The following is a 276281-nucleotide window of genomic DNA, read 5'->3' as shown; positions in this document are numbered from 1 at the left end:
TAAAAGCCAATGAGATGGGAAAGGGAGGAACATGCCCATTGAAATCTTTGGAGGATTGCTTCTGTCCCCAAAATGGGCAGCAAACCTTTCTTTGACACCTTTCCAGTCTGTGCCATCCCACATCTGGACCAATATGACCTTTATGGGTATAAGGAAAATTCACTCTCCAGGCCACTCAGCCTTTTGACCTGTCTGCAGAGGCAGCCAACACAAAACTCCAGCTTGGTGGTCTCAGTGAGATGATTGCTCACCTTGTGCAATCTGGTCCGAGACCGAGGAATCACTTCCTGCAGGTCACCCAATAACCATTGATAGCAATATCTTTTGGTCATGGCCAACATGGGAAAAGTTCAAGGCAGAGATTTAGATGCCAGGTCTTCAAAGTCAGTTATTAATTAATGAGCCATCCAGGCCACCAGTCGATTAACTACCATATTTACTTAAATCTAAGATGATTCTCCCAAATAATTAGATTCTATCCATGGAAAATGTAAAAAAATTGTTTAAAAATTTCTGTGGATAGACTCTAATTATTGGAGGGCTGTCTTTAATTCATCCCTCCCACCACTGCAGAGGCAGACAGTGAGGGGGCAGGTAGTGTCAGGTCAAGCAGCTTGTCTCCTGCTTGTGCCTATCCCCCTGCCACCTCTGCCCCCTCCCAGCTTCAGGTCCCCCCCCCACTTCCCTCCCAGCCTCCGCTCCATGCAGGCAGGATCCGTCCCAGTTCTATCCGGGGGCCCTGAGCATGGGCCCCAGCCCAACTTCTGTGGCAACCCTGTGGGCTGTGCACCACTGCCATGGGGCTGGGCTGGGGCTGTGCTCAATGCCCCAGGCTGCAGAGTTCATGGAGCCTGCGGCACAGAGTAAAGATAAGAAGGGAAAGGAGAGGAGCAGGTGAGGGAGCAGACTGTGTAGGGCTGAGAGATGGGGAGAGGAGGCTACAGGGGGGATAGGTCACGGTGCAGAGGTAGGGGGATGGGGGGGGTGGCAGGCAGCAGTTGCAGCTATTGCCTTGACCATGGATAGGGGCTGGAGTCCAACCACAGCAGCCACCTGCCTCCCCAATGTCCTTGTATGTGAGTCTAAGACAGGGGCGGAGAGAAACGGAGGAAAATACCTAGTCTTAGAATCAAGTATGTACAGTAGATGCTAAAGAGAGAACAAAATATCTTCTGCTTGGGTTTGGCCAAAATCATAAGCTCTGTCAGGGGAGGGAACCAATTTTAGGTGTTGTGCAGACCTAGAACCAAGAGGAGCTCCTACTCCCTGTCTGGGGCTCCTAGACAATGCACATAAACAGCAATTACCTACAGTCCGCCGTACACTGGCGCCCCCAGCGCTCCCCAGCAGACAAAGCTCTGAGCTCAGAAAGAGCAGCATGATCAAAATCCTTCTCGTTACCGGGTGGGAACGGGACAAAGGCTTCAGTTGCACCACTGAATCCTCGATGCCCATTGCCCACCTGGAATGGATCGACTCTTAATAGGGGATGTTTACTTGTTCCCATAGCAACTGCTCCAAAGACTATTTAACAGCTCTTATTCCATGGAACACATGCTGCAACTTTGGGTGCTAACTGGTTTTCATTCAGATGTTGAGATCATCGGCCCCAAGCTCCACTGCACTCAGACAGCAAAGACTCAAGCAAGACCTGGCTGTTTTCAGTCCTGGGAAGAGGCTGAGTGTGAACTGGAAATTAGATTCCCCTTTCATGACTTCTAGTGAAGAACGCTCCTCATTTCTTTCAGCTTACTCACTGGCTGACACAGCAGAAGAAACTTCAAGAGAACTGTACCCCGGGGAAGTTTTGGTCTCCCAGGGTCTACGTGTACACAAAGACAGTCTAGTGCAGAGGAATGTGTGCAGTCCTGAGAGCCAAGACACCTGGGCCAAAATGCTGCTTCCATCATTGATTTGCTGCATGGCCTCCAATAAGGCACCTAACTTTCCAGTGCTCCAGCTAGTCAGGTGTAAACAGGGATAGCCTATGTGGCTGGGGCAGGATGGTCTGAAGAGCATGCATTATTCCAAGGGGAAACTGTGAAGGGGTTTATGGCTTGAAGGCCCAGAGGCGACACTAGTGATGGTAGAAAGGCTGTCTGGAGTCCTGCCTTGTTAAACTGCTATGACAAAATGTTATTGCTGCTTTTGGTGTTAATTTGACTAATTCTCTCTCTCCCCCTCTCTCATATTTGAATTTTCTCAGCTTCAAAAAATGAGGAGAATTTTGCAAACTCCATAAGCTCTGCACCATAATTGCTGGGGGTTTTTTTCTGCAAGCCATTAAGTCAAGGAAATGAGACTGACCAGTTGCAGTCCTTTTCACTTCCCATTTTTCAGGTAGCAGCTCAGTGTAACCATGTCCTAGCTTCCAACAATAGAGGAAAGTTTAAATTAAAAAACATAAAACAAAAAACCGTCTAACCCCCATCAAAAAACTCTTTATTAAAATACTTCCATTTATAACCTTGTAAAATTAAACTTTTAATTGATTAAGCTTTGTTTTAAAAAGTCAAGTTGTACCAGTGCCTAAAGAAGTTCTGTAACAATGATAGACAAGGGGTCAAATTTATACCTGGTATAAGCCCAAAGCAGTCAATGCTGTTAAGATCTCAGGGATATCTTGAGTCCAAGGTTTCTGAATCCACCTATTAGCCGAGAAGGTTGGTCTACATTACTGAACCCCCAGAAGAGGGATCCATTGTCCAGGCTTTAGGCAAAAAAATATTAAACTACTACTCTTATTTCCAGAAAGGAGAATAAATCCTGCCGCCTAATACACCTCACACAAGCTTCAATGTCTTCATCCTGATGCAACTGAAAAAACACCCCAAACAAACAACCATGAGTCAGTTGTCAAGATGCCGTCCTTCCAGCTTTATAAAGCAGAGGTAAACACAACTTTAGGACACTGCCAATCATCTTGTGGCTTGATGAAACATAAAAAGGTGGGTTTCTGCTTGTTTCAGGTCCAGATTAAATATGGCCCATCACCGTTCTCCATCCAAAGATAATGGAGCAAAAGAAAACTGGATTTTTTTTTATTTCATCAGGTTACTTATTTAATGCAACAATGAGGTTTCAAAATCCCCGAAAGCAGGGACTTCTTTGTATAGCTCCCATTGTGCTGTACAGGCCAAAGTCCAACTCCTTGTCCTAGAGTGCAAAGAGTCTGTATTAAAATCTTGATTGGCTTTTAAGAGAAAAACTCTTAAACTCTTGGTACGTGCCTATTTTAGCACACCCTATGGCTGATCTAATATGGGAACAGGACCAGTCATCTTGTTTTCTTAAACTTAACAGATGCCTCTTAAGAGAAGGACTGTGACTGACCACATACACTCATTCCACACCACTGCATGGGGAAGCGCACACATGCAGTCTTTGAGCCAAGACTACTCCTGCCATAACTGTGGCTCTCAATTCCACTGCATGCCTTTTGCGAGTCCCTTTGCCAGTGACGGACACTCGAAATCCATTTCTCCAAAGATTCCTTTGTAGGCAAACCCAATCCTTTCCACCCCCTCTCATTATCCTGTGTGTCCCAAGACTAAGCGGGTCAGCAGCTTACATGATCGAGGCTGTAGTATTTTAATTAGAAACTGTGCCGTAGAGTGGTTTGTCTTGAACCCTCTGCTGAGAAGCACTGTTAAATTTGAAAAAGGCTGAGCGGGACAGATGCAGCAGATGGTCTGTCTTAGTTCCTCCTGACACTCTGGATGCCAAGTTCTAGAATCCAAAGAGAACTGATTAATTAAACAAAGTGAAAGAAACACTCCCCAACTTGTCAAAAGAGCCTTTCCATAGGCTTGTGGATCAGTGCTCTCCCAGTGCCACTGACCACTTTACTTTCACAATGCACTGCTGTAATCCAGCATTGTTTCCCTGAAGGGTGTAGGGTTCACTCAAACCCCAATGCTTCCCCAATTCATGCTTAGTATGGAGGAAAGAAGAAAACGGCACCTAGTGTGCTCTGGGCCTCTTGCTCAGCAGTCTTCTACACGAGTTTGTAGCTAGTCCTTACCAGACGGGAATGGGTCAGTGGGCTTCTCTTCCAGTGAAGTCCGCAGGTCCAAACTGCTCATTGTGGGGCTGCCAAAGGGAATGACATTTTCCCAGCCAACAAGGCAGTGCTGTGGGGAGAGAAGGGAGGCCTGGGTGAGAGCCCCTTTTGTGCACCACAACCTGGTCTTTCCAAACACCACCTTTCCCAACAGGTGGTGGGGAGGGGCAGGAACCTTGTACTTATTCATTTTAGGAACCTTACATGGCTGAAGCGAGAACGACGAGATCTCCAAGGCCTCATAGCTTGCGGCCAGACTTGCCATCACACTCCATGAGGCCAAACTATCCTCTTGCTCAGCCCCAAGCCCCCTTTGCTGGTTTCCAGCCATCCCCAAATCCATTTCGCTGCATGCTTCCTGCCCTGGGTGAACATGGTACCTCTCTGACCTCATCCCTATAGGCTCAGCTGGCTCAGGCTCCATTTTGGCTCCTGTCCATCTCTTCACAGCAACTCTCCTGTACATTCAATCATGCTACCCTGAGCATTGCTTGCTGGTTACAGCATTGCATGGAGACTTGGGAGGCAGGGCTTCTGATCCTAGCTCTGACACCGACTCACTGGGTGATCACGAGCAGTTCACTATATTACTCTGCCTCAATTTCCCCAGGCATAACTTGCCATAATACTCCCCCTCCCCCAGAGAGGAGGATGCAAAACACTCCAAGACCCTCAGAGGTAAGCCACTGAAAGGGCAGGTGTCCATCTGTCTGTCCCCCTGGGATGCTCTAAATGGCTGAGTCACTCTATCCCTTTCAATATTACTTCAATACCTGCTTTCTTTGCTCTGGGGTGGCAGGCCATACTAAACCCTACTTGCCTGCCTGCCCCCATTTGCTGCAGCTGTGCATTTGGCCCTCACTGCATTTAATCCACAAAACAGACCCTTTGTGTCCTTAAAGCTCGTTAGCTACAGCTCAGGGAACTCCCTCTGTTCCACCTCACTTAGTCTTTGCCCTCTCTGCCTGCAGGACGGTTGTCATACCATGCTCCACAAGTTCTTCCTTTTACTTCAGTGTAAAGCATTTGCAGACATTGGCTTCAGAAGCTACCTTGCATTCCAGCCAGGCCAGAGCCAAGTGGGCAAGGAAACTTGTTTTTTCCTGTCTGTCACAAAGACAGGGGCTGAAGATCAAGCTTCCCAACAGGGTGGGGGCATTTGGCTCTGCAGTCTATGGAGGTCCTGGCAATAAAATGCCATATGATGCTAAAGCTCTTGGCATCTTCTGTTCCTTGTGCGCAGCTGTTGACAACCTACCTAATAGTGCTAAAGCCACTAGAGCACAGTGGTCAAAGGGGCAGGTGGAAGGACTTACCGAGGGTAAAGCCAGGTTGTCTGCTGCCTCAAAGCTCTTCCTGCGGTGGATTTTGTATTTGTGGGCTGGCAGGAGGGTGGCCCTAGGAATGCTGACCCTGCAACCAACCAGAACCAGTTACAGCCTGTCCTCCCCAGGAGGGATCTGAGCCGGGGGATGTGAACCCCCTGTGATCTTCCTACCACCCTCAGAGGCTTTGAGCCTGTCTGAGAGCCCACCAAAGTCAACAGGCTTTGATTAAGGTGTAGAGACTGCCATGGAAACCCAGACTGTGGCTGCAGATCAGCCCTGAGGTCAGACTGCATTTGCCACGGTCTTCAGCGGGAGCGTGTCCTGCTCAGGATAAGGCTCATTGTGCCTCTGCTCCAAAAAATCAAGCTCTCTCCCCACAGTGGAGCCACAAAAGAGGCATCTTAAAGGGGCCCTGCCCCACAACTTTCCTCTCATTTTTCCTCCCTGGATATTTTCCAGTGATGTGTGTTGCAGCCCACCTGTACACACCTGATGTAGGCAGGTTCCTCCAGCGTCTCTGGGGGCCGTTGGGCTCTTGGGGTCTTACATATAGGGCAGGCAGATGCCGAGTCCACAGGGACAGGAAAGAGGCGCTTGTTCAGCCGGAAGCAGTAGATACCTGCCATGCAGAGAAGGGAACTTGGCTGCATGTGTAGCTTCCAGTGTGTTCTCAAACCCAGCACCTGCCCACTGAGACCAACCCACCTGGGTTCCCAAAGCACCTCTTATATGGTAATATCGCCCTTCCAACTACTTTCCCCAGCGCAATACAGATTAAATGCAGCTTCCTCAATTTCAGACACCGCAAGGCAGGTCAGTTATGGGGAACTTTGGGAACATGGAGAGAGTCTGCCTGAAGGCAAATGAATAAAGGACCCAAGTCTCTCAGGAGTAGAAAGCTGCAGCTGCAGAGTAGATGTTGTGGTTAGACTGTGAACTGTTCCTGTGCCTTGTCTAAGAGGCCTGGGGCTCTCCCAGGAAGATAGCTGAGCCCACAGCTGCCCGTTCATACACACAGGGTGAGGAGATGCATCTCAACTTACATTGATGGGAAGTGGGAACCAAGTCCACGTCTTGTTCAGGAGCCAAGTAATCCAGGGCCTCTGGCCTAAACAAGCAAAGAATCAGTCAAGAGCAGTGGGTCCCAGAGAGCTGGGATTGCAATAGCACTGGGAGGCACTGTGTGGTCTAGTCATCACTTCAAACAGGCATGGGAGAATCTAGTATGGATTCAGTGAACAATTTATTTACTTTATACGCAAACCAAGAAACAAGAGCTTTTCTCAAAACAAACATCCAGCTGTGGGCAGAGGAATTTGTTTGCTGATAAGGATTTCTGTGAAACAGCTCTGAAGTCCACTGCAATCACTTCCAGACACCCCAGATGTCTGGGCTGTGCACATAAGAAGTGCTATATTGGTCCCAGTCCACAATACCTCCAGAGAGGGAGTCTGCACTCCACAATCTGCAGATGGGTTGAATAAAGCCACAAGACTTCCAACCAACAGCACCTAATGGGGTTGTTTTCTAAGCACACCAGGGTTTCATCTGCCCTCTCTCTCAGGGATGTATGGATCAATACCTCCCAGCCAGCCACCTTGTCTCCTGCTCCAGAGAGGAGGTACCAGACACTCTCTCCATTCTTCACTGCCACTCTGTTCCCAGACTTACTCGAGGCATTGCTCATATACACATGCTTCCTTGTTCACCAGCCGGAACTCCTGGAGCTCAGCAAAGTACTGCTCAGACTTCTCCGACACTGAAGAATCTGTCTCCAGCAGCCCTGGAAAACCAAGGAGAGAAGAACAATTCACAGTTGGACTAGATGGGGGCAGGCAAGTGATCAAATAAGCTTCATGCAAAGTGGACAGAGAAGCAGGCCCTGAGTGCCCGAAGAGGAAGGTGATCCAGGTGGCACAGTGCCTTGCCTTGCCTCGCCACTGACGTAGAACAGCCAGAGACTTCATCTGAGACAGCAAGCCCAGAAATTACCCAACTTCCTAATTTGGTTCATGCATCATTTGCAGGTTTTTGCCTATTGTGGCTTCACTACACCCTGCCAGCAGCCACACAGACTCTGCACTGCCCTTCTGGAAAAGCTGCTGGCTGGATAAGCTACAATGCTGAGATTAGCTGCCAGCCCCCAGAGATTTTGGCAGTGCTGGGGACCAGTATGTGCATCACCAGAGCTTTCTCTGCCCCTGCCCCAAAGCCACTGCACTAACTGCACTCTAAGCCTGCATTTCACCATAGGTTATAAAGAGCCCAATCAGGCTGACAATAAACACAGGTGTGTCACGGGCTTTGTACTCGCCTGCAATCCAGTCATAGCCCAGGAGAGGCCGCACGGACCAGCTCCCTTCAGGGATGGTGTATTCCTCAAGGTTGTCCTGAAACGTCACGTGCCCTGCTTCCTTCTCAGTGGAAAAAAAAAAATTTAGCTCACCACAGATCTCTAATAAAACTGGAACATTGTGCTTCTCTGACCTGGGGTGTTTGAGCCTTATTTGCCAGCTGTATAAACAGGACAGCTGTGGTCCAATAGCAAGAGCTAAGAGATCTGGGCTCCACTGACTTATTCATGTGCTGCTCTGTGCCTGTTCCTCCATGTGTAAGATGGAGGTAGCAGTTATGTGACTTGCCTGAGGCTACGTAGCAAGTTAATGTCAGAGGTGCCATTAGAATGCAAAGGTTCCCGACTTGCAGTTCTGCGCTGACACCATTAGACCAGGCTGTCCCGACTGTGTGTCACTGCTCAAGGAAGAGCCAGTTGACTGTGCTGCCATGCACCCGACCAGGGGGATGGTAGCCAAGAGGCCTGCAATAGGACGGGGAAAGTGTGGAGAGGTCATGGCCTGGGCCTAAGACTCCTTGGTTGGTTTTGCACCGCCTGTTAAACTACAGGCAGCCAGGCCTGTGCTCCACCTCTCCCCAAGTCTGTGCTGCTCAACTCAGCAGGCGGCTTAGATTTTACCTTGGCTTCTCTACACTGAGGCATCAGCAGGATGGACTTAGGGCGCCTGGGCTCCCTGACAAGCACCGGATGCTCGCCATTCTCCTCTGCTTGTGTCTGGCTCAGCACTGGCTCCAGCTTGGTCCCCACCCTGCCTTTCTCCTGAGGGCTGCGCAGGGTGACGAACCGCTCGCTGCTCTCTCCGTGTCCCGGAAGCAGGGACTCTCCTTCTGGGCTTCTGCTGTCTCCAGCTGCTCTGGAGGCACCCCTGGCACATCTGGTGCCAGCAGCTGCCGGCGTGCAACTTCTTTCTGCCCTGAGTGAGCCCCCCTCCGACGCTGCTGCTCTCTGGATGCTTGTCCTGGGCCGTGACGCCCCTCTGCCCTCCCTGCCCCGCACAGCGGGCTTTGTGGGTGAGCAGAGTGCCGCCCGCGCCGCGCTGGGTGCCACCGACACCAACGTCTCGGGGTCAGACGTACCCTCCGTCACCAGGCCTCGATTTTCTTTCTGTAACGAGCACGGACACCAGCTACGGCAGGGCACCAGAGGGACTTGTCCTCTTCTACCCTTTCTACTCACCCCCTGCCAGTGCCGTGCTAGGGATGCTTGGAGGAACTCGGGGACAGAAAGGGAAATACCAAGTCGGTGCCCAAGGCGGCAGGGCACTGCCTCCAGCCTCTCTCTTCTCACAGGTGGCGGAGGAAGACGTTGCTGCTGCTTCCTCTGGAGAAATTCAGTTTTTGCTCGAGGGATGCAGGCCGCGACGTGGTGTCCCCCCCTTCCCCCCGCTTTGGGGCCTTTAAGAGGCGGCTGGACAGACACCCGGGGTGGGTTGGGGTGGGGCGGGGCACTGCCCAGGCAGGGGTCCCGACCTAAACACCTACGATCCCATGAACCGCGCCCCCTTTTGCGGCTGTTGCCCCGAGACACACCGCTCCTCTCCCGACATCGGCAGCTCCGGGGCACTGGAGCACGTACCCCGCCGCGGGGAGCGGGGCCCGCCGGCCCCCGGGGCAGCCGCCTGCGGATCTCCTCCTGCTGCGCCCGGAGCCGGCCCAGCAGGTCGCGGTTGACCCGGCGCAGCCTCGCTAGCTCCTGCATACTGCCGGGCCGGGCTGGGCCGTGCTGGGCCAGGCCAGGCCAGGCGAGGCGGCAGAGCCCGGGCTCCGGCCCGCGCCCCCCACTCCCCCGGCTCCGGATTGGCCGGCGCCGCCGCCCCAGCATGCCCCGCGCCAACGGCCCGCGCTCCTTGACGGCGCACAGACAAGCCGGCTCGTTCATCCTTTATTCGAGCCCCGCCGCCCCCCACAGTCTCGTGCCCCCCGGGCCGGGTGCGTTTCGCGGAGGAACGAAGCGGGGAAGCCGGGCCTGGCACTGCGGCGGGGACGAGGGCGGGGGTGACACGCGGGTTCAAGCCGGTTTCTTCTTCGGGCGTCTCTGCTGCTGCTGCGAAACACCCAGCCGTCCTGCACGTCCTCGGGGGAGCTCCGCCTGCCCCTCACACTGCTGCTCGGGTTCACCAGCGGTAGTTGCGGCACACGCCATGCTCGAAGCACAACTTCCCTGCTGCCGCCCTGACTCACCCAGCGCCCCGGCAGGGAGGAGGCCACAAAAGGGGGAAGCTGGGGTTTGTTTGCAGAGCGGGTGCGGCAGAGCAATGGGTTTTTCCAGCCACTCCAACGTGTGTCGATAAGGGCCTGAGAGTGCACTCGCAGAGGAAGAGTTTGGCCTCTCAGCTCTGTGGGGTACAACTGCAGGTGCAGATTACCACTATCTGTTCTGGTTAGGAAAGAGACGGGGTCAATGCACAGAGACTAGTTATCTGATGGTAATGATCTTCCAGTCAGGGCCGTGTTCGCACCAGGTGGCTAGAAGGAAGAGGTTCTCTTACCCTAAAGCCATCTCAGCCCCGGTGGAAACCTCTCCTCCCCTCCCACCCAAGCTGCCCTGTCTTGTAATATCCCAGGTTTAACAAAAGTCTATTTGCCCACACTGCAAATTCATTGGAAAATCCCAGTGCAGAGCCTAAAATAAGGGCTGAAAGCTGCTTTCCCATTAAATCTTCCTCCAGGTATCAGGAAGCATCTTGTCCTTCTTTTTGGAGCTACGTCGCAGCTGCACGGGCTACTGGCACCTGTGTCCGAATCAGCGATAAATCCTAAAGCCAGTTGGATACAACTTTCATAGCAAAGTCAAGTTACCAATATGACAAATTCCTTTCAGTCTTTCTAAATTCAGCTGGAACCTGCTTATACCTACCCCCTGTTTCTTTGCTGGGTTTGATGCTAAACCGGGACGGTCAACCCAGAACAGTCAAGACCAATATAGGGACTCAATTTAGAAACATCAGGGGAAACCCAAATCCTACCAGCCAGCCTGGATCTCACCTGACAGGCAGAAAGCTTTGAAACACAAAGGTGGAGCCTATTCCTGGCACTTACTGAAGTCAGCAGAAACACTTCTGTCCATTTCAGCTAGAACGAGGTCAGGCCCTGCTAATTGCAACATATTACACTGAAAATTAACGACTGCTTTACAGCCAAACCCAAAAGCCAATCTGATCTGTTTACAAATAAAGAAAAGGTCACACTGACCCCAGCGGCCTGGGCATGAAGGGTCCCAGAAGTACAGGCTTCTCAAGACTCCACACGAACTGCCCTGCATCAGCACATCATTCTGTTGCCTTCCTTAAAAATAAAAACACTGAACCATATTAATGCACAGACAAGAAGCATCCCATGGAAGCTCTCTACAAAACAAAATCTTTTACAGCTTGGAATCATCACTCTGCCTTAAGGGCCAAGTAGTGGTGATGGCATTTGAAAGGCCTGCTTCCAGAAAGACAGCTGTGTTCTTTAAAAAGAACCACATCCATACTTCACAACACAGCTACTTAAATACTGCCAACTGGCTGCTCTCTACATTCTTATTATACCTCAGCAAGACACAAATTACCAAATGCAACATTAGTTCCACTAACTCCCTAACCACCAGCTATGTCTTTGCAGACTATCTGCCTATGTAGTGACATGAGGCAAGTCAAAAAGTTTTCTATGCTAAAGGACTTAAGGGAAAGAAGCCAAAGCCCAACAAGAAGAAATCTGCTTGAGCAAGATCCAAATTCCAGCCTGCCAGAAGAGATCTGTCTTCTGTCCACAGGCCTGAACATTCTCTCCATCGCTAACACACGTGCTTTTCCATGGAAGGAAAAGGAACCATGATTCATTCTCTTGTAAACTGGATTGCCACTAAAGAGCAATTGAAAAGCATGGATAGGTGTGAGGCAAGACCATAGCACAGGCATCTATATGTGCCTGGGGTGAGAGATCTGGGTTTAGATGAACAGCTGTTTATCATTCATACATGAACTTGGGGCTTTGAACCTAGATTATCAAGTTCCAATGGTATCTGCTAATCAGAAAAAACTCATCAAGATGTAAAATGCATTAGAATTAATTTGAACTTCACCAGCTTTGGCAATTTAAAAAAAAATGGCAACTCCTGTACTTTACTCTTCATTAAAAAAGCCCCCTGTCAATGTATGAAGCAGAAATTCCTCCTGGAATCATCTCATTACCCAGCAGGCAAAAATAAGACTTATAAATAAGTAGTGTTTAGAGGCTGGACACAACAACACATGGAAGCAGAATCCTATCGTTCGCTTGGTGAAAGGACACAGCATGGGCGCATGCTTGTGCCTCTGAGGGACTCCATCACCCACCATGTTCTCTGCAGGAGTTAAGAGAGTGTTGAAGAGAGAGGGTGTTGTCTCAACTTCCCACACTATCTGCTCTGCTGCAGGTACTGATGCGTGAACATGTTGAGCTCGCTGTCTAGCCAGCCTGCTTTATTCCTGTAAGGAAGAAAAAGAAGTCTCAGTTAGGCTTGTGTGCTAGTCAGTATTCACCTCTCTGAATCTGAAAAAGCCCTTTCTACTTAGATGCTGTTTGAGGTAGGAGAGGCTGGTGAAAGCCCAGCTAAGTTAGGAGGTAGGAATTTCTTTATTGTAAACGAGAATCCATGCCACAGCTCTTTATTGAGAGGCGCCAATGACCAGGGCTATTGCCAATCTGAGCAATGGTGGGAGAAGTCTACAGGGCTGGAGTGCAAGGGCACATTCCGGCTTGTATGGTCCAGGGAAACCCCCTGCATAATACAGAACCATTTCTCCTTTAGAAAAAGACATGCCAACGTGGATTTTGTTGGCAGGAAGAAGAGATCTCACCTGAGCAGTTTTGCTTTGCTCTGTAGTGAGTCCAAGATCTCAATTTTCTTATTCATGGCAGCAATTTCCTCTTCAAGATTTTCCCGCGTGAGATCGACTTGCTGACACAATTGAGCAAATGTCCCAGCAAGCTCCCTAGGAAATGGGCAGAGGAGGGGAGAGAGAGGACAAAAGACTGATTAAGCACCAAACTCCCAGCAGAAACCTCTTATGCTGTGCAATAAATTTGATTGCACGCTTGCCAGAAAGACTGCAGTGAGAGCACCTTTCTACTACACCTCTTGGGCTGTAACAAGAATCTTGGAAGTCTGACCTTAAGGAAAGTCATAAGCATTAAGACTAGTACTTAATAGCACTCCGATACGAGAACTCGGGCTTTCATGCATGCTCCTGTCTACATTTTTAGTCCTGAAGCTAGGGCCATGTATATTGGACCTGGTGTGCCTCTGTGGCTGTGGGAGATTTCATGGACACTACCATTAAAATGCTCTTATTTAGAAGAGACTCACTGTTGGACTTGGTGGCTGCAGTTGGAACCTGTGTAGCTGACAATGAGCTGCAGTTTCTCGCTGGCATACTCAACAAACTGGCGCTTGAAGGCTCTCTCCTTCGCTTTCGTGGTCCAGGTGAGGCGCTCGTACACATAAAGGAGCCCGTAAAGGCCAAAAGAGAGTGCAATCAGTCTCCAGCCCACGGCTTTCCAGACCTGCGCTCAGCACAGAAGAAAATGGGCATGAGTCATTGGCTAGGAAGGAGGGAAATGTCTCCCAACAGAATAGAAAGCAGCAAATGCATGTTTTAAGCACATGCTGCCAAGACAGAAACAGCCAAGTAGTAACCCTCACTTGCTCTTTGCCTGAGGAAGTCATCCCTCTCTGCAATTACTGCCCATTCTATACAAAGAGAACAACCCAACCTAACAACCAACTGGCATGTCATGGGTGCTGTGCAGACTAACATTTGCAAGGCATTTGGAAAACATCTATAAGTGAAAGAGATCTCTCTCCTGTTTGCAGTGTCCCTGTTTCTGAAGGGAAGACCACTTCTGAAGAGATATTTTGTCTCCAAGCAGTGCAAGACAGTGGAATAGGCCTCGGGCAGGGATCTAGGTAGGGTACACCATCTAAGATCAACCTAATGTCTTATTTTTCAAAAAGTGGTCCCCAACTGTCAGCACCCAACTTGAGACATCTTGAGTTTCTTTTCAAAAGCACTAAGCAAATTTAGGCCTGTGCAAAGCAGCTAGTATTCCCTTTGGATTCGGCTGATTTGGGGGGGGACAGTGACTTGATTTGGCGATTCAAATCACTGTCCTGAATCGATTCTGCTGAATCTCCGAATCAGCCAGGCCCCTCCCCTGCCCACTCTCCCGGCCTAACAATGGCTGCCCCAGCTTCCAGCTCTTTGGGAAAATAAAAAGTCCCTTCACCAGGTGCTACTGGTGGGGGAGATCCCTGCTGCCCAATGCTGTGTGGGGTGCTTTGCACGAGCCCCCTGACCCCTCCTCGTTCCCCCACAGGTGCCCTACCCAGGCCGGCTCTGGCCCTTTAAGGGAAAAAACAAACAAACAAACAAACAAACAAACAAAACAAGAAAAGCCCCACGCTCAGGGCTCCTGCTGGCAGGGGGCAATCCTTGCTGCCTCCCGCCATGTGGGGGGTTCTGCACAAGCCTCCCAAGCCCCAAGGCTGCTGCAGGAGTGGAGAGTCCTGGGGCTTTTCTTGGGGTTTTTTTCTTAAAGGGCTGTAGCTGGCTCAGACGGGGCACTCATGGCAGGGCCAGGGAGCTTGTGGAGACCCCCCCCACGTGGCTTGGGGGGCAGTAGGGATCGCTCCCCCGCCCGGTAGCGCCCATTAAGCACCGGGGCTTTTTTTTTTTAAAGTACTGGAAGCTGGGGTGAGTGGGGCAGCCATGGAGGGGCTGGGGAAGCAGGCAAGGGCAGGGAGGGGGTCTCTCCATGGTCCCCTTTCCCAGTGCCCCCTCCCCTGCCCGTATTTACCAGCTTGGAGTCCAGCCACCGAGGACTACCCGAATCAAAGCTGGAATCCTTGGAAAAGATTAAGAGAGCTTTGAATTGATTCAGACCTTTTAATTGGTCCCCCGATTCGATTTGGAGATTTGGCCACCGAATCGGGCCAAATCTCCAAACTGAAATCAACACCCAAAGCTTCATACAGCCTTACCAAGCATATACACCTTCAAGTCAGATGCTGGTGCTAGGACCCAGCACCTCTGAGAAAAAAAAAAAAAAAAAATCAACCCAACCTGTCTAAAGTTGAGACCCCCCACCCATAAATGCACACAGATATCAAGGACAAATCAAGCTGGTAAAAGTGTCAGCTTTAACCTCTTAGTTTCTCCATCTCCAACCTCTTGTTCTCCAGGAACAAGGATACTTCACCTCACCAAGAGTAATATGCTTTAAAAGTGATATCTGAAAGATCCTGAATCTAATCCTAAGTTTCAAGAAAATGACTCCATCCTAAGGAACATCAAGGGGAGACAATGATTTGCTCTGAAATCCACAATAGACAGGAAACACCCCAGCAGATACTGCCTGAAGCCTATAGTCCAAATACTTGCAACAGTGCAACCACCAGTGAACACCATGGCTTTTCAACCCACCACTCCACCAATCACGAGGATCCCCATGGAAGTTCTGGAGGTGAGTGATGCCAATCCAGTCACCATAGACACCATGAGCTCTTCCTGGGTCATAGAGCCCTGAGGTAGGGGAGGCAGACTGGGATTCGCTGGGGTTAAAGGTATAGGACGCTGAACCTAATTAGAAAGGAAGAGGAAAAAAATGCTGCAGATAAGAGGGAGAATGCAAGCTGAAGCCAGTTATTTCAAAGCACTGACAGCCACTGTTATCTTCAGCAAATGCACTAACCACTACTGACCCACCGAATGTTCAGAAAGAGTCTTACCTGGTCATTATAGCCCATCAAGGCCCGACGACTATTTTTTGGTCCCAAAAACCTATTCACAAGCATAGTCCAGCCAAGAGAGAAGTGGAACTCAATGTCCTCCTGGAAGTCGGCACAAAGTTTGTCGCAGTTCAGGTCATAGCTGAGTGTGAAGCACTGGCGGGGGACCAACATGTCTACCTGGCCTCGTAGAGAGACTGGGAGAAGTGGTTTTAATCCATCTGTAAGGAAATGAGAAAGGGGGGGGGGGGGCATTGGGAGGGAAGGATGCACCTATTAGGATGGTTAGAATGGAACCAGTTGGACTCTCAATCCTGTGCTCATGTTGGTCATTGCCTCCTCATTCTCTCTCTCTCTCAGAATCACTTAAAACATCCCCTCTGATCACAAGTAGGGCTTGAAAATGTCCCAAGACCAAAGATGGCACAAAAGGTGAGAAGCCCCAGAGAGCAGTCATTCAATCTTCTACTTTTAAATTTTAGAAGATACCATTCTGGCAACTTCTCCCCCTCACCCCGCATCACTCCCTATAATGGTCTATGGACCTCTGGGGGTCTGAATACTGTACTGACCTATCATTTCTTGCTGCATGGTTTGCAGGGAGGCAGTGATGACATTAGAGCAACGATCTGACATGTTACGGCCCAGGCCTTCCTCAATGTGTCGATGCAGTTCCTGAAGTAGACAGAGTTTATTACATGGAAACAAACCAAGACAACTGTAGTTCTTGGAGTGTCCTCATATGACTCACTGAAATAAAGAACATTTTTCCCCAGCACAGGGAGCTGATATGGTCTGTTTTGGGGAAAAGATGACCTGTTTAATCTATGTGATAAAAAGTACAACCACAAACAGCAACCATTAGTGACTTAATGTAACATGCTGTGATTCAACACTATGCATTACTAAAATGACATCAGTCTGGAAAGTCCTTTTCTGGATGCCATTTTTTACTGAAGCTGACAAAGTGCAAGAGAATTTTGGTGCTCTGAAGAATACAGCCTACTGGCCTGTTTAAACATCCTATTAATATCTTGGACAGCTGGTGTGATTACTGAATCATTAGAGCAGGAAATGACTGTTTAGGCAACTGGTCCAATAGGCTGGACACAAACATCACTCACATTTTTGTAAACTTTGAGGACAACTGAGGATGGGTGAAAGTCCATCTGGTATTCATCTACTAACACAGAGAGCCGCCGGATCTCTTCAGCCATTGCATTGGACACCTAAAAAAAGTCACACAGTTTGCACAGTGCACGAGTTGAGAAGACTCCTGACAGCTTGAGATGGCTGTTAGGATACCAGTTGAGGGGAAGAAGGCAGGGGACTATATTTGCATTTCAGAGTAAAACCTGTAAGGTATGAGAGACTGAAATACCTAAGAAAAGGCAAGAGACAGAGATGATGAATGCATGAATCATGGGATATGTGAGGGTCCTAACAGAGAGAAGGGGGTGCAGAGCCTTATAAAAAGCCAGACAAAGATGAGGCCTATGAGATCTCCTCATCACTTAAGATGACCTGTAGATCCTCCAGAAAGACTTTCTGAATACCTGGACCTATGCAAGACAAGGTTCCTTGGGTGAATTTGATATCTTTTATTAGACCAACCCAAATGGTTGGAGAATAGTTATTAAGCAAGCTTTCGGGTTCAAAAACCCTTCGTCAGGCTAAGGAAGCTTCAGCACCAACTGCTGAAGCTTCCTTAGCCTGACGAAGGGTTTTTGAACCTGAAAGCTTGCTTAATAACTATTCTCCAACCATTTGGGTTGGTCTAATAAAAGATATCAAATTCACCCAAGGAACCTTGTCTGCCTATGTCCTTAGACCAACATGGCTACAACCTAAACCCCTGGACCTATGAAAGACTTTGTTGTCTATTTGGCTTATTATGCTGCATTTGAAGTTAGCTTAATTGGTGTGTGCTGTCACTGTCTTATTGGACAATGTCTTAGCTTAGGCAGAGTTTTTTTCTGATGTTCTTTGATGCACACTTGAAATTGCAAATTGCTGTGCTCAATAAATGCACTCTTTAAAGAAAGGACTATTCTTGTTCACGCATTTATGAATTCAGTGCCACTACCTGAAGTCTAATATTTTAAGTCTGGTAACACGGTTTCCTCAAAAGTGTCAATGAACAGATTAATCCTGCAGCAGCAGCAAAGCTCCACCGCATCTGCTCTGGCACAGCCACATGGCTTCAGTGCTTGTCCAAACTGTTGTGTGCTCCAACTGCACGATTTCAGCGTCTCTTCTGCTTCTCAGTCGCCCTTTGGACCTCTCCTCCCACCCCGAGTGGTGCTGCCCTGGCCTAGCACACTCTTCCTCACCTGTCTCTCCACTTCTTCTGTGATCTGTTTTATTTTCAGCTTATAGTCCTGGGTGAGCAACTCCAGCTGTTTTTCAATGAAGCCCAAGCGCTCCTGCCGATCCTCACGCATCTCCAGGCAATAAACCCTGAGGGAAGAAGGTGTCAGGTTTAGTTCATCTCTGATAGGCTAAGAGGACAAACATTTTCTGTCTGGGACAGGGAACAACAGTAGCTAAAACACACAGCACACAAGTAGTGTGTGGGACAAATAGGTGATTTCTTCCCATCTGTGCAGTCCATTAGATGCAGGGTTACTGGTATATGTCCCCCTCCTGCCCCTGAAACTTTTGCTTAAGGTACAGAGATTTTAAATGCAAATGTCCTCATGCTGCCCCCGACTCGCTCCTTAAACCAGTCAGTGCAAAATTCAGTTTCGTTTGCACCAAGAGTGTAGCCACTAACCTTTGCTCTTGGGCTGCAACATGTACCGAGTCCATGATGAGACGGACATCCTCTGCAATCTGCTTGGCTCTCACTGTATGCTGCTCAAACTTGGTTTTCACTGCAGACTGCGAGATGCATTCCTGTGCAAATGGAGACAGCCATCAGGAAGCCAGCAGCAAGCAGAAAGGCATTGACAGAGGCCTGCTTTATCATGTCACTGACTGTCAAGACACAGCTACAGCTAAAAATTTACAAGACCCATCTCCCCTTCCCAGAAGCAGAACTCTAAAGAGTAGGACAGGCGGGCGGTGTGATAATGATGCTCACCTCAAATCGTCTCTCGAAGTTCTGGAACTCGAACATTCTAACTTGGAAGCCCTCTGCCAGTGCTCCACCTGCGGGACAGCAATGTCAGCACGGCAAGCTTCCAGAAGGCAAAGGCTTTGAAGAAACAGGACTCCAGATCAGCTACTATGTCACCTTCCTGTTCACTTCTGGCCTCTATCCCCTGCTCGCGGCTCACTCACCACCCACCCCAGCTCCAAGTTGAATCACCAACATATTATCTGAAGCCAGACAATCGCTACTTTTCCACATGAGAGCAATGGAAGAGCTGGTAGTTCTCCACACCTCCTTCTGGCATCCCCTGGGCTTTCTGGATCCTAGCGTTCAGCACTTCCTTTGCAGACACAAAGAAGATGCGGTCCCCAGCCTGAGCTCGATCCACCACGCCCAGCTCATCCACCAGGAAGCTGCTGCAGCGCTCCATGTGCTGCCGACGCACCTGAAGCAGAAATCCAGGGCAAACTGTTCAGTCTGCTTGACAGTCTGTGCCATTGCCTGCAGTGGCCGAGACAACCAGACACCCCCTGCAGGCCTCAGCAAGTGATACAAGTAAAAAAATGGAAAAAAGGTATTCCACTTTGCTGTTCTATAGTACTTTTTCCAGGCTCTGAAAGCACTTTTCACATATTAAGCCCCACCAGACCCCTGTGAGGCAGGTGAATATTCTAGCCATTTCACAGATGTGTCAGCCAAGGCATAAAATCAATTGCTCCAAGCAACAAAAAAATGGCATCAATGAGAACTCAGGAGCTGTCCCCCCAAAGCTTTGTTCTAACCAGTAACCTGTTTTTACTTCAACCCCTTTGCCCTCAAATGCCTCCACATTATGGTAACTAAACTATAAGAGAATCATCTCCTGGTGCCACTCCACCCTCCATTTTTGTAGACAGCATCCACTCCATGAGTGAGGAATACTCATGTAAACCTAGCACTGACCTCTTCCATGTACTCTGGTTCAGAGGCCGATGCATCCCAGCGGTTATTCAGGATGAAAATATTGGGCCGAGACAAACGCTCATTCACCTTGTGGAAGAACTGCTTCTCCTAGACAAAGGGAGACTTGCATGTCAAAAGCCTGAGCATCTTCCTAAAGCCAAGGAGCAGTAACAAGCAGACGTGGAGTTACCGTTTGCATTAGCGTGGACTCCGAGTTTGCTACCAGCACAAACACATCAGCATCCAGGCAGAACTTGTCTATCCAGCTGTCAAGCTCTGTGGTCACATCAATGCCTGGGCTACAGAGAGGAGAAATCGAATGTCACTGTAGCTCCGAAACTTCAAAGATATTCCTTCTTTGGGGAAAGTCTACTGAATTGTATTAGGGAAGCTGGTTAGAGCTGTTCAGTACAACCACTGTCTAATACTTGGGCTACATCATGCCTAGGGGTTACTTAGGCTGAGCACTGAAAACAAATAATAGCTGAATGTTGCTCTCTGTGCATGTCTATTCAGACTCCTATCACTTTTCCAAACAAGCTTCAATTGTAAAAAGTAATCTCACCTGTCCATCAGCACCAGGTCATCTTTTAAGAGAGGACACTTGGAGTTTGGCCACATTACACTGACGAGGCTACCAGCATTCAGAAGTTCATTTTGATGCAACGCATGAGCCAGCTGGTTTACTGTCTGTCCAAGAGACGGGTGGAGTTTGGGGGGAGGGGAAGAAAGATAGCAGTGTTACAAATTTTCCAATAACAGTGAAAATACTTAGCTCTCTGCCCTGAACTGTTCATGGACAACACTAAGTCAAAGACCCACCTTTGGGACATTTCCCTTTGGGTGAAGGAACATAAATTTGCCTGGTACCTGTGTTAACAGATGAGCACTTCTGAACAGTCCTGTAAAAGAATTGCCCCTTTCCTGCACAACTGGAATTTTCCGTATCAGACAAGGATTCCTTTCCACAAGGAACACAGAGTTAGATGGAAAGTCCTAGGCCATCAAGGCCAGTCTTCTCCTACCAGATAACAGCATAACCTGAGCAAACTCTGTTTTAAAACTACTTAGTTTATTCCAGCTCCAGAAGCTCACAGATCTGATGATTCAAAACTTCTTTTTGGTTTCCAGCCTAGATTTTTTGACGGACAGTCTTATATTCATTTGTTCCTGGGTCAACACTATCTTTTGGCTTCAGCAGTTGTTATCCCTCCTTGGGGTTCTCACAGATCAGGCCAGAGTCCATTTTTTTTAAATTCTGTACTAATTAGGCACCTACTTTGACACTCCTCTTCTCCTCTGAGCCTTCAGTAAGCAGGAAAGCATCATGGCCATCTGTCCCTTCCACACGGAGGAAACAGTTTGTGGTGTGTCCAATCCCTGAGGGAAGGACTTTGTCCCACAACATGGCATTTATCACCGTGCTTTTGCCATTGCTTGTCCTAGGGGTAAATAAAAGATGGATCAGTGGGGTTTCCCAGATGCTGCTGTGCTCTAAACAAGATAGCTACTCAAATCCCCTATCCCAACTAGCTCCATAAACTATTACCACTTCAGTCCTCACAGGCAACTGGTTGGCAAAGCACTGTCAAAAGGCAGCCTGTTATTTTCTTATTTAAAAAATGTCTTTCAAACTCAGCAGGGGGACAAACAGGAATACCAAGGCTATTCACCACTAGATATTTTCACAGAATATTTTTCACTTGCTATGATCCCAAAGGCAAAGGTTATTAGGTCAAGTAAGGGGCAGGAATAAATCAAGTGTATCCAACTCACCTGCCAAAAAAAGCCACTTTCATGTGTCGTCGGGCCAACACCTCACTGATGCCACTGACTTTTGACAGGTAACCTTTGACTTCCACTACCTGCTCTTCTGTGGTGACAGGATCAAGCTCCACATTCTTGTGAGTTTCTGAAACCACAGTAACATGCCCCTTTGAAGTTCAGAAGTAATTCATCAGTGGCACATGGTCAAACCAGCTGAGAAATTCAGGGAATCTAACCCATGCCCCTGGAATGTAACTAACCAGGTGTTTATTTGGATCTTAGAGACAGAAACCGAGTCCGAGACTGGTTTGAAGGTCACATACACAAGCACGTTTTGTTTTGTGTCCTGAAGCCTGGGCGCTTGCCAGTGGCCAGTGCCTTAGTTTCAGAGCTCAAAAGATCCTTACTCTCCAGACACCCTCCAATAGCACAACTGACATTTCAAACCCCTCCAAGTTCCTTACATGCGCTGCTGTCCAGTCCTTAAGCTATTAATGCCAAAAGGTTGGCACGTGTGACCTTCACAACTTGTCAGCAACAAGCTGTCTAAACAGACAGAAACCAAGGGATTCAAGGCAATTAAAAAATAAACAAACCAACCCCTTTATATAGGAGAAGTTTTCTGTTTTGGTATTGAAGTAAACAAAGCGCTCCTGTCCATGTGTTAGCAAGTTACACAGCTTACCTTCCAGGAAAGTAGCACTTTCCTGGATATATGCAGCCAGCTGTTCAAAAATGCCATTGATCTTCTTCTTGGCAGTAACAAAGTGTTTGAGTGGAGAAGCATTTACTTCCGCCATGTGTCTTTTATCCTTCTTCACTGCAACTATGGAGTTGGAGCGAGCAAACAACAGGGACATTGCGCTGTGGGGAAAACAAGCTAATGAGAAGATACAATTCCCCTAACACTGACTCTTGGCCCTACCTAAAAAAACTATAAAAATAAAATGCTGCATGAACAACAGGCACCAAATCACATCCTATAGTTATGAAAAGACCCTATAACCCTAGATGAAGTGAGCTCTTGTCCATGAAAGCTGAGAGCATAAGCACTGCCCTGGGTCCATCTGCCCAGTATCCTGCGTCACGGCAGTGGAGAGCGAACTGGGTCTGACAAGGGTTTTTTCCACCGTTCGTCTCCCACTTGCAGCCTCCAGTGTTTACAGTCCTATTGCACAGGGTCTCTAGACTTCAGCAGTGGATGACACGAAGCTTCCCAAGGCACCAAAATGAGGAGCTCTATTGCGGTCTACGCCGCAAGTGCAGGAAGGCAACAGTGCAACGGGAATGTCCCGGCAGAAACCTCTGGGGTCCGGACACATCCGTGCCCGAGGGCCCAGCTATGCTCAGCACAGCCACCTGCTCCGGGGAGGACAAGCTCGTGCAGCCGGGAGCCGACCGGGACGTGCCCTGGCAACACCCGCCCCTGCCCACCAGGAGGGGACCCGCGGGGCCCGCCGCTCCCGAGCCAGCACTAACACGCCTGCAAGGGGGCGGCCCGGCCCCGGCCCTACACCTGGGCAGACGCATGCTGCCCCCGCGGGCCGGAGCCCGGGCTGCGCCATTACCTCTGCGGCCGGCGGGACCCGGCTGCCCTGCGCCCCGCCTCTCACCTTCACCGACCTGCACGCCAGGCCGCCATGACACCCCAGGAATCGTCATCCAAGGACGCCGAACCCTTGTACGACATCACTGCCGCGACCCGCCCAGCCCAGCCCTGCTCAGGCCTTGGCCCCACTCGCAATGCATCATGGACGCTGTAGGCTGAGGCACCCAGACCTTGGCCGCTTCGCACTGCATCATGGGAGTGGTGTTCAGAGGCGCCCAGACCTTGGCCGCTTCGCAATGCATCATGGGAACTGTCAGAGGCGTTTTGGCCTTTGCACCCTTCGCAATGCATCATGGGAGCGGTAGTCCGAGGCGCTTCTATTTCGGCCCTGTTCGCAATGCATCGTGGGATCGCAGGCCCGAGGCGCTTAGCTCTGTGGGAAGCAGCAGTCTGGGAGGTGGCTGCGGGGAGGCCGTCATGACCAGAGGCAAGCAGAAGCGTCTGAGCCTGGGCTGGGCAACTTCCTGCCTGCAGACACTGGTGCCCAAGGGCAGAGCCTTGCACAGCCTGTTCCAGCTGCAGCGAGTTCACCGGGAGACGGTGGCTGGCCCAGGCTGTGGCACTGCAGAGCAGATTCCCCTCCACTCCTTAGCACGGCACACCTGGCCTGTGCCCATTATTGTGTTATCCAAGCCCGTGTTTCCAACACACTCAAACCTCTCACAGGCACAGCACCCCACAGCCCTCCAGGTGGTCTCGTTACACTCTGGCTGGATAGATCAATAACCCTTATTTCGTTTCTATTTCTTTTCAAGTTACTGCCTTAAAAGATCGCTACTCCTGAATGACAGGACTGCCCTTTACGTTTAAACCGGTGCTAAGAGGATCTACTCCAAATGCAGAAGTCAAGTGGATTGTCCAAAAACAGTCCTCGTCATGCGTGTGCGTGACAAATGTGAACGTGAACCCAAGCCCCAGGTAGCAGCTCCTTCCTGGTTAGGTTTATTTTCTTCTTTATGAAATTAAAATAAATACTGTGTGTTATCGTTCCCCGAACAGCGTTCTATCAAGTACGGCTCTTGATATCTATCTATCTAGGTAAGTCCTTGTATAGCTTCTTGGCCCTGTAACAGGTGAACAGTTCACAAGTATTAATGAATGCATGCTTACCAACACCTTGGGAAGGGAAATGTAATTATCCTTGTTATACAGATGAGAGAGAGGTATTAAGAAATTAAGACTGGGATTTTCGAAGGTGTCTAGGGGATTTAGATATCTAATTCCAATTGATTTTGAAAATCCCAGCCCAAGAGATATAAAAAAATCACACAGCACATCTATAGCAAAGCAATCTGAACTCACATTTCCTAAAGGCCATTCCACGTCTTGAATCAAAAGACCATTCCCCCTCCATTCTTCGACAGGATGATTGATAATGATAAATGACCATGTAAATCCTCAAAATTAACCATGATATGGAGTTACATACGCCTCTGCTGCAGCTGCTGAATCATTTGCTGCAGACAATGGCAATCTAAGAGGCCTATGCATGCTTTCATTCACTTGCAGAAAAAAGCAGCCTTTATATAATTAACTACATATATTTAAAGATTCAAAAGCATTGCTTACAGTTCATCATTTTGTTAAGTTTTAATGTAAAAATCTCCTGTTTGAAACTGTACATCCTGTGTGAAATACTAAAGCACAAGAAACCTCCTCCCTGATTCCATTCATTTTCTTGGGCAGGTGAAAAACCCCAACAAATATGTAGCTAAATCCACTGAATAAATACATACAACTTTTCAGCACCTTCTCAAGTGATTAAAATCCCTTTGTTTGGTGACAGTGAACAATTGACTGGATTCAGTTTTTAGTTATAGAAACATTTTAATTCTTCTACTTTCAAGTGGGTTGTATGTGTGTGTCTGTGTCTCTAAATGGATCCAGAAAGAAAAAGAAAACAATGGCAAAAGAAAAGCTTAATGCCCCTTTAAGTTCTCTCTTAAAACTTATGGCTAGCTATCTGAGTTCTTTAATGGTTCATATCATCTGTCCATATCAGATGAAAATGGCTCTCCCTAGATTAGTAGTTTTAAGTAAATGAAAAAGCCTCTCTGGAAACCCATAGGGAGCTAGGTTTTGGAAGTCATTTATTTTTAAAAACATTGTTTTGTGTGAATGCAGTGTTCATGAATGCAGTGTTCATGGAACATCCTAGATTGGTAGACCTGGAGACTAAAGCCCTCCATTCAGTAAGCAGAGTTGATACGCCATGGGTCTTGGCAGGACACGTTTCTTCTATACTGGCCCCCACTATGCCTCCCCCATGATTCTATCCTATACTATATCAATTCTTATCCCAAACACTTCACCCTAGTATCTGAACACCTTCCAGCCATACCTCCAGTAACAAAACCAGCATTTTCTAGGGAGATGCATATGTAATATTTTGGAATATTTAAGTGATGATCGGAAATAATATCCTCTAGCTGTGAAAAAACAACTTAATTTCCATGGCCCATTTAGGGTAGATTCAGGAGGCCAGTCAATGTTCAATGTAATATGGACACTTGACCTGGGAACTGGAATGACACCATCAAGGACATTTTGGAGAGGCCAGTGAACAGGGGTTGTACTAGATGACCTTATGTCATCCTTTCCAGCCCTACTTTCCTATGATTTTATGAACAGCTACAGGGAGGTTACAACTTTTGACATTAATACGGGATAGATCTGAACCAATAACAGAAGCGAAAGACTTCAGTACTAAATATCTTGAATATCCTGTTCTACATAGCCTTCCCTTTCTAAGAGGTCACTTACACACACTCACAGACACACACAGTTTGGTGAAGCATGCACATTTCCTTCTAGCTGCAGCAAAAAAAAAAAAGGTTAGGATGAGATCTGTCACCTAAACTCAGAAGTAGAATGACATCATCTAACTACAGTTTGGCTAATAGGCTCTACATGTGTTACCATTATTGCTGTATTTAACAAACACCTAAATTCAAAGAGGTATGAGGAAGGTGAACTTCAGGCTCTGGCTATTCAGATTCATTCAGTATTTCAACTACTAAGATGCTGCTCCCCAATACTGGAGCCAGCTCCATGACTTGACACCTAACATATGGTTGGAGTAGTGTTCAGAAATTATTCCCTAGTGTCTGTTCCTGTGTATATGGTGAATAGAAACAGAGTTCTGGATCTTTGGGAGAAGGGCTGGTGGGAAGAATAAAGAAGTGGCTTGCCTCCATACAACTGGATTTTCTGTCCAAGAAAACACTTCGGAAAGTAATGCCTAAGAGTCCAAGTAAACAGCACTTCCAAGAAATAGCAAATCATGAGTAACATGGGAAAGGAAGGCACAAAGAATCCCCATCCAAATTCTATAGCTAGGCCCCTAGGTATGACCTGCAGTGTGACAGGAGAGAGCTTCCAACAGCAGTGTTAAAACATCATGAGAAATCACCATCCAAATAGCTTTGATCGATGCCTCAGAGACTCTCAGCAGCATTCCCAGCTCCCACTCAGCAGTGAGGGGTGCTGGGGAAAAGTCCTTCTTGGGGAGCCTAGCTCTAGGGGTCGAGAAAAGATACTGCAATATAACGGGTCCCTTTTGTGGTCGGAAGACCCTCATGATAATGGGTCAGGCGTCCTGGATGCATGAGTGTCCAACCCTTCCGAGGAGCCCGTACAGAACAGTTGTAACGCAGAAACCGGCAACCTCCTCCCTGTGTGAAATAAAACCAGAGAGACCTGAGTTAAGTACTAGCACCTACATGTAAGAGAAATTATTCTGGAACTGTCCCAGCAGCCTTCAGAGTTCACTGACTCCTTCTTGATAGCCTGGGAAGCTCCCACTAGCTCCCATCTTGGGTCTGCCTCTAGGAAATTTTGCAATTCAAACACAGTTGCTAATTGGAAGGGATTTAGGAGGGTGTCAGCTGCCTAGGATGAACTGGGAGCTGCATTGGGTGGTCTAGTCTGAGACTGGACAGGGAGACTTCCAGAGTGCCCTTCTTCTACATGGACCCTTACCTCATAATCTATTCCTACACGGTTCAGGGCAATGTTGATGGTGAAAGTAGAGGCATCATGGTGAGGCACCAAGGAAGGTTGCTCATCAGGTCTGTAACGCACAACAAAGGCCAGCTCAAATTGCGTCTGCCAGAGAGAAAAGAAAACCATAAACATTGCCAGTTACAGCTCTCAGAGGGCATTCAGCTGTAGGTTATGGGTATACCCTTGGTGTAATATCCAAAGGTATTGTACTTTCTCACATACAACACCCCACCCTCCCTCCCCCCAATAAAGCATGCATCTTATTTTTGGAAGGCAGAATGCACAAGAAAGATTTTTCAGTCACAGCTGACTGTGACAGTGTCCAGGAAGCGTGGTTTTCAATGCCTACCTTAGTATAGTAGCCCGGGTACAATTTCTCTGTGATGGGAGCAATGTATTCCAGAAGGAACTTGTACCACTCCCTTTCAAATCTTACTTGGTTCATGTGAATGTCAATAGTTGGGACATTTTCATATCCTCCTTGTATTCTGTTGTCCTGTAATTGAAACACCGGAGATATTTGATGATTGGTATCTTGAAGTATACAAATACTGGTTTCTGATAGTAACTTAATGTTATATCTCTAGCAGGCTTTCCAGGCCCATGAAGTTGATTGCAGGCATTCATTAAACCTAGAAATAAGCAAGTATTATAATCCCCATTTGACAGAGGAGGTTGGGGACAGGGAGGTTAGGGCCCATGTTTTCAAAAATGGTCACCAGCTCTAATCTCAGATGCTCAAATATATACATGTGCTGCAACACCAGTGGAAGTCAATGGAAGCTGCTGAAGCTTGGGACCTCTGAGAATCCAGTCTACTTCATCTCAAACAGGGAAGCAGGAAAAAAAAAAAATCAACCAAATAATTAAAAATTTGGGCACAAGGATAAAATTATGTGGTGAGTCAGGTGCAGACCTGGAAACTGAACTCAGGAGCCCTGACCCAGCCCCTTATTTAAAATTACTGCATTAAACAGTCTCCTGTAGTGCGCTGCAAATGCTATCAGATACTCACTGCAAGTGGCAAAAACTGTAACCCAGAAAGCCCCCAGTTTTCTTACCACATTCCCTCCAGCAGACCATTGGCCAAAATTCTCCATTTCTTCTACCAGCTCATCACAGGCAGTGTCAGTGAATATAGGGAACCAGTAAACATCTGGGCAAGGCTAGAGAAAGAGACAGAACACATGAAAACAGGAGGAGGGTAAAAATAGAGGCAGAGAGACAGAGCTGGATAAGAGGAAGAGAGCCAGATGCTTTAGGCAAGAGGAGGAAGAAGGGTGAGTTGAATGAACATTTAGGATTTGGTTATGCTGGGTTGGGTTCTGCCTTCTGATTCATGTGCCCACTTCCCAGTGGAGTTGATAGACCCAAATATATGCTGCTGGCAGCAGGATTTGTCCCTAAGGACACTTGTAAGCTAAGAGAGGATCACTATTTTTTGGACTGAAGTTCTCTGAGGCAACCCCATCTCCAGTGGAATTACTTCTTACAGAGAGAGGAAGGCTGAGGAACAGGGACAGTACTTTCTTACCATCTCCACAAGCTTCCCTTTCAGGGCTGCCGTGTAGTTTTCATGGATGTACTTTTCTTCCCAGTCCTGTGGTAAAGACAAGTTAAGGGTCACTTCTGTGGAGCCTGGATATAGTATAAGGTCATATGCAGTCATAACCTTCCTTCTGTTTGCAGAGAGAGAAAGCAGAGGACAGTTCATGGGCTCTGAAGCTCTAGGGCCCAAAGGTCTTTACGAGTCAAATGCCCTTCCTCAAAGCCCTGCAGTTCTGCTTCAGTGAAACCCTTACAGAAAAAAATCTCACATAACAGAGCCTGGATTTTCTATCTGATGAGAATGCTGGACTGGACCTACTTACCCTACCCCAGTGTGACAGATCCACTCACCATGCAGGGTACCTCACCTCTGGGTTGTTGAAGATCTGCCAGAGGTCGTTGTGGAGATGAGTTGTTTCATAATTCTCCAGAGAAAGTATGTGTCCAAATGGATGCCGATTTGTCAGGAACATGAAGACCCCCTGCAAGAGAGAGTGAACCAAATCAGGCTGGGACAGCCCAGAGTGGATGCTGGTGCAAGACAAAGTCCTGGGCCTCCTGGTTGTAATGGTACCATGCCCCATCCAGTCCGCTCCCAACTGCCTGTCTAAAGTGTGTGTATGCAGTTCCCACTGACATCCATATTCAGAGCTGCATGCGTGGGTCAAAGGCACAACTGATCTCTGGTTACAAGAGCCCCCATCTGTATTTACAGGCCACAGGCAGAGATCCCCTCCCAGCCAGTATGCAGGACTTCATCTCTCCCCACAGACTAGGCACAGAGGTAACGGGGGCCCCAAAACCTCTCATTCCTGTCATCTCCTCCCACTCTCAGCTCCCTTCAAGTAGCTGCTTGCTTTTCTCTACTAACCTGATCCCGGACATTCTGGCAGAAAGCCATGTCTGCATCCAGCTTGCTACTCTGGAAGAGATTTCCTTGGTCGAGTTCAGATCTCAGGGTTTTGCCTTTTATCAGATAGATGTTGGAAATGTAGGGAACATTCCAGATCCCGCTGCAAGATGGCAAAAGGGAGGGTTAGACACAAAGCAGCAGCAGGACAACGATAGCAGGTCACTGCGGGCTCACAAGCCAAGTACATACATGCCACCCCTGCTGGGAACTGTGGGGAAGAGGTGCATTGATAGGTGCGGCCCATCCAGCCAGTATTTGCAAGTGGCCCACACCTTTTGGGCAGCACAAACCGTTGGCCACCACAAAGGTCCAGGAACTATAGCCACATGTTCCTGTTGGGCACACCACTAAGGGCCTGAGCCACTTCCTACTGAGTCATTCCATGGATTTAAAGGGAACTAGAGCAACCATCAGAGCAAAAGCCAACTCCTGAATCAGAATATTACTACAATGCCCTAAATCCTTAAATCAGGACCTCAAGCTGTGCTGGTTGCTATACAGAGGCAGCCACAGAACAAGAAGTTGGTCACAGTTCTCTCTCTAACCTCCATTGAGGGATCTGAACCTTTCAAAAATAACAAGTATCCAAAAGGCTCTCTGCAATACCCTCCTCTTCATTTCTAGTAAAGCTAAGGGACAGACTTGCTGCTCCCATCCCAAAAATCAGCACAGTACATAACTACCCATTGAGGCCTCTCACGTAAGTAGAAGCTGCAGGATTGGGTCTCAAAGGGCTAAGGGCTAGACTGAATCCTGAACACATCAGTATAAACACAGTTGCTATTTTTGAATATTAGCTTGTCACAAGATCAATTAAAAAAATCCTGCAGCCACCCAGCAAAATGCCATGCAGGAACCCCAGGAAAAGCCCCTCCAGGCTGCACACAGCATCACCAATAAGACTGTAGATTTACAGCACTATGCATCTGAGAACCACACGGAGCTTTGCAAACACTGTGTCCTAACGGATGGGCTCACATGGGATAATTAACACCCCTTTGTCTATTGTTCATAGGGATAGGATGTGGATGGGAGGGTGAGGTACGTGTGAGGAGGTTAGGTGACTTGTCCAAGGTCAGACCATGAATCTGTGATCCAGGACCCCTAGTGCTCAGCTCCCAGCTCCAGTCACTGGACCATATTCCTTCTAGTGTGTATAGCAGCTAAAATAGCTCCAAACTGAGAGACCAACCTTCCTTTCCTTTTCTTACTGTCTATTACTCTTGTACCTGGCTTCCAATTGGCTTTAAACTGATTTAAAGCTACGAGCTCCCCAGCTGCTGAGTTTGTACCAAGCCAACCTTGTATAGAGAGGATTCTGACTGGCAAGGATCTCTTGCCATACTCACACCCTCCGCCTTTGAACGATATCCACGTAGTCCTCTGAGCGGGCATAGTATCCCTCAGGGCTCAGGGCCCCCCAGAAATTTGACCACAACTTCCCATGACGGCTCACCAGTGGGGCAATCACCTGCCTGTGGGTACAAGGGGAAGAAAAGATTGCAGGGAAGGGTGTTACCATGGGAGGGAAAGTGAAGGATTTCCAAATCATTCTCCCCATATATACAGATACTGCTCTCACTGAGTGTGACAGAGGTACCTGTGTAAGGAAGGGCAGGCTTCAGCCTTGAGCCTGTACCTAACTGCAGCCTGTAGTCAGTCCGCTCTGAAACACAGTCCCTAGCCCCTGCACAACCTTTTCCATAAAGATGGGCAGGGGAGGGAGGGGTAAAAATATTTCATTCAAGACTTGCCCTTTTCTACTCTACTTGACGTTTCAATATTCCAAGCATACTTAAAACTCTGAACCACAGATGGGCCAAGAAAGGAGAATCAGGTCCCATTCACAGCCTCAATGGCTTAGAAGTTTCTAATGACCAGTGATCTTAAACTTAATTCCCCAGACTAATACTGTAAACCAGTCTTGTATTACTGAAGTCAACAGAGCTCCTTTACACTGGATCTGTCTTTCTGGATCCAACTCTTTTGTACTTTTTCTTCCCACTCTCTAGACTCCCACCCTGGATTCAGATCCAGATTTCCCTATCTCTACAGTGGGCCATACCAAATAGCCTATACCTGAATTTAAACCTTGGACTTCAGGATGTTTGAAATATGGATCCAAATCTGGATTATAACCCAAATCTGGTTTGGAAAAATGATTCTGATTCTCGACCATCTGTTTCCAACAATGTAGGTTGATTTGGTCTCTGCTCCAAAGAGGGAAGGGCAAAATCAGGGATGGTTTTACATCTAAGGCCTGCTGTTTGGGTCCACCTCTATCGTAAGCAAGCCTTATATTCCATTCTCAGCAGTGTTCTCTTATCCCTTCCCCATTTCCCAAGGATGGAGGCCATCACCATGTCACTCCACCCAAAACCTGCCCAGTAAGGACTGCTCGCATGGAACGACTCACTTGTTCTGTTCAATCAGGATCCGCACAGTCTCCGGGTTCTTCAGAACCACGTCAGCATCCACGCTGAGGTAATACTCACAGCTGGGGTCCTGTCTGCACAAATCCCTACAGACAGAGTCCAAAGGTCAGGCGGAAATCCACTTGGGACAGAGCAAGAATAAACAGGATAACAGGACAGGTTTTTACAATGATCAGGGCTTTCTCTTGGAGGATCAGGGTGTTTTTCTTCTCTGGTTTGTGACTGCAAATCTACCCCCTGTCCCACATCTGGGGGATGGAGCTTTACAACCCTATGTCTAAGCAAAGAAGTAACAGGTGTCTGGTTATTTCCCTGCAGAAGAACCCTGCCATGGATGAAAAAGTGTGGCTCAGAACATGACATTTTCTCTGATAGGAGGGGGTGTGGGCTAGGGGAGGTTGTTGCTCTGGAAGATTAAATGAACGATGAACATGATCCATCTGAGGCCAGAATATTTGCACACAGGTTGTGGGAGGCTGTTTCTTTTGCCTGCAAATCTACCCTGGCTTTTATATATATCAGCTGGACAGTATCATGGGCCAAGACATTTCTTGCCAAGGACAGGCTGCAGGCTGGCTGCAGAGCGGGGAAAGCTGATGCCACGTGGTCAGGGGGTGCATTTTGTGAGAGAGGCTTTTAAGAGCAGCTGGTCAGAGAACCTCTTCCGCAAGGAGGAGGCTTTCAGTGCTGTTACTCCAGACAAGTTCCATCTAAACAAGCACATTAGGGGAAGTGCAAGTGTTACACAAGGCCCCGTTGCTAAATCTGTCATTACCCCATAGAGCTACAAAGCTATGCCTGAAACTTCTTCTGAGCCCTTCTGTTCTAATGCCCACAGACCTCTTAGCCTGGATGCAAAAAGCCCCTCCTAGTAAGGAGAAGCTTGTGTTGCCTAGACTGTGGGCAACCTGAAACCTGGCCATTCCCACCAGTCTCTTCCCTTACATGCCCAGGTGACGGGCTTCAGCATTCTCCAACTGGTCATCTGGCCCAATCACTTTGATGGCACGATACTCTTTGCCATGCTCCTTGACAAATGTGTCCACCTGTGACCGGTGATGTTCCTCCTACACAGAAAGGAAAATGAGCCAAGAGTAAGCTACCAGTGCCCACAGGAGCCAAGTCAAAGCTCACCAGCAGGCCAGCTCCAGAGACTCTGGCATTGCCAAAGTACATGACCTGTACTTTTCCTTCCTTCTTCATGGCTGGAGAGAGGCAATGCATGTACCTCTAGCAAACAAGAGCACATCAGCTGTGTCTCACTTACAGACCCCTGGAGTTTGGGGAGAGGTTGCAAAAGCTTTTGGGATGTGGCAGAGGTTATGCTTTCCCTTGTGTGCCAGCACAACCGAAAGCTGATGTGACTTACATGGTTGTGAATGAAGAGCTGAGTCTGTTTCTTTGGGTAGTGGAGGGTCTGAAGCCTCTTAAGGAACTGGGAGAAGAAGGGAGTGGGCTGCTCGATAAAAATCCCTATCAGAATGAAAGGCAACTCCCCATCCTGCATTCAACAAGACAGATAGAGACATGAGGGCCACCATTCAGCTCCAAACCCCTGCCCACACCTCCCAGTCTCCAGGGAAGCTCCAGAACATTTTGAGCTGCAGACATAGGAGCTCTCTTCTGTAGCTTGCACCAGGCCAGTCCTTACCTTGTACCCAGCGAGACTTCTTGCATCTTCATCACACACAGTGCAGCCTGTCTCGAATGTCCAGATCCGTGGTATGTAATTCCCCAGGTAGTTCAGCTGCAGCTACAAAAGCAAAGCCCCCAAGCTCTCAGTAGTAAGATAGGTGAGACTTGTCCCCCAGCTGCTTGTCTCAGACCAGTTCCATCATCAGCCTCAACTCCCTTCTCCCCCTTGCAAGAAAACAGCTGACATGGGTACAGGGCTGGAGGTCTAGCTTCATGTAGTGGAGAACACTGATGTGTTGAGACAGTGCATGATGTGGAGCAACAGCACAATTCAGTCCCCATGGGCCATCAGACCTTGGCATCTAGGTGCTGAGACTGGTAAGAAGTGGACCAATGGTGACAGTTACTGCTGTGCATACCTATGCAGTCAGAGCCAGACCACAACTATACGCTTATGACATGTTGGACCTGAGTGTTCATTACGTGAGGACACTTGGTCTTGGTTTGAACCAAGGACCCAATATCAAAGAGCTCCCTATTTTGCCAATGTATCTGGGGTCATCCAATCCCCACTGAATTAAAGCTCTCTGGGGGATCAGACAGTAGGTGGAGACAGGACCCTAATTTCCCAACAGTCCCCCAGGATGCACTTCAGTAACTCCACTCAGAAAGAGATCTGTTGCTATGAGTTCACAACTAACTTCTCTCTCCAGGCTCCTGCTTACCTTGGTGGGTCCATTGCCATGAATCACCACAGGGAGGGTATCATACAGTAAATTTCTTGCTCTCACTCGGGAATTTTCAAACTTCAGAACCACCTCATCTGGAAATCACATCACAGCAGCGTTATCTGTAGGATGTTTTAGGAGCAGCTGACAACGTCCTGCCTTACCTGACCCTCTGCTGCAAACTGTAGCTGGAAAGGTTGTGGAGGGTGGGGGGAGAAAGGCTGGTCAACCATCTACTGGCATTTGGGTGATACAGACCATGTTGAACAGGGACTGGAATTATTTAGGGTGTTTGCAAGGGAGTGGAATTAGGAAGGAAGGGGCTGAGCCAAAGGAAAGTATCATTCAAACTTTCCTAGAAGGTGAAACCCATTAGACTGTCAGGCAGTCTCCCAAGAGCAACTGGAGCCCTTTAAAACAGGAATAGGTAAAGAATATGTTGTTAGGAACTGCTCAGCACCAGCACAGTGCTGGGAAAGACCCATCTCTGAATTCTGCACTTCCCTCACAGTCCCAATGTCTTCCCCTCTGATCCATCTACCCACAGCATCCCTCCGAATGCAAGGGGACTGATCAGGGTATATGCTTAGCAAAGCAAAGTCTTCCAAGAAAAGGACTAGTCTAGACACAAACTCCAATCGCTCCCTGGTATGCTAAGAACAAGCCCTCCAAACACCCTACAGCGATAAAACCCCAAATGATGAAAATCAGGGGAAAAGAGTATAATAACACCAAATAAATCCCTCACTCTCTTGCCTCAGGAAAAAACGTGGATAGATTATTTTGCCAAGGGTGGAATAACTGAATGGCTGAAAGCACGTTCTGACTGAGCGCTCACATGGCATCTGGCTTCATCTCACCTGCTTCCCACTTCTTACATCTCTCAGTCCAATGCTGTGAACAAAGCAGCAGGGGTTGTGTTATTACCTGCCAACTTGTTCGTCCTGCTTTCACTCCCCAAAACTAATGTCATTTGACATGTGGAGATGGAAGCAGTGAAGAGGTGTGGAAGGGAAAACCTGACTGCCTTCTTACACACAGGGACAGGATCAGAGCACAAATTCAGTCTGGGCCCAGTGGGGAAAGAAAACAAATTGCAGGATCCCAGGGCAAAGCAGTGAACCAAAACCTGGCTTCAGGATGGGTTCTAGTGTTAGCCACTTCTGCCCCAGTGCGACTCTTGTGTATCAGCAGGCAACTGCCTTGCACTCTCCTCTCACCTAATGCTCCATTCAGGTTTTGGAAGATCCGGCTTCTTCGATCCAAGCTGATGTTGATACTTTCCTTTAAAAAGCGAAATAAAAGACCCCATTTAGACTACGTGCAGCCATGTGCCCTACCAGCCCATGCACCCCATTATTCAGTACAGGTACAAAAGCAGGGACCTGATCTTTTGCTAGAACAAAACAATGTAGCCCCCTTACCTCTCAATCCTTTAGGAGCCCTCGTGTTTTCACTGAAGTAACACTGATTACCTCTGTCCTTTCCCCACATCTCACTATTATTACTGAAACTCTTCTTCTTTGCAACTCCTGGTAACAGCCTCATCCTCCCAACACCAAGCCTCAGGGAGGCTCCATCTGCTTTTAGATCCCATCTGAAAATGTAGCTTTCCTTGCCTATGCCTCCTTCCCTCTCTCTGCTATTTGTTGTCCCTCATGCTTGGAGACAATTTTTGTCATGGTCCATGTGCTGAATTAGGTGGTACTGTGCTCCTCTGATCACCTGCATATCCTCCAATAAACCTTCAAAACCTGCCAGTGAGTCTCAGCCTCAGTCTGCTCTGAGCAATTCTCCCTTTTCCAAATTATCTTATGTAAGGCAAAGCTGGATAAATGAACACCACAAAGCTTCACTGGGTAGGATAATAATACAGGCAAATAAACACATTGAGGGCACTTGCCAGCCTGTGCAGCCACATATAAGCTTCATGTCATAACATATTTAGGAGCGCAGGCCAAGCATAAATGCCCTTTGTGAACACTGTCTTGCTTCCACCCTCTTCCCATCACAGAACTATGCTCATCTCAAGTGCTGTTCGTTACCAGTGCTGTACCACCGCTTAGCGAGTTTTACAATCTGCATTTACACTGTGCTGCTCAGAGCCATGCTGTGACCAGAGTTTGTCAGGATCACATCCAACTTAGCACAGTTTACTGCATGCCAACATCTTCTAAGACTCGTCCCCCTCCATAAGGGAGGGGAAAAGTGCTGGCAGCCTGTTTTTGAAAGCCCTGTCAGTGGAATTATGCTAAGCTGATATGGCATTGAGAATATGAGAGAGAAACTCATTTTAAAGCTGATGAGCTAGATTCAAACCCAATGGGATAAGCAAACCCAGCTCCACTCAATGCTCCTGTCTTTTTGCATATACTTCAGATGAAAACTCATGACTCATTTGTTCTCTTTTACGATTGAAGTTTTGTTTCCTTATCCTCAAGCCCCGGAACGATCCTTTAATGTCTGGTTTCGAACACTCCACAAGAATATTTCTTTGTTCAAAACAATACACTTTTCCTGATTTTAAGATATTGTTGCTATTGGTATTCAGCAATCTTGGTTTAAAAACACTTGCAGAACACAGGACACGTTAAAGGACAAACGGGAAGGATAATACAAGGGTGGGGCTGTAAGGATACATGTTGGTACTAATAAAATGGGAAACTGAATATGCGCAAATGCCAACAGAGGCATCATGGGAAGACAAAGAGAAGCCCAGGAGGACTCTATAGTAGGAGGTAACCTAAGGAGAAAGAGCTGGGGAGACAAGCTCAATACCCTTTGTTCCAGTTGGAGGTAGATAAATAATTGCACCGAGCATGTCTGAAGCAACAAGACTCCCTTCCACGTACCCTTTTCTCTGGATCCAGGAAGATATTGGTGTAGAAGAGCTGGTCACTATCATTGTCCTGTCCTTTCCAGTCCTCCACCAGCTTGTTCAAATTTGGAGCATAACCTATAAATCCTGTGGGGACAAGGCAATGAGTAAAATGAACCACAGGACTTTTAATTCAGCTGCAGAAGGGAATGCCTTGAGGGTGTCCTACAGAATTACAGTCTCAGTCCTTCTGCCAAGAAAGTATCTAATATCAGTCCTCATATACACATGGACACACGTGTCTCAATCTCCCTGCAACAAAGCAAAGACAGCATCACGTTCTTTGCTATATCCCATCATTTGGGATAGAATCCTTCAAGTTCAGCACAAAAATGTACCGACTCCTTTATCCTGTGCTAAAGGAGTTTCCCAGTGAGCTATAAGTAATGGGTTCTTATCCTCCATGAGGACTGCACCAAGAGAAAAACATGTTCACGCATGATTGTCTTATGTGTTATGGCTGTGCACACACAGTTCCCATCACCACTAGCTTCATCAGCAAACTGTTTTCCAGACCCCCCATTATATCTCTCACAAATTTGCTTCTCCCAAAGCCATGTTTAATGGCAATGCAATACTGGGAGATGCCAAATTGATTCTTACCTCCAGAGCCCAGGAAGCGCTTGCCATCTCGCACCTGGGGGTACTTGGCTTCCAGCTTTCGGTCAGGGTAGATGAAGTTCTCTGCTGAAAAAACCACCTTGCTCTTGGCCTGTTTGAACTTCTTCAGCAGTTCTGCGGGGCCCGATGCAAAGAGCACATCATAGCTACAGGGGCAACAAAACAAGGCAAATGGAGGGAATGGAGCTAAAAGTGTGTAAGAAACTGAGAAACCCTAGAAGTCCTTATTTTCCTTGTGCTATAGCCCTTGTCATGATTACTGGTCAACTATGGGGCAGCAAGACTCCTAGAGTGGAGCATGGCACTTAAAAGCTATCAATGGAACATAAGGCCAGATGGGATTTCAAGAGGACAGTCTAGTCCCTTCCTCTGCCCAGAGGCAGACCATCCTTCACAGATGTTTAGCTCTCCTGCAAAAAACCTCCTGGGAAGGAATTCAACAGGCCCATGGGTCATTTGGCCCAGTGTTTCAGTATGCTTATGGTTAGGAAGTTTTCCTAATGGCTAACCCAAATCTTCTGGGCTGCAAACTAAGCCCATTTCTTCTCATCCCTCCCCCAGAGGACATGGGAATCATCACCATCCTTGTTGTAAACAACATTTTCCACGGTGGAAGACTGTTACCACGTCCCATCCACTCTCCCAGGCTTCTCTTTCCTAAACTAAACAAATGCATTTCCTTCAACCTTTCCACCAAGGTCATGTTTCCTAAACCTCTGATCATTCTTGTTGTAGACAAATGGAAAGAACATCTTTCTTAAAGTGTGATGGGGATGCCTTGCCAGAGATGAGGAGAGGAATAGTTGCCTCCTATATCTTACACATGACCCTCCTGCCAGTGCATGCCAGAATGAGGTCTGCCTTTAATTGCAGCAAGGCTTGTTTTTCTAAAGTAACCTACTGTGAGCAACAGCTGCTCATTTCACTGGTGGATATAGCTCCCTGCATCACCTCTCCCTGCCCCTGGGGCTGCAGTACTTCAGTGCAGGCTCAGCATGTCCTCAGAGCCTGGACTCTTCTCCATATCATCCGTCAGTCCAGTCTTTTTATTTAGCTCTTGCATTCAGTTGGTAGACTGGCTTTTGGCTCCCACGACACCTGTCACCTTGCAGGCTACCTCTCCTCATAAAGCAGATACTTCTGTTGGGAAAGGCCTGGCCAAAACTAGAGACTCAAGCTATTGATGTCTTGGAGACATAAGGTCAAGCTCAGTCCTGGCACAGGCAGTGGTAACACAAGGGCTGGACTTGGTCCACTGAATGAGAACTTCCTAGTTGGCATGGATGCATTTAACATTAGCATCCAGCTGAGCTCAGCGGATCTTGGCAGACAGGAATTCAGGAGGCCTGGACACACCTTCCCCAGGCAACCTCCTTTCTCAGTTAATTCCCCATTGTTAAAATCTTGCCTCACATGACCTCAGGACTCGGCTCCCAGCAAGTCCCCCAACCCATTACCTTTCCGTGAAGAGGATGATCAAGTCCTCCTTGTCTGCATGCTGCTGCAGGGCTGATTTCAAGAGACGTACCTTCTGCCCACCCCCAGCTGCCGCCTTGTCATCTTCACCGTGCCACTCCTCATCCAGACCCAGCACCTAAAAGGTTCAGCATATTTTTTACCTAAGGGTTCAGTCCCCCAGCAGGCATCACCCTCAGAAAGCTAGGAGTAGTCTGGCTGTCAGGGGAGCAAGTGGCTCTCTCACTGCTGGCCCCCATGGCCAGGAGCACAGGGCAGCTCACAGCTACACTGGTCTTGGCTCTCCCAGTGCAAGTAGGTTGGGAACAGTGTAGGGATACTGAAAGTGGTGGAGGCAAAGCTCCCACTGCACCACCTTGCGCTACTCAGAGTCCCTGAAAGGCACGGTGCAGGAATACGGCTGCAAAGAGTTATGCTGCAGCAGCCCTGTATGGAATGACCAGGGCTGGATCTCCAGTGTTGTTCCGATCATGCTTCCTCTCACCCTCGGGACATGATAGCCTAGCATTGCCTCATGATGCAAGCACTGTGTACTGCAGCTCCCTTTGGAGATCCATGTGCCACAGATGTCACCTCAAGCCTCCAGTAGAAATGATGGAGGGTTATGCGCTATCAAGCAGTTCATCTCAGCCACAATAGCTTCAGAGAACATCCTCACCGGGTCAGTTTTCTTGGTCATATGGTCATACCCCCAACCCCTCCCAGAAGTTCGTCTTTCATTGCCCCCTGGAAGTTGCTGGGCATCACCTGGATTTTGTAGTTGAAGAACTGAGCTGATCTCTTGAAACGCGTGAATCCCTCAGTCTCCTTAGTGGCCACTGTAAGAACCAGCAGGTTTTCTGTAGACAGAAAAAAGCAGAAGAGAAAGAGAGAGATGCTTACTGCTTTGTTTTGCAGCTTGCCAGGTCACCCTAAAAATGGCTTTCCTAGTAGAAACTGAATCCAGGTGGAGATAGCTTAAATCAACAACTGTCCCAATGGAGAGAGGAAACCTGAAGAACAAGAAGGTTAAGGGATGTTCCCAGCACCCCACTGACACTGATCTAGGAATGGAACCCAAGTCCCAACTCCTTTTCTTCTCTAACCACCCCATCTGTTTGCAATAGTCTGTGTTGTTCCCTTCACTGGGACAATACAGGTCTGTGAAAGACAGTGAGAAGAAACATCTAACCTGAATGTATGATCAAAGTTACCGGTCAGGACTGAATTCTGTACATACAATGCCTGCTAATCCATGCAAGTTAGTTGCCCCAAATTACATAGTTGGAACTATTTAATTCCTGGATTCTACTGGTGGGAGCTGAGCTAGAGGTCCCCAAAGGCAGAAAACTAGTCTGGGGTCACCCCAACATTGCTCCACTGCAGGTGACAGTTAGTAAAGCACAGCATAGCCAGAAAGGGCATACACAGCAAAGATACTCTGGAAACTGCAGTGATTTTGGGGGGAGCTTCAAACTAATCCCAGTGAAACCAGCAAACCAATTTCATTTTTGCTGATGCAACTGAGATTAGAACCTGGCCTGGTATGAAAATGTGAAAATTAATCAAGTTATTTTTTCATTGTATGGTATCTGAGATGTAAACAGAAACCATTTTTTTTTCTATTGATATCAAATATAAATCTTTGTTTCATCAGAGAGATAAAAGGAAGCAGAGGTAGAAAAAAATCCAACATTGTAAGAAACTAGATTACTTGTAAAGCATCTAATCAGTGCAATTGCTTCCCTTCACCTCACAGTGTTCCCCTCTTTTCTCAGTGAGCACTTACACAGTCATAGGGAAGAGCAGAATTTGTCCAGCTGTTATTTTTCTCTAGGCTGCTGCTCTGATTTTCTGCTGCATTCCAGATGTGTATCCCAGATGTTTTTCCTATTGCATATAGGAATGGAGGCTGTGGCCTGAGTGAAGTCCAATCATAGTTTCTCCTTCCTGCTCTTGGATTTTCATGCCCAGCTTCTTAAACTTACAAAGCCAAATCTTTATGTTCTTTTTTCCCAGTTATTACAAAACACTGTGGAAATTTCTGGCATTATCTCTTTTTTGCTGGAAGAGTTAAATTCTCTGTTTTTGAGTTGGCATTCATGTTAACACTTTCATCTCAGCAGGAATGCACATAATTTTGTCCAAAACGCATGGCAGGATCTCTGGCAAACTGAATGGATCAGCAAACAATGCCAGGAATAACTGGTTGGAACACAGGACCATTTGGGGGACATGGCAGGTGTACCTGGGGAAACTGGAGGACTGCATTTCCTAATGGATGTACCATATGCATTTACCCAACACATCTGGATGTGCTTCCTGATCAGCGTTGCCAACTGCCAGTAAATGTACTGACTGTCAGTAAAAATCAGGCCAAAAAGGCCTTCCAGTAAAGTTAGTAAAAAATCTTTAACTGTCAGTAAAAACACTAAGCAGCTTGACTAAGCATCAAAGAAACCATCAACAACAGGCTAATGGAAGGCAACATTCTGCACCATAATACCTCTGACAGCCCAACCCCAAGCCTGACTTAAGGCTGGGGGTTGGGCTGTTGGAAGTATTATGGTACAGGATACAGTCAGGGGAATCAGGGTATGGGGGTAAGTACCCCCCTAGCTGGGGTTGGGGATAGGGGGTAGGAACAGCAGGGTAACACCACTGCTATCGTCAAGCACACTTGCCAACCCAAGAAAAAAAATTACTGAATTTTTTTTATTTTTTTTTTACTTTTTTAGTATGGATGATGTCAAACCCTACATCTGAGCCCAGCCTGGGCTGGCAGCAGAGGACAAACCAACAGTAGAGTTACCTTTACATGATATAAAACATAAATCAATAAAAACATGCGTCAGTGGAACGGTTTGGCTGTCAGTGACTAGCTGGCAGACTGTCAATACAATAAATACATCCGGGGTTGGTAACCCTGGCCCCAATACCTCTGGCTACTGGACAAGAGCTGGATTTCTGGCTGGACCTGGAACTTTGTAGGAGTAAAATGGTGAAGTGCTAAATACTAACTGAGAGCAGCCTTGGCAGTCTTTGGGATATGGACAAAACTATAGCAGAGCTGCAGGGGAAGATTTGGAACAGGGGTAATGAAGGCAGTGATAACACATGGTATTCCCAGCTGGGAAAGGGGGGAGGTTACAAAGAAACCCCTAAAATCCTTGACTCCCATCAGAAGGAAATGCAGAGAGAGATTATAGCCAAGAAGAGACACTCAAGTTTGATTCAAAGTTGGTTTTGTTGGGTATTTCTACAAGATAGACAGGACAGCGGCAGGATTTGAACTCTACCTAAACCTAGCCCTCAAACCGAGCTCATTTGCCAGCACAGACAGGTCCCTAATTACGTTCCTCTGTGTGCTGTCTAGCCAGAGGGGGTACATTAGTCAGGAAGGTATGTAGCTCCCCAGGGAATACAGTGAAGCTGGCAAGGTCTCCAGACATATACTGGCATGCAGAGCACCAGGGCAGTGCCTGGCTTTTCAGAACGCCTGGGATGCTGCCAGTGACAGGAGCGCGGGGAGGGAGAGGGCTGCACAACAGACATGACCTTCCAGCCCCTGCCCTAGCAGAAGATATACGGTGGCAGGTAGAGAAAGACAGACTGTATAGGAGCCCAGCTGCTGCTCCAGCCCGAATGCCCAGGGAGGACAGAGAATTTCAAACCAGACAAAACAGGAATTCACCCTCCTGTCCTTGCCCTGAGCCAACAAGCTGTTTATGCCTGTTTCATGCCACTTCCCGAATGCTGCTACCCCAGATGGCACCTTTGTAGGGAGAGCAGGAGGCTCTGGGATGGACAGGAAGAGGTGTCCGATTTCCAGGCTAGAGAAAGGACTCACTGTGCAGTATGGAAATTCAGCTGGGTGGGGGAAGAGCCAAAGCAAAGCCACAATCCTCCTCTGCAAGAGGAGAGCCCAGGCAAACCCCTCATTAAAGGTTCCCTTCTTGGCACTTGTCTGGGGGGTGAAGGACTTTAGAGACACCGAGCGGGATTCCCACAATGAAGAATCCTGAGCAGCAGTGAGCTCTTTCCACCCCAGGAGACTCTTTCAGCCCCCGCCTAAGCTAGGCAGCTGCTGCCGCCTGCTCCTTTAACCCCTTGCTTCCTCAAATTTAGGGCTGCAGACTTTGCATAAATCAAAAGGCAACTTCAAGAACTTTCCGAGAAAGCCTGTCCTCTGCAGCCCACACAAACCCCCTCCCTTCTCCACGTCATCAGTGCAGCTCCTTACTTCTTCTTCCAGACACATCTCACAGCTGAGCCAGCCCACAAAGACCATCCATCATCCAAAACCCTTCTCGCATGCTCAGTCTCGCAGGGAGGCCGTATCGCAACCCTCAAAAGCAAATTTGTCCTTGCACACCTTCTGTCCTTTGTTAATTGTGGCCTACAGAACCACCGCTTCATTTCTGTGAAGCACGGTCATCCAAGTGCTTCCCCCCATGCTGGCAGCTAGAAACCGGAGGAGTGTACAGGCTCATACAACTGCAATATGTGGTAGCACTGGGTTCAGGGACTGGGACACAGGGAACCTGAGATTTACCCCCAGCTCTACCAGTAATCTGCTGCATGGCATTATGCCAGTCACGTCATGCTTTGTGCCTCAATGTCCCCATCTGTAAACTGGGGGAAAATGATTCTTACCAGGAGGTAAGTTCCTCAAAAGGAACTTTGAGCGATATGGATGAAAAGCACCATTACAGTGACATCATCTCACATGAATACCAAATGCACCAAGATACTGTTGGCATGATTGTATGTCTTTCTACCAGAGATGTAGGTTTTCTGGAAAATTTTGAATTGGAAAATTTTCCGGAAAAGTTTCCAATGCCCTAAATAAAGCGTGATCTGATTTAGCGTGGTTATTTGACTGGTATTTAGTAAACAAAACTAAAAAAGTACCCTCATTGTTAATTTTATGTCCCAATAGCCACAAATATTTGAACTGAAATATCTGATTAGGAAAAAAATTAAATACAGCACACTTAATGTGGTCTAAATGTTATATTCAAACCAATTCAAAGCTTTATGGGGAAATAATTTATTTTTATTGGAATACCTGCAAAAATATAAAGACCATACTGTACACAAGAGCATGTACTTCCCATACATTGTCTGTTTAAATTTAAGAAAAAAACCAAAGGCACTGAAAACTGTTGACACACTAAGTTTAGCACACCCAAAAAACTCTGCATGATATGCCAAGCTGTGGTTTTGATTTGACCTGTGCAGCTACGTAGGTCAATTTATAACTTGGTTTTTGGTTTGGAGTATTATGTGAGTGTATTTACCCTCCTGTCTACAAATCAATAAAACATATATGTATTTTCTCATGCACTTCCTAGGGATAATCACCTGAAAAACATTAATTACAACTTTGAAACTGCCAAGCTTGCCTAATATTGTATTGGCATCCACTCATTGTTACTAATGAATTTTGTGAAACAGTGAATTTTTAGAAATGGAAAATTTCCTATGGAAAAATAAAGCACTGGAAAATTTTCTGCCCCATGTCTCTGTTTTCTACATTGATCAACAGAGATTGCTGTCTCAATTGGGCCTTACCCACTGGGCCTCACTGTCCTCTACCAATGGTCCAAATCTGTACACCCAGTGCATGCCAAGCTCTCGCTAAAAGCAGTGAGAATTTGGGGTGCACAAGGAATGCATCCTGTGACCCACAGTATGTGCTGAAAGACGGCTCTTACTGCAGTCACCAAAGGGCACACCTACCAGCAAGTATGGCATTGCTTTGACCAAGCTGGTAGAGGTAAAATGCCCTCCACCCCCTGCTGTGTGCCTGCAGTTAACCTAGGACAAAGGGGCCTTACAGCAGAATATCTCTCACACACATTTAAGGGAATGAGCTAAACCAAACTAGCTGCCCAGAACTATTTCAGCACAGAAGCAAAGCACGCACGTCTATACGAGCGAGTTCAACCCAATCCACAAACGGCGCAGAACAGAGGCCTCGCTGTTTTAAACACATTCTCTTGCACCTTTTATTGCCACCTTTGAGGACCCACATGTTCCCCTCCGAGTCCGAGAGGAGACGTAACTCCTCTCCTCCCTACCCTCTCACTTCAAGTCCCGCTTGCAAGCATGGATCCAAACCTGCTGCCACACACTGGCTGTCTTAAACCAAATGAACGGGTGATCTACGTCCAGACCATAGCGGACAGAGACCCACACCGCAGCAAAATTCCCCACCACCTTTGCCATTTCTGCTGGCAATCTCAGGAAAGACGCCGTACACGGAAGAAGACTGCTCCTTCGCCTTCTAGCAGCCTCCCCCGGGCAGGGCTGGGGGCCCCGGGCTGGGCCCCTGCGTCTGGGGAGGATGTCTGCCAGCCCAGCTTTGCCCAAGAGCCCACATATGGAGCAGGGGCGAGGAGAGACTTCTCCAGAACTCCTTTAGCGCCAGCCCCTTTGTTCACGGCAGCTCCGGGATTCGTGGGTTGGAGCCAGGTCCCCCCTGCACAGCTTGAGCGGGCGGCTGCGGTCAGCGCCCCTTCCGCACCGCCCCGGCGGCCCCTTCCCGCAGCGTCTGCGGGGCGAGGCTGGCACCAACCCGCACAGCACGCAGGGTGGAAAGCCCACGGGCGGCTGGGGCTGCGCACCCCTGCTCGCTCTTACCGTCCCGCTCGGAGCCGCCGCTGCCCTCGGCGGCCAGCAGCGCCAGCAGCAGCAGCAGCCGCCCGGGCACCATCGGGGCGGAGGCAGCGGCGCCGGCTCTGCAGCACGCCCGGGCCGCGGGTGCCACGCACCGAGCCCGCCCCTCGGGCGCCGCCTCCCTGCCCGCCTCTCCCGGGCCGCGCCGCCGGCCCTGCAGCCGCGGGAGGGAGCTCGCGGCGCCGTGCCGGGGAAGGAGCGCTCGGAGCGGCTCCCGGCCCGCGCGGGGCTGAAGGGCAGCGCCCGCGGGTGGGCATCAGTCACAGAGGCCAGTTTCTGCTACTCTGTGCTGTCTTGATACCAAACCCGACGCCTTTATGGCCTCTTCAAGAGAAAAATAGAGGACATGAAGAAGTCCAGATGGCAACGCGTGTGCCCCCTGAGCATGGCAGTGCACCCCCTGTGAAAAGGTGCCGCCAATACCGCCAGCAGCGCTTGCAGGTGGTCGCTACTAGCCACCCCCCACACTGCCAACACTGCTGGCAGCATCTGCAGGTGGTCCATGATTGCCGCTGGCCATTGCCAACGCTGCCGGTGGTGTCTGCGGGTGGTCCATGATTGCCACTGGCCATTGCCAACGCTGCCGGTGGTGTCTGCGGGTGGTCCATGATTGCCGCTGGCCATTGCCAACGCTGCCGGTGGTGTCTGCGGGTGGTTGCCGATCGCTGATCAGTGCTGGCAACCCCCCTCTCCACTGCCAACAGTGCCATGGCCACCTGCAGGAGCTCACCACTTGCCACCGCCACGCTCCTGCTGCCAACAGTGCCACTGCTGCCTGTGGGAGCTCGCTGTGCCCCGCCATCCTCTGGAGGCACATCGCGTTCATGGGTTTCATATCAATAGAGGACAGAGGACAACCCAACTGTCCTCTATGATGGCCACCCTAGTGGACACGCTTCTGCGTTAGCCCCGGCCCATGGGTTTGCCGGGAGTGGGGCCTGCGGATACCTCTGGGTCACACAGCCCTTGGGCTTGGGCGGGCTCCAGGGGGGAACATTTTCTCCGCCTGGAAAAGGGTGTTTGTACCTGAAAGCTTGCAAAGATGAATTTTTCTAACTATTTTAGCTGGTCTAATGAAAGATATTGGATTTACCTCCCAAAAATCTTGTCTATGTGCTTAGACCAGGGGCGGGCAATTATTTTGGGTGGAGAGCCGCTTACTGAGTTTTGGCAAGCCATCAAGGGCTGCATGGTAGGCAGCCAGGGGCAGATAAATATTAATTTTCTAAATTTTTTAGGGGCCCTGCAGGCCATATAGAATAGCCTAGCGGGCCACATCTTGCCCCTGGGCCACACTGTGCCCACCCCTGGCTTAGACTAACACAACTACAACCTATACTCCTATTAAATACCTCTTCACCCACATCACAAAGAAGCAGGGCTACCTGCCCTCAGAGGTCACATCTAATTCAGCCCCCTGCCTGCGGCAGCATCATCCCTATCCAAACCATCCCATACAAATCCATCATGGAAACTACATAAAATGACCATCAGCCCTGACACAACACAGACCTAACATCCACAGGGAAACAAGGGGACCATGGCAGCCAACGTCCTGCTTCTGTGAAATGTCAGTATGTGCTCAAGAGATCCAGGGTCGAAGGCCACGCTCCCCGCTACAGAGGAAGGCAAACCACAGGGGTAAAATTCTGTTCTGATCCCAAATATAGAGATCGGTTTGCCTCTGAGCAGAAGGCCGACCCTCTAGCCAGGAATCTCTGGCTTTGGTCTCAGCAGAAGCATTGGCCCGCCCTGTCAAAGTCAGCAGTCCTGACTGTAGTCAATACCCAATTCCTCTGAGGAAGGTTTAAAAACACCTTCTACTGATGCATCCCAAAACTGCATGTGCATTGTACTGACCAAGTACAAACTGGGTCTGGCTGGAGAGACACCAGGCTTTCCCTGATCCTACAGCTCACAGCTGTAATACAAACAAAACCCCCTCACTCAGGTGTAAAATCCTGCAGAAGCCCAACCCTGCTAGTAGAGGACACTGAAAGTGATTGGGATTGATTTCAGACATTTTAGCTGCCAGAGGACAGGGGTTGGGTTTTGGAGGAGGAAGCCCAGGAAGTAAGATGTTGAAAAGGAAGAAGAGGAAACATGAAGTGCATTACGCAAATTCCTGAGGCTTCTAATGTTATAAGTAGCTGAGACATTCATTCAGTGTTGCTTGTGCACAAATGCTGGCAACCACATCATTTCAAAATGCCAGTGTTCATTTGGTTTGTGTGTACATGTAAAAGCCTGGGGGTGGGAAATCAACTTTCCCTAACCTCAAAGTAGATTGATCCTTTGATGCTGCAAGTCCCTTGGTGGGTGGGTGACAGCCTTCTAGTAACTAAGGAAGTCAGAAGTGAATCCTTTGCAACACTTAGACAAATAGAAAAGTCCCTAGAATAAAGCAACTGTATTATAGACAGTGACAGTCCCCAAAGGGAAATGGCATTAGCAAACATCCTACTCACTCATTTGAAGGAAAATTCCTTCACTTGGGACTTGTTAATTTAGAAGCAAACATTGGACTCACAACACAAGCAACATTCACAGTAGAAATCTACTAAAGGACCCCAGGCTGGGTATAAATGTAAATGTGATGTAAATTTTAAATAAGCATCATCATCATCTTAACATTAGGAACGTTCGGATCAAGAGTGCAAATTCCCATTGTCAGGGAGGTTCCGATCCCAAGTTTTAGTTCAGATCTAAAGGTCACTTCAGGACTATAGCCCAGAACTAGATTCTGCCCTTTCTATAGCTGCAAAGTCTGGATTCAGACCCTGGATTCAGATCCTGTTCAATTCATGGTTTGGCAACAGGTCAGACTCTTATTTTAAGCCAAATTAAAGTATCTCCATTTTAGGATGAGATTGTTTAAAACCTGTCTTGGTCATTGCTTATAATCTTCCCTTATGCTGTCTGCCCTGATCTGCAGGTCTGTTTACATTCTGCAGTTACACCAACCATAGCAGGGAGTGTGTGTGGGTTTTTCCTCTTTCTATGTTTGTCCTGCTTTGTGCTGTCCTGCTGGAATTCACTGCCTGTCTTTTTAAACAGCAGTAGCTGCCAATGCAAATGTTGCTGTGAGTACGTGCAACACGTGCTGCATGAAAAGCAACAGCTTGCGACAGATTTAAAGAAACAGCCAGTCATGGGAAAAGTTTATGAAAAATGTAACTAGTGAAAGTTAAAAGTTAGCAGCCTTTAAAATTAACTTGAGTTAAAATTTAAATATTTCCACTTTCAACTAGTTAAAAGGTAAGTTAAAAAGGAAGTAACTAGTTAAAAGTGAAGTTGATTCATGAGAAATGCGTGAAACAGTGGATTGCCTCTTAGCATCATTTTCATTTTCAAATGCAATGAGGGGGTTTCTTTTCCATAAGCCCACAGAAGTCTACTAATTTACTCAGAACTCACTCTGCTTTCTGAGAACAATGTTATACTTGTCATACAGTTTTCAGAATAACAATTTACCAATGCCTGTGTAGTGTTAGACCCTTCTCACCCTCTCCATGTTAAGTATTTTGTAAAAGTCAGTGCATCATATAGGCATACCAGAATAACAGAAAGGAGATAGTCATAGCCAGGTGACAAATGAGCGCTATTTCCACAGAAAACCTCCGTTGTTACAATTTTTATTGCTCAAAAGGTAACAAAAGGGTATGAAATACATCTGAATTGGAAATAAGGAAAGTGTCTGAAAATCAAAATTAGACTGAAATGAGAAAATCAGTTTAAATGAGAAAAAGAATGTTCACTTGCATAGCAGAAACTGTTTAAACGTGCTGATTGAACTGCAGCAAACGCTGCATTTCATAATTTACATCTGGCTATTTTTCTCTTCTGTCTTGTAAAACTAAGCCCTCGCTACTGAACAATTGCTCTACACAGGCAGATGAGGGAATGCTTGTGTTATGAATAGCTTTGTGTTATGAATATGCTTGTGTGATGAATAGCTTTTTCATAGTAGGTGACATCTCAGATAAGTTTCTCACAGATGAGAAGTAATGCTCAACTTCTTGGGCCCTGGGCTGCTGATTCTGATCTTCGTTCAGATTAAGAAAGTCATCATCTGCTTCACCCTCGCTACCTGCTCCCAGTCTTACTGTGATCACTGTCTCTGCTTGCAGCCAACTGGCTGCCCTGTTGACTTCTACAAATGCACAGAAAATGCCAGCATGAACTAAGGAACTCTGGGACTTGTAGTTCTTAAGAGACCATATCTCATGGGACAGCGCGCTACTCTCTGTCTCTCAAACAAGAAGTCCTAGAGTTTTGATAAAGAAATATCGTTCCATGTAAGTCCTAGAGAGTGGCTGTGTCAGGAAAAACTCTGGGGAAGCCAGATTTCATTTTTTAAAAACTTTTAACTTATATTTTAAAAAAAGTTAAAGTTCACCTTTTTTTTTAACTAGTTAAAGTTAAAAGTTGACAGCTGAAAAATGTAACTAGTTAAAATTAAATGTTAGCCATTTCTTTTCCTTTTTAACTAGTTAATTAACTAGTTAATTCCCATGACTGGAAACAGCCTTGTTCATGTTAGGTGGAAATCATGACTCCACTCTAATCAAAGGGAGCAGGACTTCACCCCATTTATTTGTGAAGATCCTTCTGTCATAAAGCCAGCAATTTGTTTGCAGCAAGGAAGTCAAATAAATTCCCCCTCCCTAAGCTAACCAAGTCCTTCCTCTAGTTAATAGATTTCCCACCTGCTTTTGCTCTTAATATTTTTCTGTAGCTTGCATTATTATTGAGAACTATATTGGGAGGCTATGGCTGGGGCCACACATTTACAGCATAATATTTATAATGATTAGAAAAAATGCAGTGTAGACAAATATTTAAACCCAACAGAGGAGAATCTGACTTGATCTTTTAGCTGTACAGAATCTGCTGGGATAAAAGGAATAAGAAGTAATTAAAAGCACCAAAGTCAGCAGAGGTAAGGAGAGGAGATAAATTAATCTCAATGTCTCCCTCTCTCTGCCTTAGTGATAGGGCTGTGCGAAGCTTCGGGTGGTGATTTGATTCAGACAAGATTCGATCCAATTCGGCGGCCGAATCTCCAAATCCGAACTGAATCAGGGGACCAGTTGAAAAGTCTGAATCGATTAAAAGCTCTCCGAATCTTCGGAAAAGATTAGGAGACCTTTGATGATTCGGGCCGTCTTCGGTGGCTGCAGCAGGGAGCAGCAGCCAGACTCCGAGCTGGTAAGTACTAGGGGCGGGAGAAGGGGTGCTGGGGGAGGGGACCATGGGGGGACCCCTGCCAGCCCCCCCAACCCCTGCTCCTACCCCCACCACGGCTGCCTCCACCCACCCCAGCTGGTACATTAAAAAAACCCCTCAGTGCTCATTGGGTGCTGCTGGGTGGGGGGTGGGGGGGGCAATCTCCGCTGCCCCCCACTGCATGGGGGGGGCTCTGCACGAGCCACCTGACCTCCCCCTGCTCCCCCATGGGTGCCCTGCCCAGGCCAGCTCTGGCCCTTTAAGAAAAAAGAAACAGAAAAGTCCAGGGATCCGCCACTCCTGCGGGGGCCTTGGGGCTCATGTAGAGCCCCCTATGTGGCGCAGGGCAATGGGGGGATTGCCCCCCTGGCAGGAGCGGTGAGTGCAGGGTTTTTTCATTTTTTCTTTTTCTTAATGGGCCGGAGCTGGCCTGGGCAGGGCACCCGTGGCGGGGCTGGGGGAGTGAATGGGGAGGCCAGGGGGCTCATACAGAGCTCCCCATGCAGCGTGGGGCAGTGGGGGCAGCAGGGATCACCCCCCCGCCCCATCACCTGATGAGTTGGGGCTTTTTTTTTTTCAACAGGAGCCAGGAGCTGGGGCAGGTGGGGCAGCCGCTGCCAGACTGGGAGAGGGGAGGAGGATAGGCTTGGCCAGGCCGATTCAAAGATTTGGCAACAGCCGAATCTCCAAATCAGATTCGATTGAATCGAACTGGGACAGTGACTTGAATCACCGAATTGAATCACTGCCCCCGAATTGGCCGAACCCGAAGCGAATACTAGCTGCTTTGCACCGGCCTGCTTAGTAATTTGTTTGGTTTTGAGCCTCATCTAAAAGATGGTAACCCCATCAGCCCCGTAGGGGTTCTGATTCAGTACCGGCTCAGAAAGATGAGACACTTTGCACTTAAAACCTGAATTTGCCAATGTTTATAATCTCCCTTTATTCAAACCATGGCCCATGGAAGTCCAGGAACTTGTATATCATATTTTAAGCCAACAGGATGCAAAATAGATAAGATCTCAACATCTGAAGAGAGAGCTTTATACTGAGAAGAGTATTATGGGAAGAAGATACTGTTTAGTGTGCTATCTATAATACAGTAACAATGCCCAGTTTGTATTATAAGAAGCCTGTTGCCACAACAAGCTGGTTTCAAAATTAAATTCTGGAAGCCTGCCTGCCTGCCTGCTTTTGTATTGTAGATCCCAACTCGTAGCCAGATAACAGCACAGATTTTGCTACTTCATAAATACCCTGTCTGATATGCATCTTGCAGCGTGCAAACTCTGAATCATCCTGTTACGTGCAGCTGGTAGGTGCTGTACCGATATGCTCTTTGATTGCAAGTTACCCTTTCTACGTTTTAACAAGGCATTTAGCCACATTTTTACCGGTTGAGATAGGGAAGGCAGAATGAAAGTTGCCCTTAAGAGTCCTGTAGCCACAAAGAGGGGAAAAACAAGAGGGGGAACAAAAGCCTATTTAAGTTTTGCCTGTATAGTGTGAGCCTGTTCTGAAAATATTCCACGTCCCTTCCCCAATTTGAGATGCGGTAAGACTGTAAGGGCACTGTAAAGAGCATCCGGCAGCCCCAAGCACAGGGCTGACTTCCAAAGCCTGTCTCTGGGCAGGAGACTCCCTATGGTTTGCTTTCCTGCTGACTTTGTGGGACCTCTGGACATGAACAGTGACAGCCAAAGGAGGCTTGAGGAGCAGAGTCTCCAGTTGCTGGGAGGAGAAAGGCAACCAGGAAGTCACTGCAGGATCAGGGCTGTGAGCAGGCACAGGGCAGGAACCAGGCTCTGGTAACAACAGATTTCACAGATGATTCAGTAACCAGCCACAGCCTCCCAGTTACACTCGGCCCAGACAGGCTTCTGGGACCCTGTGCTGCCTCCTGCTCCATGCCTTAGCCTGCCCTGCACTACCGCCCCCTCCCCCCCGGCTCCCTTGTTCTGCAGGCCTCAGGACAACCCGCCCGCCCCAGGGCGCTGAGCACGGCCCCCTCTCCTGCAGCCTGCCCTCACCCCTTTCCCTAGCCTAGCCTGGAATAGCCCCCATCACCCAGTCTACCGCCCCAGTTCTCCCAAACCAGCACTACCACTACCACTTCCACTGCCCCCGGCCTGGCCCTGCCCACCTCACAACCCTCACCCCGCCTCTGGGTTAAGCCCGCCCCCACCTGTCGCAAAGCGTCGTGCCGCGGGGAGACAGGGGTGCTCCCTGCTTTCCGGCCGCGGCGGTGCTTGTCGGCAGCGGGGCAGGGCCGGGCCGTGCGTGCGGGAGGCGGGGCGGAGCGGAGCGGAGCGGGCCCATGGCGGGCGGGGGCGGCGGCCGGTAGCGGGCGGAGGCGGCCGGGTGCTGCCGGGCCTGGGTGCGGCCCGATGTGGCTGCAGCAGCGGCTGAAGGGGCTGCCGGGGCTGCTGTCGAGCAGCTGGGCGCGGCGGGTGCTGGTGCTGGCGGCCGCGCTGCTGGCGGCCTACTGGTGGCTGGGGCGGCGCGGGCTGGGCGGCGGGGCGGGCGCGGCGGCGGCGCGGGGCGGCGCGGCGGGGCTGTGCCTGCAGGCCGAGACGCACGGGTGGCGGGCGCTGGCGGAGCGCGGCGAGGCGCTGCCGCTGCCACTGCCTGGGGCCGGCGCTGAGGGGCCGCCGGCGCTGGTGGGCAACGGGTTCGTGGTGCTGGACGCGGGCGTCGACCGGCTGTGGGTGACAGCGGGCGCCGAGCTGGTGCGCACCGAGCTGGCGTTGCTGGTGCAGCTGGCGGCACCGGGCAGCCCGGCCGAGGCGCGGGCAGCGGTGGCGGCGCTGCGGGAGGGCGCGGTGCGGAGGGTGCGCTGCCTGGCGCTGGGGCCGGGCGCCGAGTGCGTGACGGTGCGGGAGGAGCTGGTGGCGCACCGCCGCCGGCCGCACCTGCTGCTGCAGCGCCTGCACGTGGCCAACCCTGGCGAGCGCCTGGCCGCCTTCGAGGCCGCCCGCCCCGGCGCGCGCTGGGCCGCCAGCAGCCTGGAGAAGGCGGGCGACCGGCAGTTCGTGCTGTCCTCGGCCCGGGTGCCGCTGCCCGGCAGCCCTAAGGTGGTGGCGCTGGCCGTGGCGGCCCAGAAGCTGCCGAGCCGCGTGCAGGTGGCGCCCCGCTCGCACTTTGAGGAGACGCTGCTGTCGGTGGTGCACGTGTCCGAGCCCCTCGAGCCCTCGCGGCTGGACGAGGCCCTGAGCCAGCTCTGGGAGGCGGCCAAGAAGGAGATGCTGGAGGTGATGGAGGTGGGCGCGGACGAGCTGCTCCAGGAGCACCGGCAGACTTGGGCCGACCTCTTCATCTCAGGTGAGGGGGAGCTGGAGGCCGCCGCTGTTCCCTGCGAGACCTGCCGTACTAGAGAGACTTCAACAGCACTTGCTCTTTGCTTGGAGTCGTTCTGGGTTGCCCACCACGTCGTTCTCCAGGGACATCACAGGGTTATAAAATGGGGCTCGTAGTTCTGAGCTTAAAGTGTGGTGGAAGCTTCCTCTGGTCAGGGAGGTAAGATTCAAAAGCCACGTGATGGGGACTTCTGCTCTTAGCCCCTTCTCAGGATCTGCTAATTAATTGCCGAGGGGCCTTGGGCCAGTCACTGAGGCCGGACAGAGCTAAGCAGCCTCTGATCTGGTTAGATTTCTCAGAAGTTCTTGACGCTCCCAACTGGGATGGAAGGAGCTGAACTGTAGGAGCAGGAAGTGCAGTGCTTCCACTGAAAACTAAGGCTTTTTGTGTCTAGGCAGGATTGAAGAGGACCTTTAGAAACTTCAGTGCCTTGCCTGGCAAATCAGCTACAGACCTGGGGCTAGACTCCAGGTGCTTTGACCTCCAGTCCTTCAGGGAGGTAGGGGCTTGTAGCCCTGCCAATAAGAGGTCTCCTTGATATAGCCTTACCAGTACACCCAAGTTACTAGTTACATTATTGGGGATGTCTTAGACAGGCTGATACCTCTTCAGAAACAAGGAGACAGTCACTACTGACAGCCTCAAGGGATGTACTGCAAGATTACAAAAAAAACCGAGCCGAGTTCTGGGAGACCTTTCATTGACTGATCCTCTTAATACAGTTGTTTGTTTATATGAACAGGGTAAGGGGTAAGAATCAGTTCTGGAAATCTGGTAGAATGAGGCTAGTCAGTGCCTAAGGAGATCTAGTAAATCACATCCCATGGACTCTTTCAGAAGGCCTGAAAAATCTGGCTGCACTAACAAGTTTATCACTGATAGAAGTATATTCACAGGACCCAAGGCAACAGAAATTCTAGTTACTAGAGAGATTTCAGCAACACTTGCTTTTAACTAATAACTCCTGGTTTCTCCAGGAACAAGCGAATAGTCCTGAACTTGTTACAGTCCAGGTAGGGTTGGGTAACAAGTAGGCCACATAACTGAACCATCTGTGATGCCACCCATGTTATGAGTGTATATTGCTAATGGGAGCTGGTGCTGGAAATTCTGTGAAGCTTCATCTTGGCTCAGAATCTCTCTGGGCTGAAATTTGATGCAAAGGCTCCATGTAATATTTAATTTTATAAGTAGACTGCTTCCATCTCCCAAAATACAGCAGGACATGATTTCTTTCGTCACATTTTCCATTGACTTTAGCATTTGAAAGCAAAATGGAAAGTATTGGTTGGGAGCTGCTGAACAGTAGTAGCCAATCAGAAGCTTCCACACCACAGTTTCTGTTCCTCTAAACACCCCGCCAACACGTGTGTAGTTGCTGAAAGGACCTGGTATCAAGTCTGAACAGCTTTGGTCTCCTTTCCAATTTTAACACTTACTGTCAAACCCATCTGTCCTGCTCACTGACATTCTTTATTCTACATTGCAGGGATTGAAATGAGAAAGATCACGGATTCCCGGACACCATCCAGCGAGACTGTCAACATGACGCTCTATTATGTTCTGTCCTGCATGCCAGCTCCTCTGTTGGACCCGCTCATTAGTGGTGAAGACAGGGAAAAAATGGAAGCCAGCTTGAACTATGCTGACCACTGCTTCAGTGGCCATGCAACCATGCATGCAGAGAACTTGTGGCCAGAGACTCTGACCAGTGTTCCCCAAATCCTGCAGCTTTTGGACTTGTGGAAACTGACACTCCAGAAACGGGGATGCAAGGGCCTTGTGGCAGCTGGGGTCCATGGGCTCATGCAGGGGATGGTGCTTAGCTTTGGAGGCTTGCAGTTCACTGAAAACCATCTCCAGTTCCAAGCTGACCCTGATGTGCTTCACAACAGCTACTCCCTGCGTGGGATCCATTATAACAAGGACCTGATCAACCTGGCAGTGCTGCTTGATCCGGAAGGCAAGCCCTTTCTGCATGTGTCAGTGAAGTTCCAGGACAAGCCCGTTAAGCTATACGCGTGTGAGGCAGGCTGCCTGAATGAGCCTGTGGAGCTGACCTCCGAGTTGCGGGGTCACACCTTCCCTGTCATGGTGACTCAGCCTCTCACCCCATTGCTTTACATCTCTACAGATTTGACCCACTTGCAGGACCTGAGACACACGCTCCATCTCAAAGCCATTTTAGCCCATGAGGAGCACATGGCCAAGCAGTACCCAGGCTTGCCCTTCCTGTTCTGGTTCAGTGTGGCCTCTCTAATCACGCTCTTCCATCTGTTTCTGTTCAAACTCATCTACAATGAGTACTGTGGGCCAGGAGCCAAGCCACTCTTCAGGAGTAAGGTATAAACCTGCTACTTTTGGCTGCCAGTGGCTCTCTTGAGAGTCATTTCATCATCTTGGTCTTCTGTCTGCTGTGCCTAAGAAGGTTCTTGGGACATTGCAAGGGTTTTGAAGGTCTGGTGGGAGGGGAGCTGTGTGTGGATGCAAAGGGTAGCTTTCTTCCTGCAAGTCGGGAGGGAGTAGAGTGGCCCGGCCCAAGCATTAACACCATTAGAAATCCATTGTTAAATCTTGCTTAGGGCATTTGGAAGGCTGCAGCTGAAGGCAGATGCAGCTTCTGGCTCTCTTCCACCACATCACCTTGAAAGCTTGTTTTTTGCCACTGGCACTCCAGTTGGGACAGCAGCACCAGATCGTGCTCATCCTACTGCACGGGCAGAGCTTGCACACTTGCCTGCCATGTGAATATGAGAGTTGCATAATATGTAGATGCACACATGGGAGTGAGTATTCCCATCCAAGTGGGCCAGATGCTTAGTAGTTGGGTGTGTGGATAAATATTTATAACATGCATTCACTGCAGGCTTTGCTGAATGTCACTTTGGCTGGCACTTTAGTGAAGTGCCAATGTAGTATTGGTTTCTGCTGTTAAGAGAAGCTACACCACAGCTCTGAAAGGGATAATGATCACTCCTGCCAGATAGGGATTTGGGCCCAATCCTACTCTGCATCTTCCAGCTTTTGAGGTGTGTTGTTTTTTTTTTTTCTTTTAAAGTGGGTTTCTTTCTTTTTGCATAGCAAAGCACAGTGGAGAAAGGGGGACAGAGCATAAATTAGCAAACAGATTTTCCTCCTCTCAGCATCAACATTTCCCAGTTGCTTCTTGCTGATATGGAGGGGAAAATGAAAACTTCACCTGACTTTGCTGCAGGAGCCAATTATGTTGTTTGCACCTGCTGCTGCTTAGGATCAAATGTAAGAGTTAAAGTGTGGATTTTTTTTTTCTTTTTATTTACTCAGTCACCAAATAAAGAAACATGGTCAGGGGCTCATGTCCTGGCTTCAGGCTGCTTTTGACTGGGGAAAGCAGGCCAAAGAAACAAAGGGGTGCTGGGGCTGGATTTAATTTAGCATCTCGCTCTTCAGAGGGGTTTCTAGATGGGTCTGCAAGGAAGTTCACCATACTTATAGGCATGGGAGTCATGGGGCATGGCTTTCTGACTGTTGTTGAGATTAGACACAAGGCTTGATTCTTAGTGGTGCTGAACACTTGCAACCCTTTGAAGTGAGGTTGAAAGTACTCTAGCTGCATTTCACTCTCTGGAGTTGAGCCCAATAGGAAGATGTCTTTGATCTGTACAGTTCATCTACATCTGCAGACAGTTGCCTCTTCTCCAGAAACCACCCTATGAGCATGACCAAAATGTTAATGTGAAGGGAGATGTGGTCAGGAAGTAACTTGTGTACTGCTGCATTCTGGAAGCCTGAATTCTCTCTCATGACCCTTTTCTCTGTGTCCTCTCTGCCTTTGCTATTGAATAAGTAACAAGACTTTCCTTCTGCCTTTTACCTACCAAACTGCATTAATCATTACAGATTTATCAGCCCTGATGCTGTCCACTGCATTACTCTGAAACCACACAGCCAGACTTGGAGCCAGCTAAGCACCTGCTTCTTGCAGTGATGCCCTTTGCAGTGCAAGGAGGACAGTAATATCCTTGGTTGGAGTGTCCCAAAATAAAGATGTCTTAACATCAGCTCAGTGTGGAGGCAGGGGCAAAGTGAAATATGTTCCTGTAGCTGTAAGCAAGACTGGTGAAATAACACCTTGTTTTATTAATTGAACAGGAAGATCCCGGTGCCTGAATGTGCAAACTAACAGTCCTGCTTTCAGCCTCCATTTGCAAAAGACTGCTAACATCTGACAGTTCTGCAGCTGGGAACAAGGACCTTTTGAAAGCAACAATCCTTTTGTGCCTTGTTTAGAGGGGAACTGGGGACTTGAAGTGAGGTTTTTCAAGAGTTTACACTAGAAATTCAAGTCACTGGGTTGTCTCTTTTTTCCATGTAAGCTATTTAGTTCTGTAAGACTAATCATACTTGAAAATATACAGAGTTCTTCGATAATTTGATTTTGATTTTATTTTTTTAATTTAACAGGAAAATAAAAAATGAGAATTCCCTGCCAAGAGTTACCTAGCTTGTTCTGTAGTGTCACTTCTTTTCTGGAATGCTTTTTTTTTTTTTTAATTTATTGGGTGAGAATGGGAATGGGATGTGGTGTTTGTATCTAATTTTGATAGCAAATAACTCAGTTAAACTATATCTAAGTGCTGGTAACAGGCTTTTTAGCATTCATGAGGGTAGAGTGCAAAATCAATATGTGGTTTGAAGTTTGGTAATGCCAACTTATCAGTTTCCCACTCTGAACATCTTGAGACTGTATTGGTATGTTTTGACTGTTGGGGAAACATCCTACTTTCTAGTGATTTGAAAGTTATTTGGTTTTAAAATACCAAAGCTGTTGTTTTTAAATAAATACTTTTCTGTCTACAGTAGTTGCCATGTTTTGTATTTTCCTTTGGTTAAAACAAGCAGCAGTGTTTGGAAACTTTGAGGTACAACCAGAACTAATTAGGTTAGTGAACAGAGTTTGGATTCAAGAGGACCAATAATGAAAGAACAGCCATCATGATCCAGCCTGTTTTAGGTGAATGCAGTACACAGTGTCCTATAATAAGAATTACCAGATTTCTCCGACTCCTGCATACAAGTGACTTTTTGCACATGCACAGTAGCTAATCTTAAAATCCCGCTCCCAAGCAGTGGGATATATCTTGAGCCATATCTATACAGGATAGCAGGGGGAAAATGGATCTTATTTTATTACAAACACATTTTCCCCAGTAACCTGTAGGCCAAATAAACAAGGGGCAGGTTAATAGCATTAAGTGCCCAGAATGGAATACAGAGAAAAAACAGGATTTGTGGGCTGTAAACTAGCTACATGCGAGGGATTAGTGTTTCAGAAAATCTGAAAGGACTTGTCTGAAACATCAGTAATGGATTGTCCCTTAAGCACTAGCAACATAAATCATGAAGCCATTTCTTTCCCTATTACCTTATAATCAAAATGACATTTCCTGTTAGTAAAGAGTCACATGAATTAACTCAAGCAAAGCAAAATGCATATCATAGCCCTTGCCTAGTCTTTAAAACAATCAGCTACAATATCAAATCACACTAAAGCCCAGGTCTGAGAGTCCAAGGTACAGGTATTTAACATCAAGGTTAACATTTCGTTATTATGTCGCTGATCTATTAGAGAACATACTTGTTTAAAGTCGTGAAATATTTGTTTATAATGTTTGGCCACCGCCTGCTAGTAGATAACTACTAGGCCTGCACGAATAGGTGACTATAGGATAACTATTTGATTTGGATGCCAGAGATTTGATTTGGAGATCTGAATAGTTTTTCTGATTTGACATGGGTGCTTGTGCAACTGACTGTCTCTGTTTTGGGGCAGAAGCAGTTCCCTGGTCTGTATTGATTCTTTCCTCTCCTTAGTTTGTGGTTTCTAGGTGTTAATCCTTCCTCATTAACTCGTTACCTTGCTAGCTACTGTTACCAATCAATCATGATTCACTCAGGGACCAGCTCAATACAGGTAGCTAGCTACTAGATAAGTTAATGAGCAAGGATTAAACAGATACAAAACCACAGACTGAGAGGAAAGAATCAATACAGAGCCAGGAACTGCGTCTGCCCAAGGCAGACACAGTTGCACAAGCACCCATGACATGAGTTTTGCCTGTCAGCAGGTAGAGGTGCAAGGCCCCAGAACCCAGACTCCCCCTGCACCTATCTCCTTGAGAGCTGGCAGACATCATGGCCTCAGCAGGGGCTAGGCATGCCTGCAGCTTTCACGCTGCTGCACCTTAACACACACAGGGTCACCCAGGTCACAAGTTTTGCTCGTCCACAGCTTGAGGTACAGTTTCCCCAAACCCCTGCACCTATCTCCTTGAAACCTGGCAGGCTTTGTGGCCTCAGCAAGAGCTACCACTCCTGCAGTTTTCACCCCACTGTGACTCAACACACGTGACATGAGTTTTGCTTTCAGGATTTTGAGGTGCAGTTTCTCAGAAACCCCTGCACCCATCACCTTGACACTTGGCATGCATCATGCTCTCAGTAGAGGCTACCATCCCTGCAAGCTTCATTTGAATCAGCCGCAAGACAGCAGTTATAGATATTTCATTGATTCCCTGTTATATCCTGTGGCCAAATCACCAAATCTTTTCCGAATCTATTCGGAAGCTCTGAATCGGTTCAGAAAGCCTAAAGCTTCCAGCAATACAGTTCGGATTCACAGATTGGGCCTCTGAATCATCTCCAAGTCCGAATCATGATCCGAAGCTTTGCACAGCACTAGTAACTACTGTGACGTAATTGGATTCGCTTAAAGTCACATTTTTCAAGAATGTAGCTGTACAAAGAAATGCAGTGGAACAATTGAAAAATGATTGTTAGAAAAATCAAGTGGCTAAAGCAAGAATTGTGGGCCCTCTGCTCTCTCACTGAAAAGTTGAGCAGCTTGTATCCACCTCCCCACAATTGTTGCCTAAGAGACCATGGGATTTTATACAGCTCTTTGAACTGAGCTCAGCACCCTAATTGCCAATGAGTTCTGTGCTGTATAAGAAACAAACATGAAGCTGTTTTTCCCCCCCTAATAGCTTACAATCAAAAGGACAAACCCTGTTAGTAAATGCTCACATAAATGAATGTAGTGAAAATTAAATCCATTACACATTTGCCAGTATATCAAAGCTTCAAAGATATTCCTCCTGGACAAATAAATTACCTTAGGAAGTCCAGACTAAGATGAAAGAAGTTTTACCGTCTCCATTCGCTGAGACTGTCCAAATGATTTTTCCATGCTGCTCTCTGAAAATAGGTTAGAAGTTGTTGCTGCTGAATCCACAGCTACTTTGCTTTCCAGTGGTGGAGGGAGGGGGAAACTTTTTGGCAAATACGCTGCAAAATAGCTCTGTGTCCTCCTCAAGTGCCATTCTGATTCCCTTTCCCTGCCTGATCTGCTGCTCTGCTCCCTTCCCCTTCCCCAGCTTGCCGTGCCACACAGAAACTGTTGGTGCCACTTGTGGCACACATGGCCATCCATGTTCCACAGCGCCGTTTCAGCAAAGTATGTCCTGGGAAGCTTCCAAGAGTGGCTGCATGGGCTGAACACTAGGCTGGCCATAGGGACACGAGTTATATTCTGGTTGCCATCTCATTGACACATGCCCAGATTTACAGTCTTTCACTGCCTAGGTTCTCTCGCCTATATGCAGGATGGCAATTCTCACTAGAAGAGATTAAAAATAAACTGGGAAAAGTAATGAAATATCTACAAATTTGTTCTTAAATGCTGTACTACTCACCATAACCAAACATTACAAAGAGGATGACTAGTTTACACTGGGCTTGTTTACACGTTCATTAATGCAGCATAATTATGTTGCATTAATTTTGGCACCTGTAATGATGGACCAACTTAAAGCACCATAATCGACACTGCTGTGCATTAGCACAGATGAACGCTTTTTAAGTGATGTTAATCCTCAGACTAAACCTATCGTGTATTGGCACGGGATTTGGCCACCGTGCCGATGTGCAGATTTAGCTTAATGCGTTTGAAGCGTCTTGTGTAGATGCACCCATTGTATTTAAAAACATGCCAGGAAAGAGTGACCCTTTTCTTTTTGAATATTATCTAAACTAGGTAAATTCACGGAAAGTGTTTTTTTGGTTTTTTTTTTTAAAAGAGCTTTCCATTGACTTTTTAAAAGTGCATTTGCGATGGCAACTAAAAATACCCACTGGCAGCTATTTTCTGACAGCTGGTAATTAGGGAGGAAAAATGTCCAGCACACCTACAGCCTAGGGAATGACCTGCTGGGTGGCACAGAGGTGGAAAGGGATCTTGGAGTCCTAGTGGACTCCAAGATGAACATGAGTCGGCAGTGTGACGAAGCCATCAGAAAAGCCAATGGCACTTTATCGTGCATCAGCAGATGCATGATGAACAGGTCCAAAGAGGTGATACTTCCCCTCTATAGGGCACTGGTCAGACCGCAGTTGGAGTACTGCGTGCAATTCTGGGTGCACACTTCAAGAAGGATGCGGATAACCTGGAGAGGGTCCAGAGAGGGGCAACTCGTATGGTCAAGGGCCTGCAGACCAAACCCTACGAGGAGAGACTAGAGAACCTGGACCTTTTCAGCCTCCGCAAGAGAAGGTTGAGAGGTGACCTTGTGGCTGCCTATAAGTTCATCACGGGGGCACAGAAGGGAATTGGTGAGGATTTATTCACCAAGGCGCCCCTGGGGGTTACAAGAAACAATGGCCACAAGCTAGCGGAGAGCAGATTTAGACTGGACATTGGGAAGAACTTCTTCACAGTTCGAGTGGCCAAGGTCTGGAACGGGCTCCCAAGGGAGGTGGTGCTCTCCCCTACCCTGGGGGTCTTCAAGAGGAGGTTAGACGAGTATCTAGCTGGGGTCATCTAGACCCAGCACTCTTTCCTGCTTATGCAGGGGGTCGGACTCGATGATCTATTGAGGTCCCTTCCGACCCTAACATCTATGAATCTATGAATTACCAAGTGGTTTCCCAAAGCCAGAAAACTGATACCACTGAGGCTAAATGTCTAAAATGGATGCTGTTACTGCCTCATCATTGATGCTTCTGAAAACGAGTCCTAGTGTCTAGTAGAGGGAGAAGGGGCAATGGAGGCACTGCACTCGTGTACTCGAAAGCCGCAGAGCCCTGTTTCCTCGGGCACAACTCAGTGGGGCTCTGCCTGCGAGGTCTGATCCACCCGCGGAGGGGCTGATGTTGTTCAATGGACGGTCTCTTTCCTTACACCCTGTTTGGGAGGACAATAAAAGTCCCGCGGGCATTTCTTAGGGCCCTGCTCTCGAGGCAGGGCTTCCCAAAAGCGCAGTGGGGGTCCGGGTGGCAGGACTGACCCACGGCTCCCAAGCGCTGCCCGGGGGGTGTTGGCGATCCCACCCTCGCCGGATCCACGTCTGCGAGGCAGCGGAGCCCGGGGGCACCCGGCCTGCGGCAGAGGGAGGGCGCGGGGCGGAGGAGCCGGCCCCGGCGTCACCGCCCGCAGCCCCGACAGCTTCAGCACCGGGGCCGGGAGCCCCATGGCCGGAGCGGGCAGCCAGGGCCCCGCCGCCCCGTCGGGGGGAGCCGGGGCCGGAGCCCCGGCGGACAAGGGGCCGGTCGCGGAGCAGCAGCAGCAGCCCGGGCGCCCCTGCGGGCCCGCCAGGTGAGGCCGGGGGAGGGATGCGGGGCCCAGACCACACAGCCGCGACGGAGCCGCCCGCCTTGTGCCCCTGCCAGGCCCGGGACACACGCCGGCGATTTCATTGAGATCAAAATCTCGGAGCCGTCACCCGCACCCGCACCCGCACCCCTCTGTCAGGCGAGAGCAAACCCGCGGCGGCGGCTCCCGCGCCAGGGCAGACGCGACAAGAGCGGCCCGAGGGCAGGGCAAACCGGCCACTGCCCGGGCCCACACTTTATACAAATGCAAGTTAATTAGGCTGAGTATTTCTATTATCAATATTGTATGAAGATACTTTCCTTGCAGTTGCATGGAGAGGGCGAAGTGAAATTGAAATGGAAAATGTCCCACTTGCTTATAGGTCAGTGAAATTAAGCCTCTAAAGGGCCCCAAATGGCTGTCTTGCCCAGGGCGGCAGCTACCCCGCTGCCCCCAGCCAGGCCTGGGTGTTTAGCGCCTCCGAGAGAAGCAACAGGGACAACACGAGGGATCATTTCAAACGGGCAACGACCATGGAAGAGAACAAACCAAACCAAACCAAACCCCAAAGTTAATATTCACTGCATTTGTAGGCATGGAGCCGCACGTGGATTTTGGATGAAATTTCCCTGATCTTTTTTTTTTGGGGGGGGGGGAATAGGGGTGCAGCATTGCAATAAATGCACCCCAACCAATCTCTGATCATTTCGTAGTTTTCATATTTGCATTTTCCGCGTCTACTTAATATCAATGTGGCAAATTTCAGCAACAGAGAATATTTACACAGCTATTTTTCTTCTTCGGGGACAAGGGGTCCCCCCTCCCTCCTTTTTTTTGCTATAAAGCAAACCTTTTTGGTAGAGAAAAAGCACCACAGAAGCTTCCGATATATGGAAGAGCTGCCTTGGCAGCAAAATACTTGGGGGTTTTTTGTACTGTTAAATAGCCTTTGTGCTATAAACCCAATACAAACCATCCCCAGTTATGGGGAGGTTGGAAATGGGAATCACACACACACACTTGCAAACACCCACACACAAACACACTTACTGCGTGCAGTGGATCAAGGGAGGCTGCTGGGCTGGACTCTTAGTAGATCCATTTTCTTCCTCATTTAACCTAACATATGCTAAATTCTGCAGCACCCCAATGTCCACCTTGAGAAGCAGGCCCCACACCCAAAAGAGGAAATAGCAAAGCACCCACTGATTTGAATGGTGGCTGGTCAGCTCTCAATTTGCCCGTCTCATCTGCAAGTCCCATTGAATAAAAGATTTCGAATGGCGGGTCACTGGTTTTGAGAAGCAGCTCGTTGTATATCACTGATCACCTGCCCTTAAAATAATTGGTCCAGTTACTGCCGCAGCCTGGATGAGAATGACACAATGTAAGTCTGGTTACTGGAGACAGCCAACGATGAAAATACTGGGTCTGTAAATTATTCTGAAGATAAAAGCTCTGAATTTGGGGGGGGGGTTTTCTATTGAGCAGGACTTGGAAAATTGAGTGTCTGTGACAGCATTTGCAGGTCTCCAATACATTTTGCAAATTTTAGTGCAAAAGATGCCCCACCTGAAAATCCCTGTCACCATGTGAGTTTGTCAGTATTGAATTATTCTCCCTACTTACACGATTCAACCACCCAGGGCCAGATTCAAAGCTCAGTGAAGCCCCCACAGCCGACTGAACCTACATCCTTTCATTCACTTCACTGGGATTTTAAATCAGGCTGTCACAGAGAGACGAAGCCCAATGCCACATGATGTCAGTGACCCATCTTACAGCACACAGGGCAGGGACTGCCTCTGTGTTGTGTGGAGCATGGGTTGCTAGGCCAGACCTAAAACCCTTCCCCCACACACTTTTCTTTATGCAGCCTGATGGGATCAAACATATTAAAAGAAATGAAATGTTTAAATGGCCTCTGGAGATTTCTTGGACAATGCACCAACCTTGCGACTTGCAGTTAATACATGCAAGCCCTTCAGCACAGCCAGTGCTGCTGCTAGGATGATTTCCAATGACTGGAAGAAGTGTCGTATTGATCCCATTGTTTCCCCTTCTCCTAGATGTTCTCCCCTCTCCACCTCTGGAAGCAGCAGGACAGTCCAGAGGATTTTGACTGCATGCCTGGTCTCTCTGTGCACTCTCCTGGGAGCCATCTCTCTCGATTTAAGCAGCAGCTTGGAGATGTGGAGAAACACAGAGCGGGCCCTTCAGGAACTGTCCTCTTGCGAGAGCCTTCTGGCTGTTCAGCTAATAGGCTTCCTCCAGGAAGAAAGGCTCAGCTGGCTAAAACCAGCAGGCAAAGTGTGGAACGGTTCCTGGCATGCTCAGGTACTGGAGAGGCTCTACTCCCTCTGCAGTGAGACTGAAGAGACACTGCATCATCTGAATGGCCAATGCCAGGGTGAGGAAGGCTCTGTCTGTGGGTTCTACCTGGCCCAAGTGAGACAAGGACTGAATGCCACCTGGGAGGTGGAGCCCAGGCTGGCACTGTCTGGAGTGATCTCAGAACTGCTGGAGGTGTTTGACAGCCCCAGTGAGGACCTCAAAGCCATGAGATCCAACCCTGACTGGGCCGACGTGGTGTCCTTTCGACTCCTCCTCAGAATCAGGGAAGTCCTGCTTCGAGCCCAGGAGATGCCAGAGGAACCGTCACCTCCGAGCTTCCAAGAAGCCTGGCATCCCATGTCCGCCATTCTGAACTATGCCATCTTCACCTCGGAGAACGTGCAGAGCTGCTGGATGGAGAACAGGAACCTATCGCTCCATTTCACCCACTATGAAGGAATGTCCCTTTTTATCCCCTCCTTGGTCTCATCCCCACTGGTTCCAAGTGCAGCCTTGGCCGAGGAGCTCAATCATATCCAGAGCTGCTTGCTGCAGAGTGGACAGGACAAGCTCAGTAAGAAATCCAAGGCAATCCTCTCCACAATTAGCCTGAAGATCAGTCTGCTGCTGATTGCCTGCCTCATTTATCCCATTGTCCTGGTGTCCTTCAAACGGATGACAGACTGGATCCAGAATTATGCCAGGAACCTCAAGGAGAGGACAGAAGACTTGAAGAGGGAGAGGAGGCTGGCTGAGGACCTCTTGCACCAGATGTTGCCAAAATCTGTGGTCAAGCAGTTAAGGAAATGCCAGCACGTTCAGGCAGAAAACTATGACCAGGTAAGTCAATACTGTCAGGGGAGAAGAGGTGAAAGGCAGAGACACAGTGCCCTGGATCTGAATGTACTGTCGGGAGCCTCTACCTGGATGCCATGTCCACGTGCCTGATTTTGCACCTGCTAGTAGCTGTGGGGGAAAATCTTGCTCCTTTAACAAATGCTTCAGGAAAGGATTGGTAGGTTTGATGGAGGGAGACTTTTAGAAATCAAGCTGCAAATTCAAAAGGTCCTGAGCCTACAAACTCTTGTTTGAGGGTGAAGGTCCATCCACATGGATCCAGGATCGGCTTGCAGGATGGGGTGCTGAGACTGTGCCAGCAAGAACTAACCTGCCTGGAAGAAAAGCCATTGTGACAGAATGGTCCAGATCTGCCCCAATTCCACCTCTGCAGCTGCATGTCAATGGGTTGCATGGAAGCAGCCAAAATCAGATGGCAGGTCTTTGGGAGGAAGGCAGGATTGCACCTAGATAAGAGGTTTGCAGGGATGGGACCAAAGGCAGAGTTTGGCCAGAAATTCCTTTCTGCGCACCTCTTTGCAGCATCCCATGCTCTGTTGCTAATGCTGTGCTTAGTAGGACAAACTGTGCACACTTGGCAATTTTGTTCTACCCCCTCACTCCCTCTGTCCTGTCAAATCAATGCAAGGAACTGCCAGAGGATTCTCTATAGCATGGCTTGCACAAAGCCTAGTAATTGAGGCTTTAGGTTCAGTGAGCCATCTGCCTGGCCCTGAAGTGAGCTCCTTACTACAGTTACTGCAATTCCTCTCTCTCCTTTTCCCTGGACACTCATTGCTTTCAGCTGCCAGACACAAGAATCAATATTTGCATTTAATTTCTAGGTGTTGTTACCTACACAGCCACCCATAATTAGACAATTATATGCAATTAACCATAGCAGTGTGATCAAAAGCAGCAAAACCAAGGCAGAAGGGTCTTTAAAAAAAACCCATGTGGAATTAATTGCTGTTAAAAAAACCCAACAGTTGGAATTTAAGGTTTTGACAGCTTAGGCAATTCTGCAGGATAATTAACACATTCCATTTTTCATTTGAGTTCTTAATAGGTATCTTGGTTTAAAAAAAATTAAACTCCTCTGTCATTTTTTGATCTATGTAATAGAAGAAAATTATGTGAAAAAAATCCATAGATAATATTTCCCAATTAAATAAGAACAAGGAAATAAGCTCAAGTGTTTATTCCTGAGGACATCCACATCCTTTAATTCACATTTTTGATCAATAACAAAAAACAGCCTCTTTTCTGTAAGAAGCCTAATTCAAGATCTGATGGCAGTAGTGCATTTCATTTTAAATGCTTTCTTCTGGTCCAAAGAATTCAAGGAGATGCAAAAGGGGTGCATCTACACATGCCATTAAGGCAGCGTGATAAACTCTGATGCAGTTTGCACTTTGTGCCCGAGTTAGCTACTCCTGGGTGCAACATCTACATGTGCATCTGGGACTCAGCAGTTTGAGCTGAGGTAGAGCAGCCCCAGCAGCTGGCAGGGGGGATAGCTAGGGCACAAGGGTGCTAGAGTGTGGTGCTAGACAGCAGGCAGCCTCCACACTTTGGCACCTTCATGTCCCAGCCAGCCCCATCTCCATCCTTATGTACCTTTCAGTGCATGCAATTACTCCACCATAGGACAGTACTGTCTCCAACAGTACTATCCTACAGCAGAGCGGGTTAATTTACTGCACCCCAATACCAACACATGCATAGACAGTGATGCTTTACTGTGGAGCTAATTAGTCAACTCCACATAAAGCACATGTGTAGATGCACCCAAGATGCAACAAAACTCCCTGGAAATAGGTTGGAGGGCTAGCAGAAACATTTAACAGAAAACACACCCCAAAGGCCTGATCCATAGTCCTTGCTCAAAGGAAATAGTTCTAATATTGAACCAGAAGAAAGTAGGGCTGGAAGGGACCTGCAAAGGTCATCTGGTTCAACCCCCTGCTCAAGGCTAAATGATCCCCATCCAGACCTCTCCATACAAGTGCTTGTCCAACATATTCCTAAAACTATCCAAGTAACTCTTTCACACAGCTACAAGGCTGATTGCCCCTAAACACCAAGAACCCCCTAATCTGCCAGAGAAAGCAGGGGAACAAGGGCACTGTCAATGTCCTGCTGCTGCAAATGTTGTTAAACATATTTAAGAGATTCAAGTCAAGTCCTCCTGGTGGGATCTAAGAGGGGCAAATGCATTGTGATGCCCCTTTGCATATGGGTGCACTTCACTCCATATCCAGGAGTTTCAACTGCCCTTGATTGTCATTAGGCTTGGAAAAGCCTGAGATCCATCTTCACTGCTATTATGAATATACAACGGGGTCACCCTGACTGAGTGAGGAGTGCAGAATCAGGCCCCTTGATTTGTGTTTTGTATGAGAAAGTAACACTTCCCAAGGTATACCTGACCCCAGACCTGCAGCCTCACAACCTCCATCTCCCTGCTCCAGGTAACTATCTTCTTCTCTGACATTGTGGGCTTCACTGGCATCGCTGCCTCCTGCACCCCCATGCAAGTTGTTGAGATGCTTAATAACCTCTACATCTGCTTTGATACCAGGATCGAGTCTTACGACGTTTACAAGGTGATTGAAAGCCTTGGGTTGATGGGGAAGGAGGAGGGGATCCTGCATGCTGGGCCTCCTTGCTTGCTGGTGAGAAGATCCCTACTACCACCACCCCTCTTTTCAGTGATAGCAAACACTGCTGCTACTGCCCTAAGTCAATTTTCCTCCACCTAGAGCCCCCTGCCTACAGTGGATCCACACACTTGTCATAGAACCACAGAGAAGTGGGGCTGGAAGGGACCTCCAGAAGTCATCTAGTCCAACCCCTTGCCTGAGGCAGGATCATCCCCATCCAAACCATCCTCTACCTTCCATCACCTAAATTCTACATAAGACAACCATCAACCCAGACAACACAGGCATATCACCCTAACCTGCCATCGGTAAAGTAGGGGAACCACAGAAGCCAATGTCCTGCTTCTCTGAAGGGTTATACCTGGAAGCTCTTCTCTTAGGACACTAGCCTGCATGAACTCTTTGGGAAGCAGATGACAAACCTCTGCAGAGACTGTACAAGCTTGAGTGAACCCATCACCAGAACAAGGCAGGGGGTAGGGCATGCTTGAGCCAGGTGGAACATGCAGAACTCCTAGCAAACTACAGACAAGTCTTTCCTAGGGAAGAACTCTCTCCCTTCCCTGGAGATGGACATTGAGCTGGCGAGTCTGTGACACAGCTCAAAGCAATAACAGCCTAATCTACTGAACCCCCCTGAGTATTGCAGCACCAGCAAAGAGCTAATGCAAGTATAAGATTGCAGAGAGCATGACCACACCATTGTTAGAATAGCTAGGGCTCCTACCTGGCTCCTGTGGGGTGTGGAAATCCCTATCCATCTCAGGTGCTGGCTGTATTTCCCTTTCCCCAAGTTGCAAGCAGGTGCCTCTTATAACCTCCTTCTCCAGACAAGGAGACTCACCTGCTCTGATCAAACCAGGCTAATCCTGAACCTGGCTGCCTCCCCTTTACTAGCTGTATTGAATTCCTGCCAACCCATAACTCCCATCAGCAGCTAAGGGATTGAATTGGGGGATTTAACTCTTAATGTCCTGGTTTCACTGGGATTTTCCAGCTGGTCCTTTAGCCCAGTGCTCAAAGGACCAAATCCCACACCTGTCACTCCATCATGGGTGACAGAGCATTCCTCATAACAGGATGGGAGTGCCATGAGCTCAGGCAGCTATAGCATCCCTTTGCAGCATGGCTGAATGCGAGACCAACTGCCTGGCAGGACAAGCATGATCCTGACTCATCATCCTGCAGAGAACATCTGGCCATGGGGCAGAGGGCAGGAGAGAGGTTAGGCTTCATCAGCACCAACAGCTCAGTGACACTTGTACCTTCCCACCAGGTGGAGACCATTGGTGATGCCTACATGGTGGTGAGTGGCCTGCCGGAGAGGAATGACAAAAGACATGCTGATGAGATTGCCAAGATGGCTCTGGATCTGGTGGCTGCTGTCCGGCAGGTCCTGATACCCCACATGCCAACAGGCCGGCTGCAGATGCGGGTTGGGATCCACACAGGTGGGGGCAGAGACAGCGCCTGGAGGGGACCCAGGATGGGGTGGGTGTGGGAGTCAGGGCTTCTGGGTGGCATCTGATGTGGTCCTGTGAATCCATGCCTCTGGTGTCCTTCTCTGCACAATGGGGGTGATAACTCTTCCCTAAACCTTGATTCATATTTGCAAAGGGTAGTGAGCTGCATGTGCTATCACAGTGCAAAGCAATCATAGCTGCTTGAGCCTCTTGCTCCAGCAGCATGCAGGTACCTTCAGCTTCTGCTAACTTTGGAGGCTCTCTCAGCCCCACAGGCCAGTCTCACTCAAGGGAGCAATATGGTAGCACTCACCTGGGTACCAGATGCCCCAGTTCAAATAACCTGCACAGATAGGGAGAGTAGCCTTCAAGAAGGCTTGAACTCCTACCCTGGTGCCAGAAAGACACTACCTTACCACTACACCCCATAACACTAATGTAGGTGTCTGCAGCCTACTTCCCTCCAGGCTTTATGCTGTGTATTCTCCAACCCAGCATTGTCTTGCTCTGGTTTTCTACAGGGCCCTGTGTGGCTGGTGTGGTTGGGCACAAAATGCCCCGTTACTGCCTCTTTGGGGACACAGTGAACACAGCCTCCCGTATGGAGTCCACCAGCCTGCGTAAGTGCACCCCCTCATGATTTGGCTCTGATCCCCAGCCCACCCTGGGCAGAGTCAGGCCAGACCCAAGTCAGAGAGACCCTCATATAATTTTAGCACTGGGGAAAGAAGGGAAAAGGAGAGAGAATCATGTGTAGCAAACACTTGAGCACATCACTCAGTGCTCTCCTTAAATTATTTAAATAGTAGGGCAAGGAAGGTAATAAAAGAACCAGAAAACAGAACTGCTACAGGAGGAGTATGAAGTAGGCAGGTGATGGATACCTTTAAGGCACAAAGGTGACTGGTACCCTAGATATACACAGTCACTCTCAGAGCAGGTTTTCACTGTCCTGTGTATGTGGCTTACACTGCACCCTCTGCTCCAAAACCAGGGCTCTCCCTGTCTGGTGGACTTGCCCATCCAGCTCTTCACACTTCTGCCTTCAGCCCTGCACTTCCCAAGGTTCAGATATGCATCTCCCATTGATTTGAAGCCTGCAGTAACACTGGAGTGGGAGGGGTGATCTGCAGTGGGGTGGTCTGCTCACTTCTGATGCTCAGTCCTGAATTCCAGCTCAGAAGATCCACATCAGCTCTGCTACGTACCATGCCCTCCTTGCTCATGATGCCTACGAAATCAAGCTGAGAGGCGAAATCGAGGTCAAGGTATGAGTTTTGCTGTGACAGAAGGGTTTAACGGGGCAAGGAGGAAACACAATTATGGATGGTTTTGCTCTTTTACCTGGGGTTGCTCCACGTGATCTCATAAAACCAGATCTCACAGTGGGCCTGGAGGGAGAACGGGATAGGAGATCACTGGGGAGAACTCATGCCTTTCTGAAGCAAGTATGGGTGGCCTGAGGAGAGGGCTCCCCCCTGTGAGGGCTCTCGAGGCCCTGTTGTCCTCTTGAAAGGAAGGTGGTTGTTCCAAGGGCTGTCCTTGGAGAAGACACAACCCTGAAGTTCTTCACCCGGTGAGGGCTGTGTAACAAAGGTCTGTCCCACGAGCGGCTGTGATACCCCCTGGTGGCTACTCAGCCCTTGCTTTTCCCTGATCTCCCACTTCTGTTTCCCTACCACACCTTGATGTACTTATACCTTTAAGGAAAGGGAGGCTGTCCCAGGGATTCCCAAATGAGCTCTCATCTGCTCCTGTCCTACACCCGCTTGAGTCTGCTCTGGTTCGGTCCTTGAGCCCACCCTGGCTCCCACCTCTATTCCTGGGTACCTGGTCCCCCAGGGCACCAGACCCCTCTGATCCTCCCTTCCCAACCAGGCATCAGATCTGCTCTGGTCCCATCTCCATTCTACTCCCAGGTACTTAGTCCCACTTGGGTACCAGACCCTCCTGGTCTTCTCCAGGCCTGGGTCCTGCCTCTGCTCTATTGCAAGCACCTTGGTCCACCCTGGTCCTTTCTCCTCACTTTATCCAAGCTCTAGCCCTGCTCCCAGGTCTCTGGCCCTATTCCCAGGCCTGTTGGGACCTCCTCCTCAACTTAGTCCCTCTCAGACCTATATATGTTACCTATATGTCTGTAATCTCTTATGTATTATTTAAGGGCTGCAGTCATCCTGCCCAGAAGATGTTCTTTCAGCAGCCTGCAGAGCTAGGCTGCCTGCCTAGCTCAGGCCTTGGCTTATATATTGCAAGCCCAGGCCCCTTCTGGCTCATGTGGCTCCTGATTGTCACCTGCCACCTGCTTAGTCTGCAGCCTGCCTGTTCTTAAAATAGCAGGAGCATCAAGCTTTCTGGTCATTAAAATATCCTGCCACTTTTCATGCCCAAGTACCAGTCTTCACTGAAGCTATCAGACCCAGTCCCAACTGTTGTCAGAATTTCACCCTGTTGTTTGAATGGGACGGGGCAAGTCTCTTCCCAATGGGCCTGCCATGCTGATGGGCATCATTAAACACAGGCGCCAGGCCCAATTCATGTGCCCTCACTTGTGCAGATGAAGTGATGTGATTTTTTCCTATGGACTAGCGATGCACTGATGTGGCTGGGCAGCTCGGGCACAGGAACAGCAACACCTTCCAGCTGCTGGCCTGATCATGACAGCATGGCTGCTGGAGACAGCCATTTTTTTTTCAGCACCAGAGGAGGTTGTTCCAGTGACCCTGCTCTAGTTACATCACTACTAGGGACCCCTTATGGGTCGGGGTTGGGGTGGAGGGGGGCGTGTAGATATGAGTCACTACCAGTGCACTGAAGGCTGCCAACAGTTTCTGTAAGTCCTTTAGTGAACTCGGTGAGATCTTTACTCAAAGCCCATCTCAGAAGTCTCCAGGTTGCCATATCTAAGCTGGAGGTGTTCAACTTTCATAGATTTTCATAGACATTAGGGCTGGAAGGGACCTCGGAAGATCATCGAGTCCAGCCCCCCACCCAAAGGGCAGGACGTCAGCTGGGGTCATAGGATCCCAGCAAGATAAGCATCCAGTTTCATCTTGAAGGTGTTCAATGAAAGCGCTTGAACCACCTCCGGTGGCAGGCTGTTCCAGACCTTGGGGGCTCAGACAGTAAAGAAATTTTTCCTTATGTCCAGCCTGAAACGGTCTTGTAGTAGTTTGTGACCATTCGACCTCGTCATCCCTTGGGGCGCTCTGGTGAACAAACGTTCCCCCAGATACTGGTGGTCACCCCTGATAAACTTGTAGGTGGCCATCAGATCACCCCTGAGCCTGCGCTTTTCCAGGCTAAAGAGCCCCAGGGCTCTCAGCCTGTCATCGTTGGGTCTGCTTCCCTGACCTCTGATCATGCGCGTGGCTCTTCTCTGGACTCTCTCAAGCTTCTCCACATCCTTTTTGAATTGTAGAGCCCAAAACTGGATGCACTACTCCAGCCACGGCCTCACTAAGGCCGAGTACAGGGGGAGAATGACGTCCCGGGATTTGCTTGAGAAGCATCTATGGATGCAAGCCAGCGTTTTGGTCGCTTTACTAGCTGCAGCATCACACTGCAGGCTCATGTTCATCTTGTGGTCAATGATGACCCCCAAGTCTCTTTCTTGCATAGTGCTAGCCAACATAGCACTGCCGAGCCTATAAGGATGCTGCGGGTTTTTCTTCCCAAGGTGGAGAACCTTGCATTTATTGGCGTTGAACACCATCAGATTCTCATCCGCCCACTTGCTGAGCCTGTCCAGGTCAGCTTGGATCACCCGCCTGTCTTCTGGTGTGGATGCTTTGCCCCAAGTTTGGCTGGCAGGCCAAATTGTACTCTGGGCACCAAGATCAGGACCTGGGATTAGGTCCACATGCTGGGGTCCAGCTCAGGGACTCCACATCACCCTCACCTGGCCTCATTCACTGGGATACAGCTCAGGGCCCCATGTTGCTTCCTTCCAGCCCCATGTGTGGGATCCAGCTCCAGCACCCCATGCCACCTCCACTCAGCCTCACATGCCAGGATCAGACCCCACACTGCTCACCCAATCCAGCATGCAGGGCCACAACTCACAGTGCCTCCCATGGATCTGTGGGCAGCCCTGCTGGCCAGGTGATATGGTGCTGGGGACTAGATCTGGCCCGTGGGCTGTGGGTCAAGCATCCCTGATCTAAGCCACATGCAGCTTCTGAAAAATTTCCAGAAGTTGGACCAGCCTCCCCTGAGACAAGGCCAGTGGGCAAATGCAAAGTGCGTGTATTGGTGTTGTGCTGGCCATGGCACTGGTTTCATATTCCAATCGCAACCAATGGAAATGGGGCTCATGCTCCCATCTCCCCATTTTCATCCAGGGCAAGGGAAAAATGAAAACCTACTGGCTCCTTGGGAATAAGAACTACAGTGTCCAAAACGACAGCCTGGTCTGTCACTGGAATCCAGCAGCTTCCAGGAAAAAGAAGCCGGAAAGCAGCCCGACATCTGTCCAGCAGGTACCGAATGCTGGGGAGGGTGAGGTACTCTGGGAATGGCTGAGACATGGGGTATCTGGGTTCAGAGGCTCTTGCAGTGTCTGTCATGGCTTGGGAGGGACCTGTTTGTCCAACCCCCTGCAGCAATCAACATAGCAATATAGATCATCGCCCCGGTGTTGACCGTACCTGCCATGATTCTTCTGTTTCCATTTAACAGTCCAGTACCAGCCCTGTGGGAGCAGCAGTGACTGAACGGAGGTCTGCATCACCTCAGGGTGAGCTGGGTTCCCACAGCCCCACCACAGGACACTCTGAACCAGCTGGGACTTCTACCAGTGACGCAGGCCAGGTGGGGAGGACCAGGTCTGGGCACAGTGGCCGGGACAGCATCAAGACTAATCTGGCTCCATCGAGCTCTCCTCCTCCTGGGCACAAGGACCAGGGGAACAGTCCAGACCACAGGGTGCATCTTGGTGTGCAGGGAGACGAATTGCTGGGGAAAAATGGGTGTCTCCCAGGGTACATAGGTGGGACATGACAGGGCGGCATGTACTATTTGGCAAGGAACTGGATGCCCCCAGTGCACCCTAACTTGCTGTTGAAGAACCTCATCTTTGTACCACTAGCAGTAATTCTGAACAATGGGGGAAGCCATTCAGCTTTAGACTATCAAACTTCAATAGAGATAGAGTATGTGGGTTGTGCCCACACATGGAGCAGGTGAAGCCACTGTTGGGATCCTGTTACTAGCAGGGAAGAGAGGTGTCAGGGGACACATTTTGCCATGTTACAGTAGATTTACACCAGTATAATTTCCTTCCCATCTGCAGAGCTAGGCTGGATTCACCCCAGAGCAGCAGAATGGAACGTAGCCTGGGACACTTGGATAACAAGGGTGCCCAGATAAGAGAGGGGGCAGGTAAAGAGGGGAGGCCCACTGTTCCCAGATCTCTGAGTCTCTCTAGTCCATGTGCATGTGCTACAACAGGAAGCCCGGGTGGTGGGACCCACCCACAGCATTTGGAGCCTGCAGGTCGAAACTGCAGCAAAGCCCATGGAGATTCCACCTCAGCCTGACTGCCAGAATGGTGGGCCAGTAAAGTGAGCTGCCCAGAGACTCCCCTACCCTGGAGGGCTTCAAGAGGAGGCTGGCAGGGCATCTGTCTGGGATAGCACAGGAATAACACATGCAGCTTTTGCACAGAGGCTGGGCTAGGTGACCCATGAGGCCCTGTCCACCCCTCTCCAGTAGAAGTGGCCACCCCACTCTACCTCCACCTGCCAGGTCACTGGTGGGCATCTGAGCTGTAACGTGTGGCTGCAGCTCAGCTCGGGGCCCGGGGCTGGAGGTTGGCATTGACTGTTTAGCTTGCTTCTTTTCCGCTGGGTGGTGGCAGCTGATGAACACTGCATGCACCTCTCACTAGGGCTCATTTGGAGACCCCCATGGCAGCAATGACCTGGGCCCCCATCAGGTGTCATCAGTTCAGGATTCATGGAAGGGAGGCAGGATGTGAAGTCAGGGTTCCTGTGTGTGCACTAGGCTCACGTCAAGCTGCAGGAGTTCTTTATCTTTTTGCTGCAATAAATGTTGCTCCACACTGCTCCTGCTAATGTGGTCTGTGGTGTCTCTTGGCACAGCCACCCCATCACACCCTCACCAAGCTGATAATAAGGCTGTTAGCAGGAGGGCTGGGGTTGAGGTGCTCTCTTTGCTGCTCAGAGCTGACTGCAGACCCTCCCCGTCAATGCCACAAGGCCCCTTCAGGGAGCACACATGGGTCAGCTTCCAGACAGCCCCCCACAGCTGAGAGGAGGGGATCTCATCCTTCAGGGACTGTGGATTCGTCTGCTCAGGGCTCGGGCCCTTTTGAGCCTACAGGCAAAGGCCTAACAAGATTCATTGGCTGGAAGCTGAGGCTAGCTAGTCAGCAAAGGGGATTCACACTAAAACATCTTTAAGTCTCCACCCCAAGCCTCACTATTGCATCCATCTCCCTTCACAGCGAAGCCTAGGTGCTTTTTTCTACATGATCCATTCCCACAGGAATGGATTCAATCAGGTCCCAGAGCCTGCTGTGCAAGACAGCAGACTGCACAATCCTGCAGGAGGACACACACTGTGGGACTGGGCAATGCACAGTGCAGTGGACAGACCCCATCCTTGGAAAACTCCAAGGACCTGGGGTTAATCATATGATGCAGATGAAGTGGGAGCAAAGAGAGAAGATACTGAAGACCCACTGCTTTCCAGGCAGAGAAAGACAGTGCCTCAGGTGCAAAACTAGCAGCCCCAAAAGGTAAGCTATTGGGGAGCTGAGGAGAAGCAGCTGGGTCTGCAGGACAGCTGGGTTCAGCACATGATTGTTATGAAAATCTTGAGCATAGATCAGAAAGAAGCTATTAGCATGGTAAATAAGCCTAGTCTGATCTTCCCTCTTCAGAGGCCTCGGCGTGGGGTTTAATTTAGAAAATTGCGGAATACAGCTGTCTCCATGATGACAGGCAGCAATTAGTGTCATTTAGCGCAATCTACTTTGGTTCAGATCTGAGCCACTAGGCCATGTGCCGTTCCTGGTGTGGAGACGAGGGTTGGATTAACATACAGCCTCTTTCTAGGGGATGGTCTATGCTCCTCTATGACTAGCTGAGTTGTGATTTAATGTGATTTCAGGGTTGCTTGTGCCTGAAATGCAGCAAGGTCTGGGCTAGGTGTAGCACAGGGCAGTTTTCAGGCACACAGAGGTTCTACTCTAGGGTCCTCGACACAGTACAAATAACAGGGTGAAAACAGACCGTGAAAGAACCCAATATCAGAAAGCAGGAGCTCTTCCTCCAGAAGCCCTGCATTCGGGACAGTTACCATCATTGCTCCTTTTAATGAGATAGCAAATGAAAAAAAACCACAGGCAAGCCTCGACCGCTCCCCTGAGGATCCTGACCCTAAGTGAGATGCACTTGGCCAGCGCCTGCAAAGAAACAGCTCAGCCAGGCTGGGACCATCATTGTGGGACACACCTGGTATGCAGCTGTGAGTTGAAACCGTTACGGGATTCGGTCCTGACACAGGCGCTTGCCACTTGGGTAAGTCCAGGCAATGGCTTGGGGCTGTGCTCAGCCTGTTCTCCTTTAACATGAGCAGTGCAGTGGGTGTGCATGCATCTGCTCACAGTGCTCTCCAGTTTAACGAAGTCAAGGCCTCTTAGCCGAAAGGCCACTCTGCAGCCCCACAAGAGCAGGATTGATCCATACAGCTGTCCTGCTCATCACCCCCTTCCCATTGCTCAGGACACTGAGAGCCATGGGGAAGGAGGGCCCTGTACACAAGTCACCCTGGCTCTCTCCACAAATCCAGGCTTTGGACCTCTACCTCAGCATTTCAGCCAGCCTGCTGCCCCAAGCACTTTGTTCTCCTACATGGAGCTGTTTGAAGAAGCACCCAGCAGATGGCAATAAAGCCCAGGCTGCGGAGCCCAGCAGTGTTTGTCTGGGCTGCCCTGAACCAGCCAGCGAACAGCCCAGATGCCCCACGGCAGCTTTGGAAAGCAGCTTGCTTTGCTAGCTGTGGGGAGTGTTAGCAAATAAAAACCTAGGATTGCAGACTAGCCCAGGAATTGACATGACACCTTGTTCAATGAGTGACAGAAAGGCTTTATGTACTGCAAGTATTTAAAATCAAGTCAAGTGAGCCCAAACCAAATCAAAGTCCAGTAATTAGCTATAAAATGATGATTTCTCACCAAACAGGCGATGAAGAGGCGGTCTCTGTTTGTCTTAGACTTCTTGAGTAAGACAGGCACATCAGCAACTGGTGTCTGAGAGGTTTCTCACTCTTGAAGCATGCGTGGTTTGCTGTTTTACTGCCTTTTTATACCCTTAGCATCTTCAAAGCATTCTTTCAGTTGTGTAAATCAAGAGTCCCAAGCAGTAATGGACAGGAAAATCCTGTTAATCAACCTACTCATTATTGGTTATCAGAGATCTTTCATTTGAATGAGTTACCTTCTTCAGTGACAGGCGGTGATCCAGTTTGGAACATATCAAACAGCTGATTAACAACCAGGAAAAACATGCGTGTTCTTGGAAAACAAGGTAAATCATGAGAGAAGAACAAAAACAAAACTAAATCACGAGGAGACACCTATCACATATGGGGAACGTCTCTTCCTGCACATAAACATGAGTTAATCGCAAAAGAAATATTTACCATACTAATTAATCAAGGATAGACATTTCACACGGTTACACACCAGACAACTAGGAGCCTGCCTGAAATCATCCTGAATATAGCAAGATAAGCTGGAAGAGATACCTCATTATTTCTTCTTAGATGGCCTAGCCATGAACTTGCATCCTCTTGCATTATGCAGTTAGCATCAGTATTCAGTATTTTAACTTTTGTGAGTAGGCCTGAGCTTAGCATGAGTTTGAGAGTCATCAGGGAGCAGGAGGGAAAGGGGTAGCCTAGAAGCACAAGCAAGGAGGAGAAGCTGAAGTCTCTGCCCTGTCACCATCTCCAAGGGTTCAAGAAAGAGCTGCCCAGGGCAGCAAGGTTAAATACAGCAATGTTAAAAAAATCAAGGCTTTGGGGGTCCTTTTTCATTGTCCTTCTTGGTTTTGGATCCTCCTTGTTGAAAATTTTCCCTTTCAGAAGAAGGAAAGCGGAGGTCCTCCCCTACTCATGGGACCCCAGAGGTTGTGGCTTGCAGATAAGCACCAGCTGTTGCAAAACAAAGATCACAAGAGTTCACAGCACAGCCTTGAAGCCTGCCTTCCCCTGAGAAAACCCCAGCAACCTGCCTGAAGCACTTTCTGTGTATGCATCACTGGGGGCAGTAATCAGGCAGGTAGGGAATAGTGGAGCCAACTGAGCCCGGCATAGTGGGGCAGAACAGAGTGGGGTTTGGCTTGAAATGTGGTGGTTTTACCTTCAGCATTTTCCCCCTTCTCCCTGTCCCAGGCCTGATCTATCTGGCAAAGTTTTCCAGGCAAAGTGATGGCAGCCGTGGGTCTGCAAAAATGATACCCTCTTGCCAAGACAACTGGAGGCAGGGCCCTGTCTGGAGTCAGCGGTGCTGACAGAAGACGGTTCCAGCCCTCATAATTTCTGACATTTTGGAAAGTAGCATAGCAAACTTGCGAGAAACCCCCTTTTTGCCACACGCAGCATCTCCACTAGGGGTGTAGCCATTGTGCCTGCAAAGCTGCATAGGTAGCACCCCTGCAGCACCGACAAGCTCAGACTCTCCCCAGTGTTTTGCTTCCCCCCTTCATCCCTGAGGTAGGAGCCAGGCCTCGGGCACTCCTGCCCTGCCAGTTGCAGCAGGCTGATGTTCAGGATGGCTAGCAGCAGTGAGCACCAGCATGCCTAGCTGCCCCCATGCCTAGCTTTGTAAAGCATCTGGAAACCAGAGCAGACCACTGCCAAGTCTCTGGTTCTGTGCAGTGGCTATAAGGGGCCAGAGAAATGTCCTGGCACCCACAGGAATGTGGGTCACAAAGCAAACCTGCCCGGGGTCCCCAGCAGAGCAGCAAAGTGCAGCCCACCAGAGCTGGTTCTTCCCAGCCCTGAAGGAGAGAGACCCCAACACAGCCCATGGGATCCTCCTCTAGGAGGCAGGAGCCCTGCAACCCGGCCCCTGCTCTCCATGCCTTACATGCTGGCTCTAGCTTCTGTGGAAAGCTCGGAGCATGCAGACCTCCAGCCCCTCTTGTTCCCATCTGCTCAAGCCCAGCAGGCTGTGTGTGGCGGGACTGTTGCTTTCAAGCCATCAATAACTCCAGTAACTCCCCCTTGCATGAGCAAGTCAATATTTTTAGCCCTTGCCTGAATGAGGGCAAACTGCAAGGTACCAGTGGTCATTACCAGTTCAGCAGCCTGTGGAGCAAATGCAGTAGACAGGCCCCAGCACCCTGGGCACCAGCCTCCATTGCTATTGTTCCCTCTGCCACTTAGGTCTGTTTTCAGAGCTGCTCACAAAGGGCCCTGAGCCCAGGTTGGCCTGGGTCGCTGCAGGCTCTCTGCACTCCTCTTGCCTTTTGCTATTTGTGCTCCAGAAAGTGGTGCATTAGAGGCTGCAGGGAGGCCATTAGCTGATAAAAGGCCTGCAGGCCCCAAGGCCTGGTTAATTAGCTGCTCTGAGGGAGGCCCAGGAGATGGGGCAGGGGCAGGTGATCTGCAAAGACCTCCTGAAAACATCTCTTCTGTTCCCACTTCCATGGCTTTGTGTGATGACGCTCTCTCCCCCAACTTGCTCTGCTCATTAGGGAGCAGCAGCTTTGTCCCCTGCCCTGCGGGTTGGCACTCGAAGCTGCAGCAGGCTGATGCAAGCAGCTCAGGCCAGGAGCTTGGAAACTCAATGGTTATGTGAAGACTGTGTTCCCGGCTCATGGCAGTACCTGATTCTCTCATCATGCTTTTCATCCTTAGGTTGCAGTGCTGTCAGTATAGTCTTTGTGCCTTTGGACGGGAAATCCAAGGCATAGGCAGGAGGAAATGACTTGCCCCACATGCCAGTAGCAGAGCTGGGATGAGAATCCATGTCTCCTGTGGCCCTGTCCAGTGCTTGTTCATTAGGCAATGCTGCTTTTCTAGTCAGCCAGTTGAAATGGCCACAGAGAAGTACATCCAAGTGGGCAGAGCACTGCCCTGGGACTTTGAGACCTAATTTCAAGTCTCTGCTCTGCCAGAGGCTCCCAGGGAGATGCTGGGCAAGTCTCTTAACAGGTGTGTGAAACATGCTCCAATGCCTTGGTAAGACAGACTGATGGCAGACAGGAATGCCATTGACTGAATGAGTGGGTATGGTTTTTAGTTTCCAGCTAGGCCCTTCTCAAGCACTTGCCTCCTTGTCTCAGATGCTGGGCACTACCAGCGGCTGAGGCCTTTGAAAAATTTGCTCGTGTGCATGAAACCTTCTAGGGGGACATCAGGAGTAGAAGACAGTGCCTGGGTTACGAGTCAGCTCTGGGTCCAACCCCCTCCCAGGTCAGGATATTTGGATCTTGATTGTTGGTCTGAGCTCCTGTCTCCTCTGAAATGCCTCCCACCCTGACTGGGCACTGTGCTTGCTGTGGCCTGGGCTGTGCTGAAGCATTTTGCCACCCTAGCCACATTGGCTAGGGGTATGATTTTATCTCGTGTGGGCTGGCACAGCTGTGTCACCAAAGGCCCAAGTGAAAATGCAAATACGTTCTTGGATGTACAGCAGCAAGAGAACATTTCCTCCCAGAGGGCTTGCTGGAATAGCTACATTTGCAAACCCTTTCTAATGCAGGCAAGACCCTTCACATAGAGCATGGGTCAGTCCATTCGGTCCAGATGCACGCAGTCTCATGCCATCCCATGACCTGAGCCTCAGTCTTTCCAACACATTCCTAGCTCACTACAAGCCCATTTCCCCCAACACATGAGTGAACTAGCAGGCAATGTTTTATTTTTAAATTTTCAGGAACACGCACAAGTCATGGGAGAGTCACACTCTATTTCCAGAAGGCATTTGCTGCAGGGAGCCTAAAATTAGCCTCTTTGTTCCTAAAACGACCTTGTAAAACCACCAAGATTTGGCAAGAGGCTCTTGAGTTGGGAATGCGATACAGGAAGTACCTACATGGTTCCCGGCAGTGATGTCATGTGGATCACCCAATGGAGATGCTCAGCCATGAGGAGTCTTGGGAAACTCCCAGAGAAGGCACTGCAACTTGTTCAAGCCACTCTGTATCTGCAGGCAGCTGAGTGCAGAGCAGGGTGTGAGGCTGAAGTGTGGACAGGCCCCATCCTTCATTCCCCCAGATAAGGGGACCCGCAGCTGCGATAGGGACCTGTCATTCTCTCACCAGGGGCAACAAGCTCTCCAGCACAATCTCAGCCCCTTGTTTCCTGCCCCTGCTCCCCAGGTCTCTGCCCCAGGAATTCCTGCCTGCCTTCATTCTACCTTCCACAAATGGCTTGAAAAACATGTCCACCCAGCAGCCCTGTGCTGGCTGGGTTGGCAGAAACAAGGCAGCAGGTTTCTTGGCCTGGAACACTGGCTCCAGGGACATGAACCGATTGAATGGAGGGTCTGGCTTTGCAGCTAAATTAAGAAATATCAAATCCAGCTGCCTAATCTGGCCTCCCAGCCTAGGGTGATCTATATGAAGTTTAAAAATACACCACCATTAAGGGCCTGAGCAAGGATCACCCTGAAAAACCCATGCAATAGGATAATCAGGTGGTGCACATGCTAGCATCCTCTATATTTTAACAGAAGCACCACTGATTAGTAGGAGGTCTCCTGGTTTCTTCATAGAAGCCAAGCCGCAATGCCTTAATTGCCTGGATTGGTGTCACTACAGCACTTGACTCTTTCTGCAGTGGTAAGGAGACACATAGACCTGTACAGAGCTTCATAACCATCATAGAGGCAGGTACCTATCACCACCATGTTACTGGGGAGCGGGCAGTGAAACAGTGGTCCAGGCTACAGCAGAAAATGATGACAGAGGCAGGAGTTTCCTATATTACCTCTCATAGGTTCAGGGGAAAACAGACCCAGAAGCAGCTAAAGTTTGAAGGGAACAATAACAAGCATGTGGTTGTTAAAGAGGCTTTGTGAGCCACAGATCAAGACTGTGGGGTTTTTAGTTTTACCCACCTGGAGTCTACATTGGCTCAATTCCCTTCTAACTTCATACCAGCTTTACCCTGGCATAAAGGCACTGATTACAATGGAGTCTCCCCAGATTTACATCAACAGTTAGAAAATGGACCCCTATTGATGGAGACTGGCAGAGAGAGCTGGGTTTTTAAAAATGGCCAAAGCCCATTTCATTGCAAAACCCAGGCTATTTCCCTGAAAAGCTATTTTCATAGACACCCACCCCAAACAGGCAGCCTCACTCAGGGCAACACAACCCCCCTCATTAACAAATTTGAAACGACTTCCTCCCTAAGTGGAAGCAGAGTCACAGCTAGGACTCAGTGGTGTAGCCAATACCACATTTGCATTCTACATTAAACCTTCAACCACCAAAACTGCCCCTCTGCACAGCAATAGCACTAGGTGCCCAAAAAGGATCCATGCACCCCAGGCCGAAAGGACTCGTGGTACCATTAAGGTCGGAGGCATCTGACGAGCAATCTGGGTGTAGGAGTGCAGCTTTATCACATCCTTTCATTATTCTCATGGCCGGTATTCCAGCATCTCTTGGTCACTTCCTGGCCTGGGATGTGATGTCACAGTTCACAGTGGTCTTTGCACTTCAACACCAGCAAAAAAAATGTACTGTTATGCCCAGGATAACATGGTAACCCCCTCCCCTGCCGCTCACCCTCTTGGTCAAACAAGCCAGCAGCAATGTGAGGAATCTCAGCGGGTGACAGAAGCTAAGAGCACTTCATGCCTTTAGGGTGCTCCAGGCTTGTGCCTTCTTTTGGTAGCACAAGAAGCAGATGTAGTATTGTGTTGGCCTCTGATTAAACACAAATTAAGAGCTTCAAGCTGAGAGCCCTGTTCTTAGCATGCCGCAGGGACTTTGTGGGAGGGTACGTGAGTCCATGTTGCAGCTCTGCTTGCTTTGTCTGCCACTGATCCCTCCTGCAGTGTAGACCCTGCAATGACACTTTAGTTAGCGGGTGGGTTCAGATATTGCAGGATCTTGAATTAGGCAGCCTCTATGTACACCTTCTTCCAAAGCTTCCAGCCAAGATTTTCAAATGTGGCTTTGGAGGAAAATCAATGCAAGACCCCAGACAGAGGGTCTGGGACTGCATAGCCTTGGCCTCTTCCCTGCACTTTTGATCTCATTCCTCCATTGGCAACACACAAGATACCTTGTACATGGGACAACTTCCCGATGCCTGTCATCTCTTCCTCCTGTCAGGCCAGGCGAGCGAGTGCTGCTTTAGAATGATGGATGGGGAAAAAGTTTGCTCGTCCAAAACTGCTAGGGCCCAGATCTTAGTACTTCAGGGTCTGTGGTGGCCAGATAGAGCAGGGAGGTCACTTAAAAAAAATTGTCTTCCCTCAGAAACCTGCGTGCCACTGTTGGCTGACCCATACGCTTGCTTATTCAAATGCCAATATGTCTCACTGCTCACAGCCTGCATTGCTATCTGTCTTTGAGACAGTACATCCATGTACACTGCCAGTGCACCCAGGCCATATTATACCCCAGATCCTCAGCTGTATGCATTTACACCAGAACATCTGGCCTCAGACACAGAAGATCCCTCAGAGCCAGACTTGAGGTTCACGGACAAGGCAAGATGAGGGGCAGGACTTTGCCTTCTAGGGCCTTGCACGTCCAATCGCAGTGGTTAATCTGGCAAAAAATTCACCTGAAAATAACTGCTGGGTTACTAGTCTGCTCACATGGCGTATGCAAGGTCCAGGCCATGCGTCTTTACTGTTCCAACCAACGTGCTACGCACCAGGGCATGGAGGAGGAGGTTTCGGAGCCTGTTCTACATTTTTACACTATCTGCTAGGAGGGGTTGGAGCTTCCAGTTGTTTTTACAACACAAAATTACACACCCATCTCATCGGTGGTGTTGTTCTCCATCCTGCACCCTGTCCTGTTGAGGAGCAGTCATATTGGGAGGTGGAACTACTAGAAGAAGCACACACTGCGCTCTCCAGGCAGCAACACTTTGGCTCCACTCTACCTTATGACTAAGATCCACTTTATATACAGGAAGACTGTCTGGGGAAGAGGTATATTTTTTAGCCCAAATATTTATGCTAACACAGCTCCTTATGCCAACTCCATCATCACAGCCTACCATTGCCTTATAGTATAGTATAGTTCATTCCTGTGCCCGCACTATGGAGGCTGGGACTGCCTTACTGATACCACTGCAGCCAAGGTGATGCAGCGTGTGCAGGTAGAGGAGTCCTTTAAGTAAATGAGACAGAAAAGGACCAACACTCCTCTTTTCTCCAGGCACATAGAATCAGGAGCTGTGTCCTAAAGCAAAGCCAATAGCCCTGCCCATCGGGTGGGATGGGAAGGGTAAGTTGGCCACAGCCTGTCCCCTGCCACCTCAAGGTCATGGCAAGGGCACAAGGTGCAGTGCAGCCGGTGGGCTACTGGTAGGGGAACACACTGTGTCTGATCCCCCTCGGCCAGGGCTTCAGTAGCAAGCAGCTACAGGGAAATGTAGAGTCCTCGAGGCTCAGTGCGACAGGGGAGGTGAGACTGCGGAGCTGACAGCTGGGCTTATCTGGAGCATGAGCGCAGGCTCCAGCCCTGTAGCCTGAGCACCTTATCAGCCCTCCCAAAGTGTTAGTTTTTGAAACGCTACCGCTAATCTGCCAGCGCTGACAGGCGATGATGACGATATCCTGCCCAGCTGGCAGGAGGCCACCCTGCCCTCTGCCACAGAAGGACGTGGCTATTTCCAGGGGTTTGGCTCACACCCCAGGTATTTTCTGGGAAAGCAGAGGAGTGCTGTCAAACTAAGAACAGCAAGCTGATAACAATCACTGCAGCCATGACCGGTTACTAATAAAGGGAAGATCAGAGAGGTCTATCTGCCACCATATTCCTCCTGCAGAGACCCTCCACTGGTCTTTCCCACTCACACTCACCCCTCACTGCAAATAAAGGGGCTTCACCAGCTCCACCCAGCCCAGCTGGACCCATCTGAGTGTCCCACCATTGTCTCAGCCCAGCTCCTGACATGACGGATACTACTTCCATCACCTAAAGAGGTCAGGTGCCTGGCTGCCCTGCTGTGCCTGTCCATCCCCTCTACAAGCAGGACCTAGGTGTGTCTTAATGCTGGTCCCCAGTGGCCAAACTCAGGGTCATACACTGTCCCATTCTCAGACCACAGCTGATCACTCCCTAAAAAACAGGCAGAGACTCCTGAAAGCAGATCATGGATTTCATGCAGCCACTCAGTTTTCAGTAAGTCCAGTTCCTCTTGGGTACAACACGCAGCGGCAGAGGGGAGAATCAATGCAGCACCTATGTCTGGCCTTGGTGCATTCCTGTCTGTGGTTACCACAGTCTGCACACCCAAGGGTGGGAACTGTAGAAAACAGTGTGCTTAAATCATGTGAAAAACCTGCCCCTTACAGTGGCATTTGCCTTTTGAGGTAACAAACCCCTGAGACCAGCAGGCCCTGTTCACACAGCTCCAATCCACTCCAGGGCAGATAAAATACTGCTACATTTGAGCAACACTGACCAGGTTTTAATCTGTGACTGAACCATTCAAAACTTTTTGTTCTTAAATAGAAGCTTATATCCTGCAAACATCTACCCTGAAAGGCCTGATCAGCTCATCTGATGGGCTGGACTTGGACCACGGCTGGAAAGTCTGACACCCTGCCCTGGGAGAAATACCACATCTACTCATTTACGGATCACCCCCCGACACACACACATGCTTTCCGGAAATGCACGTGTACAACTGCTCCTGCATTCCTGCACAGGGTGCCAGAGTCCATCGCCTGCCTTGTTGTGGAAGAAGCTTTGGACCCTAATGGGACAGTACGTACCATGCTCCCAGATGTGACAGCCCATTTTATCAGCAGTGCTTGGCATTTGTTTTGCTCTAGCGCCGTGTTTATTCACTCCGTGGTCCGGGATGGATTCTCTGCTTGCCAGCAGAGGTCACCACGCGCTTCGCTCAGGATGGAGGCAGGGGGGGCGAATGCAGAGACGGGGCTTGGGTAAAGCAGTGTTTGCAAAACCTCTCCCTTGCTGCTCCCACCCAGGGCAGCACACACAAGCCCTGTGCCCTTTCCCATGGCCACACCAAACGGGCCCCCATAGCAGGCTCGATGAGCAGGGGAGGTGGCCTGATCTCACATGGAAACCAAGGGCTCTGGAGCACCAACTTCAGTTCAGTCTCCCTGCATTCGCGCTGGGGTGGCCAAGAGCTGACCCTGGCCCTGTTCTCTCCCAGCCCGAGCAGAGAGTCACAGCCTGTCGTGTGACAGCCGTTTGACTCAAGCCCAGCAGTCTCCAGGGGAAGACGATGGAACAGCTTAAAACCGTCTCCCCGCTGGGCCTCATTAGCGTCAGCAGAATGTGATGAATGCATCTGACAAACCTAATCCGGGACCTTTGCCATCAAAACCCAATGCTCCAGAACCACCTCCAGCCTGCTACTAAATGCCAGGCTGCCGTCTTCCTCCACCCCAGGCAGGAGATGGGGCCGCACTGCTGAGTACCAAAGGAAGGTGCGTGAAAAGAGGCACATCAGTGAGGGCAGTTAAACTGGGCAGAACAGGAGGCAGTTCCCAGGCAGCCCCCAAGAAAAGTGCTGGGCTCCTGTCCTGCACTTTCACAGAAACGGCCTTTCAGTGCAGGAGTCTTCCAAGGTGAACCCTGGAGGGTGATACACCCAGCCCCCACTTCTCCCCATCCATGTCCTTTTCAATGAAGGAGAATTTCCCCCAATGGGAAATAACTAACAATCCAGTCTTGGCTTGCCAGGTAGTCACCAGATCACCTGGAGATAGCTGGAATCCCTTCACGGCTTCATTGCAGAGACTTGATGGGCTTCTGAAGGGACAGGGCTGCCTGCCTCTGCCACCTAAACATGCCTTCATGTCCTGCTCCCCCACACAACAGCCCCCCTACTGCCCATCCCAGGGGGAAAGCATTAACAATAGGATGGCTCCAGCCTGGAACGATGGGAAATGACAGCACCAGACTATTCATGACATCTGGGACACGGGCCAAATTCTGCTCTCAGAGAACCTGCTGTAAACCCAGTGGAGATGCTCCAGATTTACCCCAGTGTCTGGGAGCCAAGTGGGCTCCTGGCTCTCCCTTAGGGCTGGAGAGAGCTGGCACTGCAGGCTCCCCTCCCTGACCGCCCGGCTGTCAGGATGCATCAAGAGGGAAGGCAGCAGAGTGACAGGGAGCGAGGTAAGCACCTGCCACTGGGTAATTACCAGTTGCGCGCAGGCTCCTGACGCTGTGCACTGAACCCTGGCACAGCTCTGCAGGAGCAGGTTCAGGTACCCAGGCAAATGCTAATGTCTAATAATGAGGGGCCTCTGGTGCCAGCGTCTATCGGGGACCCGGTGAGCCTGCTTTGACGAAAGCACTGCACCCACGTCACTGCCCTTGGAGCCAGGAAATGCCAGTGAGGATGGAGGAGGCTCTGTGGGTCAATAAACCCAGAGAGAGGCGGATAATGGAGTCCTGCATCACTGCTCAAGCAGGACCAGAATGGATTAACTGGTGTCCAGCTAAGCAGCTCACTCACCTCCAGCCTTGGGACTTAGTCCCCCTCACAGCCAGCTCTGAAGCAGGGGCAGAACCACTGCAGGGGACATTTGGCATGTTGTCTGTCATCAGCAAAGATCTCCCAGAACTTCACACACACAAAGACAAAGCCTCAGGATGCCGCTGAAAGCTGGTGAGGGCCCTGGTCCCTGTTTTATGGGTGGATAAGCAGAAAAATATGTGCTGTACCTATGTCTGGTGCAGCGTCACACAACCAGCCCCTGGCAGACCTGGCATGGGAGATCCCAAGGAGCTGGTGGAATTTCTCCAGCAAAGCAAAGTTGTGTCTGAAAACGCCAGCTCATTGTTCAAAGCAACTCGCGTCCTACCACTCTTTGTGCTTTCAAAACTAACATCTTACCTGAATTCCTGGTTTCCAATCAGTTAAAAAGAGTGGTTTCAGTCCAACTCAGACTGGAATCAAATTCCCAAACCCCAAAGACATTCTGTGAGCCACAATCCCTGTTTCACCCCAGCTTTGCTTGCAATCCCAGAGCTCCTTGATTTAACTCACTGTGTCATGCTTCTCCACTTGTAAGTGTAGGGCAGTGTGAGAATGAACTAACCAGCCTGGGGTCTGAGTTTAGTACCAGAGGCTCATTTCTCCTCTGGCTGTCCTGGGCTAGAAGCTGGACTTTACAAGGATCACAATTTGCAGCTTACGTTAGGCCTGATGTATTCAGGGGTCCCTCATGTGGATCCAGTCTCATCACTTTAGACATGCAAAGGTAAAGACATTTCAAATATCTAAAGGGCCATGAGCAGGCAAGGAGCACATGAGCTGGACAAGAGTCTGTCATTTATGCACAGAGGAAGCAGGATAGCATCAGGAGGGTGGACACAGGTAGCACCAAATTTGTGCTGATCAAGAAGCCACACTGCCTTAAGCTCCCTGGGCACGTCTACATGTGCAATTCATGTAAGGCAATAAATTGTGGACCTTATTGCTCCAGAGTTTATTTTCCCAGGTGTGCTGGGACCACAGCATGTTGAACCAGGTCAGAGCAGCCCGGGCTGGCAGGGGACCCCAAGGTTAGCCTGCCATCCTGGGGTGCTCCAACTCAACTCAGAGTGCTGCAGAGGGGCTGGCTGGGGCACGTGGGTGCTCCAGTGTGGGGCTAGCCAGCAGGCAGCCCCTGCACCAAAGCACCCTCATGCCCCAGTTAGCTGGGGCAGCACCTACACATGCGGCGCTGTGGAGTAAAAAAAATCCACAGCAGAATAGTACTTGTATTTACAAATACTGTCCTGTTGTGGAGTTAATTAGTTTACTCCAGCCTAATAGGGCTGCAAGTGTAGACACAATGTTTACTGGGGAGCTAATTCATCTGGTGTAGATGCATCCCCTGTGGAGAAACCTGCTGGGATTATCAGCTCTTTGCAAGGGAGATGGGACTGCAGAAGCCTCACCAGAATTTTTCCCCTCTACTGATAGCCCCCCCACTAACTACAGCCCCTTTGCTGAATGCATGAGCCACATAAAGCAGTCACTTCAGATGCTGCTAAGCAGGAAGTGAGGATGGTCTTGTGGTTTAAGTACTCAGCTAGCATGCTAGTGTTACAGGTTCAAATCCCACTGCTGGAGGGTGAGGGGGGAGAAAAAAAAAAAGGGTCAAATGCTTATTTCTCTGGAGGGATAAGAAAGTGGAGCTTGTAAAGTCAAATAGCTCTGCTGATACTATCCTCCTAGATTAATTTGGTAGAAAAACAGGACCTGGCTATGTAATGGAGTCAGGGCTACTTATCTACCAACAATCTGTTTTGCTTAATCTACCAAATGGAGAACATGGAAGTGAGGCCAGCAGAGTTCACAGTGAAAGGTGCACCTGTGTAATGGGGGTCTCTGGTTACCAGAACAAATGACTCAGAGGTAATGACCGCTATCACGGAGAGTGTTTGATGGAGGCTGGTTCTCTCTCCATCACAAATCAGTAAGCGAGATGGAAGGTGAAGCCTGTGGCCTGTGCCAAGAAGGAGAGATCAGATGATCACAGATCTTAAGGCTAGAAGGACCCATTAGGAAGCTACTTCTGTAGCAGCTGTTCACATGCTCAGAGTGATGCTGAGCAACAGGCTGGCAAGGGGGAGAGAAGAGGATGTTAGTGTCCCAAGATACCCACAGACACAGAGAGCTTCAGCTGTCACCTTATTACGCAGGGAGGAGTAAAAAGATCCTCCGAGAGGGAGGGCAATGCTTGCCTCTTATCAGATTTGGGGTGACAGCTCCAGTGCCACAGACTAACAGTCCAGTTCAAGTATGTTCCTGACCGGTTTCTCTCTCCCTTTAACCTAGAACCACCATAGAAATGGTGGTGATATTATGCTGGCACTGAAAGCCTTGGGCCACTCTAAGAGCACTTGCTATCCTGCTTCTGTCTGTGACCCCTCTCACTAAGAGCACTTGCCCAGCCCAGCACTGTCCAAATGCAATGACAATGAGGCCAGTTTTCTTTCAGTGGCAAAGTATGTCCTTTCTGAGGACACCAGTGAGAACAAGAGCTGGTCAGACCTCTCCGGTAGCAGTCCTGGGAAAGGAAGGAAAGTCCAGTGGCAAAGGGGCTAGTACTTCTGCCCACAGGACCCTTCAAAGACAGTAAAGAGCTCAGTCCACCCCTACCCCCCAGGGTTATACCCACCCTGGACTCTCAAGCCACAACACAAACAGCTTCTCCCTCATATTGCCTCATCCCTGAACCTCTTTCAACTAGAAGCTGCCCCATCCCCTGGGAAGAGCTGACAGAAAACTCCATGAAGCCCCTCTTGGGTCACATTGCCCCTTGCTCTTAGCCTGGTCCAAAAGCTTGCTGCAGCCTAGGCCCTGCTGCTGCTGCCCCAACACCTTTTCAAATCATGCTTTTCCTGGGACTGGACACTGGACTGAAGTCTGAGGTCAGGGTGAAGAGGTTCAAACAGGAGTGACTGATAAGCTGATGGGGCCTGCAGGCAGGGGCAGGGAGAGCAGCAAGCAAGTGGAAGGGGAGAGAGATTCACTTGAATCCTTCTGTCTGCCAGATCCCAACCCAAGCCCTGCTCTGGCATGCACCTGGTGCTAGCAGCAGGTGGACAGCAAACAGAGCAGTGCACTTGAATGTGTAAGTGAGGGGGATGACAAACAGGGCATGATCTCGGTGTGGAGCATGACCAGAGACCCCAGGAAAGTCCCCAGCATTTAGACAAGAGCTAGATATTCTGATTGTTGGGACTCATTATAGCGTCAAAGGGACAAAACATGATCCACACCCAGCATACACAGAAACTGAACTCTCTCACAGCCCCTGGCAAGCCCAGATAAGGATATAGGCAGGGGAAGCAACACCCAGTTAATTACATCTATCTAGTTATTCAAGGGTGCTCAGGCCAAAGCCCCTGGCGGGGATAACACGTGTGCTGCCAGCACTGGCCAGTGCTAATACTGCAGCTATAAAGTTCACAGAATCATAGAAAGTGAGGGTTGAAGGGACCTCAGGAGGTCGCATCTAGTCCAACCCCTTGCTCAAAGCAGAACCAGCCCCAACCAGATTGCTCCAGCCAAGGCTTTGTGTAGCCGGGCCTTAAAAACCTCCAAAGATGGAGACTCCACCACCCCTCTAGGTAACCTGTTCCAGTGCTTCACCACCCCCCTAGTGAGGTTTCTCCTAATATCCAACTTAACTCTCCCTTGCTGCAACTTGAGACCATTGCTCCTTGTTCTGTCATCTGCCACTGCTGTTCAGCTCCATCCTTTTTGGAACCACCCTTCAGGGAGTTAAAGGCTGCTATCAAATCCCCCCCTCAACCTTCTCTTCTGCAGACTAAATAAGTCCAGTTCCCTCAGCCTCTCCTCATAAATCATGAGCCCCAGCCCCCAAACCATTTTTGTTGCCCTCCACTGGACTCTCTCCAACTTGTTCACATCCTTTCTGCAGTGGGGGGCCCAAAACTGGACACAGTGTTCCAGGTATGGCCTCACCAGTGCAGGACAGAGGGGAATAATTACTTCCCTCAATCTGCTGGCAATGCTCCTACTTATGCAGCTCAATAAACCGTTAGCCTTCTTGGCAACAAGGACACACTGCTGGCTCATATTCAGCTTATTGTCCACTGTAATCCCTAGGTCCTTTTTTGCAGAGCTGCTGCTTAGCCAGTTGCTCCCCAGCCTGAACATATGCATAGGATTGTTCTGTCTTAAGTGCAGGATTTTGCACTTGTCCTTGTTGAACCTCATGAGATTTCTTTTGGACTAGTCCTCCAATATGTCTAGGTCACTCTGAATCCTAGCCCTACCCTCCAGTGTGTCTACTACTCCCCTCAGCTTGGTGTCATCTGTGAACCTGCTGAGGGTGCACTCCATCCCATCTTCCAGATGGTTAATGAATATATTGAATAAAACCAGCCGCAGGACTGACCCCTGGGGGACTCCACTTGATACCAGATGATCTCCCTTCTCAATGGGGCTCCAATGTGATGCAGCTGCATTGCCAAAACTGCTTGGCAATCTAACAATAGCCTCCTCTTCTCCTGTCATGAAAAGACACTCAAATCCCCATCTCTTTCGAACACATATTGCCAGGGATATGGGTAATCCTAGTGCTTTAAGTTGATTTTCAGATGAATAACTGGTGAAAATGCTGAACACAGATGTACAAATTGCTTTTACATCCCCAGCGCCAATGAAAACTTCAGCCTTGTCAAAATGACAACCAGGAGAGCCAGATGGCTCCTTATTTCTATTTTCTCCATAACACTTTAGCGCAATGGCTTCCAACTTCCTGCACAGCATGTGGGGAATTCTTGTGTGTGCAAGAGGAAGATTCATTATTCTCCTTTTAGGGAAATTCCCATTGTTTGCCAGGGGCCCAAAATGTCAGGCCTCAAGAGCAGGGAAGCAATTGCATGGTAGGAGAAAAAGCAACCATTCAAAGCAAATACTTTTTGATTTCAAAGCAAGTTGGAACCTCTCCAGGAACTGGGACTGCCCCAAGCACATGGCCACCTGTCTTGCTACCCTCTTCACCATAACATCTGAGGGGGGACTTGGTGGTCATCCATAAGTATGTAAGGGGTGAATATCTGAGAGAAAAAAACCTGTTCACTAGGGCACCCCAGGGGAGGGCAAGGAGCAATGGCCGTAAACTGTTAGATGATAGTTTCAGGTTGGATTTAAGGAAGAACTTCTTTACCATAAGGGTGACCAGAATCTGGAATAGACTTCCCAAGGAGGTGGTGCTCGCCCCATCCTTGGGGGTCTTCAAGAGGACACTGGACAGGCACCTGGCTGGGATCATTTGATCTCAGCAGTATTCCTGCCCAGAGCAGAGGGGCTGGACTCGATTTTTTGAGGTCCCTTCCAGCCCTTAATTTTTATGATTCTATGATACTGGCCAGGTCTTCCTGACAGCCTGGGGGGACTCCAGCTGTAATAAGTCTAATTCAAGTCTTCACCCGTTGGGTACAGGCTCCATGCCTGTTTGCCTATGTTCAGGATGCAATAATAGTTTTGAAGATGGGCAGAAACAGGTTCAGTTTCTCCTGTTCCCACAAGCATTTCAGTGAATCCTGGCTGACAGCAGCTGCAGACAAGCAAGGAAACACATGATTTCTTTGGAGATCAGGGCCTCAAGGTTGTAAATGATGGACCTGTTGATCTAGAAAGGACAGTAGATCCCTGAAGTCCAATTATAAGAATCAATCGTATAGCCAAACAAAAGAAGGCTTAAGGCACTTTCCCCCACCCCATAACTGAAGGAGAAGTAGGTCTGAAATACAAGAGATCCCCGACTGAGATCAGATAGAAGAAATTCATGCAAATGAAGAAACGAGCTCATTTCACAGAAAGGCTCCCAATTAGGGGATGCACCAAAAGTAGCCTCATGTGACAGATGATCTTTTAAGTTCCTCTTGGGATGAAGTCATATGGTGTTGAAGTGGAGACAACAGCTAACCTAGAAACATGGATGCACCTGAGGCTCCTGCTCCCAAGGGCACCAGGAGAGGAATAGATGTGGTGTTTGAGACTGGCTGGGGTGGGGAGAACCATGGCATGAGATGTGCCATAAAACAGGGGCTGGAGCATAATGTGGAGTACCTAAATATACATGGACACCCCAGGACCTCAGGATGCCCCTACCATCAGTTTGGAGGACCCATGGCCCTGTGCAGTCAGGCTCCCACTGGCACGTGATGCAGAGACACACAACTGACACCCACATACTGCATGGGTCTGTCCATGGGAGACTGGAAAAATCAGTACAGCTTCCCAGGGACATGATCTGTGGGATTAAACCCAGCACCTATGGGCAAACTGCAGCTGGTCTTGCACAGCTCTAGAATGGGAAGCTCCTCCCAATCTCCCTTCTGTGAATTGCTTCACTGACAGGGCAGAGGGACTGGGGCACAAGATGGGGTGGAAGCATCTGTTTCTATCTAGAATGAAGGCTCCATACAGGCCGGGGGAAGGAATATAGGCTGCACCTACTCAACAGGGATCAGAGCTGCCTCCCCACCCCAGAAACCACATCATGCAGAATCCCCTACTGCAGCAAAGCCCCAGCCATGGGGCCCTCCCTGCAATCAACCCAGTCTGCCTCTAACCCCTGTGCTGCCCTTTTGCCCCGGGGAAGGATGCAGGAAGAAGGAAAGAGATCCTTGGAGAACAAGCAAGAGGGGGCAAGAGATGATCCCAGGCTTCCCTCCAGCATGGGGTAGTGCCTGCAGGGGATTGCAGTGTGGTCCCTTAGAAAGAGGAGCCCCCTGCCAAATCCACCCCCAGAACACAGTGCTCAGACATCCCCTGAAGTCATGGGCATGGAAGTAGCACTAGGAGCTGGCACCTTCCTGATGCATGGGAAATTCTCCTGGGGGAAAAGGCAAAGTTAGAAGGGAGCCCATAGTGGAAAGGGGCTCAGCTGTTGCCAGACAGGGAATCTTCCTCCCTTTGTAACACTGAAACCAGTTGGGAATTCTCTCCCCTAAGCAGATTCCAGCACCCCCTTCCCACCCAAGCCAGCAAGACCATGAATTCCAACCAGTGCAACTTGCTGGGACAACTGGTCATACTTGTAGGACTCGGAATTCCTTGGCACTCTCCAAATCCCAGCCTGTCTCCTCTCTGAGAATAATTCATATTTATTTATTTATACTAATATGATTTTAATTAATAATCATTGTAGAAGACCCCAAACCTCTCTGCATTTGCTGCTGTGCAAAAGCCAAGCAGCTCTATGTGGAGGGGGCCTGCGAGTACACCGCACCACCCATCTCATCCCCTGGTTCTCAGGGTTTTGTTTCTGCAAAGCAATGAAAAAGCCAGCCCAAGGTTTATCAATGAACTCAGGCACCACCTAGCTAAATCAACTGACACACACAGGTAGCATCAGGAAAGCAGGCAGCAGGGACCTCAGATCCACAGCCACAGGGCGATGCTGTGCTGCCAGAGTGCAGCCCCAGCCGAAGGAGAATGGTTAGTTCCCTCCTCCCTTTGGGCTAATGAGAACAGGTCAGAACCTCTTAAACCAATCCTTGCTCTGGCAGGAGCTCAAAGGTGGGCTTGGGAGGGGTCTGGGGGGTGGGGGGTGAGGGGGAAAGATAAAAAGGCTGGTAACCAGAGATACGGAGCAACGTTGCCACTGGAGAGAACCAAGCGGAGGAGGAATCAGAGACGCCGTGGTACAAGGATGAAACTCAAACTCATTCTCTGCTGTGGATGTCTGCTGCTTCTGCTCCTCAGCCAGGACCAGGCGAGGGCCAAGCCCATTTCCAGCTTGCAGGTAAGAGACTGGCTGCTCCAAGTGACAACCGGGAGCTTCTCCTTCCTTAGAAGTTGGGAGCACTTGCTCTAAAGCTTAAGATCAGCTAGGACTCTTCTTACCCATCTCAGGGACCAGAAGATGCTCCACTGATTGTGATACTCAGGATCACAAGGCTGGCAGACAAGGGCTGTTGAATGGGACAAAAGCTGTTCATTGCCTGAATTTGCTCTGTACTGATGTAATGGCAAGTGTTTTTCCCTTCAAAGGTGCTGGAGGAGATTTAGGGCCAGTCTGGAATTGAGTGAAGCCATAAAACTCTGGGGAAGCAGCAGCTTCAGTTTCTTTCCCAGAGCACAGGAGGACTCCCCTGACAGCCTTACCCAGGCATCAGCAGTCTCAGCCCTTGACTCTGCAGGTTCACCTGAGAGCGGAAGGGCTGGGGTCTGCTTGCACGGGTTTGACAAGGAGGGGACTCTCCTCTCACCTTTTCAGGAGTGTCACAGGGGATTCAGCCCCTTGCCTGAGAGCCAGGAAAGCCAAACACATTGTATGTGTGCAGGAATATGACACAATAAAGCAGGGTACTTGGACCAGCCATGATTCAGTGCTTGAATTATTCTGCCCGCATCCCACTACTTCTGTCTGTCCTGCAGCCCTCCAGCCCCCAAAAGAAACATGTGACCCAGCACCACCCTCAGCTCTCAACCCTTTCTCTGCTTCTCTGATCATCTCCTCTGCCTATTTCCCCATCCTTCCAAAGCATGCTTACCCTGGCCACTTCCACCCTGTTCCCCCAAGCCATCCCAGACACCAGGCTCCCACATCCACCAGAGACTCAGCCCTCATTTCCTTTGTCAACTTTCCAGGCTTTGGTTTCCTTGTCAAATTAGGACTAACAGGAGCTCATTGCAATAGCTCATGGTCCTAGGGACAGCACCCCAGGTAAGGTACTAGGAGGACTGGAAAGAAATGAAATCACGGTCATTGCTTTCCAGGATCGTTTCTAAACATTTTTTCCATTAAAATAGGTGTGTTTAAAGTGAGCACAGACCAAGGTCTAGATGAAAATAAACAGGAGTCCCTGAACCCCACCTCCCTCCTGCTCCCCTCCCCCACTTCTTTTCCATCTTTCAGAGCCTGTCCAGATTGCTAGATGAGGATGTGGAGCATCCCCTGACTTCAGAGGAAATGGACCATGAGCAAGAGGACGCGATTCCCATAGGCACCTTTGACCAAACAGCCCCTGAGCTCCAGTGGGCCCGGAAATCCAGGGACCCGTCGGAGGGGGCCCTCCTCAGTGATGCCGCTGTCCAGAGACTCTTCAGTGACTTCCTGGGTTCATCCAGGACACACAAAGGCAGAAGCAAAAAAGGTCTCTCCAGGGGCTGCTTTGGGGTCAAACTGGACAGAATTGGATCCTTGAGTGGATTGGGGTGCTAAGTGCTTGCTATGGTAAGAGAGAGCAAGAGTCAGACTGTGTATATGTTGAGGGGGTGGGGTGCAGGGATGCAGAGGGAGAATTGCTTTGTAAAGATCCCTAACATAACATCTATCCCTCCTTCTCCCACCCACAATAGACTAAAGCTACCTTGGCATGATGTCTGGTGGATACTTGGCTCATTCACACAACACCCCCAATGCTTTACTTATGTGACTTATACACCGTCTATCGCAGCGAAGGCTTAGGGCTGCTTATAGTAAGAGAACGGGACAACTTACAAGAGCAACTAGCACATCAAGACAAAACAGAGACCCTACCAGCACTTCGCTTCCCTCCTCCACATCTGCTGTGTGCGTTTCATCCTGCTGCAGACGTCAGACCACAAAGGCTTTTGCCAAATCCCTAGTGACACTGGTACGAATGCAGAGGAGCCACCTTGAGCAGGATAGCTGACCCTGGCTGTAGAATAGGGAGAAGCCAATTACCCTCTTGAGTCCTTTCCCATGATAATTCCTTCTGCTTTCTTGACAGGACTTCCAAGGCACATTGCCTTTCAGTGATATGTTCACTCCTGATTTCCACCAATTCACCTACAGATGTACTAACTGACTCCCACCTCAGCCCAGCCCTCATACACTTGACTGCTTAGAAACAGACCAATGCTACCTTGTTTGTTTGCATCAAAAAACTTTAATTTATATAAAGAAACCTTTTTTCTGAAATTTAATAATGAAAGTATGTTTGTCTCATTTATGTGCAAAGAACAGTCCCCATTCTGTATCACAGACATCACAAATAAATGGGGTTTGACACTCTGGTGAGTTCATTTTGAGCCTTCATTCTGTTTTCTTCCTTCTAGTTCATCATTCCTGAGGACAAAAGTGATTCCCCAATTGACAATCGATAAAATAAACATGATCCATTCAAATTCACCTGTTTCAGACGGTTGTTCAGCGGCTACAATGGACAAGCTAGAGGCTGTTTGGCTAAAACCTGGCATGTTTGAAGGTTTTAAAAAAATTCTTTAAGAAAAATCTCTCATGGTAACAAGCTGACAACACAGGTCAGAGGCAAGGTTGATGTATCAACTTCACAATTAGGCATCACTAGGGTTTGGATCCAGGCCATGAAGCTCAAAGCGCTGTTTATACTTTGAGCGGAAAGGAGTAGTGACTTTATCTGACAGCAACAGTAGGCTGTTATACTCTATGCAGACCAGGCACTAGAAGAGTATGCAACATATTGTCTACTACCATTTTACACTGATAGGAGGCCCTTGTGCTTGCCTAATCCAAGATGTCACTTTAGCCAAGATAAATGTGGAGATGCAATTAAAATGCTTTGGGGGAAATATTGACTGGCTAAGGCACAGTTATGTATGGGGGGAAAAAAAAGTCCTCCTTTAAAGGATTCCCACTGGCATCCTCCAAGACAAACTAGCTCAGGAATTACAAATAATCTGGGTTATTTCACTCTTAGGAAAATCTGCCCTGAATCTAGCCCAACTTTCCAGTGGCACCAGATTTGTTCACTGTTACTTGACAAACACAATACACTCCCTAAGGTCTGATGGCACAGTGCTGCTGGTGGTGACCACTCCACTTGTGTGCCTGGTCCAATTAAAACCAGTGGGGCTGTCCATGTAAATGCTCTGAAAGAGGATCACATTATGGGCATGGCTGTTCATTGCCAGCCTAGCTCTACAGATTCACAAATCAGAACCCCAGCTGGTTTTGCTAAAGGCATAAGCTGTGCAAAGGTATTCCTCAGGGGCACCCTTAAAATCATGTTCCCATGAATACTGCATGACTGCCACTTTGAGTAAACTCCTTGGAACAAACAGCTTGCACCAATGCTTGTTCCTGACAGCATTCCCAGAAAGGACACACAAGAGAAGCATATGCACAGGTCCCAACCAACTTTGCCAGTAAATGAACACTAATGAGCACCAAGTGAAAGAGAGCTAATGTCATCCCAATCTTTAAGAAGGGGAGGAAAGAAGACCCGGAGAACTATAGACCAGTCAGCCTTACCTCTATCCCTGGGAAAATCCTAGAAAAAATTATCAAAGAGCACATATGTGGGACCCTGCTGGCTAATGTGATGTGGAGGGGTAACCAACATGGGTTTTTAGCAGGCAGGTCCTGCCTGACTAACCTAGTTTCCTTTTATGACAAGGTCACCTATTGATTAGATACAGGAGTTGAGGTGGATGTTATCTATCTGGACTTCAAGAAGACCTTTGACAAGGTATCCCATACCATCCTTATAAATAAACTGAGGGGATATGCCTTGGATGATTATACGGTAGACTGGGTAGCAAACTGGCTCAAGGGTCGCACTCAGAGGGTGGTAGTGGATGGTTGGTGTCAGCCTGGAAAGATGTGGGCAGTGGAGTCCCTGAGGGCTCAGTTCTGGGGCCGGTGCTGCTCAACACCTTCATCAGTGATCTGGATGAGGGGGTGGGAAGCACCCTGTCCAAATTCATGGACAACACAAAATTATGGGGTGCAGTTAACACCCTGGAGAGGAGGAACCAGATCCAGGCCGATCTAGACAGGCTGGGGAAGTGGGCAGAGACCAACAGGATGCAATTCAATAAGGACAAGTGCCAGGTGCTGCATCTAGGGAGGAAGAATTGCCATCATTCCTACAGGCTGGGGCCGACCTTCTCAGCTCCACTGAGGCAGAAAAAGATCTTGGAGTCCCTGTTGACTCCAGGATGAACATGAATCGTCAGTGTGATGAAGCAGTTGGCAGAGCCCATTGCACCTTGTTGTGCATCCGTAGTTGCTTCACAAACAGGTCCAGGGAAGTGATTCTCCCCCTCTATGCAGCACTGGTCAGACCGCAGCTGGAGTACTGTGTCCAGTTCTGGATGCCGCAGTTCAAGCGGGATGTGGACAACCTGGAGAGGGTCCAAAGAAGAGCCCCTGATTAGAGGCCTGCAGGGAAGGCCCTACGAGGAAAGGCTAAGGGACCTTAACCTCTTCAGCCTCTCCAAGAGAAGGCTGAGAGGGGACCTTGTGGCACGTACAAATTCATAAGGGGAGAGCAACACGAAGTAGGCGATGATCTGGTCACCAGGGCACCCCCTGGAAGGACAAGGAACAATGGCCATAAGCTCCTAGAGAGAAGGTTTAGGCTGGACATTAAGAGAAAGTTCTTCACAGTCAGGGTTGCCAGAATCTGGAATGGGCTCCCAAGGGGGGTGGTGCTCGCCCCATCCTTGGGGGTCTTCAGGAGACTGGACAGGCACCTGGCCAGGATTACATGACCCCAGGGTTGGTGACCCTTTTCTTGCCTGCCAGGAGCAGGGGGTCAGACTAGATGGGCCACTGAGGTCCTTTCAGACTCTATGAATCTAAAATCAGAGGAAGCTGTGAGCACTTTGATAATCAGCCCGATAAGCAGCAATCTGGCTCCAGCTGGAGACACCTGTGGCTTCTGGACCCGATTAAGGGTTTCACATCAACAGTAGCTTCATAAGAACTCTGACTTTGTTGGATTTGCACCATCCCTTGTCAGAGTGGAGATTTGCTCAGTAGAAGGACCCCGGGGAAGAACAAAACCAGAGTCTCAACCTAGGGCCTAGACATTGCTGCTAATTTATCATCAGAGTCCTAGGGAAACAGTCAGCATGGCATCAGGTGGGGATCACAAAGCACAGGATCCCTTAGGAATAACGGTGCCTGCGGTGCTCTTATGACTTGCTCAAGGTATCAGTGGCTCCTTTCCTCATCTACCTGTGGTTTCATTTCATCCTTTATAAGTCCTTTTAGCATTTAAGGACCTCCATCGGTTTTATTCTGGTTTCTTTCTCCCTTTTGGCCCTTCTTCTTTCAATCTTAACATTCTCTTTAGAGGTGAAGATATGAATGCTGAAAACACCACCAAAAATTCTCTAAAAGCAAAACATATTCGATGATCCAATGTAGTCACTGCAGCAATAGTCCCATAATGGAAAACCCAGACGCTGCTCCTGAAAGCTGTTGACTTAGAAACGATATTTAAAAGGCCTGCTGTTTGGGAATTGGCTTATATGTACAAAGATGTGCATTGTAAGGGGTCAAGATGGACAGCAGGGGTTAAATGGATTTCTAAATAGCTTGGGAGACACACACAGCTTCTCATGGCCCTGAAAGCAGACACAAGCACAACAAGGCCAACAGATGGACAAAGCCTGAGAATGAAGCGGGACATGCCTTAACACAAGATCACAGCCTTCAAGGTAGACAGGTTGTCTAACACAACAAGGACACACAGCCTGGGAACCAAAGAAGTATGTACCATACTGTCCCATAACACAAGATAAGTGACACCAGCAATAAAGCCTCAGAGAGCAGGGGGGCTCAAGTCCCGGTTTTCAGGGAACAGACCAAATTAGGAGAAGGCCTGGAAGGCTACATGGACGTGTGACCACAAAGAGACATCTAACCAGAGATAGCCACAGATGGAGAGTCATCATCAGGAGTCATCAAGGGGGAAGGAGAATACAAAAGCAGAAACTTGGAATTAACAGAGGGTCCATCCCTTTGTCTTGTCCCTCCTTGTCATCCTCCTCCTTCTCTTCCTTGAGAGGGGTTCCTATCCCCATCCCCCGGGAAGGGTCCCTGAGGCCACCATGGGCAGAGGGCATACCGGCAGCCTGTCGCATGTACCCCACTGGAGCGGGGCCGTGGGCCTCGGCATCCCACCTCCAGACTGCTGACACCTAAGAGAAAGAGCCTCAGAGTGGAGCCTGCATCCTGCCCAGATGTACTTTGACTCTGATGACAGCTCTAGGATTGGTAGATATAGACTTGTTTGATTGTTTATACACAGAGCATTTCCCCAGTGCACCTGAAGGATAGAATTGGAAGGGTCAGGGTCCAGCCCTGGAACAGTGCAGGATTGGTTGCTCCTAAACCATCTCAGGCAGATGCCGATACAGTCACTTCTTGAAAACCTCCAACAAAAGAGATACCACAGGTTCCCTGGGCAGCTCAGCCCATTGTCCTATAGTTCTGACACTCAGGGAGTTTTCCCCTGAGCTTTAATCAGCTCATTGCTGTCCAAGGAAGGATCACGCCAGGGAGAGGTTGAGCAGAGGCTGGTAGATTGATTTATATCCCAAATGTAGGTGGAGGTGTGAAGGGCTTGTATGGATTATCCTGTGCTAGGCCCTGGCCCTGCCACCAGATCTGTATGCATGAACCCCATCCCTCTGAATTCTGCCAGTCTCAGGATGGGGCCATACATGGAAGAAACAACACAACAACCCTCTCCCTATCATGCAAAGACCTTGGAGCCCTGCACAAAAATAAACACAAGCTTAAAATAACAAACCTGACACTAAAGGCACAAAGAAAGTCTCTTCTTGGGAAATGAGAAACAGGGTCTGTACATTTGCTTATAGCCAGGACAGGAAACATAGCTAGTAAGGCTACAGACTGCGCAAATCAAAATTTTAAGCTAATTGGATCTGGGTTTGCGTCAGCAGCTCGGGAACTGCTCTATACAGGAGCGGTTCCCAAACTCTGACAGATGGTGCACCACCAATTTAAAACGATACAGCCTTAAGCACCACCAGCAATTTTTTCAGTTCAACCTTAAGTCCCACCAGCAAATTGGTCATATAAAGTAATTATAATAAATCTGTTAAATACCACTGACAGGTTGTCTGCATGCCACTGGTGGTACATTTACCCCAGATTGGGAACGGCTGCTATACAGCCTCCTCCTCCACTTCAGCCAGGCTATACTTAAGCCCTGGAGATAGGTATGCACAGACAGAGTCTGACAACTGCCTTAACATTTAATATGCCTGTGTCTCCAAAAGATATGCAGATGGTTCAAGACACAGGCTTCTTTCCCATGTAGAATCAGGTGACAAGACAGGTCTAATGTGATCTGAGGAGCGTGGCTGTGTTGAAGCAGAACAATTAAGCCACTGGTGCCAAACAGGTGGTAATGGGGGGTGGGGAGAGCTGAAAATGTAATTCTGCATATCTTAGCACTGTCAGGATCAGTGATTTTCTTGTCACCAGTCCACACACACTGAAAGAGGCAGAGCAGTCTGCCATGCCCGTGCTTGTTTGTAAGCACTTCAAGCAAAGATCCCCCCTTTTCATGTGTTTAGGTAGGAGATGGGTACACAGCTGGCTCTGATGGGCTAACAGCTATTTACCAGTAATTGAGCTGCAAAAATGAGCACACAAGAACCTATGGCAGGTGGATTTTAAAACATCCCTGCATTTCTGTCAGATTAACATTCAAGTTCATCGAATCAGGAACTGAAACAAAAAACACATGATATCTCTGACTGGATACAGCTAAGTGACACTTTGAATTGGAAAGGGTTGAACTGCAGAGCCTAAGCTCAAACATCACATTCAGTTAAGGAAATTGCTAGCAAACATTCATAAATTGAAAACGAACAAACAAACAACAAAAACCCTAATTACAGGCTTGCTCACTGCAAACTTTCAGCTCAGCTCTATGGTTATTCTTGCTAGGTCTTTCACTAAAATTAGGTCATTTCAAACATGAAAGGCCTCATTGTCTTCCTATTTTCTTCAATTAATAGAGTTGCATTAGTGTTGCTGAAGATGATCCATTAAAGCTTCAGGTTGTCCCTGCTCTTTAGTTGCTCTTACTTAATGTCAAGCTCTGTTACATATTCCCAGGACCTGTCTGCTCCAAAAATGCAGTTCTCCAGAGACAGAAGGGAAAGAGGCCAGACTCTGATTTCAGTGTATGCCATCCAAGGGGAGTTGGCATGGTGTACCAGACTTTAGAGGCCTCTTCCTGCTAGCTCCCCTCGTTCCCTGCAGCTTTCCTTCTTGGCACTCTTACCTGCCAAGTCTTGATGGAACAAACTGACAGGGAAGGCCACTCATGGGTGAGGAGACCTTCAGGAATTGGACCCTTGCCTGGGCCAGGGCCCTCCTGGCCTTGTCCCACTTTTACTCTAGCTGTGCCTTCTGGCTCAGGGCCCACTATTTAGGGACACAAACTTTCAGTGAACTGGGGCATGCCCTTGGGCTTGAGGACCTGTCACCCCAAATCTTGCTACGACCTTTCAGTCCCTGACCATCTTTGTTCTTATCCCCCAGTCTCCATCTTCTGTCTTCTCAATCAAGTTCAAAATTCAGGGTCTCCCAAGCATACCTCTCAGTGGCCTCCACCTCCCCTACAGCCCCAACCTAGACCACTGAGAACAAAAAAAAGAAAATCATCAAAACCATAGGCATTGGCTTGGCTCCAAGCCACAGACACAGAAAATGTCCCAGAGCTTATCTGGTTCTTGCTGCAGAATCCCTGATCTGCTTCACCCCAGCTGCCACTCTGCGTCCCCTCTTCCCAGCCCTGACTTCAGTCCCTTAGCCTTCCCATAAGGTCCTCCATCTTCCTGTGGCTCCTATGGCTGGGGTCTCTCTCAGGCTCATGGCTTGGGCTTATAAAGGGTGCTCCAGGTCACCTACTCTTCTACTTCTGTCCATGGGCCACCAGGGACTGCCTGAACCTGGACCTGGTAGTCATCTTGTTTCAGGCTCCTCCACCTGTTAGTTAACTCCAGCAGCACAAGAAAGTGTGAATAACAGGAAAACTAATAATGCAGGGAAGGTAGAGGGGGATGGGGTTGTATAACAAAAGAAACAGTCAAAGGAACACCACAAAGGGAAGGGACAAACTGGCAGGCCACAAAGGAGCATGGGGGCGGGGGAGCCCAGGCACCCTTAACCCCCTTTCTCTAGTAACAGAGTTCTCTGTTATACTCAGCTACAGCAAAAATCATACCAATGAAGTGACTCTGGATTTAGGCTGGTTTAAGAAGCCCAGAATCTGGCCCAAAGTTCCTAAAAATCTTTTGTCAGGTGTCACCATTCCTCCAAGCTACCGACAACTTTGACACTGAAGGTTGAACAAGGGCATGAGTATGCCTAGAGGGAAGAAAAGGTGTGCATTATAAAGGGAAATGGAGAACTTAGTTTAATAAAAATGGTCTACTCAGCTGAGGACAATGCACTCCAGACCAGGAGCCAGTTCTACTGGTTGTGACACAGGCTGTAACCAATAGGTGCCGACCCCAAGCTGTGACATCTGCATTCTCATAGTGTTTATAGCATAGCAGAGTAGCCTACTCCACACTGCAGAGAGAATGAAAACGGGCAGCAAACAGCCAAGCCCCTATGCTCCCTGCCTTCTCTTTAGGAAGTCTGCTCCTTGGCTGAAGAACTAGGACTATGACTTCACAGAGTCATAGAAAGTTAGTTTTGGAAGGGACCTCAGGAGGTCATCTAGTCCAACCTCCTGCTCAGAGCAGGACCATCCCCAACCAAATCATGCCAGCCAAAGATTTGTCTAACTGGGTTTTGAAAGCCTCCAAGGATGGAGAGTCTATAACCCCTCTGGGTAACCTGTCCCAGTGTTTTACTACCCTCCTAGCAAGAAAATTCTTCCTAATATCTAACCTAAACTTCCCTTGCTGCAACTTGAGCCAATTGCTCCTTGTGCTGTCATCTGCCACCACTGAGAACAGTCCAGATCCATGCTCTTTCAAACACTGCTTCAGGTAGTTGAAGGCTGCTATTAAATCCCTTCTCAGTTTCCTTTGCTCTAGACTAAATAAGCCCATTTCTCTCAGCTTCTGCTCATAAGTCATGTGTCCTCAGCCCCTCACCATTTTTGTTGCCCTCTACTGGATTCACTCTAATTTGTCCACGTCCTTTCTGTAGTGGGGGCCCAAAACTGAACCCACTACTCCAGATGTGGCCTCACCAGTGCTGAATAGAGGGGAATAATCACTTCCCTTGACTGGCAACACACCTACCAGTGCAGCCCAGTATGCCATTAGCCTTCTTGGCAACAAGGGCACACTGTTGGTTCATATTCAGCTTCTTGTCCACTGTAACTTGCTGGTCCTTTTCTGCAGAGGTGCTACCCAGCTAGTCAACCCCTAGCCTGTACTGGTGCATGGGATTGTTCTGTCCTAAGTTCAGGACTTTGCACTTGTCCTTGTTGAACCTCATGAGATTCCTTTTGGCCCAATCCTCCAATTTGTCTAGGGCACTCTAAATCCTAGCCCTCCCCTCCAGTGCATCTACTACTCCCTCCAGCTTGGTGTTATCTGCAGACTTGCTGAGGGTGCACTCTATGCCATTTTCCAGGTCACTGATGAAGACATTGAACAAAACCAGGCCCAGGATCGACCCCTGGGGCACTTCACTTGATACTGGCTGCCACCTAGACATGGAACCATTGATTACTACTCTCCAAGCCCATTACTCCAGTCAGTTTTCTATCCACCTTAAAAGTCATTCATCCAGCCCATACAAGCCTCCCTGTGAGAATGCTGTGGGAGACCATATCAAAAGCTTTGCTAAAATTAAGGTACACCACATACACTGGTCTCCCTGTATTCATCTCCAGGTCTCCCAGCTGAGCTGGGCCACTTTGGTAAGGGCATAATGTAGCCAGAACCACCTGTTCCCACTTGCATGCCACATCCTGGAAAGGAGGCAGTGAAGTTGCTCTACAGCCCCCATGGTGGCTTTTGAGGTCTCAGTGTCTGCAAACAGCCACCTGCAGAATGGCCACAGAGGGATGTCCCCAGAGCAGTGTCACTGCCATGCATCTGAAGCAAGATGCATGCAGGGAAGCCCTGGAGATGTGGTGTAGACATGCCTTGGGTTGTGAGTAGTGCCAGCAGCTTTTTTGCTATTTGTATTCCAGTAGCACAAGCCAGAACTGCACTGAACTAGTGTACGCAGCTAGATCCAAGACAGCCGCAGCCCCAGAGAGCTTGGCAGTGCTCTAAACATTGGTTCCTACACTCCTACTTCCCTCTTCACCAGCAATCTCAGACCTGCCACAAACCACATCTACAACCAGTATGATCTAATCCTATGAACGTTTTGGTCTGTGGTTTCAGAAGCTGACCACCAAGTGTTCCCCTTCCCCTGGAGTCTTGCATCCTGAACAACCAGAACTTGCCACTGATCTTGGTGTAAACTCAGGGCTAGGAAAAGTGCTCTAGATTTATACAGGTGTAACAGACCCAGATGCCTGTGGTTTAGCACTGCAAACAGCCCACTTCTGAGCAGAATCCTGCAGGAGGCAAGTGAGGATGCATCTGAAATGCTCAAAAACTCTGGCTCCATATAGGAGGTTGGGTTACCAGGTAGGCTTATCACTTGGGCATTTGTGCCAGCAGTTTAAAAAGTTTTAAATTTCTCAAAATGTAACAAAACAAGTGACAGCACTTGAAAGGTCCCTTAACTACACCCCTGAAGACTCAAGCCAGGTGCATTTGTGCTGTAAATAACTTACTCATTACTGTTAGCATTCAAAAATTCACAGCAGACCTTTGATGCTAGCCTGCTAGTAAGATGCATGGAGAACGCTCTCTCTAGCAGTGTCATTTCAGTCCATCTGGAGCAGTGGTGTATGCATCTGCAGGCTCTGGCTGTAAAGGTAAAGAGACCAGGGGAATGGCAGATGTTCTGTGAGATGCAGTGAAATGACCTGCCCAGGCTAAAAAGCATCACTGGCATTTTACCAAATGTGTCTGGTTCCTGCAGACCCCATCAGGAGAAATGCCCAGTTCCTCAAAGGATGTGACCCTGGGTCTGAGTCAGACCAGCAGATCTCACTTTACTGCCACAGAGCTACATTTATTCTTATTTTCCTGTTAGCCTCTTGATTTGCTGGCATCACCCCTCACCCCCTGGCCTCCACTGGCTCATCCTGCCCTACCACAAAGAACATAACCCACTTCCTTTTCAAGGCCCTGCCCATCCTCACATGTCACCATCAGCATCAAGAAGTCTATTCCTGCCCCTGTTCCAGCCCACAGGCTCTACCTCCAGCACTCACTCATTCACAAAGCCTCTTCGCTGCTCTCCTCCAGAACCATCCTTAAACCTCTCCTTTGCCATAATACCTACTAGACACCTGACAGACTGCTGGCCTAGAAAGAACCATACCCATCACACTGAGCAACGTGGTCTGGGACGCCCTATCTTTCTGCAGCTATCTACTGTCTGTCATCTTACAGTCCAAACTTTTGGGGCAGAAACTCTCTTTTTGTTTATATAGCACCTAGCGCACAAATGTTCATACAAATCATAATAAAGCCCACCATTCTTATTGATATGAAAGTCCTTTTGACTTTAGCAGCAGATAAGTTCTGAGGCCTTTAAATGCAGTGGAAATGCTCCCACCAACTTTGGAGCTAGCCCTGAGGAATCATTGATGACAGTGCTGAGAGGCACCAAGAGACTAGGGCCACATCTGCACAGACAAGAGGAGCTTGCAGACCAAATAGGACTTGAATAAGGTCACACGGCAAAAGAGCCATGAACAGGAACCAGGTGCCCTGACTGACCAGGCCAGTGCCCTTCCTTAATGGCCACCCTAAGGGCTGTAGGAAGACTCAGCAAATCCCTTGGGATCAGTCCCAGCACCCATGAAAACTGTACCCTTTTGCACTTGATGGTGACCACTTCAGTGGGAGATTCACAGAGGGTTCAACTGCAACTAATATGCAACAGCAGGAAAGCCCCAAGGCAAAACCAACCAGAGGAGGAAGAGGATGTTACAGCAGTGCAGGCTGCCCATCACACTAGCAGGCCTAGCACTTCTAGCATTGGCAAGCTGGGAAGTTTAAACTCATAGAGCATCTTCGTGCCTCCTGGAAAAACCCAGGAGAGGACTCTGTTTCCTCAGGGATCCCTCCCCGAGACAAAGCATGAGCCGCGGAAGGTGCAGGGCTCCGTGGGTTAGCCGAGTTGTCACGTGCGAGTGGCGACTGCTTAGCCCTCACCCTCTCTAGTACTTAAGACATATCTGGAGTCATTGGGAAGGGGTGAACTGGGTTCCAACAAGACAGGAGTGAGGCAGAAAGGACTCAAAGGCAGGCAGGCCCATTTACCACCAAGGGTTGGCAGGCCCTGTCGTGGGGAGGCAGGAGCTGGCTTGGGCAGGGCTGGGAGAAGGGGCTGTGTGGAGCCGTGGCCCGGCCCATGGCCCCGGGGGATGCCGGCTGCAGCCAGCTGGCCGCTCCGCACCCCGCGCTGCTGGCCGCAGCCTATAAAGGAGGCCCGGTCGGGCTGAGCGGCCAGCCCGGCAGGATGGAGGCTGCCCAGCGCTGCGCCCCGCTCCTGCTGCTGCTGCTGCTGTGGGCGCTCGTGGGGGCCCGGCTGCTGCCCCCCGACGGCCCCAGCCCCAGCCCCAGCCCCGAGCTCCGTGCCCTGCAGGTAAGTGCGGGCGGGCGGGCGGGCGGGCGGGGGCTGAGCCGGCCCCACGCCACCTCCTGCCTGTCCCGCGCAGGCCCTGCTGCGGCTGCTGGAGCCCCCCGACGCCGGGCCGGGCTCGGAGCAGGAGCAGGACGGCGCGGACGAGCCCCCCGACGAGCCCGGCCCCTCCGGCTCGCCCCTGCCCGCGGCCTGGCGGAGCCTGCTGGCGGCGCCGCGGAGGAGCCGGCACTTCTCGGGCTGCTTCGGCACGAGGATGGAGCGGATCGGGGCGCAGAGCGCGCTCGGCTGCCAGCGCTACCGAGCCCGTACGTGCCCCGGGCGGGGCGGGGCGGGGCGGGGCAGTGCCGGGCGCCGCGCTCACCGCCTCTCCCGTCCCTCGCAGGCGCCTGGCGGCGGGGGAGGAGCTGAGGGCGCGGCGCAGACGGAGCGAGCGACCCCCGCGGGCGGCCCCGGCCAGGCCCGCCTCAGCACCGCGGACAGCGCCGGGGCCGCCCCAGCCCGCGGGCCGGCAAGAGCGAGCGCCTCCGCCTCCGCCGCTCCCAGCCGCCGCGAGCAACATTAAACCTTCCCGTGGCTCAGCCGCCGGCCCCGGCTCTTCCTTCCCGTCCCGTCCTGTCCCGTCCCGTCCCGTCGCGTGCGGGGAGGGCGCGGGGTGCTGCAGGGGCACGCGGGCGGGCGGGCGCCTCCTGCCCCCGGGGGCTCCGCGCATCTGGAGGGCACCGGCCCAAGCCCGCCGGGCCGCTCCGCGGGGCTGGAGCCGAGGAGGCCGCCGGGCGCCGAGGCAGGAGGGAGGTTTCCGCGGGGCTGGGAGGAGGCAGGAGACAGGGCCGGGCTGACCGGACCCGCGCGCAGGGGAGGGGCGGCTGGCACCTGGGGAGGGAGAGAGAAGCAGAAGCCCCCGGAGCCATGAAGGGAAGTGAAGCAACTTTATCCCCCGGCTCCCATCTGCCCCTGGCCTTGGAAGTCACCCATGAACCAAGCGGCCCTTCCAGCAAGCACACGCGGGGAACCCACAGCTAGGACTTGGCACCGGGATGCTGGGGGGAGGAATTCTGCCCAGGGGAGGAGGGACAGCCCCAGCCCTGGGGCAGCTTTGCGTCCAAGGTCCTGCATCTCCACATCTCACTGCTGCCCTGAGCTGCACTCAGCCCCTCTGCCATCTCCCAGGCGCCGAGGGGCTGCAGGGACCAAGCCCTTCAAAGAGCACGCTGCTGTGGCCAGACAGCCCATTCCCCAGGTGACTGATGTATACACAGCCACAGACGCTGGATATGACATACTGACTCCAGACAAAGCAGCTCCCTACAATAAGTGTTTCCTCCATGGGACGTTGTCAACAGCTCATTTTAACCCCCTGTCTAGATCCAAGCAATCATCAGGGAGCAAAAAGGCTAACAGGGTGTGAAGGCCAGACCTGACAATACTGACAGCTAAGTAAGCAGCAAGGGAGCACATCTCAGGACATGGCAGCGGCTGATTGCTAAGAGGGCTTTGCTGTGGGGAGCCCAGCTCGCTGCTTCATTGCTGCTTTGGTCTCCTCAGGGCCCCATCGCTCAGGGATAAGCCCTGCTGTTCACAGCAGCTTTGCCTGAATGAGGACACTGGGATTCAACATGCAAGGAACAAAGAGTTGAACTATATTGATTAAGGGCCCAGATCCCACCACCATATACTCCAGTATCTTTAATGCAGCTGTTGGGAGGTGGGAGTGGGCAAAATGTGGTCCTAAAAATGTGACACACACACACATACTCTCTCTCTCTCTCTCTCTCTCCCTGTCCCTGCCACAGACACCCTGTAAGATTCCAGGCAAGTCACTTACCCTAAACTTTTCAGATGTGGTCATTATTAGTGTTCCTCGCTTTCTGGGTCAAGACCTAGATGAAGACCCTGATATCTGATTTTCAAGAGTACGGGACAGTCCGATGCCCATGAAGTCCACTGCCATGTGTGTCTGAACAGGGAGTAGCATGCTGAGAAATCAGGTTCTAGGTGCCTCATATTAGTCATTTCCCCACCCCAAAAGTGTGTGCGTGTACATTTTGGACCATCATCTCCATGCCCCTTAGTCCCCATCTTCAGAATAGGGATAATAAGAGCTCTTTGCATAGAGGTGTTGTGAAGACAGACACATGGAAGTCCATGAAGCATTCAAAACCTACAGAGCCCAGTGACACAGCAAAGCCCACAAAGCAGCTAATTATTCTGCCTTCGGTGAAGGATTTGAATAGCATGCAATAAATAAAACAGCGTCACCCCAATCAGAAGGAGAGGGCAAAATAGCCAAGAGCTGTTCACCCACCCTGTGCACTGACAGAGGCAGAGGTCCAGTGAAAAAAAAATAGGGTACGATAGTGTAATTAAGAGGCTATCATAGCACCTACGTACAGAGAGCTAAATTGAGGATGCAGAGGAAAGCTTCATTCTGGCATTTTCTAACCTTTGAGCGTTTGACTTACAGCCTTCATAATGCCCTATTCAAGTTGGGGATTTGTGCATGCATACGCACAGTGTTTATATTGTCACACACACTGTATGCGAATGACAAACAGCATATCCTTTTTAATAAACATTTCAGGAAATTCTTTTCAAGCTCTGACTTTTCCTCATTTAAAATGCTGGAGATTCACTCAGACTAGGAAATGCAGTGCCAGCACAGAGTTACTCTTTACCTCCATCTCTAACACAGGAAGCCAGTCATGCAAGATGCAAAGTACATTGTATATTTCATAGTTTAAAATACTCTTGCAAACTGAGACACTGTTACTACCTCTTCTTTTACTCATATAGAGTTGAAAAGTAAGTGCAGATAATTTAGGAATATACAGATTCAGCATAACTCAATCACAATTCTGACTTCTAAAATCAGCTGAATGCTAGAATAGTGAACTCTAACAAAACAGAACCTATTTGTTCTCGCACTGAATACATGCATTTGCGTACACCCCCCTCTAACCCTAACTCCCCCAGACATACACACATTCTCTTAAACCAAATTTTGAAAAACTTCACTCAAATCTCACTCCACAAACATCCACTTTCAAGCCGATGCAACCGTGCGCCGAATTCATTGCACATGTCTCAGGAGCAGTCTCCCCTGAATGTGATTTACTCTACATTTCCTTGAAGTTACTTACAGTCAGACCCTGAAGTCCATGCTTATGGAAAACTCCTATCGACTTAAGTGTGACTAGCGTCCCAATTCTCAAAGGCATGGCAGCTGCCGTTGCTAATAAAGTAATTCTGGAAAGGCTCAGCAACCCTAAAGTGTCCCTCCAAGAGTTATTAGTATTACAATAGCACTGAAGCACTTCAGATCGGGACCCTGCTGTTGTAGGCAGTGTACAAGCAAGTAATGTAAAGACCGTGTAGTGTAGCACGATTGCCTTTAAAACCATGGAGAAGAAAAGAGCCCAGAACCGGAGATTTTCAGTACATGCCGCAGCATGCAGCAGCTGGAGGTTTTCCATATAACAGGGAAGCCTGTGTGACACTTGATCTCCTAGAAGGAAGTTTACCTTCCTCTGTTTCTACCCTCCCTGAAGCTGGTGTCTTTGGTCTCTTCTTTCTCTATATAAGGCATTTCCTTCCCAAAAGCTCCTTATTAAGTGGAATCTAGAGCCATCTCAAAGTTGTTTTCCTATCCCTGTGAATCAGACTATGGGGGTCTCTTGTAACAAAATTGCTAAGAATTTCTAGCTGGACTATGTAATCTCAGTGCCTGGTATCAAGGAGGGGAGGGTGGGGAAAGAGCGACATGAAATCATTGACTTGTGACAGACATTCCTCAGTAGCAGCCACCTCCTAATGACAGCTAATAAAGGGAATCTTCTTTTGACAGAGCTGCATGCCTGCAGTGGGACTGGAATGTACCCCCGATAAACCCCCCGATAACCTAGGAAGCAGGGATCACACCCAAAGAGTATAAAAGAGCAGCCAGAAAGAGGAGCAAACAGAACGAGGGAGTGAGCCATCGAGACCAGAAGGGACCTCTCAGAAGAAGCTCAAACTTGCTCCTATTCCAAGCCAACCCAGCAGGATGGACACAAAAGGTTCATTTCTCTACGGGCTCCTGTTGCTGCTGCTCTTCCAGTTCCAGTCCAACCGAGCCAACCCCATCTACAGCCTCAGCCCTGCCAAAGAACTGGCCAGCATGGAGGTGAGGACTCTGCTTTGTAATATTAGGCTATTAGTGTTAGTGGGGTAGGATGCAGTGTCACCTGTTCTCTTTAGGGCAGCTACTCCATCTGGCATAGATTTACAAGCAGAAATCTGTCTGGGGCACCTCACCATTATGCCCCCTCTGTCAGCTTTAACTCTTCACAAGAGAGGGGTTGCATTCTGCTTGGGGAACCCTGAAATCCTGAGACCTTCCAATTCCTTCAGAGGGATGCTGAGAGCCATCCAGCTGTGGAGTGCCTGCCTCCTCGGCACAAACACCTGCTCTGAGCAGAAGTAGAGGCAAGTCTCCAAGAGGGACTTCTGAAAGGGGTGGCTGCCACTTTCCCAGGGAAGAAAAGAGACTTGGAAATCTCTCACTGAATCACAAGTGCATTAAAGCAGAGAACAGTGAAGCTGTCAGTTTGCATTTACATGGGCAGCATGTGAATATGTGGGCTGGGGTGGGGTGCTGCTGGCACGTGTCTTCCATGGACCTTGCACTGTCTTTAAACAGAGATGCTGTGTGCTCATTCAGAACAGCATCCAGCGCTAAGAGGTTATATTTATACACAGGCTGTATTGCTATATCAGCCTAGGGTTCGGTACAAAATTAAGGCTCAACCTTGCAAGATGCAGTGAGGTTAGCTAGGTGCTTAAAACTAAACATGTACCCAACTACTTTGCTGGATTGGGACCAGAGAGCAGCAGACATGCCTTGATGCTGTTAGAAGACTGGCAAGAGTTAAGCCTAACTGCTTTGCACAATGCCTCCAAGCTTGCTAGGATCTGCCCCTGCAAGCTGCCAAAGGCAGTATATCCAAGCCCTAGGGCATCCAGCCCTAGGATCCAGCTCCCAGCTGATCCGAGCAGTCTTCGTAGGGCAACCTGCTCCTAGGGTAAGTCAAGGCAGTACTGACCAGTTTAAAATTTTCCCTTGAGGGCAGGCTTAAAAAAAATGCCCATTCTACTCGAGGAGGCAGCAGCACTGAGTTGCACTGACTGCAGCTTTGGGGCTTCCTTCAAAAGCTTCCCTATATAAATCGCATTGCAGTAACCCAAAGGTGGCAGAGATGGGATGAACCGGTGTGAGGTCTGCAGAAGAATGCAGAGCTGGCAGCTTCCTGGCTAGCCCAAGCTTAGCACTGCAGGCAGCAGCTTCAGCCAGAGACACTATGAGGAGAGATGGCCCCAGAAATGCCCCACAGCTGTGCACCATTTGGGAGACAGTCAGGTACATCCTTCTGGAGAGGATGCAGACCTGGCTTTCACTCCTTCCCCAATGTACTTCCCCTTTCCTGCAACAAGTGTCACTGCCATCTGTGCCAGCTCCTCTCACCTTTGCTTAGGGCTGCATGTTGCTTTTGTAGTAAGAAAAATCAGACCAGTCTGAGATCTGCTGGTCATTGGTAGCCTGATGGTTCTCCAGTTTGACCCCGCTGCACCCCCACTTGCTGGGACGAGGGGTTGAGGGGTGATGCCAAGACAACATAGGTGGAAAGGAAAGTGAGAAGCCCATGGATGTGGAGGTTGAAGTCTGCTTTTCCCTTGCAGGCACTCCTGGAGAGGCTGGAGGACAAGTTCTCATTGATGGAAGCCCTGGAGTCTAGCCCTGACCTGCAGGAGCCTAAAGCTGAGGAAGAGATGCCGGCACAACTCTTAGAGGACAGCGATGTCCCACAGCCTGAGCCCAGGTTCACCCCTAGTGCCCCTCAGTCCTACCGTGACACCTTCCTCAAGAAGCTGAGGGGGCTGCAGGCCCCCAAGATGATGCGCGACTCTGGCTGCTTTGGGAGGAGGATTGACAGAATCGGGTCCCTGAGCGGGATGGGCTGCAATGGTGAGTCCCCTTATAACCCCCCTTCCACACATTGGCCATCAGTTCTCACTGCCCCTATGTTCATCCCAGCCCTTCAGCTTTACCCTCTCTCACTTCAGGGCCCTCTGCTATTCTTTCCCTCCGCCTAGGTATCCTTCAAGGCCAGGCACCCACCACCCAAGCAATTCTGCTTCCCTTCACTCTTCTCCCAAACTAGTGCCCTGGCTCCCCCTTGTCCAACGTTCATCTCACCTTAGTGAGACAGTTGACTCTGTGGGTAAGAAACACCTCTCTGGGCCTGGCCCTGGCCCTGCCATACCCTGTGGATAAGTCACTGTGTAAACTAGTGGCACTTGGTAAAATTACCTGAACACTGGACAATGCAAAGCGCCTAGATACCACAGCGGTGGGCACAGCAGAAAGCCTGGGAGATTGTGCTTCAAGTGCCAGAGAGATGCAAGTTTGGCAGAGATCATACACATTTTCAGCCTTACATGGGGATCACATTGTCAGCCTCACATGTTTGCTTAAAGAAAAAAGGAAAGCTCCAAAAAGAGAAGGGTTTTAATGAGGGTTCGATAGAAGAGCTCCACAGAAACGGCCTTTTGTCCATATCCACACACTTCCCCACTTCAGCCAGCCGGGATTGCAAACCAGTGCATCAAGCTGGTCTGCTTCCCTTGTCCCAGTCAACTGACATGCCACAAGGAAACCCAAGCATAGAGGATAGGGAGCAGTTTTGTTTGGTACAGATTTAGGACTGAATCTTTTGCTGGTGTGAACCAGAACAGTTGAATCAACAGGGTGATACAGGTTCCCACCAGCTGAGCTCCAACCACAGTAACTAACTAGTATCAGATAAATCCTCTTTTTGAGAAGGTGGGGAAGGGAATATTTTAATACCATTTTAAAAAGACAGTGCCTTCATTAAGAAGCGCTCAGGCGTGGTTTCTAATATTATTCCCTAGACACCGTTTTACTTGCATTCTCCTTCCTCAATAGCATATTAGCACAGCATGCAATACTACTGTGCAGCTCTTTCAAGGAGATCTATGGATGAAAGTTGCTACTCATTTCACAAAGCAGAGTAAAGCCTCAGGGGCAAAGTAGTTTTCTAGAGGTTATGCAAGACAGCTGCCTTGGGCAATTTGATCTGATTTTTAGTCAAGACCACTGGCAAGAAGGGCGATGTGGGTAATTACAAGCCCTGAAAGACACAGCAAGTGGCAATAACTTCTCCCCTGTTTTGCTTGCAGGCTCCAGGAAGAATTAAAGCCACTTTCCAGCACTCTTGAAGGATGCTTTCCAGTGCCCATCTCTCCCCGGATGCTTACCATGTGCTTTCTAAACTCTGTCATGGAAAAAAGTTGTGCCTATTTATTTATTTTTATTTATTTATTTATTCAATGTTTTATAAAAAGAACATTTCTTACTTTCACACCAACAGATCATGTTGAAATAAAACTAACACATTAGTCTTCTAGGCTGGATTTTTCTCTTGTTTGTTGCATTAAAAAGGATGTGGTTTTTTTCCTGAATCCAAGTGCGTATATTTTATGACGTGCTCTCATCCCCAGGAGGTGGCATCTTCCTGGTTTATTGGTAACGGACTTCAGAGCAAGAAAACAGCATAGCCGAGTTGGAGAGAAGTGAGGGGAACACCTACACCCCTCACTGCCATACCTAAGCCAGAATTGCCTGTTAGGGGTCGGTTTACGCATTTCTTACAAGGGGTGGAGGGGCACATTGCATGTGCTTAACAGCACACGCCAGAGACAAATCAGCGATCAGGTACTTTGATTAGCACCCGCAAAGCATAGCATTTGTAGCGCTGGTGCTGCAGATCCCCGGGACTCAGAGGAGCCTGGTGCTGGACTGTAAGCACAAGTCTCTCAGATCTGGGGGCAAGTGTGAATCCCCCCCATTCTGCAGCCATTTCTGTTTGGCCTTCCCTGGACACCCGTCTCCACCCTGCTGTGGTAATCACAGCCACACACACACATAGCAAGTTACCTTAGGAACGGGCCCAGGGCCATCTAACTGCCAGCTCCGACGGATTTAATTCCTGGTTAGCACCCGTGGTCCAGAGCTTTCTGAGAATGGGTATCTAAACTTGACTTCCGCAGCCATCCTTCACTTTTAGGGAAAATCTGAATGCTAAATATACAGGTCGCTTTTCCCAAGTGCCTCACCTACCCCATGTTGTTCACATAGAGGTCACCCCAGCTCCAGGTGCCTCCCGCTTCTGCAAATCAGCATGCACACTCGGGCACCTAAGGCTAAGCACCAGCTTCTGCTTCCACACACCCCAGAAAGCTCTGGTCCACAAGCCAGCAACCTGTTTGTCTTTGCACTGGTGCTCAGATCATGAGACCAGGTCTGATCTCAGACGCACTGGAATAGAGCAGGAGCGACCCCACCAGAAGCAACAGCACTATACTAGTGTGATGGAGAGGGAGATGGAGCCACTTGGGAATTAGTGCTTGCACCAAACTTAAATTTGGCCCTCAGAAACACCAGGGAGGATGTGGCTATATAGCACTGCATGGGAACGGAGGACATGGTCTCATACTCCCCTGCTTGCAGCTTTCCCTGTTGCATCCTCCCCATGCTCCTTGCTCTCATGCCCACAGACACACACATCAGTAGGACTGACACACATGTGGTTTCTGATCAGCTGTCACCCGACATGCAACCAATATCCTCCAAGTCACTGCTTGCATGAGTATAAGCCTCCCAGCTGCATTTGACCTTGGGAGCTTTTCTAACAGGACGAGCAGTAACTAACTGCCTGATGGCAAGTCGCTCACACTGCCACCATCACCCATAAGAGGCCACAAGTGGCAGAAGGCAGTGATGCAAGCCAACAGGATCAGAGAGGGTTTCTCTGCAGGGAAAGCCCACACAACAGCAACCATGTAGTCTGTGCAGTTACTGGGAGACACTGGAGCCTTGCCTTAACCACATAAGTGATGGTTACTTGGAGTTTTAAAAGGCTTTCAGTAGAATAGTGGTATTCTGTACCAGCCCAGCTATGAGGGGTTGATGGATGCAAACCAGACATAAAAACCACCAGCTGCCACAACCCAGGTCGGGGAGAGAAGGAACATACTTGTCATGCCTCCTTTTACTGGCCAGCAAGCTTTTTCCTCAGCTAGGCCAAAATCTGAACTCAAAACAGATGGTGCACTGAGGAGGGAGAAATGCTCACAGCATGGCATGATGAGCTGCTTTGATTACCAGTGCTAGGTTTGCTGGGAGACAAACAACAGCCCACAGTCTATAGCAATTGCCAAAAGTACCTTGTTTGCAGGAGACTCAGCAACTGACTGGAACATGGGATGAGCCAGAGCTGCTGAAAAATAATGCATCTTCCGCCCCGTCCCTATCGCAGTCACCAACAGGCCCAATAATAGAGTTAAATACAGAGGCTTAGAGGAACAGCTGCTAAGTCCTTCCCTTTTATACCTGGGAAGAAATGGGTGATCCCCTAACTGCAGGTCCACATGCTTCTGGGAAGTGTAGTTCCAGCCACATCATTGAAAAGAATCAGCTTTAATGAATGAAACTTGCTTGGTGATCGCTGAGCAATGAGTCACCATCAAGTTACATCACGTCAGGCTACTTGTTTGTAGGGGAAAGCTGTTGATTCTTTATGGAGGGATAAATTGACCCACGTCCCAGTGATTGAATGGCCAGGATTTTGGAGGGGAGTGAGTGGAGTTTTGTGGTAAGAGACTGTGCACTGGCAATCTGGAAACTTTGGTCTCAACCTTTAGAGCAGGGGTGGGCAAAATATGGCCTGAGGGCTAGATTTGGCCCACTGAGGGTTTTTGTCTGACCTGTGTTGGGTCCCTTGGTCCCACACTGCCCAGGCATGGGGGGCAGCTTGGGCCGTAGCGTATGCAGCTGGTCCCACTGCCCCTGGGCATGCAGAAGGGTTGGCGCAGCGTGGTGGTTGGACTCACTTCCTGGCAGCCCTGGGGGCAGCGGCTCCTTCCAGCTGCCACAGCCAAACCTGGCCCCGCTGCCTGAGCACCCTGGTCCATACACCCCAAACCCACTACTGGAGGTGGGACCTGAGGGCCCAAATTAAGCTCCCTGCCTGCCCATAAAGCTCAGCCACATGCCCTGCCCGCTCGGCTCCCAGCCAGTCTCCATAGAGACTCCAGGATAGTGGGGTGGTGACAGTGTGGCTGGGGCTGGGGCAGAGCTACGATCCACTCCCTGCATGTCCCTGTGATGGGCACTGGTTCTGCAGGCAGGGACATTCAAGGGATGGAGCACAGCTGTGCCCCAGCCCTGCGCTGTCACCACCCCACGATCCTGGCCGGGTGGGGGGCATGCTCAGATGCCCTATGGTGGCTGTGCTAAACCATGCTGCAAAGTCCCCAACCCTTGTAGCCACAAATGAGCCTCCCAATGTGGTTGAGACCTGCCCACTCCTTCACTTTCCTCAGCATCAGTGAGGCCAGGACCTGAACCCAGGCACTGCCTTGCCCACCTTTCCAGTGCTGTCTCCTTCCTGGAGCTGGGCACCTAAAGAGGAGGAGGAAGCACTGGTGGTGAGTGCAGCTAGGTCTGAGATGTGAGCTCAGTGCCATCAAGACACTGCATTTGCCCAGAGGCAGAAATGTAGGAGCCCAGGGGACTTTGCCAGGAGAAACCCAAGTACTTGGGGACTATAGGCACCACCTGGCCTGGGCATGGCTGAGTGGGAGTGTTGAGGATCTCAGAGACACCTATACATTGATCTAAGAAGCTTAAGGTGGCCTACTCGCTTTGCAGATAAAGCAGGGCAGTGTTCTCCATAAAGGCAACATGCCACCGCCTTGTAGCAGAGACGGAGGAAAGTCCAGTGCTGTCCCATGGGGCTGGTCCCAGCAGGAGCAATGTAGGAGGCAGCCACGAGAAACCAGCACCATGCGCCAGGCCAGTTCCACATGAGGAGCTGCAGGCTGGGGAAGGCAATAACAATCCTGGCTTGAGCAGCACGACCAGCCCCTGCTGGAGCCGCATTTCATCGACACATCAGGGCTTTGCAAATCCTCCCTCCCTGCCGGCCCCCAGGGCACAAAACACTCAGGAGGGGAGTGGAATGTGCTAAAAATGGAAAGAAGAGTCTGGGCTGCCCGACCGCTGGCCAGGTGACTCCGGCAACCCCAAGCCAGTTCCTGGTGGAACGAGTCTGTGTTTGCTGCGGGCCATAAGTTAATAGCCCCTGCGGTCTGGGAGAAGATGACCTCCCTCAACCAGCTAGGAAAAAGCATCCCCTGCCGGCTGCGTTTTATGGCTGAGCGTCTGCAGGAGATTGTGGAGCCAGGTCAGCCATGTGAGGGGCTGGGGAGCATGGGCCGGGGTCCCGTAGAGCTGGGGAAGTCTGTGGCCAGAGGGCTGGGCCCAAACCCAAGGTGCCAGCTGTGGTCAAGGGGGGTGGTCAATGCACCAGCCTCTGCATGGAAGTGCCAAGTGCATTCCTTACATGGGAGGGGGACAGTGATGTCCAGTGGTTTGAGCTCAGCTCCTGCAGGCATGAGGTAAACCCCAGCTTCGTTCACTGCCTCAGTTTCCCCACTGATGGGTAGCTGTAATCCCATGCGAGTGCCTGGCAGGGGGGTTGGGAGAGGCGGCAGGAGCTGGTCTGTGCTGGTTGGGTGAAAACTGCCCTGGGTGCTGTGGAGCTGTGGGGTTTTACGGTTCCCTTCTCTGCATCTTCCCAGCCCTGTAACCCACTTTGCTGATCTCCCCTGGCAAATGCAGCCCCAGCCTCTTCTGGGGCTGACGCTCACTGGACTGCACTCCTGCCTCTCTGATGCAGCGTGTGATCACGGGGCCCCCAGGCTCCTGCCTTCTCTCCCCTTCCCACTAGCTGTGAGGCGGCATCGGGAGCACTGGACCAGCACTCCTTTTCAATGGCCCATGGGGAATCTCGGTGTCAGGGCACCAGCGCAGCTGAAACTCCCTGCCTTCCTGCATGCTGCCCCAGCCTGAGCTCTGGTGAATCGGTGTCTGCAGGACAACTCTCTTTACCCCTGCTTACAGTCTCAGCAGAGAAACTGAGGCCCAGCTGGGCTCTGTTCCTAGAGCACCCAGTTCCCCCCAGCCCCCAAGGCACACGCTGCTGGGGGAACCATGACTAGTTACTGGAGGGGAGCAGGACCAGTGGGCCCCTGCTGCCAGGAGCTGGGAGAGGGTTACAGCCACACAGGGCTTAGGAGCCAACCAGCCCACAGAGCTGTTTCTCCAGCCATTTAAGATCATTTTCTTTCCTCTCCCTCCTGTTCTGCTCCCCACCAAGCCTTGACCCAAAGCCCAGGAAATAAGAGGCTAGGGGCCTGGCCCTGCTTTGCTGGATCCCCCCCCCAAGAACTAGGGACAGAGGCTCAGCAGTGCCAAGGAGAGAGGAGCAGAACAGATCACACGGGGCTTTCCCCGATGAATGCTGCAATTTACACCTACTAGCTCTGGCTACGGGGAGCTGAGCCCAGTTACAGCTACAGGGGACTGGGAGCCCCTTGGGGCAGGGGCAGTGCCAGACACAAGGGGCCCTGGCCCATCCTTGGAGCTCCCAGGAAATAGTACAGATAGCAAGCAATTACCGCATGAGAGGGTGTTGTCTTTGCATGCCATTCTCCTCTGCTGAGAGCATCCTTCCTCAGTACCACTCTCGCATGCCTGGCCATGGCCACGATGCCCATTAGTGTTTGCCGGCCAGTTGTCCAACGCTTGTCTAATTGTTTCCACTAGAGAGAAGCAAGAGCCCAGAGGCCTCACAGGGAGATAACGGGGTGCATTTTTGGTGCTTCTCTCACACATTGGAAGTGTGAAACCTCTTGAGACAAGTAGACAGGAATGCGGGCCCTGCCGGCAGTCCTGCTGGAGCCATCCCTGTCCAGGCCCTGGCCCCGATAACTGTAAAAGGGAATCTTCTGCTGGCTCCCATTGCCGATCCTTTATCATGGGCGAGTGACAGAATGCAGGGGCTTCGTGCCTGGGGCATGACTCTTTCCACTGTGGTGCATATAAGTGGAAGGGGACAAGACTGCCAGCTCACAGCAGGAAGGAGAAGAGCACCAGGCCAAGGGAAGATGGGCCTGTGGAGCACAACTGCCCACCAGGTCTCCCTGCCGCTGATGCTGCTCTTCCTCATTATCACTCAGCTCCAGGGACAGATTGGAGCCCATCCCACGTATGGCTTGGTCTCCACTCCTGAACTAGCTGATTTAAAGGTAGAACACCAAGGTCTATGGCGCTGGCTGGGGTGCCCTACTAGCTCCAGCCCTTAGGCCGAGGTCAGCATAATGCTCTCCTGCCTGACATCGCTCTTTCTCTCTATGCATTTCAGACCCTGCTGCATCACCTGGAGGACAAGCTCCCATTAGAAGATGCAGAAGGACTTAGCGAGCAGAATGAGGGAGCTGCAGATCATGGGAACCCCTGGAACAGAGAGTACCTTGGACCCCAAGAGGAAGACCCTGCCTTGGGGCATGGGAGCTGGGAGCTGCTGAAGAAGCCTCCTTCCAACCTGAGGAGCAAACTGCAAGCCCTGCTGACCTCCCCCCACAGCTTGAGAAGGGCCTCAGACTGCTTTGGCCAGAGGTTAGACAAGATAGCGGCCCAGAGCGGGCTGGGATGCAACAGCTACAGGGTAAGGGGGGCTGGGAAGGGGACTGCGATGGGGCAGACAGGAGGAGGGCTCTGGTGAACCATGGGCCTTTGTTTTTTAATGCTTCCTTTGGAGCCCCCTCACTCCCTCCTCATCCTAGGCTGTAGCACCCAGGCAGCTAGTTCTAAATCCCAGGCTTAAAATACACAGAAGAGTAAGAGTCACCCAACATGCTGGTCTCTGGGGCCTGGCTATGAGGGGGTGAGCTGCTCCTGGCTGACAGCTGTAGTCAAAGAGCTCCTGGCACCAGTCCCTGGGGGGCAGGGGTCTCAGACCCCACCTGAGACAACCTTCTCCAGGGCCATGCTTTGATTCCAGAGCGGGGGAATTTGCCACCTGCTACCATGAGGGACCATAATCTTTAGGGTCCATTGCTCAGGCGGATATGGCAAAACTCAGCCTCTCAGAGGTAGCTTGTACCTTTGTGGTAAGCAGAAGGTTGGGGCAAGTCCTGTTTGGTCTCCTGCCAGTTAGTTGTGCTAGTCCCAGCAAGGATAAGCTGTAACCAGCTCCTGCAATGTGGGACACAGATGGAAGGACAAGAGAAGGAGTCTGGTCTGCAGGGGTCACGGCTCAGGCACTAACAGTTGTTCTGAAATGATTCAACTTTGCAGTAAGATGGAGCCCCTGGCCACCCCCAACCCCACGAGCCATGCTCTGGGATCCTCAGTGCACAGAGGGGCCCAAGGAGTATTGTGCCTGGAGTAGAGGGGGGCAAAGAGCTGAGGGAAGGAAAACCACAGAGGGGGAGGCACTGTTGCAGCATTGCTATCAAGACAGGCCTAATTCCTCCTCTTGTCTGCCCACCTTTTATCTAAGCATTAAGGATTTGCATTGCCATATCATTGCAAGTGCTGTACATACGTGGAATCAACCCCCAAAGTGTTTGCTGGAGAAACCAGCTAGTGCCAGACCAGAGGTGGTGGTGAGGGAACAGCATGACTTCATTAGGCAACCTGATCAGAGGAAGAGACCTGTAGGTAGGGGAGGCAGAGCAGAAGTACCGTTTCATCAGTTCTTTCTTGGCAGCACCTAGCAAAACGTGCATGAAGGCAGGAGGGGGAGTGCAAGACAGGGCACAGCTGGGAAGTGTTGAGCTACAAGGCTGGCACAACTAGGCATCAGCGTGCCATAGGAGCTGGCAGGGCAGGGACCTCCGGCAGAGATGCCCCTTGGCCTGGAAGCAGGGCTGGATGAGGTGTTGGGGAGAAGCTAGGTGTTGACAGAGAGGACCTGTTTGACCCCGTCAGCTCTGCAAAGCAGCAGTCTCATGTATATACACATACAGCACCTAGCACCATAGGGCCCTGATCTCTAGGCACTAAGATAGCAAATACTTTGACTAGATTTCCACCCCTACAGCAGTGTGGCCTTTTCTTCCTGCATTTTTGATGCTAGGCCTGGAAACAGGGACCATCCTTATCTTCCCTTCTCTGAGACCCAGGCATCTACAGCTCAAGAGAATCAGAGCTCCCTGAGCTGGCCCTCTGTTACCCCAGATGCAGTAGGTAGTGTTTGCCTGGTAGCCACCTTCACTTGCAAAGCAACAATTTGCCTCTCCCCACTCCCCAACCTCACGGTGGAAGGACCGACTTTCTGAAGCACGAAGCGGAGCAGCGCAGCTGTGAGAGTCGAGCTTCAGCACCTTGGACAGAAAGAACAGGCCTGGCTCTTTCCTTCAATAAAGGAGTGCAATAAAAGGACAAGGCTCATTTGTGAGTGTGGGTGGTTGGTTGTGGGGGTAATTAAAATGCTTGAATGTAATGAGCCCACAACCCCCCTGGGAAAGGATTTAAATCTGCAGCCAGGCACTGGGTTGCATTAAGTGTAGCTGTGCAACCATGGTATTAACCCACCTGGGCTGCCCGGTATAAAATGCAAGGCAAAGTGGGAGAGGAGCACCCTGCTCTGCCCCACCCTGGTGCTTTTCTCCAAGCAATAACCTCACCTCCTATCATAACACCTCAGCAGAGCCTGTCAGTCTCTTGGTCTCACTCCAGCTGGCTGCAAGGCCATTGTGGAAAGTAGGGAGGCTGAGCTTGCTGTGAGCTCTCAGCTGATGTCCTGAATAAGGCCTGCATCTGGTCTCCTGTTTTGGAGGGGAGGAAGCCACCAGGCCTGGGCTCCCTCTAGAGCAGATGGGAGAGCCTGGCGCTTCCTGCATTTAAACACACAAGTCCTGAGTTGAGGCCATTCCCCTTGTTTCTGCCCCAGACACTCAAGGCAACGAGCAGAAGGGAAGCACAGTAGTTGGCAGCGCAGCAGGAGTAGCATGGGGCAGCATGGGGGTAGATGAACAAAGAGCCAGGACTACCCAGTGTACAATGCTGTATGAGCTGCAGTGAGGGGAGAGGGGCAGTCATCAGTGCTGCCAGTCTCCAGGACTGCACTGTGGGATCCCTTTGGCACTTCTGCTCTACACAATGACTAGGACTGGGGCTGAATTGAGCAAGCCCCATTTCTTACCAGAGCGAGGCAGTCACACACCTGGGGAAAATAAAATAAAGCCAGCGCCAGCACCCACTAATGGCTAGGGAGGAAATCAGGATGAGCTCCAGCTAAGGAGAAAACCAGAAGAATCTTGCATATAAACACCTCTCAGACATGTGGGATGTAAGAGGGGGCAAAAAATAACCTAGTAGAATCTCATCTCCTGTACAAAAGGACCAAGCCATAGCTGAGTAACTGGGTCATGGGGTCCTGACACACAGGACTGGACAGGGTAAGGACACTCAAACAGCACAGGCTTTTAAAAACAGGTTTCTGAAAGGGATAAAAAACACTGCTGTTTTAGGGTATAATCCAGGGGGGAGCCAACCCTTCAGTGGGGCAAGTACAAGAAAATGCATCCTTGCTGTCCAGAGGGCTGCTTCCTTGTAAGCAACTGGTACTGGCCACTGTCAGAAAGAGAAAGGACTAGAATAATCACCCAAATCAACAATTATAGTAGTTCTTTCTGGTGCCCTATCCACAAGTGCCTGCTAATATAAAGACATGAACAAACAGCACCATTATTTCTTACATGGAAAAAATTCTGATTTTTTGAGTTGGGTCTATTTCACCATCGATTCCCCACCAAATCACAGGTGTCGAACAAATAAGCCAAGCAGAAAAAGAAAGAACCCACAAGGCCCAGGACGTGCAGAAGGACACACACCAACATTTTACTCTCAGACAGGTTATGGTTACACAAATATGTCCCAAGTGCCAAAGTTCAAAATAAAAATAGATTCATACAAATTTAAAAAAAAATAGTTTATGTACACCGTGGAATCAGCTTCCGTCATCTCCGAACAGAACAGTGCAAAAAAACCAAACGGAAACCAACACAAATGAGATACGTTGCTACTACCGGAACGGCTCACGGGACAGAGGGGTCACAACCTGGAACCACTACGAACACTGTACAGGGACCCAGGACACCGAGCCAGCGCCCCCCACTGTCCCAAGCTTTCGCCATCAATACTGAGCCAGTACTCAGACTGTTCTTTAGTGTTGCTCTGAGTAAGGGTTACAGGCACCTGTGTTAGGCTGATATTTCTTTGTATGCCAAGGAGCAGCCAGCGCCAGACCAGAAGCAGTTAAACACGAGGAAGTTACGTGACTGGCTAGGGGCGTGGGGAAGTCTGACGAGGTTAACAAGAGCCTTTGGACCCACCACCCTGGCAGGTGAGACATGCTGCATTACGGACCGCCATGCTGTTCCATTAGCCCCTTGGACCCAGGGATGCTCCCTGCTGCAGGTGCTATGGCCAACGCCGCTAGGGGCACACAGCAAGTCCACTCCTGGATTTCGTTTCAAAGGACCAGCGGGCTCCCATCCCCTGCCCCAAGCTCTGTGCTCTCCGGCACAGCAAGAGGAACTTGCTCCCTTTGCTGAAGGTTTGTACAAGGGACAGGCGGGCAAAGCAAGCAGCACTGGAAGAGGGCTGGAGTCAAGCAGTGCAGGGTGCTCAGACATGCCTGGGCAGTACCTTTCAGCCAGGTTCGTTGTCCTCCAGAATGAAAACGAGATGTCCAGCCACACCCTGCACTGCCCCGGCCCGAGGAGGAACAGAATGGGACAGAATTAGCTCAAGGCAACGGGCAAGAAGGGAAGCAGCCTGTTTTGTCTTGGGAGAGATGAGGTGGGAGGGACAGGACTGGCACTCAAGGGGGAGAGGTAGGCATGGCAGGGCCTGGTCAATGCCAACAGCACATCCTGCAGCATCCCAAACTCCACCCGAGGGAGGTCTTCATGCTACTGAAGAGGGTTGTTCTACTGCACGACTGGGACCAACCCAGTCGCCAGGTTCCTTTGCAATAGCCTCTCTAGAGCTCGCTGCCATTTCATACCTGCAGCTCAGCTCTGGAGAGAGCAAGGAGCTCTTTCCTGGATACATTTGTTCTCTCTCAGAACAGGGACACAGACATCCTTGTCCCCAGAGCACAGGGGAAGTGAACTCTACAGAAGCCACCTCTCGACACTCCTCACAGGGACTCGGGTGAGGGGGGGTCACAGAAATCCTCCCACAAGACAGGAGCACATGCTCAAATCTGTTCCCTAGGTAGCTATTTAGACTAACATGGCATAGGCAGCTAAGACAGCTGGCCTTTGGGAATGAAGATGGCCCTGAGGAGCACAGCAGTACTACTCCCACCCAGCGATGCAGTCTGAGTGAAGGCACAAGATAGAGGGGCTAGCACTAAGATCCCTTTGCTTCACGCTGTGGGGCTCACACCTCACCTGAACTAAGCAGAGAAGGCTCCTACAAGTGAGCAGGACTGCTCAGAGTAGTGGTGGCAGAGAAAGGCAGCTGGAAGGTGGTGGAAATAGGTTTAAACTCCCACCCCAGAGGGCATCCCCAAGCCAGAAGGCACAGTTCCAACAGCATCCAGACAACCAGAGGAGCTGGAGGCTGAGGGCAAGGGTGCCATGACTGGCATCAGGCTTATCTCATCATACTCTGGATGGCACAGCCTTTGCCTGTTCTGAGCACTGAAGCAGGGCTCAGCCAGAGGGATCTGCTATCAGCCTCCAGTGAGGGAACAGAAAGGGAGAGGCCTGGAGAAGGTTGACAAGCTGTCATGGGAGACGCTGTGGCAGACCCTCCAGGGACTTGCCAATGGCAGCAAGGAGCCAATAACCCAGCCTTGGCTTGCACTGTGCCTTCTTCCTGCAACAACTCTTCTACCTGAAAAGATCAACTGTACCCAGAGCCTACAGCTTGGGTCTATTCACACTGCCACCCTACACAGATCAGATCTGCTCTGAAACCAGCTTGGTCATCTGGAGTATCCCCTCCCACACCCCAAGGCAGAGGCTGTCCCAAGAGCTGTCCAGAGTGGGACACTCCTGCCACCTCATTGCAAGCAAACCAGAGCACCACAGGCCCCACTAGATTCAGTCTGAAGAGGCCAGATGCTCCCCAGATCACAACTCCAAGCAACCCCTGCACAGAGGGCACAGAAATGGTGACTTCTGCCCTCCAGATAGCTCCCAACAAGCTAGAAACCCAGACACTTCCTGTCACAGCCACACTGCCAGCAAAGTCCTCTTGGCACCCAACAGGTTAACAGGACTGCAGGGAAGCCTTCCTCAGAAGCATTCCCCGGGCTCCTCAGCCCAGCCTCTCCAAGGGAGCAAAGCAAAAAAGCTCTGTGCTTTATCAAGCCCATCAGAGCCTGGGCCCCTGGAGGCAACGAGGCCAGCTTCCCACAGAGGGTTATCTGAATGCAAACCCACAAGGGCAGGAGCCTGCTGGAACAATACAGGTGCTGGCCAGGATGGTACCTGTTGAGGCACCAGACTGGCTGCGACTGGCTCCAAAGTGCTGCCTTGGCCCTCCAGGCGATTCTGCTGCCGCCAAGATCCTGGTGCACTGGGAGCTGTGGCTAGGCTGCTCTCGAGCCTAGCAATCACAAGCCTTGAGTGCCCCTGCTGCCCTGTCAACATCACACCTCTGCTGCCCACAGCAGGGATGATGTGGACTGAGCCAGTGGATGGGGGCAGCAGCTGGGAGAAGCCTGTGAATTTAAGCAGGAGGAGCAACACATTCCTCTGGGGAGTGAGGAAGTAGCCCTTCCTCCCTCTCCATAGCTCTAGCAATGAAAATACCCTGGGATCCCCAGGCCTGGACCGAGACAGCAGGCCACGATGCCTGTATAACACTCCTATGAGGCATTCCACTGCGTTACAGGAGAAAACAAGAATACCCTATAAAAGTTCTCTTCCAAGGGGAATCCTTGGCCACAGCTAAGGGGCTGGGATCACTTTCTCATGTCACTGTGAAGCATTCCTCATCCAGAAGAGGCACAGCTACAAGCTACTGTGGATTCCTGACTTGCACCAGCAGCTGATTGCTGAGAGCAGCGGGACAGCAGGGATCCCAGCACTGGAAGGGAAGGAAGGAGCTCGGAGAAGTGACATGAACAGACATAACACCAGAGAAAAACTGGGGTCTCCCAGGGGGAGGGAGCAATCCCCCAAAGAGGTGAGGGGTTGAATGCCCCATTCTGGGAATAGCCATTCACCTAGGTGTGGGCTCTTTGTTAGCAAATCGCAGTGTCTGATCTCAGCCACGGCAATGGCCCCTTCTCATGTGAGTAAGGCAACTGCTGCAGGAGCAAGGAGGGAGACGGAATGAACAAGGAGGTAGGGGAGCATGGTTTTTACCCTGTCGGCAGAGCAGTGCCAGGGCAACACCTGATGCCAGACTTGGCAGGGGCAGGGAAGGAGCGATGTTTTGGGACTCAGAGTGGTCAATGAAATGCCTCTCTAGGCCAGCCAAAAGCTTCAGGCGCAGGTGTTTCCTTGATCCTCTGGCCAGCCAGGTGGTCTTCAGTCCCCAGCCTCCGTGCGTGAGGAGCCGCTCAGCAAGTCGGCCGTCTGGGGTCCAAGTGGAATGTGGGTGTGTGATGGAGGGGGTGGCACCAGGCTGGGTTGGGGCAGGGTCAGAGGGTCTGGTAGTGCTGCCTGAGCCGCGCCTGCAGAAACTCGTGCGTCAGGTTGTGTCGAGTGATGATTCCCACGATCTGTTTGGAGGAGACAGAAGGATGCCCCAGTCACTCGTAGTTGGGGTGCCCACAAGCAAAGGGTGCAGTACAGGGAGCTTTTTGTCTGACTTGAGAGCCGAGGGAGAAAAGTAGTTCTCAGAGAAGCTGGGTGTGAACCTAGAGTGGAAGCCAGTGCAAATTCCCTCTGCCCCAGTACAATTTCCCACCTCACCGCTGTTTTGTACCCACATTCCACGTGAGGGACACCAGCAGACTGCAGTGGGAGCAGCATGGCAATGGGGATGTAACAGCTTGGTTCCCTGGGCACGCAGGAAAAGCTAACCCATGCAGCTAGCAAATCTATGTTAATAGGGAAATCCCCCCTTTAACAGACCTAAGTGCAGTAAGGTGGAGAGAAGACCTTAAGTCACCAACTTCCAGCTTCTGTGATTTAACTGGCATGTGCCCTATAATAACCCCAACTTTTTCAAGGCAGGTGTATATGTGTGTGAGTATGAGGGCTCACTAGTGCCTGAGTGTGCAACTGCTGGGTGCCTACCAGTCAGCACTGTGGGCCAGGGCTTGGAGGAGACCCTCAAATCTCCACAAGGACTCTGGTGGCAGAGGCTGAAGCCTTGAAGTCTGGGCAGAGGCTGAACCACTAGATAGGGGATAGAACCCAGCACTCAGCCCATTTCCACATTCTTCCACAGAGGTGTTTTGGACAAAACACGTAAGCACCAGCAAGAGCTTGTACCATCAGCTGGCAGGCTCAGAGACACCTCTTCCTGTCTCTCTCTTGCCACATCTGGCTGGGCCTTTAGGGCATTTGTACATGTTTCAAAAGCACCTGGCCCTGCAATGCATACATTCGTATAAGCGGCAAAATGTGTGTCAGTGCTGAGAAAATCGCGGTGGCATGGTCTTGAACTAAAACACATCAAAGATGTTCTAGCTTAAAAGTGCACTGCTGCCATTTTCTGAGCGCTGACATGCATTTTGCCGTTTATATAAATGTATGCGATGTAGTGCCAGGCACATCAGCTTGTGTGCAGAGCAGACTCAATTAATCAAATCTGCTCCAACACACTGAATCTCTGGCACATCGGAGCACACAAATGTATGTGTATAAATGTCCCTAGCAACTCCTAGCTGCACTTGGAGGACTTTCTAATCCAGCTCCTGGATTAAAATGAAGGAGGTTGATGCTTGGTTTATGGGAAGCTGATGACACCTACTGGTCACTTTTGGCTACTGAAGGTGCCAGGACAAGATGTCAAAAGCAATTAAGTTCAGTGAGGCAAAGGGGAACCTCTGCTTGAGAGTGTGCATCAGCTGTTTGGAAGTGCCTGTTGCAGGTATCACTACAGGAACACACACGTGTGCCAAATCTGACTGAAACAGAGCTGAAGTTATCATGGTTTTTGCTATGCTCAGGCTAGAAATAGATGTTGACTAATGAAGCTGATCAGTCATACTGTAATGTATCCTGGCACAGCTGATTGCTTTATCAGCTGAAACACACATCGCCCTTTGTCCCACCATTAATGGTGGAGGACAAGGGCAACCTGATCTCTCTTTTCATCCAGACCTGTCCCCGACAATTGGTGGGGAGAATACACGGCTGAGCAGGAAAGGGCCTTTCCCTGCTCAGCCAGACTTGCTCCTGTGATTGAGGGGGATAGGTCTGGCTGAGCAGGGAACCACAACTTTCCCACTTATGGAGAGGCACCCCAGATTCCCTGGGTTGCCTCTCTAAGCAGGGACAGCAGGCAGGTGCCCCTGGAGCTTGAGGAAAATCCCAGAGCCTTCAAAACCACAGTGGCTAGACAGTAGAAACAGCTCAGGCTGCTCTACCTTCCTGCCACAAAGCTAAGTGTCTGCCACACCACTGATTTATTCTTTAACATGGTGCAAAAGGGTAGCAATGTCTATGGGCTCACTGTTTAGGCTGCCAGAAACATATTTATGGTGGGACAAATGAGACATCAGGCAATGTCTGTTTCTGCCCTTACATCCTTACAGAGGCATGCGCACATGACAGTTGCATGGTAACAGCTTGCACTGATGTCAAAGGATTCCAGTGTAATTGGTATCTGCCTAAACCCCCACTCTGTCATTTCTGTGCTTTCCACCTCCTGAAGGAATACAATGCAAAATCACCAGTCATGGTGTCTTCACTCGGTACTCAAGTATCTTATAACCAGGGCTCATTCTGGCCTAAATAGTGCTATTTGTGAAGAGTTCTGTAAAGTGGTCCAAGATCTGGGAGTGGTATCAATCAGGAAAAGCTTCCTGAGGTAGCCAACCAGGGCTGAATCCAGCCCACAGACAGGACAGTGCCTCATACTCACACAAAGCCATGGGCAGGAATGAATGCTGGGGTCAAACGACCCCAGCTAGGTGATTGTCTAACCTCCTTTTGAAGACCCCCAGGGTGGAAGCAAGCACCACTTCCCAGTGACATCCACATGCCCAAATGTGTCCATTAACAGATTCTCCTACTCACGTTAAGGGTGGTAGGGACAGCGCATCCCTCCACCAGAACTCACCTCTCCCACAGCATTCACAACAGGTAAGTGTCTGAGCCCCATGGTCCTGAACAGATTGAAGACTTGTGAGACATGAGTGTTTGGGGAGACTGTGAAAGGAGATGGGTTCATATACGGGGTGACATCCTAGAGGAAAAATAAAACAAGGGGTTCAATTAGTGTAGAGCTGGAGTTGGTGGCCCTAGAAGCTGACATGGGGTTGCCAAGGCACCTAACTGCTGACTCCAAGTTCTCCTTCTCTGTACAGGGGAGGTGACCCCAAAATCCTTTTATTTCTACACACCCCATCCTAAAACAGGGTTCAGTGCTGCCATGAACTTCTGACTGCTGTTTGTCCAATTGACTGGGCAAGTGCTAAGTTTTCTCAAGCCCTACCTGGAGTAGAGAGATTGCCAATATCTTGTGTTTTGCTCAAACCCAAGACCCAAACCCATTTCTTCTCACTTAGACCACAAGTCAAAGTGATCTGAAAGCAGATTAAGTTGTCCTGATCCAAAATGCCCCCTTAAATCTGGAATAAGAGTGTCCACACAGGGAGCTGATGCAGAATTGCTGTTCCATGCAGTTTTCCTACACACACAAGTCCCGAGGCTGGCAGATGGTAGTGGAACATGGCTTTTTGGTCACCATCAGCCACAGCGGATTTGCATCTGCACCTATACATAAAGTACCACTACAAGGGGGACAGAGATGGAGATTGGCACTGAGCTCTCCTATTGCGTTTGCTCAACCTGAGGTTATGGAAGAACTTTTTTAAAAAGGTATTTGAACATTTCTGTGCCTCACAAAGAGGGTGCTACAACACAGAAACAAGTTCCTGGTCAGCTTCTCTTACCACTATCATGCGTGGGTTGAGCAGCGTAAGGTCCAGGTCATGAATATCTGGATAGCGGGGATAGTCCTCAGCCATCTCTCCATAGGACAGGCGGGGCTGGTTGGCACTCTGGAAGGCAAAGGTATTCCTATCAGCTGAGTGCCTGGGGCTGCATAAGGGCACAGCAAGGATGTAGTCTACTCTGACCATCCAGGCCCCTCCTCCACACTCAGAAAGCGTCAGAGACCAATGCAATGGAGTGGGGCCAATGGACACAGGACAAGGTGCATTTTCAGCAGAAGAAAGGACTGATCCGTCTTCTGATTCACTGGGGTTTAAGTCCCCACCCTGTAAGGCAGCACCAACAAGCTGGTGGGGGAAGGGTGGGGCAGCACATAGGCAAACAATTAAACATTAGTATTTTCCCTCCTTTCCCCACTCCTGGCAATATGCCATGCATTTGGGCCTAGAACCTGCATCCTTCTCCCAGGCCTGCCTAGGTGGATAGCTGCACTCAGGGGCAGATCCAGGATTTGGCAAGAGCAGCTACCCATGCTGATGGGGTGGTTGCACCCCTGCTCCCAGCCTCTTCCCTGCCGCAACCCACTAGTGAAGGAAAACTGGGCTGTAGGAGCCTCTGGGGACTTTTTAAAGTTTCCCAAAGCAGGTAAGCTTCCCCCCTGTGTTCAGACGCCCTCCTCTCCCCCCACCCAAACTCTACTTGCTGCTGATTTTCCCACTGGGAGGGGAGGGGAGGAAAGGGGCAGCTTTAGAGCTACTCCTGCTTGCTTCGGTTGAGCTGGTTAGCTGGGAACAGTGGCAGCAGTGGGGAGTGGGTGGGTTCCCTCAGAAGCAGGAGTGGGAAGCCATTGTTGCTATCAGTGCTGTAGATAAGCCCAGCCAGAGCAGGCAGCAGCGCTGAAGACTCCCCTGCCCCTGGGACAACAGAGAAAGCAACCACAGCAGGTGGGACACAGAGGAAAGAGGGGAGGGGACTGGGGCTGTGCGAAATGGCTAGGTTTCGCTTTGGTTTTGGCAGTTTCAGAGGACAGTGATTCATTTCAGTGTTTCGGATCACTGTTCCGTGTCCATTTGGCCAATTCGGTTTCAGAGCTTTGACACTGTTTCGGTGCCAATTCAATTCAGCCAGGGAGAGCTGCAGGAGAAGCCCCCATGGCTGCCTTGCTCAGACCCATCCCCCGCCCAGCCCCAACCTCCGGGTACTTTTTTTTACAGTAATAAAAAGCCCCACACTCACTGGCTGCAGCAGCAGTGATCGGGGCCTCTCGGCGCTTGTGGCAGAGCCCCCTGAGCACTGCAAGGCAGTGGGGGGCAGCGGGGATTGCCCCCCGCCACCTCAAGCCTGGCACTGCTCAGCCCCAGAGGTCCCAGTTTCCAGACAGCATGTGGCGCTCTGCCAAGTCACGCTGCATCCATGCTATGGGGCAGCTGCCATGTGGATGCCAAGCAGGGAGGGCGATCCCCAGGTCTTTTTTAAGTGCTGAGAAGCTGGGGACAGGTGGTAGATGGGGTTGGGCAGGGCAGCCATGGAGGCTTCTCCCACGGCTCCTCCAGCTCTGCCTGCCTTTGCTCCAGCAGGCAGAGCCACAGAAGAAGCCTCCATGGCTGCCCTGCCCGGCACCAGCCTCCTGGCACTTTAAAAGGAGGTCTGCGGGGCTGTGCTGGACTCTTCCCGGGGGAGCTGCCAAAACATTCCAAAACGTTTTGGATGGTTTCATTTCTTTTTGGAGATGTTTTGGATTCAGTGTTTCGGGTACTGAAACAGGCCAAAACACCTCTGAAATGAAACAACTGCCGAAATTTCGCACAGCCCTCCAACAGAGAGACAGAGGGGACATGGCTCTGAGCACGGAGGGGAAGGGAGGATTCTATTCCACTTTGGGGACTTAAGGTTAAGTCCTCAATAGCTCCAGCGGCATGGACCAGTCTGACAGGGGGGTGCAGCCCCACCACTGCACCCCCTCAGGATCTGCCCCAGCTGCACTTATACTCATTTCAAAGCGACAAGGCAGAATGTAGTTTAATCAGCTGCAGCTTCAAAGTGAAGATGGGAGTGACCACGCTGCATACCCACTCTGGGTACGCTGTTGGCCCATCCACTCCTCCCAGGTGCCTGTGAGGGGACAGCAGGCTCAGAGTCCTTCCAGGACCCTGTGGCACTCACCGACTGACTCTCAGAGTAACAGACTCCACGGACAAGCAGTGTGACCAGCTGTGAGCGCAAGATGAGGCCATGAAAGGTGAGAGGTCGGAAGCGCTCCTCCATGGTCCACTCCTCACTGGGGGACTGGTCTGGGTATAGGTTGGGGTAGGGGGTATATCTGCGACAGAAATGCCTTGTTACAACCTGCACCGACTACCTCACGTAGTAATGGCAGAGAAGCCGCTACCATGATACTCTGTCCCAATGGATGTTAAAGGCCATCCCTGTATGCAGTGCCCTCACCAGAGATGGACAAACGCTTCCCCCACCACACAGAACGTAGCCAAGAGAGGCCAAGTGACTCACTTACGGACCATGCAAGGCAGCAACAGAAGAGCAAAGCTAGGATTTCCCAGCAGGTAGAGGATTTCCCAGGGTCCAGACACCAGAGCAGGGCTTGGGAGGAGTCTCAGCCCAAGCCCCTGCTCTGCCTCAGTCTTCCCATGAGAGGAGTCTCAGGCAGATCACTTCAAGTCCCCAGGCCACAGCTCCTCACAGATACTAGCCCCACCCCACTGCACTGCTGAGGTGCCTGGCCCCTGTGGTGACAGCAGGCAGGTAAGTAAGTGTTACAGATGGACATGTCCTGTTCCCCTGGCCCCACCTTCTCTCCAGCATTTGCTGCAGCAGGTCCTCCTTCTCAGGTGGCTCCTCCGTGGTGATGTGCTCGTCACACATATTGCGCAGCTCACTGGATGGGTAGGACTTCATGGACTGGCTTCGCTTGCGTTGCTCCCCTGCCCGGGTGAGGATACTAGATTTCTGTGGGCATGAGCAGAACTGTGAGTAGCCTGGACAGTGGGTCGCTGGTCAAATTGGGGCAGAAACCAGCCTGGCCCCTTTCTAGCCTAAGCCCTTGGTATGGTTTTATGTCACAGGCAAAGGGCTTTCTGGGATGATGCGCTGCAAGGATGCCGGGATTGACTGCATCCTTCTTGCAGAGTGAAACTAGAGACGGAGCAGGGCTGCTGGTTGATCAGCATCACAGTTGCTCTTTTCACCAACCCTTCCCAGCCAGCTTTAAGTGTCTCACAAGAGATAGTTTCCCTCCCACACTGCTTTATGTCTCCAGGAGCAGTTCTATAGCCTGAACATTCTGCTGTTGGAAAGTGAGTTTCCTCCTGTTCGGCCACAGTCTACAGAACAAGGGACGGGCTGAACCTCTAACCCCACCACCCAGGGACCCTAGGATTAAGCAGAAGACAAACTGGGCACTAGGGCAAGTATTGATCCTGCTCCAGCAGCAGGAGAGACCCAGCCAGGTGCCTTCCTATGGGACAGCAGACGCCTACCCAGAGGCTTGCCACCTCCTCACCTTGAATTTAATGTTGTTACTGATGAGCTGGTTCCCTTTCATGAACTCCCTCTCGTTGCCCCGGTTCTCAGTCACCACTGGAAAGGCATGATGGACAGTCGTGCGCAGAATGCTGACCAGGGACTGGATGCGGGTGTGGGGGTAGACGTAGGTCAGGTTTGGCTCCATGATGTCACTGGCTCGCAGCCTGGGGCAACCGAGAAATCCAAAGGGGATGCAGGGATGCTGCTGGGAGCAGGTGTGCAGTCACATGCCAGCACGGGGCAGGGCTGGTCCCATGCAGAAGTGTGCCAAGCAGAGTAGATGGAGAACAAGAGTTCTCCGACGACACTCAAGGGGCTGTTTTTTCTATTAACCAAGTGCTAAGGCTGTGATGTTTTCACCAGCCCCTTACCAATGTACCTCACAGGCTCAGATGTGGCACGGCAAGCAGGAACTCTGCATACAAGGCCAATGCCCTAGGGATCTTCTACCAGCCTCAGGGAGCCCTGCCACCCGTCAACGGAAGGTGGGGCAAAGGGAAGCATAACAGGCACATTATACGACATATTCTTAGCTTCCTCAGGCAATAAAAACTTCACTCTGGAGATGAGGAAAATTGCATGGCCTGCACAGAAGAGGTGTTCTCAAGCAACAAAACCCCACTCCTCTTCCACAGCAGCCCTTCAGTTGTGGGAGCCTCAAGGCACTTCCCAACGCCCTCATCAGAGAGTGCAATGGGAACTCCTAACAGCCCTTGATGGTAAGTACTGGCAAAAGCACCCCCTCTTACTTGTCCGTTTCCACCTCAGTCTCCCACTCCAGCAGCGGCACCCCCCGCAGGGTCACGTGGATGTCATAGATGCCCTTGTTGAAGAAATCCCCTGTCCATTTGGCCACCTGGAGACAAGGAAAGCAACAGTATGACAGCATCTCGTGCGAGAGAGGAAGCAGGTCAATGCATGGAACCGACACCCACCGACAGAAGCTGGAACCAAAACCCAGCAAGGAGGAAGATGTGGACTCACCATCAGTGTGATCATTATCGGAAGTCCGTATGAGATCTCATTGGTGGACTCTATCAGGATAACGGTGAGGCTAATCGTCATGCGGACCACACCCCCAAGGAAGGCGGCCGCCCCGATCAATGCGAAGGTCCCTGAGTAGATGTGGTCTAAGCCAATGTAGCTGGGGAGGAAGGTTACATGTGGTATTAGGACAGGACTCCAGCACAGCTGAAAGAAGACTGGTGGCAGCCCTACCACACGCGCACAAGGCACCTTTTCAGGAGGTTGGCGACCAGCCGTCCGAAGGCAGCCCCGCAAAGCAGTGACGGAACAAACAGGCCACTGGGCACGGAGACCCCATACGTCCAGCAGGAGAGGAAGAAATAGAGAAGGAAGAACAAGGAGAGTGTGACTGGGCTGAAAGTACCTGCAATACAAGAAGAGTTATGACCAAGGGTCATGGGCTGGCTCAACTCAGAGGCAGTCTCACAGCCCACCACCTCCTTTGGCTTACAGCTGACTCTCCATCCCTAACTAGCTTCTTCCTCTTGGAGTCAAAAGCTGGGTGAAGACAGTTGGCAAGGAAGAAGCCAGGGGAACAGGCCCAAAAGCCAAGGAAAGCTGAAGAGACTCTTGCATAAAAGCACCACAGAAGGGCAAGCAGGAGGCTCTGCAGAGGCTGAGGGGGACACGTGAGGGCAGCCCAGGCTGCCTCTCATGACTGCTCACCGTCCTGGTGGAAGAGCTGCAGGATGGCCGACTCCTGGGGGTTGAAGAACAGTGTCGCCATGTCGTTGTAGGTCTCGTTGGGGCAGAAGAAGGTCTTGATGCTTGCGTTCAAGTCCTCAGAGGAGTCCTGACCAATGGCAGACAGCAAGACAACCCTGTCAGGCTACGGCAGCATGCTGGGAGCTGTCACTAGGGCAGGACTGGGCCTGCCTGCAACAGAGACTGTGGGGGAATCAAACCCAAGACTCTGAGGGTTGATCTGGGGCTTGACATGTACTTGGCCACCAAAAATAATACATGAGCACCTGCTTTGCCAGGGATAGCTCCCCACCCCAGCCCTGCGGCATGGGTCCTGCTACTGAAATTCTACACATACAGGCATTATTTGCGGACAGAGGCTGCTATTTTGCTATGGATAGCAGGCACTTTTGTGGGGAGAGAGTGTTACCTGCAGGCTCAGGGAGCCATTGCCACTATGGTTGGTGGAGGACATCTGTCGGCACTCCCCGAGCACCATGGAGGCGACAAACACCACAACGGTGGTGGTGAGTGACACCAGCAGGCTCTCCAGGACCCTGTAGGTACAAAACAGGAATCCTGCAGCGAAGTGCATTGCATGGGCACCGGCATATCCCTACTCCCTGCACGGAGCTCAGCACTGCTCTGAGTCGTGGTGGGCAGAGACTGCTCAGTGCTAGCCCTGCAAATTCCAGCTACTCTATGAGGCTGCTTGCTCCTACTGAACCCACTGAAGCTACGAGCACCAGGCCCTCCTGGCCATCCCAGCAATCAGAGAGGGCCTTGCCAGGATCTGAGATGTGGCTCTAAGCTCTCCCCAACCCCCAAGCCCTCTCCCTTTAGACACAGCCAAATGACTATTAAAAGCAACATCCCGACACAACTTTTAGTGGCCAATGAGCTTTTCTCTCTCCTTCATAATTGTTTTTGCCAAGTTTAATTAAGTGGCAATTTCTCATCACCAGGGATTCAGTTAGGTAGCCATTTCTTTTCCTAATGGAGCAGAGACAGTCCAGCTGTTAAACCCGATTAAATTAACTAGGCAGTTCAGTAAGAAAGACTACGGGAGGGGTGGGGGGAGGATGGTAGTAGAGTCAGTTGTTCCTTCAGCTACTTCTGGGAAAAGACCTAGAGAGTCCCTGCATGATGATGCAGTAGCATTGCAGACTGTATTTTGGTAGGTGAGAAGCTAAGAACCATGGATCTGTTTGTGTACAGCAGCTTTGGTAAAGGATCCCTTCATACTCATTATAAAGAAGTCTTGGCTACTTGTATACCACAAGAGACATCACAGGGAGACCCGAATTGTATCAGCCAGCCTTAGCACCTTCTCTGCAGCTTGTCTGCCTGACACCTGGATTTTCATGCAATGTTTTGGGCTGCTAGGTTTCATAGATTTCATAGACATTAGGGGTTGGAAGGGACCTGGTGAGATCAAGTCCAGCCTGCCCCGCCATAGGCAGAAAGTCAGCTGGGATCAAGTGACCCCAGCAATAAAAACCATCCAAGTTTTTTTGAAAGAGTGCAGAGTGGGTGCTTGCACCACCTCTGAGGGGACCCTGGACACTTGCACCATAAAGAACTTTTTTCTTACGTCTAGTCTAAATCAGCCTTCCTGAAGTTTATGGCTGGTAGACCTTACTATCCCTTGGGGAGCTCTGGTGAACAGCTGTTCTCCCAGGTCCTGATGTACCCCTCTTATATAATTGTAGGCTGCTACCAAGTCACCCCTGAGCCTTCTCTTTTCCAGACTAAAGAGTTCCAAGTCCCTCAGCCTCTCCTCGTATACCTTGCCCACCAGGCATTGGATCATATGAGTGGCTCTCCTCTGGACTCTCTCAAGCTTATCCATGTTCCTCCTGAAGTGGGGGGCCCAAAACTGGATGCAATACTCCAGCTGTGGTCTCACCAAGGCTGAGTAAAGTGGGAGGGTGACATCTCTGGTTTTGCTTGAGATGCATTGGTGGATGCACACCAGAGTTTGGTTTGCTTTGCCAAACGAGGTCTTGGTATTGTAAACTCATGGCCCCTTCTGAGGCTCTGGACAAAGACAGTGCAGACACATGCAACAATGCAGGCAGGGGGGAGCCTGGGTACCTGACCAGCTTTGGCTTGGGGTGCACGTTGCGCATGCGGTACTTGGCTAGCCTCTTGTTCAAGCAGTTGAAGGTGGCTCCGAGAAGGCCCCCGACGATGCCCATCAAGATGAAGAAGCCCAAGTCCACAGCTGTCCAGAGGTGGCATTTCTTATCAGATTCTGAGCACTGAGAACCAAAAGGGAAAGTAGAGATAAGCAGGAAATGGAAGAGCACATGGAGCTGCACACAGCACATGCCAGACTCCCTCAAGCCAGTCTACTACAAGCAGGGCACAGCTGACAGCACTATCCACAGAACAGAACCATATTCCTGGAGGAGGAGCTCTTTCCCTTCTGCAGGATTCTACAACTAACCGTATGGATTTGGGCAGAGCAAGGACCACTGATGGGCAGGGGGAACGACATACAACACACCTTGAACTCGCCGAAGTTGAGCAACCCTGGGAGCTGGAAAGACCCCCAACTCCCAAACTGAATCCCGGAGCGGAAGAAATTCAAGGTGAAGGTGGCAGCCATGGAGCAAAAGAGCTGGAGAAAGAAAGAACAAAAACAAATAAGGTCAACAGCAGTGAAGCCTTGCCTTTGGGTAAGAGATGATTGCATCCTACTAGCACTGAAGGAAATGCAAGGTAAATTTTAGCAGCTGCTTTTCATAATCAGGAGGGATATCACCATGGTCACCTAGTTTGACCCCCAGGACAACACAGGCCAGAGCATGTTGTCCAGAAATCCCTGCAACACGCCTGCCTATAAGTTCTCTTTGGGACGCTGACCGACTACAGTGAAAATAATTTGCACAGAACTAATCCAGCTTGTTGTTGCCTTGTCCTTATAAACCCAGGCCTTAATTGGCTCTGGCTGGTGTTCTGGACTTGGCAAAGCCCACAGCTCCCTTTCTCCACTCTGGGAGAGGAGCCATGCAGCATTCTAGTAGTGACAAAGTGCTGGGTAGGAAAAAGCCCAGTCACGTTCCCCAAGGCAACTGGAGGAGCAGGACTAAACTCATTCCAAGAGGGGTGCCACAGAAATGCCAAGTAGAGGCCACATCAGCACAGTACCAGAGCAGGAAGGAACCTAACTGCAGCCTTTGCCCTCACATAGCATCTGCCTAATGGAAAAGTGGGGGCCAAGCCAGCTCTTGGCACTGCCCTGATGCTTCTCAACAGCCCCTTCCTGAAGGCGTTTCTGCTTTCTGGCACCAAAACTAGCAGCAGCTCACACTGGCCCATGAAGCTTTGGGGGAATAGGGAGTGGGGCTTGGCTTGCCTCTGGACCACCGTGCTGGGCACATCCCTCTCTGGGAAGGAGCTGATGTCACTACTCACCACTTTCCACGTGAGCCCCTGGTTCCAGAAGGAGGATCCCTCCTCCAGGCTGAAGAGTGTGCCCCCAATTGGGGCCCCAAAGGCAGCCGCCACGCCTGCAGCGGCTCCGGCAGACACAAAGTCCCTTTTGTCCCTGGGCGAGGAGGGAAACAAGGACACTTCGTCAAGGCAGTCTTGGAACAACTCTTTGGCCCCCATGGCCTTTCGCCCCCACGAAGACAAAGGGAGCTAGAGGAATGTGGTGCTATGCAGCAAGCTCGCAGCGAGCAGGCACTTCCTTCCAAAGAGGCTCACACTGGCCTGGTGATCTGGTGCAGTATGACAATCCTATCTTCATGCTGCCTCAGCCCTCTGAATGAACAGGAGAGGCCATGATGTGGCCCATCCACATGAGGGAGTCTCACCTGGGCACCAAGTCCCTGCTTCAGGGAAGGGCTCCCCTCCAAGCATCGCCTGAACATCTGAGCCCCCTGGAGGGATCTGTATCTTCAATTCCTATCCCTTGGGGAACCCAGCTGGGACCAGGCTCTGCAGCCAGGACCCAATAACTCTGCTCCAGCAGCACAAGGGAAACCTGAAAAACTCCAACATGCCAGAGACAACCCCGCCAAGAGCCTGTGCCTGCCCCCAGCACGAGGACTTTCTTCTCATTGGGCACATGGAGCAGAGCTTTGAACCACAAGATGATTCAGAGGGCAGCATGAGAAGGCAGCTGGCACCAGGCTATTACTGGTACACTTCTTTGAGCTCATAAGCTTCTTAGGATAAAGCTTTCATAAAGCTATGTCAAGTAATTAACTACATTCCCGCGATGCTTTGCTAGTTGTGCCAAGAGTCTATGTGAATTCTGCACAACCTTTAGTACCATCATCTGTTTCAAGAATCATTTAGCAAGAGTCTCCTTCCTTCTTCTCACTGACCTGCAGAAATTGTGCATGCCTTGCATTTTTACATTTCCTCTCTGAAGCCTATGAGATGGTTGCCAGTAAGAGCAATGTATGCTTGGGGCTGGCACATTTTCAGCATGCTTCACACATGCTGATTGCCAAAGGAGAAGGAGCTAATTCTACAGAACTGAGCTGGCCACAAGGGAGCTGTGAAGAGGCCGGTGTGAAGTTCTATGCTGCCGCTTGCTCTGTTTCAATTGCTATGGTATCATGACAGACCAAGGACTGGTAACGTGCACTGCATATGGCTGATCAGTGATGGTCCCTCAATCAACTAGTCATGTTGTACTGTTGCTTGCAGTCAACACAGGGAATAGAGTACCTTGCACTGTCTAGGAAAGGGCTGAAACCTACTTGGAGATAATGTGGGATGCAATGGTGCTGCCCTGCAGCAGCAGGACCCTGGACAGCAGAATTCCCAGGGAGGAATTCAAAGCCTCACCGACTGACCCATTCAGTCCAGCCCCCTACTTCCCTGGCCAGCCCCACAGAGAACACGCACCTGTCACTGCGGAAATAGGGGAAATTAAACTGGATCTTCCTCAAAGAGATACTCTGGAACTGGAGAGAAGGACAAAGTCAGAGTGACACGGGTGAAGGCAGCCCCATTCTCCCATAACATGTAGGAGCATCCAATCCAGGACTCACGACTACTCTGCCTGCCTCTGCCCTGAGGCTGCAGCAACAAGGAGTGGGGAGGGAAAGCAGACAAGGAAAATTGTTGTTCAATAAGACGGTTGGCTGCTCTCCCAGCAGGTCTTGCTTAGAGAGTTTGATTCATGTCAAGGAGGAGAGCTGTGTCCTTGAGGGAGTTGCAAAGCAGCTGCAGATACCACCAGCTTTGGCTGGCCACTCTCCAGCACCTTTTTTTCCTTCCTCTCAGCCCGTGAAGGAGATCAATGCCCAGTGTTGCGCCCCTGTGCAGTTCCTTGGTAGATGCCCTTGGTGAACTGGGGGCAGCTTTGCCTCCACATCTCAGTACAAAGAACCCAGACTCCAAGGCCACATACAGGGGTTCTGCAGCTGGTACATTTGCTCCTGGGGCCCCAAGGGTGAGCAGTGAATCAGCACTGTGCTCACAGGCCCGCAGCCTTGGTGAAGCCACCTTCTGCTTCGAGACCCCAGCTCACCCCTGCTCAGCACTGGACATCTCCTGAGCCCCCAGCTTGCCCTCAGCCAGTAGCTTTGAGGGGAGATGGTAGTGCCTACCTTTACCCAAGGCAGCCCAAATTCATTACCTAAAAGAGCACCTGTGATCAGCCCAACCCAGCCATGGCTCTGTCACTGAGTTTCTAAGAGAATCCTTCTCATCCCAACCCATGTCTTGGTTATGGTGAGAAGGGATAAACTGCAGAGCACGCCCAGCCCAGCCCAGTCCAGAGAGCAGCAGGGCACTGCCAGCACTCACCTGTGGCAAGCCAGCACCCACCACAGCCCCACTGTGGATCATGGGACCCTCCTTCCCCACAAAGAGACCTGCAACACACAGACTGCTTCACTGCACGGCTCTGTTGGTCAGTCTGGCCTGCTCCCTTCAGTCCAGCTGTGACAGGCAAGGGCTTCCAGCTCTTTTGTGATGGGCTACATGCAACAACACACCTCCACACAGGGTGTTTCCAACCTCCCCATAACAAGGCAAGAGCAGACAATGATCGCTGAGACACAAGAGTTCATTTCTGGATTCTGGGCAGCGTCGGGCAGCAACATACATTGCAGGGTGCAGTTCTGCACTGACATGTGTTTCAGCATAAGAACTTTCTACCCCATCAGGCAGAAATGTTGCCCATGCCTTGAACAATCCCACCAGAGATGGTTTCACTCAGGTGACATTCTCCACAAGCCGTGTTCAGACACTGCCAAGGAGCATCTTGCTTGCTGGTTCCCACCTGCCTTCCACAAAGCAGCACCAACTTCCCTGCCACTAATCGGCCCACTGGAGCTCTGCTCTTCACTACCAGGTGTTTAATGCATGGCTCTTTATCATTTCCAGATTCTGCAGCCACCCACAAGCCTGCACTTCCACCCAGACCCAGCTGCATCTCCATGGCATCAAGGTGCATGCGCACACAGAGGCAGAAACTTCCACTATTGCTTCTTGCATGCAATGACTTCTTACAGCCTGAGGGAAACCCACCCCACCCACCCTTCTTACCTCCAGCCACACTGAAGAGCACACCCAGAGCTTTGCACACTAGCGTCCGGAGACGGACTACCCCAGGCACCTTCACCCCATTCAGGTAGCATTTGATTTCAGGGATGCCAGAGCCAGCGGCCACAGGCTGCAGAGAGGAGACAATTGCACCAGGCATGTCAGTGTCCAGCTGAGCAAAGATCAGACACTGGTAAGTCCAGAACGTGCTGCCAGACTTGATTTTTTAGCGCCTGCAAAGTCCTTGAAGCAGAAAGTGTAGCAGGAGGGCAAGAGCCTTGGCACACCTCCTGTGTTAGATAGGAAGGATTGGGGTGGGGAGCGCAGTCTCACCTGGATCAAGACAAGCAGGCTGGCCAGGAAGACGAAGGTCAGGTTGAAACCCAGCAGCTCAAGCAGGGACAGGGCAAGGCAGCCCTTCTCACTGCACTCCTCCACCGCTGCGGGAGAGAGTCAAGGAAAGGGGCATCTCCTGCAGAATGCTCTGTGGGACCTCCTCCTAGGGGCGCAGCCTGCCTCGTACCCTCCCAGCCAGTGTACTCACCACTGCACCCTGGAAAGCAGAGCCCCAGGCCAGCCCTCCCTCCCAGCCAAGCTATCAGAGACATCTAGAGCACAGCATGCTTTCCCTGGGGCAGCATTCTCCAGTAGGCTAAGTCACAGGGCCCAGCAACAGAAGAGAAGTGCTGGTAGCATCTCCTGTGCATGAAGCAGAAGAGTCAGGGCAGCACAAGACTGGGAGATAAACACAGTCAAACCAGACACTTCCAGCAGGGCATGGGATGCCCTGCTCAGCTCACTGTATCTGCTGCTAGCCCAAGGCAAGTCATGTTCCGATACCAAGGGGTATTGGAGGGATCGGATACAAGGTGGGCCCAGTATGAACCTCACTTGCAGCTCCAAACTGGCGTCCCATTCAGGGGAGCTTTGCCAAAGACATCAATCAGTGTCAGAAAGCCCATGTCAAGGGGCATCCGTGCTACCTCATGGCCAGACACCTCTGCCTTAGAGACTGGCCCAGCTGCTGAAGCAAAGCCCATGGCTGGAAGCTTAATCATTAAATCAAGAGGCACGCAGAGCGGAAGAGCTGTCCAGGGGAGGCAGCCTTTAGGAGCAACAAGGTCGCACAGCACAGCACAGCACAAAACCAGGCACCAGGTAAAAGATACAGCTTTGTACCACCCGGAACTTGAGCTGGGAGAAGAGTCGGACCGAGAAATCCACAAATAGTCCCACCTAGGAAAAGGCAGCAGCAGGTATGAAAGATGACCGCTCACCAATGCCACAGACCAGCCTGCCACGTCCTGGGAACTTGCCATACCCAGGTCTCACCAGGTTGCATCAAACCAGAGACAGACCCAGACCCAAACCCTCCCTAGCTTCAGGCACCCTGAGAGGTCTAAATGCAGGCAGCAAAGCAAGCATCCCTAGAGGCGGTCAACACAGTTCTGCTCCAACTTAGCACCCTGCTTCATCAGTCTGCTCATTAGCCGCTTAAGACAGATGATATCCCCTAAGCAAGAACACTGGCGTTTGGGGAATCTGCAAGGAAAACCCTGTGAAAACACAATTGACAGCACTTGCAGAGAGAAAAATCCTACCCCATAGGAACCAACTGAGTTTCAACCCCCTGCCAGTCTCAGGGACGAAGGACCAGCCTTGGACCCAGCTCTGCTTTTAAGCCCAGGGCCCTCTCCTGCCGTAAGCTCATGGAGACCACTGGCGTCAAGCCCTTGCATACTCCCCACCCTGCAGACTCCTTACCAGGCCCGTGCAGACGCCGATGGCAAAGACCACCACCCATTTGACCGCTTCATACCTCCGGCTTCTCTGTTCAGGGCAGAAAAACAAGGGCAAGTCAAAGCAGCGTGCGGCGGGGAGTCAGAGGATGCGAGGATTGCAATCGCCGTTTTGGATGGCGCCGGAGAGAGGGATCAGCACAGACAAGTACCCCCCGGAGGCGACACGGGGCCGGGGCTGGGAGCCCGAACCATCAACGCGAGGCTCAGGACGGGTGCCCGGGGCTGAGAGGCCCCAGGGCTGTTTCCGCCCCCCGGCCCGCGAAGCCGAGAGCAGCACAGCGTTGCTCCCAGGGGTCAGACCGGTCTGCGGTGGCGGCTCTTTGCACGGATCCGGCTCCCTGGGCTGGGAAGCGACAACGAGCGGGCTCCTACCTTGTTGTCCAGGCTTTCCAACACCTCCAGGTACGGGTCGTTGATGCAGCGGTCGTAATCCAAGCTCTGGAAGGACACCCCGTGGTTAACGCCCCGGCCCCAGGGGACAAACCCGGGCCCCGGGGCGTGAGGGGAGCAGGCCGAGGGCTGGGTGCGCTCAGGCCTCGCAGGGGCGCCCGGCCCCGCACCTCGTAGTCCTTGCGCGGCAGGATCTCGTCCTCCTCCTCCTCGCGGGTCTCGCCCAGGATGGTCTGCGGGGGGGAGCGGGGTCAGGCGGGGGCGGGGCGCGCAGCGCTGCCCCCTCCCCGCCTCCCGCCACCCGCCGGCCCGTACCAGCTCCTCGGGGGTGCGGCTCTCGCGCTCCCCGCAGCAGCGGCAGCAGCAGCAGCCCCGCGCCGCCATCTTCCGCCGCCCCACGTGACCCGCGCCGCGTCACAACCCGCCGGCCAATCAGCTCGCTTTGCGTCGGGCCGCCTCGCCCCCTTCCTGGCAAAGGGAAGTGAAGCCGCGCTGGGCACCGCCATGCTGGGAGAGGGACCAACCCCCCCCCGGGCTCCCCATGGCACGTGATCCGTGAGGCCCCGCCCCCCCAAACCCAAGGCCCCGCCCCGTCCCGCGGACACAGCCGGCATGGGGTGGACGACGGTGCGCGACGCGGAGCGGCCAGAGGTAAGCGGGGCTCGCCCGGTAGGAGCGCGGCTGCGGCAGTGCCCCCCTGCCCGTGCCCGGCACCGCTCTCCCGCGGGGCTGCGCCCGCCTGGGCGTGGGCCGGGCCCGGCTGTGCGTGGGCAGGGGTACAGGCGCGGCGCTGGGCCTGGGGCTGGGGCCGGGGCCGGGGCCGGGGCCAGGCTCCTGCAGCCCGGGCGTTGCCAGCTCCGACAAGCGGTTCCGGGCGGTGTTTCCCTGGCACGGTGTCATGTCATGAATTGCGCTGCGCAGCCCATTGACAGCCATTGCTTTCCGTCGGCCCCGGGAGGTGGGTGCCGACCCCGGTAGGCTCCTGGCCAGGCCGGGGGGTTGGCAACCCTGCCCCCGACCCACGGGCAGGACGCCGCGGGGATGCCCGGCCAGCTGCGGGGACATTTCCCTTTCCCTCTGCGCTATTTTAGGAACTGCTGCACTTGTAAACAAACGGTGACGCGGCTGCTCTTTGCACTGGCTGCGCTGGGCTTGGCTGGCACGGCGACAGGCCACTGGCGCCTCGCGGGCACCCACGCTGGCGCAGGCTGCGAAGCGTCCACCTGCTCGCTAACGCGCCGGGGGTGCAGGTGCCCTCGCGGAGGCAGGGTGGCACCTGGGGTATTGGGGCCTTGTCGTAGCTCGGCGCCCGTCCTCGCTCCTCTGTCCTTGCTGTGTGCGTGGGGAGGAGGGGCAGCAGCACCTGCTCGGACCAGCAAGAGCAGGTGCAGCCTTCCCAGGCTCTCGGCCCTTCAGAGCTCGGCTGCAAAGCCAGGCGCGGGGACAGGTGCAGCTCGGACAGTCCCCAGGCCTCCTGGGCAGCAACGCCAGCTTCTCTCCCCTTCCCAGGGAACGCGCCATGGTCAATGAGACCCCCAGCAGCGGAAGCTCCGGCTCTCAGGCGGATGGCGGGAGCAGCAGCGGGGGCGAGAGCTCCAAGGACAGCTCGCGATGCTCCACCCCTGTCCTGGATGCCGAGCGCCACGAGCGCCTGCGGGAGAAGATGCGCCGGCGGCAGGAGTCCGGGGACAGGTGGTTCTCGCTGGAGTTCTTCCCCCCGCGCACTGCCAACGCCGCTGTCAACCTCATCTCCAGGTGTGGCCCCCAGGAGGCAGGGCAGCTTGGACGGGGGAGGGGAGGGGAAACAGCCTGTCTCCTGTCCAGGCAAAGGAGCCTGGAAGGGGGCTGTGTCCTTCCTGCTGAGGGAGATGGACTTTCGGTCACTTGGCACCTTTGGGACCCCCTGGAAGTGCCATGCTGGGGCTGCCAGGGAAGGGGGTGTTTACCTGCTCATGCTGACAGAGTGGCCCCTGCCAGGTAGAGAGAGGTTAGAACCATTGTGGTCCACGTCCCTGGACCTGCACATCCTGTGCGTCTTCCAAGGCATCCAAACCTGTGATGTCCAGCACTGTGCTGCTCTCTGCTGTTTTCCCTGGGGCGTGGGGCTGTGTGTAGGGCTGTGGTTGTGGGCACTGCAGACTTCGTGTCCCTTGCTCCTGGTTGTGAAGCACGTCTCTGTTCATGCTTCACCCAGATGAAACAGTTTGGCTTACAAACCAGATGTCCGTGTCTCGGCCCTCGTCATCCACGTGCTGCTCAGAAAGCCAGGCCCAAAAGCCAACCTGGTGTGATGGGCATCGAGCAGGGGAGTTGTGGCCTCACACAGCAGCCCAATCTTGGAAACCCAGAGCTGTATTGAGATGTCTCAGTTCATCTTCCCCTTGTCACGGCCCCCTGCAGAAGAGGCAGGTCCTCCTAATCCCCATCGTGCTCTCTACCCTAGACTTGCCTTTAGGTCTTGCAACCCCCAGGTCCTCCCTGAGAGAAACCTCCTCTCTATTAAGGGCTTATCCTGGAAGACAGGCCTAGATTTCCTACAAAGGGCCCTGGCTGGGCCCTTTGCCTTCCTTGAACACTGTCCCTTCAGTGGTGTGGGTCTGCTGGGTCCTTGGGGCCCCTTATAATTTCTTCTGGTCCCTCTTGCTGTCACTCAGTTTAGCCCCTCTTCTTATGCTGCGCTCATCATGTCCTGTCAGCCTTGGTCCCCCCTGGCAGCAAGCACAAACTCCCAGATATGGGGTAGTCAATCCCCATGGTCTCATGCCAGACTCCATCCGTCATCACACTCTGTAGGTTTGACCGCATGGCAGTGGGGGGCCCCCTCTTCATCGATGTCACCTGGCATCCAGCTGGGGACCCAGGCTCTGATAAGGAGACATCCTCTATGGTCATTGCCAACACGGCGGTTAACTACTGTGGCCTTGAGACCATCCTGCACATGACATGCTGCAGCCAAACCAAAGAGGAGATCACGGCACACCTACACAAGGCCAAGCACTTGGGGCTGAAGAATATCATGGCGCTGCGTGGAGGTGAGAATCCCCTAGGTCCAAGGCACATTCCTGTCACCACTCTTCCAAGGTAGGCAGTGACTGGCACAAGCCAACATAGAGGCCTTGATAAATCTGGATAAATCTCTGCCTGAATCTGTATTCTCCTACACCTTGGAAGTGCCTGATGCCCTTGAAGTTAGTTAACTGTAGCACTGCACTCTCTTCTGGGCCACTCAGGGTTTGGAGGCTCCTTCCATTGCTGGAGTTGGAAATAAGGATTGAACTGGAGATTGTTCGGAAGTAGTGGGGGCAAGGGGCATGTTGGTGGAACAGAGCTGTGGAGCCAGCTGGCATGGAGGCTGAACTCTCCTTCCTGTTAGTGGTGGGCCATGCTCCTAGCTCTGCTTCCCTTCCACGCTGGATGAACTGTTGATGTGACCCGTATCCCCTTGTCCCTCAGACCCCATTGGCGAGGAGTGGGAGGAGGAGGTGGAAGGATTCAACTATGCTGTTGACTTGGTGAAGCATATCCGTTGCGAGTTCGATGACTACTTTGACATCTGCGTGGCAGGTAAACGTGTCTTGTTGCGCATTGGCTGGGGGCTGGGAGTCTTCTGAGACTAGGGAATTGGTCAAGCCTCTTGGCAGGTCACAAAGCAATGGCTTACATGGGTCTGGCTGGGGCCTTAATGGCATGGACATCTCACCACCTAGCAGAACTTATCTTGGTGCTCTGTAGGCGAGAGGGAGCCCTACATGCCAGCTCAAGTCTCCTTGCTCTTCCTGAAGGCTATCCCAAGGGCCACCCCGATGCAGAGAGCTATGAAGCTGACCTGCAGCATCTGAAGGAGAAAGTCTGTGCTGGAGCAGATTTCATCATCACTCAGCTCTTCTTCAGGTCCGAAACCTTTCTCCAGTTCCTAAAGGACTGTCAAGCCATTGGTATCACCTGCCCTGTCATTCCTGGGATCTTCCCAATCCAGGTGAGAGCGGGGTGGGATGACAAACATCATGCTATGGTGGGCTGGGATGTGATTTGCTCACTAGGGGAACAAGCTCGTTGAGGTGGAGATGACAAATCTCAAGTGTGCTACTGCCTGCCAGCCTGCTCCTTTCCCCAGAGGTCCTCACTATGCAGTGGGTCAGTCGGAACCCACATCCAGGCTGGACCAAGCCAGCCACAACATCTCTCTTCCTGGTAAGAGTTTCCAGGCTAAAACCACCACTCGGGACAGCGTAGAATAGGAGGGAGGTCTCCTGGCTGCATGCCCCTGGTGCCTCTCCTACCTGAATTGAGCCTCTCAAGCCCTCACTTCCTGTAACAATGGGGAAAGTGAGGCACAGAGAGGGTAAAGTAACCTGCCCACAGTTGCACTGAGAATTTTGGGTGAAGTTGGGAACAGAACCCAGGAGTCCCAATTTAAAAGTTCCTAATTTTGACCCCAGAAAAAGCCCCCTCCCCTGAGCTGGGATCGTTATGCCACTGGAGGGGTGGGGCCTGGAGGGAGATATTTCCACAGCCACTGTGAACCCCTTTGTCATGGACTACCTTCCTCTCCCCCTGCCTTTCCCCAACACCAGGGTTACCACTCCCTTCGCCAGCTGGTGAAGCTGTCCAAGCTGGAGGTGCCACAGGAGATCAAGGATGTGATTGAGCCCATCAAGGACAATGATGCAGCCATCCGAAACTACGGGGTTGAGTTGGCTGTGTCCATGTGCCGTGAGCTGCTGGATAGCGGCCTGGTCCATGGGCTCCATTTCTACACCCTCAACCGAGAGGTGGCCACCACTGAGGTTCTCAAGCATTTGGGCCTGTGGAAGGAGGATCCCAGGTGAGCAGGGAACTTTCCCAGTATGCAGGCCAGGCTATGAGCCTCTTAGGTCCTCTCTTGTAACTGCGGGAGGTGCCATTCAGGACACAGGGATGCCCTGGCTGTATCAGCTTTCTCCTTTCCAGAGGGAAGGTGCATCCAGGTCAGATGTGCTGTGACAGGCACCACCTACAATCCTAGTGTGGGGAATCCAATCAAGAGAAGCCATTCTACTACTTCCTGTTCTCCCCTCAGGCGGCCTCTGCCTTGGGCAGTCAGTGCCCACCCCAAGAGGAGAGTTGAAGACGTCCGGCCCATCTTCTGGGCCTCCAGGCCAAAAAGCTACATCTACCGGACTCAGGAGTGGGATGAATTTCCCAATGGCCGCTGGTGAGGTCACCAACGTGGGAAGAAGGTTTGGGAGGGAGGGATGAAACCAGCCAGGCAACCCTGATTGTGCATTGGGCTGGGCTCATCTCAGGGTCCTGCTGGAGTCTCATCAACAATGTGTTGCTACAGGAACTGTGCCAGCAGTTCCCAGGTTCTTGGAGCTATGTGAGCAGGGCTGCTGGGCAGCTGCGCTGGGACAGCAGGTCTGTGGGTCCCTGGTTGGGCTCTCTCCCTCCTCCTGGTGGGCAGGCTTTCCCTTCTTAGTTTGCTGTTCAGTCTGCCAAGGGCAGCCTATTAATCCAGCCTCTTCTGCTCTGGCTTGCAGGGGCAACTCTTCCTCCCCAGCCTTCGGGGAGCTAAAGGACTATTACCTCTTCTACCTGAAGAGCAAATCGCCCCGGGAGGAGCTCTTGAAGATGTGGGGGGAAGAACTGACCAGTGAGGAGAGCGTCTTCGAGGTATTCACCTGCTACATCTCTGGGGAGCACAATAAGAATGGGCACAAGGTGAGTGACAGCTTGGGGGAACTGGTCTGTAGAAAGGATAGCTGGAACCTGGGCTTGCTCTCCTTAGCTGGCAGGGCCTGCATGGAGTCTTTTTCAGAGGCGGTCTCCCTGGAGCTCATTGCCAACCTCAAGCCCGTGCATGCTGTGGGGAAGGGAGGGTGATCAACAACCTGTTTCCCTCCCTGCAGGTGACCTGCCTGCCCTGGAATGATGACCCGCTGGCTATGGAGACCAACCTCCTGAAGGAGCAGCTGGAGAAAGTGAACAGACGAGGGATCCTGACCATCAATTCCCAGCCCAACATCAATGGGAAGCCATCCACTGACCCCATCGTGGGCTGGGGGCCCAGCGGTGGCTACGTCTTCCAGAAGGTAAGAACATCATGTCGTGAGGCCTGGCAGGACCAGCACAGCCTCTCTTTCTGGAGGCTACGGAGTTTCCACCACGAACGTCTGTTTCCCTCCCAATGGCTCATGGCTGAGCAAGATGGAGAGCCTTGACTCCCCCATCTCTGAGACCTTGCTCCCATAGCTCGTCATCATCACTGGCACCTTCTTTCTCATCTCAGTTGGTCTATTTTCAGCCTCCAGCCATTGGATCTCATCCTAGTTGAAGGGGGCCCTTTATCTGAAGTCTCCTTACACAGGTCTTCCACCGATGAGCAGTGAGTTCCCTTTCAGTTAGTTTTCTCTGGGATGAGCTGAACAGATAGAGCCTTTCACTGGCAGGCAGGTTTACCAGGTCCTTTCTTGAGGCTGCCCAGAGAAGACCAGTCTCTCATCACCTTTTATTCATAGCCCTCTATTGCCTGGGAGGGCTCCTTTAGTCAAGGGCATGCTCTTTTCATTCCTTCCCCTCTGCCCCAGATCTTTCTTGTTGCAAACACCTGCCTTAAGAGGCCTTCTTCCTGCCTACAGCCCGAGCCCAATGCCAAGTCCTACCTCCAGGGGTATGCAGTAGGGGGTGCTCTTCTCCCCAGGCCAGTACACACCCAGTGGCTGTACATGCTGAGGTCAAAAGTGCCGTTTTAGGAACGTGTGCCAGATTAACGACCAGGAGAGTAGAGGTGTTAAAGGCAGTGTGGGTCTTGGGTTCCAACTTGGGCAGGTAACTGGACTTCCCTGAACCTCCTAGCCATATCTCACTCCATCCATTCCTGGCCTGAGCAGCAGAGCTGTGCACTGTTCAGACAGTGGCTGCATTTCACCTCAGAGGCAGGTCTGCTCTCAATGGTGACTAGCAGCAACTTTCCCCTCACCTCACTTGCCGCACAGCCCTGGGACTGCTCCCCTTTATAGAATTGCAAAGTCTCATCATCATGCACCCCTCATGGGTCCAGTCCTCCAGCAGGGGTGACGCCTAGGAACAAAGAACCTAATTAAAGGGATTGGGGTGGCTTGGAGCTGTTGGGCCGGCAGATGGCCAGGGCGGCTCCACAGAGAAGATTTCCCTAAGAGCAAAGAAATCAATCATCCCACACAATGGCCAGAGAATGGATCCAGGGGCACTTGGGGAGGAATGAAAGGGGGGGCGCTGGTGGGGGCCAGCATAGCACAGAGCATGGGGCACATGGAGCTAGGCTGTGTCAGCTCATGTAGAGGAGACTGAACAAAGGAGGTGCTGCTGTGAGGGGGAAGGGGCTGAGGAGGGGATAGCTGCCAGGGGAGGGCACCACCCAGCAAAAATGCCAGCCTGGGGCTCTTAGACACAACCTCCCACCATGTGCCTGCTGCTTGCAGCCACATGGATCGCTAGTGCGGCAGCTGCAAGTGTTAGCCCAGCACAGCCCCAGTGGTAGTACAGAATGGGAGGCTTTGGGCCCCTTTGCTCTGACAGTAGGAGGCAGGCAGGCAAGAGAGACTGGGCACTCTGAGCCTGTTCCCAGCCTTGTCATGTTGCATAACATGCCCACTCTGTGCCTTGCCCCCCACCCCAGTCCCACAGCATTGCTTGTGCCCATCTGAGAGGGCAGGCAGGGGGGAGGCTGCTCTTTGTAGAGCCTTTCTGAGTTTAGCTGCAAAGCCAGGCCCTAGACAACTCAGCACTGGCTGGACCCAGCTGTGAGCGCTGTGCTTCCTCCCCAACCCTTGCAGGCCTACCTGGAATTTTTCACTTCCAGCGAGATTGTCACGGCCCTGCTCCGAGTGCTGAGGAAATATGAGCTCCGGGTCAATTACCACATCGTTAATGCCCGGGTAAGGATGGCATGGGACAGACATGGCCCCTGGGGGCAGGTGGGGCCAGCTGATATGCTGGGCTTCCGGCTGCACCATGGGGTAGGAAGGAGGCTGCCTGGCCAGAGTGGGTGAAGCTGTTACCTGCAGCACTTCCCTGCTCTGGGTCTTGCTGGCTGGGGCTGTGGGAGGTTAGGTGTGTTTATGACTGAGCAGGTCCCCATGCCCTCTTCTTTTATGGGACCAACCTTCTCTTGGCAGGACGAGAACATCACCAATGCACCTGACTTGCAGCCCAATGCTGTCACCTGGGGCATCTTCCCTGGCAGAGAGATCATCCAGCCAACTGTGGTGGACCCTGTGAGCTTCCTGTCCTGGAAGGTAAGGGCCCACCTTGCCCCACAGAGCTCTCTACTCTGCTTGGGGCAGCAGGAGCAGCACTTGTGCCGAGATGCACTGAATCCTGTCCTCAGGAGCCAGTCTGGCTTGAGCAAGGACCTCAGGCTGCTGTCTTTGCAGTAGATGGCTGGAGAGGTGGTATGCCTTTCCCAGGTGTGGGAATACCCGCCGTGGGGCAGCTCTGGCATGTCAGGTCGAGGCCAAGGCTCTGTCTAGCCCAGTGCCCTGCCTCTGACACTGGCAGGGGACAGGTGCTTTAGAGTACAAGCAGCAAGGCCTCCTCTTGCTTCCACGAAGAGGCAGCGTTGCCTTGCAAGAGGGATTCCTCTTGGTGCAGCCTGTTATTCCCAGGGGCCCCAGCTGCTGGCTAAAGCCTACGCACAGGTCCTCACCCTTCTGCCTTGGCCCCCTTGACAGGGCGAGGCCTTCGCACTGTGGATCGAGCAGTGGGCGAAGCTGTATGAGGAGGAGTCGCCATCGCGCATGATCATCCAGTACATCCATGACAACTACTACCTGGTCAACCTTGTGGACAACGACTTCCCGCTGGACAACTGCCTTTGGCAGGTCCTGGATGACACCTTCGAGCTGCTCAGTGCCCCCACACAGTGCTGACCCCCTGCAGGCCAAGGCACAGCTGCAGCAAAGGAGAGCGGTCCCATTTGGCACCCGGCCATATTCCCTCTCACACGTGCTCTTTCTGCGCCAAAGGGAAAGGCTCTGCAGAGAACCCCAACAGTCCCCATCCCCACAGTGGACTTGTCCCAGCCCTCTGCTGTCCCCTCATGCACTCATGGCAGCAAGGACCAACCCGACCTCTGCACCAAGGCCTGGGTTGCTCTCTCCACATGATCTCCACGGGTTGCTTGAGCAGGGCTGATCCATAGGCCCGCCACCCACAAGGACCATGCCCTGAGACTCAGCTCAGCTCTCACCTACCCAGAGCCCCAGCCCCTGCCTCACCTTGTCAGGATTTGGACAAAGAATTCTGCACAGCCGGCTCCCCTCTGAGAGTGAGCAGGACTCTGGCCCTCCCTGTAATAAAGGTTTGTCTTGTGAGCCAGCCTGGGGGTGTAGAGGAAGGATGTGCCGTCCTGTGCTGCTGGGCTTTGTCTGGCCCATTTTAGCCACAACACAGGGTTGCAGACAGAGTTTGGGGTCTCTCAGAAAGACCCTCCCTGTCAAAGGAGACGCTAGCATTGTGTGGAACAGCTGAAGGTCTGCATGCCAGAGCTGCCAGGAGCGCGCACACATGTAATCTGTACCCTGTCTAGGTGGCACTCTTTCATGCCAGTAAGAGCTGGGCCATGGAGACACCTGTGGGTGTCAGCGTGGAGCACTTCAGTGCATGCTCAGTCTGCCCCTCCTGCATAGCCAAGGTGAAGCTGATGCCAATAAACTGGAGGTCCCTGCCAAAGCCCTCCTCCATCTCCCCCCTCCAGGCTTGGGGAGAAGCCTGCCTAGATGCCCTCACCCCATGTCCCACTTCAGACAGGCCAAGATAATGGCAGGGCATAACCAGGGAAGGGGGTGGGAAGTGTCAGCAGTGAGCTTGTCTGGGCTCAGCTGCTCCCAGCAGGTGCCTTCATCACCAGCCCATTCAGTGGTGAAGGGAGCCTGCAGGGCGGGAGCTGCCCACCCGCTGCATGCCTTAATGAAGGCAGCATGTGGGAGCTCTGGCTGCCTGCGAGGCTGGGAAGGGGCAGGGCTACAAATAAAGGTTGGGGCCACTTAGAGGAGCTGGGGTGGGGAGATGGCAGCAGAAGGCGCCTGCTCGCATCTGTAAGCAGGGACGAGTGGAGGGTGAGGGCCTGATTCCTCCCACCCCCAGCAGCCCTGACATGGCTGGCTTCTGGCACCAGAGCACAGAAAAGGCCCCACTGTGGTTTACCCTTTAATTGGATTGGAACGTCTTGGCCCTGCCCTACGTGCAAAGACAAGGACGGAGTCCTGAAGCCAGGCAGCAAGGAAGCAGGGTTTTGCAGGGCCTGGCAGCACCTGGCTACCCAGGCTGGGAGGTAGTGCCCCTGGGAAGCACATGGAAGGGACCACCTCTTGGTCCCTGTGCCTGGCTGTATCCTCACATGTCCAGGACATGAGGTAAGTCCAGGCAGCTCTCCTGGCAGCTCAGCGGTGTCCTCTGCCTTGGCACTGGGATGCTGCCAGCTTGCGCCATCTTCCAAAGGCCTGGAGGGGAGGGAGGGGAAGTCAGAACCAGGGTGCCCTCATCCCCACCACAGCAGCACAAGGGGGCTGCTGGGGGCCCCCTGTGGCATCACCCCTCTGACCTGGGCCAAGCAGGACATATAGTCTGAGCAGCACTCGCTGCTGCCCTCAGACTTCTGCCCAGCTGCCAACATGGCTCTTGGGCTGGGACTAGGACTCTCCCTTATAGCACGGCCTGTGTGCCTCTGCCTGCTCTTCCCTCTCCCACCCTGTTGCAAAGACATGCTGTAGAGCCTGGGTGACATCTGGCCTGGAAGAGCGCAGGCCTGGCTCAGCCCCTTCAACCTGCCCCTCTGGCTGGCCGGGGTGAGGGCAGGACTGGGTCACTGTCCATACAGTGCCTGGCACACCAGGCCTAAGATTGGGAGGGGGAGAGGCAACTCCAGGTGCTACAGCCCCACCAACTACATGCGGTGCAGAGAATTTGGGCTCCCCCCTTAGTGAGGCAATAGGGTGCTCTTACCCGGGACAGCAGGCTCTGGGCTTCGTCTTCCAGAAAGCGCTGGGACACATAGTGCTGCAGGTAGCGTCTCCGCCATGTCTTCCAGCCCTGCTCCATCAGCCGCTGCCAGGCCTGGGGGAAGGTGGGTAGGGAGTCCCGAGTACAGCCCCCTCTGCCCAGCACTGCCACCTGCCCCTACTTCCTGCCCTAGCACCCAGCTGCTCTGACCAGGCCCCCACCTTCTCAGGTTGTCTGTCCCTGGGCACAGCCAGGAAGGCAGGCCACTCCTTGAGACCTCAATATAGACCCTCTTGGTCCAGCCCATTTTCATTCTCCAAGCTAAACCTCAATGAGGCTCTCTGCTGGGTGCTAGCAAAGAGGGCAGCCCCGTTGCCTTCCCCCTCTGCCAGCACCAGCCCCCGCCAGCGCTGCAGGCACTGAGACCAGTGGTAGGAATGGGCCAGTCACCATGTCCTGTAGGTTGGGTCCCAACAGCTGCTGTGCAAGAAGCAGATGAGCTGGAAACACAAGTCAGGACTCCAGGGGTCATGTGCTACCTGGATGTGGGCTTGCTGCGAGTCCCCTGCCCAGCTTCCCCACCTGTCATGGGGGTGCTAGCTGGATGTGGGCTAGCTGCATGCCTACTCCCCACCAGTCCCCAGATAACTACTCACCAGCGATCGCCCCAGCAGTGCTGCCCTGCTGACATCCTTCCACTGCAGCCAGGCCCTGGCCAGGCAGTGTGCTTGCCTGTCCTTCTGGCACCGCCGGAGCAGCACAGCCAGGCACCACCGACGCCAGTACCTGGCCCTGGAGGAGCAGGAAGTCACTCGGGTGAATGGCCTGTGCTCCTGACCACCAGTGTCCGCAGCTCCCTCCTGCTGCTAGGGCCCTGTCCAGGGCTCCCAGCCCCTCCCGCTGGCTGGCATGCAGTGAGGATGCAGGAGAACCTCCTGCCCAAGCAAGTGCAGAGCAATCATGTGAGGTCCCCTCATGCCTTCTGCCCTACTATAACCACTCTGTCATGCTGCCTCTCCACGCACTCCAGATATAGATCCCTTGGGGGCCCTCCTGGATCTGAACCCCCAGCAGTCCCTCACCCTATCCAGGGAGCTCCAGGAGACAGGAGGGGCTGGCGTGCTGCTGTGGAAGCCGGATGATGCCGAGGACTCCTCTGAATCCAGCCAGGCAGGAGGGCCCCTGGGCTGGTGGCTCAGTGGATCCAGCTGCAGAGCCCTGTGGTGCCAGTGCCTCAACCCCCCAACCACGACTCGTCTCTCGTGGTGAAAAGGCAGGTGAGAGTCTCCCCACTGATGGAGGACTCGGGGCTGCATCCTGCTTGGAGCAGTCAGGCTAGGGCTGGTAATCCAAGCCCTCCTGCCAGTCCAGAGGCTGGAGGCCTCTCTGGATACACAAGCCACCCTGCCAACATGCCCCAGATCTCTGCCCTTCCTGCAGGCACAGGCGGCACCTGCCTTGCTCCATGCACTCCATCAGATGGCAAGAACTGCTCGTCCCCTTGCTGCCAGCCTGATGCTGCCCCGGCGCCTGGCCCACCCAGCACCCCCAGTCTGGCTTGGAGCTGAAGGCCTCCATCTTATTCACTGAGATGCCTCTGGCAGCCCTGCTTCAGGAGCCTTGCTTCCTGCATCCTGGCACAGACTGTCCTGGAGCCTTGCTTACCCCAGTTCCCTGCTGTCTCGATCAACTGGTAGGAGCTCCAAGCTGCTTTCTGGGGTCCACACATATTGAGGGGAGTCTCCGTCTGCCAAACCAGGCCTCTCCAAAAGTGGGTGGGTAGGCAGCCTCTCTGCCCTGCTTGAGTTCCTGTAGATCACCAGCCAGCGGCGGCAGGAGCTCAGGAGCAGCCAGCAGCAGGTGGATGAAAGATCCCTGTCCCTTCCTGGTCTCTGCTCTAGAGGAGGAAACACAGCATTACGCAGGGCCTGGTGCTATGGGGATATAGAGAGGGCACAGGCTCTTCTCTCCTTAGCTCCAGGTGCATACAGCCCATGGCCAGTACCCTAGCAAATAAACCAGCCATCGCTTCACAGGACAGCCCAAGCCACTGGGCAAAGTGGCCTGTCCCTCTGCTCCTCCCTCCCACAGCCCCCAGACAGGGGTTTTGCATTCTTACTCGTGGACCAAGACAGCAGCATCTTCCGGCACTTCCGGGTACCCAGCGGGGCGCTCCGCTGCCAGCAGCACTGGGACAAGACAGCTGCTTTCGTCCAGTAGTTGCAGGCCTGAAACCAGAACAGAGGGAGCAACTTCCAGGACCTGGTGCAGAGCAGCAAGAAGGGGAGCTCTCTGCCCATGTATCGGACCCACACTGACATGTATGTTTGTGCCCTTCAGGGGCCACGTAATGGGCTAAGTCCCGGGCTGCAAATGCCACGGGGCTCAGACTCCAGAAGACCTTGGGTATGAAGTGAGCTCCTCGGAGCTGCCTGGCTATAAAGAGACTGTAACCAAGGCTCTGTCTGCTCTATTGAGATGTCATTAGCTTTGCTTTCATCTAAATTTCCTTCTACCTCACTATGGCGCTGTGCCCTAGCTCATGGCTGCCTCCATACCACAGCTGGCCACTTTTCAGTGGCCCAAAGGAGGGAGCACAGCTTGGACAAACAGCCAAGTGCAGGCACAGTTCCAGGCCAAAACATCTGGTCCTTCATCCCTGTATTACCTTGGGGCCTGGCAACCCCCACTCGGCACAGAGAGCTGTGTCCCCCTGCTCCCCCACTGCCCAATTCACCCCTACCCCCTGACACATTCTAACCTGCTTCACCCTGGCCACGGAGTCCAAGTGCAGCACTTGGCGTCCCCTCGTGGCCCCCCTCCAGCGCCGAAAAGCTCTTGCTGGTACCGTGCTCTGCTGCGGGCAGGCCCCCTCTCCCTGCTTGGCTCTCAGGAGCTCTGTCCTCCACTGCACAAAGCACAGGGCTAAGAGGTGCCGCTGTCTGGTGCCCTCAAACTCGGAGCACGCCTCACGCTGCTTGCTTCTGGCCAGTGTGACCTGCCACCAAGCCACAAGGCACCTGGAAGAGAAAGGGCAAAGGCTGAGGCTTTCTGTGCCATGCCAGGGTGATGGGGCAGGCCCCAGTCCTCTCCACCACATGGGCTCCTCCACAGGGAATCTGGTACGTGGCAGTGGGCACCTGGGTACCACAGCCTCATTTCACCCATAGATCAGGCACAGCTACAAGCCCTAGCTACACTGTGCAACCAGCGTGCCCCCAAATGCAGAGGAGTGTCCCTGGGGTCAGGGCAATGAAAGGGCCTCAGTTTCTCCAGCAGTCACGCCTTGGCCTTTCTGCTGAGACTGTCTTCAATTAGGTCAACTCGTGGTCACCATGGTGGTGCTTCTGTGGCAGGATCTTCCAGGGGGAACTAGAGCGGGGATGTAAGACACCAACAAGTGACAGCAGCTCTGCTGGCTACACCACTGGGTCGGATGTTGGCTGCTGGCCTGAAAAGGAAGGTGCTGTTTTGCATTCCTGTTGTGCCAAGTTCACCTAGAAGCTGAGGCATCTTCACCTGGGGTAACTGGCCCCTATCCTGCAACAGCTTCCTGTGTGGGCTGCTTGTATTGCAAAATAAGAGCATCCACACACCCAGGAGTCCAGAACAGCTGCGGAGCTTTCAATCTCATCCTACCTCCTGCTGACATGACCCACATCAGAGCCTTTAAAGCAAGCTCGGAGGCCACCAGGCTTTTTAATTCTGGCCTATCCCTTTGTTCTGGGCTCCACATGAGTCTCTATTATGGAAATCATCCCAGGTATAAATAAGTCTTTGATTCACAGGGCCTCTCTTGAGATCAAGCAGAGCTATAGAGGGCTGTCCTGGTGTGGAAAGCTCCCCTTTCCAAGCGGGCACAACTCCGTGCCCCCACAAGTGGGGGAACCAGACAGCACTCCCCCAAAGGCAGGCGCGTGGAGAGGTTAATACCATGCTGTGGGGGAGGGCAACCTGGGGTGCGGCCGTCTCATAGGCAGTCCCTGGGCGGGTCACCCACAGCCTGAACCACGATGGCGAGGGTTGCTTACAAGCCATGATTACCACAGGCATCAAGTTCCATGTATCTTCTGCCCAGGAGAGGCCAAGAGTATTTGTAATGGTAAATCCTGCAGCTCCACGTTGTTACCTGGGTGCTTAGCATCATTCTGCAATGCCAAAGCTGTTTGGCAGAAGCAAAGTGGAAACTGGAGGCTGTATGGGCCCAGCAGGTGATAGGCAGAACTCCTCATTGTCCTGCTTCAATACTGGTGGCTTTACATGGCCCCAGGGGGGTTGTCAGTATTGAACCCCTTGCACAGGGCACTGGGATGGAGAAAGTGCTTTATCTCTGTGTTAACCCATCCTCTGCTGAGGGGGGCAGGGAGGGCAGCCTGAGGTATCCTGGGGTGTGGGTCTCTCTTCTGCAACCCCATGCTGCTTCCCTGGCAGGGACCACCTGGTCCGACTGTTCATACGAACACAAATGAACCAGCCCAACTGGCCTCCAAATCGCAGGTGCTGTCAAGGTGAGATGCTACAGAACTTCAGGCGAAGGGAGCCATCCTGCTCAGGGGACAGTGACTAACCACCCCAGCCTGGGAACGGGTCTTTGCCTTTCCCAACTGGCAGCAAGCAGGGGCCTTCCTGGAACGAGCCTGGACAGGAAAGGGGAAGTAAGGAGAGGCAATCCCCCCAAACCTGCTGAGGCTGCCAGAGCTGAGATGTGTGCAGACAGTGGGAGCCAGGCTGGAGGTTTAAACCCACTTTCCCCAGGTTCCTCTGAGTGCCTAGTCCCTCCAGGGGTGACCCCAAGATGTTCCCTTCTGTGGCAGGAAAAGCCTCCTCTCTGCTACGTCTGACAGAGGGAAGAGGAAGTGGGCTCAGGGCAAGGTCTCAGAGGATGGGACACTGCTCACATCTGCCTGGCCCAGCCAGACCCTGCCTTCGGCAAGGAGGGAGGGCACAGGGAGCACAAGGCTCTGCTTCAAAGCTTCTTGAAGGGACCACCACCTCCTCCTGCCCAGCCCCAACCCAGCACCTTGGCTCCATCCCCTGTAGGTGCTGGAGCCCCAGCCCACAACCCTGTGGCAGGAGCAGACCAACCTGCGGAGGAGGATCTGCAACCAGCACGAGGCGGCATCTCTCCACTGCCCAGCCTGGCAGCGCCACATGTCTAGGACCATCCTCTTCCTCACGCGGGCGCTGTGCTGAGCCCACTGCTGCTGCAGCCCCCGTAGGGTGCTCTGCCCTGAAACCAAACAGGCTCCTGGTGAGAGCAGTCCCCAGGGCTTGGCAAGGCAAAGACCAAGCTGAAGAGCAGACACAGGACAGGCTCATGAGAGCACACACAGACCAGCTCTGCCTTTGCCCCACCTCGCGCCATGCATTGCAACCCCAGTGAAGGAGGAAGGAGGTCTGCCAACTCATTAGGCAATAACAAGTTCAGGTTAATTATTCTGCTGCAACCCTGTGGTCCTGAGGACCCCATGGCCATCCCTCAACTCTGGGGTCACTCAGCACTTTGCTGTGTCCATGGGCTCAGAACTCACATTCCACTAGTCCAGACCAAGAGAGCTAGAAAATCCCCACGAGCTATAAGCAGTACAGGGCATATGACACACAATCAGCCAATACTGCATGCAGCCAAAGGGCAGTGATGCCCACCCACATTAGACCCTCCACTACAGCACAGCAGGCTGAATGGGAAGAGCCTGAGAGACCCCATACTGACCTCTAATGCCAGCACCAGGAACCCAGTGCCCCTCTTCTCCCAACCCCTCAATGAACCACCAGAACAGCCAGGCTTGGCATAACTCACTCTGCCAACACTTGTGCCAGTGCCGCAGGGCATCCGTGGCCTTTTGGTGAAGCTGGCGTATGTATCTTCTGTCCGCCTCCACCCTCTGGCTCAGCCTCTGCTTCCACAGGGTGAGGGCAGTCTGATAGCGATGCAGACGGTACTGTCGGGACGCCGCGTCTTTCCGCCTCTTATCTTCCACAACCCATATGTGCCAGCCGAGGAATACTCTGTGGTGGGGAGGATACAGGACACATGAGGGGCTGGGGAGAAGTTCACATGGCTTCCCAGGGTCCATGGGCTTCAGGCAGAAGTGAGGGATTTGGCTGATGGCAGGAATTATGTCAGAGAACTGGGGCTCAGGAATCCCTTCACAGGGAAAAGGACTCACCCCTGATGGCATCTGCACCATGCAACTTGCACATCTATAGCCCCTCCTGGTCAGGCTCCTGGGTGTTGCACTAGCACAAACACCTCATATTCCACCCTCCAGTCCATTAGAAAGATAGACCAAGGACTGGAGGGCAAGAGACTTACTCAAGGTCACAAAACAAGTCAGTGGCAGATCCAGGAACAGGACCTGGGGAGCCTGATCTGGGTGTAGCCCCTACACTGCACTGCCTCTTACTAGACAAGAAGGTCCAGGAAGGCCCAAGTTTGATTCCCCCTTACTGCAGCTTGCCTCTGTGACCCCGGGCAGGTCCCATCTATGAAATGGGGGCAGCAGCCCTCAGGAGGGCTCTAAGGATAAATGGGTTCAAGGTGGGCCTCACCGGGCCAGCTGGCTGTGCTGATGGTGTTGTTGCATCTCAAGGAGCCTCTTTGTCTGGGCTGCCCAGGCTGAAAAGCATTGCTGCAGGAGCCGCCGTGCCATGTGGTGCCCAAAGGAGATGCCGAGACGGTCCAGCTCCTCTGCAGAGCTGTATGCCTGGAATACAAGGGGCTGTTAGGGGTCCCCAACCTGGCTCAGATGTCCCGGGCCCCTCAGATGGTGATACCAGAGGCACCTGCACTTATTGCTACATGTAGCCAGCAAGGCCTAGTGCTGGGAGTCCAAGGCAAAACTGCCTTGCTCAGCTGGCACTAGGGCTCACAGCTGGAGGAGAAGCAAACTCCTTCCCTGCCCACACCTTTGCCTGATGGAGCACAGACAGGTGAGGCCTGTGGACATGAGCCATGTGGGGGCACTTCAGTCATTACCTGCCATGCATTGGTCTGCAGCCCCGTTTCCTCCCACGCCGAGGAGCTGCAGAGCGACTGGCCCTCGCTGTCTGGGCTGCACTGCCCCAAAGATTGGAGGTGACTTCCAATGAACCAGCTGCCCCTGCAAGGCATGGACACTAGGTCACTCCCACCTGACAGGGCAGGGGAAGACAGGGGAGCAAGGAGCCAAGAGCAGCCTCCTCCTGGGCCTCACAGAGACAGAAGCCAGCTTACCTGCCTGAGGGGATCTGGGGGAGAAAGGATGCCTGGAAGTAGAGCTCTCCACACAGCTCGCCTGGCCCCGGTGTACAGAGGGGCTGCTGCAGAGTCGAGCTGTGCTGGAGCAGGCAGGGGCCATCTTCAATGGCCAGCATGGAACAGCTGCTGTTTTGGCGGCTGTCCTGATCACATACAAGGGAAGAACATGGTTGTGAGGCCCATGCCCCCAGCAAGACTGTGCCATGAAAGGCCCTACCTAGGCACCAACGCAGCCCCCCAGAGGGACTTCGGCAGCCCAAGGGCTATGCAAAGGCTGCCCTAACAGCAGCTTGCCCCATGGCACTGCAGTCAGTGGGGAAGGGAGCCAAGTCCACCACTGTGCTAGCCCCACGAGGGGCTGCTGGCGGGAAGAGAGCAAGTGCAGCAGTCATCAGCTGTGCACCAAAGAACTGCATCCTACAGAGGCACTGCAGCCCAGCCCCTCCCGCTGCTAGGGCCCTGTCCAGGGCTCCCAGCACCTCCCGCTGGCTGGCATGCAGTGAGGATGCAGGAGAACCTCCTGCCCAAGCAAGTGCAGAGCAATCATGTGAGGTCCCCTCATGCCTTCTGCTCTACTATAACCACTCTGTCATGCTGCCTCTCCACGCACTCCAGATACAGATCCCTTGGAGGCCCTCCTGGATCTGAACCCCCAGCAGTCCCTCACCCTATCCAGGGAGCTCCAGAAGACAGGAGGGGCTGGCGTGCTGCTGTGGAAGCCGGATGATGCCGAGGACTCCTCTGAATCCAGCCAGGCAGGAGGGCCCCTGGGCTGGTGGCTCAGTGGATCCAGCTGCAGAGCCCTGTGGTGCCAGTGCCTCAAGGCCTCCCGCAGCCGGCGCTGCTCTGATGCCCGGGAGAAGGCTCTGTGAGAGGAAGGTGAGGTTGATGAGCATGGTTTGAGGCCAGGCCAGGCCAGTTCTGGGGTGGATGTGAACTGTGCCAGGTCTGCCTCAGTGGAGGCACTGGCACCTCCAGGCCCCACGCTGGCAGCTTCAGAAGAGGGGCCAAGGACCCAGCAGGAGCTAGAGGCTGGATCATGAGGGGTGGAGGCAGGGTAGAGCAGGCAGGCCTCCCTCCCTGACTGTGCTGATTCAGCATGCCTGCATGATGCTTTTTGTGCCACACGTGCAGCCCACAACTCTGCTCCAGACTCATGGTAGTCACCTCAGCTCCTGGGAGGTCCCTAGAGCTTTCCATGGAAGCCCTGGTCTTTCCACAGGGCTACACTTGCACCAGGGCAGCAAAGGGGATGCAGCCCTACCCCCTCTAAGGCTCCAGGCACATGACAGTGAGTGATCAATGAGACCTGCCATTCAGAGAAGAAAACCCAGTCTCTGGCCTTCTAGACCATTAGGCCCTTCTTAGCACCATCTTTGCTTGCTCTGATAATGCATGAACTTGGGCATTCTCTGGAACAGGTTGCACTGTGGTCACCAGGAGCTTCCTAGGGCTTGCAACTAGTTGGACAGAACTGCTCACTGGATATCTTTTCATCTGTGCTGACAAGAGGAACACCAAAGCAACCTACCCAGAGGCAGACCTGAGCTGAAGGGCAAAGTGGTTTCTCATCTCAGGGCTCCAAAAGCCACCTGACCACTAGACCCCCAGTGGATGTGTTCAGCATTGAGTATTCTAGCACATACTTGGCTTGCTGTTGCTCATGGAGCCTTGTTCTCCATCTCAGGAATATCCTCTGAAGCTTCACTCTCTGGCAATGGTCATCCAGAGAGCCACCTCCTACCCTAAGGGACCATCTCAGGACGGTCAGGCTTGGCAGAGGGTGGTCATCCTCCACTGCAGGCCCTCTGGCAGCTGAGCTGGGTCCTTGACCTTTGCAGATCACAGACAGCAAAAGTTTGTCAGGAGCTAGAAACTCAGCCTGAGATGGGCAACAGGCAAAAGCTTTCCCACCCCAGCCTACTTAGGGGACAGCTCTCTTACAAGACCTCCCCAGCCTTCTTCTAGGCATATCAGGCAGGGCCATAGAGTGGCTTGTAGCATGCCCAGCCTGGATCACTCTCTTCCCAAGGCCAGCCTTCATGATGATATGTTTTATATGAAGCCTAGCAGGCTCAGATCAGGCTGCCCTGAATTAAGCAGCTGAACTGTCACCATGGCACCAAGACAGGGGCAAACAAAGCGTAACCCATCAGTACCACCCATTCCTCCCAGGTCTAGCTGGGCCCTCACCGTAGTATCGCCTCTGTCTCAGGAGAAACAGGTCCATGGTTGTCAGCTTGTGTGCCTCCCTGAGCTGCAGTATAAGAACCCACTGCTGGAAGGATTTCCTCAATGATGCTGTCCTGTGCCGTTCCAGACTGCGTTTGCAAAGTGTCTTCTGCTCAACAAGTTGCTTCCATGCACGGAAACACCTGAGAAGACCAAAGGCAAAAATAAATCAAGCCTCCCTGGCTGACTTCCTTGAGAATGGGCCATCCTTGTTCAGAGTGCTTGGGCATTCTGGGGACTGTAGGAGTATTGTCATGGGCCCTTGAGGCAACCTCCTTCCACCTCTGGGTTGAGGGGCTGACTCCAGACCAAGAGATCTTCCTAACTTGTGGCTGTCTATTGACCAAGAAAATGAACTGGACTACAACTAGAGTTGCAGACAGCAAGGGATGTGAAGAGTAATGAGAAGAGTTTCTACAAGTGTGTTAGCAACAAGAGGAAGGTCAGGGAAAGTGTGAGTCCCTTATTGAATGGGGGAGGCAACGTAGTGACAGATGAGGAGGAAAAGTCTGAAGTACTCAATGTCTTTTTTACCTTGGTCTTCACAGGCAACGTCAGCTCCTGCACCAGGCAGCAGTCTGGGGAGAAGGTGAGGAGCCCTCAGGGGTGAAAGAACAAGTTAGGGACTATTTAGAAAAGCCAGATGCGTACAAGTCCATGGGGCTGGATGCAATGCATCCGAGGGTGCTGAGGGAGTTGGCTGACATGACTGCAGAGCCGCTGGCCATTATCTTGGAAAACTCATGGCAATTGAGGCAGGTCCCATATAATTGGAGAAGGTCAAATATGGTGCCCATCTTTAAGAAAGAGAAGGAGGATTTAGGGAACTACAGACCAGTCAGTCTCACCTTAGTCCCCCCCAAAATCATGGAGTACGTCCTCAAGGAATCCATTTTTAAGCACTTGGAGGAGAAGAAAGTGATCAGGAGCCGTCAGCATGGATTCACCAAGGGCACGTCATGCCTGACCAACCCAACTGCCTTCTATGATGAAATAACTGGCTCTGTGGATGTGGGAAGAGCAGTGGACATAATATACCTTGACTTTAGTAAGGCTTTTGATATAGTCTCCCACAGCATTCTTGCAAGCAAGCTGAGGAAGTACAGGTTGGATGGATGGACTGTAAGGTGGGTAGAATGCTGGCTGGATCGTCAGGCTCAATGGGTAGTGATCAATGGCTCCCTGTCTAGCTGGCAGCCAGCACCAAGTGGAGTGCCCCAGGGATCAGTCCTGGGGATGGTTTTGTTCAATATCTTCATTAATAATCTGGAAGATGGGATGGAGCCCACCCTCAGCAGGTTTGCAGATGACAACACGCTGGGGGGGGAGTAGTAGATATGCTGGAGGGTAGGGCTAGGATTCAGAGTGACCTAGACAAATTGGAGGATTGGGCCAAAAGAAATCTCATGAGGTTCAACAAAGACAAGTGCAAAGTCCTGCACTTAGGACAAAACAATCCCACGCACTGCTACAGGTTTGGGACCAACTGGTTAAGCAGCAGCTCTGCAGGAAAGGACCCGGGGGTTATAGTAGACAATAAGTTGGATATGAGTATGAGTCAAGGGTATGCACTTGTTGCCAAGAAGGATAACAGCATACTGGGCTGCACTGGTAGAAGCATTGCTAGTAGATCAAGGGAAGTGTGTATTCCCTCTATTTGGCACTGGTGAGGGCACATCTGGAGTACTATGTCCAGTTTTGGGCCCCCCGCTATAGAAAGGATGTGGAAAAGTTGGAGAGAGCGCAGCAGAGGGCAATGAAAATGTTGAGGGGTCTGGAGCACATGACTGAGGGAACTGGGCTTATGTAGTATGCAGAAGAGAAGACTGAGGGGAGGATTTAATAGCAGCTTTTAACTACCTGAAGGGGGTCCAAAGAAGATGGAGCTGGATTGTTCTCAGTGGTGGCAGATGACAGAACAAGGAGCAATGGGCTCAAGTTTCAGCAAGGAAGTTTAGGTTGAATATTTGGAAAAATTCTGTTACGAGGACAGTGGTGAAGCACTGGAATGGGTTACTTAGAAAGTTGGTGGGATCTACATCCTTGGAGATTTTTAAGGCCTGGCTTGACAATGCCTTGGCTGGGACAATTTAGTTGTGGATGGTCCGGCTTTGAGCAGGGGGTTGGACTAGATGACCTCCTGAGGTCCCTTCTAATCCTAATTTGCTATGATTCTATGAATTGGGGAATTTCCAGCCTGTCCCACGCAAGGGTGTGCATCTACAACACCAAATCCACAGCCAGCAACTGCCAACCATCAGAAAAGCCAACCACTGAAGGAGCCACAGAAACCAAACTAACCTCTCAACCCTACACGTGCCCTGCCCAGGACAAAGGTGAACCCCCTGGTGGGAATGTGAAGGGCAGGCCTGCACAAAGCCATATGTGCTACCCCACTCTGGCTAAGGAGAGGAACTAAGTCAAAGGCATTGAATTCACACCCCTGAATGTTCTTAGTCTTTAACATGGGGGCTACAGGGAAGGACTCGGATGGAGGGAAAAAGTGGAGCTAGGAGTGAATTAGCCTCCTTTACACCTGGAGATATGGGGCCAAACTCCAGATGAAGCCAGAGAAGACAGGAGTTGGGCTCCCCCTCTCCTCGTCTCCACTGATGATATCACAAGACCTTGGAGCCCCAGGAAGAATCCTGCGTGCCTGGCAACCTCTGCTGCGGTGTCTGGACCGTGGCATCAGAGCTGTGGGAGGATGCACCGCAGCCGAGTTACACATGGGTGGTGACCTCCTGCCTGCCCATGACAGATCTGCCTCAGGTCGGAGCCCTAGGCTCTCCCCATGCACACCAGATTCACTGCTCTGAATAAATATGGGTGTAAAGGGGGATGGCTTTGCCCAGAACTGAACCCAGAGTCTCCAGCCAGGCTGGCCCTGTCCTTGTTGGGCTGCTGTCTGGACTTTCCTGGAAGAACACGCCCCAAACTAAGCCAGCCATTCCCCAGACTGTGCCTTCTCCTGCATACCGAGCTGTCTGTTTTCTTTGGAGCTGAGTCACCAGCGACCAAACCCGCACTGCCTCCTGGCTCCGGGAACGCCATGCCTGGAAGATGCTCTGGAGCCGCTTTCTCTCTAGGAGGGCACAAGCTTGGCTTGCTCTGGCCTCCTCTCTGCCCAGCAGCTCCTTCTGCAGGCACCACAGTTGGAAAGCTGCTGCATGACACAGTGTTGGGGAGAGAAGGAAGAGAGATGCCAGCTCTGAAGATATCAACAACTTAGCCCCAACCCTAGTGGGGTAGGGGACAGCTGGCAACATCTGCTGGGAATTAGCCGGCACCATAGCCACAGCACCCGCTAAACTTGCTGATTAAATGAGCCAAAGGGGTTGTTCAATAGCATCACAGGTGTCTGATCCACCAAGCTACTGAACTGCCCCCTCTCAACCATGCTCCATGCTCTGCAGGATCCACAAGGGCACAGCACCCCCTAGACATCCAAGCCAGGCTGTGCCATGCTGCCACCTTCCCAGGCTGGGAGCAGGCATGTCTGATCACCCCACACACAGCAAGTGAGCACTTACCAGCCAGGCGCCTCAGGTCCCCGATGGCCTGTGCCCTCCGCCCCAGGTCATGAGCCCTCTGCCGGCGATGGAGTCGTTTCCACAGCTCTCTCTCCACCCTGAAAGAGTCCTGAGTTAACCTCCAAGTCTGCTAGAGCAGGCACCCACAGAGCCAGAGCAGGGGACAGGGTTGCAATCCAGGCCCTGAGGCTGTTTGGAGCTGGACTCAGTGCTTCTGCCACAGAATCTGCAGAGCAAACAGACCCACCCTTTCACTAGGCCTGCTTTCCTGCCAGGGCCTGAGGTTCTTTCTCTGACCTCATTTCACAAGTAGAGCTGGCAACTGGATTCCAGAAAGAAAGTGTTTTCATCTCCTCCCGGTCTCAAACACAGAAATCTGCTCTCAGAGCAAGAGAAATGCATTGGAAGAGGAGCTGTTTGATGTTCAGAAGCTGTGAACATAACCAGGAAACTTTATCCCTGGAGACGGAACTATGGAGCCAGGGATCCGCATCCTACTGTTTTGCCCTTCCTCAGACAGGATCTTGGTAATAGAGTCCCCTTGGGCCATGCTTCTAGCCCCCGCATCATCATCCAAGATGAGGAGCCGTGAATGAGAAAAAACTCTGCTTACCCACTGCTCAGTGCAGCCTCTCTCAAGGGCCCTGTGCCCAGCTGGCATTCGGTCAGGGCTGTTCCAGCTGGACTTCGGCCGCACCCAACACTGCCAACGGGCAGATCTCTGGTCTGAAGGCTTAGCTCACTCTGGGAAGTTCCTCTTCTGCTCTGCTTTGCCATTGCCTTTTTCCACTGAAAAGGGAACAGCACAGTGAGACCCCCGACAAGCCGAGCCTGTGGCCCACCCACACCCTGTACCTCCTCCCACCCCTCCAGCAGGTGTCCAGGCACATCTGAGCAACACTCCCCATCCCCTTGCTCTCCCTTCCCCAGCAATCCTATGTGGCAGGTAGCACCTCCTCTGCCATGCCCTACCCACTCTTACCCTGTGGAAACTGCCAGCCAGCATGGACAGGGTGTATCTCTGCTGGGCGGTCTCCAGCTGAGTCTTCCTTAGCTGTACAGCCCACTGCAAGGCTGCCAGCCCCTTGCGGAGCAGCTGCTGTTTGTACAGCTTCTTGGCGGCGGTTGTCTTCTCAAGGACATGGCTACTCCAGGCCTGGAGACATCTGCTCAGCAGCTGCTGATTGCCTGGGAGCTGAGCACTGGCAGGGAAGAGGAACTGAACCTCACCACCAGCAAACCAGAGTCCCATCCCACAAGACCCACCTCGGCTTGCCCCATCACTGCAGGGTCTGAAGGACCCCAGGACTCTCTGAGACAGTTTCCAGACTATGCACGCAGCTACAGCTCTCCACCAAACAGAGCCATAAGCACTGTGAGGTCAGGGGAGCGCCCACTTCTTATTCCACAGGCCTGAGGTTGAGTTCCACAGCAAGACTTGAGCTTGGTGAGCAGCCTCCAGGATGTGTTGCAGCTTTACAGATGGCACTTTGTGGATGAGACATTAAACCAAAGTGGTTATCTCTCTGCCAGGGAAGGCAGAATTTCTGGCTGCTGCATCCATGAGGGTAACTCTTCTCCCAGCCCTACCCAAAAGTATGCTGCTGAGTGCAGCCCAGAACTGTGAGCCCCAAGGAAGCACTCCCTTGCCAGCCATTCCCCAGCACAGCTCCCCTCACATGCCCAATAAGCAGACACACAAAAGACCTCCTACCTGCTCTCCATCTCCAAAGCCAAGAAGTCACTTCCTGGGATCTACAAGCAAAGAGGAGATGGAGAGGAGACACAGCCATCACCAAAAAATTACTGGTGCTCAGCGAGGCTATCACAGCTCCTCACAGCCTGACCTCACACCTAGCATCTCCCTGCTGACTGGGGAACACACACCTCCATGTCAAAAGCCTGAGTGCCCTAGCAATGTCATCTTGGGAACAGGTTCATTCTGCACCCTCCCTTCAATCAGCCCTCGCCCTGCAAGTACCCCCATGGCTAGCATGAGGAAGGATAGAAAAGCTGGATCCTCATGAGACAAGGGAGCAGAGCTGCCTTGGTGCTCTCCATCTCAGAGGAGGCCTGGGAGGACGCAGTGCAAAGGCAACAGGCTGGTTCTTGAAGAAGGGGGCATTACAGAGAGGGATCAGGGGCACGTGGGATGTCATAAGGCAAGGTTTATGCTAGGGCTTCTATCAGTCAGAAGGCACTAGCCCTTGTGACAGGAGAGCACACACTGCTCAGAGCGGTCTGACAGGACAATGGCAGAGCCTTCCTGGACTCAGACAGGATAGGGACAGCAGGGGACCATGGTGTGGAGGGTACGGCAATCATTCACACTGGGAACTCAGGCTTTTGGGAGCTAGAAAACTACTTGAGACTTGTTTCCACACCCAGTTTCCCTGGGCCCCTCCATTCATCCTTCTCCCACTGCGGGCAGAGTGGGGACCAGCCCCCTCCAGGGCATGGGGTGGGGGGAGCAGGGCTGCCTGCCAAGCATCTCCTCACCCAGGCTGGTGCAACATGCTGCACCTGGCAGCTGACTTCATGGGGTGGCAGGTCCCCAGTGCTCTTCTCAGCAGGAGGCATGCAGACAGCCATGATAGAGAGCTCTCTCCTTCCTCCCTCTCTGGCAGTGTCCAGACCATCAACGTCAGGGACAGCCCAGGAATATTCGCTACAGCCTCGTCTGACTGTTACACTGAGAGGGCTAAGACTGGACCTGGCTGCAGACAGCCTGCTATTCACCACAGATGGTCTCTTGCCTGCAGCCAATGCAGTATCATAAAGCTCTGCCGTCTCCCCGTGGTATTTGCAGTGAGGGGCAGAGGCTCCCTCACTGCTAGAGTGAATGCAAAGCTGCTGGACTGGAGCAGCCCCTGTTTCTGTAGGAGGAGAAGTGACTCTCACACACACTTCCTTCGGGGTCCCATCTATGGCTACACCGATGTTCATCTGAGCCCCGCCACGCTGTGTCTCCAGTGACACCTGCAGACCTCCTGGGTACGGGCTGGGTGGCAGGTCCTTCTTCCGAGACACAGAGCAGGGGGGAGATCTGAATGGGGGTTCCTCAGGGAAATGAGTGGTTGCATGGCCACATGCCTGTGATCCGTAGCCAAGGTAGGGAGAGCAGTCGTAGGGACTGCCTGCTTCAGTATCAACCAGACCAACTGGGCCAGCCTCAGCGGAGAGGGGCCCTGACCAAATTCCTTCAGAGACGCTGGCTCTCTGGGTATATAGCTCTGTGGTTCTGTACCTGTGATAGATGGAGGTCGGCTCAGTCTCACTTGTCACTGAACCGAGACCCCAGGCCTTAGCAAACGGGCTGCCCCATTTCATCCTAGCCTGAGCAGCCCTCGTCTTTCCTCTGGCACGATACTCTTCTGCACCCTGGATGGCAGGTGGAGAGACATCAGGAGCAAAGCAGAACCTGCACGTGACGGGAGAAGACCTGGACTCCAAAGGCAGGGAGCCCAATATCCCCATTGCAGCAGTCTCTTGCTTAAGCTTTTGGATTGAACAGTGCAGGCTGGCAGAGACCTGGGAAGACTCCAGGAGAGACCGAAGGGCTGGAGGATGGGCAGAGGACTCAGCCAGACTGGGGGGATTCAGTTCCTCCAAGGTGAGGCCAGGCCCAGGGCAACATGAGGCTACACTTGCACTGGAGCTCCCTCGGGAAGAGGCACACACCGTTGGCCTGCAACTGAGATTGGACCTGGCAGAGGGGTCTACAGACGCTACAGCAGGGGACAGGCCATCTGCACTGGCTACAGATGGGTTTCCATGCCCTGTACTGCAAGCAATAAGAAGTCTGTGTTGCTGCTTTTCCGTCCACTGCTCCTGGCTCTGGTTCCTTCCTGCTCGGGGGTTCCAGCAGGTGCAGCGCCCACAGGACAGCTCACAGGAGCTAACCCTCTCCTGCAGACTCCTGGCTGGAAGGCAGGCACTTGCATCCCTGCAGCTCCCCTCTAGGCCAGTAGTACTCAAGCGGGAACATCTCTGTTGGGCATTCCTGCGGTGTGATAGTACTGCAGGGAGGCGGCGATTGCCCTGGATCAAGTTCTCATCGCCACGCTGCTGCAGCCTGGAGCAGAGGTTGCGTTGCTGCTGGAAGCAGGAGTTGGAGAGCCGCCCGGTTGCATCCCAGAAAGGCTGGGGAGGGCAAACAAGGTTGGTCTGCACCAAGCCGGGATCCCGCTTCCTAAGGTCTTGGCTTTTTCCAGCTGCTGCAGTCACAAGGCTCGTCCTGCTACGTCCCACTCCCCAGCCAGGCGTGACAGAGACCACGGCAGCATCAGCCCAGTGATGGGGAACCTCAGCTCGATGCCCACTGCCAGGATCCAGATGGATGTTCACGTTCTTTTGAACGTTTCTGTGCTCTGGAGAAAGACAAGCCATAGAAATATAGACACTTATAAGCAGCATAGATATTTGACTCATATATCCAAGTCTCGCATATGACAGGGGCTTCCTTACAGTGGGCTCCTCCTTCCAGCCTGCCAGACTCCCAGCATTGAAATATTGTGGGCATGACCAAGCTCTCGGTAAGGAGATGCTCCTATCTGGCAGGCCAGAGGAGCTTCAGGGAAAAGAAGGACCTCGTCTAGCATCATTCACATGCTCCAGCAGCCTCCCATTGTCACCGCCCTGGTTAAAATCAGCTCAGGGCACCTTAGCCAGAAGTCCTCATCAGTGAACAGTGGAGCTTTCTGAGTTTTAAGGATGCTTAGGCTCAACAGCCATGAAGCAGGGATCTCCCTACCAAGACTCAGTTGAAACAATTTGAGTGGGGTGGCTTGAACTGGAGTGTTTCTGCTCACTCACCTCTGTCAGCAGGGCTTAAATCTCTTCTACATTTCAATAGGGCTAGTGGGCTGGGGGACACAGCAGTGACTGAGGGGTTCAGACTGCAGGTCAGTCCTGTGGCGCAGATGGACATGAACTGCATTGTAACCATGCCCCACAATCAAGCTATGGCCCTGCAAAGAAGTTTTAGGATGCAACACATTGAGAGAGCAGTTTAGTCCTGGCTGTGGTCTATATGCGTGGAGGGACATCCTGCACAACGACCAAGCACCCGGGACTTTAATTAGCCATCCAGTCTCTGGGTCATCTATGTCCCAATCCCACCCCAGGATGGATGCTCTGAATCACACCTGACAGCCTATCGTGGCTCTAGGCAGCTTCATGATTTCATACCCCCAGTGTTTGCAAGCAAGTAAGCAATAAATCCCACTCTTCTATCAATGTTTTTTCCTCTCCATTCCCTCCTAATGCTTATCAGAATTTGGTGTCCCTGCTCTTCCATTTCTCTGACAGCTGGTTGCTTAAGATTGGAAATCGCCCCTTTACAGCTACACAGGACTGCTAACGTGGCAGGCCAGACAAAGCATCAGAAACAAGGAGGGGAAAATTGAAGAAACAGCTTGAAGTCAGCAGTTTGACTATTGGATTTCTTTTTTTCTTTTTTTTTTTTTTTTTAAGGCAGTGAACGTGAGCTGAAATATGATGTTGCAAAACATGCACAGAAGCCCTATTCAGCCTGCCTGGTGAATCAGAAATGGAATAGCCAACACCGACAGTGAAACAAATAGGGATTGTCTTGTTCACACCAAGAGCATTTTTTATGACATCCGCAAAAGCAAAAATCAATCGGCTTTAGCTCCAGCATCTCAGCTTCCAAACTAGACACATCTCATTCTCTTTTCCCGAGAAAGAGGTCCAGCTTGCCCACCCCTAAGATCAATTTTCTGCATGTTGTCTCTCTCTCATTGAGAATGGGCCCTGGTCCTCACATAGAAACTCTCCCATTAATCTGATCAAAGCTGAGAAGCAGACTTGATTATGGAAGTCCCAGATGACACTCATTTATGGCTCTGCAATGATCCTTGGAATGGCTGTTACCACCTTTCATATGCTCTCAGACATATTGCCAGTGGGAAGATTTAATTTCCCCACCTCCCCCAATTAATTAGGAGCTGGCATCAAATGAGTGAACAGACTCCCCGGATTGGCGCTGCCTTCCCCACAGCGCCTGTTCTTGTATGAAGCAAAGTCACAAGGAGCAACGTGACGGCTCTTCACAAAAGAATTTGCAGCCTTCAGTATCAGCCAGGAGTAACAGGCCTGAACCTCGCTCCCTGAACTTCACGTCAACCCTCTGCTTGTCGGGTGGACAATCTAGGAGCCAATGTTTTCTCACACTCACACAGAGGCTATCCCACTGACCTCTTGCTGCCAAGCACGCACACGCAGCCAGGATTTCATTTCAACAGTTCTCTTCACCCAATTCCTGCCCAAGTGTCCAGTCCAGGAGAAAACAGTGCCTTTTACACTCACGTTAATTCACCCTTTCAGAAACATCACTGGGCACTTAATGTAGATTCACTCGGACACTTCTGAGCAAGCTGGAATAGCAAGAAGGGATACAAGATTTGCAATTGTTCCTGTCCCGGCCTATCAGCAACCTCAGTCAAACCGGACTTAACTCTGTGACCAAAGGGATTCACAATATTTTCTTCTAATACCAGTGACAGCCAGGCAATTTTATTTTAAAGGACCAGTGCAGCCACTCTGCATTTCACAGCCTTGGACTAAGGCAGAAATTCCTGAAGGTGAAAATAAGTGGAAAATAAAAGTGAAACAAAAAGTCTATTCTCATTGTCTAAGGCTCCAAGGAAACAAACAGAACCATGAATGGAGGGGGATTACTTCCAGTTAATTCAGGTTTAATACCAAGGTCACAACCAGCAACAAAGCAAAAGAAAACCACGCTAGATAACACAATCACGTACACAGGAGGTGAATTTATTTTCCCATCGTCCAGAGGTTAAAGCTGTTCAATTGTTACCTTGTGCAAGCAGGAAACCTGCAGCATAAAGCAGTGACAGGTCACCCAGCAGGTGGGTTGGGTGTAGGGGTTTCCTGTCTGCTCCATCTACTTGCTACAGTGTGTAGTCTCTGCACACCTAAGAGGGCCACATGCACACACCAGACATGCACACTTTCCTGTGCTGTTGATACTAGTAGTCACACACTCTCCCCTGTCCCTCACACAGCAGGCGTGCAGCTCGCACACACAGCCTGCCAAGAGCACTGGGGCCCTGGGGGAGCCCATGCACAGCACTGGGATCTGTACCTGGTAGGGGCCAGGAGGGAGCTCTCCCCCAGGGCCGTGCCTGTAGGAGCTAGGCTAAGCCGTTCGCAGCTGGAAGTCAGGCTGGCTGTGCATATCCCAGGCCCCCCTGGCTGCAGGGGCCAGCATAATCACGCTCTCCTCCTGTACTAAGCCACTTCTCGTGCCGGACACTACTCACTCCGAAAGCCACCGCAGGACATGCCTCTCCTCTGGCCAGCGCCGTGGGACAGGCACAAATGCCTCTTTGTGTCCGTTTCCCTGGACTCAGCACAAACCTGCAGCTTTGTCCCCTTAATGCCCCGAATCCGGCAGCCTGGGTGCCCCAGCTGAGTTGCTCTAAGAGGCTTATCTCCCCCGCTTAGTGGAGCCGGCGTCTCATTAGGCCCGCAGATGTCCACAGCACAGTGGCTCCAACCCAACGCGGCCACCTCGGCATCGCTCGGATAAAGCCTTGGTCCCCGAGGCCACGCCGCGTGAGGCGCCCACAAAGCACGGCCAGGAGCCACGTAGCCCCTGGCCCAGGCGGCCTACCTGTGCTCAGCGCCCCGCTCCGCACCGGGGGGACGTTCTCCTTCCTCATGCTCGCGGCACAGGGCGCGGAGGGCGCCGTGCCCTCGTGCCAGCCACTGGAGCTCGGGGCTGGGATTCGGCCGTGCCCTCCTGCACCCACCCCTGGGGAGCACCCTGCCTGGGCTGGGATGGAGGAGGGGATGCTCAGCTGTGTCCCTCCATCTGTCCTGGGCCAAGTGTGTGTGTGTGGGGGGGGAACTCCAGCGTGTCCGTGCGCTCCCGCCCGACGGTTAGCGCGGGGCAGCCCCCCCCGCAGCCCAGCCCCGCCCTGCCCGGCGGGGCGGAGCCAGGGGCGGGCGCGGCTGCTGCAGCCGGGACCCGCGCACCCTCCGCCGGGCCGCAGCTGCCGCGGGGGCTCCGGGCAGGGGAGAGGTCGTGCCAACGCCGCACGAGAGGACAGCCCGCCCCGCCCCGCCCCGCCCCAGGAGCAGCCACAAGCAACGAGAGGAAGGGTTTGCTGCTTGCATTGCCCCACGCAGGAGAAAACCCTGCCGGGTTACACACCTACTCACCTGCCAGGAAGTGCCCCAGGCTCCACCTCCAGCGAGGGGCGAGAAGCAGCGTCCGAGGGCAGTGCTGCGCAAGGGCCAGTGGCTTCAATCACTGAAAAGCCAGGGACCGTCGTGGCAGGGGGTGCCAACAGGCTCAGTCGCGTGGTGGGTGTAACCAGATGCGGCACAGCACCCTTTGAAGGGTCTCGGATTCAAAGGCAAAGAGCAGAAGAATAGCTAATTAATGGCTGTCAAAGGTATGGCCCGTGGGCCGCATCCTGCCCGCAGCGCTGCCTACCACGTGCTGGCCGAGGCCCCGTGTGCTGCATGTGGTGTGCAGAGCTCATCTGGCGGGACAGTCTGGGCTGTACGCTGCACATAGTACCCATGGCGGACTGGCGCTGCACACTAAATCTGGGGCCAGTCTGGATCAGGCCCACAGACTGTGCTGGATCGGATCTAGTACTGTATGCAGGGCCAGTTTGGTGCAGGCACCACATGCCACGCTGAGCTGGAGCTGGCACATGCTTCATGCAGCGTGCAAGGCTGGGCTCAGCCACCCACTGCATGTGGCATCCACAACCGAGCCCATGGACTGGCCCCATGTGACTAATTCAGTGTGCAGGCTCATGGCCTGCTGCAGCTGCCACATGTAGAGCATGCCCCAGACTGGCCCCACGCACTGTGTGTAGCACGTGCCCTGGACTGGTGCTATGTGCTTGTCAGAGGCCAGTGTGTGCAGCAAACAGCACACAGGGCTGGAGCCAGAGCACATGCTGAAAACTTTCTGCAGGCTGGATCTGGCACACGGGGTCAGCCTGTGGGCCCAATCTGGCCCTGCACCCCACCCCTGCACCCCATTTAAACTTATTTAGTCTCTCCAGCTTTCTAAATTGTCCCTTTGAGCCTGTCTCCTCTCCATTCTCTTTAAATGCAATAAAGCATTTAGGTCAGAGACTTCTCTACAGGAAGCAGAGGCCAAATCAAGTTATCCTGCAGGTCGCCAAAAAGCTTGCAGGCTTGTTGTCTTGCTTCACAAAATAGTTCATAAACAGAAGTGCATTCAATCCAACCCTAACTTGCAACTAGGAAAACTAAACAAATCCTTGAAAGATTCTGAGATTTCCAAAGCCGCCTGCGGGATTTGGTAACAATCTCCACTAGGAATTAACAAGTGTCCAGGGGACCTGGATTTTTTAAAAATTTTGTAGGACGTTCCAGAGTTTCAAAATTTGCAAAACAAAATGTTTTCTGTTTCTGTATTCCAAAACAGAACAAAACTTCCAAAATGTCCAATGAAACACAATCTAAAACAACAACAACATTTAGCTGGAAATGCTTTGGCGTGATAAAAACAGGAAGTCTATTGTCGTTTTCATGCGAGTTAAATAGAAATTTAAAAAATGGAAACACTTTCAAAATGGGAGGGGAGGAGAGATCAAAACATCTTGTTCCAAAGATTGAAATAAAGTCGAAACACATCATCAGAACACTCCCTTCCATTGTCTTCAAAATAACAGAAGAAACTGGACATATTTCCAGGTAACAATTTATTTTGACAAATCAGCATTTTCCAAAACAAGGAGAGGGGAGAAGAGGGGTTTCCATGGTTAAATTTCTGGCCATTTCTAGCTACTGGGCTGGCTACAGATGTGGGGGAAAAAACCAAACAACTCTTTACTTTCAGCTTGGCAGGCCCCTGCACAGAGTGCAACGCATGCCCCAAAGAGGCACTGTGTTAGTTTGATTCAATGAGCTATTAGATAGAAGAGCCAAAAAGCCCCGCTGAATGATCCAATCTATACAGACGGTGGATGAGCTGGGTCAAACTATTGTGATGCCTCTTCTGGGCAAGCACCTAAAAGCCCCGCTGAAGCACCCAATCTATAGGTGCTGGGGAGCTGGGTCAAACTAATGCTCTGCCTCTTCCAATAAAGCCCTGATTTGCTTTGTTTTTTCACATTTATCAGTGGCCCAGATTTCCTAAACAGCGTAAAACTCTTTGCCTAAACCACGTTCCTAAACCCAAATCAGAGATGGAGAGAAGTCAGGTTTAGGACTCAATCCTCAATGTGACTCCTCTGTTCATATATGCAGCTCACATGGGGCCTAATTCCCTGTTGCCTGGCCAGACAGTTACCTCCCCCCGCGCGCGCGCACGTGCACACGCGCACACACACACACACTCACACACACACACACACAGAGTGGGTGCTAACAGCTGTTCCTAGAGGAGCACAAGAATTCTCATTTTCTGGCATTAAACCCATATTTGTGACAAAGGTAGGAAGCTGCCTCGCTCCTTGACTAGCAGTGTCTGACAGTCACGAACATGGGACTTAATACAAAGAGCTGGAGTCCAGAGACTGATGAAAATCAAATGGCAGATCCATACTCACTAGAGACTCCGTGCAGCAGCAGGCAGTCAGGGAAATCCAATTGTCCAAGGGTAGATCCATAATTCAAAAGATGTTGCCTTGGAAAATACCAGGCTTTCCAACTTCAATAGCCTGTGGGGGTTTCTCTCCCCACCCCACAACATGTTCACGCTCTCCTTCACAATGAACCTTCTGAAGACCCCCCTCCCCATTCAACATCAGCTGCAAAAGGTTGAAAAACATATGTACCAGTACAGAGTATTGTACTGACTTCAATATTTGCAGCCAGGCCCAAAGCCCAATACAGCCAATAAATAGCCACCCGATGGGCTTTACCCAAGCCCCTCAGTCCAGAAACTCTGCAGAGCGGTGGCTCTGTTTGTTCAATATTTTTACCACTTCATCCCAGGGAGTCAAGAAATGAAGCCGCAAGCCCCATGTGCAAGCCCCTGGATTCTCCAGATAGCGCAATGGGAGGCAGCGGGGTGACAGGTATCATTTGAAACCCAGAACTCGCTCAGAGGTACTGTGCTACATTTTTATTTTGTGTCTTTTAGAAAAAACAAGTCAAGTTCTCTTAAAAAGCTCAACAGAAGGCCACAGAGTGTTTGAAGGCACAGTGTACTCACAGCAGGAGCGAGTCACCCTACAAGAACCCTGTGCACTACGAACCTACACACAAACACCAGTGAATAAAACCCAAGAGTCAACAGCAGGAGCAGGAGTATAAACAGCTCGTGGGCTCAGCTGCTCCCCCCCTTAACCAGGCTGCGTGCAGACGCTCACCCAGCGCAGGCTGTTACTGACAAAAGCATCCGCCACATCTTTGAACGTGAAACAGCCTCCGGGGACTCCCAGAGATCAATCAAACCACTTGCCCAGGAGATCAATCCATAGGACCCAGGGTCACTCCCTAAGTCAGTAGGCAGCTGCACAATCAGATGGACCATCTGGAAAATGGCCAGTTTCTCTGTGAATATTTTGGGGAACGCAGTATACCTGGACTGCAGAGGCAGCCGTGTTGAGGACTTGGGGAAGGAGGAATTAAGGTGCTTATACAGACAGCAGTTAAACTCTTGTAAACTGGGACAGGGGGAAGGGGGCTAGACAGAGCCCTAGATCTTTAAAACAAAATGACCTTTCTGAGGTCCCACCAGAACCTGATCCATCTAAGCAGCTTCAGGGAAGAAGCTCAGCAGGGAGGGGAGTACCACCAGTTCCTTTCCTCCTGGTTCGGTCTTGGAGCTTCCTCCAACAGAAACGAGCAGGGAAGGATGGGGTGGGCAGTGTCAGCACCATCCTGTGCTCTGCTCTTGGCAAGGGAGAGTGCCTCAGTAGGGACGCGGGGCTGGCTTGCTGTCTGGCTCAGAGAAGGGGTGAGGTGCATCTTGCTGATCGATGGACTGGTAGGCACTGCGGTCCCGGCCTACGCTGATGTTACCTGCAAGGGGAGACGAAGAGGAAGCTTTCAGGTCATGCCTACTGCTGTCCTGCCCAGTGCTGGGTGGTCACCCTGCCACTCTACCCAGCCTCCAGGCATTCGGTGATCAAACTGACTGAAATTTTAAATCGTGACCTCCAGGCCAGAGCATGAATTGACTAATTAGCACAGAGATCACACGGGGATCCTCCATTCACCTTTTTGCTTAGCAAGAAGCAACGATGGAATAGACATGGCCCCAGCCAGCCCACCCACACTGCTAGTCCTGCCTAGCTAGCACCGCTGCTCAGTACTTCCCCTACAGGTACAACGGTATCAACAACCTATCCATCACAGGGTGGTACAACCCCTCCAGCCTGACTGGCTTGGCACAGGAAGAACCTAATGCTTTGGCAGAGAAACTAACCTAACACTGAAACAACCTAGATGATCTGCAGCCCCTGGAGGATCCGAACAGCCACGGACCAACCCATGGGAAGGGTCACTCTGTCCCCTTCCAAGGCACAATGATGCCAATAGACAGAGGGGCTGATCTCAGCATCTGCCTCTCTCAGAATAAGCTCCCTCAACCTGCAAAGCCTGGAGGTTGGGTGGAACAGCTGTCAACATCTCCTCCCAGCACAAGGCAAATGCTGCCAAAATTTAGCTGGTTGCCACACAGTCAGGCAGGTCCCTGCGGGATCCAAAGGAGAACGAATGTGCCTTGCAGTCAGTGACTATCCCTTTCCTCCATGCCCCCTACTTCGTATCTCTTGGAAGCTGTCTGCGCAGCAAGCCAGGCCTTGCCAGGGCACTACAAATAGTGGCCTCAGGTTACAAACCCTGCTGCCCTGTGCTGTATACTGGTTACAGTGCCTGGTTGCAGCCCAGTGGCTGTGCCAGGAAGAACAGCCGATCACCTGTTGTGACCGTGAAAGTGATTGAGCCAGTGCTCGTTGCTGACACGTGACAGCCCCCAATGCGAGCGGGCAGAGAGGCTGCCGGACAACAGAAGGGGACTGTGCAGAAACAGACAGAGAGGATCAGGCAGAGTGGGAAGGAAGAAGATGGGGCAGCTGCACTGGGATGAGGGTGCCGGACTGAAAGAAGAGGGTCTGGTGCTAGCATTAGCTCCGGAGTGGGTGAACCCCCTGTCAACTCAGCTCAGCATAAGGAAGCAGTGCTATGGTTATAATGAGGGCCACCTGGCACCCCAGGGATGGCCCTGTGCAGGCAAGGCCTCCCAGGGGGTGCAAATCAGGGCAACTGCCTTGGGCCCTGCACTTTGGGGGGGCCTGCGGAGCTGGGCGGAGTGACCGTGGCAATTCTGCTCTGCCGCTGGCTTCATGTCCGGCCGCTCAGCAACCCCTCCTCCCCCACCGAATCTGTTGCTGATTTCCTTGTGTCCAGGGGCAGGGCCCCACATAGGCTGATTTGCCCTGGGCCCTGCACAGGTCATCCCTGTGTGCAAGTGTCATTCCTGGGCTCCAACGGTGCTGGCTGGACCCACAACCTAGTGGCGAATGAAGCCCTCAGCAGTGATCCCTGCTCCTCTGCCACCAGCCCAAAGAGTCAGGAGCACAGTGACTGGGTGGTAGACCCTGCTGATGGCTTGGTACACAGTGAATGTGGCCGAGCCACCCCTGGGCTCACCTCTGACTCAGGGGAGGGTCTGACTGCACACTGATGAGTGGCATGACAGTAAGGCTGGCTGGGGTGTGACTGGGTTCCCTACATGCCAAGGAGCTCTTGCCCTCTGGGTGCTCTGATCTTCCATGGGGTGCTGCATCTCCAGGGCCAGTGCAGAAGCAGTAGGAATAGGGGCCACCTCATCCCTAGAGCTCGGCAGCTTAGAGCAGAAGCAGGCATGTTGATCCCAGCTGTGCCACAGAGAGACGAGCGTGCCATGCTGATGGCTCAGGGGTTCCAAGGGTTCAGAGGATGCTGGGCCCAGAAAGCGGGGAGAAGGTGGCAGCACAGATGACAATTCACATGTTCCCACTGAGTAAAAACACTCCTTGCAGCCTCCTCCCAACCAAGGGTGCCCAGCCGGAGCGGTGCAACAAGCTGGCAAGTTCACACAGGGCCCTGCTATGTGCACAGTAGGGAGGGCAGGTGTCAGTTGCTCCGTCCTGTCACAGTGAGGAGGCTCAGTGTCACTCAATGGACCCCACAGCCCACCAGCTCACCCCCACACACAGTGTGCAAGGGGCTAGGCCCCTTTGCAGACAAGGCAATGGAAGCAAAGAGGGGAAGTGGCTTGCCTCAAGCCCATGGCCATGGGATGATGCTGGGATGGAGGAAGGCTTCCCTTTCCCAGCCAGGCCTGCAAGGCATCAGCCCTTCCCTCGCACAGGCTTCCCCTTCTCCCATTTCTGCCCCATCTCAGATCACAGAGCTGGCCAACAGGGGTGCAAAACACATAGGCTTCCAGAATGCCACACTGGGAAGCAGAGGAAGAAAGAAGGTGCTCAGGCATGTTGAACAAGAAGGACAGGAGTGAAGTCAATACCATCATGTGCAAAGTGGCTATCAGATGAGGACTCCAGGTCTGCAGTGGAGAAGGAGTGCATCAAAGGCACAAGGCAAGAGGTCAGTTGGAAGCACAAGAGAGATGGGGAAGAGACAGAGAGAGCAGGTGGGAAAGATCCCAAAGGAGGAGATGCCCTGAAGGTGGCCATGGCCAAGGCTGGCTTCCTACCTACGTTGAAGATATACTCTCCCCCACGCTCCCGGTACATGTGATAGACCAGGAAACAGGACAAGGGCTTCAGGAGGAGGCTGAAGATGGCCATGCCGGAACTGAAGCGCTGTGTGTCAGACAGTGTCTTTTGCCGGGGGTAGAAGATGCTGATATGGATGATGTCTGTGAGGATCGTGAGCAGCAGGCCAGTCAGGAACTGCAAGGGGGAGACAAGGGCATTGCACTCTCCAGCAGGAGCCCACACTAGGGTTTCCAGAGCCATGTATTTAGCAGTATTCCTTAACAGGCCCCAACCTCACAAGGACTGGTCTAACTTCCTGGTCTCACATTTATGCTGCTACATTTCTCCCCCTTCCCATCAGTCCAGTCCTTCGGGTTCTCCAGCTCTTCTCACAGCACATTCCAGTCCTCCCACACACGGACAATGCCTCCGATCTTCATTCCACTGGCAAATCTTCCAGAATGTGTTTGCATGAGCACACCACTGAACAAGACAGACCTCCAGCCAATTTGTGAGGAAATCTGCTAATAACTTCCCTCTAGTTGAGTATTCCTCACCCTCAATATCATATTTTCTCTCTTTTCCAGTCCCTCATCTATACTATATGTTGCCTACTTCTTAAAGAGCAGTTCCCCAGGTGTAGGTAACATATCAAAGACTTTACTGAAGCCCAGAGAAGTGAAATCTATGGCACCTCCTTGTCTGGGAAGCCAGTTAATTTAACCAAAGACGGATATTGGATGAGGCCAACAACTGATCCTTGCTGGCCTCCCCAGGCATCTCAGTCCATTTCCCATTTTTCTCCTTGTCCTTTTTATTCTTCTAAGGACCTGTGGGTACCTACAGGTCCGTGAGCGTGACCTCTGAACAGCGCTAGCATAGCACTTGTTCTCCAGTGCTACAGCACCACTGCCAACTTCAATCCATGTACACAGGATTCTGTTCTTTTAACTGTGTACCCTACACTGGTCCCAGTTTCTTGCCCACTACTTACCCCGCTGCTCACTCCAGTTATCTGCATAAGTCACTGGCGCGTGTAGAGCTCTTCAGTCCCATGCTGCACTCTGCTCAACAGCCTAGTGTATGATGCTAACAAGGGGCCATGCTTAGCCATGCCTACACATGGGGCACACTCCCCTCTGGCCCTGGCTGCCTGAGAACCTGCTTTTCCTTTACAATGCCAGGAAGGGTTAGGAAGTGGCACCAACTGGAAGAAGGCATTTTGCTGCGCTGTCCATGACCCTCCCTTCCACACGCCCCTGCTCGGCAGGGAGTTGTTCTTGGCTCACCATGATTATCGCGTCAAGGGAATCCCGCTGAGCGATGGCCCAGACCCCCATTGCCAGGACGGTGAAGTTCCCCCATAAGTAGGAGTCTGGAATCCAGGGGATTGTGCCTGCCCTGGAAAACACAGCAGGGAAACAAGAGAAAGAAACACTGAGAATGTGCCTGGCGTGACTCTCACATGCTCAACTTTCAGTGCTCAAACACCTGCACTCCTGGGGCTCTGTGGACAGAACTGCTCCTGCAAGTCAGGGTAACCCCTCCCTGCCAGGCGCAGGAACCAGCTCAACCTACTCCAAGATGGAGCTGCTCCTCACATACCTCTACATCTGTAGAGTTCAGAGCTTCCATCTCAGGATCTCCATTGAAAAAAGATCAAACAGCTACTGCTACAAGATGTCCATTAGTGACTAGCTGTCTTCAACCCCCCCTGAGAACCTACCTGCAGTCTCTGGTAACCTCTCCAGAGTTTTTTTTTTTATCATCTCAGAGCTGACACTGGGATGACAAAACTCAGGTACTTGCAGCATGGTGTGTACACCCCTCCCCTAAACCCACTACAAACAAAGGTGTAGGCTTACAACATGTGGCCCCTCCGTGTACCAGTTCGCCATCTGTAACAGGGGATAACACCCCTGCCCATCCTCCGAGAACAGGACAGATCCAGGCACTAAATTAAGGGGCTCGTGTACATATCAAAAAGAGAGGGAAAAAGCACGGGGCTGGGTACTCAACTTGTTCCCTTGAAGCCAATGGAGCAAATCTGAGAATCAGGCGCCAGCTGAGAATCAGGCTCCAGCAGCAAAGTGCTCATTCACCCCAGGACATGGCAACTGTGCTGGCTCGGGGAGAAGAACATCTCCTGATCTCCCTACTGGTGTCATGTCCCTGCACAACCAGCCAAACCCAATCCACCCAGCACATGTCCGAGGAGGCAAGCTGCCCCAGCCGTGGGAGCTCTCTTGGGCTTCTGATCTAGTCCAACCCAGAGCCCTTGCATTTGTGCCAGGGCTCCCAATCCACAATTTGGAGACCTCTCTTTTCAAGGCTGGCTGAGCGGAGGACAGAAGTACTTACCATATTGTGAGCAGCCAGTGCACCACAACAATGGCCTGCAAGAGAGCAGAGAGGAAACAGGTCAGTGAGCTCAAAGCACATGGGAGGCCGGAAGCGAAGGGGCACGTATCAGCTTTCAAAGGCACCATAGCAGCCTGTGACCCGGGAGAGCGCAATGGCCCAGTTTAGGGCTCGCTTGCAAAATGCAGAGTACCTTAGCCCTGCTGGCACTGCTGGCTTCCAGATTTCAGCCAAAAGCTCAGAGGGTACTTACAGAAAACATCAGCCCTCAAGACACTTCATTACTTAGAGCTGGAGGGCAAGACCTTCCAAGGATGCCCACATAAGTCAACAAGAGGGAAGGCAAGTCACAGGACACAATCAACACCAATAGGATCGGGACCACCTGTCAACAAAGCATCTCAAATCTTTCAAAGACACCAGAAAACACAGTTCCAGAAGAGTTGGACGACCAGTTGGCTGCCCCATAGGACACTTCTGTCCTTCCACAAGACACATGAGATCTCACAAAAACCCTACAGAATCTCAATTCACTGTCCCAGCCATAGCCCCCTCCTTCCTCTCGCTCCCTGAATACAAAACTAACTGCCTCCAACTAATATTAATAACTAATAAAGCTGCACCACAGGCCAGGAAATTCATATGGATACCACAGTCTCGCAATGCTCTGTGGGCCATGCATAGCTGTGACCCGCTGCCACAGCTGGGACTGCCTGCAAGTCCCAGATAGCTTGGATTTTTTTGTGACTTCAAAAGCTGTTTAAAAAGGTTTTAGTATTTTTTTTAATGGTTCCTGAACGGCTACAAAACGCTTACTTCCACCACCAGCATCCTGCCCCAGAGACCAGACAGCTGCTGCTAATCAGTGAAATGCAGGATGTTCCCGTCTGAAATGGAGAAATGCAAATAGCTTTGGCTCAAGAGACTGCACGATATTGGGGAAATTATTAATGAGATAGTATTTAATTGCACATTACATACTAGCTGGACCCCCTGACGGCTCATCGGTTAGCATAATTAGACAGGGTTTGATTTTTTTTTTTTATAACTGTCTATACCAATATTGCAGTCATTAAGTTACAGCGCAGGCTTTGCCATGGGGATGAAAGAGGGTCATAGCAGTGGTACACTGGGACTGAATGCAAGAGAGGATCATCTTCTTCCTCGTTCCTAGCCCAAGTTACCAGACAGCTATCCTGGGACTCAGGGAACTATGCAGTGGTCTCAGTGCAGCTCAGAACAGAGCCGCAGACATCACGGGATGGAAGGAATATGCTTTTCAGAGCGATTTTCGCCTTGCCACATAAAGCAAGTTGTTTTGCAGACAGACTCCCGCTGAGAGAAGTGGGAGGGACTGGCTTCCTTTCTTTTTCCTCAAGGATTTAATCCCAGATTTGAGAAGCACTGAAATTTCTTCCTCTACAGAAAGGAACAGCTTTAGTGAGCCCCAAGTGAGATCTGAGAGAGATATCATGGGTAGGGAGGCTTTTTATGAACATGTCTCCCTCCACCTGCCCTTGTAAGGGTCCCAGGTGGAGGGGAAGGATGGGCATGTACAAACCACTGACCTGGAAGCCAGCCTGGTCTGTGGTCAATTCCTGGTTCCACCATTCTTTTCTGCACGTGGCCTCGGACAAACAACTTACTCCCTCTGAACCTGGGTCCCTGTGTGCTACGTGGGGGACTGTATTTCCCTTCCTACTTGGTTTATTTTGTTCTAGTCAAATTGTAACCTCTTGAGATGGGAACATTTCTGATGATGTCCTTGTTCCCGTACAAACACAAAAGGGCTCAACTCTCACGGGAAAGGGACTCAAGTGAACCTGTCTCTAAGTTCTTCACCTCCGGCAGACAATTCTTCCTTGGAATCATCTGGCTGCCTTGGCCAGCTGGATTCTGATCTGTGGGGGACAAGTTAGCTCACGAAAAAAGCAGGCCAAGCAAGCCTACTGTAAGCGTACTGTGAATGACCTTCCCTGCCACTGGAAGCCACCCTGCTCCTCTCCCATGCTGCCTTATCCACCTCGATTTGTGAGCTGCCTTACCAAAAGTGACAGGGGTGTAGGTTGTAGCTGTGTTGGTCTAAAGACACAGGCAGACAAAGTTGTTTGGGTAAATCTGATATCTTTTATAAGACCAACTTAAATAGTTGGAAAATAATTTTTTTAGCAAGCTTTTGGGTTTAAAAACCCTTTGTCAGGCTGAGGAAGCCTCTGCAGTTAGTGTGTGCTCTTCCTGGATGGAATGAATAGTAAAGAAGCCAGAGGCTGGGCTGGCCTGCATGCAAGACAGGCAGTTAGTGAAGATGTAAATTGAGGAGTCAGTGGGTGAGAGAGGCAGGGGAAGTGGGGGATGAATGTAATTTTTTTTTCAACTATTTAAGTTGGTCTAATAAAAGATATCAGATTCACCCAAAGAACCTTGTCTGCCTATTACCCAAAGTGAGACGCTGCAAACTGTGGAGAGATTAGAAGGCATGTAGCTGATTTTAAGCAAACTCAGCATTGTTAACTGTTTAGATTCAGGACAATGACAGTGCAAGCCTTCATATCCTGTTTTGGGCTGATCCGTTCAGGTCACAAGGGAGACTTTTCAGCTGAGAGCATGCACCATGTTGGCCCCAACAACACAGGGCCACGTGCTCTCTCATGACAGCCTGGGTGCCCCCACCCCCCGAGCAGCTCAGAGGCTGGGACTTCTCTGAGTTGGCTGAGCAGCAGGAAACACAGCAATGCTACAACTGCCTTTCTGAGCCACCCTTCTCCCTTGCTGCCCCCAAACCTCCAACCCAAGGAGTTTTAAGCCAGCAGAAGGGCAGAGGGGAGACATCTCACTCCTCCAAGCTCAGCCCAGCCTGAGACGAGACCTGGCCAGTGGCCTTCCCAAACTGAGGTGTCAGCAACATCTTATCTTAGTTGCTGCAGAGACCGGAATTGGCACAAGAACAACTCCTATATCACTGCTGACCCAACTCACACAAGGACATCCTGACCGTGATTCCTTGGTCTCACAGCACCTGGCATGGCCCCAGGTCGAGAGAAGACAGAAAGCAGAGATGAAATGCTGTATAAGGATGACAGGAGAGGGGGGAAGGCTTCCTTGGAGAGGGCGCAGGGACAGCAGTCAAGCAAGGACATGCAGAACCAGTGGCTGGACAACACTTGATGCAGCGTTCCTGCCCAGTCCACAACCCCACGTAGCTTTGCCCTGAAACGTAAGGGGCACTCGGCGGTTCCAGCCAGGGGCCCTCTCCTCGCGACTCCACCAAGACACCATGAGCATGGGGACTCTGCACCCGCACCCCCTGGCAGGCCCATGCAGGGATTTTGTGTCTATAGCAGTCTGCCACCAGAGCAGCACACACCCACAGACAACGGGCACCGGGAGGCATCTATTCCACATCTTGACTGTTTGGAAAAACGAAGCTCCATGCTCTTTTGCTGGGGTGTACTGAAAGCAGTGATGCAACCTTTAAACCAGCAGAATGCAAAAGCTGCTGCCATGTACGCAGCTCGGTGAGGAGCAAGGCTATTATGGCCAAAGGGTCCGCTCCTTGAAATCCTTGTAGGTGCCCTCTCCTGAGGGCCTTCTTTATTGCAAATTCCCAGTGCTTCACCTCAAAGCAGGGGAATAAGACATCCTCCCCACTGAGGCTCTGACAATGTAGCATATTGCAAGCACCAGCATCCTCTATAGCAACACATTTCCATGGCAACAGCACCCTTGAGCACTGAATGACCAGCCCCAAACTGGTGAGCTGCTGTCTGGAGTGCTGAGGGCGGCAGACTTCCAGATGGCAATGGGCCTGTGCTTCTCCACATGAAGGGGGACCCACAGGCAGCTGTGCCCCTGATGTGGCTTGGGGTTGCTCTTCTTGCAAACACATCAGCCAATGATCTGCTACAGCTGTTGCCCATCCGCAGTCTGCACTGCCATCCGTTCCTATTAGGTAGTGTGAGCTCCCCTGAGCAGAGAATTGGAGCTCCACAGAGTAAAACCAATCCAGGAAAAGTTCATCTAGTGGCTAATCCACTTTCAGACCTTCACCCAGCTCAGGGGAGCAGCACTGGCACCCACAGTCGCCCACTCTTGCAATGGCAAACATAGCTGCAGTAGCCTCTGCATATTAAGGACTGCTAGGGTTGTGGGGCGCAGCAGCATCCCCTGCACGCTGACTGCCAGCAGTTCAAACACGACGCTAGCTTGCAAAACTGCACGGGAAGCAAGAGAGGGGGAACAGCAACCCTGGGTGTTTGCCAGTCCCAACAGCAACACACAAGGAACAACCCTGCGTGCAGAGAGCCTGGTCGCCTGTGGCACCTACCCAGGATGCTGCGCAACCGGCACCAAGCAGCTGAGCTGATCCAAAAGGAATTGGGCGCGTGAGGTGAGGCGGCACAATTGTTTTGGAGTTACTCTGCAAAAACACCTCCACAAACGCAGACAACCCTCATGCGGAGCTCCAGCCCCCCAGCCAGGTGCCTGGACGCCAGACAAACTCAGTCAGAAGCCAGTTCAAGAGCACTCAAGCCTTTTTTTCATCTCCCCTCTCCTAGGAAGGACACGCTTCTCACTAAGGTGTTGATTCGCACTTACACTTGAGGGAGCCTCTTTTTCTGCACAGCCCTGGCCCGCAGCTTTTCAGCAGGGGCTTCAAACCCTGCAGGTTAAAAAATATCACACGCACCAAGGTTTAGTGATCAAAATCTAGCGGGGCATGGTGACCTTCCTCAGAGACAAGCCTTGCCCAGCACCACCCTATCTGAAAACTTGGCAAAGGTTGAGCTTGGCAAAGGGCAGCTCTGTTAGGAAGCAAAACAAACCATCCGCTGCGTCTCACAGCCTCCAGGCTCTTAACGCCGGGCCTGAAAGTAGCATCTGTGGCAGGACTAGGTTAATAACTAACAGGGTTCATGTTGCAAGAATGCATTTGAAATGCTGCCTGTTCCCCCCCGGTAGGAAGTTTGCCTGTTTCCTGATGTTCTGCAGCGCAGGGGCAGAAACACGCACGTGACAGAAGCGTGACAAGCGTTTCAGGAAGTCCCTGGCTCCCGCGCTCGCCCCCCAGCACCCAGGGCCCCAGCACCCCACTCATCGCTGAGCATCAGGGGTGCAGGGGGAGGAGGCCTGGACCGCAGCCAAGAGTCCTGCAAGCACCAAGGGCCTGAAGAAGAAAGCAAGTCTGAAGGCTGGACTGTGTGAAACCACTGCGCTCCTCCTGCCCTGTCCTCATCTCCACTTGCGCCCACCGCTGCCCCCCACCCTCCGCAGGGAGGACCTCCCGTGGCAGCCGCAGGGAGCGGCGCCGGAGGGGTGAAGTCCGGGCTGGAAGCAGGCGGCGCTCTCCGCTCGCTCGCCCGCCCGCCCGCCGGGAGGTGCCGTCCCGTCCCGTCCCCCCTCGCCCTGCCCTCGCCCGCACCTTGAGGTTCACAGCGGGGACCTCCATGCTGCCGCGCGGGGACCCTCCGCCTCCCGACTCGGGGCGGCTCCGCCCGCCGCCCGCGCCGCCCCGTGACTCCCCGCGTGGGGCCGCCCGCTTCTCCCGCCCCTCTACAGCCGGCCTGCAGAGAGAGGCCCCGGGGAGGTGGCAGCCGGCCCCCCCCGGGGGTAGGGGAGATGGCCAACAGCCAGTGCCTGAGGGTGCCCCACGCTGGCTGTCACCCACCCACAGCCTGCGCTTCATTCATGTGCCACCCCAGGAGGGACACCAGCAGCACCCACCCCACCCATGCAGGAGCCACAGCCGCAGAGCTCTGGTGGGGAAAGGCAACCAGGACACACTTCAAGGGGCAGCCGGCACTTTCGCACCCTGGCCACAGCTGTGCGGGGCTCTGCACACCTGCAGTCGCTGGTGGATCGGTCCCTTTTGGTAACAGGAGCAGCGTGTGCTTTCACTGGGAACGGGGAGAGGTTCCAGGACAGGCCCCGTGGAGGCTGCGTGTGTGCATACTCATGTTTCCCATGTGACTGCGCATCCTTCTACCTTTGTGTGTTTTAGGCCGCAAGCCTAATACTTACCTGGCAGAGGAAACGCTGTGTATCTGGTCCAGGAAGGCAGTTTTCCTTAAGTATTCCCCGAGAGAACTGTTCTTCTGGCGTGGTTTTGTACCCACGAGGTGTTGGGGCTTAATGCCCACTTTATGGAAATGGGAGGCTGCTCCCTACCTTGCTGCTGCGGCCATATGGCTGCGGGCAGGCAAAACTTGGGGGCATCCGAACGCCAGGCCTCCGGGCTTGGGCCTGCACATAGGGTGATAGCCAAAAGACTTTGGAAATATCTGAAGCTCCAGGCGGGGTGGAGGATGTTTGCTGGGTGTAGGGCCACTTACAGTTCTGGACTGACTCACAGATTTGGACTTGATTTGGCTTGGAACATGAAAAATTTCTTTTAAAAAAACTGTTTTAGGCCACAAGCCATCTGGATCCTAAATCCCCTTTGCTAGAGAAATACCTCTTGTGAAGAGATGAGAAAGCTCATGCCACACCTAGGGTGCCCATTATAGAGGACACTCTGAAATGAATTTCAGCTGCTTTCAAATTTGTTTTCTGCTACTCTGTCCTCTATTGATATGAAACTGGACACCTTTGTCCTCTATTTTTCTCTTGAAGACTGGCAACCAGACTGTCCTCTATGATGGCCACCCTAGCCACACCCCTTCCCAGCCCTCCCACAGTGAGACCATTTCACAGCTTTCAGCAAGGCATGGGGGAAACAGGAATGAATCCATCCCCCACTGTGAAAGAGGTTCATAGCAGACAGCTAGGCAGGGATCAGAGTTCCCAGTGTCCCACTCACTTAGCCTATGGTCTGACTTCTGGACTGGATTTCACCCTGAGTCATTTTAGAGAGAATATAAAGGATCAAAGAGCATCATCTTCCTCACCTGACTTTCCTTGTCCTGCAGACACTTAACTCACCTGCCTCTGCAGACGGAAATGCTTTAATTGAATCAGCTGCTCCTTGCAATCCCATTTCACAGCAGAGATGAAGCCTCTGAGAAATAAGAGTCCCGAGTTCCAACGGAAGCAGAATGGGAAGTGGATGAGTCATATCGTAATCTGGTTTACTGTTGAAGTGTTGCAATGCAAGGCTATGCAGGAAGCACTGGGGAATCCAGGACAATAGTTAATTTAGAACCAATGATCTTCCCAGCAGACACAATTTTTGCCCTACTTGACCTGCCTGTCATTGCATCTATAGTCCCCCTGGTTGCTGAAGTCATTGTGTTTTGGGATCTAGAAAATGCTAATCAAATGCCAAAGTGAAGTGACCTGTTATTTATAAGGTGCTAGTCTACTAAATGCCACACAGAGAACTGAGATCATAAACAGCAGAGCCAGCAAGTGAGAAGAGGGCTCAGCACAGGGCAAGTTTACTTGAGAAATGTATTGCTACTGCTGTTTAGTTACACCTGGACTCTTACAAGGCAGGATCTGTGATAGCCCCAGAAGATCCCCAACCAGCAATAATTTCATAGACATTAGGGCTGGAAGGGACCTCGGAAGATCATCGAGTCCAGCCCCCTGCCCAAATGATGATGATAATGAGCTAACCTAGCTGCACAAGTCCTCTGAGCAAGCTCCTATTGTACCAGTTTTCCCCAGAAGAGGTAGAAAATGTCTCCCTTGTTGGTACGTTCCACTTGGGTGATAAGCTGCTTCTCACTTCCCCATTTCCTACAGAGCCTCGGTCTACCCACAGAAACAGATGGCCAAGACTTTCAGAAGCAGCTGCTGATTTCAGACACTCAGCATGACACAGCTTGAACGGCCGGATCTGATCTCCCACGGTTCTGAGAACCCATCTCCTGGGAATCCGGGCCGTCAAATGGTGAAGATGAAGTCCCAGGATGGAAGCAGCAGACACTTCACCTGCTAGTCACCCGGTATAGACAGACTCATATTGGAAGTTTTCTCTTGTCCCTTGCAGGGCTTTGGCCCAGGTTGAAAGCATGATTCAGTAGAAATGCTCAGGTGATTATGGCTATTTGCACGTCTGATCCCTTTACCAACCAGAGACTAAATAACTGATTTATTGTGGCAACACCTGGGGAATCACAGCATTGGGGAAAGGACAGTATCAATTTAGAGACACATTCCTGCTGCAGTCTGGTCATGTTGAATCTGAGGATCATATCACTGTTTGCATACAGCGAGACTTATGACTCTTGATTCCTTCTGAGACTTTCGCTTGGTGCAGATTGAGACCGAAGTCATCCCTCATACAGCAAGCACCACAATTTGGATTGATGTAATTGCTGTTTAATGCATGGCCTCTTTCCATAATACAGCACTTTTCTTCTCCTTTGTTCTTCAGTGTGTCGTGCAATTAGTTCACCCCTGATTATTACATCCTGAGCTTGCATGTCACGGACTCAAGGGATTTGGAAATGACTTAATGATCTCACGGTGATGAAAACAACACGAGCCATTGCACACATTATGCATCTGCACGTCTCAGGCATGTCAGTCCTATTTTTTCTCTCTGCTTCTCTTTGCTTGTACCCTGTAAATTGCCTTACCACGTAACTGTGTTGCAGCCTCTGTGGCTGCCTTCTGCTCAATCCTGGGATGTGATATAACTAAAGGACACAAACACAGCATAAGAGATAAGCAAGAGGTTCAGGAAACCAGGCTCCTGCGAGAACTGGAAGGCAGCGGGGAGCAGGTTGGAGAACTCTTATAACTAGCTGGCTGATTCAGAGCAGCTCAGCTGTGACCAAATAGCAGGCAACGGGGTGGTCTGTGCTAAGTATCTTGGTCAGGGCCGGACACAGGCATGAGCAAACCGGGCAGCTGCCCAGGGCCCAGACAGAAAGGGGGCCCAAAAATGGTGAAAATAATGATTATTATTATTATCTCTGATAAAGGGGGGCCCGATACTAAAAGTTCACCTGCCAGGAGTCTAGGTACAGTGCTGATCCTGGTGGTACCATTGCTAACCCATCCTGCTGTATTCTTGGCAGTATAAGGGAGAGGACTAGGAGACTGCACTATTCTCTACTCTCCAGACTGGGCTTTGGGTCAGGTACTCAGCCCTGCTCAGCCAAAGCAGTGGGATTCCCAGGTGAGCTCTGACCACTCACCTCCAGACCCTGGCTGCACTGTGTAAACCCAGGGAAGATACACAGGGATGAAGCTAGACAGACTCTTTCCCTTCCCTTAGAGGGGAAGGGTCTGCAAAGTGTTGAGACCCCATTCATGGGCCACTTCCTGGCCTGGACTGGATATAAGCTTGCCTGGTGGAGGTACTAGGGAAGCTGTGGGGTCCTATAGACACCAATGGGGAAACAGCAGCCTCAGGTACTTCCAGTTGTGAAAACAGGCCCAAGCAAAGCTTTCTTGCATGTTTGTTTGTGCAAGCCAGTGATTCTCAACCAGGGATGCCTGGAGAGCTTTTCAAGGGTGGCACAGGGTGCCACACAATGTTAGCACTGGTAGGTGTGCCAATGGAGGGATTCACAGGACAAACCCAGAGATTTCAAATAGGAATCCATGGTGTTAAGTCCACTCTGACCCCTTGTGGTCTTTCTGAGTTCTTTGCAACAGCAGATTGTTCTATTATATTTTTCATTGTCAGAAACTAAGGGAAAGCTAAGAGTGGAATTTTCTGATTGGTGCTTTGAATATATCAAGGGGTGTCTCAAGCCTCAAATGGTTAAGAACCACTGAGACAGACAGACTGGGGACAGCATTTAAAGAGCTTAGGCCTTTTCTAGCTGAACCCAGAGCCATTTCCTACCCTACCCTGTAGCCTGACAGCAGAGTGATTAGCAGTGGGATGATGGTGCTGAGATACCCGTGATGCTAAAAGGGGCACAGTCCATTAGAGCCCTCCGAGCCAGTCCCCAGGGCTTTAATTTGTGGCTCCCTGGGGCTCTCAAAGAGCCTGCTCATCTCCCTGTGGCTCATCATCTCCACGACTGTCAGGAGTGTCCCTGGGGTCCTGCAGAGCTCATCGGGCTGGCAGCTGCCGTGATGATTGTGTCGACTCAGCAGGTCGGCCACTCTCTGCCCGGCGTAATGATGCTCCCCCTTAGAGCTGCAGCTCTCAGTGACCGGCCTTGCTGGGACTCACAATGGAGCTGCAAGGAGGGGTGGTCCGTGAGCGGGTGGCGAGGTGGGGGCTGTCGCTCACCTCTACACCACGTGTTCCCCTCAATGAAGGGCCCTTTGGAAATTGCTCCGTGAAGCCCTGCTAGCCTGGGGCTGGGCACGATCCAAGCCCACTGGAGTCAGTACAGTCCCTCATTAAGATGCCTTTGACATTTCTTTCCCTGTCCTTCCTTTTTCAGCACAGGGGTGGTGCCTTTAGAGGCAGACCAGCTTCTGGCCACTGCAGTGGGGCTGGGAGTGAAGCAGAATGCTGGTAGCTCTAACTAACTATTCTTGTCCTCTGCCTCACCTAGTGCCGCCCTGACCCAGAGACACACTGGGGAGAGCATGGGAAAGCTTTGCTGCCCAGCTGTGGGCCAGCCCTGGCAAGCAGGAAAATGCTGCTCCATGGTTAGACCTCACCATCCAGGCTGGCATTCAACAGCTCCAGCTGCTCTTGCATTAGCTTTCTCTTCAGCTGGGCCATGGCACTCTGTGCAGGTGATCTGTGGCCCAGCTGCTCTGTTGCCCTCCTAGGCTGTGTACCACACGTGCCCTTTCTGGCTTACCTTCTAGATTTAAATTCCTGAAGCTTCAGGAACTGGTGTTTTGTAGTTGATCCTCAGTCCTCTTCCAGAGCTCTGAAGTGTCCCTCAAAGCTCCCCCACCCAGGCACAGCCCCTCTCCTAGGCTCCTGTCCCAAGCCAGGCCAAGGCAAGGCAGCAGCAGAAGTCGAGCGCAGGATATCTATCATCTCTTTATTTACATCTCAGTGAAATGCACATGCAACACGTCACAGGATTTACTACCAGGCAACTGCTTGCCTCAGTCATTGGTTCCAAGGAAACCCAAGTTCCCCCAGAAAGCATCTAAACAGAATCGTTAAAATGAACCAACTCAGAAAAGGTCGCCAAATGAGTGACAGCTGCAGGCCAGGAGGCATCCCTATGGCCCTGCCCAGCCAGGCTGTCCTTTGGGAGCCACGGCAGAAGGGCTGGGAATGGGAAGACCTTTGGAACTCACAGTCCCTAAGCAGCAATGGGGAGAAGAGCCTGGCAGTGCCCCTGGCTCAGTGAGCTGGGGGCCAGCTTCTGCTAGTAGGACAGTTAGTGTCTCACCTCCCTACATCTCAAAGCTGCAGAGCCAAGATAAACTGTCCAACCCCCTTCGAATAAACGCACCGGCTGAGCCCTCTTGCCAGGAACCCCCTCATCAACTTGCCTGAGGTCACTGAACCAGACTGCCTGCCCAAAGGGTTGTCTAGTAAGAGAGCTCCCTCTACCTGTGAAGGCTGGAAAAAGTCAGCTCCTGCCCCTTGCCAAGAGCCCTAATCAAACATGCCCTGCCCTTCTGTAGCAACTACAGGATCCAAAGGGGCTCCCAAGTATGAATGGGATGAAACCTTCCCCCTTTTCCCCACTTTCCCATTTTACAGAAGGGGAAGTGGAGGCACAGAGAGGTGAAGAGACCCTCCTATGGTCTCAGGAAGCCAAAGGGAAAGCAGGAGTCCTTGCCTTGCAGAGAGCAGGAGCCCTCCATTCAACCGTCCCCAGAGGCCTTCCCTGATTTCCCATGTAACATCCAAACAGCTGGGTCCAAGAACATTTGCTTGCTTGGCCCAGCCCTTTCTATTCTTTCTAAAGAAGCAACAAGGATGGAGTCTTATGTTCCCTTTCCCTCTTCAGAGAAGCATTAAAGTTTAAAAGGACCTCCCTGCTACTCCAGTGGCTCCTAGCATGGTGGTCAGGGGCCACATCAGCCCATCTTTCCGGGATGACTGAATGGGAGAAGGGAAAGGAGGTCCTGAGCAGGGGGTCCTGGCACAGCAACTACTCTAATCTCATCCAACTCGGTGAGGCCCAGCACGTTCCGAGCCTGCAGCTTCAATCGTTTGGCCGACGTTTCCCCACCCCTCCCCACTGCTAGATATAAATAACTCGCCCCAGTTCCTACACATTAATGAATGACCCCTGATCGCCATTGGCTGACTCGGGCTCCACACAGCGCCCTTTCCTGCGGGTCACTCTCCGATTCCGGTGAAATTTGGCATAGCAGCGTAGTCCTGCAGGGAAGACAGACATGGTGAGCTGGGTCACTGGGGGAGGTTCGTGTGTGAAAGGGATACATGTCCACATGGGTATAGGTACTCAGGTGGGGCTGGGCACACAGGTAAAGTGGGGGCATGTGTATCTGCAACATCGAGTGCATTGGGACACTGGCTACAGCTAAGGCTGGGGGTGTTTCAGCAGCACTGATGCTCCCACCAGCAGTTCCTGCCTAATGGGTCTCATTCTTCTGCTCAGAGTCGCACCATCACCAAATCTGAGGTCAGGAAGGAATAATCTTTGCAGGTCAGAGGACTGTGGACTGTGAGAGTCACAGACTGTGAGAGTTTTGCCTCCCTCTGGAGCATGGTCCTTTTTCAAGGATCCAAGCACCTATTAACCAACGACATCACTGCAGTGGCTAGGCTTTGGCCGTGCCTTGGTCTCCCCTGTTTATACCTATGGTGTGCTGTAGGGCATCGATGGTGTTCTGCGCTTTGTGCCTTGTAGTTGTGGGTGAGGTTCTGAGCTGGTTACTTTGGGGATTCCTTATCGACTGCCCATAAACATGGGGACTAGACCTGATGGCTCAGAGACCCCTTCCAGCCTCAGGTTTCTAGGATACCCTTCCAACCATGTCCAGGTCTGTGATAGGATCGTTTGCAGTAGGGACTGTCTCATGTACATCAGTCCGGGCAAGCCTTTTGGACCAGAAAGACAGAGCAATCCCATCACCTGAGCTGGGCCTTGCAGGGGCTAACAAGCAGGGGACTCTTTTTTCAGATGCTGCTTAGCTTGCTGATTAAATCCCTTCTATGCACCTTTATAGCTGGGAATTCATTGGCCCGGGTAGAATGTTTTTGAAGCACCTTTGAATTTTCTTGATGGCTTGCAGTGCATCTTATGGAAAGGTCATTTGATCTCCCCCTATTGCTCCCTATTACTATTTAAGCGATCTCTTCTCTGGGAAACTACTGCAGCCTTAACGCGTGACAGCAGGAGCAGCAGTGGCTGTAGAGTGTCCCTCTCTATTTATTCCTGTGAAACTTCCTGAGAGGAGGTGTTGGCTTTTAATAGCAGTGATCCAAAGTCCACTAGACCCCTCCATCCATTTAACTGGATTTGGTTCAGGTCCTGAAGTGTAGGGAACAGGTGATGCTGGTTTACATGGCCTTTGATAAATCACTAAGAGGCAAGTACTAGGAAAGTAGCATCTGAGTTTAAAAGTGATCAGTAAATAGCTTTTCTAATCAGGGGTGTGTCCCCTCTGGGGATTTCCCTGGTAACTGATGATCTCTCAGCTGCCAGGACTCACCAGATCTGGGTTTGGGGCCTCCTGCCTCTGGCTGATTTACGCTAGCTGAGGGTACCTCAGCCCTACAAACTCCAGCCTTTGCTGTCCTTCCCTTGGGTGATGAGCAATGGCTGTTGCCAAGGCAAGTTTCCCCCAGGCTGCTGTGGAGATCCCCTTGAGGAGAGCATTTGGTCTCCATTGCTTGTGCAAGGAGGCAGCTGATACATCTGCTCCAAAGCACTGGGATCGGTTATGGGAACATTTGTCCCCTGGGAATGGGGGTGATGTCACAGGTCATGGAACAGATGGCTCTTCCGTGGGATGCCCCTGCTCTGGGCCACCTTGCTGCCGAGGGCTGGAAGGCTCACTCTCATTACCTATCCCCTCAAGCCATTTCCACCCCAGGAGAAAAGCGCACATGATCAGAGCCTTGCTCAGGCCTATATTTATCCTCCCACCACATCCCCTGGGATGCTGACACATGAGCAAGCCTGCAGACTCTGCATTAACTTAGCCTATCTCAATATGAGCCAGGGCCAGGAGCAGCTCTCCAGGGGCTTCCATAATAAACAACCTCCTAGGGCCGATCTACTGCAGCATCACGCCTGAATGAGACCTGGGCCTGGCAACCCACACACCCCCTAAGAAGAATATGGCCTCTGCATTCCAGGACCTCTCTATTTGTCTTATCACAAAGGAGGGAAAGGGGTGACTTGGTCAGGGCATAAAGATACCTCTATGGGGAACACAGCTCAGAGAAGGGGCTCTTCAGTCTACCCCACAAAAGTCTAACCAGATTTGGGGCTGGAAATTGAAGCTCGAGAAATTCAGGCTAGAAATAAGGCACAAATGTTTCCCCCTGGAAGGGAGATTCCACCTCAGGATAGTTGTTGAGTCTCCATAGCTGGCAATGTTTAAAACCAGGATCGAATGTTGATTAAAAGAGCTGCTCACACTGAAATTCATTCAGGGCTGCCTTATAGCTGGTGTTTTGCAGGAGCTCAGCCTGCTTGGTGGTCCTTTCTGGCCTGAGACTATTAAGCTTGTAAGCACTATGGACTCATTGTTCAGTCTGTTCCCAAGGGGTCAGCACAGAGCTGTGAATAACCTTGTACGGGTGGGGAAGGCAGCAGATTCAGTGACTGTGGGCACAGAGTGAGCTAATGGCAGAAGCAGGGCTAGAACTTGGGGGTCCTGGCTGCCTTCTTGTGGGCAAAGGCCCAGCTGCCTCTGTATAGCCTAACCTGTCTCTGGACCTGCTCTGGGGAGGAAACCAGGACTTGGACTCACCTTCAGTGCACATGCAGTCATCGTAACACTTGTTGTTAAGGCCTCGATTGTGCGGTTTGCAGAGGTGCTCACGGAGGTCACAGCACGAACCTGCCAACACAGCAAGCCACCAGCCGTGCAGTCAAGAGAGTGCACAGCCAAGGCATCCCGTACTCCCCGTGACTTACACCGACCTCAGGCTATATTGCTCTGCATGTTCTCTACCAGGTCCTCTACAGCCCGAACAGTCTTCATGCTCACCTCTGTACCTTCTCATGGAAAACCATAATAACCCTCCCCACAAATCTCACAATCCAGGCCAGAGACCAAACACAATGAATTTGGGATCCATCTGTGCAATCGGCAAGCTATAGGTATGAGGCTGACCCTCACCTGGGAGGCAATCGAGGTGGTGGTCGCACGGCTCTCCTTCAGCTGGTGAAGTTTCATTCCCACTGTTGGGGTTCTTACTACGGCGTTTCTCTAGGGAAGAGAAGAGTGACTGGTTGATGAAACTCAGTGAGACAGTTGAGTTTCCAGCCAACCAAACCTCACAGAGGTCCACACGGCCTGGTCTGGTGAAACAGTCCCACTCCTCAATTACTTCAGCCTTCTCGCAGCTTCACTTTTGCTAATTCAAACAATACCCACCACTACTCGGATGGAGTGGGAGGCCTTTGAAAGCTTCAGAGACCATTGCCCTTTGCTAGAAGCAGACCCAGGACCAAGTCATCCAGGATCTAAGGAAGTGCTAATCACAAGTACAGCTCAGTCCACTCTCTGCTTCTCCACAAGCTTGGATGCTCACTAAGAACAGAGGAAGTCTCCATTCTAATCTCTTCTACCTCTAACCGATCGTAACCCAGATAAAAACTGATGGACGGGCTAGGAACACAATGCTTCAGAGCATGAAACACAGATAGACAGAGGCAGGATCAAGTAGAAGCCTAAACAATCAACTGCGGTTAACTGAGTTAATTGTAAAAGCAATACAATCAATGTCTTGATTGCATATTTGCTCCTCAAGTACGTCTAAGGATAGGATCACAGCTATCTTGGCCACCTCCGCTGACAGGTCTATTCTATTTCCAGCTACACGTGAAAGCACTAAATAAATAATGTAATAAGGCATAGAAACCATTTGCTTTTAATGGGGAAATCTGAAGCAAATAGGACAGAGCGTGTGTCAACTAATGAAACGAGAGGAGGAAAGCTTGCAAATGCCACATCACATCCCAACAGAGCATCCTCCTGGTTAGGTGAAGGGTTCAGCGAGGTTTTCATGGAAACAGAGACGTGTCTATGATGTGAGTTGGCCTGAAATGTTCTAAACTCGCTACACGCATCCTCATCTTGATGAGAACACAGTTCGGGAGCAACCAGGCAGGAGCGCGATAGCCATGACCAGCTCTACAGTCAGTCTAACTAGAACACCAAGACAGTTAAAAGATTTTCTCTCCCCTTGCATTGCCACCAGCAAGCCTTTTCTTCAGTTTCCAGCACAGTTGTGACCCCCACCCCCTTCCTCTTCCTGATCTTAGAGCATAGGTGGAGAGGGAAGGGGTGATAGTGATTCCACTGGAAGTACAGTACCTTTCTTCTTGGCAGATGGCCACATTTCTGGCTTGAGGTCTTCATAATCTGTCCAGTCAAACAGAGCCATGTCCAGGGTGGGCATCACATCCCCATCCTGCCTGATGCGGACCTGCAGGCGACAAGGAGCAAAGCAGTAAGTAGCTTGTCTCTTCGAGGCGACTCCTATATAAAGGTCTCCAGGTTCTTTAGGACATTAATAAGCCCCCACAGTCCTTTTTCCTGCTGCCTTGGGAAAGGGCCACAGCAGACAGGAAATGTGAGGTAGGGGGAGTTTGAAGGGGAGATTGGCCATACTCCCACTGACTTCAATGGCGATGTTAGATCAATGCCATGTGCTGAAAATCCCCCCCTTATGGCTTCAGAGCAAGTCAGCTGCAGACCTAGGGGAAGAACTCATTAACTCCTGCCTTCTTGATCTCTGAGGCTGTGCTTCCAAGCAGAGGAGCTGACTTTTACTTTTGCCAGAGGGGGCTTAAGATGATGGACATGTGGAAAGTTTTATGCATTTTAGGTGACAACCCTCTTCCCAATGGGGGCCAGGGTCCTCGAGCCCCCACATACTCAGCACTTTTGCTTCCAAGAAGGATAGACAGAGAGCTCCTGGGAGACCAGCAGGGGTTGGGCAGGATGCCTAAAATCAAGGGACATCTTAATGAGTAAGAGGTGCCCCATTGTGTCTCAGGAGTGGAGCTAGGATACAGCTTGAGTGGAAGGAGATGACTGGAAGGGGATGGAAGGGAATTATACCTCTGGGGAGGTCTGGGCATCTCATTGTGGGTGCAGGGAGAAGATGGCCCATAGCAAACCTTGCCTCCTCTCCACAAGAGCCTGCTGTCTGTAGGTGAGAAGGGATGGCCAGTCTCAACTGGAGGAACCAGTTACTTCGCTCCCTTCAGTCCCTTGGAAAATCCCAGCCAATCACCTATAGCAGGTGTGCAGTAGCTGCCCCGTACCTGGGGCCGAGGGGACGTGGCATGAAGAGCGGACGGCTCCTCAGTAGAAGCAGCTGTGTCTGGCGTGGTGAAGAGGAGCTCAGTGGGAACCAAGCTGCTGGGATCTTCCCCCGGGAGGTTTGGAAACTGCTCCTCAAAGTGCTCCGGCTTCTTGTACAGAGAGCTCAGCCCGGGATCAGGGCCTTTGCCTGCCGGAGACGAGAAGGACACAAGCTTCATTTTCTTCAGCCGTCTGCCCCCGGGGTGGGGGGCTGTGAAGCTCTCCCCACATGGGCAAGGAGACCTCAGCCACCTTCCCATTCCCATCCACTGGGATCTGAGGGCAGGGGAGGGGTCTGATTCCTGCCCACCCCATTCCAAGTCTATCTCTCACAGGTAAGGCTCAGAGAGGACCACCCCATCTCTTTACTGTTATAATAGGACAATATTTGCTTAGTGGTGGCAACAGGGAGCCCCAGGCCTAGACCAGGGACACCACTGTGCTAGGTGCTGCACAAACACAGAATAGACAGCTTGCAGGGGGACTGCAAACTGCAAAAAAGACACAGAAACCCAGAGTCCATGGGAAGGGAGAGTCTGAAATAAGGTGAACACCAGCCACCAGGCTCTCAAGTTGTGTAAACTGCTGCACTACATTGGCTGGAATGGAAATGTATTGATTTTCTCCCCAGCTGGGGGCTTGGCCCTGGGAGAGTTCACACAAAGAGCTCCAGCCAAGAGAGAAACCAGCTCCTTGTTATATTACAGCAGCTTTTGGATTGGGTGATTTTGCACCTGCAAAATCGACATTTTTCACACGACTCTGCTCAGTTGGCTTCTGACCCAAGCTGGGAAAATTCACATTCTGGTGCCAAAAAGTGTCCCCCCCATGCTCTCAATTTCCACCCACATGGGTTTTTCTTTCATTGCTAGTTCTGGGCACATTGCAAGGTCAGCCTTGGAGCTTCTACCCACGCCTGCAATTTGTTGGCTCATCCCATGGCCCAATGGAGCGAAAGCAACAGTGTCAGTCATAAAGTTCGCAAGTGAACAAACTCTCCCCAGGCCTGAAGCCAATGGCGTGGCCAGGGCTCCCTCCTGCACCAAACCAAGCCTGTTTGCACCGAACTGCTAGGAACCACGAACACCTCTGATGTCAGGGTTCCCCTTGTGCCCACTGGAGAGGCTGGCTCCCCAGCTCCCTCTCACACGCATCCCACAGCAGACATGCTCCGCTCTGCCCAGCTACACACCCAGCCGCTCATGCACACACGTCAATTAAAGGTGCTATGAGCACCCCATGGAGTCCAGATACCTCTGTGCTGTTTCAGCCTGTCCCTGCGGCTGTGTCGACGGTGCTCCCGACTCTGTTTCTTCCCCCTGTCAGATCCAGGGGACTGGTTCTCCCTCTCGGAATAGGGGAACTCAAAGCCCAGAAACACATCCTTCTTTTGCTTCAGGGCAGCAGGCCGTTCGACTGCTGCCAGGGCTTCCACCCCTGGAGGCCTGCTCCCTAGCTTGAGGGCCTCCTCCCCTGAGGTCTGCCCTCTGGATGCCGCACCGTGGGCCCTGTCCTTCCTGACCACACCATGCCTGCGGTGGTGCCCCGTGGATGGCGGAGGTTGCCACAGCTCTGGGCTTTGAAAATGGTTGTTGTTCTCAGGGGTGGTTTTGGCTTTTGCACTGGTGTCCAAAGCGCTCACTGGGCTGATGTCAGAGAGAACCAGGACACATAGGAGAAGGAGCATGGAGGAGTCGGGGGAAGTTGCCATAATCCTGGGTGCGTCGCCTCACCTGGGATTCAAAGGAAATGCAACCAACATCTAGGTCATGAACACATAGACCCAGCTCCCACTCCACTGCTGCCCATCCTCAGGGCCAATATGGTCCCCTTAACCCCATCCCACTCCACCACCCCCAAACTGCGTGCCTGCCTGCCTCCAGGGATTGCGACTCGGACCCTGTGAAGAATGTGGGGGCTTTCTGCATTTCTTTTGAAAATCTGGCATGCCTCAGTTTATCCTGACTGATGTATTTGCTACCTGCTGGCTCCCAAAGGGTTAAGCCCTGGGGACACTGCAGCCCAGCAGTAGCAGCTCATCTCTGCAGTTCCCAAGAAGTAAAGGTCTCTAAGGTGAAAGGCCTGGTCCAGCACAAATGGGAAGCATGAAGCCTCTGGGGGGCAGGATGGAGCAGCACAGAGGCAGAGGGAGGCTTAAGCGTCAGCCCTGAATGAGAGGATGCCCAGGGCTTGGGGAGCGCTCCCTCCTTGGTTACCTCTGCCTGTCCCAGCCTTGGTTACAGGCAGAGGAACAGGCAGGGCCTGCAGGGGACCTGCGGTCCCAGTTTCATGTGCAAATTAAGGTAATTAATCAACAGTGACGTCTGCTTTGATTCCTGAATAGCCCCCTGCCCTTCCCTTTCACATCCTGCCAGCTGAGGGTGTGGGGATGGATCCCTGCTCCTACAGGCAGCCATGGGGCAGTGAGGCACCAGCTGTCAGGCTGGAGCGGACTGCCAGCCACGTTGGCATCCCGGGCCTGGCTGGCGCCAGCTCCTCACAGCTGGCTCCCTCCAAATGAAGATGTCAAGAGGAGCAGAGCTGGAGGCAGATGGTAGCTTTGCAGGACAGGCGGCAGCTGTAGGGCCAAGCAGCCTGGCAGGTTGTCAGAGCCCTGCAGCATCATGCCAGCCAGGCTGTGAAGGCCAGCAGGGCAAGGGCTACTTTGAGAAATCATCCACCATAAACCAGCAATGTAGCCGGGGAACAGCACTGCTCAGCTCTGGGAGACAGGCAGGGTGGGAGCAGGGCTGAGGGCTGGCAGTCCTGGGATCCGTCCCCTGCCTTGATGTAGACAAGGCACTTCATTGCTCCTTGCCTCAGTTTCCTTCTCTGTGGCCAATAATCCACTGGTGGCCCGGGCCTCAGGTTCCAGCTCCAGGGCACTCTGGGACAGGACACGGAGCACAGGCATCGCTCTCCAGTCCTCTCTGCATTCAGCTTTCCCCATGACCTTTGGCTTCTTTACTGCTGGCATTGTTGTGGTGAGATAGGGCTTCAGGCAAGTGCACACACACCTTCCCCGTCGCATCAATCTTTCTTCTTTCCCTCCCCCACTGCCTTTTTTCCCTGAAGACTGTTTCTAAGCTCTGCTAGAGCATTGACAGCTGTAGGGTGCTGGGCTGTTATCATCCCTGTGCAATTGAAAACACCAATTCCCAAGTGCAAGTAGTACACGTGCTTGGTTAAAGCAATGGCCCCATGTGCACAGGATCTGTAGGAGCCTGGGTCCGTGCCTGTACATGAACCACAAAGCAAGACCAATGTGGGGCTGTAACCACAGCACCAGAGTGCATCTGACAGTTTAGACCACAGAAAGACACCTGCTACGGACAGCCCCCTCCCCCCGGATCAATCTAGGGGTGTGGAGCTCAGCTCAGCCCCACCCCATCCCAACCCCCTTACTTCTGATTTACATTGACCTGAGGCCTAGACCACAGTGCTGTACCCATGAACCCTTCCTGCTACAGACCCCCTGCTAGCGTCAGTAAGGAAGGGAGAGAAGGAAACAGGTCTCATTTCCTTTGCTGCTAGCCCTGCTGCATCTGCCTGACCTGGACAGGGGGAGGCGCAAGAATTCTGGTGTTTCCCTGCAAACTTCCAGCTGTAAACTAGATTCAGTCTCTGTCCAGAGCATCTCTGCTAAAATCAATGGAAGCTACTCTGCATTCGCCCCTGCATACTAGAATAACACCTGGGACTGAGTAGAGGAGCTGAGGGTCCACCTTAGCTTCAGGGGGCCCCAGAGAACAAGACTCCAGCACAAGGGAAACTCAGCATGTGTGCAGGAGGCCAGCTGGGCTAAACCAGCATCAAGGGCATGCATCCGAGCAGCTCTGCCCAGGCCCAGAGCTGGAAACAGAAACTTTAGCATTCATATCCCTCACTGGCATGTGACTGGGAAGGGGAAGCCTTGGCCTCCAGGGACAAATCCTTCAGTCCTCAGGTCCTGTAGAGGTGCCCCAGCAGGCTCTGACAGCACTTTGCTAGGGCTGCTCCACACTGGTGCTCAGCGAGTAGGAGACAGCAATCACAGGCAGAACCCTGCTGTCCGTTTCTGTCCCCTCAGGAAAAGCCCCAAGCCCTGAGGTGCAGCCATTTACACCACCAGCGTGCACAGCATTCTGGAAAGGACGTGTTCCCCTACTAGTAAAAGACAGCTCATGGTGTGAGCACTGCGCTGGGGCACTAGAATGCCCCATTCAGAGTGCTGGGCATGGTGGGGGGGCACTGCGAAGTGCTATAGGCAGAGCAAGCATTCATCAGCACATGCAAGCTGGAGTGACCACACACAACTCTGCTTCACCTAATGCCCCAGCAGCCACTCCAGCAAGGCCAACACATAGTACGTGCTCTGAGTCTCAGAGTTCCTCTGTATCTGGGACACTGCAATACTCTTTGTACATAAGAACCTATGAAGTGCCACACTGCGTCAGACTAATGGTCAGTTGAGCTTAGTACCCTGTCTCCAACAGTGGCAGAAGTGCATGCTAGAGAGAGAGAACACTGAGGAACCAGATAGATCTAGAGCAGGGGTGTGCAAAATGCAGCCCACAGGCCAAATGTGACCCACCAGGCCATTCCATCTGGCCTGTAGGGTCCCTAAAAAATTTAGAAACTTAATATTTATCTGTCCCCTGGCTGCCTGTCATGTGCCCCTGGATGGTTTGCCAAAACTCAGTAAGTAGCCCTCTGCCTGAAATAATTGCCTGCCCCTGATCTAGAGTGATCTAACCCCTATCCATTACCCTCCCTCCATCACTGGTTTAGAGATGCCAGAGGAAACATCTCCAGCTGTTCTGTTCACAGCTCTTAAGAGATCTATCATCCATTAATTGGTCTGGTTCCTTTCTGAACCTGGCCAGGCAATCTGCTTTCACCACCTCTGGTAAGAGTCAGAGCAAAGGAGCAGGATCTCAGCCACTCAGGGCAATAAAGACTGGAAATGGCATCTCACCTTCTCAGCTGCAGGAAGCTGCCTGCTGGTTCTGATCACATGTGCCACAAGTCCCAATGACCTGTGCAGCCACACACCACTCATGCTAATTTGGCATCTCCCAGGAGCTCTTGGGGAGACCAGAGAGAGAGTTGGAGGCAGGACACCCGCACAGGGCTCAGCACAGCTCTGAACTTCAATGGGAGCTTGTCAGGAAATGGGAAAACGAGGGGCGTTTCCTGAGCTGCTTTGCTGGCACGAGGAGTCCGGCAGGGGCAAGCATGCTGCCTGCCTCCTGCCTGCACCAGGGCTGAAGGCTGCATCAATGAGAGGCTCCACAGTGATGCTGTAGCCCAGTGCTGATATTGTACCTGTCTGCAGAGGAGCACAAGCTGGGTTTGCTGCTGTCCCACGAGCCTGGACCATGGGAGCCCCCAATGCCAAGATCTACCTGCAACCTCTGATGCACCCTGTACTTTCCCATTCCCCCGGCCCAGATCTTTCCCTGAGCAGGCTGTAAAGTTCACCCCCAACCATGGCATCCTTTGCTTCACATGTATAAACTACATGCGACCCTATCTTGCTTCTTCCCCTGTGGGACCCCTGCCATACCTCCCAAGTTCACTCCAATGTAAACCAGCCTCTGCCCTGACCGTAGCACTCCTGGGCTCCACAGCACTCCAGCTGTTTGGAAATACAGAGGCAGCGTCACTCTGGTATCTCCGCTCTGCTCTCTACCACAGGCTGAATTCATGCACATAAGGAATGTGGCCCTGCAAAGAGGCCGCTTCTGCAACTGGCTTTAAAATAAAGGCATGTTATGTAGCATCAGATCCCCATTCTTAGGGCTCAGGTGAGCAACAACAGGATGAGCAAAGTCAGCTGATCCCAGAGTTCCTCCATTGGCACTGCTCAGACTGCACCCAAGATCCTATTTCCTCTACAGGGGCAGGGGAACGTGCCTCCGAATCTGCAGCACCCACTGAGCTTTCCCTGACAGGATCAGCACCTGCTAAGGGAGGGAAGTGTCTCAAGCAAGCACTGCCCAGCCCATGACAGGCCTTGCAACTCTGCTGAGTGCAGACAGGGTGGCTTAGGGGGCTTGCTAAGGGGAAATGGAGCCTTTCTTTTCTTAGGTCACCAGTTCAAACCAAACTTGGGCTAACTTTAGGTATTCATGGCTCATGTACAAAATGAATGTGTTAAGTCTCAGCTCAGAGTCCCCAGAAAAGCATTTCTATTTACGTAGTGGCTAAAGCAAGGACATCAGATTCATTCAGGCAAGTGGTTTCATCTCATCTCACAACTCCAGCCAAATGCCCAATAAGGGGAGAAAGAGAGCAGGAGCCCCTGGACAAAGAACAGTGGGATTCTCTAAAGCCGTCTGGCACCAAGGAAGCAGCTTGCCTGCTCCAGGGCTGTATCAAGATGGATCTGGAGTAAAGGCTCCTGGCCAGATTTAGCCTTGGCTGCCATGAATTTGGCTCGCTGCAAGAGGGCTACAGCTTAAAGATCTCCCTGTGCTCCAGGCAGGCACAGCAGCCACAGAGCAAACCTGCATGTAGCTGCATGTGTGTCTGCATCTGCATGTGTGGCAGAGGTGACGGACAATGAATCCCAGGTGCCTGTGCCAGGGCTTCCCGTAAATAAGTCTCTGTGGGGTGATGGATGGGCTGGGAAGGGCCTGGAGGAGAATAGATTCAGTGCGCGCTGAGCTAGCAGCACTGCCTGGAGCCAGAGGATAGCATTGTGCAGATAAATGAGGTTTCTCTTCCCTGCTGGGGCTCACTCCATCTGCTTTGCCGTTTCTGGAGGCAAAGGCTGGAGAACTTCACGTACAGTCTGCCGAGAGACCCTCCCATTTCCCAGAGATCCCCAGGGACACAGGCCTGCAGGGACCCCAACTTCTCCCCCACCCCTTGCAGGCAATGCCTCAGCCCAGACTGCGGGCACTTATTCCTGCATGTCCTGGTTGCCTGATTGGTAAACAGCTTTTTGCCTGAGCTGTCTCCGTGCTGGCACTGCCAGCCCAGTGTTTTCTTCACCACTTGCTCATGCAAACAAAGCCACTCAGCCCCACACGCCAGCCCTCTCAGAGAACCCATGTTACCCTAGGCCTGCTTCTACCCACTGCCCACATACTCCTTGAGCTCCCCTTTCTCCATCCTGCCTGCCCTTTCCATTGGTACAACACCAGTCCCTTTCCTGTCCAGCCTCTGGGGTCCTGTGTGCCCTCAGCTCCCTCTGGATTGTGGTTCCTCCAGCGTCTCAATTAGTCACCTCCAGACAGCTTGGAATGGAGTACCCAAGCTTGGTGACTACTTTGGAAAGCACCAGCTTCTGCCAGCTGCCCCTATAGAGTTAGGAGCAGAAGCCAGTCTCTGGTCCTGAGCTATGGCAGTACCAGCTCTTCCCATAGCAGCCAGCTGCAAACACCATGCCACAGGCTGCCAGCCTGAAACTTAAGGAGACAAGCAGTTTGGTGCACCTAGTGGATGACATCCCATGGCTACAGATACTGGTCTCTTCGCAAAACTCTCCTGGCCCCAAGACTTGGGCTCTGTTTTTATATAACCCAGGACCCACCTGGGACCTGCCAGAGACTGATTTGGAAGGCTGCAGCCTGCAAACTGGAGAGGGGTACCTGGCTGCATACACAATCCCCTCCGCTCCACCTCTCTGCTGGGCCTTTTCTGGAGTGGCTGATGCAGCCATCACCAGTGAAAGATGTGTGACCTGCTCTCCGGCAGGGTCTGCTCTGCCCAGTAATGAGATTTAAACAGCAGCGGGTCTGAGATTAGCGTCCCAGACATGGCCTCTTGCTGTCACTGGGCGCTGAAGGGTCTCCAGTTGAATGCACAAAGCAGAGTGACAAATAGGACCGATCAATAGGAAAGGTCACTAGGCACCAGGCTGAGAAGCAGCAGAATGATAAAAACACCCCCAGGGCTACACCACACAGGGATTTGGCCTGGTATCACCAGCCATCAGGCAGAAAGGGGAGCCAGTCCCCCTGTCCCCCAACAGACCAGGAGGCTGAGACAGCCTCTTGCCTGGATTTTGGTGGTTCTGGCCCCCAACTCCCCGCGAGAAACTCCCGGTGCAGTGGAAACACAACCGGAGACCAGTCGAGCCGTGGGGTGCGGGAAGGCTGCGGGTCACCTGCCTTCTCCGAGATGAGTCGCGGGCTGTGAAAAGCCACTGGCCGGGGCCAGGGGGTTCGTGCAGAACCGAGATCCCACTTCGCAGCCCCAGGAGCGGCTTAGGGCACAAGCGGGACCGGCCGAGCGCGTGTGCGGGACGAAGGGAGAGCTCCTCCCGATGCAGCTGCCGGCCTGCGGGGCCCAGCAGGAACCCGGCACAGGGGAACTTTCCGCGCAGGATCAGGTGCGAGTGCGGGCGCAGGACACGTCGAGCGGTCCCGAGCCTTGGAGCAGCGCGGGGGGGGAGACTGATCCGCGCCGCAACCGCGGACAAAGGCGGCGCCGCTCCGGATCTGAACCCGAGCCGCCCCAGTCCAGCCGGGCTGTGCGGGACAGGGGAGATCGAGGCGAGCCGGGGCCGGGGGGAAGGAGCGAGGACGCGGGGACCTTTCCGCGCGGCCCGGGGCTCGGGGTAGGCTGGGGGCTCCCGTAGGAGGCCGCCAGAGCCTTCAGCCAGGCTGGCCCGCCCGCCCCGGGCCAGGCAGGTGCCTTTGTCTGCCGCGGGCGCGGAGCCCAGGTGCTGCGGGGCGCGGAGGCGCTGCCTACCTGGTGCCGCCGCGGGCGCTGGGTCCGGCCGCCGGCGGGGAGCGGCGCGGCGCGGCGCGGCGCGGCGCGGGGCGGGGCGGCGAGGAGGAGGAGGAGGAGGAGACCGCGGCGAGGGGCAGCGGGGGAATGCGCGGGGCAGCCCGGGGACTGCGGGCGCATGGTGCGGGGCGGGGCGGCTCCCGCCGCTGCCGATCCCGGGGGGAGGAGACAAAGGCAGGAGACAAAGGCAGGAGGAAGCCCCCGGCCCGGGGCACGCGGCGGGGCCGGAGCGGGGCTCTCGGGAGCCGGCGCCGCCCCCCGCGCACCTGTGCGCCCCGCCCCGCCCCGGGGGCCGCGCCGCGGGAGCATCCCCCCGCGCCCGCCGGCGGCGCCCGAGAGCGGCGGAGCCCGGGATCCGCCCCCGGGGCACCTGCCCCTCTCCCCGCTGCCCGCCCCCGCGCCCTCCGGGACCGGCTGGTCCAGGTGCCCGGAGCCCGGCGGCGGGCAGGGACCCCCGTCCTGAGCGGGCGGACTCCCACGGGGGTCCCCTGCCTCGGGGAAGGCGGCCGCGCGGGGTGAAGCTGCCCCTGGAGCCGCCACGCCTGAGCCTCGTGGGGACCATCAGAGCTCGGCCCCGCCGCCTCCTCATGCAGCCGGGCTTGCCCCGACTGTGAGCCGGTTACACCCCGCAGCGACCCGCGGGTCAGGGCAGGATCGGGCCCCGAGAGTGAGCTGTGGCTCAGGGATTGGTGCCACCGCCCCCTCCAAATCTAGGCGCTTTCCTCCGGGGGGGCTGCCCTGCCACAGCTGGGGGCACAGACAGGGAAAGCCTCCCTCTTGAACCCCACGGGCCGCGGGCCAGGCGGGAGGCTGCCGGGGTGAGCAGCCACAGATACTGTTAGATGCTGCATGCATGCCCAGACCCTCCCGCGGCGACGGGCAGTGCCCTTCTGCCCATTAAACGCATGGGAGAATGGAGCCACTGAGGCCACGTCCAGCCTTGCCTTCCTGTCCTCTTGCTCTCGTGTCCCAGCTGTGCAGCCCGGAGGCCAGGCCAGGTGAGCCGGCTTGTGCGCGCTCCCCAGTGCTGCCCTCGGGCTCTGGGTCCCGGCCGGGCCCCTGGCACACACTCGGGGCCACTCTCGCCCGGCCACAGGGCCGGGTTTCCAGCCTGGCGCGCGCAGAGGGGCTGAGAGTGGCTGCGGGGTGCTCTTCAGATCTACCCAAGGGCTGAGGCGCCCAAGTTCAGCGCTGCTGGCTGGAGCCGTCCGGGAACCGACAGGCAGTTGCCCCAGCTGCATCCTGAGGCGGGCCCGGGCAGGCGGAGCCCGGACCTGGAGAGTCGCTGCCTCGGCTCCCTGCCCGCGGGCTGCCCTGGGGAGTCGTGCTCTGCGCTGCCGGGTGGGGCTGGCAGAGAAGCGGGCGGACGCCCGGCCCCGGCCCCTTTCCCCCAGCTCAGAGCAGAGTCACAGACGAGGAGGGCGGCGGGGAGCTCAGGAGCCCGCACCCAGTCCACACCCTGCTCCAGGCAGGACCAGCCCCAGCCAGACCGGAGCTGCGGGCCCGGGAACGTCCCTCCCCCCGCGGCGTGGTCCGTCCAGATGTTGCGGGCGGGGCACAGCTGGGCGGGGCGCGCTAGGACCCGGCGGGGCGGGGCGGGGCGGGGATACGTCACACGGCGGCGCCGCCGCGGAGGCCGAGCCGAGCCGAGCTGAGCGGAGCGCGGCCGCCGGGTAGGGCTCGGGCTCGGGCGCCTAAATCCCCTCGGCCGCAGCAGCGCGGGCGGGGGGAGGAGCGGGGCACGCGGCCTCGCCGCCGCCGGGCTTGGGGGCGCAGCGGGTGCGGGGCCGGGCCCAGCGGGGCGCAGTCGAGGCAGGGGCTATTCACGCCTCTCCCCCTTGCTCGCAGGTCGGCGGGACGATGACCACCCTCACCAGGCAGGATCTCAACTTCGGACAAGGTAGCTCCGTCCTTGCTGTGTCCGGGGAGGGGGCTACCATAGCGCGACCCCCGGCGGGCACGGGCGCTGCGCTGCGCTGCCCTGGGTGCGGGGTCTCACGGCCACGGCCTGTATTGGGAAGGGAGACGTGCGACAGTGCTTTCACGTCCCGCAGAGTTTGCACGGCCAGATGTTTCGATCCGCTTGCCGCCCCTTCCCCACCCGGCTTCAGTTCTTCGCTTCCTGTCCCAAACCGTTGCATAACATCGCCCTGACGCTCAATAGCTGGCAGATCCCACACTAATGAGCATGGCAGCAAGTGTAAAATACATTGAAATCCCTTGGGAGGAAAGTCGCTGGAGCGTATGGTACAGGTGCTGCAGCCGTGAAGCTCAGCTTTCCTTCCCCTGCTCCGCTCCACCGCCTTTCCTCTCCGCTCTCCAGTGGTTGCAGATGTCCTCTCCGAGTTCCTGGAGGTGGCTGTCCATCTCATCCTGTACGTCCGGGAAGTTTACCCCATCGGCATCTTCCAGAAGAGGAAAAAATACAATGTGCCAGTGCAGGTAGGAGACCCCCAGTCTGCAGGTGCACGGGCTCTGTCTGGGACACTCCTCAAACTAATTCCTCCTAGGAGATATGTCCAGACGAATTTCCCCATAAGGCAAAAAGCCGTTGTCAGATGGTCACGGCGTCCAGTAGCTCCTGTCTGCTGGATTTGGCCTGCCAAGCCCAGGGTGAAAATTTCCCCTCCTCATCGTCCACCCCATTTGCCAAGGCTGCTACTCCTCCCTGCCTTTGAAAAAAACAGGTTACTCTTATTCAGTGCTGACTCCTCATTCTGCTTGCACAGATGTCCTGCCACCCAGAGCTGAACCGGTACATTCAGGACACCCTGCACTGCGTGAAGCCACTGCTTGAGAAGGTAAGGCCGTGCCAGCCTCCAGTGGGCAGGATATGTGCCCTCCTATCCACTCCCTTCCCCTCTGGCCTTGATACAACAATTGTGCAATTGTTCAGTGCAGATTAGGCATGCAGGACCTCCCATGGCTAGTGATCCTGTCTTCTGTGTAAGATATACCCATTGAGAAAGTGAGAGATCCACTGTCTTTTCATAAAGCTTTCCCCACACCCAGGTCCAGATTTGCTGCTTTGCATTTTATTACCCTGAGCTTGCTTCAGGGCCACCGTGGCCTTAACTATACAGTATATTACAAATTAATCCCAGAAGATTAACATGAGTTCATTTTAACAGCCATGTGGAAATCACTGGGGGTAGTCTTGAAAACAAAGTCAAGCACATGATCCAACTCCTGATTCTGTCTGTGGGTGAAAGGGACTGGCTGTTTGGAGCTCATAGCAAGATCAGGCCCCTGGCCCATTCTTCACTCACTGTCACTGCTCTGTAGTTTGCATGTCCCCTCAGTTTGATGTCTGAAAACAAGCCAGTTTCACTTCCCAATGTAGTTTTCAGTTCACTTCACCTTTGAGCATTAGCACAGAGCTACGGTGTTGGGATTGCAGATGCTATGGGAAAGATCGTTGGCTTTTCTGTTCTGAAAGTGGCGCTTCCACTGGGTGTAAGTCTAGATGCATCTGATCCAAAGCACTTCCTAAAAAACTTAATCTTTACATAAGGTCAGTTTTGCGGCTAAATTTGCCTCACTGTGGCTCCTTGAACCTACAGCCCCGATACAAGCTCTGTTAATTCTCCTGCTCTGTGCATGTGGAGGCAGAGCATTGCTGTGATACTTCTACAATGAGCGTGAACTGTCTGTGGCCTCTTACTGTCCCAGATTTGGGCATGCAGAGAACCTGCCTTAAGTACCATACTCTCAGACCAAGCTTGGCGGGAGTGTAGGCCTCCGACTGTGCTTTGCCCATTGCTCCCCTAGAAATGCAGCATCAGGAGATGGGAAAGTTGCATTCTGTGGAACACATCTCCCTGCAAGTCTTAGGGTAACTCCTGCAATTAAGACCCCTTTCTGGATATTACAGTGACAAAGTGCTTGATTGTAGCCATCTGGCAGGCATTGCAAAGCATTGGGACAAAACTGCAGTGAAGCAAGCCAGTTCCTGATTGGGGGCAGTGGAAGGGCAGGGGCTGGCATGGAGCTCTCCCTGAGTACAGCTCTGGATTTGTGCTTGCAGAACGATGTGGAGAAGGTGGTGGTGGTGATCCTGGATAAAGAGCACCACCCAGTGGAGAGATTTGTCTTCGAGATCACACAGCCGCCTCTGCTGTCTATCAGGTAATGGTTTCCACATGGCTGGCCAGAGCCTGCTGCCCTCTCCCTGCATGTGATCTGTTTTGGTGGTGAGGAGGCTCCATAACAATCCCCTTCTCCATCCAGCTCGGATTCCCTGCTGTCCCACGTGGAGCAGCTGTTGCGTGCCTTCATCCTGAAGATCAGCGTGTGTGATGCTGTGCTCGACCACAACCCCCCAGGTAGGGCCCCAGTGCCCAGAGACCATGAGGCCACTTCCCTCTCACTTGTCCGTACACATTTCTGGGCAGAGCACCAGTGGGAGGTGTTCACCGGGTCCTTGGATGCCTTTGAGGACCGGTGGGTGCAATAGGGGATACTCATTAGCCGGGTGGGCCTTGGGGCCCACAATATTTTGAACGTTACAAATAGACAGGTAGGGCCCCAGCCCCACCTTTGCTCAGTGGCAACTTTGCAGAAGCATGATGTCAAATGCTTGGCCAGGAAAGGCAGCACCGTACCACTGAACTCAGGGCCCTCACCCAGCCAGCCACAGCAGCACCTGTAAAGAGAGCTGGGCTTTATATAGTGGCTTTTATCCCAGCAGCATTTCAAAGTACATGGATACAGCATGACTGAAGTGCAACCAGCTCTAGGGTGGGGTGTGCAAAAACACAGGCCACACCTGTGGATAAAGGTAGGTCTGGCTTAGAATGTGGAGTAGAATCCTATTTCCACACCAAGCTCTCTTATCCTGAAAGTCTGCAGATGTATCTGGGCAAACTGGAAACACAACATAGTCTTCAGCAGGATGAAGGCAGGCACCAAGCGTCAGGGTCGTGACAGGGGGTCTGTGCCATGGGGGAAACGGGAGGTGATGCAGGAACTCTGTAACAGAGTTAAGGAAATCCCTATTCCGCCTTAGTGCTGCAGAGATAGGGATGGGTTTGTGGAAGGGCAACCAAGGTGGGGTGGGGAATAGAGGAGCTTGGGGTGTGAGGTCTAGGCAGTACTAGGTACAGCACTGAAGTGAGAGCCAATTATTTGAGAGGATACACATGACCTTAATGACCCCTGTGCAAAAGGGCTGTGTTCAAGCATTTGGTTTTCAGTGGACATGGGGCACGGAGGTGTCCGTTAGTCGGTGCAGTGCTTTGCTTGCACCTTGGATGGTACCTCCCCTGACCGTGCAATGCCAGTGCCTGCCTTTTTCCTTGCAGGCTGCACCTTCACAGTCTTGGTCCACACACGGGAAGCTGCCACGCGCAACATGGAGAAGATCCAGGTGATAAAGGTGGGTAACACCCTTCTGCAGTAGGTGATCTAGGCCCATCCCCTGGCTGAAGGGCAGCTATGGCCTGGGGTGTTGCCTAACGAGGAGCTGCTCTATCAGTCACTCTCACAAGGAGGAATTCCATTGCTGCTCTTGAGTCCCTGTCCAGACCTAGCTTTGGTTCCTTGCATGCCCTCCTCTTTCCTCACAAGCCCCTAACTCCCTCCTTACCCCTTTACCACAGACTTGGAGCTGGGGAGATGAGGAGCAGCCCTGGGCTGCCAGCTCCTCCCAGCCCTGCTTCTATTTGTAGTCCTCCTGGGAGCCTAAGGAAGCTCATCCCCCCTGTGCTAAGGCTGTTGTCTTCTCTGCCCCCAGGATTTCCCATGGATTCTTGCAGATGAGCAGGATGTGCACATGCACGACCCCCGGCTGATCCCCCTGAAGACCATGACCTCTGACATCCTGAAGGTGAGCAGAGCTCCCGAGCCCTCCCTGACCTGCACAGGAGGCTGGTCTAGGGGTGGCCGAGATAGGACCAGCTATAACGGGTTCTCTTCCTTATGTAAAGCTAGAGACACAGGTGTGGTGCGAGGCACCACCAGAGCAGAGATGGGTGGGTTTTTGGACTACCACTGCCCCCCTCCCCGCACAATTTTTGGCTCATTGGCAGGTTTGTGCCAACTGTGGTGAATTGTCCAAAAATGTTTCAGCATTTTATAAGCCAAGTGCTTCGTTTGCTTCTTATTTCAAAATGGGTTGTTGCAATAGCAATATGTTTTCTCAACATAAAATAGAAATTGATGCTATAGCCAACCATTCTGGAAGCTTCACTTTGAGCTGACCCCAAACAAGGACTTAAGGACTTTTTTTGGACCTTCCAATGAACAGAAAAAATTGTCATTCACAGAACTCCACTCCCCAACCACCTCCCCTGAGAACAAAAACATCGAGCTAGTACTGCACCTTGTGAACAGCTGAGTGCCTCCTGCAGGGTTTTTCTTTGCTTAATTGCTTCCACAATCTCTTCCAGATGCAGCTCTATGTAGAAGAAAGAGCCCACAAAGGCACCTGAGTCCTTCTCTTCTGATCACTTTCAGCCTCGTTCAGACCTCACCAGATCTTTCAGGGGAATCCGGTATCTTCTGCTGGGACACACTTTATCTCAATACCAAGCATTTTTTCAGCTGGCTTCCTGAGCCAGTGACTGTGTTCATGGGGCATCTTCTGCCAGCCTGGCTGCCTCTGGGTTAAAGTGCTCTTACTGCTGTATATAGAACTGACTTCAAACATGGAGCAAGAGCCTGTACCTGTGTACGTGTGTGTGACTACAGAGATTGTTACTGTGAGTCCCTGGCCAGAGGGTGGAAGGATGTAATGTGGCCAATGGGTGGAAGTCAGGGCTTGAGGTTTGGGTTTAGGAACCTGCCCTATCAGCCTGGATACTTCTGTGTGGATCCATTTCATGAACCTGTGAGCATCCAGCTGGGTACAGCCTGGAGGAAGTTTGTGCTTATTAGACAGATTTATCTTTGCTGAAGTTGCTGGACTTGCACCAGGGATGAGTGTGTCCATTGTGATTGTCATGTGTGGTTTTCAATAAACATGGAGTGTGTTTTAGCCTAGCAGCTGCTCAGGGGTCTGTTAAATCAGATGCCCCCTGGCAGAGGGGTATGTACTCTCTGATCGGAGCAATATCTCTCACCTCACACCTGACTGGCTCCTCTTCCCCTCCAGTGTCAGAAGCCGGAGCTAGCTACAGGCCCTGCAGGAGGTTTCCAGGGCCAGGTAGGAAAGGTGCTTTGGTTTAGCCCTTAGATCCCTTGGAGTCCAGGTGGTTGTATAGGGCTGAGCCCCTGATGCTACATGCTTACCAGCAGCACAGCAGCTTTGGAGATGGGACTGTCCTCATCCCTTAGACCTCCCTTGTTCCCAGCAGACGGGTTGGTTGCTCCCAGCCTCTTCTCTCCTTGTAAGGAAGATTTCTATCCAGAGCAATGTTAATAGAGGACAACTCTGCTAATCTAGCCTGAGCCTCAGCTCCCCCTCCTGATATGCTGCTGGCTGTGCAGGGCCATGTGACTCAGAGCTGGCATCTCTTCAAGAAGAGCTTGCTAAGATTGGTGCCAGCTTAGCTCTGCTCAGCACTCCCTTTGGGTCAGGACCAACATGTTTAGATCCCTGCCTGCATGGCCTCCCCTGCTGTTTTCCACAGCAGCAGAGCAGGACCCTGCTTTAATGGAAAAAGAGGAACAGAGGCACATATTCAGAAAAGGTTTTATTGGTCAGAATCCATCTGTCCATGCACAATGTACATGTTCCTCTGTATAACCCCAGTGCATGACATACCAAAGTGCTTTGGGTACATAGGGCTGAGAGCTCCCTCAAGCCAGCTCACAGCAGCACCCACCTGGGCCCTTAGAGGATAAGGCAAGCAGCATCTGCAAAGAGGGAGTCTCCTCTCCAATCCTAAGCCCCTCTCTGGGTGTAAGAGTAAGTACACCTTTCCCCATCAACCCACTACTGCACTGCAGGCCAGGTGGACAAAGAAGAGGCCTCAAGTTTGGGGGAAATGCCCCTGGGGACCAAATGGGTCAATTGTGCTCCATCTGCCATTGGGCTCTAGTTTCTGAGAGTCAGTGAGATGTGGTACTTGGGAGACAGAGGGTCCAGGGGTCTTGTTACAGTATAGCAAGGAGGCCTGGAGGCCTGGCTGAAACTCAGCTAGAGCACTTCCACCTTGTCTTTATGTTCCTGGAAAGACCCTGTGACCAAAGAGGACTGGGAGCTCAAGGTGGAGGGGGCATAGAAGCAGAGTTTAGTCGGATGCTAAACTCTTGCTCACATCAAAAATTCAAGTTTCTGAAACAGTTCGAAGAAGAGATTCCAAGCCCATTCCCCCATCCAATGAAGAGCAAACCCCTCTCCAGAGCAAAGCTCTCCATGAAGCAAGACTCAGGCCCAAGGCTAAATAAGAAAGGCTTTTTTTTTTTTTTTTTGAGACACGAGATATATTTTATAGACTCTTGCAGACATGGTCCTCTTCTTTCCCCTCCCCCTGCTCAGGTCTCTGTTAAACCCAAATGCTGCAGGTGGTTCCAATTCTCTTACAAAGTGACTCAGCCACAGCTGATAACCCTTGCTTTAAGCAGAGGCAGGTGCCCTCAGCTGACAGCAGCCTTGGGCTCCCTGGCATGGGAAATCTTTGAATTGCACTGGATAAAGTCAAGAGAGCAAAGCAAACATACAAAGGGTTGTTTCAGAGGGCAAGGCCTGCAGGAGCTCAGTCTGAGAAGCAAGTGATCCTGGCTCCAGCTAGGGTATGAAAATACGGAGACCAGAAAAATGAGATGACCAGAGAGGCTGACTTCAGGTGTGAGACTGGCCTGGAGATACCCTCAAGGATTGCACAGGTGACCAAGCATGCTGTGATGCCCTCTGAGGATAGCCCTGAGGTGGACAGGAGTTGTCATCTCCCTGCTCTCCTCTCATGCCGATGTCTCTGGCCCAATGGTGATGCTGCTGTTGGTCACGCGGATCCCATACCAGCCAGCCCAGAACTGGGTGTCCTGCCCGCCATGTTTAAACAAGATGTAGCGAACTCCCGGCTTGTAGTTGCGGAAGGTGTGAGACATCTGAAGGTGAGCAAGGAGAAGCAGTGGGGTTATCCCAACACAGTGGTTCCTGTATCAGGTACACTAAGAGCCTTGGCCTGGGGAGGAGTGTGCTTCCAAATGCTCCCTTATCTGGAGGTGGGAGACACATTTGGAAGTCCTAGCAGGGCTTTAAGAGAAGGTTTTGTTAGAAATGTAAGCCCTGGCAGCCGAGAGTTGTGTAGAGTCGGATACCAGAGACCAGGGCTGTCCCGGGGGGGGGAGCACAACCGCCCTGGGCCCTGCACTTTGTGGAGCCCCCACGGACAGTGCCGTATAGGCCCCACTGCAGCCCTGCTGCCACCTTCTGCAGGTGGCTGTCACCCCCACCCCCTGGGCCCGCACAGGCTGATATGCCCTGTGTCCTGCACTCTCCTAGGGATGGCTCTGCCAGAGACTATTAGTCCTCTTCCTGTTCGGCAAAGCAGGTAAGTGGAGGCTGAAGGGTCTGGATGAACCCAGGCCTCCAGCTTTCACCATTGTCACTGCTAGTGAAGAATTTGTTTGGGGGAGGAGGCGGCAGCATTTTCAAAGCAGTTGGGGGCTGCAGACATGCCCTCCCATTAAAACACTGTCCCAGGGATTTAGACAGCCTTTCCATTTAAACCTCAGGCCTCACCTGCACTGCAAGGCTTTCTTGGCGAAGCTCACCTTGTGTTAGTCACAGCTCTGCATGCATCTGCAATCAGCCTGGAGCCCTGCCACAGCCTGCAACTCCTGCCAGCCACACACAGCTGATTCCCAGAACAGCAACATAAGCCTCCCAGCAGCACAACAGGTGTGTGGATGCTGCACTACCTGCACTGGTGTGAAGAGTCCTCTAGCACAGTGTGATGTGGGCTGCCAGCCTTCCCGTCAGAGCAGCAACCAATTAGCACTGATCTCCCTGCGGGCTGCTAAGCCTCAAATGACTAGCAGGCCCCTCCTATTTACTGGAAATCCCCAGCTTGACCACTCCTACCGCAGGGCCTGCAGCTTGTTTTAGAAAAACATGTTTCTTCCCCTTGCTAGTAAAACTTGATCCAATCTCTCGGGTGATTTGGGTATGTGCATCTGGGAAGAAGGGGCGGGGCAGGGGGAAATCAAGCTACTCCCACCACATACACCCTGCAAACTTGTTCAGGCCTTTCTGTAATAGCCATGGTCAGGGACCCGGGTTTCTGACCAGTCACACTCCGAGCCAGCAGACTACTGCCTTTTATAGACTTTTGGTGGTGCATACAGAGAAGGCCCTTTGCATTATAACCAGAGAGCTTGGTTTTTCTCCGCTTCAAGAAAAAATCCCCAATTTTCAGTTAAAAAAAAAAAGTAACCCAACTCCACATTTTTCTGTGATTTAAATGAAACACCACTGATATATATATGAGAGAGAGAGATGATATATATCTAGCGGTATTTCATTTTAATCATGGAAAAATGTGGAGTTGGGGTTATTTTTTTAACTGAAATTTGGGGATTTTTTAAAATCGGAGACAGCCAGGATCCCCAATTATAACACTATTATCATCATCGCCACCACTACTACTACTCTTTCTCCTCTTCTAAAACTAAACGCATGCAATAGTTTATTTTTTACATACAAAATTTCTGGATTTCTAAACTCTACACTTTGAAACCCAAACAAAACAGTGGTGCTACAGCATGAAAAGTGACTGAACTGGTCTTATTTTCCATACTGAATAAAGGGGGAATCAACTAGAAGAGGAACTGAGCAGAACAGGAAGACTTAAAATAAAAAAAACCCTCCAGAAACATGTTCAGGTTTTAGCCATTTGAGGTCAGGGATAGGTGAGCACATATATTTTAAAGAAATGCTTCGTCTGACCACAGTGTTGTGTATGCTAAGACTTAGCCCAGAGTTTGGTAAAACATGACCACCCACCTGCATAGGTGAAAGCCTCTCCTGTAGGCATGGGAAGCTGCCAAATTAGGGGTAATCCTCCTACAAACAAGGCCAGAGGTTCCTTACTTCTGGCATCCATGTTACAAAAAAAGTGGCACTGGTGAAAGTTAAGCTGGAAGGATGAGAGAGGCTATGTGGGTTTTCTCATCCCAGTTTAAAAGCAGCTCAACTCAGCTAGAGGAAGAGCAGGATTAAGATGAACTGGAATAGCATCCACACAGCTTCTGGCATCATTGCAATAGCACTGGTTTAGATACAACTCTCTTGCTGGAGAGATGGAACCTCACGCTAAACTTGAGCCAGGTTTAGGATGTTGCTGTGCTGATGTTTCAAAAGAAAAGAAAAAAGTTTGCAGAAAGTTTAAAGGTCCCAGTCAGACATTTTTTCCTGCCCAGTTTTATTTTGGGGTCTCTTTCAGACAAGCAGGCTTGAGCTAGAGGAAGCCAATGTGGGACTGTGTGCTAAGGGAAAAAGGAACTGCAGTTACCCAGTCACCAGTCAGATCCAAGCTGCACGTTAAAACCAAAACAGAGCTAAAGCTACCACCCCTACAGCTACTGCCCACATCTCTCACCTCCTTCCACTCCGCATCACTCCACTGGTCTATGATCACCGGCTCAGGACGGAACTCGTCGAGGACAAGGTAGTCTGCAGAGAGCAGCTGCACTTTGAGCTGGTACCGGCACCCGCAATCAAACCTGGCAGCGTACCTAGGGAGCCAGCGAGAAATCAGGCTCTGCAATAGCACCCGCTGGGCAGCATATGGCTAGAGACAGACCACTGCTGCTATCACCATGGCAGACTGATAGTCTTTACAGGGGCTTGCTAATGGCCTTTGGGGGAGAAAGCCAGCAAGCACTGACTGCCTATAATGGTACCTCCAGCTCTCCAGTAACACCAAGGTGCTGTCGCTTTACTTAGCCCCTTTTGTTGGAGGATCTCAGCGAGAAGGGCATCATCCCCTCAGGCACGGTGGGGTAGGCAATCTGGAGTTCAACCATTGTCTTCCAAGCGCTAGGGCATGGCGCTTTCCAGATACAGCAACAAATCTCAAGTCTGACTCAGGCTTTTGTTAAACCCCACAGCTTTAGGAGGTTGAGGGTCACCATTCGCAGCATGCCAGAGTCCCAACTGGCATCCACACCTACCCCACGCAAAGACTCTGGCTTTTGATGCCTGTACTTACCAGTCTGAGACGACAATGTCAGGCCGGTGCTTATCCATCAACTCTTCCCAGTATCCTTCTTTCTTCAAGTCAATGATTTGGGACTTCAGGCAGAGGCTGGGATACAAAGTAAGGGAGCGTTCAGCATCAGCATATGCCACTCTTTCCCTGCTTGGAGCAGGGCACCCTACTGGTGCCCTATTGACCTGCAATTATGGTGCTGGAAGGAGGTGGGAACACATATACACTCTGAATCTGATTGAGACAGGCTGGAGGGGAAGTTTACATCTAGATTATAATCTATCAGATGATTATGAGACAAGAAAGCCCAAAACTGGAGGGAGTTTCCTGTCTCCAGGAGTGGGCTTTCCCCAGTTTCTTGCCATTTGATACCCTTGAGTAGGTGCCTCAGCAGCATTATCCTTCCCATCTTTATCTCCATAGAAGAACCAACCCCAATGCCAAACTCCTGATATTTATAGCCCCAGCCACTGCTGTTTTCCCCGAAGGGCCCCGCGAACCCTCTTCCTCCACCGCCGAGCCCCCAGCTCTCACTCGTAGGACGTGACGAAGTACTTGCGCACAGCAGGGCTGGGAAAGCTGTTCCCGTGAGTGCCCGGCAGCTCCTCCACCTTCCACTTGTCCCCGCCGTTGGAGTCCAGCTTCCAGTGCTTGAACTTCTCTAGGGGAGGAGCAGAAAGCAGAGTGAGGCCAGGGCCAGGGGCCGCCACGACAAGCCGGGGAGAGGGCTCCAGGGCGCCGAGGCCCGCACGCACCTTGGGCGCGCGGGTTGCGGAGCAGGTTGCGGCGGCGGCGGCAGAGGAAGTACCAGACCCGCCAGTCGGGCGGCGGGCGGGCGGCGACGGCCGGCACCAGCCCCTCGCGCTCGCACTTGCGCTTCCACAGCGAGGGCCGGTCCACCACGGCCCGCCACTGCGCGCACACCAGCCGGCAGCTGCGCACCAGGTCCCGTGCCGGCACCCGCGCCAGCACCTCCAGCAGCGCGTCCTCCGGCAGCGCGCCCAGCCCCGCCCGGCCCGCCATGGCTGCGCCGCGCCCGCTCCGCAGCCCCGCGCCGGGCCCGGGCTCGGCGGCAGACCGGCAGCCGAGCTGTCGGGAGTCCCCGCCCCGGCCCGCCCGCGGAACAGAGCCGAGAACACCTCCCCTAGCGGCGCAGAGGAATGGCAGCGAGCTGCACACGGGGGCTGTCGTAGAGGAAGCCCTGTCGGTCCCTCTGCCGGGGCGCTCCTCTGTTTTTCTCTTGAAGAGGACATAGGTTTGAAAGGATAGAGGAGCACAAAACCAGACTGTCCCCTGTGATGGCCACCCTAATGTTAGCACTGGTTTGGGTTTGGAGTAGTCGTGTTCAGGCCAACCAGCCGTGTCCCCCCTTCTAGTGCATCTCGGCCTCTCGCGCGCTAACAGCGAGCCTAGGGACTATCTCAAGTCCTGCACTACAGAGTCTGGGGTGGGGGATGTTTGTATTTGGAGGCATTTAATCCCAACACCTCCAGGACAGGATGCCTGCCAACGAATTGGGGGGTATCTGGAGTCCCAGGGTGATATCCTTGGGATGGAGGATGCTTGCCAGCTGTAGCACCATACTGGCTTTTAGGACAATTGAGTTCTGCTTGCTCAATTGTTATGGTTTTTGAGTTCTGCTCAATCAATATGATTTGGGACTGATTTGGCTAATTTGACCTGGGACATTATTAAAATGTCCCCCACGCAAACTGAGCTGCGCACCAAGGACATCGAAACAGTTTTGTGTGTGAATGTGCCAATGGGGGTTAAGAGCTCTAGGAGCTGCCCTGAAATGACTGTGTAATGAGGCCTTCAAAGGGAAGTCATTTTGCAAACCCAGTACCCTCCTTGTCAGTGCTACCAAAATTAATCACACCAGCACTTTGGTAGAGTGGCCCAAATTCACGCATAGTGCAGTGGGGTGGCTGCATGAGCCCTGTGCCTGCAGTGGGGTGGCTGCATGAGCCCTGCACCTTTTGCTTCTCCGCTGCACTTTCCTATTACATCCAAAATGAGACTGCAGGTTGGCAGGCCCTGTGTGCTTGCTCCACCCAGCAAACACCTGACCCCACCCTATGCAAATAATAAGTAATTAAAATGACATTGCTTAGCCTTACCCTGGAAATAGCCTAGGCTCCTATTACACAGTCATGCAGCCAGTAATTTGACACATGTGGGGAGTCTGGGCCCTGTTGAAGATCAGCCTGGAGGTATTTCAAGTTGGGATTTCCACACCCCAGCCCCCCATCCTGCCTCCCAAAGAGCAGACGCACCACAAGTCAGAGGTCGCTGAAAAGTGGATGCCTGCGCACAACTGAGGAAGGAAGTGAGAAAGCAGGAGGAGGAATGAAGAGGAGCCCAGATGGAGGTGGGGGCTGGACTGTAATTATGCAGATACTTCAAGGGGAGGAGGAAGGCCTTGCAACTGCAGTGCGAGGGGACAAGAAGCTGGGTGCGAGGAGGAGGTGTCAGTAGCTCTGAGATATTCCACTTGCTCATGCAATTCGTTGTAAATAAAAACCGGTGTCTAGGGGAAGGACTCTGCTTCCTGGGAGCAGAGGTTTCCAGGTATGGAGATGGCATCAGCCTACATGCCCCAAATAGCTGTGTGCTCTTCCGTCCAGGCAGAGCACACACCAACTGCAGATGCTTCCTCAGCCTGATGAAGGGTATTTGTAACCAAAAGCTCGCAAAGAAGAATTTTTCCAACTATTTGATTTGCTCTAATAAAAGATATCAGATTTATCCAAAGAACCTTGTCTGCCAAATAAGCTGGGCACCTCTGATCCCCAAACCTGAGACCCCACCTCATCTATAAGTAGGATATGTATACCATCCTCAGCTCTGTGGTCCCTGTACTTCACACCCACTGACCCATAAGCAATGTGGGAGGGTGGGCACTTTGGACACTGCAGCAATCCAGGACTCCCCTTACATTGGCTTCTGCCTGGCACAGGCCAGGGGTTGGAGTCCTGGGCCAAACCAATCCCTTTCCCATGCCATGAGGTGCATAAGGGAGTGCTGCATGATGGCAAAAGGCAAGAAAATTGCACCAAGCACTATTCAGACCTGGTGACATTATTCTTCTTCTACCAACTGGGGAAACTGAGGCAATGAGATTTGCCCACATTCACACAGTGACCCAATGGTGGAGATAAAGGTAGGGATCGGTATGCCCTGGTACCCGATCCCATGCTTACGCCATCCCAGGCAAGCCTCCAGGCAGGTCAGCATGAAAACACAAGCCAATAAATGATGCAGTTGCGAGTGGCAAAGGCTACTGCTCTGCCCCTTTAAGAGGGGAGCCCATCCTGCCTCTCCTGGCTCTGACGAGGAAGAGTCAGCAACACTTGCTTGCGACAGATCAGTCCAGAGCGGCGCAGCAACCTCAGAAGCAGTGGCTCAGGTAGGAGCATCTCAGCTCCATCCCTTTTGTGCTGATGGGGTGGGAGAAGGGCAGCTGCAGGCATCACTGCAGTGGGATGCAGCCCTCTTGGAGAGCACGCACCAGATCTGCAGCAAAGTCCTCTCCCCAGAGCCTGCTCAGCCTGCTCCAGGGCTGCGCGGGGGCAGAATCCCCCAGATCCATGCTCCTCTGCAAGGCAGCAGGTGCATCTCTACAGAAAGGGGTAATAGAATAGAGTAGGGCAGGGCTGGGCAGCCCCAAGGGGAAAGGAGCTGGGAGGGAGCTCTCAAGTCGTTCATTTTATGAGAGAGGAAGGTGAAGTAAGGGGGTGCGGGGTGAAAGCAAAGTTGCAGCCCCCATCCTTACAAGGTGTGGGGGAGAGTCAGGCAAAGAGGATGAAAGGTTAGATCTGATTGGCATGCAGTGAGTTTGTCCGTCAGGTGCCCTGAAGTACCTGTGGGTATCAGAGCGGGGGCTGGAGCCAGCGCAGCCTGATTCTGCCTGGCTTTGCCCCTCACAGTTTTTCTGCATGCTGAAGTTTGAGCTAGTAACTGTTTGCTAGCAGCAGCCGGTGCAGCAGATTTGGTGCCTACTGCACATGAGCTCAGGGGCTGGAGCTGGGGAGTTCAAGCTCCTGGCAGCCATGCCCCCTGCATCCCTCTCTGCCTTGACACAGCACCGTACCTGCTGGGGCCTGGCTGAATGACTACTGCTGGTTGCTCCAGGGGTCATTTAGGGGATATTTTGGCCCCTGGGTTCCACTCCTTGCTGGCTGCACCACGAGATGAGCTGAGTAGCTCTTTGCTATTGATAGGCTCTGTGACTTGCTCCTGGCCAGTCTGGAAAGGTCTATGCAGGCAGCATCTCCCTGCAGTCCCAGCATCTGCCAGGTGCAGGGATCTGGCTGGACAGAAGCACAGTCATGGTGCATCCCGTGGGGGTGGCACGTGGCTCTCAATCTGCATACTCATCCCTGGTTCCTTCTGCAGTTGCTGGGCCTGGAGGGGCATGTGCAGGGACAGGGAAGGCCTCCAGGGCAGTGCGCCAGAGCAAAGGGATGCTTTGCATCCTGTTGCCAGGGTGACAAAGCTTCAAGAGGCAGAGAGAGTCCCAGAGGCCTTGACCGGGAGATCTGCAAGCACAGAGAATGCCCTGCCAGCTAAGCAGGCCCTGTCCTACAATAGGACATGCTCTGACGTGCAGGGCTTGCAAATCCAGGACTAGCCAGCCTCCATCTGCCTTGCTGTGTAGGGACTGATAGGAATGCCCATCACCAGGGTTTCTGGGCATCGTTCCAGGACATACAAGTGGTCATCTCAAGGCACCCTGAACTTCTGCTGCCTGCAGCTTTTCACCAGAGAGGGACTCCATGAGCAAGCTCCTGTGTCCAGTATCTTTTTCAGTGCCAGATTCCCACAGAAGCGCATTTCAGGAAGGAATGATGTTTGGAGACGCGGGCTGGTGACACATGAGGTCCAAATTCCCTCACCCACAAGCTCCTCTCGAGGCCCACTGCCTTTCACAGTTCAGCTGACACATCCAGGCTGCTGGAGCTCAGGGAGTGCCGTCTGCCCTCAAGGAAGGACAATCCACTCTCATGCTTCAGGGTACAAAATGGTTGGCAATCAGGAGGCCTTGAGGTTAGGAATTGACTCGTTCCCCCTGGAACATTGCTGTCAGTAAGAAGGTGCTGTGTGTGCTAGGTGCCAGGCTCGGGGCTTTCTTCCTCCAAGGTACCTTCCCAAAGCTGGGAGACAAGGTCCAAGGGCCAATGCAGGGCTCTGATTCAGCAGATCCTTCCCCATCATTCTCCCAGGTGGCAGGATGGACTCCCTTCCAGAGGCAGTGCTCATTCGGATCTTGGCCTTCATCCCTGCTGTGGACCTGGTGCTGGTGTGCCGCCTGGTTTGCTGCCAGTGGAAGAACCTTGTGGATGGAGCAGCTCTCTGGATCCTGAAATGCCAGCAAGAGGGCTTTGCCGAAGAGGAGCCCGCAGAGGAGGCAGATAACTGGCAGATGTTCTACTTCCTCAACAAGAGGAAGAGGAACTTAATCAAGAACCCATGTGGGGAAGGTGAGTGCCTCCACCTTGCAACCCCCCAGTCCTGGTGAGGGGCTGAGGAGAGTGCTGGGGACTGAGCACCATCTGCCCCTGGCTCTCTGAGGAGTCTGTGGGATAGGCCAGTACCTGTTCCTATTAGCCCCATAGCCTCTTATCTTGGGCTTCCCACAGGTGGAGCTGGGGTGAGGTGCTGAGTCCTTGTGAGCTCACCCTCTGCATGGGGCTTTGCTGGGATGTGCAGGAAGGAAATACGCTGGGTGAGAGGAGGAACCAAAACCCACCATTGTGCTTGGGGTTAGTGCTCCATACAGCCCAACGGCAGGAATCCTGAAGGGGATGCTTTGCATTTCCAAAGCAGAGTACAAGTATTAACTCAGTCTCACAAGTAGCCCTGGTACAAGCCTCCTCCTAGAACAGGAGGCAGGATGAAGGTGGGTACAGGACTGGGCAGCAGGAGACCTGCTGCCCACTCCGAGGCAAGTAATTTGCAGTCACAGGGCTTCCTTGGGTACTCTGCAGAGGGGCTGGCCAAGCCCACCCCTTCCCCAGCAAAGCAGAGGCCTTTTCATGCAGAACCCAGGCAGCTCATTGTGTTTGCAAACTCTCCAGTAAAGGCCATTCCCAAGGCCAGGAAGGGAGCTGGTGGCAGAGCTGGGGTTGGCACTCAGGAACCCCTGGCTTCCAATTCTGGGCAGCGTATGAGAGCTGCAGGCACCACTTGGCTGCAGTCTTCCAGGCAAATTCTGGAAACACCCACAGCCAAGGGAAGGCAGGCTGGAGTTCCCCACCCCTGTGGACAAAGCCAAAAGCTGATTGCAAACAAGGAATACGAGCACCAAAGTTTACTGAGACAATCCTTCCCTCTTTCACGAGCACCTGGGTTTGTTACAACTGACGTGTTTTGAAAGTCTGATGTATTTGCCCCCATTCGTCCTGACGTCTTGCTCCAAGACAGAACAAGATGAGTCACTTCTCCCCCCACGTCCAGCACCAGCACAGCAGGGATGTTTTGACACATGGTAACAAGGAGCACTCATTGGAAATGTCTCTAAAAGAAAGAGCAGGGAACCGTTTCCCTTGGGGGACTTGTCACAGCTCAATTCCAACCCATGCAGGATTTGGGGTCCACAAGCATCTCTCAGAGGTCAGGTTAACACACAGTATTGCAGTGTATTTCCCATCAGACCTTGGTCAAATAAGCGCAATCTGTCCTGAATGCCAAGCAGGGCTCTGCAGTGAAGGGAGGTTGAGGAGATGGATGCTGAGAATGAAAGGCTGGGTTACAAGATCCTTACACTGCAAAGGTCCCCCAGAAGTTAGCACTTTTTAGTGTCAGTGGGTTGTCATTCTGGTCCTGAATTGAACTCTCATCATGAGATGGGCTGAAGAAACCCCTGTGCAGGAATGTTGGTGCTCCTGGAGCCCATGTGAGATATAACCCAAGATCTTTCTCTTGTTATGCAGAGGATCTGGAGCACTGGGGGGATGTGGCAAATGGAGGTGATGGCTGGAAGGTGGAGGAGCTCCCTGGGGACTTCGGGGAAAGCTTTCCCAGCGATGGAGTCCACAAGTACTTCGTCACATCTTATGAGTAAGGCTGTCTTTTATGTCCCCCCTCTCCCACTTGAAGGGGAGCCAGGGCTTTGCTACCTATTAACCCCTTTGTGTTCCAGGTGGTGCCGCAAGTCTCAGGTCATTGACCTCCGGGCTGAGGGGTATTGGGAGGAGCTGATGGACACCACCCAGCCTAAAATTGTGGTGAAGGACTGGTGAGTGGAGAGGAGGGCTGGGAGGATGGAGATGGGGATGAGAGGCAGGGGCTATGCCTCCTTGTCCCATCTTCCCATCACTGCCCACATTGATAAAGGTCTGGCACTGGGAACCAAGCTAAGGACTGATTTTTTTTTTTTTTTTGGAAGTGCTGAGCTCCCAAAGCTCCCATTGCAGGCAGAGTAGTAAGAATGCCAGTGCCTGAGAGAGCATGGATGTTCCCTTGTTGCTAGCAGTCTTCAGTGACTGGGCAGCAGACCACTGGGGCTTTGTTTTCTGGCCCCAGTTGGCTCTCACCTGAGTTTGTGGCTACATGATATCCAGCACAGGCTCAGCCATTCCCCTCTGAGACACTGGGGCTGGGTCCGTCTTCAGGTATGCAGGTCGCCGCGATGCTGGCTGCCTCTATGAGTTCTCTGCAAAGCTGCTGTCGGAGCATGAGGATGTCCTGGCAGAGTACAAGAGTGAGACCATTGCTATTCCAGAGGACAACGATGGCAGCTGGAATGAGGTGAGGCCCGACGACCAGCTGGGGAGGCAGGGCCAGGCATGCGGGGGACAGCAGATCAGCCCAGGGGGCACGGGGGAATGCGGAGCTTTCCCAGCTGCATCCTCTTGCTTTCCTCAGCCCTTGTACCAAGGCTATAAGGTGGGGTTACCATGCAGCTCAGCAGCCTGCTAACCCATTAAGCCTCTCTCTGAGTGGGGATTCAAGGTGGGCAACTTACTAGAAGCCATTTTGTTTCTCTTCCCTCTAAGGCCTCTCACACCTTCTCTGACTACGGCCCAGGGGTCCGCTTCATTTGCTTCGAACACGGTGGTCAGGACACTCTTTTCTGGAAAGGCTGGTATGGGGTCCGCGTGACTAACAGCAGCGTGATGGTGGAGCCATAGCCTGGCCATGGGCCCTTGGATCAGGCTAGGTCCTGCTCACCGGAACTGACTTTCAAGCCCTCCGTGGCCTTCATATGGTTTCTGCATGGTGCTGCTTCCAGAATCAAGGCTGGCAGTCTGGGCCACGAGCATATAACCTGCTGTGTGTGTGTGTGTGTGTGTGTGTGTGTGTGTGGGCCACGAGCATATAACCTGCTGTGTGTGTGTGTGTGTGTGTGTGTGTGTGTGTGTGTGTGTGTGTGTGTGTGTGGGCCACGAGCATATAACCTGCTGTGTGTGTGTGTGTGTGTGTGTGTGGGCCACGAGCATATAACCTGCTCTGTGTGTGTGTGTGTGTGTGTGTGTGTGTGGGCCACGAGCATATAACCTGCTGTGTGTGTGTGTGTGTGTGTGTGTGTGTGAGAAAGAGAGGAAGTCCTGTAAGCTACTGCCTGCTGAGGCTTTGGGACACATGTTGCTTCCAACACTAACCCCTCCTCCCCTGCCCTCCTCCGCCCTCAGCAGATGCTCCCACCTCCAAGTCCAACCCAGTCACCTTTGGGGGGGATGCGGCCCTCAATTTTTTGGAAGCTTTAAAGAGTGAGAGAGAGGCCTGTAAGATCCAGACCCAGGAAACTGTCAGTTCTTATCCCTGCTTTGCCACTGACTCCTTCTGTGACCTGGGTCAAGTCTTTTAACCTCTCCCCTCCCATTTATTAAATAGGGATACAAGTTACCTGCTTTCCTTCAGCCTGGCAAGGGAAGTCTGCCTAATGTGTAGCTTAGAGGGTGGACAGCCATGCTCTAGATAAAAGGCTTCCAGACAGCACCGTTGGCTCTGTGCTGCAGAAACAGGGGACCCCTCGAAGCCACCTCTGCCCCAAGGCTCCTCAGACTCCCCAGACCCTAGACACTCTACTATGAGCTCTACTTGCTCCAAGGCTCTTCCTGTGCACCTGGAAATGGCACATCCCCCTCCACACCAAATGCTTTTTTGCCAGATCACGCTTAGGTGCATCTCCTCACCTAATACCTTGCCGAATTGCTGAGGGCTCCAGGCCACAGCACTGGCCTTAGTCGAGCACAGCTTCTGTTGAGACGGTCTTCTGGAAGAGGGCTCCCTCCCCTGAGTAGGCTGGCTGAGTGTTGAGGGAGCAGGTGTGTGTGTGAGTGAGTGAGAGAGTGGGAGCAGTTGTGTGCACGTGTGTGTGAGTGCATATGTGTGTGTCTGTGTGTGCATGTGCACATACATGTACACGTCCTCTTTGCTGGGCCTGCCAGGGCAGTGTACGCAGTTTAACCCCTTAGCACCAGGGCACACCATTATCCAGTACAACATGCTCACTTTTTCCTTTGCAAAAAGCGAGAATTTCTGAGCCACCCCAGCCCTGCGCCTTGCCAGGCTCTCTGCAACTGGCTATGCCTGGAAATGTGGCCCCACATGCATCCTCAGCCACTGAGAACACCCCTGTGGGTGAAGGCAATAAACAAGGCTCTTGTGAACATTGCTTCGTCTGGAGGGTTTGTCTGCACCTCAGGGCTGAGCATGCTCCCCACCACCACCCTGGGGGATAGGTGGGGGCCTATGCTAGCAGCCCCCAGACAAAAAGACCTATGCTAGCAGTCCCCACCCATTCTTGCCTGGTGCTGGATGGCCTCCAGGAATGGCACATGCCCACTTCCCCACTTGCCCCCTTGCCTGACAGAAGCTGGCAGATCTACAGCCTCTCTGCGGACAGGAAGTGCATCCTCCATCATGGGTCCAGAGAGCTCAGGTCCACAGGCTGGGAAGGCACAGGAGTCTTTTCCCAGGGAGCATCACCTCCCCCAAGCTTCGGCTCGGACAACCAAGACGTATAGCTTGTCTGGAGACCCCAGCTTGGCCTATGAGGCAGGGTCCCCTCTGCCTCACAGCCCTCTCCCCTGCCTGGCTACAAGATCCTAGAGCTGAACTGAGTCTCTGACTTCACAGCTCTTTGCTCTTACCCCTTAGGAGGCTGAGGCCAGGTGTGAGCTCCCTGCCTGCTGGCAATGGGTCTATACCCCAGTGTGCTCACCCCACTGCTGCCCGCACTGTCCTTGGGGGGCAGTATTCATCCAGTGCCTCACTGCAGTGGGGCAAGGGGTCACTAACATGCAGCTCAGCACCCACTGCCTGCCCCTTTGTCAGAGGGGGTCTGAGTTATCCCTAGAGAGCACAGGGCATCAGGCAGCCCCATGCCCCAATGCCGCTGGACAGCCGGCCCCTGGCTGGCCCAAAGCCATGCAGTCAGGACATCACCCTGGGATTATGCTCCCTCTAACTACAGGCTGGAAGTGGGAGCAAGTCTTTGCCTGAGATGCTCAGCAGAACTGAGTGAGCTCTGCTGAGCATACACCGCTGTAAGGCTAGCTCCAAAGGGGACGGCCACGTGGGCTGGCACCAGCTCCCTTAGTGTACGCAGGCCTGACGTTTACCTCGGCAGGCACTGGGTGTCCCCAGTGCTCCACTGCTGAAGGGGCTTGCCTACAGAGGCAACTTAAGCATGCTCCCTGCGGGACCCTGGGCACTGTGGGCATCAGCAAATCCAGCGGGAGCCCTGGGCAAGGGAGGTGTGGCTCTGGGGAGAGACAGGTTGGCTCTGAAATGATTCCCCCCTGCCTACGCTGATCCCAGTGGGAATTTTTTCCCCCACTGTTGAATATGCTTAACTCCCCAGGAGGGGCTTGTGGGCCTTCTCTGTCACACTGGCTGTAGGAACCAGGGGACACAGGGTGGGCAGTACCCTGCTTTATCCCTTAGGTCTCCCTTTCCCAGCTTCATTATGCACAACTCAGCTCAAATCAAGGGCTGCACTTGTGGCTCTTGTCTGCTTGGGGGGAGCCCAGGCAAAGTCGTGGGGTAATAAGGATACAGTGGAAAGGGCAATGCAGCCCCACTCCTGTAGCTGAGGCTGGCACCTTGTGCCCACCAGATGGCTCTGTGGTACCACGGCAGCTGCATTATTGCTGTGGATGTCCTTAGCACAGGTCTCAGCAGAGAAGGGATGCCACCTACCCATCCTGCTGCAGCCAATTGCCCAATGCCATTGCTAAAAGCCCCTTTCCAATGGATGCCTTCCACCCAGCCCTGCAGCACACCTGGGCCTAATCCACCACAGTGTAACAAGCCAGGCTGCCAAGCTGGGGGTTACCGCAGCTCCTTGCTGCCAGGCGTGTGCCTGACTCCCGTAGGCACCTGAGACAGCCTGGCCTCATGTCTGTTCTAAATGCTACATGCCTGCCACCTCTTGTGCTGCAGCCTGAAACCATGGACTCATAGAAAATAAGGGTTGGAAGAGACCTCAGGAGGTCATTGAGTGAGTCCAACCCCTTGCTCAAAGCAGAACCATCCCCAACTAGATCATGCCAGCCAAGGCTTTGTGTAGCCAGGTCTTAAAAACCTCCAGGGATGGAGATTCCACCACCTCTCCGGGTAGCCGGCTGTCCCAGTGCTTTACTACCCTCCTAGTGAGAAAGTTTTTCCTAATATCTAACTTAAACTTCCCTTGCTGCAACTTGAGCCATGCAGAATCCTTGAATACCAAGAGACCTGCAGTGATGACGCTCTTACCCTGCTCTCTGCAGAATTCATGTATAAGTCATCCCTCCTTTTAAGCTCACCCTCAAGCCAGGCGAGCTCATCATAGCTCTATCCTTAGATTGCCACATATTCCAGGCTGTGCCAGGCACAGTACAAACATACTTAAAAAACAGTTCCTTTTCTTCTGCCTCTGCCCTCCCCCACCCCTGCAAACTATCAACCCTTCTTCCCTCACCCAATCTTAAATAAAACCCCATTGTCATTGGTGCAGAATGGGGCCATCTCTAACAGCACGCACAGAGGCTCAGAGCAGAAAGTGTCTACTGTGCCACACTGAACTGGCACGGCCGGACTTGGGGGTGAATAGCGGGGAATCAGGAAGGTTGAATGATAGTTACCCAAACTTGGTCAGGACGCTGGCACGAGCCCCCCTCTCACTGTGGTGAGCAGAGCAGTAGGCCTCTTTACAGATACTCAGCTAAGTGTCATGAGAAAAGCACTAGACCCAGCCCCTTGCCTTCCACACCAGCTGGCATTCTCCTTCAAAGTGACATCTGACCTCAAAAACAGCCAATCCTGCCTCCACACCAGGTGCCCGCTGGTGTGCCCCTGTCTGGAAAGCCTGCCCTGGCCAGCCTTGGCTATAAATGCCATTAGATTTACAAGGGTACTTTCCTAAGAGCCCCTGCAGTCAGTATCTCACTGTGGAGCAGAGCAGAGCAGAGCAGACTGAGGCCCTGGCGAGGGAGCACCAGCATCCATCTTCTTTGCTGGGTCTAATTGAATTTTCTCACAGAAGCTGCTCTCATTGCCCACGTGGGGGGTCCATGGGCAGACGAAGGAGTCAGCGCCCCTGCCTGGAAGCCAGGGCTGTTCAGAGATGGGGGAAAGGGGAAATCAATCTGGCGTCTCCTCCTCTCTCTTGACTCCAGCTGCTGTAGTTGGTTCCCAGGAGAAGATGGTTTAGGAGATTGATTCCCTTTAAATCAAATGGGTTTCCCAAGCCAGGGCTGGGGGTGGTGCGGCCGCATGCTCCAGTACTGCTGCAGTGGCTGTGCTGATACCTGCAAAGGCAGGATGTCTTTTCCCTCTTGGAGCCCACGTCTTTGTTTTCCTTCATTTCAGGAATGCTTTCCCTCACCCAGAGGCAGACAGCCAACCCCTGCCTGGCTCTTCTCTTGTCTCATTACAGAGATGAAGTCTGCTGGTCAAAGCAGGGAATTGGGAGTTAAGAGACCTGGGTTCTGGTCCTAATGCAGCTAGTCTCCCTTGTTCCCGAGCCGGCTACTTCCCTTTGTCACCTGTACAATGGACGCAGTGATGCTTTTCCACCTCTGGAGAATTCTTCAGCTGCTCAGGTGCAAATAGCTATGTTGTGCCAGGCACTGAAGCTCCTAGGTGTAACTACCGCCCTCCATGTAACACAACTCTGGGTAACAATGAAGCTTCTTGCTGAATGAGTGGTTGCCAGCCCAAACACAGGTGCAGGCCACCACCTGATGCAAAGGCACAAAAGGATGCTCTGGGAACCCAACTGGGTGGGTATAGGACATGGCTGTGTATTGGCAAACAGACATGGAGAAGCAGCAGAAAGCCAGAGATAGGCAAAATGAGCTTTAAGAAATGCCTGGAAATGGAGGTGTGGGGGCAGTATGCTGCCTGACATGGCACTGAAATGCTCTCCTCTCCTCTGAGTAGCCCTGCATTCGGAGACAGGGAGCATAGAAGAGTCTTTGCGGATGAAAAGACTTGCCTCAAAGACACCTGCCTTCACCCACGATTTCTCCTTCTAACAGGGACAACCTGGTGGACCTCAAACGTGGGCTGACTGCTCTGTCTAATGGGGCAGCAGCGGAAGGTTGGGTTATTTCCATGGAGCCCTTAGTAGCCAGAGATCTCATGGCTGAAAGGATTTCTATTCTTTGCAGACTCCCAGTCCTCAAGTCTGTCTGAGCTGGCCCCACTGAAATCAATGGACTCCCCCAGGGCCAGAATTTCACCCCAGATGTCTGTTCTCCACCCCCCTAGCTATACTCTAGACTAGGACCAAAACCGAGGTGCTATATTGCACCAAGGCCAGTAGAAGGCACTCTGGCTATGAAGGTGTTTCTGACTAGCTTCTGGAGCTGGTAAAGTTCCCAGAGTAATGCAAGACAAGGTTCTTTGGGTGCATCTGATATCTTTTATTAGACCAACTTAAATAGTTGGGAAACAATTATTAAGCAAGCTTTCAGGTAATGCAAGACATTTCAAATTCACTGCTGTATTCAGGCTCTTGGTTCCTGAATCCAGCTTTTTCCTGGACATAAGCTCAGGCTCAGCAGGTGCTTTTGCTTCTCCCCATCCTAGTTTCAAAGGAATGCTCCCAGCCTCTGCTTCCCCAAGCACCTTCTAGTCAAACAAATCCCAAAGCCTCTTCCTCATTTACAGTGCAGGCTTGCTTCCTCCGTTCATCCCAGGGATATACCAGTCCTCAGGGTGAGACACTCTGACATAGCCCAGATGGTTCGGGCACACAGAGCCACCAAGTTCAAGCAACAGTGCAGCAGACAGGAATGCAAACCTCTCTCTCTTCCCAAGAGGGTGCTGGGAACTGCAGTGAACCCAAGCATGAGTGTCAGTCACTGGAGAGCCCCTTCATGACCCTCCTCCCCCTGTCCAATCTACTGTAGGCTCCCTAGTACACGTGCCACGCACTGAGCTGCCAACTCTGCGCCTTGCAGCACCTGGCTATTCCCAGCAGGGCTTCAAAGAACTGACCTACCTGGACCCAGCGCATGAGCACCAGCAGATCAAAGCAGGGGAAGAGGGAGCTGGGCCTGTTTCTGCATCACTCCTGTCCATTGTGCCTTGTTATTCCTGTGCACACACAATTTGACAGGTGGCTCCTGTACAGCACATGCCTATGGGTTTCCTCTCTGTGCTCTAAGCTGTTTTGCAGGGGCTGAGCCCCCCAGAGATCTCCTGCGGACGTGGCCTGTGCTAAGAGGGAGGCTGGTTTCTGATCGCTTCATGAGCTCAGGCATTAGCTGGTTCCCTTTGGGACCAGCAAGGAGCCTGCCTGATTAGCCAAGACCCAGAGGGCTATTGCCTGCCTTTGTCCAGGCATGGGGAAGCTGACTGCATTGGGCTGACAATGCCCAGAAGGTCCTTCCTGCACCAGAGGGAGATACGGATGGACGAGAGGCATGTACATGCATCAGTGCCTCCAGACTAGTCTGCGGACCTGAGGAGCGAACAAAGCCAATGCCCCCGGAGTGATGGTTTCCCAGGGGGACTAGCCAGAGTGCTGTGCATTGGAGAGAAGCGTCCCACACTCTCTGGATGCACATAAGAGCTGTAGACAGGAATCACAGGGACACGGCATGTGCCCTTGGCTAACCTCCCTCAGATGCTTGGAGCAGCCCAGCTGCTGCTGTGCTTCCAGGGGGAATAAGAGGCCTATGGACCAGCAAAACAGCGTGTCCCTTCCAGCACATGAGAGGTCATAGAAAAGGTATGCAGAGAAGAAACCAAGATAGAGGGAAAGGGCCTGGCTGGGCAATAGGCTGTGGTTGGGGGAGAGGTCACTGCTTCCCCAACGAAGATGAGCTGGCTTCATGCAACTCGTGGCGTGCTCAGGAAATTTGTCCTGAAGAGATCCAAGCAACATCATTAGAGGGACTCCTGAGGGAAGAAATCTGTCTGCACTGCAAGTTCTCTGCTTGCTACGTGTCTGAAGGTGACTGGAAAGAGAGAAAGAACCTAGAAATCAGTGTGCACACATGCGCGCACACGCGCACACACACACCCCTGGACTTTCACTAACTGTAGTGCTTCCTAGTGCCGCCTCCCGCAACCAACCCCATCAGGAACACATGGCTGCCACTCTACTTCCTTTGAATCGCATTGAGCCCAACCCAGTCTGGCATGTGGGAACCAGTAAAGCAGAGCTGTCCCTCAGGGTGAGGTCTGCTGGTGAGGAGCCGTCCATACCCTCCCTCCCCATTGCTACCACTAGCCGCAGCAGCGAAGAAGGCAGTGATTGGGATGCAGAGGATGATGCATTCATTCCCCATGAAAGATGGAAATGCCACCTGGGGTGGGCAGGGGGCGGGTGGAGGGGAATGAAGTTAAGAGCCACAGTAGCGGGACTTTCCAGGGGTCACACCATCGAGAGGTGCCATTTCCACCTCAACACACGCTGAGCGGCTCCTCTCATTAATACTGACAGATTGAATATTGCAAAGCGAAGCAGATAAAATCCTGATCCCGATATGAGTAATGACTTTGCATTTTTTTGTAAATTAAACCTAATCTCATGTTGACTCTGCTGAACAAGGAGAAATAATGAAGAAGATTAAGATGAGATCTTGTTCACTCTTGCTGAACAAAAGCCAATTAATTGCCAGCAGGATTATTGTGAAGTCTCTCGTCTTAGACAAATACAATCAGATAGGGACTAGGTGCTGGTGGAGGCAGCCTGCTTTGTGGGAGCGATAGCTCTGGCAGGATGGATGAATTTAATGTGAGGACTTAGTTAGTCATGCAAGGCCTCGCTTCTTGCTGCTTCCCAAGGCCTCTTTGCAACCAGATGTTGCTCACCCATCTGCCGAGATAGTGTGATGTCAAGGGATGTTTCTGCCTGTCCGCTTTGTCTCTCCTGCTAATTTGTCAGGGAATGGACAGTTTCAGAAAGGAGCCAGGATTGTACAGGATTGAATTGAAACTACTGCTTCCCTGAGATGTCAGGGAGAAATGCACCATGAGGATGAGGACCTGGCATTCAATGACAGCCTTTGGAACTAGAAGACATTGTGGGAGATAATGGAAAATGAAGGATGGGGGTGCAGAAAGGGTCAGGGAAGCTGATGGCACGTAACAACAAGCCATGCTCCCAGTCGGCTGGTGAATGTGGTGAAGGGGTAGGAGAGTGGAAAACGGGGGCCTCCAGAGCCTTCACAATTCAGCCCCCTACATTCACAAGCATTCGGTAACTAGAGGAATCCCCAAAATCACCACTGCAAACGCAACTCCAAGGGACCACATCCCAAACACCAGGAACACCCTATAATGTGCCACACAGGGGGAACGAGGCATTGACAACCACCAGGACAAAAGGTGGTGACACCGGTGGCCTGTGCACATGATGGCCTCGAACAGCAGGCTAAGGGTCCAGCAGAAAGACTGGGGGACTGGAGTACAAGCTGGCATGAGCGAGCCCTGGAGGGAGACAAGACCTGATTGAAGCAGCAGAGTTAGAGTTGAGAAGCCACACGCTCGGTTCATGAGTGTTTCTACTGGTCTGCCAGCACCAAGAGCTCTGGGCATCCTACTAGGGAGAGAAGCCATAACCGCGGGAAATAAAAGGCAACAAGTGAATTTGTGGACAATTTACTTGGAGAAAATACTTTTTTGCTTTCACCGCTGTTCAAAAAAAAATTAAACCCAGTCAAAGCCTGCAGCTCTCGCGCTGACAGACAAAAATGACTTAAGAGGAAAAAAAAATGGGTAGGGAAAGTGATTTTCTTTGCCTGCATCGCCAGGGGAATTAAATCTTGGGTTTTTTTTCGTCACCACCAACTGGAATAATCCAATATATTAAAGCTAATGTGCTTCTTGTATTTATTGCTGTGTATTTGACCTAACACAGTTTTATTCCTACATTAAGAATAAAACCAATCCGGGAGGCAAGCTGCAAAGCCCTAGATCAATTACCCCCTCTCCAACAGCAGGAAAATGAATTATTCCTTGTAAAAGGAAAAAAATAGAAAATAATAATAATAGTAATAATAAAAAAGCCTCCTTTCTCCTTCGGCATTGAATTCTGTACTGCAGATTCAGCTGAGTTAGATAAAATTGAGTTCGGTCTCCAAGCAACATTTAAAAGAATCAATGACTGTCCTTCACAGAATGTGTGCACATCATCCTACTTGATCCTAATTCTCTGACCGCTACGTTATTAGAACCCAGGGATGGTTGAAAGACAACTAATAAGCCAGATTCAGCCCACAGATTGCACCTGGTGCCCAAGGGTCACGGCTTATTAACACAGCAAAATGTACAGAGCAGCAATGGAAAGGTAAAAACATACAGGAAGGGTGAAGTCTTTCCATAAAAAAGGAACCACTGTAAAGCCATGCAATGTAGTTAAACTATGAAAGAACTTCAATAATATCACCTTAACTCTGCCCATTTCTGGCTCAATCAAAAAACCCACTGCAGCCAAGAGAGGAAGACTCTGCCTTCAGTGGGCTAGCAGCAGTCCCTCCAGGATGCCAGGTTCCCATTGGCGTTTGCAAGCAGGTAGAGTTTCAGAGACATGCACCTAAATGTGAAACTTCTTTCCTGCCTGAAATCTCCAGTACTAGGGGGAACACTTTTTCCCTGCCCTAAGCAGGGCTATCACGTCAAAGCTTGGGAGAGTCTTACAAGTAGGCACATTAGAGCTCTTAAGGGTATTAGAGCACATTAAAGCTATTAGCTTTATACCTAACCTCCCTGAGGATAACTCACAGGTGCCTCAGCATTGAGGACTCTCAAATCTGCACAGAATCAGGCTCTTATAGGTGCAGGGAACAGCAGCATAAAACAACCATCCAGTCTGTCTAGAGAGGTCCTTGCAAATGCAGACACTTCTTACTGGGGCCCTTCACAATCATTAGTGGATGTTCTTAAGTATTATCCAAGGCCAGTATTACTCAGGAAGTGTTATCCCCATTTCACAGCCCCAAATTAAACAAAGTGACTGACCCTGGAATTGCATAGAAAGCCAGTACCAGAGCCAGGAACTGATGCTTGAACCCCTCTTGAACCCCAGCCCAGAGTCCTATCCTCTCAGCAAACCTTCCTCTGGATCTCTGCAGTTGATTCCCCCACAGACACCATAAAAGATAAAAGTCAACACATCCACCACACAGTTTGGAGCAAGACAGACTAGTGCTTTCCTGAGACAAAGCCTTTGTGAGGACACAGCGCCATGCATTACAGATGGATAAAGTCAGTTGGGGGACCTCCTGTTTTTCCCCCAGACCATTGCTAATGGGCAGAGATAAGGGGATTTAAGGCACATCACCTGAGAATTCCCGTGCACTCAAACATTTGGGTTTTTCATTAGCTTGAACCACAACAGCAAGCCCAAACGTTAAACTGCAGCTAATTTACAGCGGCCTGTTCTGGTAGATGGATTTTTCGCCTTTGCTCTGGTGACTGCTTTGTACACTCAGCCTCAACTCCAGCCTGCCTGGGAAAGCTTGAATTATTGATTGCGGCGAGCGCGAACCGGCCAGGCATATTCCAGCTGACCCTTTCCCTTTTTGTCCCAGCCTTGCCTGCCACAGCCTGCAGGCAAAGCTGGTGACATTTTCTCTCATTGTCAGGCCCAGTCTGCATCAAATTGGACTCCTGTAAGGTTCATTTTTTATCAGCAACGTTCAGCCAACATCAGTTTGGAGTCCACGGTGCCAAGATGCTGTCACTGCGGACCTAGGCAGAGAGGCACTAGTAGTATAGCCAGGGCTGCTATGATCAGCGTAGGCAGCGACAGGCAGTCTGGGGCTATCCGTAGTAGTTGGTCATCTCTCCCCTCTGCGGGGGGACACTAGAGGGCAACATCACTCTCTCTCTCTCTCATACAGAGTCTTGTTAAGGCTCTCAACCTTCCTGGGTGCTCAGCTGCACAACTCATTCTCCCAGCACCAGAACAGCTGGACAACAGCAAGGGTTTTGCTTTTCCTCCCCACAGGTCACAGCTGCTGCGCCCTTCCCTTTGACACGTGCCAGTGGGGAGCAGATAGTTGGGGAGACCTTTGCTCTGCAGGGATCATTAAAGCCTGCTGGTCTCTCTTCCCCCATACTCCCACACCCTGTTGTGGCGGAGGTAGGCAGCTGAGCTGGGTCCCCAGGGAGTGTCACTGTGGACCAAGCCCTGGAGCTTCTGCTGGTTTGCTAGTGACATGTAGGCTGAAACCCCCAAACCAGCCAGGCTTTTCCAGCTTGCTTTGAAACCTGTTCCTTGCATTTCCCCTTCCCCAGAGCCTAATGAGCTGGGATAAGAGAGGCTCACATTGCCCAAGCTTTTCCCTTCTTCTTGCAGCTGAAATCATTAGAGAGTTGGACAAATTTTTCCCATGTGGCTTCTGCAAACAGGGCTGGGGGGGGGGGGGGGGGCTGTAGGAGACTGGCAGAGAAGAGAGTCATCATGGGTATAGTGCTGCCACAGAGTCCTGGCATCCAAGGGTCTCACTGCATATTAGAAAGAATGTGCCCCAGGTGGGGAAACTGAGGCAGGAGATGCCCAGCATGACCTTGTCAAAGTCAGAGACAGACTCCCACATCTCCTGCCCCCCCCTTCTCCGCTGGGGGTCATGCCACCACCCCATCGGAAGAACACCAGCAGAGTGGTTGCCACTTCCCCTCCCTTTATGCTGGGCTGCTCTGGGGTCTCCAAATGACAGGAGATCCCCAGGCCACACTCCCTTGTTCCTTTTGTCTCTGTATACCCTCAGCCCAGGTAGGAAGGGAGGGATGAGGACAGACCAGGAACCAGGAAAATGAGTTGGCCCTGCCTGGTTTAGGAGAGACTCCATGTCCCTAGGTCAGGGGGAAAGGGGAAGGCTTGGGGGAGCACAGTGGAAATCAGGTCCTGCTGCATGCTGCTACCAGTGGGGGAACAGGACAAGCCCTGGAGGTACTAAGCCAGCCCCATATGTCCACAGAACAGCATCTGGGGCTAAATGGGGCAGGCTGGGATCCTTGGGGCCATTACTGCCAGTCCCCACTGCCTCAGCAGGAAGGGCCACAGCAGGGCAGGCGGCTGGGAGAGGCACACAGTGCAGAATGCTCTGCTACGGGGGGAATGGGGGTTCATGGCATGGGACACCCTCGCAGTAGAGAGTGTCCAGGGTGATGGGCCAGGCTGTGGTGCAAGGGTAGAGCTGCTGGCTCTTTGCTACCCCTGCTAGGCCTGGGAGCTCTTACCCATGGCATCACAGGGGCTGAGATCTAGTGCATGGGTCCCCTCAGCCCTCAATCTACTGAGCCCGAGAACATTAACTTCTCATGAGCTCCACCTGAACGGGCTGGCAGGTGCCCTCTCCCTCCTCTCTGCAAACACCCCCCTTTCTATTGAGATGTTAACCACATCATTAAACTGCTGGGGCCCTGCCAGGGAGCTATCGTCAGCATGGCCCTGTCCAGCCCCTGCACAGACGCTGATTGCTTCCTACCCCCGTGCTGGGCTTCAGCCCCCCGCAGTCAGTGGAGTGAGAAGAGCAGCATCCCTCTCGAACCGAGGCGCCTGGAATCGATTCCGTTCTACCTGCTTAATTATGGAGATTGGGGCTTAAAAGCTTATTCAGACTCAGTCTCTCCAACACGCAGCTTTGAACAACAGAGGGGTGGGATGTGCCATGCTTGGAGTGGGAGCCCATTTCCCCCACCCCACCTCCAGGCACACTGTTTCCACAGGCCCCATCCCATGCTATCATATCACTGCCCTCTGCTCTGCAGCCTGGGCCTCTGCCTCTGAAACTCGAGGCCTAATTCTGGTAGCAAGAGTAGGTTGTTATCTTCTCACAGCGCTGCTGCTGGGGAAGGATGCAAAACCTGGTGTCATACAACTGGCCTCGGGTACACAGTGAAGGAACTGTATTCCTGTGCAAAGGGAATCGCTCCACAATCCTCTGCCTTGCAGCCAGGAAGTGTGAATACCCAGCTTGTGGTGTCAGGAAGAGCACAAGAGGGGTGAGGTGATGGTTAATCAGGCCCCTTCTGACCCCTTCTCCACCAGAGCAGCCAAAGAGGTCCCGAGATGGACCTTCCTTGTCTTTCCTACTCATCCCAGCTAGGCTTCGGCTGCTTCTCACCGGGCTGCCACCATGCCACTGCTTTCTCACGGAGGAGGGAACTGGGGGGAGCCCATCCTACTTCGTTCCAGTTTGGCAGGGCTGGGATTATGCATCAGTAACATTTCATCAGAATGAGCGGAGAGGGATCCCTCCACACTGGATGCCCCTCAGAGATGTACTGAGATCAGGTGTAAGGCAGGAGAGGAAGCAGAGGAATACGGCCCTGTCCTGAGTCACACAGCGTCACTAGGGCTTGCAACTCCCAAGCCCGGGCTGTGGCCTCTGCACTGCATGGCCTGTGCTCGGTTTCCCTGCCCCGTCTGGTTCTGACCCCTTCAGCGCAATCAGTGCTGCGCCATTCATTCCTCTCTCCTGAGAATGGAGACCGCCCTCCTCCTTGGGCCTGGCCTTTGGATCCGCTCATTAACCCTGCAGCAGGCTTGCCTTCATCAACATGCAGAGCAGCAATTACCTGGCTCATCCGCACAGGTAATCAAGAGTCTGAAGCTGGCCTCAGAGACAGCGTAGACCAATTAGCTGCTCCAGACTATCGCATTCCCACCTGGACGTAGACCTGGAAAAATTACCCTATGTGTATCTGCAAATCACTAGATAAGGACAATTACCTCCACTAGAAAATAGCCTGGCCCCCATAGAATGGTGGTAGCAGCTTGTAATGCCCGTGTCTGTACAAATCACTGGGACTCGAATGAGATATAGAAGATGGAGGGTGGAGCGGGGGAAGAAGAGAGACAGAAAGGAGGGAGATCAGAGGAGGAAAAAATGTATCCTTGGCGTGAGCATACGCACATGTGACTGCTAACATATGGGGCTTGTGCATAAGTGCATGTTCAGTTTGTGAACAGGTGGAATCAAATCACTTTTTTTTTCTGCTTGAATGGAGAACCCAGCTCCACACCCTTCCTCCTAACAGAGAGGACAGCTACTCCCTGCTGAGATACCCTTGGAGGGCAGATAGGAAACCCCGAGTGCTGGAAGCAGAGACTTGCAACCCCAGTTCTGCATCGCACAAACATCTCCTTCGTGACACCCATGGAGCACTGTGCTCTGACCAGGGGAATTACTGCATATCCCACTACGACTCAGGACGCGCAGGTCACAACACCACAACTCCTCTAGTTTCACCAAAGCTTGAATGGCAACTCGTCTGCCTCCATTCACACTCTCTCAGGTGAGCTCAGCCCAGCACACTCTGTGCCTATTATGGACACCAGGCACTGACTGCAACAAGTAGCATCCCCTTCCCCTTCTCTATGGGGCGGACACCAGGAGGACGGAAGTGACCACGAACCTCTCAGTCAAGTCTAGTTGTTGAGCAATGAGCCAGCAGCATGGCATTATCGACTGTGGAGCACGTTATTCCCCTGTGCCGCCCCAAATCATGGCAAACCCCACTCGGTCTTCCCTCCAAAGGCCGGGGTGTTTCCTCTTACAGCCTTTCTTGTAAATTAATGTCAGCAGCCTCATTATGAGCAATAAATAATACAGCTGCACATGGCAAGGAGCTCCCTAGAGGTCTGGGTGGAGAAACTGCTCCTGGTCCCAAAAAAATGATCCTTCTGGAAAAAGAGAAATCTGTGCTTAATGCTTCTGAAGAGATTAGTGAATAATGAACTGGAAATCCTGCTCCCTGGGGCAGGGTCAGAGGCAGCTCATGAATAATTCACAGCTGCTAATGGCAGACATGAATAACAACACTGTGCTCACACTCATGGGTGCTGGAGAATGGCCAGTGAGCTGAGAAGCTGTCGGCCAAAGGTGCTCTGACATGGCGGAGGGATGCCAGAGGGACCTGGCAACGTGGGCTGGGCTCTAAGGGAGAAACAATGGACCATGCTGAGCTGAGAGCAAGGCTTGGTCTGGGTGAGGTGCATGATTTTAACAGCTCTGGTGTGCCCCAATGCCTTGGTGCTTCTGGAAGGGCATCCTGGATGCAGCAACAACCCGCAAGCCAGACCCCAGCATTAGGCTCTCCTGAGCACCAGCTTACAGGGCTGGCACATCTTGGCCTCTACCTCTGAGGTGGAAGGCAGGTCCACAGGGCAGAGCACACTGGCTTCTCAACCAAGAAGGTAATCTGTCCTGCTTGCCTGGCTTTGCCCCAAGGCCTTAGACTCATTTGTTTCCTTTTGTGCCTGGTCCCCAGGGAGACTCCAGCTCTGTGGGTGCGTGAGCATGGCTGCCAGTGGCTGGCAGAGCTCCTTGAGCGGGGAGAGTGGGATGACTGCAAGAGGCGATGGAGGCTCTTTTTTGCTCCTTTCTGGTGGAAGAGATGTGCATCTACCACGGTGCGCAGCGCAGGCCTCGGGTCTCTCCCTCTGTCCAGTCAACCTCCACCTCCTTAAATGTCTCCATTCTCTGCCCTTTTTCCACAGTCTTCTGTCTCTCCCTTTCATCTCTCCCCTCAGCCAGATGTTCCTGCTTCCTTTCCTTCCTTCCTCTTCATCCCTCAGCCGCTTTCTGCCTCCTCTCCCTTGTGCTTCACCTCTCTGCCCCGTTGCCTTCTGCACTGTTCGACTCAGCTCGGCCCTTTCTGCTGGATGTGATGTGGGCTCGGAGGGCTGCAGAAGCCATGCACGAGGACATGTGACTGATCACAGTACTGCTCTTAGCAGCTTGGTCCTTGCCATCTCAATAGGCTCACATCACAGTTTCTTCGGAGGAGAAATCCATTAGGGGTTTGCGAGGTGCTCAGCTCTGCTGGGAACAGATACATGGATACACTGGAAAGGAGCAATGGTCATGGATGAACTAACACAGCAGGTGACTTGGTCCTCCCTGTGCTAGCCTTCGGGTCCTTGCTCACAGCTCAGGCTCTCTGGTCTAGTCTAAATGTTTTCTTATTCAGAGCGTCTTCCCCATCATGCGGTGCTGAAACGATGCTGGGACTGGAAAAAAACAACTGTCACTCAGCTGAGTCACCTCGTCTCATGCTTTGCGTCTAATCAGTAACAGACACTTCTCTAGCACCTTTCAGCCCAGCAGCTCAAAATGCTTTCAGCTTCACAATACGCTTAAGTGAATAATTAACCTTGAAAAGCTGCTCCAAAGCAGGTAAGGAATATTAAGAGATCACGTCCTACATAGCCAAAATGCAGCCACCTCTGGGACAGAATCGGAGCTGGGAGATAACGTGTAGCAAGACATTTATTTCAATGAGCTTTGCCTCCATTTTCTGGGTATGAACAGTCACCAATGAAGATTCTCTCTAATGTCTTTTTTTATTCAAAGATATTTGCCAGATCATTCCCACAAGTGACTTGTTTGGTTTGTACTTCTTTGCTTTTGAAATCCAAACTGATTTTCTACTGGAGGCAAGAGTCACGTGAGACGTTACCAGCTGCCCGACTGGGTCAGCAGAAATCTTCAGCTCCCAGGTTTCCACTTTTGTTATTTCAGTTTTTTAAGAAGTGAAACTGTTCTGCTAAGATTCAGAGACAGTTGCTTACATTTTTCCCCTCTGAGCCAAGAGGTGTGAGCACCAGTCAGCATAATTTATTTATAGAGTCCAGAGATCACTTCCAGGCATTTCCTCCCCACGTTTGCCCAGGTCCAGGTGAAAAGAACTGATAGCCAAACAGGTCACATTACCCAGCTACATGACACTCAACTTTGGGAGAGGAAGAGAAGAGAACATGGCATCCCACTGAAACACGGGGGTCAATTTAAGCAGACAGGATATAATTAATTGAGCTGCAATTTGCCCAGGTACTTCACTTAACACTTGGTTTCCTATGGATGATGCCATACAGCATTTAATGATTTTGCCCCTTGGCTCAAGAAGATATGAGTCAGCTCTCTCTCCTGCACATGCACAAAGTCTGCATCTCTGAATGCAGCAGGAACCAGCATTGCTTTGCTCAGGAGTCCAAGCCTGCTCCTTTCCAAGCAGTCCCTAGACCCTGTCTCGAATTCCCCTACATGTGACCCCAGCACCTCTCTGGCCTTCTCTTGGTTTCTCCATCAGCCCGTGCTTCAGCACCCAGCCACAGTCTACAGGGTTTCCTTGGACCTCTTGCTCCACATGCCCCATGCAGTCAAGTGCCTTTGTTGATGGCATCTGCGGGTTCAGCTGTCTCTGCACAAAAGAGCAGGTAGTCGCTCTGGCACGTAACCAGAAGGGAACGTGCCCCATTAGCCTCATCAAGCTCTGTGACCATCCCAACACCCTCTGGAATGATGATAGCTACATCAGCAGCCCACAAAGAGACACCCCTAGTCAACCATCCAACCCTTTGTGAGGCCTTGAAGGCTTTCTGTGTGCATCTAGAGCCAGCCTGCCGCACCCAGCATGCCAGAGCACTGCAATAAGGGTAGATGAGACTGCAGCTTGGCCAGTATGGAAGGGGTAGTCAGGTGTAACTGTCTCTATCCCACACCAGCTGGATACAGGATGGACGGGGTGCCTGTGTACAGAGACTTGGGGCATGACACTACTAGTCTGGCTCCTGCAGGGCAGAGGCAGTTCCCACTCCCTGTGTCTGACTGGAGGGACTGGTGATGCTCAGTGTTTGTGAGACTTGCCCAAAGAAGCCTCCAGGCTCCAAAATGCTGATTCCCTTGACATGCCTTCATGCCTTCCCCCTCCCCTCTTTCCGGTTACTGTGTGGACTCCCTGCCTGGCCCTGCTCTCCTGGCATCACGCTCGCTCAGCCACAGGCTGCCCACCTGCACTCTGGAGCTCATGCTCTCCAAGAGACTGCAGTGGATGGCACTGATCCCTTGAAGCTGTCATCCTTCCTGCAGCCATGACCTGTGGCCATGAAGATGAAGGCACCCAGTCATCCAGCCCATACAGCCAATTGTGCCAAGGGAAAGGGGGAAATAAATTCCTTCCCGATCCCGCACAGGAGCTCGGCTTATCCCCAGAGCAGGAGATTCAATTACCCTTATCATTCTGTTAGCTTGCCTGGCTGGAAATGTTATTAGCAGTGATGAAATTATCTGGCTCTGTTTTCCACTGGGGAGAAAGGAGGAGACCTTCTGCAACAGCTGCTGCAAAGCAATCGTCTCTGCTACCAAGACAAAGGGTTCTTCCCAGGGTTACCAACTCCAGGACCCCTTAAAAGACCTGCTCCAGAGGCCGTTCTCCACATTGGTCCTCTACACCATTGAACCTTCCTGAGTTCAAGGGAACCATGAGTCCCTCCAAGCCAATGTAGGGGAGATGGAGGAAGATAAACCTTCATGTTTCTGGGCACAAGGCAACAGCCCAAGAAGAGAGGTCAGGAAGATGGTTATCCTAGAGATGTCAGTTTGAAGGGCCTTTGCCTTCTCCTGGAGTACTAGGTACCAACCACAGATGGTGACCCCATGCACTGCTGCCTGACATGAGAAGGAGAAGGGCTGAGGACACTGGCCAGGCAGGGAACGAGAGCCCCGGCTAGAGCACCATGGCAATGATCTCTCGATCAGGCAACGTTGCAAGGACTGTTCCCCACACTGCGACATGCATGAAGTCAGTAGAAACACTGGCTGAGTCTTGAGCAAGGCAGTCAATGCACCCTGGGCTGTGGAGGAGAGGTGCTGCCTGCTTGAGCTATAATGATGCCAGGGCTGTTGCCCTCCCAGTTGGGGTGAGAGGAGAGCTGTGGCCAGGGCTGGATTCTCCCCTGCTCCACACCATGTCTCCGGTGGAGCTGCAGCTTGTCACCTGCCCTTATGCAGGGTGTGTACAAAACAGCAGGCAATAGGGCCTGCAGGGAGCCTGTCACCAGCTGAGTTAAACCTGGCCACAAAAACAAGCAACCTATGTACATCCTCCCCTGCCAGGACCCTGGGGCTCACCATCACCCTTTGAGGACACCCTAAGGCGGTGTCCCAGTACAAGAAGCCCATATGTGTGTGTGTAGGTACTAGAGAGAGACATGCACGCACATGAAGGTCAGGGAAGGAGTGCTATGCCTGTATGTGTGTGCTGTGCAGGGCAAGAGGGGCTACGCTGGCTGCGGGATAACCCACAGCCTCAGGCACACTCCATGCATAGCAAGAGGGGCTGTGCGTGCAGATAGGAGCAGAGTGTGACAGTCGCAGGGGCCGGAGGCCCAGTGACGCTGCGTGTCAGAGAAGCAGACGGCATGGTGGGTTCACACTGTGGAGGGAGAGAGGATGTGCCTGAACCTCCAAGGGGGAACAGCATCCGCTGCTACATTGGTACATGGCAGCCGGCCTCAGCTAATGGGAGTTGGCCTGGAGGCAGAAGGGGCACAGGGAAGAAGGAGCAGCAGGCCCCTGGCTGGCTTGGCCCCTGCCATGAAGCACATCGGAGATTCGTCCCTGTTTTTAAGAAGACACTTAAAAAACAGAGCAGAACTGATCGCCCAATGGCGCCTGTGGAGTGCGCCTGTTTAATTGAAAATGCCATCTGTAATTTAAATGTCAGAGCTGGGACGGTTATTAAAATCCTCCTTGATTACTGTGCCTCGTTTCACAGTTTCAAAACAGACAAGCAGCAGCTGCAAATGGGCCATGTAACACGGCACTGCCGTGTGATTAATTACCCCCTTCCCCCTGCCTGTACCCACCTATGCAGCCCACCGCCTTGCTCTGTCTCAGCCTCAGGCCAGTGGGGACCCAGGTCTGGGCCATACTGGGCCTGGAGATTAGCCCCTCTGCAGAGCCCTATCAGCACAGCATGGCCCCCACAGGCCTCCCTTGAGCTGCCCCCACCCTCCTTGTTTCCCAGGGTGGAGCTGGCTTAGTGGCTTGCATGATTCAAAGATCCTGTGTGAGTGATGTCTGATCTTCCCCTACCTGTCCCACAGCAGAGCTGGGCATGGCAGAGAGACCCAGCTTGGTGAATTCATGTCTCCTCTGATAAGGACATGCAGAAGGGCAGGCCTGTGTCTGCACCGACTCTCTGTAGCTGGCAGCAGATGCTGCCGCAGCCCCCTGGATCCCTGTTTTCAAGGACTCCTTCCACAAACACTTGTGAATTCCCTGCGCCAACCCCTTGTGAAAGTCACAATCAAATGTTTGCTGGAAGCAAATCCGCAGCCACTATAAGAAGTCACAATGTGTGCTGGATCAGCTACGCAAGCCAACCTGCCAGAGACCAGACCTCAAACCTGGCTCAGAGGAGTAACTGCCCCCACCTTTGCCAACCCCCAGTCTCCCCTGCCTGAGCATCTTTACAAACCCAGCCTAACACCATGGCTTATCTTACTGCCCCTGCTGCAGGTTACAGTGGCCTCGATCTGGTTTGCTGCTCTCTCCACAGCCAAATGGCTGGCCTCTTGCCTTGTGCAGTGGGCTCCAGCCTGGTCCCCCCACTTCCACGTCCACCATAGGCATGAGACAAGGCAGATGGGGCCTGGAGGCTGTGTATTCTTGGACCCTAACGGGCCATGCATCCAGAGTGGCATCTATTAAGCAGCATTCAGGCTCTGGGAGGGTCCTGGAGAGGACCAAGCAGGCCAGGGCAGAGCAGAAGGGAGAGGGAGAGTGGAGCAGGGCACCCCCCAAAGCCAGCCCTGTCCCATTCACATTGCCCCCACCCCAGCAATGTTCCTCAGGACCCTCCCTGAGAGGCGAAAGAAAGCGTAGCAGCAGTGGCAGCAGAGCAGCTGCGTTGGGAGGGCGGCATGCGTGGAAGAGGCACTATTAATCATTGGGACGTCGCAGTTAATAAACTGCAGGGCACCGGTAAATTACAGTCAGCGCCGTGGGGGCGCCCGGGCCACTGAGCTCCCACTGGCACAGGCAGCTTGCTCCACAAATCATCCCCTACCTGCACACACAGCGCCAGCCTGCTCCTGCCTCTCACGCCCCGGCACGCTGAAAGCCTGGAGTGCCCCCCCATCACCAGCAGCTGGAGGCTTTTGGCAGGGACTGCCTCTCCAGACAGACTGATGCTGCTACCGCGGCTGTGGGACCCTCACAGGAGAGCAGAACCCACCCCCCAGGGACACGGCCAGACCTGAGCCTAGCCTCGTGTCCCAAATGGCCAGGCCTTCACTGACAGTAACTCTGAAGGAGTGGGTATGGTTAGTCAACCCTGTGATGGGGGCGTTCAGAGCACGACTAATTAGTCATTAATTGTCATTGTCAGCACTGGAGGAGGCTTCAATGAGTTTCCAGCCAGAGAGCTTTTACCAGCCCCCTCTTCCTCCCTCTTTCTCCTCTCTTCATTCCTCACGCTGCTTTCCTGGGTGGGGGGAGAAGAAATCAGCCACCCCTTTCGAACAGCATGGTGTTCACTACCCGGGAGCAGAGAGACACAATGCTCGCCCGCTGGGCAGGATGGGCCCCAGGGCAGGGACAGGAGGGGAGGCCGGGAGTGGGGGCACACGGGATGGGAGGGGGTGCCAGTTTGCACACCAACCATTGGGTTGTCACCTTGCACAGTCCACTGTGTGCAACACCTTGCTGGCTCCAGGCACGCATGCCACCCAGCCCCTTACAACAGCTCCCTCTTTTGGTACTGGGTGCTGCCAGCTGTCTCCAGGAGGTAGCAGGGATCTTTTTGGTGGGTCAGCTGCCTCCCTTGGGAATAACCAGGTGGCCTCAGTTGCCATGAAGGTAGGGGGTCAGGGGGTTGAGGGCCACATCCCAAAGACAAGCGAGTGCCCAAGAAGGCTCATTTCAGACGCAGCCACAGGCCCGAGTCTCACAATCACAAGCTGCCAGCATCTTTAGGGCACTCTGGAGTGGGACTATCGATTTCCTCGTTACCCACAATCCCTAATCCTGAATAATATGAGCTGCACCCCTGAGGAGGATTGCAGGCTGGCTCTGGATGGGTATTGGAAGCAGGGCTGTAATGATATTTTATCTATCCAGCCTGGGCTGTGATGAATAGCCAAGTCATACAGCATCTCAATACCTCAGAAAGATGCCAATACATGGTACTGAAATTACTGGAGTTTTCCAGCACCCCTGAGGCTTTCTTTGCTACTAATCATAATCCCAAGACGATGAAGCAATTGGACCTATATTACATTTGCTTGACCAAAGGATCTTTAAATTATCTCCTCTATTCCAAACTGCGGTATTATGAGCTGGCAATTAGAACCGGGAGGAGGAGTGAAGTCCGCTGGGCCCCAATCCCAACCTGCCTCAAAGAGGTGTTGCCAAATGCAGTGCCTGTGCAAAGCACCCGGACGCCCCTGCGCAGAATACCAGCGCACAAAACCGCTTCAGCAGGTTGCAAGCAGGTGCAACGGTGACACAAACAAGCCCCCAAAGAAAAAACTTGCATCTAAGACACCTCCTTTTCCTAATTTCACTGATTAGCCAGAACGAGGGCTGATGTGTAGGAACAACTTGGCCTCCTACAACTGAGATGATCCAGATAAAATGGCTCTCCGCTCAGAGCTGTCTTGGTACTACGATGCCAAAAGCAACTTATGAGGGTTTGCAACAAATAAAGAAATAAACCCCTCCCCTTCCCCACAACCTCGACCTTCTCGGCCGATTTTAATTTTATCCCTTCACTTCCCAAAGCAAAGGACATAAAAAGAAATAATTACAAAATTAGAAAATGCAGCCTGAGATGAACAGGGCAGAGGGTAATTAATCCAGGCACTCCGCTAACTCTATAAAGTCCACTGTAATTAGATTGTAAAGCACCATGGTTTATATTAACCAAAAAAAAAAGAGAGAAAGGGAGAGGGAGAGAGAGCACGAGTAAGAGAGATGAGAACAAACAGATTTATACTACAGAAAACCAACCCATATTAAAAAAGCTGTAATTAAAACCATAATCAGCTATAACGATTAATGAAACCCTTTCTAAGAACGCCTTCAGGTTGCAACATTAAAAATGGCCATTTTTAAAGATAAATTTAACATAAAAGAAACAGTACAAGAGAAGGACAAAACGGAGGAGTCGCTGGATGAGATTTCCAGGCTGAGAATATTATAAGGTCTGATCCGTCAGTCGAAAGCTCCCACTGACAGCAGATGGGGCTCGAGCCAGCCTGTTGGGACCAGTCTCACACTCCTTGTGCCATACCTTCAAAGGGAACAGAGAAGGTAAGCAAGATTTGGCCTTAAGGTAGGGATTTTCAAAAGATCTTTACAACATTGGGTGACTAAATCCCCACTAAATCCCACCCAGTTCCCTTCAAGAGCTTGTGGGGAAAAGTTATACCCTGGGCGAGCTATCTTTTCATGTTGCAGGTTCATTTTTGCCCTGTTTTCCCATGGTATAGATATGGCTGTGAAAAAAATTAAGGCTGGAAAGCAGGAGGGGCAGCAGCAGGGACAAGCCACCTTGCTGGTTTTATGTTTGAGAAAAAAAAAATCATGGTGGGATTATATGGTGGGATTGCCTGCAATAGCAGAGGACTGGACCCACCAACCCAGAAGGCCCATCCAGGCCTGTTTAATATAAGAAGGGCAGAAAGCAAAACAAAATGAAAAAAGCCCACATATATCAGTGCTAACAATAACCCTAACAACAATCTCTCTCTCTTTCTCTGTTTGTTGAGAGGCTGACTGGGAACACTTGATCTTGAAAGCCAAGGCTGTACAGGGACTGAGGGGAAAAGATTTTCTTTGCTTTAGATTACAACGAGACCATCGATACCACCTCGCCCAGCCCCCACCAGTGCTATTTGTGATCCACTAGGGGTTTATGATACCCTCCCCCCCAAGTTGAGAAGCGGTGAATTATGCTACATAGACTGCCTTGTTTCAGCTGGAATCATTCAGTCTTTCCAGCTCCAGCCCAGTGATGCCGCTTTCACTGGCCTGCCTGTCCTTCCCTCTCCCATCCCTATGGTGTACATCAAGGCAGATGCTACAAATCCCGTCTTTCACCCCACGGCACTAGCATCACTAGGACTTTGGGAGGGTCAAAACCTGGACTGGAATCCCACAGATTTCCCAAGGCCCCTAATTCCCTGCAAAATGAATAGCATCTCAGCCCCCTCAAAACCCCCAGCTGCCTCCTCACCAGGTCTATTCCTCTCTGCTCCATCTCTCTCCAACTACACATTGTACCAACCATAGGGAGCCCATTGCTCGGTATGGGGCCAGTTCGCCCTCATACTGACTTGTATCCTAAGTCTGTTGCGCCTGTGTTGTGATACTCCAAAACGGTGGCAAAGCATCAGCACCCGTCTCGGCAGAGGTAGAACAGCCACCAGTAGCCACTGTATCTTTCCAGTCAGGCCGGTCTAAATCAGTGTGGAGGGATGCAGAGCACTGGTCATGCAAGCTCATACTTTGAATCAGACACATGTGCACTCAAAGTCCTGCTGGGCTGTAACTGGCTCTTTTATCATCGACAGCCATTGGTCTTGGGAGGCAATGGAGATTGCACCTTTGGTGGGTTACTGGGTTTCACCACAGCTTCTTAAATGGCTGAGGAGTCTGATGTGCAACAAGCAGACCCTGCAACAAGATGCACATGAACATTCAGTTGAGCTTGTGTGGATATATCGAGACCATCTTGTCTTCCCTGCCTCTGACGCCTCTTCTCTATCTCATCATTGACGCTCTCCATCTCAAAGCGGTGTAGGTCCTGTTTCATGGAGGCTTTCCACTCACAGTGGTTCAAAGCGATTGATTCCCAGCTTTGGCCACCAACGCACAGCTCACAAAGGGTTTTCTTGCAGACATCAACAACACAGAGTTTGGGCCATCCAAGTTGATGTTTGGCAGTGGCCAGCTCACTGTAGAGTATGTCCTTGGGGATTCAACCATTGCTTATATGATTCACATGTCCTAACCAACAGAGGCATCTCTGTCTCCGGAGTGCACACATACTGGGTATCTTGGCCTGTTCCAAAACAGCAAAGTTGGAGATTTTGTCACGCTGTGTTATCCCCAAGATACGTTGGCTCTTTAGGTGTCTGGTAAATGAGGTTAGATTTACATTCCCAATTTAACCTGTTCCAGTTGCTGCTAGGTTAATACAGATCTCCTGGCCAGTTACACTGGGTTATTCATGGACAAAAGGTTCACACTGCAGAGGGAAATAAATTTTTCCCTAAGCTAGCGGGCAAGGACTTAAGAGCCTTTTTACCTTCCATTGGACACCTTGATGGAAATCAGAGTGTCCCCCATAATGGATGCAAACGGAAGGAGATGGACACTGGTGGACCTCTTCTTCTCTGTGTCTCCTAGTGCCTGGCTTACAAGGGACACACAGTTTTGGTTCCAGGCAGAGGTCCTTTCCCTCTGCAGTACAAAGGTCTGGATCTACAGGAACCCTACTCCAGTTCTGCTCTGCATCATCAATTACCTGCAGCATTAAACCTGGCTCCAGGATACTGTTATTAACACCCAAGAATAATTGTCTCCTCTTTTATAAGAAGCTAATTAACAACATGCCATGAAAGTAAAATAGATTCCATTAATTAGTATCATAATCTGCCATTATTCCTAGCTTAATAAATGTATAAAAAATGTCCCTTTGAGCAGCAAGACAGGCGGCATGATGGAGAGGCCTTGTGGGGAGGGAGGTCAGTGTGGGGAGCTGTTCAGTAAGCAGTGAGTTCCACCTGACAGAGGGATGTAGGAGGCAAGAGCTTCTTTTTCTCCCTTCAGACTGGATCCACAAGCTGCCGAGCGCTCTGGCCACGATCCAGCAAAGCACTTAAGTCCCCGCTTAATTCTAATCATAGCTGTTATCCCACTAACAATTAACCCTGACCTCTTTATCGCTTTGAATAATAATACACAGCATATTTAGTCCTATGTGCATATGCAAAACACCAATTAATGCTCATCGCATCATTGGGAGGGAAGCATAACGAGCTCCCTAAATCTGTACCGTTTTACACAGAGGGAAACCGAGGCACAAAGAGGCATAAGAGAAGCACGTGGCTGAGGCTGGCTTGTGGGTCAGGGCTGATCACTTATTGGCATTCATTTCCTGCCTGCTGTGGCCGCTGTGCCTGTGGAGACTGCAGACGTGACAACACGGCGAGGTGCAGTTGGGGTTGGTGGGGGCAGCAGTTCCACTGAGCTAGCAAGCAGCTGCTGGGCTCAGACCCTGCAGGGCACATTCACTGTGGGGCTGGTCAAGACAGCCTGCCTTAGCTGGGCACCCTCCCCCAGCACAAGGGCCCAGCAGCCCCCCTTCCTTTCCAGGAACACAGACTGGAAGTATCAGGCCAGTTAAACCAAGGAGGGACTTGGTGCTTAGGGCCAGAGGACGGTGGTCTGTGCTAAGGAGCCCCACAGTACCAAGGCACAGAGTAAGTCCCAATCAGCTGCCAGCACTGAGTGCCCTCGACTTGCAGTGAAGCAGGTGCTATTTTACTGAGCCATTATTTTCAGCAGCACAACTGCATCTGACCTTGCAGAGAACATGTGGCACTTTCCACCTCTAGCTCCCAAAGCATCATACAGGAGATGAGAAAGGGTTAACAGCGCCCCGTTACAGATGGAGAACTGACTCGCATGGCAGCAAAGCAGCTCGCCTTGCACAGGAAATGCCCAGCAGAGCCGGGATTAGAGTATAGGGCCCTCCATTCCCAGCCTGAGGCTCCCATTTGCTAGACAACAGCTGCTGTCTGCAGAGTTTGCTACTTGGCTGAACATCCTGCCTAGGGAGACTGGCCTGAAGTTGAGAGTACAAGGGCTGCTGCCTAACCTGCATGGTTTAGGATTTCCCTCTCCCTGCCTAGTCCTCCCTGGAGCAGGTGCAGGGAAAAGGATGGCTGCCTCCCATCCCCACTGCTGCTGTCCCTGTCCTCAGCTGAGCCCAGCCCCTGTGCAGCCTGGCTGGCTCTGGTGTTTTCCCCACCCCACTGGGGAAAGCAAGGAAAGCAGCAGCAACAGGCAGGGATGGGGGGAAAGGGAAGGGGAAGGAACTTGCCTCCAAGTATGAAGGGGAAGGGAGGTGGGATTTTCACATGCTTTAGGGATTTACAAAAATCACTGGAGGCTCCTGTGGTGCTCTCCAATTCAAAAAAGGAGGGTGCAGCCACACCACGGCCCCCCTTCTGGATCCACCCCTGTGACACATGCCTGTGCCCCTGCCCACATGCCAGTGATGATCAGAGCAGGGCCTTGTTAGGCAGCTGGCTTCTGCACCAAGGCTTTGGCCTTTTCCTAATCACCCACAGAAATCCCAAGATTTTCAATAGTGCAATATGTCTAGGACCACTGCTCCAAGACCAGGAGCCAGGACAGCAATGCTGATGTATCAGAGGCAAGATGCCCAAAGGAGGAAGCAAATTCCAGGTGGCTTCCTAGGGCAGAATAGCTGAAACTCAGCTTGTGTCTGCTCTACTCCAGAGGCATAATGTTGCCCTCACATTAGCTTTGTCCTTGGCAGGCAGTCATTTTCTGTAGGGCCTGATCCAGATCTCACTTATCCCAGCAAGCTGTCACTTGCCTACAGCAGAGTTAAGCAGTCCAAATGGATGGAAGAGAGAACCAGACCCTGCACACCTCAACACAGGGCCCGGATTGCTCCTGTTAGGAAGAAATGTTTCCAAAGTGATCAGTGCACTGCAGAGTTAAATCACTTTTAGCACTGCTTTTAATTTAGAAGGAGCCAAGATCTCTAAGAAAAACCCTTTTAATAATCCTAAAAAACACCCTCAGGATATTTATTCTGCACCTGAATATGTATTTACATGAAGGTTTCATTATACTCCGCAGAGCAAAGGGTGGCGCATTTTTAAGAACACTTATAAATATGTATTCACCTGTAGACTGGAAAAATAATCTAGGTTTGAAAAGGTCCATAATTATGAAGTTACAAGCTATTCCCTAATTGTCCCAGAGGGACGGGGTGGAGGGGGGAAGAGGAGACAAGCTGTTGGAGTGACAGGGTAATTATGTGAAGCGCTGGAGACGCTCTCAGCACCCAACCCAGCATTGTGGTGGGAGGATGTGCTGTGATCTGTCTCACAGGGGGAGGTGGCTGCCACAAGGCAAAGCTGCCGCTGCTTCAGACGCCAAGGACTTCTCATTATCCAGGGGCCTGACAGGCACCAATAGGACCGGAGGCACCGGAGACCCTCAACGTCCCTTGCCTAGGCATCCGCAAACTGTGCTGCGGTTACTTAAAAAAAATACAACAAAAAAACAAAGAAACAGACGGCATAAGCCCAGGGCTTCACCAAGGAAAGTGTCTAATTAGCAGAGCATTCCTATGGCTCCTCTTCCTCTCTCCCTGTTTGTTTTAATTAAAGAGTTAGCGGCGGGCAGGAGATGGTAGACTGACAGCAACAGTCACCCCCAGAAGCTCTGCGGTGCCACTATAGGCATCTCGCACCCCTGGCACAGAGCTGGGCCTCACCTCTAGGAGGGTTCGCTCTCCATCTCCCATCAGTTCTTGGCTCCTCAGCTAAGCCCAGGAAGGTGCCAGTCCGATGAGCCGTGACCCCCAACCTCCAGCTCCCTTCTAGCCCCGACCACCATGCTTCTGCCATCAGGTTGCAACAGCCAGTCACTGCCCACTTCACCTGTGCTTCAGCTGTTGCCAAGGAGGCCAAAAGGATGACGGAGGCTGCTGGCAGCTGTCTCATTGCATACTGGGATTTGCCATCCCTGTAGGTACATTCAAAGTGGGGGCAGAGCACCATGGGGTCACAGGAGAATGCCCCTTGTGTCCCTGCAAGGTGCGAGCCAGCTGGGAGCTGGACGCGGTCCATTCCCTCACCTGCCTGTCCTGTGCTGCCCACAGTTTATTGTTCCTTGTCCACCGCCTCTCTTGTTTAGTTTTCCTAATGATGCATCACTGAGGTTTGCATTTACATCTGTCCAGCCTGCAAGCAGCTCTCAGCACCCCCACTCTCGTCTCCACAGCACCTAATTAGAGACTGATGAGCAAGTTCCACAGCTCTTTGATCATCTTAATGCAAAACCTTGCCGAGCCCCAACGCAAACAGATGGGGGTGAGGCTGGCAGAGGGGCTGAAGCCCACCCATGACAGCTGGCTTTAACAGGATAGAGCGGTGGATCTGGTTGAACCTCCGCTCACCACTGGATGTGAGCTGAGCGACTGGTATTACTGCCCTGTTTGTTGGCACCCCCGAAGGGCCAGTTTCATCCAATGGGAAATGGGAATTTTAGTTCTTTGCACCTGCAACAGGAAGCCAGGCAGGTCGGGGGCCTGGAAGAGATGCAAGGCTGAAGGGCCATACTGACTGCAGGAAGCTCTAAGGAAGAACACTGTTTTCCTGATCCCTCCTGAGATTTTTACTTAGCCACAGGACTCCAGGAGCTTGGGTGATTGCAGAACAATGTGCCTCTATCCTAGAGTGCAGCAGAGAGAGAGCTCAGGGAAGGGCTGGCAGTGGTCCTGAGGCCGCTGCAAGCAGCTCTGCATCTCACCAGAGCAGCAAGCCAGGGCGCAGGGAAAAAGGGCTCAGAAATGAAGCCTGCCCCTGCCTGGTGTAGGCCAAGGTCTACCCTGGTGAGCTCCTGCCCTACAAGGACACATGCAAAGGCAGCCTGCCTGGGTCAGACCAGTCTCAACTACCCACCTTCCCAGAATCTCTTCTTCCTTTGTGCCCCTCGCAGCTTCTCCATAGCAAAGTTAGTTCAAACTTTGGTGGTGTCACTGCAGAGGAATTCATTACTCCCAGCTGCGTTTAGATTTAAGTAGCACCTAACCGAGGCTCTGGGAGCCCTCCGACACCATTATAATACAATTAAATGTCAGCAGCATTAAAATGCATGATCAGTTTGACAGGAACTCAGCCAGCCACCTACAGAGACTCATTTCCACCCTGTTCAGGGACAGTGCCCTCAGCCTTCTCCCTGAGCCTGCCTTTGCAGCAAGGCCCGAAGGTCACCAAATCCAGAGAGCACTTTGGAGGTGGAAGAAGGAAACATGCTGAGGGCATCCAGGAGGTGTCCAAAAAATGCTCTGCTACCAACCACTCTCTTTCATGCACGAGGGCATATCCAGTATTTTGAACTCAGGCATGGCACAGGGTGAGAAGTGGTCTCTGAGGATGCTGGTTCCAGTCCTTTCAGGGCTGCAGAGGGATCTCGCACTCCACTGCAGAGACCAGCTAAGTAAAGTGGGAGTCAAACTACAGAAACCTTCTCCCATGGCAGAAGAAGGGTCACAGGCCCCTGTCTCAGCTCGGGGGTAAATACAGCACCCCAGACAGCCGAGGGACGGAGGAACTGGTCAGCTAATCAACACGTTCCACCCACCATCTCGCTCTTCCTAAGGAAAGCAGTGTGAGTGATGGGTTTTTCAGTTTGGGGCTAAGCTAAAAAAAAGCAGGAGGAAAATACTACCTTCAGCTTGAATTGAGAGAGCCATGTTTCCAATAGGTTTTTTACAAAAATACTTTGTTTTGCATTGACTCAAAACATTTCATTAGACCCCAGCCAAAATATTTCATTTTTCTTTCTTCTCTCTTTCTTTCTCTTTTGTCTTTTTGGTTGATTTAGGGCAAATTTGAAACAGAGACATGTAAAATGCCTCAGGGATGTGAAAGTATCAAAAGGCAATGAATAGATGTTTTTTTAACTTTTCTCCCATTTTCTCAGCCACATTTGACCTGGGTTCTCCCATACTTCTGGCCCATCCCAAACTCTACATGTTGGTGAATTTGGTCAAAATCAATTTTGGCCAAAAACAATGGCTGGCCAAAAACAAGTTTACCCGATGCTGTCCCTGCGGTTTCCTCCCTGAGTTCCTCACCAGAGGAATGGAAAGTCCCTTTGCCCTGAGTCTAGAGATAATTCAGGGAGAACTAGAAGGCCCCAAGAAAGAGCATGCAACAGTTTTATTTAGTTTTTCTTTTTCCTTAGTCTTATTCTGTATGACCTATTCCTCTGTCCATCTGCCACCTCCTTCAGCCATCCTTCCATATTTCATCCTCCCCTTCTCTCTCTCTTCCCTCAATAAGAAACTTCCTCATCTTTCCGATCCCTCTCCCTGCATCTTCCATATATCTCCATCCTGCCCACTGCTCTCTCTTGCCCCACCTCTCCACATCTTTCTCCTGAACAAGAACCACCAGCAGGCGCCAAGGATCATTCTGACCCTGGACATGCTCCAATCACAGCTTGGAGACCTTGGCTCCTGTGCCTCGGCCCCGTTTTCTCCGCATGGCTGGATTCCTGCCCTGCATTGCAAAACCAGACCCAAGGAACATGAGCATTGAAGTGCTCTCGCATTTATACATGAATTATATTTGATTTCCCTTTCTTTTTGATTTGTGCTCCAACTTTTCTTTTTTTTTAACCCAGCCTCATGCTGGGATTTTTTCCTGATTTCCCCGAGATGTTCAGGTTTCTAATTAACCGGAAAGGCTTTTTATTCCTTACAATTCTCCAGTTATGAATAATGATTCTGGCTCATAAATGAAAATTGCTTTTCTATTTAAATTTTCTTGATTTTTTCTTTTTTTTGGGTAAAGGGGGAAAAAAAAGGAGGTAAGAAGCAGTGGCCCTTGGGTCATTTGCAACTTATTAATTTCAAGCAGAGCTCTTAGCTAGCTTATTAACATTGAGCGTGCTATGGCAGAATTTAATGGCTGGGATATTAATTACCTCACAGGCTTTTATGCATAGAAAATGGTTTATTTTTATGTTACAAAGCACGAGTGGTGGGGAAGTCAAATGCCAACCTCCTAGGAGAGTATCCAGAAGTACTCTTTAGCCCCTGGGTTCGTGCTACCATAGCAAGCTCTAGAGGCATGCCAGTGGGAGATGACAGTGGTTGGGCTTTCTTAAGCAGTGGGCATCAGGGCTCTTCCATTTTCCTCTTGCTTTTCTGGCTTCAGGATGGAGACACCAGGCTTGATTTTGACTCTGCTCAGGCCTGGGGGACCCCAGGTAGAGCTTGGGCTGCCCCAGCACCTCTGCAAATCAGGCCTTCAAGCTGGACCTCTCCAAAGGGAGGGACCCTGAGCTAGTGTCCATGTTGGAAAGTTCTGGCCCAAGCATCTTGCCCAAAGGCAAAAGCAATGAAGCAGTGGCAGAGCTGGAGACAGCACCCAAAGTTCGGGGCTTGGGACACTGTGCACTGCTCAGGCAGGGCAAATGGCAGAGGCCAAGCCCTAGCTGAGCAGCGGGGAATTCCCCATGCCCAAGAGAGCCCCAAGCTGGTTCTGAATAGGGTAGCTGGCTCCTTTGCCAGTGGCCCACAACTCCTGGGCAGGAGGCACCAAATCACAACAGGCTGGTAGGTTTACAAGACTACAAACAGGTGGTGGCAGTCAGGCCAGCCCCAAATGCACTCCGAGAATTAGGAGATTGAACACGTTCCCCTCTTCAGGGCGTCTCCTCCCACCTGGCACCAAGCAGATGTTGGTACAGGTGAGAATGTGGGGGGGGTGTGTGTGTGTGCATGCGTGCGTGCAAGCTATATATACATGCATTCACTCCCACATCTACACAACTGCCCCACAGATCTGCATAGCACTTGCTTTCAAACAGATCTTACGTTTGATCTGGGCCCATTTCACTGTAATGCATAAGACATATAAATGGGCCTTTCACACACGCTTAGCACAGCCACCCATCTCTGTCCTCGATGCCACTGCAACTCATTAAACCAGAGCCACACAGCTACATCTAAGCAGGATGCAGGTTAGGCAATTAACTTTATAAACAGAAACAAATAAAATACTACAGCATTTCACAGCCCCTGCGCAGAGCCTTACTCTGATGCCTAGAGCTGGTGGTTTTTTTCCTATGAGAACTCAATCAGAGGAGTCACCGCAGCCAGAAATGCAGCTGGCTCACATCAACCTGGCCTCCCTGGCTTTTACCTGGCTTGTGTGACACTCCTTTCCCAGAAGAGCCAGTCTTACAACTCTCCCATTGGTATCTGTAGACCTTTGGTTGGGTGCTCTCAGAAGTTAGCAACCTGTCCCAGACTTACCTTCTCAACAGCACTCATTGTTGCATATGATGGGACCCTACTGTGTCCCCAGATCCAAATGCCCTGTGTCCCAGCGAGGCCACACATGGTCCCAGTCCTCGACTGCTCCTGGACTAACGCGAACATCTAAGTGCTCAGCCAGGAGTTCAGAAACAAGCAGGTGTAGATGAATTGCTGGGGAGGTTCCCAAAGGGGAGCTGCATGCCGAGAGAGACAGCACTTAACATATGGGAAGTGGGAGGCTGTTCCAGGCATTAATGAAAAAGGAGCGAAAAGCAGAAGACTTCAGAAGGGAACAGGCAAGAGAACAGATTTACAGCAGGGGTGAATGCCACCTTTTGTAGAGACCTACAGATTACACGGGCCCTATCCTGAAAACTGAGGCTGCATTGAAAACGATGCACAGCCCCCATAGTGCCCTTCTGCCCACGGCTGCAACCCACCCCAGGTGAAGCAATACCAGCACTCACTACAGCCTGGCACCAGGAGGTGAGGATGTTGGCATGGGGTCCCGTTCTAGCCCTGACAGATGTAGAGAAAAGCTAGACTCAGCCACTGCAAAGCCCAAGGGGCCCAACATTTGAAAGAGAAGTCATGATTTTAAAGCCCACCTTGTGAATCTGGAGGCCCGACTTGAGGGCTGTGCATGCTTGGGGGTGGTGTGAGTAGGTGACGGGGAGCGCAGGGAGAGAGGATGGGGAGACGTGTCTGGGGGAAGGACCGGAGCTGTTCCGATCAGGGAAAAGAGCCCGACAAGGCCAGAGGAGAGAGGAAGCCGGTTGGTTTTTTCTCCCGTGAAGAAGCCAGCAGACACGAGGCTGTCACCGAGAACTGGCAAATTGCTTCGGCTCCTACAACACTGCAGCTTATGAAGCCACAACCCCGTGAGACAGAGCCAATGTTTCTACAGCGCAGGCAAGGCAGAGGGAATGGCTTCAAAACCAGCAAGGCCCATGGAGCCCATGAAATCCCACCTGCAGCCGGGCCCGTGTTAGGAGCCCCCCCTGCAAATGCAAGTTGGCTCCTTCCCCACCTGCCGGCTTGGATGGAATCACATTTTTTTGGACCGGCAGCAAGCTGCTTCCAGAGTTTAATGGTTGCATAAATCAAGTGAACTATCTGGACCAAGGCAGGCTCAGAGCTGACCTTGGGTTGACCCTGGCATACAGCCTGCTGTGGGACCTCTTTTTGCCCAAAACGCGGTTCTCAGGCAGCTGCTGCTGTCACCGGGGCTGGTTGGAGGAAGAAATACTACTGGCTTCCCCTCCTTCCATTCCCCCTCCCCTCCTTCCTTCCTTCCCTTGCAGTGAAAACAGGAGGTCATAAATGTGGCAGGCTCATTAACTAGAAAATACATTTCATACCATACAAATGAAATCCAACTGACTGGCAAAATAAGGGAATTTTATTGCTTCGCTCTTCATGGGTGAGAGAGGAATTCAGACCCCAGCTCAGGAAGTAATCCTTACTTGGCGTGGCACAGGCCTCAGCGCCCGCTGAAGTCAGGGGAGACATCTCAGCGAGAGTCACTGTGGACTCCGGAGCGGGTCTAAGCACACGCTCACGAGCTTTCCTGAAGCAGACCTTTGCCTCCCTATTGAGACCCTCTCAAGTTCCCCCATGATGCTCCTCCAGTGGACACCAACACCCACCCCAAAGGGCACTTAGAGGGCCAAGCACACACACTCCTGACTTGCACCCTGTCAGTATATCCTTAGGGGTGAGAATGAGCCCCTGATCCATACCGGCCTCCAGTTCAAGAAGCTTAATTCCTATCTCTGCCAAACTCCCACTAGGATCTTTAAGAAGTCACTGATTCTGTGCCTCAGTTTCCCTTTGGTAGAATATGACTAGCAGCATTGAGCAACCTTGCAGGGCCATTGCAAGGCTGAACACCTTCAAGGTCAGGAGTGGCTCAGAGACTACAATAACAGGGCCACATAAGCACTCAAGATGCACAGACGTCACGATGCAAACTTACACCCAAAGCCTGTGGTTCATGCAGGCCTACCATGTCTTAAATTTGGATCCTGCGTGAAACAGCATGGCCGAAGCCAACTCTCTCCAGTCAGTAACCACCTCCCATGGCAGAGAGAACGAAACCCAGGAGAGGGGCAAAGGCCCGTTGTTTCCATACGGGTGGTGAGTGGGGGGGGGGTTAAAACCCAGGAGATGGTGCATTCGATGACTGCATTTTACGAAGGGCCTGTCACATCAGTATGCAGCTGCCAAGGGACAAGCTCAGGTTAAATGGTGTTTCACACTTTTCATCTCTTCTCTCTGTTTTTGAAGAGCTTTGTAAATGCTGTCAGCTCTTTTTTTTAAATATAACGCCCTTTTCTACGCTCGTCTCTTCAAAGCAGGCGGATGCGCCAGTGCTCTTTGTACCTTGTACCACTGCATCTGTTGAATATGGAGGAGCATTCCTTTTATTATTCCAGACTCAGAAGGATCAAAACTAGCATCTCAGGACTGCTGCAGGGACTATTGTTAGATTAGGACCCAAAAGCATAGAAACGCCTCCAATCCTTTCTGTGTTCCCTCCCCACCACCTCACAGCTCCCTTCTCCTTGGATGGCTGTCCATGATACCTACCTATGTCTCCTCAATGTCACCTTCCAGCACCAGCCACAAGCCAAAGTAGGAAAACTGTCATCCACATCTGCCTGAGATGCAGATGTGAGCTCTGAGGAAGGGTAAAGTATCATGTCTATGTATCAATTATACGGTTGGTCCAATAAAAGATAATCACCTACAAAAATCTTTGTCATCTACATCCACCACCTTCCACACATACACCCCCCAACTTGGAAGCCACCTTTTAGCTGAACAACAGGTGAGTTTGTGGGGAAAATATTCCAGTTTTGTCCAAAAAGAATTCAGAATTTTTTTTTTTGCCAAGCAACTTTTCAAAGCTCTCAGATTTGTTAGGGGCAGGATGCGTTTCCCTTATTAAGAGCTAAAACCTTTCAAGGGAGAACAGGTTTCAGTGAATACAAAAAACCCAAAATAAAATGATTCGTTTCAGTCAAAATTTGCCAGGAAACAGCCCTTCCCCAGGCAGCTCTAACCAAAAGCTTCTCATTCTCCTGGCCTTACTTGAACTCTTTTCAGACCTTACTCTGGCCTCATTTATCTCCACAGTCTCTGAAAACAGCTTCCTTCAATCTGCTGGTGGAAACACAAGAGGCCCCCTTGCTCCCGACTTGGACTTGCCTTTGTCTGACCAAATGGACCCAAGTGGGAGGCCTCTAGAAGGTGGAAAAGGGATTTGGAGGCCTTGCAACAGCAGCAGGGGACAAGACATTGCAGGGCAGTATCCTCTTACTCCTCCCCACAGTCACCCGGGAGTTGTGGCGACAATTATGTTGGTTTAATGAGAGGTCGTTAATTCCTCCAGGCAGATATTCCAGAGCCATCGACAGCCCAAGGGTCAAAGCACTTTCTGCACCGAAAACAATCAAAGCAGAACCATGTGGCTGAGTCTTCCCCTAGTTTAATGGCTGCTCCGAGGGCATTTTGGGAGTCTCTTGTTTTGTGACAGCTGGAGTTATGGGCAATTCTGCGAAAAAGACCTTTTTATGGTGCAGATAGATGCTCTAATCTCTTTTAATGGGTTTTCCAGCAAAGCCTTTGACACAAATTCTCATTACAGTAATGCTTTAATGCAGAAAGCATTCGTACGATTAGGATAAAGTCTTCAAGATCTCCTCTTTATAGAGTTTTTTATTTCGACGCCGGTTTTCAAGTCGCACAGCGGGACTTGCATTAAAAAGCTGCCTCGTACCAACCCACCTGGGCACATTCCAGCCTCTTGGCAAGAAGCATTTCTCAGCTGCCGGGTCAGAGCTTCAGGTGAGGTAACAGTGCATAAGTCAGCACGGAGCAGCCCAGGTGAGGCCAGTGCCACACTGATCTGGCGGATTGTGACTTGCCTGTGAGTGCAGCTGCGCTGTGCACTACTCTTCTCTCAGGAGTGAGCTTAATAGCTTGGCTTCCAGAGCTCTTATCCTTTTTTTTCTACCGATGCCTCCCTCTGATTCAATCATATGAGAAGGGCAAGATGATCATAGCTCCACAATTCCTGTGTGTTATTTTAGCAGGAGTCAAACTCCCCCTCCCTGCCCCCCACACACTCCAAAACCCCATAAATTGAGCCATCCTTTCCCTCTCAGCTGAGCAGACAGGGCCCAGAACCTGTACGTGGGATGAACTTTTTGGATCAGGGACGGGGACAGCGGGGGTGGGTCTATATTTATACAGTGTCTAGCACCCTGGGGCTCAAATCTCCGATAGTCTTTGCAGTGGCAAAGCAGCCAGGAAGACAGCCAGTATCAGGGATTTTTCTGGGCACATCGTGTGGGCTGTGGATTAGAGAGGAATCATGTTAGGAAGATGCTGACTGGTGGGTAATTAAACCTGGGGTTGAGGACAGAGTCAAGGTGGGGGTTAATGTCAAGCCAGGGCACCAGCTCAGCAAGCTGAAGAGAGGCTAAATTGTGTTTCTCTCTAATTTTTTTTTTTTAAAGAAATTTTTCATGTTCCAAGCCAAATCAGCCAAATCAAGTCCAAATCCGTGAGTCGGTCCAGAACTATAAGTGGCCCTACAACCGGCAAACATCCTTCACCCCCACCAGGGGCTTCAGATATTTTCAAATCATTTGGCAGGCATCCTATGTGCAGGCCCAAGCCCAGAGGCTTGGGATACGGATGCCCCCAAGTTTCACCTGCCCTTGGCCATATGGCCGCAGGAGCAAGCTAGGGAGGAGCCTCCCATTTCCATAAAGTGGGCTTTAAGCCCCAGCACCTCGGCGGGTACTAAACCACGCTAGAAGAACAGTTATCCCGGGGAGGGCTTAAGGAAGACTGCCTTCATGGACCCAGCTCCGTGGTTCTCTCTAATGCACAGTCACACAGGCAGCAGAGAACAGAGTTCCCCCCACGTTTCTAACTGCAGACTGCTGCAGGCCATGCCTGCCTTCCCCCTGCATCCCCTTTGACTCAGTGAAGGGACTGGGGTTGGGTATCACTTCTGCACTTGAGACCCCGCTGCCTCGGAGTTGCTCCTAAACGCCAGTCAGAAAGCAAAGGTCTCTCTGCAGAGGTGCTCCGGCCTGTGCGAGATGTAATGGTGTCTTCTGGCTCTATTGCTGTCTCTCATCACCTAGAAAAGAGACGGGCCCAGAGAACAGAAGCGAGCGGCTCAGAAGCGGCTTTCAGCTGGCTGCCACCGAGAGCTAAAAATAACACCGAGGAAGAGGCGCCTTAAATCATCAACTTCTGAGCTCTCCCAAAGTTTTCCGCAGCTCTGCTCTGTAATGACTGGTGATAAATTAGCCAGGCTCCTGTTAATTCATCCTGCTGTTCCCATATGCGGCTGCCTCGCAGCGCTGGCTTTGGATCCTTGCCTTATCTGTGGCTCAGGTGGCACACGAGGAGAGGAGGGAGGGTGGAGAAAGGCTGCCCCAGTTCCTTTCAGCGTGACACAACCTCTGCCAGACAGAGACCGATTCAGCCGCTAACAGTGTTGAGAGAGATTATCCCTGCAGCCTGGCTGGATATATCATGATTAGCTGAGCAATGACCTATCCCAGTATTTAAGCTGTGCCCATTACTACAGCTGTGGACAGAAGGGATGCCTTGTGGACGGGTGTGTGGGAGCGCCATTCTGCAGGTGCGTATATTGTAACGGGTGCACGTGTTTCCATGAAGGGGTTAAGGAGGCAATGATCAGTGACTAGAAGGTGTATATCTATGTATAACCTTTATATATATATATATATAAGACATATATATTTCAAGAAAAAAAAAACAGCTGTGGACAGAAGAGGATTGAAAAGGTTGTAAAAGTCCTCTCTGCCCTCCAATAAAGGACACAAATCCCTCTGAAATCATAACCAGCCTCTAGCTAAGCTGAATCCCAGAATTCAGGGCTGCCTCGAGCTTGATCGGAGCTCCTCTGTGCACTGCATGCATACACGTTGTGAGACAGCCTCAACCTCAGAGATCCTGCCTTCCATGCGAAGCAGTCTGATGGCTGGGAGAGGAAGAAGTCCAGTCTTTTTGCAGCTGCCAGCCTAGCACCCACTGGCCAACACTGCCTCAATGACTGCTTCCATCTGGTTTCTTCTATAACCCCCAGTTTCAACAGGGACGTTTCCAAGCCAAGCAAACATGGGGAGATGCTCATCACGTCATCACCCAAGGCACGATCCTTGTTCCACTGCCATCACTGGTAAAAATTCTCATTGACGTAAGTAGGGTCAGGAATTTTCCCTGTGTTTTTCACTCACACTGTCTAATGGTCCAGTCATACCCCCAGCCAGGGGCAGGGACTACCAGCCAAACAGCCTGTTTCCCCATCACAGCAGCCAGGTTTTATGGTGAGTGCACTGTGCTGAGCAGGATCTGCAGAACTGCTACATAGAGACCCAGGCAGGGCAGATGCAATCAATAAG

At 51.9% G+C, this 276281-nt stretch overlaps 15 protein-coding genes, 1 long non-coding RNA gene and 1 other non-coding gene across 31 annotated transcripts; 9 read left to right on the top strand and 8 right to left on the bottom strand.

Moving 5' to 3' along the window:
- Positions 1-2421: 2421 nt before the first annotated feature.
- MIIP (migration and invasion inhibitory protein) lies at positions 2422-9625 on the bottom strand. 2 transcript variants are annotated; one of them, XR_009456309.1, is made up of 10 exons: positions 9323-9625; positions 8366-8851; positions 7706-7805; positions 7063-7174; positions 6435-6499; positions 5881-6010; positions 5380-5476; positions 4025-4133; positions 3572-3729; positions 2422-2817 (listed from the first exon to the last, which is right to left on the bottom strand). XR_009456309.1 is itself a non-coding variant. In XM_014610353.3 (9 exons), exons 1-9 carry the CDS (start codon positions 9623-9625, stop codon positions 3698-3700), a joined length of 1434 nt encoding a protein of 477 aa, XP_014465839.2. In that variant the 3' UTR covers positions 2422-3697. The 2 variants fall into 2 exon arrangements, 1 of the variants encoding a protein (XP_014465839.2); XM_014610353.3 differs by having other exon boundaries at positions 2422-3729.
- On the bottom strand, positions 9616-23018 carry MFN2 (mitofusin 2). Of its 4 annotated transcripts, none has more exons than XM_014610409.3 (18): positions 22919-23018; positions 21991-22169; positions 21315-21450; positions 20818-20980; positions 20104-20228; positions 19729-19837; positions 19539-19646; positions 18888-19041; positions 18585-18652; positions 18276-18397; positions 17833-17959; positions 16624-16728; positions 16072-16174; positions 15500-15720; positions 15195-15350; positions 13079-13275; positions 12570-12704; positions 9616-12197 (listed from the first exon to the last, which is right to left on the bottom strand). In XM_014610409.3, the coding sequence occupies exons 2-18, from the start codon at positions 22163-22165 to the stop codon at positions 12128-12130; spliced, it is 2274 nt and encodes a 757-aa protein (XP_014465895.1). In that variant the 5' UTR covers positions 22166-22169; positions 22919-23018; the 3' UTR covers positions 9616-12127. The 4 variants fall into 4 exon arrangements, with proteins under 4 accessions (XP_014465895.1, XP_019349522.1, XP_006259353.1 ...); XM_019493977.2 differs by having other exon boundaries at positions 22929-22988; XM_006259291.4 differs by having other exon boundaries at positions 22874-22982.
- A 1471-nt stretch (positions 23019-24489) lies between these two features.
- PLOD1 (procollagen-lysine,2-oxoglutarate 5-dioxygenase 1) lies at positions 24490-45906 on the bottom strand. Its single transcript, XM_006259292.4, has 19 exons — positions 45781-45906; positions 39901-39992; positions 39135-39271; positions 37660-37823; positions 37031-37143; positions 35399-35462; positions 34176-34273; positions 33467-33568; positions 33185-33316; positions 32761-32882; positions 31797-31901; positions 30730-30855; positions 29339-29480; positions 28836-28949; positions 28454-28519; positions 27981-28085; positions 27269-27415; positions 26896-27021; positions 24490-26588 (listed from the first exon to the last, which is right to left on the bottom strand). The coding sequence occupies exons 1-19, from the start codon at positions 45851-45853 to the stop codon at positions 26433-26435; spliced, it is 2184 nt and encodes a 727-aa protein (XP_006259354.2). The 5' UTR covers positions 45854-45906; the 3' UTR covers positions 24490-26432.
- Positions 45907-53342: 7436 nt separating this feature from the next.
- KIAA2013 (KIAA2013 ortholog) lies at positions 53343-59243 on the top strand. Of its 2 annotated transcripts, none has more exons than XM_019493822.2 (3): positions 53343-54366; positions 55892-56745; positions 58534-59243. In XM_019493822.2, exons 1-3 carry the CDS (start codon positions 53433-53435, stop codon positions 58549-58551), a joined length of 1806 nt encoding a protein of 601 aa, XP_019349367.2. In that variant the 5' UTR covers positions 53343-53432; the 3' UTR covers positions 58552-59243. The 2 variants fall into 2 exon arrangements, with proteins under 2 accessions (XP_019349367.2, XP_059572165.1); XM_059716182.1 differs by having other exon boundaries at positions 53344-54366; positions 58282-59243.
- An 11554-nt stretch (positions 59244-70797) lies between these two features.
- LOC132244633 (retinal guanylyl cyclase 1-like) lies at positions 70798-77381 on the top strand. Its single transcript, XM_059716484.1, has 5 exons — positions 70798-71318; positions 71852-71950; positions 72507-72598; positions 75671-75808; positions 76008-77381. Exons 1-5 carry the CDS (start codon positions 71069-71071, stop codon positions 76326-76328), a joined length of 900 nt encoding a protein of 299 aa, XP_059572467.1. The 5' UTR covers positions 70798-71068; the 3' UTR covers positions 76329-77381.
- A 14272-nt stretch (positions 77382-91653) lies between these two features.
- On the top strand, positions 91654-91782 carry LOC132244705 (small Cajal body-specific RNA 15). Its single transcript, XR_009456442.1, has one exon. It is a non-coding gene; the product is annotated as a small Cajal body-specific RNA 15 (non-coding RNA).
- A 19500-nt stretch (positions 91783-111282) lies between these two features.
- On the top strand, positions 111283-114027 carry LOC109284732 (natriuretic peptides A-like). Its single transcript, XM_019494048.2, has 3 exons — positions 111283-111435; positions 111509-111740; positions 111818-114027. The coding sequence occupies exons 1-3, from the start codon at positions 111310-111312 to the stop codon at positions 111841-111843; spliced, it is 384 nt and encodes a 127-aa protein (XP_019349593.2). The 5' UTR covers positions 111283-111309; the 3' UTR covers positions 111844-114027.
- Positions 114028-114121: 94 nt separating this feature from the next.
- On the top strand, positions 114122-118895 carry NPPA (natriuretic peptide A). Its single transcript, XM_006259293.3, has 3 exons — positions 114122-115594; positions 117148-117433; positions 118669-118895. The coding sequence occupies exons 1-3, from the start codon at positions 115475-115477 to the stop codon at positions 118683-118685; spliced, it is 423 nt and encodes a 140-aa protein (XP_006259355.1). The 5' UTR covers positions 114122-115474; the 3' UTR covers positions 118686-118895.
- A 9323-nt stretch (positions 118896-128218) lies between these two features.
- Positions 128219-149839, bottom strand: CLCN6 (chloride voltage-gated channel 6). The gene is made up of 23 exons (XM_014610411.3): positions 149718-149839; positions 149573-149635; positions 149385-149450; positions 148975-149040; positions 148380-148446; positions 147544-147650; positions 147214-147340; positions 146470-146537; positions 145564-145622; positions 144115-144247; positions 143204-143317; positions 142789-142955; positions 141122-141248; positions 140674-140800; positions 140218-140371; positions 139966-140125; positions 139731-139837; positions 138959-139145; positions 138248-138405; positions 137605-137761; positions 135441-135548; positions 134606-134731; positions 128219-132092 (listed from the first exon to the last, which is right to left on the bottom strand). The coding sequence occupies exons 1-23, from the start codon at positions 149784-149786 to the stop codon at positions 132012-132014; spliced, it is 2598 nt and encodes an 865-aa protein (XP_014465897.1). The 5' UTR covers positions 149787-149839; the 3' UTR covers positions 128219-132011.
- Positions 149840-149972: 133 nt separating this feature from the next.
- Positions 149973-158738, top strand: MTHFR (methylenetetrahydrofolate reductase). Its single transcript, XM_006259294.4, has 12 exons — positions 149973-150053; positions 150912-151157; positions 152196-152434; positions 152856-152966; positions 153185-153378; positions 153977-154227; positions 154462-154596; positions 154922-155102; positions 155291-155473; positions 157196-157297; positions 157538-157657; positions 158093-158738. The coding sequence occupies exons 2-12, from the start codon at positions 150922-150924 to the stop codon at positions 158288-158290; spliced, it is 1950 nt and encodes a 649-aa protein (XP_006259356.2). The 5' UTR covers positions 149973-150053; positions 150912-150921; the 3' UTR covers positions 158291-158738.
- Positions 158739-159556: 818 nt separating this feature from the next.
- On the bottom strand, positions 159557-184361 carry C13H1orf167 (chromosome 13 C1orf167 homolog). Of its 7 annotated transcripts, XM_019494019.2 has the most exons (22): positions 181027-181334; positions 179586-179764; positions 175866-177736; positions 175081-175121; positions 174349-174568; positions 173980-174155; positions 173367-173464; positions 172813-172999; positions 169795-169976; positions 169248-169434; positions 168269-168467; positions 167578-167744; positions 167341-167464; positions 166914-167068; positions 166162-166370; positions 165447-165591; positions 163123-163381; positions 162481-162589; positions 162027-162258; positions 161018-161153; positions 160365-160475; positions 159557-159862 (listed from the first exon to the last, which is right to left on the bottom strand). In XM_019494019.2, the coding sequence occupies exons 3-22, from the start codon at positions 176841-176843 to the stop codon at positions 159803-159805; spliced, it is 3975 nt and encodes a 1324-aa protein (XP_019349564.1). In that variant the 5' UTR covers positions 176844-177736; positions 179586-179764; positions 181027-181334; the 3' UTR covers positions 159557-159802. The 7 variants fall into 7 exon arrangements, with proteins under 7 accessions (XP_019349564.1, XP_059572645.1, XP_019349560.2 ...); XM_059716662.1 differs by lacking the exons at positions 179586-179764; positions 181027-181334 and adding an exon at positions 181578-184361; XM_019494015.2 differs by lacking the exon at positions 179586-179764.
- Positions 184362-184458: 97 nt separating this feature from the next.
- Positions 184459-196165, bottom strand: AGTRAP (angiotensin II receptor associated protein). Of its 2 annotated transcripts, none has more exons than XM_059716667.1 (5): positions 196142-196165; positions 190421-190455; positions 189349-189460; positions 188056-188254; positions 184459-185375 (listed from the first exon to the last, which is right to left on the bottom strand). In XM_059716667.1, the coding sequence occupies exons 1-5, from the start codon at positions 196148-196150 to the stop codon at positions 185266-185268; spliced, it is 465 nt and encodes a 154-aa protein (XP_059572650.1). In that variant the 5' UTR covers positions 196151-196165; the 3' UTR covers positions 184459-185265. The 2 variants fall into 2 exon arrangements, with proteins under 2 accessions (XP_059572650.1, XP_014465910.1); XM_014610424.3 differs by lacking the exon at positions 196142-196165 and adding an exon at positions 195840-195923.
- Positions 196166-196203: 38 nt separating this feature from the next.
- On the top strand, positions 196204-198731 carry LOC109284723 (uncharacterized). Its single transcript, XR_002092293.2, has 2 exons — positions 196204-196289; positions 197326-198731. It is a non-coding gene; the product is annotated as an uncharacterized LOC109284723 (long non-coding RNA).
- A 2523-nt stretch (positions 198732-201254) lies between these two features.
- Positions 201255-216462, bottom strand: DRAXIN (dorsal inhibitory axon guidance protein). The gene is made up of 7 exons (XM_006259295.4): positions 216398-216462; positions 208967-209445; positions 207673-207860; positions 206717-206828; positions 205517-205606; positions 205145-205234; positions 201255-202577 (listed from the first exon to the last, which is right to left on the bottom strand). The coding sequence occupies exons 2-7, from the start codon at positions 209421-209423 to the stop codon at positions 202465-202467; spliced, it is 1050 nt and encodes a 349-aa protein (XP_006259357.1). The 5' UTR covers positions 209424-209445; positions 216398-216462; the 3' UTR covers positions 201255-202464.
- Positions 216463-217410: 948 nt separating this feature from the next.
- On the top strand, positions 217411-223417 carry MAD2L2 (mitotic arrest deficient 2 like 2). Of its 2 annotated transcripts, none has more exons than XM_059716668.1 (9): positions 217411-217434; positions 218285-218336; positions 218760-218878; positions 219166-219237; positions 220464-220564; positions 220667-220761; positions 221740-221813; positions 222171-222263; positions 222826-223417. In XM_059716668.1, the coding sequence occupies exons 2-9, from the start codon at positions 218297-218299 to the stop codon at positions 222865-222867; spliced, it is 636 nt and encodes a 211-aa protein (XP_059572651.1). In that variant the 5' UTR covers positions 217411-217434; positions 218285-218296; the 3' UTR covers positions 222868-223417. The 2 variants fall into 2 exon arrangements, with proteins under 2 accessions (XP_059572651.1, XP_014465921.1); XM_014610435.3 differs by lacking the exon at positions 217411-217434 and adding an exon at positions 218032-218109.
- Positions 223418-224057: 640 nt separating this feature from the next.
- Positions 224058-229623, bottom strand: FBXO6 (F-box protein 6). 2 transcript variants are annotated; one of them, XM_019494022.2, is made up of 5 exons: positions 229290-229623; positions 229090-229195; positions 228535-228630; positions 227923-228058; positions 224058-225427 (listed from the first exon to the last, which is right to left on the bottom strand). In XM_019494022.2, the coding sequence occupies exons 1-5, from the start codon at positions 229555-229557 to the stop codon at positions 225281-225283; spliced, it is 753 nt and encodes a 250-aa protein (XP_019349567.1). In that variant the 5' UTR covers positions 229558-229623; the 3' UTR covers positions 224058-225280. The 2 variants fall into 2 exon arrangements, with proteins under 2 accessions (XP_019349567.1, XP_006259377.2); XM_006259315.4 differs by having other exon boundaries at positions 229069-229195; positions 229290-229620.
- Positions 229624-229642: 19 nt separating this feature from the next.
- Positions 229643-238151, top strand: LOC102573853 (F-box only protein 2). The gene is made up of 6 exons (XM_059716666.1): positions 229643-231943; positions 233760-234017; positions 235470-235596; positions 235679-235774; positions 236151-236286; positions 236535-238151. Exons 2-6 carry the CDS (start codon positions 233768-233770, stop codon positions 236667-236669), a joined length of 744 nt encoding a protein of 247 aa, XP_059572649.1. The 5' UTR covers positions 229643-231943; positions 233760-233767; the 3' UTR covers positions 236670-238151.
- The last annotated feature ends 38130 nt before the right edge of the window (positions 238152-276281 follow it).

The sequence above is a fragment of the Alligator mississippiensis genome, chromosome 13 (assembly GCF_030867095.1).
Source record: "Alligator mississippiensis isolate rAllMis1 chromosome 13, rAllMis1, whole genome shotgun sequence".
In the NCBI taxonomy this organism is placed as follows: domain Eukaryota; kingdom Metazoa; phylum Chordata; order Crocodylia; family Alligatoridae; genus Alligator; species Alligator mississippiensis.
This window is presented reverse-complemented; position numbering and strand designations above follow the sequence as displayed.

Excerpts from the sequence above, each read along its gene's own strand:
- MIIP (XM_014610353.3), bottom strand. The coding sequence starts at position 9,625 with ATGAACGAGCCGGCTTGTCTGTGCGCCGTCAAGGAGCGCGGGCCGTTG. Across the intron at positions 6,011-6,434 it reads GGTTCCCACTTCCCATCAAT|GTATCTACTGCTTCCGGCTG; the intron begins GTAAGTTGAGAT and ends TCTGCATGGCAG. Across the intron at positions 5,477-5,880 it reads GAGGAACCTGCCTACATCAG|GGTCAGCATTCCTAGGGCCA; the intron begins GTGTGTACAGGT and ends GGTTGGTTGCAG.
- MFN2 (XM_014610409.3), bottom strand. The coding sequence starts at position 22,165 with ATGTCCCTGTTGTTTGCTCGCTCCAACTCCATAGTTGCAGTGAAGAAG. Across the intron at positions 19,042-19,538 it reads AACCAGAGTACATGGAAGAG|GTGCGTCGGCAGCACATGGA; the intron begins GTCAGTGCTAGG and ends TTTCTGCTTCAG. Across the intron at positions 18,398-18,584 it reads ACTTCGAGAGACGATTTGAG|GAATGCATCTCGCAGTCTGC; the intron begins GTGAGCATCATT and ends CCATTTGCACAG.
- PLOD1 (XM_006259292.4), bottom strand. The coding sequence starts at position 45,853 with ATGGTGCCCGGGCGGCTGCTGCTGCTGCTGGCGCTGCTGGCCGCCGAG. Across the intron at positions 28,950-29,338 it reads GCCAGAATGTCCGGGATCAG|GGGGTCTTCATGTTCCTGAC; the intron begins GTTAGTAGAGAA and ends TCTCTCTTGCAG. Across the intron at positions 28,520-28,835 it reads AGATCTTCAACAACCCAGAG|GACTGGGAAGAAAAGTACAT; the intron begins GTGAGGTACCCT and ends TCTTTACCACAG.
- KIAA2013 (XM_019493822.2), top strand. The coding sequence starts at position 53,433 with ATGTGGCTGCAGCAGCGGCTGAAGGGGCTGCCGGGGCTGCTGTCGAGC. Across the intron at positions 54,367-55,891 it reads GGCCGACCTCTTCATCTCAG|GGATTGAAATGAGAAAGATC; the intron begins GTGAGGGGGAGC and ends TCTACATTGCAG.
- LOC132244633 (XM_059716484.1), top strand. The coding sequence starts at position 71,069 with ATGGGGCAGAGGGCAGGAGAGAGGTTAGGCTTCATCAGCACCAACAGC. Across the intron at positions 71,951-72,506 it reads TATGGAGTCCACCAGCCTGC|CTCAGAAGATCCACATCAGC; the intron begins GTAAGTGCACCC and ends CCTGAATTCCAG. Across the intron at positions 75,809-76,007 it reads GCCCGACATCTGTCCAGCAG|TCCAGTACCAGCCCTGTGGG; the intron begins GTACCGAATGCT and ends TCCATTTAACAG.
- LOC109284732 (XM_019494048.2), top strand. The coding sequence starts at position 111,310 with ATGGAGGCTGCCCAGCGCTGCGCCCCGCTCCTGCTGCTGCTGCTGCTG. Across the intron at positions 111,436-111,508 it reads CCGAGCTCCGTGCCCTGCAG|GCCCTGCTGCGGCTGCTGGA; the intron begins GTAAGTGCGGGC and ends TGTCCCGCGCAG. Across the intron at positions 111,741-111,817 it reads CTGCCAGCGCTACCGAGCCC|GCGCCTGGCGGCGGGGGAGG; the intron begins GTACGTGCCCCG and ends CGTCCCTCGCAG.
- NPPA (XM_006259293.3), top strand. The coding sequence starts at position 115,475 with ATGGACACAAAAGGTTCATTTCTCTACGGGCTCCTGTTGCTGCTGCTC. Across the intron at positions 115,595-117,147 it reads AAGAACTGGCCAGCATGGAG|GCACTCCTGGAGAGGCTGGA; the intron begins GTGAGGACTCTG and ends TTTCCCTTGCAG.
- CLCN6 (XM_014610411.3), bottom strand. The coding sequence starts at position 149,786 with ATGGCGGCGCGGGGCTGCTGCTGCTGCCGCTGCTGCGGGGAGCGCGAG. Across the intron at positions 148,447-148,974 it reads TCGGCGTCTGCACGGGCCTG|GTGGGACTATTTGTGGATTT; the intron begins GTAAGGAGTCTG and ends GCCTTTTCCTAG. Across the intron at positions 147,341-147,543 it reads GCCTGCTTGTCTTGATCCAG|CCTGTGGCCGCTGGCTCTGG; the intron begins GTGAGACTGCGC and ends TCCTCTCTGCAG.
- MTHFR (XM_006259294.4), top strand. The coding sequence starts at position 150,922 with ATGGTCAATGAGACCCCCAGCAGCGGAAGCTCCGGCTCTCAGGCGGAT. Across the intron at positions 154,228-154,461 it reads CTGTGGAAGGAGGATCCCAG|GCGGCCTCTGCCTTGGGCAG; the intron begins GTGAGCAGGGAA and ends TTCTCCCCTCAG. Across the intron at positions 157,298-157,537 it reads ACCACATCGTTAATGCCCGG|GACGAGAACATCACCAATGC; the intron begins GTAAGGATGGCA and ends TTCTCTTGGCAG.
- C13H1orf167 (XM_019494015.2), bottom strand. The coding sequence starts at position 181,075 with ATGAGGAAGGAGAACGTCCCCCCGGTGCGGAGCGGGGCGCTGAGCACA. Across the intron at positions 169,977-172,812 it reads CAAAGAAAACAGACAGCTCG|GTGTTTCCGTGCATGGAAGC; the intron begins GTATGCAGGAGA and ends TGGTCTTCTCAG. Across the intron at positions 162,259-162,480 it reads GCTGCTGTCTTGGTCCACGA|AGCAGAGACCAGGAAGGGAC; the intron begins GTAAGAATGCAA and ends TTCCTCCTCTAG.
- AGTRAP (XM_014610424.3), bottom strand. The coding sequence starts at position 195,866 with ATGGAGGTCCCCGCTGTGAACCTCAAG. Across the intron at positions 190,456-195,839 it reads TCCCCGCTGTGAACCTCAAG|GCCATTGTTGTGGTGCACTG; the intron begins GTGCGGGCGAGG and ends GCTCTCTTGCAG. Across the intron at positions 189,461-190,420 it reads CACTGGCTGCTCACAATATG|GGCAGGCACAATCCCCTGGA; the intron begins GTAAGTACTTCT and ends TGTGTTTTCCAG.
- DRAXIN (XM_006259295.4), bottom strand. The coding sequence starts at position 209,423 with ATGGCAACTTCCCCCGACTCCTCCATGCTCCTTCTCCTATGTGTCCTG. Across the intron at positions 206,829-207,672 it reads CCACGTCCCCTCGGCCCCAG|GTCCGCATCAGGCAGGATGG; the intron begins GTACGGGGCAGC and ends TGTCGCCTGCAG. Across the intron at positions 205,235-205,516 it reads CCACCTCGATTGCCTCCCAG|GTTCGTGCTGTGACCTCCGT; the intron begins GTGAGGGTCAGC and ends CTGTGTTGGCAG.
- MAD2L2 (XM_059716668.1), top strand. The coding sequence starts at position 218,297 with ATGACCACCCTCACCAGGCAGGATCTCAACTTCGGACAAG. Across the intron at positions 219,238-220,463 it reads TGAAGCCACTGCTTGAGAAG|AACGATGTGGAGAAGGTGGT; the intron begins GTAAGGCCGTGC and ends TTGTGCTTGCAG. Across the intron at positions 221,814-222,170 it reads AGAAGATCCAGGTGATAAAG|GATTTCCCATGGATTCTTGC; the intron begins GTGGGTAACACC and ends CTCTGCCCCCAG.
- FBXO6 (XM_006259315.4), bottom strand. The coding sequence starts at position 229,557 with ATGGCGGGCCGGGCGGGGCTGGGCGCGCTGCCGGAGGACGCGCTGCTG. Across the intron at positions 229,196-229,289 it reads CCGCAACCCGCGCGCCCAAG|AGAAGTTCAAGCACTGGAAG; the intron begins GTGCGTGCGGGC and ends CTCCTCCCCTAG. Across the intron at positions 228,631-229,068 it reads TACTTCGTCACGTCCTACGA|CCTCTGCCTGAAGTCCCAAA; the intron begins GTGAGAGCTGGG and ends TTTGTATCCCAG.
- LOC102573853 (XM_059716666.1), top strand. The coding sequence starts at position 233,768 with ATGGACTCCCTTCCAGAGGCAGTGCTCATTCGGATCTTGGCCTTCATC. Across the intron at positions 235,597-235,678 it reads TACTTCGTCACATCTTATGA|GTGGTGCCGCAAGTCTCAGG; the intron begins GTAAGGCTGTCT and ends TTTGTGTTCCAG. Across the intron at positions 235,775-236,150 it reads AAAATTGTGGTGAAGGACTG|GTATGCAGGTCGCCGCGATG; the intron begins GTGAGTGGAGAG and ends GTCCGTCTTCAG.